This window comes from Mytilus californianus, unplaced genomic scaffold, assembly GCF_021869535.1.
Source record: "Mytilus californianus isolate M0D057914Y unplaced genomic scaffold, xbMytCali1.0.p SCAF_19, whole genome shotgun sequence".
Lineage (NCBI taxonomy): Eukaryota > Metazoa > Mollusca > Bivalvia > Mytilida > Mytilidae > Mytilus > Mytilus californianus.
This window is the reverse complement of record NW_026262667.1, coordinates 3,930,976-4,212,076: the sequence shown is the minus strand read 5'-3', so window position 1 is coordinate 4,212,076 and position 281,101 is coordinate 3,930,976. Positions and strand designations below refer to the sequence as shown.

General features: G+C 33.3%; 2 protein-coding genes, 2 long non-coding RNA genes and 3 other non-coding genes across 7 annotated transcripts; 3 read left to right on the top strand and 4 right to left on the bottom strand.

The window, feature by feature from the left end:
• Positions 1-13,914: 13,914 nt before the first annotated feature.
• LOC127727272 (5S ribosomal RNA) lies at positions 13,915-14,033 on the bottom strand. Its single transcript, XR_007993844.1, has one exon. It is a non-coding gene; the product is annotated as a 5S ribosomal RNA (ribosomal RNA).
• Positions 14,034-23,150: 9,117 nt separating this feature from the next.
• Positions 23,151-23,269, top strand: LOC127727271 (5S ribosomal RNA). Its single transcript, XR_007993843.1, has one exon. It is a non-coding gene; the product is annotated as a 5S ribosomal RNA (ribosomal RNA).
• An 18,203-nt stretch (positions 23,270-41,472) lies between these two features.
• LOC127727270 (5S ribosomal RNA) lies at positions 41,473-41,591 on the bottom strand. Its single transcript, XR_007993842.1, has one exon. It is a non-coding gene; the product is annotated as a 5S ribosomal RNA (ribosomal RNA).
• Positions 41,592-54,784: 13,193 nt separating this feature from the next.
• LOC127726993 (uncharacterized) lies at positions 54,785-207,894 on the bottom strand. Its single transcript, XM_052234364.1, has 26 exons — positions 207,456-207,894; positions 187,999-188,112; positions 164,670-164,729; positions 150,870-150,983; positions 150,251-150,364; positions 146,179-146,247; positions 142,759-142,842; positions 141,357-141,461; positions 140,443-140,502; positions 139,884-139,943; positions 137,396-137,464; positions 133,498-133,650; positions 132,821-133,057; positions 131,921-132,106; positions 131,166-131,372; positions 127,373-127,486; positions 122,177-122,242; positions 106,624-106,728; positions 105,019-105,132; positions 77,227-77,310; positions 75,833-75,931; positions 65,349-65,432; positions 62,013-62,072; positions 60,566-60,634; positions 55,917-56,024; positions 54,785-55,078 (listed from the first exon to the last, which is right to left on the bottom strand). Exons 1-26 carry the CDS (start codon positions 207,892-207,894, stop codon positions 54,954-54,956), a joined length of 3,099 nt encoding a protein of 1,032 aa, XP_052090324.1. The 3' UTR covers positions 54,785-54,953.
• Positions 207,895-250,989: 43,095 nt separating this feature from the next.
• LOC127726992 (uncharacterized) lies at positions 250,990-267,824 on the top strand. Its single transcript, XM_052234363.1, has 3 exons — positions 250,990-251,108; positions 259,882-260,021; positions 267,521-267,824. The coding sequence occupies exons 1-3, from the start codon at positions 251,016-251,018 to the stop codon at positions 267,822-267,824; spliced, it is 537 nt and encodes a 178-aa protein (XP_052090323.1). The 5' UTR covers positions 250,990-251,015.
• On the top strand, positions 253,505-255,103 carry LOC127727091 (uncharacterized). Its single transcript, XR_007993776.1, has 2 exons — positions 253,505-253,588; positions 254,768-255,103. It is a non-coding gene; the product is annotated as an uncharacterized LOC127727091 (long non-coding RNA).
• Positions 267,825-273,108: 5,284 nt separating the features above from the next.
• LOC127727088 (uncharacterized) lies at positions 273,109-274,996 on the bottom strand. Its single transcript, XR_007993773.1, has 2 exons — positions 274,881-274,996; positions 273,109-273,187 (listed from the first exon to the last, which is right to left on the bottom strand). It is a non-coding gene; the product is annotated as an uncharacterized LOC127727088 (long non-coding RNA).
• Between the last annotated feature and the right edge of the window lie 6,105 nt (positions 274,997-281,101).

The window sequence follows — 281,101 nt, the reverse complement described above, 5'->3', positions numbered from 1 at the left end:
ATAAAGACAAAGTTGTGTCATCAGCATGTTGATAAATCAAACCAATCTTGTTACTTTTTGGGATATTAATTCCCTTTATATTTACATTTTGTACAATTTTACAGTGCAGTGGTTCTGCAATAAGTACATATAATAAGGCACTAATTGGACAACCTTGCCTAATACCATTCTTTATGACAAAATACTTTGTTAAAAAGCCATTACATTTGACTGCACTATTTAAACCATTATGAAATATACTAATCCATTTCACAAATCTCTCACCAAAACCAAATTTCTTCAATACTTCTAACAGATAAGTATGACTAACTCTATCAAAAGCATTTGCTTGATCTAATTTTAAACAATATCCCTCAAGATCATCTCTTTCAACAAGTTCCATAATATCTCTAACATTTGATATATTATTTGAGATATCTCTTCCAATAATACAACAAGTTTGATCTTCAGAAATTATCTTCGGTAATACAGATTTTAATCTATTTGACATAATTCTTGCTAAAATTTTATAATCTACTTGTAATAAAGATATTGGCCTATAATTTTTCAAAAAATTCCTTTCACCTTTTTTCTTATAAACCAGACTTATAATTCCACATTTCATTGATCTACTTAAAATACCTTCCTCTTCAATAACATCAAACAATTTCAATAACACATATTTTAATTCAGAATAAAATTTACAATAAAACTCTACAGTAAGTCCGTCTGAACCTGGACTTTTATTTTTAGACAATTGATTAATAGCTTTACACAATTCATCTTCTGTCACATCATCATTACATATATTGTTATCATCATCATTTACTGTTTTTGTAACAAAATTTATCAATTACAATACCACTAGCTGCCTTTTCACAAAGGTTATTGATTTGCCTTTCTAATCTAAAATACTCTTTCTTGTTTTGTTTAGCTAAATCAGATGACAATATCTGAGAATATCTTTTAATTCTATACTTTAAGTTATACCACCAAACTAAAAAATCTCTATGAAATAATTCACTTTCTTTTTCTTGTGATATAATATCTTTAACTCTTTGTACATATTATTCGTTAAATAACAATGTATTATTCAAAATCCAGAGTCCAGGACCTCTTTCAATACATGTACAATTTAAATTCATAATAACAAAAGAGTGGTCACTCATACTAGTAACATTATAATACAAACTTTGTACAAAAGATGACATATTCCTACTAACAAGAAAATAATCTATTCTACTTTGTTGTAGTTTACCCTCTGAAATTCTTTTCCAGGAAAATATTCGACAATCTGGGTTTCTAGCCCTCCATATATCATATACATTATTATCATCCATCAATTTAGTCAGTTTTCTATAGGGTTCATCATTTATATGACAAGTTTTACTTCCTCTGTCTAACACAGACAAAGAGGTATTAAAATCACCTCCAATAATCAAATTATTTAAATCTTTAGTATAATCTATCACAAAATCATAGAAATTACATCTATCAGAAACTACATTAGGTGCATACAAAGAAATAAAGTTTACCAATGTATCATTCTCATAATAAGTCACATGAATAAATCAACCTTGATCATCTTTATAAATACATTTTATTTTATCTTTATAATAATTGCTAGCTAGAACAGCCACACCCTGTCTGCCATCCATACCATTACTATAATAAATATCACCTTCATACATATGTTTTACACCTTTAATAAAATCATCATCCCAAAATGTTTCTTGAAGTAATACAATACCAAATTTTCTGTCTTGTACAGTACTTAGAAATCTTTGTAAATTTACAACATTTCTCATACCATTACAATTCAAACTACATATAACAACCATTACAAAAAATATTAAACAATGACATATATATCTATCCATTTTTACTTTTTGTATTTTTTGACAAATTTCTAACAGTTTGACTATTCAGATTTGGAGCAATTTTTAGTTTATTTCTCCTTTCTTTTTTCTTTTCTTTTTTTCTGATTTTTTTTTAACATTTTGACACTAATACATTTTTTCATCCCGCTATCAATAATGTTACAATCTGTATTTAACTCTACATCAGAACAGACAAATGATTCCTTATTATTACTTGCACCTTCAACATTGACTTCTTCGTCATCATCACAGGTGCTATATTCATCATCCATATCTATCGAGTGCTCCTCTGTTGCCATCTCCACATTACACTCTTCTGTAACAACAATGTCAACAGGAGAGCACTCTTCCTTTTTTTTTTTTTTTAACAACCTCATCAGAATCACTGTCTGCTCTTTTGTTTTTATCTTGAGCCTGTTCAATTACATTAATATCATCATCACCATCATCACCATCATCAAATATTTGATCATCCCTGTCCAATTTCCGTTTCCTGCTGTCCTCCTGTATGCCACTACTATTGGCATGGACCTCTGCTACAACAATTTTAACATTCATATGGGAATCATCTACTTTTTTCGAATCTGTTTGTTCATCATCAATTATATTTTCACTACTTTCTACATCATCATCCTTAAATTGTATAACTACCTCACTGTCATCATCCTTATCTTTATCTTCATCCATATTTTGATCCATACAGGTACAGCTCTTCAATAATTCCGAACAATTATCACATTTACATTCACAGGGTTGCCTATCACAGTCTTGACAGGGGCACACACATGATTCCTCATGGCAGTACATACAACTACATATACACGGATATTGTTCACACTTTAAACAAACACAGGTGCAAACCTTATTGCCACAAATACTACATTTGCACATACAAAAGAATTTTCCACATTCCTTACAATTCTTTGACGCATCAGGTGTCCTATTGTCCCTTCCAAAAGTACCCCGAGTACAAACACACAATAATGGTAAATTGCTGCACGACTTGCATTTAGTTGCTTTGCAATACCTCTTTGGATGTCCTACCTCACCACAGCCATGGCATTCAAAATGAGGACAATTATTTTTCATGTGATCCGGCGACAAGCATTCCGAACATACTTTTGTTTGGTTATTATGTTTCAGTCTGAAATATTTCGTTTCAGATCCTATTTTGAACGGTATTGTCCAAGGTAGAGCTACTAATCCCGGAGGGAACTTGCATCGCATGAACCTGGTACCGTCCGCAACTTGCGTACCTGGAACCGTTCTTCTATATATAGGAGACACGACATTAACTCCTTTAATGGCTAGTTTAATTCGAATATCTTTATCTGGAACATATGACGGCAGTTTCATTACAGACACAACAGTAATATCAGAATGCATTAAGCTTACTGAATATTCCCGGCTTATAGATATACCACCCAACAACTTTAAAGCATTTTGTTTACTATCCATAGTTACATCGTACGAAGATGCATCATGCTGAACCACAGCTAAAACAGTATTAAGTCCTGTGATAGTCTCAACTTCTTCAATAATTATTCTCTCTTTAATAACATTTGTATTCAATCGTTCGATCCTGATAGTACAATCCCTTGAGTACGATTTATCTCCAACAACATAGTTTTGTTTCTGTCGATTTGGAGATCGAAAATGTTTGTTAGTCACCTTATCCATTTTTCCTAACGCAAAACAAAATAATTCAAAACAACGAAGTAAGACACGTTACTGTCCCCTTTACACTGGATCCCCTCCCCCTTATCCTGTTTGCCGATAAACAGGAATAAGTCAAAATACAGTCAAAAATGAACTTTTCACATTAATAAATACTATGTTCAACAATTCGAGTGGAAAACATTCATCCAAACTCACCAATTTCGGAAAATTTATAGAGTCCTATAAACACTACATGTTGACCTTCCGGTGCGTTCGAACCATCCATCGGACGAGAACCGGTGTTTTCAACGTGATATGGTCGTAGACACTAAAGTGCTAAAAAATTTAATATATAAAGTTAGGTGCCGCCGAAAGTCGTGTATTTAGCATTTCTTGACAGAATTTGTATAAAATAAGAAAATTATCAGGTATAAAAAAATATATAAACTACACGATCCAGAGTGGAAGATAGTAAAACTTAACAAGTTCACATGCACTTTAGAGAAGACAAAAAAATGCAAGAATAGAAATACAGATATGGAATATGGGGACGAGCTTGATTTTATTTGTAACCAAGTTATATACCATGCAACAATTTCAGACTCTTTTTGAGAAATTTTGGTAGCCCTTAAAAGGGCTGTTTAAGCTTTAAAAGCATCATATGCTTCCTCCATTTACTTCTTCTTTGGGGTCTTTGCCTTCTTTGGTTTAGCTGCAGCTTTGGTCTTTTTTGGTGATTTTGTGGCTTTCTTTGCAGATTTGGCAGCGGGTTTTGCAGCAGGTTTCTTGGTAGCTGGTTTCTTTGCTTTTGGTTTAGCTGCTTTCTTTTCACCAGCTGGTTTCTTTGCTGCAGGTTTCTTTGTGCAGTCTTTTTAGGTGTCTTTGCCTTCTTTGGTTTAGCGGCTTTAGACTTAACTGCTTTCTTTGCTGGCTTCTTAGCTGGTTTAGCCACTTCACCTATCCATACACAAGAATTGCGGACAGCTCAGCTGGATGGCTTTATCAGCTACCACACAGAGAACCGTAATCATTGAAAAATTTTTAACGTTATTGTCTATGGGGAATTATGACCACTAGCTAAATAAACGAATACTATGTCTATTTTATAAATCTCATATAAAATTAATAAATTATAGAGATCTCACCAATTTTTTAGCTTTGAAATGGTGTAATAAAATCCACTTTATCTTGATATTTACTGTTGTCCCTATCATGTTGAACGTCGGTTTCTCTTTTGTTTGAGATATGTTAAATTACGAGGTATACATATTTTATAAAAAATCATATTAAATTCATTTTTTATTGTAAATCAAATTAACAAATTATACAGTATTGGCAAATAATTTTCTTATCAAATGGTATAAGAATCGTCATTTTAAAATAATGTTTACTGTTGTCCCTAAGCATTTGAAAGTGAAACTTCATTATTTATGAATACGACGTATATTCATTCAACTAAGATTGACCGTATTCAAAGACAAATTGGTCTTGTTATTTAGTTGAATTCTCATTTTTATGATGTGAATTTGTTTTCTAATTACATCCATCATTTTAAATATCAAGTTAGGTTTTAAACAATATATTAATTTCTATTATACCAAAGAGTTCTTTAAACATAAAAATTTTAAAAGTAGAGTGGTTTTGTTGACATCTTGAAGAAAAATATGCAAAAAGTGTTTTTTTCTTTTTTTTTAAAGGCTCTGTCTAATTAATCTTATTTTGATTTGAGTAATTATATTATTATTATCAAATATTTGAATACACAATTGCATGATTGTATTGTTGAAAAAAAAAATGTCTACGAAATCTGAAAAACTAAATTGAAATAGAAAAGATGACAACGTGCAATTTTTAATGTTATTCAAAACATACAAAATTTTATACAAGTTTTGTATAATGAAAAGGTATAGGGAATATTATTCTTATCATTATAAGAAATGATCAAAGAAGTAAATGCAAGTATTTTGAATGTATACAGTAAGATATCATAGCATCAAAATCATTGTTAGGATATGCTATCTTTATGTTCTCCTTCATACATTAATCTTATTGTTTAGTACAAGGATTTGTATAGTACAATACAAATCCTTGTTTAGTATATTCATAAAATGTCGTTTAATAATACAAATGACGAAAAACATCGAAGTCCTTTTCAAGAAAAGCTCCATAATTATCGATCTCAGCTAACATATAAACACGAATGTGTCAATATTTACATAGTATATTGTATAAGCGTCCCATGGTGCCACGGCAAATCCTTTCCGGTGCTGTATCACTATTCAATACCATATGTTACTATTTTATCTTATCATTGAAGTATTATATTGAAAATATAGTAGTCCATGCACAAGAGCTTGTTGGGAGACCCCTTTTTGCGTGAACCCCTGATTAGTTAGAAATATAGTCTATGGAGGAATATTCGGAGTTAAATTATTGTTCATTCGGAACACCTATTCATCTTATCTGTATTAGCTTCCTGCAATTAAGAGCACCTCCATACGGTGTATCTAAGATATTTAAACTGACATGGCAATAAAGAATTTTCACAGATCGCTAATTCACTTATCTGATATATGATAATAAACAATCTATAGATCCTTTTCAAACGTGTATTTATTGTAAAACTACATTTTATGCATTGCAAGGGTTGCCTAACTTGAGCAAAGTTGACAGTTGTACCCTTTGATAAACAAGTGAAAGCTAAATGGTCAAGATTTAATTATAACGACCTATGGTATCAAACATCTGTGTCTAGATATTCACAGAGAGATATATTAAAATAGTGCTGTGGTTTCTACATAATGAGTTAAAGTGGGCTTTTGGGATTTGAATTGTAACAATAAAATCATTATGCACACTTGTCATTTTGACAAATCAGATAAAAAAAAATCTGTTTCAAATGAAAATAAAACAAGTAAAATAAAGACTGTTCGTTAATATACATTTTTACAACTTTTACTGTTTCCTTTTTACAGTACTCTCTATCAATTAAGCTATCTTGTAAGTTAATTAAATGTTTATTTAATTCATTGATGTCACTATTATTTCAGTGACCGCTGCAGAAAGTCTTGACTCGTTCAAGAGACTACTGCATGCACATTAAATTTCAAGTCCCGTGTTTTTATTTGCACCATGTATAAATGTTATGTACAGCACAAATTATTTCCTTTCTGTTAAAATTATTTTTGGACTTGTAAAGTATGCAAGCGCACACCAAACAGTGACAGGATAGTCAACCAAATGGCGGTGGTCACTTAGTGGTAGAAGTAGAAATTTCTTATATTATTCATGCACACATTGTAATGCTCTTAAATTTATGTGTGTTTTGGATGTGCACTAGTGATTGGTAAATATTGATACGTTTCTGTGTTTTTAATATATGTGACTTAACATCAAGAATTCCATTATTATGGAATCGTTCACTTTTGTACACTTTGGTATCTAAATAGAGGGTGGCAAAAGGGAGGGTCTGAACACGGAAACACCTGAAATAACAAATCACAAAAACGTTGCACGAAAAAAAAAACACTCTGGAAAAACGGAGCCAAGGAATAAAATCGTAAATATTAAGGAAAATAGTACCAAAAGTTATTACTCAGCCGTTCTTGGAGATCATGCAGTCATAATAAATGGACATAGCGACCCTGCATGTGGTCACCTTTTAGCGTCCGTTAGTTGCATCCGATTTATCATAGTAATACAATAGGCTATTGATAAATATCTTGGGACCAGTTAATTAGTTTATTATTCAAAACAATATTTGGGCTGACGTTGAATTAGTCCCGGTTTACTTTTTAATCAAATGCGGGACAAGCATGAGAAAATAAGAGTACCGACACGAAACACGGAAAATAATTAAGGGAAAACACGAAGCACGCACATCGAACAAAACACAAGAAAACGAGAAATAAAACGTCGAAACACGGAAACACGTGAAATAAAAAAGGCCGAAAACGTTGCACGAACGTGAATAACCCTTTACCACCCTCTTAATAGGCCATACTAGATGTCGACACCTCATATCAGAACTTAAGTAGATGGTCAATTTCGTTTGCAAGGTTAAAGAAATCTTCAACTTGCTCTAGTTTGCCTGTGAAGACCATAAAACCGTCATCCCTATTGACAGTGTAATTTGATGTTTTCTCTCCATTGGAACTTATCTAAGATTTTAATGAATAGGGCAGACAGATGCAGATCTGTGCATGTTGGTGACAATGGGTGCTCCCATAATGTGTTTGTATAACAGTCCATTAAACTCAAATTCATTGGTTCTAAGAATGAATTTAACAAATGCAGTTAAATCTATTTTGTTGAGAATCTTTAAAGTATATTCTCCTGTGTGTCAATAAATTCTAATGCATTGATAACAGTTTCTTCTAAATTATCAATGATCATATGTGTGTACATTGACGTACATCATAGGCAATAAGATTGCATACTTTTTTACCTCGTGTGACTCTATTTTATTAATGAAATTTTTTGTATCTTGAATGTAAAAGTTGCATGCCTCTTCAATAATTGGATGTTGGATTTGTACTTATTGATAATTTAGTCTTAGATGCATGATTTTTTTAATTAGTTGTTAGTGGCTTTGAACTAGCTGTCAGTAACTGCGAGTACTCTCAGATCTGTACTTAGTGTCTATTTGTTGTTGGGATATACAAGTACCCGGCCACGTCCACTCTGTGTAGTATTTCTGTTTGTATCCATCTGATGAGTTAACTTGCCTTTTTCAACTGATTTTTATAGTTCGTTCTTATGTTGTACTGTTACACCACTGACTCTGTCCCAGGTTAGGGGGAAGGTTGGGATCCCGCTTACATGTTTAACCCCGCCACATTCTGTATGTATGTGCCTGTCCCAAGTCAGGAGCCTGTAATTCAGTAGTTGTCGTTTGTTGATGTGTTACGTATTTGTTTTTCGTTCATTTTTTGTACATAAATTAGACCGTTAGTTTTCTCGTTTGAATTGTTTTACATTTGTCATTTCGGGGCCTTTTATAGCTGACTATGCGGTATGGGCTTTGCTCATTGTTAAATGCCGTACGGTGACCTATCGTTGTTAATTTCTGTGTCATTTGGTCTCTTGTGGAGAGTTGTCTCATTGGCAATCATACCACATCTTCTTTTTTATATTTATAATCACTAGTAGATCAAGTAAGTATCTCTCTAGGGAGAGTTACACTTATTGATGATTGGTTGGCAACGAACATTAATGTGTCCTGCTAGCTGACCAGTTCGCAATGCCTCATTACTTATTTCTAGATTAATTTTATGAATTTTTGGAAGAAGGTACATGTGTCCTCCATGTTTTGAATTATTATTATTCTTTAAGAAATTATACGTCTGGGAATCTTTTTTTCTCTCTCCTTGCTTTATATTTAACACTTCTCTCAACATGCCAAAATTGTAATGATTTACAACGAAAAGAAAATATTATCCTCCACACACATGGCCAAGATAACACTGATATATAATTTCTTATTCAGTTGAATTAATAATTAGAATAAAAAAGTTCTAAGGTTCACGTATTGTCTTTTTTTTTTTAAAAAGCAACTTGTTTTATTTTTTGCAGTTAATTTATAATTTGAAAATAGTCTTTTCACATCAACTTTTTTACCTTGTCTAAAGTGTTCAAACTCTTATCAATGCGATTTAACAATAATAATGTATATGTTTAAGAGTATTCTACACATAAGAATATAGGGTAACACATATAAACTAATTTTATAAAGTGAAAAAAAATTGAGATACGGCTGAAATATGAACGAATATTTTCAAATAAGATTAATTACAACAAAAAAAATAATTATAAAATTAACTAGACAAAGTGATGCCCCGCACTTCACTCTGAAGTAACTGGATCATAACAAAGACAACGTAGAACTTTATCTGAGATTTAATTGTGTCTGGGAGACACAAATGATGCCCCCGCATTCTAGCATTCAAACTGTAGAAGGAGTTAAATTTAATAACTAAATACCCATAATGGGACGGACGGACGGACAGGGGTAAAACAATATGCCCCCAACTTTAAGGAGAAAGTCTGTGGTTTTATTTACTGATATCTATGCCTAATTAAGGGTAGTTAATTATGTAAATTTTATGTTCCTAGAGGACAGGAAAATATTACAATTTAATCCACAGGTGTTAACGATTTTACGTGTTACCTAGATCAAATAAAATTCAGCATGGAGTATACATCTGGCTTATACTATGTCAATATCGAATACATGTGACCTACCCATATCAAATAAAATCTAAAATTGACAGTAATGTTAATCTTGTCATATTTATGATATTGCCTTTCTGTAGCTTTTATTTATATGTTTTATGAGATTTCAACCCTCCCTCAGCTCTATACCTTTAGCCTATGTAGAATAAACAAAACACAGCAATACGCACATTAAAACTCAGTTTAAAAGAAGTCCGAGTCCGATGTCAGAATAGATAACAAAAGACACTATTAGCCAAATGACAATGATACATGATAAATTAACTAAAGGACTACTAGCAATAACCATGGAAGTATTATATTGACAGGAACTCCAACAAGCGGACTTCAAACGTTTATAGTGCGATGCCGCAAAATCGTTAAGTATGTGTTAATTAACTCGACATGTCATATGGATCCATGGGTCCTATCAAATTTTTGGAACCTCGTGATTGATCGTAATTACGGAACATACCGAAATAACAGGATGTGTACTGAATTGTCTAGGAAACGACATTAACCGACCATGTCAGTTAAAAATATGTCAGTTTTTCCGGTTTTGCTGCGTAAAAACAAATACAAAGAAACGAAATCCCCGCGACTGTTTTCACAAAAAAAAAAAAACCAAAAAAAAAAAAACAAACAAACAAAAAACTGAAGAGTAAAAATACTCACAAGCTATAAACATTTCAATTTAACTTACAATCAATTTAAATAGTAAGAATTTTTATTCATGAGAGGGCCGTTGGCTAAACACGTATAACATGCTAAGCTTGAAATTCATAAAATTCTTATAGAATTAAACAGAAAAGTTTTTATCAGCAATTATTATCGCGTTAAACTACTAACTTTGACAAATATTTTAATTTTTAGTGTTTAACAAATTATTAATCCAAAGATGGTTCCCCGTAGCGGCGGGGGCCAGGGGATGTTAAAGGGCTTTGATCGGAAAAAATATCAAATATTTTGATTAATTGTTTACGTAAAGTCCTATGGCAAATATTTCATACAATTCAACAAGAAACAAAAACATAAATTGCTTAACATACGGTGTAAGGTGTTTCAAAACTGTTAAGCATTTACACACATAAATAAATTCAAATTTTAAGAATAAAAAAAAAATAGAAACTGCATAGGGACCATCATGGTGATCGTTCTTTAAATGCCGATCCAGAATTAATAAATGCCATTCGTAAAAAAAATCTGTCAGACGTCAGAGTAATCTCGGACTAGGTTGAATGTTTAGGTTTGTTTACAACTTTGGACTTATTATAAAAGGTGTAACAATTCATCTGTCTCGTAACCTGATATTGCTATGTAGAGGTCATCACGTACGTGTAATTATAAAGCTCTTTTAGTCTTTAAAACATATTTGTTAAATACGTTAATAACATTTTTCAAATTGAGACGATAGAGAAAACAATACATTTTCTTGTAACATTCGATAAAAATTAACAACCTTAAAACTTAAATTTAAGCTATCCGGCACCATCCGGCACACTACACGTGCAACACATTGTTTTCCGCAAACACCCGACTTTAAGTACATGAAATTTTTAATATCGGATATTTCCCAATTTCCAAGTTTCAATGAATAAAACATATTAAATAAAACTAAAAATAAGCTTCCCCTCTTTCCGAATGCAGTTAATTTTCTTATGTCATTCTGTTAAATATGGACCGATTTTTTCGATCTTTTCAGCTTTTGTCTTTATTTATTGAACGGAAACAGGTGTCGTTATTACTTTGGCGATTCACAAATAACCACGGGAGTTTCCGTGTTTATTTACATTGGTAGGTAGATAAGACACTCGATACCGAATAACGTGAAAAGACCAGCTTCAGTTAACAGAACAGGCGAAGGCGGCATCGCAGATACCCCACAAAGGAGTTATCACGTACTTGGCAAACTGAGTCGGAACCTTTTATTTTCTTCAAGAAATCAGTGGGATGGGAATGTGCTAATTTTTCGTTGGAGTTCCTGTCAATATAATACTTCCATGCAATAACTGACATGCCAGCTCCACACTCCACATGATTGAAAGATTATGTCTTCGTCATATTCATAAATTGTCTATCCTTTTCCAGAATCACGTTGAATAGTTAAATGCTATTTTTTTTTATATAAAACATAATCTAGATAATACTCAAGCCTGCTTGATGTTGAAAGGATTTGTATATTGGATTTTCATCTAACTCAATTAAAAAGAAATATACAGGGATAGATCAGTGTGCCTGCGGCTTTAAAAGGTTTCTTTAATTGAACTTGTTAAAATCAGAAACACCGGTGATAAATTATTTGGACTATCTTAAAGCTTCCGAAAAGGTCGTGTGTAGTATAAACAGGGTTACAAATTTCATACAATAAGAAAATTTACTAGATTAAGAAAAACAAATTAAAAAAAGTATTGATCAACAGATAAACATATATTATAAATATAGGAAATATAATAACATGTAAACGTATCTCTTTTGAACCATCGTTAACAGAAAATATTCTTTCTACATCATAGGGCATGCAAAACTTTTCTTTTTTTAATTATTTCTTTTCTATCGGCAATTTCTTCATCATTCATCTGTGTATAGTGTATGCGGGGTTTCTTTCTTAAATCCAACTGCGTTCGGAATTATCGTATAACTGCTAATATCATAAATTACCCTATAAGCATAACGTCAAAGTGACATCTATTGGCGGGGTGTTCGTTTAGGGGAGTTATCTATTCTTATCTACTGGTCACCAGACGATGAGAACAAGATGGGAACCAGAATAGAAAAGTAACACGAGTTATCTCGCCTTGAAATGTCCGTAATTCTTGTACATGTTAAAACTTCCAGAAGCGCCGGTACCCTTCGACTGTTTCAAGCTATTGCTCTTCACTCCTGATTTCAAAGCTAACTTTAAGTGAGTGTTGACTGTTTTTGCATCGCTACCAACATTGAAGTTTGCTATGATGTACTTAAGGGTGGCTTGACGGCTAGAGACCCCGCGCTCTTTCAATGCAGAGATAGCTTTCCCTACCATCTCGCTGTATTTTGGATGAGAAGCTACTTTCTTTGGTTTAGCTGCAGCTTTCTTCTTTGGTGACTTAGCTGGAGTCTTGACTACTACTGGTGCATCAGACATTTTGCGACTTTGGTTGTTGAAAGATGTGTGCGAGTTGAACGACAAATAACAATGATGTGCAAAATTGCGGTTTGCGGATAGTTAATCTCATAACGCGGACCTCGACGAGAGCACCCTTAAACTTTCATGACAATCTATTTCAAACAAATCGACAAGAATTTCTGTGTGCTTGTTCGACAAGTTTTAACCATTTGTTTCAAATAAATTGTACTTTTTGATATATAAATCATATACGAAAATGTTCAGCAGGAATTTTTCTTTTAGAATATGTGATTAAATTTAAACAAAATATCACAAGTGAAGAAATATTTACGATTAATGTGCAACTTGTCAATTTCACTCGTGCGATTCTTCATCAGAAAACGTGTTGTATTATTTCACAAAAACTAGATTGTGCTATAAAAATGGTATGTATTTGAAGTAAAATCATTTCTAAATATGTTTTTGTTTTCAGATATACGTAGAAATAAAGAGACTTCACAGAAATTTAAATTTTGCCTTGGGTATGAAAGCACACCAAGATGACAAAATTCGAAACCGGGACTTCCTTGACTGAGTTGGAAAAAGTTTCAAATAGTTGACTTTTTTGCTTGAGTTTTACAAGCTTTAATTAGTATTTATTGTTTTTTATTTGTTTTTGCTGTAATGAATATTTGATAATCACAATCCTTTCAGAAATGTTGTGAATCATATAAGCCCTGGTCAAAAAGGAAGAGACGACATCAAAGGACAAAAATGGTGGATAACAGTATTTTTAAGATTTTCGTTTTAAGTTTTTGAGCCACATGCATGTGAAAAGAGTGAAATTCTCAAGTTTATATATGGCCCGACGTGTGCATTACTGGACTTGCATTTATTTTTAAAAATAGTTTAAAAGATTTCACCAGGTTGGTAATGAAAAAAATAAAATTATGAATGATATATTTTCTGTTTCCTTCAAAAGTTAGATATATTATATTAAATGTTACATCCCCAGACATCTATATAAAGAAATAAAAAAGATAGAACGTATGTTTGGGAGAAGTGAAAAATTAAAAGTAAAAAAATAAAAGAAGAAAATGTCTACAACACCCGGTATTCCCAGGCGGTCACCCATCCAAGTACTAACCGAGCTCGACGTTGCTTAACTTCGGTGATCGGACGAGAACCGGTGTTTTCAACGTGATATGGTCGTAGACACTAAAGTGCTAGAAAATTTAATATATAAAGTTAGGAACCGCCGAAAGTCATGTATTTAGCATTTCTTGACAGAATTTGTATAAAATAAGAAAATTATCAGATATAAAAATATATATAAACTACACGATCCAGAGTGGAAGATAGTAAAACTTAACAAGTTCACATGCACTTTAGAGAAGACAAAAACATGCAAGAATAGAAATACAGATATGGAATATGGGGACGAGCTTGATTTTATTTGTAACCAAGTTATATACCTTGCAACAATATCAGACTCTTTTTGAGAAATTTTGGTAGCCCTTAAAAGGGCTGTTTAAGCTTTAAAAGCATCATATGCTTCCTCCATTTACTTCTTCTTTGGGGTCTTTGCCTTCTTTGGTTTAGCTGCAGCCTTGGTCTTTTTTGGTGATTTTGTGGCTTTCTTTGCAGATTTGGCAGCGGGTTTTGCAGCAGGTTTCTTGGTAGCTGGTTTCTTTGCTTTTGGTTTAGCTGCTTTCTTTTCACCAGCTGGTTTCTTTGCTGCAGGTTTCTTTGTGGCAGTCTTTTTAGGTGTCTTTGCCTTCTTTGGTTTAGCGGCTTTAGGCTTAACTGCTTTCTTTACTGGCTTCTTAGCTGGTTTAGCCACTTCACCTATCTTAAAACTTCCAGAAGCGCCGGTACCCTTCGACTGCTTCAATCTATTGCTCTTCACTCCTGATTTCAAAGCTAACTTCAAGTGAGTGTTGACTGTTTTTGCATCGCTACCAACATTGAAGTTTGCTATGATGTACTTAAGGATGGCTTGACGGCTAGAGCCCCCGCGCTCTTTCAATGCAGAGATAGCTTTCCCTACCATCTCGCTGTATTTTGGATGAGTAGCTACTTTCTTTGGTTTAGTTGCAGCTTTCTTCTTTGGTGACTTAGATGGAGTCTTGACTACTACTGGTACATCAGACATTTTGCGACTTTGGTTGTTGAAAGATGTGTGCGAGTTGAACGACAAATAACAATGATGTGCAACAAATGGAAGTTTTTAACAACCTTGACTGGCTATACAGCCCTTGCACGGTCGGCCCTGGCTTGCGCCTTTTTAGGCATTAAATAATTTAATTTTTACCATATGGTAATTGATATAATTTAGAATGACAAAAAAAAAATTATTAAAAATTATAATATAGTGTAAAAATTTGAATAACTAAATGAATAGATAAATTGATGAATAAGTTAATAAATAAAGAAAAGAAAAGAATATAAAAATAAATAAAATAAAATAATATGAAAATGAAATTTTTATATAAAACATAAAATAAAAAAAAAAAAAAAAAAATAAATAAAAAATATATGCGTAAAAATAAATAATAAATAATAAATACGGAACCACCAGAAGTAGGAACAAGAGGAAAGCTAGGCCAAGCAAACAGCAGTGAACGGCAGCAACGTTGTCCTGGTACACCAGCAGCCAAGTAAAGAGCGGAAAATTTTGATATGCCAAATTGTGTATGTGAATTTATTTGCCAAATATTTTTTATAAACCGAAAGATGCCTAAATTTGTGTATGCGAGTTTTTCAAAAATAATTAGTAAGATGTTTTGTATGTACTATAAAAAAAAAAGAGAATTAAGTACAATAAAAATAAAACAAAATAAATAAAAACCAAAGGGTGTATGTTTAATTTTGACTGCTTTGTGCTAGTGCTACTTATATTGAGACTTTATAGTGCTAGTACACTGGAACGCTGCCCGCAGGAAGACAGCGCCCCACGCTAATTAAAACTGGGTTAGCGCAAACCAGATCTTGCGAAGTACCATTTTATTTTTTAAGTCTTAGATTTGACTTGCGGCTTAATGATATGGAAAATTTATATAAGGAACAAAAGTAGACACAAAAATAATTTGGATGCCGCGAATTTGGAAAAAAAAGCCAAAGGTTATCGTGAGTTACTGTTTAGTTAGCATAATTTCAATAGTTTAATTTACTTAGCACTACATATATTTTGACTAATTTTAAATATGTTTAATTATTTCAAACATTTTTTTAGATTATAAATTTATTTCGATTTTAATTCGTCTCGAAGAGCTTGCTGTACTGCCGGTTACGGCCTGACTCCATTTCTGAGTCACTGACCCGGATAACTCTTGCAGTGTAATTGATCTTCTTAACGATGTTTTGTTGAGCCGTCTTGAAGAGCCTGCTGTACTGCCGGTTACGGCCTGACTCCATTTCTGAGTCACTGACCCGGATAACTCTTGCAGTGTAATTGATCTTCTTAACGATGTTTTGTTGAGCCGTCTTGAAGAGCCTGCTGTACTGCCGGTTACGGCCTGACTCCATTTTTGAGTCACTGACCCGGATAACTCTTGCAGTGCAGTTGGTCTTGTTACCGATGTGTTGTTAAGCCGTCTTGAAGAGCCTGCTGTACTGCCGGTTACGGCCTGACTCCATTTCTGAGTCACTGACCCGGATAACTCTTGCAGTGCAGTTGGTCTTCTTACCGATGTGTTGTTAAGCCGTCTTGAAGAGCCTGCTGTACTGCCGGTTACGGCCTGACTCCATTTCTGAGTCACTGACCCGGATAACTCTTGCAGTGCAGTTGGTCTTCTTACCGATGTGTTGTTAAGCCGTCTTGAAGAGCCTGCTGTACTGCCGGTTACGGCCTGACTCCATTTCTGAGTCACTGACCCGGATAACTCTTGCAGTGTATTTTATTTATTTTATTTATATTACTTTTATTTTTTTTAATACTTATATGAATGTATGGTAATCAATTTCTGTTAAATATTGAACCAAGCACGACCAGACATATTGTTGTTTATCTTTAGGAGGATCTAGCAATATTTTGGTATTAACATTTTGTATTTGAACCTTATCCAAGTTTGATTGTAAATTTTGTCTGGCTTGTGAGTGATTAATACAAATAACTAGTACTTGTTCTATATCCTCTCTAATGCCGCATGTATTGCATATTGGAGATACATTGCGGATGTGCTGGCCTAGCTGACCAGGTAATAAAGTAGTACCCAACCTAAGTCTAGTTATTGTTTTTGCATGATATCGATTACCTTGATAAAAAGTGGGTTTTTTATTTACTGTATTATTTATAGAACGACTCCATAGGGAGCATGTGTTATCCCATCTAGCTTGTCACGTTTTCTTATATAATGCTGTTGTTATTGCAATGAATTCGTTTGCACTAAGACTCAGGTTAAGGTCAATTTTATTATTACTTAGCGCTAATTTAGCTAGTTTGTCAACCTGTTCATTACCTAGGATACCAACATGCGCTGGTATCCATTCTATGGTTACTTATATTTTTTTTGGTTTTAGACGGCAAGCTAGTATTTGAATTGGTTCTAGGATATCGGGTCTACTTGATACATTATTTTGTATAGATTGGATTGCACTAAATGAATCAGTGAGAATAACAACTTTTTGCCCTGGCTGTTGATTGGAAAATAGCCACTTTAATGATTGATAAATGGCCGTCATTCCTGTGGTGTACACGGAAAGATTGTCCGACCTTCGTTTATAGCTTGCAATCAACTTTGATGGTATAAGAAAGGCGTATCCAGTTTTACCCGAAGCTGGTCTTTTGAGCCATCGGTGTAAATTTTTAAATGATTTTTATAAGCATTGTCAATGTACTCTAACGCTTTAGCCCTAATGATATGCGGATTTTCTTTTTTACTGATGCTGTCTTTTATGTTTTACGTTCATTATCACTGAACTAGTATATATATTTGTTTAGGGGCCAGCTGAAGGACGCCTCCGGGTGCGGGAATTTCTTGCTGCATTGAAGACCTGTTGGTGACCTTCTGCTGTTGTCTGTTCTATGGTCGGGTTGTTGTCTCTTTGACACATTCCCCATTTCCATTCTCAATTTTACTTGATATTTTTGCTTGACCTATAATCCATGGTGGTGGATCTTGAATATTTTTAGTTACCAACTTTATTTTGTCTAGGTCGTTATCTTTAAGTAGATTTTGGACTCTGAATCCATAGGGTATGTTATGGTCATTCCATTTATGATTATAAAATTGATATTCAATACAGTCATCTACTAATTGATTGGCTGGATTTGATGGATTTTGTTTAGTACGAGCATAATATTTAAGAGAAAGGTGGTCTCTTCTTAATTGTAATGGCATTTCGCCAGACTCGGCTAGTATTGTTTCTAGCGGGGTCGATTTGTGGGCCCCTAACACTATGCGAAGACCTTTAGCTTGTATTATATCTAATTTAGATTTTACAGTTATTGATGCTGAATTAAACGCTTGACATCCATAGTCAAGTACCGATCTAAGTAGTGATTTATATAGCATGAGAAGAGAATCAGTACCCATGCCATAATTGTTTGCTTGAACATACCTGAGTACGTTTAATATTGCTTTAGATCTTTCTTGTAAATAGTTTACGTGTTTATTCCAAGTTAACTGTCTATCAAATATGAGACCAAGAAATTTGACATGTTTCTGGAATTTGATTGGTTGATTATCTAGCATTAGGTTAACTGAATAAACTTTACGATCTCCAAATATAACTCCTATTGTTTTGGTTTTAGAAATTTTAAAACCCCATTTTTTAGACCATGCACTTATGTTATTAAGGGTTTCTTGCATTTTTTTGTAAGATATTTAATATTTCCACCTCGGTACCACATAGCACTGTCGTCGGCCAATTGTGACATTACTGCGGGTTTTTTGGCTAGACCTACTAAATCATTAATCATGATATTAAATAATGTGGGGCTGATGACGCTACCTTGCGGGATACCATTGTTAAGATCATATTCGTCTGAGGCTTCTTGATTTACTTTTACTTGAATTTTTCTACCTTGCAGAAAGTCTTTTATGAAGTTAAATAACCTACCATTAATGCCGTAATCTTTGCACTTTATAGCAAACCAAAACGCCATACTAAGTCAAATGCCTTTTCAATATCAAGAAATATGGCTAGTAGAAATTGTTTACGTACTTTAGCTTTTTTAATGTCTGTTTCGAGTCGCAGTAAATGGTCTAATGTGGAGCGACCTTCACGAAACCCACTTTGTGTTTCATTTATTATATTTTTCTCCGTTAGAAGATATTTAAGTCTAACATTAACCATGCTTTCCATTAGTTTACAAAAATTTGATGTAAGAGAAATAGGCCTATAGGATTTAGGGTCCGATTTATTTGTATTAGGTTTTAGTATAGGGATTACATTTGCATGTTTCCAGCTGTGTGGTAGTTGACCAGTTACCCACACTTTATTTATTAATTGCAACATAATATCGATCATACTTTCAGGCATATGTTTGAACATTTCATATGTTATACGGTCATCACCGGGCGCAGTTGTCTTTTTGGTCTTAAGCACCTTATAAAGTTCGTTTTTGTTGAATGGTATATTAAACTTTGACCTATTATGTTGCTCATCATCGTCCCTATTAATTGGATTTTCTATTTTGGTTTTTATTTTATGAGTTCTGAATGTGGGATCTAACTTATTGTCACTGGATGCTTCGGCAAAAGTTCCGGCGAGCATGTTTGCTTTATCTACATTTGATACCGCTTGTTTGGTTTCATTAATAAGTGTAGGGAGGGTCGATGATTTTGCCCCTTTAAGACCTTTAACTGTGTTCCAAACTGTTTTTACGTTAGTTTTATAATTTAGTTTGTCACAGAAATTTTGCCAGTAGTCAGTTTTTGCCTTATCAGTGATACGTTTGAACTCCTTAACTGCGGTTTTATATAATTCATGATTTTCTTCTGATTTTGATTTATCATATACTCTATGTTTATGACGCTTATTTTTTTTGGCATTTGTACAATCATCGTTCCACCAGGGACAGTTTTTTTCTTGTACCACTAGTTTTGGGATTGTTACGTCTGCGATTTTAGTCACAACTTCACATAGATTTTGATTAAAAATTTCAATATCGTCATGTTTTATATTACATGTATCTACATTTACTTCGTTACAAAGAGTAGTGAACCTGTGCCAGTCGGCTTTATCGTAAATCCATCTTTGTGGAGTGCAGACTTGATTTTTTACCGGTTTTGCATTTAATACGATGAGTACTGGGAAGTGATCAGAGCCTAGTTTATCATCTAAAACTGACCTTTGACTGTCATTGGCTATCGAGGCGGAGACTAATGTTAGGTCTATTTGTGTTCGGTTGCCTGTTACAGTTTGAAATGTACCTGTACCGTCGTTTAAAATTATCATGTTATTTTGGTCTATGACCTTTTCAATAATGTTACCATTGCTATCTGTTGTGCTAGACCCCCACATCGAGGATCTACTATTAAAATCTCCAAGTAGCACTATATTATCTGATAAATTATGCAGAACTTCTTGATAGTCATTAGATTTAATATCTTGATTGGGGGGTCTATACACATTAACTATATTTATCTTATTATTTTGACAGTTTACAGATACGCCTACTACTTCTATGTTATCAGTATTAAAATTAAGTTGTGAGAAATTAACTTGAATTGAAACATAAATGGCTACTCCTCCTCCTATTTGAGGTCTCTTTTTATTTTTACCTTTAGGTTGAATCGGTATCTTTCTATTTCGAATGATTGGTGGATGGTAGCCTTGTAGTTTTACGTACCTATTATCTTTAAAGTGAGTTTCTTGTACACAAATAATTTCTGGGTTATTATGTGTGTCTAAATAATGTTTGAGGGAATTTGCGTTTAAAGTGATCGCGCATTCCACTGTAATATGTGTAACCCCATTACGGTTAATTAATTGTTTAAATTACTTGATGTTTATTATTTCTTTAAATGACGTCGACCATTATTTCTTTGCAAAATTGCTCTCTGATAAATGTTGCAAAGAGGCGCATGATGGGAACCAAGCTATCACCTTGATAGTCCGCAATAGTTCGTATCCCTGTAATTAGGGTTTCCCAGTTTTTGAGATCATTTACGTCTTTACTTGGTGGTTCAATTATAGTTTTGCGTATATCTGACATGTTTTTTCTATCTTTATTAGGAATACTGGGTGTTTGATCTTCTATTTGTGTATTCTCTGTTTCAATATCAAAATTTTGATCTATGTTTATTTCTGGATTATCTACCGGTGACATATTGGCTTCATTGTCGCTAATTATATCGGTGTCATTATTAATTACTTTTGATTTAACACTGTCAGCATATGATTTACCAGGTGTGACATTTGATGTACTACTTATTTTAGGTATGGTTTCATTTTCTGACACTGGGGAACTAATTATTTTAGGTATGGTTTCACCTTTTTGTTGTGCCTTTTGTTTAGCTTGTTCAAATGACATTTTATAACTGTACATATTTTCCAATACCTGTTTTTGGAATATATATTTGGGGCATGATTTATCTATTGCCTGATGTTTACCGCCACAGTTGTTACATTTTAGGGTTTTATCATTACAGTTTTTGGTGGCATGTTAACCAGCACATTTAATACATGTATTGATTGATTTTCTGCATTGTTTGGCATAGTGACCTAAACTTGCGCATTGAGTACAAAATTTAGGGTTAGGCTTATATGGTAGTAAATCATACTCTTGTCCCTGAGTGGTTAAGGGAATAGATTTAATGTGTGCATGTTTATCAGATAGAGTAACTAAAAGATACCCAGCTTTACCTAATTGTTTTACAATTTTGATATCTACCCCTGTTTGTCTTAGCATATTTTCCTGCTTTTTAATATTTAGGATTTCAGTATCAACAGGTTTAGGTATAACTTTATAGACTTTATTTTTAGTAACCTTATTTTCGTTTTTTTTCTTTTGTAGCAGCTGCTTCAATGGTTATTTTGTTTTTGTGGTCCGTATCAAATTTAGACACTTTTATTTGAAACTTACCAAGTTTATTTAAGCCAAGTATTTTGCGCCTTATTGTTTCAGATGGAGCGTAAACCAGCACACTGTTCTTAAGTTGTTTGATCTCTATTGCCTGATCATTGACACTTCCTATCATAGTAATAATTAGATAATGAAGTGAATTAAGGGTCAGTAAGAGGAACTGTTTTGCCCTTGAGGTAATAATCAGTGTTTCACTCGGGGGAAACATTTTTTTGCCTTTTTCATTGTGTGACTCAGGGCTTTTAGTTTTAGTTTTATTTGGGCTTAAGTCTTGTCTTTTTGCATATTGTATTTGTGGCGAATTGCCTTCACTATGTTTGTAAACTTTGGAATCAGGTGATTCCCCTTGTTGTGGACTTCTTGAGTCAATTTTCCTTTTATTGTTGGTCATATTGGTCATATTTCTTTTTATCTGAACATTTAATTTAATTTATTTAAGTTTTGGGTTTTTGTTTTTAAAAGCAAACATAGTAAAAACTTTGTTTAACTTATTATAATAAACTTATTTAGCAAAATCAAAAGTTTAAAACCTAAAGATTAAAAATAAGATGTATATAAACTTACAAAAAATTACAAAAAGAAATGTAAATAATCTTAAGTGAAAATAGAAATTGTTTTATATGCTAACTAAACAATTGAACAAAAACAACAGACCGTAATCTTCTCCTGTAATTGCTTTGAAATCGACGCGTGCGATGTTGACTCGACGATGACAAGCGAAGGAATGTATGTGAAAAGAGTGAAATTCTCAAGCTTATATATGGCCCGACGTGTGCATTACTGGATTTGCATTTGCATTTATTTTTATTTTATTTTATTAGATATATTATATTAAATGTTACATCCCCAGACATCCATATAAAGAAATAAAAAAGATAGAACGTATGTTTGGGAGAAGTGAAAAATTATAAGTAAAAAAAATAAAAGAAGGCAAAGACCCCAAAGAAGAAGTAAATGGAGGAAGCATATGATGCTTTTAAAGCTGAAACTGCCCTTTTAAGGGCTACCAAAATTTTTCAAAAAGAGTCTGAAATTGTTGCATGGTATATAACTTGGTTACAAATAAAATCAAGCTCGTCCCCATATTCCATATCTGTCTTTCTATTCTTGCATTTTTTGTCTTCTCTAAAGTGCATGTGAACTTGTTAAGTTTTACTATCTTCCACTCTGGATCGTGTAGTTTATATATATTTTTATACCTGATAATTTTCTTATTTTGTACAAATTCTGTCAAGAAATGCTAAATACACGACTTTCGGCGGTTCCTAACTTTATATATCAAATTTTTTAGCACTTTAGTGTCTACGACCATATCACGTTGAAAACACCGGTTCTCGTCCGATCACCGAAGTTAAGCAACGTCGAGCTCGGTTAGTACTTGGATGGGTGACCGCCTGGGAATACCGGGTGTTGTAGACATTTTCTTCTTTGGTTTAGCTGCAGCCTTGGTCTTTTTTGGTGATTTTGTGGCTTTCTTTGCAGATTTGGCAGCGGGTTTTGCAGCAGGTTTCTTGGTAGCTGGTTTCTTTGCTTTTGGTTTAGCTGCTTTCTTTTCACCAGCTGGTTTCTTTGCTGCAGGTTTCTTTGTGGCAGTCTTTTTAGGTGTCTTTGCCTTCTTTGTTTTAGCGGCTTTAGGCTTAACTGCTTTCTTTGCTGGCTTCTTAGCTGGTTTAGCCACTTCACCTATCTTAAAACTTCCAGAAGCGCCGGTACCCTTCGACTGTTTCAAGCTATTGCTCTTCACTCCTGATTTCAAAGCTAACTTCAAGTGAGTGTTGACTGTTTTTGCATCGCTACCAACATTGAAGTTTGCTATGATGTACTTAAGGATGGCTTGACGGCTAGAGCCCCCGCGCTCTTTCAATGCAGAGATAGCTTTCCCTACCATCTCGCTGTATTTTGGATGAGTAGCTACTTTCTTTGGTTTAGCTGCAGCTTTCTTCGTTGGTGACTTAGCTGGAGTCTTGACTACTACTGGTGCATCAGACATTTTGCGACTTTGGTTGTTGAAAGATGTGTGGGAGTTGAACGACAAATAACAATGATGTGCAAAATTGCGGTATGCGGGTAGTTAATCTCATAACGCGGACCTCGACGAGAGCACCCTTAAACTTTCATGACAATCTATTTCAAACAAATCTATGGCGTACGGAAAGGGTCAAAAGTAAAAAGAGGTGCATAAGCTATAAAATCACAGCGTTTTGTTTACTTCTTATATGTGTTTCTTTTCGTCCATTGGCTGTATATACATAAGAAAGTAAGTCCACATTCTCTATGGCTTTATTGTTCAATACACCATTAACCATGTTAACGTTACCTCTCAGTATAAGTCTTTTCCCTATTTCGTGTAACGACAAAAAGTTTTAATTCATCGTTAGTCACGTAGATTGAGCTAGTATAATAATCGTAGTGCTAATAGGAATATTTCATTTTCAATATTCGTCATTTCTCTTGGATTAAAACACATTGTTGTGACGTCGTTCTGTTGTTATACCCGTTCTTTGTATCAGTGATTGGACTATCATTTACCTGTACGAAACCATTATGTTACCTTTAACTGTCCAATTTTTAAGAATAAGCTTCCTCTTTCTTAAAACAAATTGGACAGCTGCAGGTAGCATAATTGATTCGTACAGGTAAATGATTGTTCACGGACCGAAAAAAATCTTTCAATTCACACAATGTGTTCCTTCATTTTGAAAAAAAATTAACAACGAAAGAACAAATGACAATTATACCAAAAATAACATTTTTATTAAGGTCACTTTTCAATACAATAATTTCGTCATTCATCAAGACAGTTTCTTGAAAAAAAACCTGTTAAATAGATTTTAACACTGCCAGCGTCAATACTTATATTTCACACCCATTTGCTCATGTTGTTTGGTTGTCGCCTTTAGCGCCAATTTTGTTGACAATGCTCGTTGCAAGTTTCGTTTTTGGGGATTTTAGAAACAAAATTTTGCACAAGACTTTTAATATCCTCGTCTTTTTGTAGATATTAAAATCGACATCTGTGTTGGTCTTATTCTTCCTCACATCATTTTCAGTAACAATGACAATGAAAAAAAAAATAATAAAAGAATGCTTCTAACGCTTGATAGATCATGCCGCAATACGAAGACTACAAGTAAAATAATTGTATTATCATAATTAGGAAAAATCGTTCATCTGAAGTAGATGTTTTACTAAGTGTTGGCACATATTGTTCCTTGGACAAAATAGCTAATTAAGAATTTCATTAACAACCTCAACATCACCCCATATACAAAGTGCAAATCGAGAACTTGTTTTTTGTTATAACAAACCATCTGATATTATTTCTTGTATAGGTATATAATACAAAATTTCGCTTATCAACGACGATGAATATCAGAAAAAGATAACAGATAAACAGATAAAAGGAACAAGTAACAGCAGGTTATAGAAATCAATCGTGTGTACGATTCGCACTTTGTTCGTAGTGATCGTTTGTTGTTTTTTTTTTATTTAAACCGATGTAGTCTCTTGAAATTGAATAAACGTATGTGCTAGATTTAATCATATATTCGTTCAATAAGTTTTTAGACGTGGGGTGGGGGGGGGCTATGGATTTTTTTGGAAAAAAAAAAATTTGTTTTTGACCCTGAGAAAAAAAATATTTTGATTGAAGCGATTTATAACAGATACAGATACAGATCTAGGCGAAGCTATTTGCAATGTCACATGTTGATGTTGATGTTATTCCATGACTGAAGCTCTAAAGCTTTTCATTAAGATAATAAACGGGTTTATCACGACAAAAGGACAATTGTATTTCTATGGTCACTGGCCGAGTTAATTTTAGTCCGCGGACTATGACAGATAAGCCCGTGCCTTGTGCAGGATATCTTAGTAGTTTTAATTTTTCACAATAAAATTCTAAATAAATTGTTTTCGCGGACTATGACAGATAAGCCCGTGCCTTGTGCAGGATATCTTAGTAGTTTTAATTTTTTACAATAAATTCTAAATAAATTGTTATCGCGGACTACGATAGATAAGCCCGTGCCTTGTGCAGGATATCTTAGTAGTTTTAATTTTTTTACAATAATTTCTAAATAAATTGTTTTCGCGGACTATAACAGATAAGCCCGTGCCTTGTGCAGGATATGTTATTAGTTTTAAAAGGGCTTGGTTACTCTCCATTTTTAAATTAAAAAATATAATATTATTTTTTTAATAACTATAAAAACAAATTTTTTTATTGTAAACAGTTAAATATACCATATTTTTTCTAAAGGGGAGGCGCCCACCCAGTAGGACAACCGGAAGCGCCTGAGTAAGAATTTCGGTGCTCAGTGATACGGTTCACTAAACGACGTTGTCAACACGTAATGGCGGCCAGAGCTTGACGTTGATTTTGGCATTCCAGGCTGATAAGTTAAATCATGTCATAATTTGATCGTTTAATCGTGTTATATTCTGCATTGAATTTGGGGAGAAAGGGGGAGTTATCAAATAAAGGTATTTTCACTATATATAACGTCAAAATACGAATTACATTTGTTTCTTTCCAATGTATTTATGAATAGTTTCAAGCACTTAAGATCTCAAAGTAAAATTGATTGAATACAATAAATATACATTAAGCACAAAAATAAGGATAATATGTACACTTGCAATGCTTTGTTTTGAAAGAAAAAAAAGCGTTGTTTGGTAAGGAAAATCGGGGGCAAAAATATATTTCGGTACTAAAAATGAAAAAAAAACAAAAAAAAAAAAACGGACAGCAATACGCAAATAAACCGGAAATGGGGGTCGGGGGTATTCAGGTGGTCCGGTTTGAGTACACAGTAGCTGTCTCTTGCAAGACAACCGCCGAGTCAATGTCAATTTCTGTGAATGAGGAAGGAAAGAGGGGGCTTCGTCATACGAGACAATTATGAATCAATATATTTTTTTCATCTATAGTAGGTGAATACGTCTGATCGATTTCTTAATCTCCAGATATTTTGTGGCGATTAATTTAGATATTAAAACTATATAAATTTATTTCTGCAAGTAAAACATATAATCAGTTAATCATTCTCTTAAAATTCATTGAAATAATGTAAAAGGGTGAAATTCCGATGAACAACAAAAGAATTGAAATTTCTTGCACGCTTGTTATCTCTTCATGTGTGCTCATACATAATTCTAAATAGTGTTGTATTTAAAATAAAATTGAGTGCGGTGCACTCGATATGATTGAACCTTTTTCTGCAACGTGAATCTGTTTTCATGCTTCATGTTTTTTTCATTTTTTTTTTCATTTGCCTAATGAGAAATAAAACCCTAGAAGGAATGAGGAAGTAATAGGATAGGACTACATTTTAAAACATATATAAAACATGCCATAATTAGCTGCTATAACTAAATCCTCCTCGTTGTCCGCACTGCATTCGGATATATTTTAACACATATTTGAATGTAATTCGAAGTTTGAAACAACACAATTCTTATATTCGACACCGCTTTCATCTTGTCGGAATCGATTTTGCATTAAGAATATACTTTCATCGTCTCTATCCATTTAAGACATCAAACGCATGTGAAGGAATTCACGGAAAATATATAATGCAGTCCTAGCGCACGCAAAAAGAATGATACACATGTGCTAGGTCTTCATGTACATGTAGCTATACATGTAGTTTACCTTCAACTGTACTTTATTTTTTCTATTGTTAAGGTTGAGCTACTGTTTAAAGGGGCCACCATGTAAGATAATATTAATAATGTTTATCCAAAACAATTTACATACTTGATGAAAATAAATCGTAACAAAAATTTGTATTTATTAACTTTTTTCACCTTCTATGAAAAGTGAAATAATGTTTTAAGAAAGATATAAACCTCTAACAGTTCATTCTGTAAATATTGAACAGTCCAATAATTTACAGAATGGACTGTTATCGGCTTATATCCTTTACTTAAAAAATTCATGTTTAATTACTATATTATTTTACACTTTTACAATACACTAACCTGTTTTCAAACATCGAATTCCATTCCCGTAGAACGGCGCTATATATTTGCAATAGGCGGCTTTATCAAAGTAGACATACTTGGCGTTGACATGACAGGTATCTGCACCTTCTAAACATGCAGCAACACTCATAGAAAACCCAGATGTTGTTCCTAAAATATATCAAGTACACACTTTATTCTTTCAAGGAGAAAGGAAAGTAACTCTTAGCAGGGAAATGTGGATTTATGTCATGATTTTAACACCACATGTATTTGCTGTCTACCTACAGTGTAGGGTACAATGACTGTTTTAATCATTTATATTTTGTATCTGCATAGTACATGTCTTTGGCATGACATAAGGTAATGAATGAAAAAGTCACTTTATTATAGTCCCTCCAATTCGAAATCAAAATTGATGGAAGAAAATTCCTTCAAAAGATATTTGTTGTTCATGATATGGTATTCCAAACAAATAAAGGTAATACAAAAAAGAGTCTCGTAATAGTATTATTAGGAATTTGACAACAAAACTTTGTACACCTATTTCTTTGACCTACCACGTTGGTTTGAAGAAAATTATCATATTTCAGACAACGGATCACTAAAAACAAAATAAAACCCTTGTCCAAAGAGCTGTACAAGAGCTGGTAAAAATTGTCTTTTAAGGGCACTAAATCCTATGAGAAGACATCTGACAATTTCATGTATGCTGATCTATTTGCAGATCTTGTCTTCCTGATAATTTTTGTTCAAAATTTTAACTATCTATTATAATTTTTAAAAAATTAGCAAAAACGCCAAAAATTGGTAAAAATTATTTTTTAAGGACACTTACTCCTATAATAAGTTGACTAAAGATTTCAGCAATTCGACTTTTTAGAAGATTTTGCCTTGTGAATCTTTTTTGCTATTCAAAGTTTATCTCTATCCGTTATAGTTTCAATTAATAGGCATTAACACCATTATTAATATTGATATGCATTGTTATTTAAGGGCAACTACTCATATAAGAAGTCGACTGACTATTTCAGCCATGTTTACTGCCTATTATAGTTTTCAAGATGATATGCAAAATAGCATAAAAAATGGCAAACATCGTCATTAAAGGGTTCATACACAAATAAGAAGTCAACTGGAGATTTTGGCCATTTAATTTATTTGAAGATCTTGTCGTGCTGGTCATTTTAGTAATTCAAAGTTTCTGTCCATCTTTTACAGTTTTCGGGATAAAAGGGAAAAATGAAAAATAAAAAAAAATGGTAAAATTTGTAATGTAAGGGTAATAACTCCTATCAGAAGTCGTCAAACAGTTTTGATGTAGAAAGACAGTAGGTAGATAGCAACATTCTGATCATTTTTGGCTCTGTCAGATGTTCTATTTGTTAGCAGTTTTCGAGATAATAGACAAAAATTTGCACTTTACCCCTTTGTTCTATTTAAAGCCATATGGGCCATGTTGATGCGAAGTCGGAGTCAGTGAACACATTTCTTAAACTAGATACCCCAATGATTATTGTTGCCAAATTTAGCTGAATTAGTCCTTTGTGGTTTTACAAGAGAAAATTGTTTTAAAAGTAAACGGACGACGGCGGACGGACCCTAGTGATGAGAATAGCTCGCTTTGGGTCAAGTGTGCTAAAAAAATAAAGGATCAACAAAAGAGTCAAATTTTTGAGGATCGAAGATTTGATTGTTGATAAACTGCCAGAGGTCATCTGCAAAACAAATTGGATGGAAATCGAGGAACATTCTGAACTATTCATGATCATTAATGGGCCATCCGTGTGATTTCTGTTCACCCTAGATCTTAAAGACTTAAAGACATGCTTATCAGAACTGATTTGTCTTTAATACATAGCTCCTATTATATATGGTACTTTGTTGTACTGGTTGGTCATTACATGACGACCAGAATAGCATCTCTCAGAAAGGTCTGTGAGTTTGTCTAGACGTATTTATCTAAAATTTGACAAATTGCTCAAATTATAATATTATAATATTTGTTTTACATCGGAAATGCTTTGTTATGTACAATAATTGTTGAAATAAGAATATCTGTATTTGATGATGATGGTTATACATTTCATTTTTGAACTTTTTTATTACTGACGAATAGAGCTGCGGATTAAAGAATTATATGCACTTTGAAATAATGGTCTTTGAGTTTTACTACATGTATTCATAAGCATAATCTACTACTCACGACATTTGATCTTTCCGAGAACTCGATCACATTTTTTAGTCTCTCAGTTTTTCCTATTGATCTCCTGGCAACATTTGTCGACTTCGCTCCTGTCTTCTCCGATTTTCAAATGCATTTTAAAACAATTACAGTTTATGTAAATGACATTTTTAACATCAACATAAGGAGTTTTACCAAGGTAAACATCATTTGATCCCAGAACATGCCCCTTCACTTCCATTGAAGAACCAAATATATGAATCTGTTCATCTACAAGCACTTTTACTGAAAGATTCTTCCTTTCATCTAAAATCCGTTCTACCATCAACTTATGCCAGCGGTTGTCGTTCCACTTGTTGACCATTTCTGTGTCATCATAGGGTATTATAGAAGATCTGTTTTTACCATTTACCCGATAAGTAAATACCAACCATCTTCAATAGTTACCGTAAATTGATTCTGTTTGCTATTGTCGGACTCTAAATGGACTTACAGGCCGCTGTTCCTATGAGTCTTAAAATTAATGGTGAATATATCGTTTAAGCAAACATTTTGTATTTTATACATTTGGGTGTGGTTTGGTAAAATGAAACAATCTGTTTGCAGAGTCAAAATAAAAACACCGTACAACTTTAAAACAAACTTATTCATGTTTGTATCATTTCGTTTGAAACGATCCTACGAGAACAGACACACACTTGCATGTATTGTAGTGCGCATTAACATTTATATTGTTTGCGCATCTGAGATTATCTGTTTTATGAAATAACTCAAGTAGGATATAATGCTTTAGCATGTTTATAATATCCTGGTGAAGATGACATTTTCTTTTAGAATTGATAATAAAGGGAAACTCAGTATAATCATCGTGGATACAATACAAATATCACTTTATGATGTTTATTGTTGAATACTCAAAGTTAATTATTTTTTTTAATATTTCACAGAAAATCACCAAATCATACATTTAAATTTGTATATTTGAACCTTTACATTGATTTGAAACTCTTTGGTATAATATAAATATTAAATGGAGATTTAAGGTATTCGTCAGAGAGACAGTAATAAAAAGATGGAAATAACCGAACTTCATTTAGATGGCACTATTCAGTTTTGAACATTACACATGTTGGTATATAGTATATAGTCATTATCGTCTCCAGTCAAAGCCAGTTAAAGGTCTTTCGCCATTGAATTTTGATGTTGGGTTCTCTTATATATAAATGACTTGTTGAGATATGTGATTTAAAGCCTGTTATATGCTGTTTGCATTAGTAGAAACTAAAACAAAAGTTCTAATATTCCCTAAAAAAGTGGCAAAAAGTAAGGAAGATGTGTTGTTTTCGATAATTAGACGCCACAAAAAAAAATAAAAATAAAAAAAAATGCATTGAAAAATGCAACAAGCTTTAACAAGGCAAGTTCATGAACAAACGTTTGGACAGCCAAACATATAAAAAATGTGAGCGAAAAAACTAGGACGAAAAAATATGATACTGATTTCCGTGTGAATGACACGTTTATCTGGAATAACCTTTAGCAGCTACGGTCGTGAACCTTTGATAACCAAAATGTAGGCACCGTCACTTCAAACACACGTTGAACGAATGGATGATAAAGTTTGATGCTATACTTCATAAAAATATTCGGGAAATAAAAATCTAATCAGTTGTCACCCTCCCTCAGTCATACGGGAAATGAAATTACGTACTTACGGAACATAAATTCTTTCTAGACTACCCTGAAGATTGACGATCCTGAAAATGCTTGGAATTTTAGTGCAGGGATACAGGTATACCATCTATCTTGAAAGTGATGTCATACAGGCGTGCATAATTGACGATCTATTCCGATGAAATACACGATTCGAGAAATAGCCTATTGGCAGAGTGTGATACTTATTTCCATGTGTATGACACGTGTATCTGGAAAAACCTTTAGCAGGTACGCTCGTGATTTTTTTTAAGACGTCATTGGCAGACTATGATACTGATAACCGAGTGAACAACACTTGTATGTAGTATAACTTTCAGCAGGTACGCTCGTAAACCTTCTATGACGTCATTGGCTAACAACGATACTGATTTCTGTGTGTACGACACGTATTTCTGGAATAAACTTCAGAAAAGAGGGACGAAAGATACCAGAGGGAAAGTCAAACTCATAGATCGAAAACAAACTGACAACGCCATGGCCAAAAATAAAGACAAACAGACAAATAATAGTACAGATGACACAACATAGAAAACTAAAGACTAAGCAACACGAACCCCATCAAAAACTGGGGGTGATCTCAGGTGCTCCGGAAGGGTAAGCAGATCCTGCTCCACATGTGGCACCCGTCGTGTTGCGTATGTTATTACAAATCCGGTAAATAGTCTAATTCGGTAAGTCACATTCGTGAAAAGGGAAGGGTATTGTAGTTACGACATAAGGAACATATCCGATATCATCTGTGAAACGGTTATTCCATAACGGTCAACCAACTCGTGATGGCGTCCGTAAAATTTACGAAGGGATGATTTCAACTTCACCATTTGGAACTCTTGGTTTAATAGCTTCCTTGTGAGCGGCAATCCTCTATCAAGGAAATCATGATAGCTAGCTAACAACGATACTGTACAGAAATACGTGTCGTACACACAGAAATCAGTATCGTTGTTAGCCAATGACGTCATAGAAGGTTTACGAGCGTACCTGCTGAAAGTTATACTACATACAAGTGTTGTTCACTCGGTTATCAATATCATAGTCTGCCAATGACGTCTTAAAAAAAATCACGAGCGTACCTGCTAAAGGTTTTTCCAGATACACGTGTCATACACATGGAAATAAGTATCACACTCTGCCAATAGGCTATTTCTCGAATCGTGTATTTCATCGGAATAGATCGTCAATTATGCACGCCTGTATGACATCACTTTCAAGATAGATGGTATACCTGTATCCCTGCACTAAAATTCCAAGCATTTTCAGGATCGTCAATCTTCAGGGTAGTCTAGAAAGAATTTATGTTCCGTAAGTACGTAATTTCATTTCCCGTATGACTGAGGGAGGGTGACAACTGATTAGATTTTTATTTCCCGAATATTTTTATGAAGTATAGCATCAAACTTTATCATCCATTCGTTCAACGTGTGTTTGAAGTGACGGTGCCTACATTTTGGTTATCAAAGGTTCACGACCGTAGCTGCTAAAGGTTATTCCAGATAAACGTGTCATTCACACGGAAATCAGTATCATATTTTTTCGTCCTAGTTTTTTCGCTCACATTTTTTATATGTTTGGCTGTCCAAACGTTTGTTCATGAACTTGCCTTGTTAAAGCTTGTTGCATTTTTCAATGCATTTTTTTTTATTTTTATTTTTTTTTGTGGCGTCTAATTATCGAAAACAACACATCTTCCTTACTTTTTGCCACTTTTTTAGGGAATATTAGAACTTTTGTTTTAGTTTCTACTAATGCAAACAGCATATAACAGGCTTTAAATCACATATCTCAACAAGTCATTTATATATAAGAGAACCCAACATCAAAATTCAATGGCGAAAGACCTTTAACTGGCTTTGACTGGAGACGATAATGACTATATACTATATACCAACATGTGTAATGTTCAAAACTGAATAGTGCCATCTAAATGAAGTTCGGTTATTTCCATCTTTTTATTACTGTCTCTCTGACGAATACCTTAAATCTCCATTTAATATTTATATTATACCAAAGAGTTTCAAATCAATGTAAAGGTTCAAATATACAAATTTAAATGTATGATTTGGTGATTTTCTGTGAAATATTAAAAAAAATAATTAACTTTGAGTATTCAACAATAAACATCATAAAGTGATATTTGTATTGTATCCACGATGATTATACTGAGTTTCCCTTTATTATCAATTCTAAAAGAAAATGTCATCTTCACCAGGATATTATAAACATGCTAAAGCATTATATCCTACTTGAGTTATTTCATAAAACAGATAATCTCAGATGCGCAAACAATATAAATGTTAATGCGCACTACAATACATGCAAGTGTGTGTCTGTTCTCGTAGGATCGTTTCAAACGAAATGATACAAACATGAATAAGTTTGTTTTAAAGTTGTACGGTGTTTTTATTTTGACTCTGCAAACAGATTGTTTCATTTTACCAAACCACACCCAAATGTATAAAATACAAAATGTTTGCTTAAACGATATATTCACCATTAATTTTAAGACTCATAGGAACAGCGGCCTGTAAGTCCATTTAGAGTCCGACAATAGCAAACAGAATCAATTTACGGTAACTATTGAAGATGGTTGGTATTTACTTATCGGGTAAATGGTAAAAACAGATCTTCTATAATACCCTATGATGACACAGAAATGGTCAACAAGTGGAACGACAACCGCTGGCATAAGTTGATGGTAGAACGGATTTTAGATGAAAGGAAGAATCTTTCAGTAAAAGTGCTTGTAGATGAACAGATTCATATATTTGGTTCTTCAATGGAAGTGAAGGGGCATGTTCTGGGATCAAATGATGTTTACCTTGGTAAAACTCCTTATGTTGATGTTAAAAATGTCATTTACATAAACTGTAATTGTTTTAAAATGCATTTGAAAATCGGAGAAGACAGGAGCGAAGTCGACAAATGTTGCCAGGAGATCAATAGGAAAAACTGAGAGACTAAAAAATGTGATCGAGTTCTCGGAAAGATCAAATGTCGTGAGTAGTAGATTATGCTTATGAATACATGTAGTAAAACTCAAAGACCATTATTTCAAAGTGCATATAATTCTTTAATCCGCAGCTCTATTCGTCAGTAATAAAAAAGTTCAAAAATGAAATGTATAACCATCATCATCAAATACAGATATTCTTATTTCAACAATTATTGTACATAACAAAGCATTTCCGATGTAAAACAAATATTATAATATTATAATTTGAGCAATTTGTCAAATTTTAGATAAATACGTCTAGACAAACTCACAGACCTTTCTGAGAGATGCTATTCTGGTCGTCATGTAATGACCAACCAGTACAACAAAGTACCATATATAATAGGAGCTATGTATTAAAGACAAATCAGTTCTGATAAGCATGTCTTTAAGTCTTTAAGATCTAGGGTGAACAGAAATCACACGGATGGCCCATTAATGATCATGAATAGTTCAGAATGTTCCTCGATTTCCATCCAATTTGTTTTGCAGATGACCTCTGGCAGTTTATCAACAATCAAATCTTCGATCCTCAAAAATTTGACTCTTTTGTTGATCCTTTATTTTTTTAGCACACTTGACCCAAAGCGAGCTATTCTCATCACTAGGGTCCGTCCGCCGTCGTCCGTTTACTTTTAAAACAATTTTCTCTTGTAAAACCACAAAGGACTAATTCAGCTAAATTTGGCAACAATAATCATTGGGGTATCTAGTTTAAGAAATGTGTTCACTGACTCCGACTTCGCATCAACATGGCCCATATGGCTTTAAATAGAACAAAGGGGTAAAGTGCAAATTTTTGTCTATTATCTCGAAAACTGCTAACAAATAGAACATCTGACAGAGCCAAAAATGATCAGAATGTTGCTATCTACCTACTGTCTTTCTACATCAAAACTGTTTGACGACTTCTGATAGGAGTTATTACCCTTACATTACAAATTTTACCATTTTTTTTTATTTTTCATTTTTCCCTTTTATCCCGAAAACTGTAAAAGATGGACAGAAACTTTGAATTACTAAAATGACCAGCACGACAAGATCTTCAAATAAATTAAATGGCCAAAATCTCCAGTTGACTTCTTATTTGTGTATGAACCCTTTAATGACGATGTTTGCCATTTTTTATGCTATTTTGCATATCATCTTGAAAACTATAATAGGCAGTAAACATGGCTGAAATAGTCAGTCGACTTCTTATATGAGTAGTTGCCCTTAAATAACAATGCATATCAATATTAATAATGGTGTTAATGCCTATTAATTGAAACTATAACGGATAGAGATAAACTTTGAATAGCAAAAAAGATTCACAAGGCAAAATCTTCTAAAAAGTCGAATTGCTGAAATCTTTAGTCAACTTATTATAGGAGTAAGTGTCCTTAAAAAATAATTTTTACCAATTTTTGGCGTTTTTGCTAATTTTTTAAAAATTATAATAGATAGTTAAAATTTTGAACAAAAATTATCAGGAAGACAAGATCTGCAAATAGATCAGCATACATGAAATTGTCAGATGTCTTCTCATAGGATTTAGTGCCCTTAAAAGACAATTTTTACCAGCTCTTGTACAGCTCTTTGGACAAGGGTTTTATTTTGTTTTTAGTGATCCGTTGTCTGAAATATGATAATTTTCTTCAAACCAACGTGGTAGGTCAAAGAAATAGGTGTACAAAGTTTTGTTGTCAAATTCCTAATAATACTATTACGAGACTCTTTTTTGTATTACCTTTATTTGTTTGGAATACCATATCATGAACAACAAATATCTTTTGAAGGAATTTTCTTCCATCAATTTTGATTTCGAATTGGAGGGACTATAATAAAGTGACTTTTTCATTCATTACCTTATGTCATGCCAAAGACATGTACTATGCAGATACAAAATATAAATGATTAAAACAGTCATTGTACCCTACACTGTAGGTAGACAGCAAATACATGTGGTGTTAAAATCATGACATAAATCCACATTTCCCTGCTAAGAGTTACTTTCCTTTCTCCTTGAAAGAATAAAGTGTGTACTTGATATATTTTAGGAACAACATCTGGGTTTTCTATGAGTGTTGCTGCATGTTTAGAAGGTGCAGATACCTGTCATGTCAACGCCAAGTATGTCTACTTTGATAAAGCCGCCTATTGCAAATGTATAGCGCCGTTCTACGGGAATGGAATTCGATGTTTGAAAACAGGTTAGTGTATTGTAAAAGTGTAAAATAATATAGTAATTAAACATGAATTTTTTAAGTAAAGGATATAAGCCGATAACAGTCCATTCTGTAAATTATTGGACTGTTCAATATTTACAGAATGAACTGTTAGAGGTTTATATCTTTCTTAAAACATTATTTCACTTTTCATAGAAGGTGAAAAAAGTTAATAAATACAAATTTTTGTTACGATTTATTTTCATCAAGTATGTAAATTGTTTTGGATAAACATTATTAATATTATCTTACATGGTGGCCCCTTTAAACAGTAGCTCAACCTTAACAATAGAAAAAAATAAAGTACAGTTGAAGGTAAACTACATGTATAGCTACATGTACATGAAGACCTAGCACATGTGTATCATTCTTTTTGCGTGCGCTAGGACTGCATTATATATTTTCCGTGAATTCCTTCACATGCGTTTGATGTCTTAAATGGATAGAGACGATGAAAGTATATTCTTAATGCAAAATCGATTCCGACAAGATGAAAGCGGTGTCGAATATAAGAATTGTGTTGTTTCAAACTTCGAATTACATTCAAATATGTGTTAAAATATATCCGAATGCAGTGCGGACAACGAGGAGGATTTAGTTATAGCAGCTAATTATGGCATGTTTTATATATGTTTTAAAATGTAGTCCTATCCTATTACTTCCTCATTCCTTCTAGGGTTTTATTTCTCATTAGGCAAATGAAAAAAAAAATGAAAAAAACATGAAGCATGAAAACAGATTCACGTTGCAGAAAAAGGTTCAATCATATCGAGTGCACCGCACTCAATTTTATTTTAAATACAACACTATTTAGAATTATGTATGAGCACACATGAAGAGATAACAAGCGTGCAAGAAATTTCAATTCTTTTGTTGTTCATCGGAATTTCACCCTTTTACATTATTTCAATGAATTTTAAGACAATGATTAACTGATTATATGTTTTACTTGCAGAAATAAATTTATATAGTTTTAATATCTAAATTAATCGCCACAAAATATCTGGAGATTAAGAAATCGATCAGACGTATTCACCTACTATAGATGAAAAAAATATATTGATTCATAATTGTCTCGTATGACGAAGCCCCCTCTTTCCTTCCTCATTCACAGAAATTGACATTGACTCGGCGGTTGTCTTGCAAGAGACAGCTACTGTGTACTCAAACCGGACCACCTGAATACCCCCGACCCCCATTTCCGGTTTATTTGCGTATTGCTGTCCGTTTTTTTTTTTGTTTTTTTTTCATTTTTAGTACCGAAATATATTTTTGCCCCCGATTTTCCTTACCAAACAACGCTTTTTTTTCTTTCAAAACAAAGCATTGCAAGTGTACATATTATCCTTATTTTTGTGCTTAATGTATATTTATTGTATTCAATCAATTTTACTTTGAGATCTTAAGTGCTTGAAACTATTCATAAATACATTGGAAAGAAACAAATGTAATTCGTATTTTGACGTTATATATAGTGAAAATACCTTTATTTGATAACTCCCCCTTTCTCCCCAAATTCAATGCAGAATATAACACGATTAAACGATCAAATTATGACATGATTTAACTTATCAGCCTGGAATGCCAAAATCAACGTCAAGCTCTGGCCGCCATTACGTGTTGACAACGTCGTTTAGTGAACCGTATCACTGAGCACCGAAATTCTTACTCAGGCGCTTCCGGTTGTCCTACTGGGTGGGCGCCTCCCCTTTAGAAAAAATATGGTATATTTAACTGTTTACAATAAAAAAATTTGTTTTTATAGTTATTAAAAAAATAATATTATATTTTTTAATTTAAAAATGGAGAGTAACCAAGCCCTTTTAAAACTAATAACATATCCTGCACAAGGCACGGGCTTATCTGTTATAGTCCGCGAAAACAATTTATTTAGAAATTATTGTAAAAAAATTAAAACTACTAAGATATCCTGCACAAGGCACGGGCTTATCTATCGTAGTCCGCGATAACAATTTATTTAGAATTTATTGTAAAAAATTAAAACTACTAAGATATCCTGCACAAGGCACGGGCTTATCTGTCATAGTCCGCGAAAACAATTTATTTAGAATTTTATTGTGAAAAATTAAAACTACTAAGATATCCTGCACAAGGCACGGGCTTATCTGTCATAGTCCGCGGACTAAAATTAACTCGGCCAGTGACCATAGAAATACAATTGTCCTTTTGTCGTGATAAACCCGTTTATTATCTTAATGAAAAGCTTTAGAGCTTCAGTCATGGAATAACATCAACATCAACATGTGACATTGCAAATAGCTTCGCCTAGATCTGTATCTGTATCTGTTATAAATCGCTTCAATCAAAATATTTTTTTTCTCAGGGTCAAAAACAAATTTTTTTTTTCCAAAAAAATCCATAGCCCCCCCCCCCCCCCACCCCACGTCTAAAAACTTATTGAACAAATATATGATTAAATCTAGCACATACGTTTATTCAATTTCAAGAGACTACATCGGTTTAAATAAAAAAAAAACAACAAACGATCACTACGAACAAAGTGCGAATCGTACACACGATTGATTTCTATAACCTGCTGTTACTTGTTCCTTTTATCTGTTTATCTGTTATCTTTTTCTGATATTCATCGTCGTTGATAAGCGAAATTTTGTATTATATACCTATACAAGAAATAATATCAAATGGTTTGTTATAACAAAAAACAAGTTCTCGATTTGCACTTTGTATATGGGGTGATGTTGAGGTTGTTAATGAAATTCTTAATTAGCTATTTTGTCCAAGGAACAATATGTGCCAACACTTAGTAAAACATCTACTTCAGATGAACGATTTTTCCTAATTATGATAATACAATTATTTTACTTGTAGTCTTCGTATTGCGGCATGATCTATCAAGCGTTAGAAGCATTCTTTTATTATTTTTTTTTTCATTGTCATTGTTACTGAAAATGATGTGAGGAAGAATAAGACCAACACAGATGTCGATTTTAATATCTACAAAAAGACGAGGATATTAAAAGTCTTGTGCAAAATTTTGTTTCTAAAATCCCCAAAAACGAAACTTGCAACGAGCATTGTCAACAAAATTGGCGCTAAAGGCGACAACCAAACAACATGAGCAAATGGGTGTGAAATATAAGTATTGACGCTGGCAGTGTTAAAATCTATTTAACAGGTTTTTTTTCAAGAAACTGTCTTGATGAATGACGAAATTATTGTATTGAAAAGTGACCTTAATAAAAATGTTATTTTTGGTATAATTGTCATTTGTTCTTTCGTTGTTAATTTTTTTTCAAAATGAAGGAACACATTGTGTGAATTGAAAGATTTTTTTCGGTCCGTGAACAATCATTTACCTGTACGAATCAATTATGCTACCTGCAGCTGTCCAATTTGTTTTAAGAAAGAGGAAGCTTATTCTTAAAAATTGGACAGTTAAAGGTAACATAATGGTTTCGTACAGGTAAATGATAGTCCAATCACTGATACAAAGAACGGGTATAACAACAGAACGACGTCACAACAATGTGTTTTAATCCAAGAGAAATGACGAATATTGAAAATGAAATATTCCTATTAGCACTACGATTATTATACTAGCTCAATCTACGTGACTAACGATGAATTAAAACTTTTTGTCGTTACACGAAATAGGGAAAAGACTTATACTGAGAGGTAACGTTAACATGGTTAATGGTGTATTGAACAACAAAGCCATAGAGAATGTGGACTTACTTTCTTATGTATATACAGCCAATGGACGAAAAGAAACACATATAAGAAGTAAACAAAACGCTGTGATTTTATAGCTTATGCACCTCTTTTTACTTTTGACCCTTTCCGTACGCCATAGATTTGTTTGAAATAGATTGTCATGAAAGTTTAAGGGTGCTCTCGTCGAGGTCCGCGTTATGAGATTAACTACCCGCATACCGCAATTTTGCACATCATTGTTATTTGTCGTTCAACTCCCACACATCTTTCAACAACCAAAGTCGCAAAATGTCTGATGCACCAGTAGTAGTCAAGACTCCAGCTAAGTCACCAACGAAGAAAGCTGCAGCTAAACCAAAGAAAGTAGCTACTCATCCAAAATACAGCGAGATGGTAGGGAAAGCTATCTCTGCATTGAAAGAGCGCGGGGGCTCTAGCCGTCAAGCCATCCTTAAGTACATCATAGAAAACTTCAATGTTGGTAGCGATGCAAAAACAGTCAACACTCACTTGAAGTTAGCTTTGAAATCAGGAGTGAAGAGCAATAGCTTGAAACAGTCGAAGGGTACCGGCGCTTCTGGAAGTTTTAAGATAGGTGAAGTGGCTAAACCAGCTAAGAAGCCAGCAAAGAAAGCAGTTAAGCCTAAAGCCGCTAAAACAAAGAAGGCAAAGACACCTAAAAAGACTGCCACAAAGAAACCTGCAGCAAAGAAACCAGCTGGTGAAAAGAAAGCAGCTAAACCAAAAGCAAAGAAACCAGCTACCAAGAAACCTGCTGCAAAACCCGCTGCCAAATCTGCAAAGAAAGCCACAAAATCACCAAAAAAGACCAAGGCTGCAGCTAAACCAAAGAAGAAAATGTCTACAACACCCGGTATTCCCAGGCGGTCACCCATCCAAGTACTAACCGAGCTCGACGTTGCTTAACTTCGGTGATCGGACGAGAACCGGTGTTTTCAACGTGATATGGTCGTAGACACTAAAGTGCTAAAAAATTTGATATATAAAGTTAGGAACCGCCGAAAGTCGTGTATTTAGCATTTCTTGACAGAATTTGTACAAAATAAGAAAATTATCAGGTATAAAAATATATATAAACTACACGATCCAGAGTGGAAGATAGTAAAACTTAACAAGTTCACATGCACTTTAGAGAAGACAAAAAATGCAAGAATAGAAAGACAGATATGGAATATGGGGACGAGCTTGATTTTATTTGTAACCAAGTTATATACCATGCAACAATTTCAGACTCTTTTTGAAAAATTTTGGTAGCCCTTAAAAGGGCAGTTTCAGCTTTAAAAGCATCATATGCTTCCTCCATTTACTTCTTCTTTGGGGTCTTTGCCTTCTTTTATTTTTTTTACTTATAATTTTTCACTTCTCCCAAACATACGTTCTATCTTTTTTATTTCTTTATATGGATGTCTGGGGATGTAACATTTAATATAATATATCTAATAAAATAAAATAAAAATAAATGCAAATGCAAATCCAGTAATGCACACGTCGGGCCATATATAAGCTTGAGAATTTCACTCTTTTCACATACATTCCTTCGCTTGTCATCGTCGAGTCAACATCGCACGCGTCGATTTCAAAGCAATTACAGGAGAAGATTACGGTCTGTTGTTTTTGTTCAATTGTTTAGTTAGCATATAAAACAATTTCTATTTTCACTTAAGATTATTTACATTTCTTTTTGTAATTTTTTGTAAGTTTATATACATCTTATTTTTAATCTTTAGGTTTTAAACTTTTGATTTTGCTAAATAAGTTTATTATAATAAGTTAAACAAAGTTTTTACTATGTTTGCTTTTAAAAACAAAAACCCAAAACTTAAATAAATTAAATTAAATGTTCAGATAAAAAGAAATATGACCAATATGACCAACAATAAAAGGAAAATTGACTCAAGAAGTCCACAACAAGGGGAATCACCTGATTCCAAAGTTTACAAACATAGTGAAGGCAATTCGCCACAAATACAATATGCAAAAAGACAAGACTTAAGCCCAAATAAAACTAAAACTAAAAGCCCTGAGTCACACAATGAAAAAGGCAAAAAAATGTTTCCCCCGAGTGAAACACTGATTATTACCTCAAGGGCAAAACAGTTCCTCTTACTGACCCTTAATTCACTTCATTATCTAATTATTACTATGATAGGAAGTGTCAATGATCAGGCAATAGAGATCAAACAACTTAAGAACAGTGTGCTGGTTTACGCTCCATCTGAAACAATAAGGCGCAAAATACTTGGCTTAAATAAACTTGGTAAGTTTCAAATAAAAGTGTCTAAATTTGATACGGACCACAAAAACAAAATAACCATTGAAGCAGCTGCTACAAAAGAAAAAAACGAAAATAAGGTTACTAAAAATAAAGTCTATAAAGTTATACCTAAACCTGTTGATACTGAAATCCTAAATATTAAAAAGCAGGAAAATATGCTAAGACAAACAGGGGTAGATATCAAAATTGTAAAACAATTAGGTAAAGCTGGGTATCTTTTAGTTACTCTATCTGATAAACATGCACACATTAAATCTATTCCCTTAACCACTCAGGGACAAGAGTATGATTTACTACCATATAAGCCTAACCCTAAATTTTGTACTCAATGCGCAAGTTTAGGTCACTATGCCAAACAATGCAGAAAATCAATCAATACATGTATTAAATGTGCTGGTTAACATGCCACCAAAAACTGTAATGATAAAACCCTAAAATGTAACAACTGTGGCGGTAAACATCAGGCAATAGATAAATCATGCCCCAAATATATATTCCAAAAACAGGTATTGGAAAATATGTACAGTTATAAAATGTCATTTGAACAAGCTAAACAAAAGGCACAACAAAAAGGTGAAACCATACCTAAAATAATTAGTTCCCCAGTGTCAGAAAATGAAACCATACCTAAAATAAGTAGTACATCAAATGTCACACCTGGTAAATCATATGCTGACAGTGTTAAATCAAAAGTAATTAATAATGACACCGATATAATTAGCGACAATGAAGCCAATATGTCACCGGTAGATAATCCAGAAATAAACATAGATCAAAATTTTGATATTGAAACAGAGAATACACAAATAGAAGATCAAACACCCAGTATTCCTAATAAAGATAGAAAAAACATGTCAGATATACGCAAAACTATAATTGAACCACCAAGTAAAGACGTAAATGATCTCAAAAACTGGGAAACCCTAATTACAGGGATACGAACTATTGCGGACTATCAAGGTGATAGCTTGGTTCCCATCATGCGCCTCTTTGCAACATTTATCAGAGAGCAATTTTGCAAAGAAATAATGGTCGACGTCATTTAAAGAAATAATAAACATCAAGTAATTTAAACAATTAATTAACCGTAATGGGGTTACACATATTACAGTGGAATGCGCGATCACTTTAAACGCAAATTCCCTCAAACATTATTTAGACACACATAATAACCCAGAAATTATTTGTGTACAAGAAACTCACTTTAAAGATAATAGGTACGTAAAACTACAAGGCTACCATCCACCAATCATTCGAAATAGAAAGATACCGATTCAACCTAAAGGTAAAAATAAAAAGAGACCTCAAATAGGAGGAGGAGTAGCCATTTATGTTTCAATTCAAGTTAATTTCTCACAACTTAATTTTAATACTGATAACATAGAAGTAGTAGGCGTATCTGTAAACTGTCAAAATAATAAGATAAATATAGTTAATGTGTATAGACCCCCCAATCAAGATATTAAATCTAATGACTATCAAGAAGTTCTGCATAATTTATCAGATAATATAGTGCTACTTGGAGATTTTAATAGTAGATCCTCGATGTGGGGGTCTAGCACAACAGATAGCAATGGTAACATTATTGAAAAGGTCATAGACCAAAATAACATGATAATTTTAAACGACGGTACAGGTACATTTCAAACTGTAACAGGCAACCGAACACAAATAGACCTAACATTAGTCTCCGCCTCGATAGCCAATGACAGTCAAAGGTCAGTTTTAGATGATAAACTAGGCTCTGATCACTTCCCAGTACTCATCGTATTAAATGCAAAACCGGTAAAAAATCAAGTCTGCACTCCACAAAGATGGATTTACGATAAAGCCGACTGGCACAGGTTCACTACTCTTTGTAACGAAGTAAATGTAGATACATGTAATATAAAACATGACGATATTGAAATTTTTAATCAAAATCTATGTGAAGTTGTGACTAAAATCGCAGACGTAACAATCCCAAAACTAGTGGTACAAGAAAAAAACTGTCCCTGGTGGAACGATGATTGTACAAATGCCAAAAAAAATAAGCGTCATAAACATAGAGTATATGATAAATCAAAATCAGAAGAAAATCATGAATTATATAAAACCGCAGTTAAGGAGTTCAAACGTATCACTGATAAGGCAAAAACTGACTACTGGCAAAATTTCTGTGACAAACTAAATTATAAAACTAACGTAAAAACAGTTTGGAACACAGTTAAAGGTCTTAAAGGGGCAAAATCATCGACCCTCCCTACACTTATTAATGAAACCAAACAAGCGGTATCAAATGTAGATAAAGCAAACATGCTCGCCGGAACTTTTGCCGAAGCATCCAGTGACAATAAGTTAGATCCCACATTCAGAACTCATAAAATAAAAACCAAAATAGAAAATCCAATTAATAGGGACGATGATGAGCAACATAATAGGTCAAAGTTTAATATACCATTCAACAAAAACGAACTTTATAAGGTGCTTAAGACCAAAAAGACAACTGCGCCCGGTGATGACCGTATAACATATGAAATGTTCAAACATATGCCTGAAAGTATGATCGATATTATGTTGCAATTAATAAATAAAGTGTGGGTAACTGGTCAACTACCACACAGCTGGAAACATGCAAATGTAATCCCTATACTAAAACCTAATAAAAATAAATCGGACCCTAAATCCTATAGGCCTATTTCTCTTACATCAAATTTTTGTAAACTAATGGAAAGCATGGTTAATGTTAGACTTAAATATCTTCTAACGGAGAAAAATATAATAAATGAAACACAAAGTGGGTTTCGTGAAGGTCGCTCCACATTAGACCATTTACTGCGACTCGAAACAGACATTAAAAAAGCTAAAGTACGTAAACAATTTCTACTAGCCATATTTCTTGATATTGAAAAGGCATTTGACTTAGTATGGCGTTTTGGTTTGCTATAAAGTGCAAAGATTACGGCATTAATGGTAGGTTATTTAACTTCATAAAAGACTTTCTGCAAGGTAGAAAAATTCAAGTAAAAGTAAATCAAGAAGCCTCAGACGAATATGATCTTAACAATGGTATCCCGCAAGGTAGCGTCATCAGCCCCACATTATTTAATATCATGATTAATGATTTAGTAGGTCTAGCCAAAAAACCCGCAGTAATGTCACAATTGGCCGACGACAGTGCTATGTGGTACCGAGGTGGAAATATTAAATATCTTACAAAAAAATGCAAGAAACCCTTAATAACATAAGTGCATGGTCTAAAAAATGGGGTTTTAAAATTTCTAAAACCAAAACAATAGGAGTTATATTTGGAGATCGTAAAGTTTATTCAGTTAACCTAATGCTAGATAATCAACCAATCAAATTCCAGAAACATGTCAAATTTCTTGGTCTCATATTTGATAGACAGTTAACTTGGAATAAACACGTAAACTATTTACAAGAAAGATCTAAAGCAATATTAAACGTACTCAGGTATGTTCAAGCAAACAATTATGGCATGGGTACTGATTCTCTTCTCATGCTATATAAATCACTACTTAGATCGGTACTTGACTATGGATGTCAAGCGTTTAATTCAGCATCAATAACTGTAAAATCTAAATTAGATATAATACAAGCTAAAGGTCTTCGCATAGTGTTAGGGGCCCACAAATCGACCCCGCTAGAAACAATACTAGCCGAGTCTGGCGAAATGCCATTACAATTAAGAAGAGACCACCTTTCTCTTAAATATTATGCTCGTACTAAACAAAATCCATCAAATCCAGCCAATCAATTAGTAGATGACTGTATTGAATTGACACAACATAGAAAACTAAAGACTAAGCAACACGAAACCCACCAAAAACTGGGGGTGATCTCAGGTGCTCCGGAAGGGTAAGCAGATCCTGCTTCACATGTGGCACCCGTCATGTTGCTTATGTTATTACAAATCCGGTAAATAGTCTAATTCGGTAGGTCACAATCGTGAAAAGGGAAGTGTATTGTAGTCACGACATAAGGAACATATCCGATATCATCGGTGAAACGGTTATTCCAAAACGGTCAACCAACTCGTGATGGCGTCCGTAAAATTTACGAAGGGATGATTTCAACTTCACCATTTGGAACTCTTGGTTTAATAACTTCCTTGTGAGCAGCAATCCTCTATCAAGGAAATCATGATAGGAAATACAAGCCCGGGAATATCGTATCAATTGGGAGATATATACTCCGTATGCAGGCGCTGCTGGAATGTTGCTACATAGAAATGGAAAGTTCACAATTGGGAAGCTGAAATCATCTCTTTTGTCGTAAAGTTTTGTTTCGTAGAAGTTACGCTCGTGAACCTTTTATGACGTCATTGGCAGACTATGATACTGATTGCATAACCCGCAGCAGGTACGCTCGTAAACCTTGTATAACGCAATTGGTAGACTATGATAGTGATGTCTATGTGTACGACACGTGTATCTTGAATAACCTTTAACAGGTACGCTTGTGAACTTTTTATGACCTAATTGGCAGACAATGATACGGATTTTTGTGTGAACGACAAGTGTATCTGGAATAACTTTCAACAGATACGCGTGTGACTTTTTTGATGTCATTTGCAGACTATGATACTGATTGCTGTGTGTACGATACGTGTTTTTTGAATAATGTTTAGTAGGTACGCTCGTGAACTGTTTATGACGTGATTGGCAGACAATATTACCGATTTTCTTATCTTGCATCTAAACTTATCGATTTCGTAACACACATATTAAGATGCATCACTATTTGGAACATTTTGATCTGTGTAAAACATGCGAAATCTCTTTTGAGGCTGACTTATCTATATCTGTGGTATCCTTTTTTTCAAGTTCAATGGGAAACATGCGTTCCATATATTCACCAAATCTTCAATTATTTAGTGTAATGACAAAATCTATTTAACGGAACGAGAAGTTGTTTAATGTTTAAGTCGCTCAGACTGCGCAAAGACGTTAAAAAGGAAGAAGGAGTCCATTCAAATCGGAAAGCAAATCATAATTAAAGAATTGACAACCATAATGTTGAAGTTATCTGTTCCGTACATTACAAATCGATATGGAAACAGAAATAGTTTCAATAATTAATGACAATCGCCCAAGTGTTAACGATGACATTTGTTTGATTTATAGACAGAGTTTGTATAATAAATGTTTTTGAGATAAAATCTTAGTAAGCTATAAAAGTTCGAGGTTTTTAATTCATCTTTAACTGACCAGTAAGCGATGCACATAATATTCTCTTTTAAAATGTAAGCAAGAAAAAAGGAGGAAAACTATAACTTAGAACAGGCAAATATATATAGGGCAGGTTAAATTGGTTTTATTATCACTCAATTGTTCAATATTTTGTGTTTTGTTCTTTCTCATCTGTGATCCTACATGTTGTATTTACGTCTTTGATCGACATCATTGCATTCTATTTCTTTTATTACATTGAACCCGAAAGGTTATCCGTCATAACGTTGAAATGTTGGATTTTAACCTCAAATCCTCCAAACGGTCATCACCTGCAACAAATTTTACAAATGACAAATGAGCGATAATATTATTTGTTACTACTAGTATGTATAGTATAACATCTTGCTCCCGTGCTAAACATTAACGAATGGCATTTAACCAGAAAAAGACGCCAAAGTGTAAATTCAAAGCAATGATTAGTTGTGTTTTACAGGTGTCATTTTGCCAACTCTCCTCCCCGCTACAAGAAAAAAAACAGTGGTCGTATTTTTTCATCCTGAATCTGTTTAAGATTGTTATACAGATCTCCGATGTGTATAATACAGTGAAATACAGTATTACATTACGAATTTTATATCGGACTGTCGGACAACCGGACTGTTGGGATTTCGGAATGTCGAATTAGCCGTACGCTGCCGAAATTTCTAGTAAACCTTTCTATTACCAAGACCTTTGCAAGACCTTTCTAATATATAAATGTGTAAAATTGTATGATTTATGCACAGAACAATCTACTGAGGAAAAGTCAAATCAAGTTTGAACCGAAATTACTGTATACGTCGAATAAAGAAAATAAATTGAATGTATACTTAAAGCACAAAGGGCTACATGTATGGACCTTTATGTTGAGGTATACAGACAAGAAGTAATAGTAAGTTTCGCTGGGACTTGTCTATGGATACAGCTGTTTGTAAAACATTTAACGTTTTCTGCTAGAACTGGCATCTAAGAATAGAATAATTCAAAAGCTTAATGAAATATGAAAGCGACGTCCCAATTAACAAAATATCAAACGAACTGTTAACACCATCAGTACAAGCAACAGCTGATCTGCAATATCGATTGAAAATTAAATTCGTGTAGTAATTCTACTTAAGTAAAGAAAACTTCCTTATATACACAAGTATATAATAATGCGTCTCTGTCAATCATGCATGCGTTCCCCCTTTTATTTAATTTTAAACCGTTCTTTCCCCTCTGTTAACAATAATTTTGTCGGAGTCTGTCCATTTTGCAGCATAAAATAGTTGTCATGAATTAAAAGTTCGTCTCTTCATATTTGGTCTCTTCATATTGGGTTGATTTGCATACAATCACAGGATATGCTACGTTAAAACTACATTTAGCCTCGGAGTAGGTTCCATTGTTATTGCCTACAGAAATGTGTAATGCTTCTAGACAAAAAGAGGCAGATGCACTGTCGTAATCGGATTCTTTTTTATAGATTGATTTAAGTTTTTCATAGTCGTTATACGACATGTCATCGTTCGTCTGTCAGGCTAAAGATTTGTACAATTTCTTAGCCAGGTGTACCTTTACTGTCATAACCACGTTGTATTCAGGAGGAATATTGTGCAGTCGGCGCTCCATTCAGAAAAATGTTCGGAACATACAAAAACCTGTTTATGCAAAGTTTTTCTGTTTATAGCTTTGATCCGGTCAAGTTTTTGTTGGTTCGTTAGACAACATAAAATGAAACTTAGTTGGAATAAAACAAGGGCAGTCATTTTGAGCACTATCAAAGTGATTTTTTCCACATCTGACGTTTTCTACTATTATTTGAACAACTATATTTTGCACAAGAATTGCTTCCCTTTTTTTATAACTACTGACACTACCCATAATAAAATGAATCAGAAAATGAAAGAAATGCAAATTTAAACAAAAAGTCGATAATGTTTTGATTAATGCACGTCTTTTATTTTTCACGATCGTAATGGCGGGTCGGTCACGTGAGCGGTTAATGGATGCGCCCATTTTTTCTATGCTAGTTATAGATAAAAAAACTCGTCTATTGATAGGGAACACTTATTTGAATGCTAGCAAGGAAAGATGCTGTCTTTCTTCGATAGGTCAATCTATGTAAAGCTACAGTCTCGCGGGACATATTGGCTAAACAGAGTCAAATTCAAACTGTTTGAATGTTTATTCAAAGTGTGGGACACTCTCTATATATAAACATTGAAGAAAGTTTGAAATCACTAGACCATGATTTTTTTACTGTTCTGGAATATCAGTGTTACAGATGACAACGGATATGTTTCAATTCGTAGCCACCATTTCATTCTCGGTTGTGACATCCCCAAACCCTCCTTACCAACATTTGTTTTTTACTTTTTATAAAACAAAATGACGTATGCCACTAGTGAAGTAGGAACTGCTTATCCTTCCGGGGTACCTGAGGTTCATCAGGATTTTGATTGGGTTTGTGTAACTCTATCGTAAGTTTCTTAAGTTAGTTATCTTTTCATCGTTTTTCTTGTGGCCATGGTGTTGTCTTTATCATTGTTTCTTGTCATCGTCTTTCCCTTAAATGTAGGAGAATTTAAATATCCAAAATGGGTTTTCTCAATACAGATAGTCTCCGACAATTGACTTATTTTCAACAAAATCTGCAAAAGTTATTCAATTTAGTACACAGAGTGATGTGCACATCCTGAATGTTAATATAGTCATACCAGAATGTTTGGAGGCTATTGTTTCAAAATTTGTAGGACTTGATTGCAAAAAAAACACGTATTCTTTTTCGTCGATTCCATTCCCTGTCCAACATTTACCAAGCTTAAAGCAAGATTGATTTGCACTCCTTGTACAAAATATGAGTTAGTTTTATGTAGTATTATTATGATATTTTGTTTGCATTGCTGAAAATCAAAAATCACAAAGTGTAATAATGAATATTTTTTGAACATATTTGTTACAGGATTACCAAAACATACAATTTATTGAACGTTTATTTGCTTATCTCGAACGAGTTGCTTTTCTACTTTGTGTTTTTGAAACGTTTATTAAGTTATTTCAGATGAGTTGCTTTTCTTCTCTGTCTTTTTTGAACATCTACCAATTCTTCCAAGTTGTTTTCTAAATATTTCTCTAATCCGTTGACTTATGACCAAAAACGTAAAAAAATTGATCGAACATCCAATTTGTGAACTATGTTGGCGAAGATATACCACCAAATTTCCGAATTGGCAAAATCCCCGCTGTATGCATACTTGATGAAGAAAAGAAGGTTTAACAGTTCTGATGCAATAAAAACAATGCATATGATAACAACTGTAGTAGCTGATTTGAGGTATTTCGCTTTCGGTGACGACGAATCGCTCCAACACTTAATATACCTGGAGTTGACAATCAAGTTAACTCGATCTGTGACAGACCAGACCCAAGTATTCCTTTTTAGGACTGGTTCAACTCTGTATCCTTTTGTCCGGTCCTAAGGTAAGATTTGATCATGACCAAACATATAGACAGGTCTGCTTTTGACCGGTCCTATATAAAGGTCTGCCTATGACAGAAAGCCCGTTTATCATTTACCATTGTAAATAACTTTGTTTTTAAATACTTTTAAAAAGGCATATTTTGTTGAGAACTGGTTTTGAAGTTAGATCCATCCCGAGATAACTTCAGTAGACGACCTTCACAGATATTTGTGATTTTTTTATGTTTTGTTTTGTATAACATCTTAAAAAAAATAATTATAATTTCACTCTTTACAAGAACGTTTTCAGTGCGAATTTATAATCCACCTTTTCGGTCACATGTCAAGCATCGAATAGTTAATCTATGTTTAACTGCTAATTATTGATTAATTCAGGGATTTCGTTACAAAAACTACGCAAATCATTTACTAACGTCTGTCATAGATACTAAAACTTTGGTAGGAAGTTAGGATGTAATTGTTTGAACCTTATTATATATTGGGTCCTACATCCTGCCGATACTGACAATTATGCATTGCACAAGGTCCTGACTTATCTCGCTTTGTGTATGATGTCATTACACTAAACGCGTTAGGTGTGAACTGATTAATAGTTAAGACTCGGAAGATATGATTTATTCATTAGTTGTGATTGGCTTTGGACTAGCCTTCTGTCAGTAATTGCGAGTACTCTTAGATCGGTACTTTTTTTCTTTTTTTCTTTTTGTTAATTATTTTTGTGCTTCGTGTCAATCTGTTGAGTGAAACCCTTCCCCATTTTGTATACAGTTTGTTCATATGTTGTGCTGTTGCACCACTGTCCACAGTAAGGTGGCGGGTTGAGTAGTGCTCGCAAACATTTTTACTCTTCCACTTTCTGTATGTTCCTGTCACAAGTAAGGTGTCTGTTATAATGTGAATATCGTTGATTGCTGTCTGTCATATTTGTTTGTTTTTTTTTATTATAAATCAGGTTGTTGTTTTTCTTGTTTGAATTGTTTTACATTAAGTTATGTCGGGGCCTGTAGTTGCTTTCATCCACGTCGTCTGGTGTCTGGTGGATAGTTAGAGTATGTAGTTTCACAATAACCCTAAAGCCCAGTTTTCAATTAACAAAGCATCAGTATGCACATTGAATAACTAATACATTTTTTACTTTAAAACACCCTTACAGTTCTAACAAGACTGAATCGTAAATGACATTTTTCCTAATTAGCATACTGCATAAACTGCCTTAGAGCATATTAATACTGTTGGGTCTCAGTGCTGTTTCATGTTAAATAATCATAATGGTATAAAAATCGATTTCTTCAAATGGCTATAGTAAGTATATAATGTATATGTCGATGAATAGAGCGTAGGACATCAATTTTTTTTTCGTGAAATTCCGGATTCATAGTTATAACCGCTTAACCTTAAATGTCCATTTGCAGTGTGTAAATAAATTAATAATTCTGAAAACTAAAACAAACTCAATGATCAAGACGACACTGTTTTAAAGCTGATTCCTATTGATGCATTTTTGAGAGTTCCGAATTGGTGGTACCTGTGCTTTTTTGAAGATCCAGGAAATGCTACTAGCGTCACTTGTTCCTCAAGCGCATATTTGGTGTGAACATACTTATTTTTAGGCTCGGATGATAATAATCATCTGTACACTCTCATCTTTTCACTATTTGGTGAAAGTAATAATAAGATTGAAAGGAATGATACCGTATATATGTGAAAGCAAAGAGCTCAATTTTTTGGCAATTTTTGATCATACCGACGTGCGATATACGAAAAAGATCGATGAAAGATTCGTAAGGCATATAATATGGCGAAAAATATATTACAGTTAATAGACAAATTAAACAACTCTGAAATTTCAAAATGAGTCAATTCATTTGTTAGGACTTTTAATAGACCGTAATACCTTGATGACGCATTTAGGCAAATTTTATGTGAGATTTAGGCATGGGATATGCAGCTTTTATAACAAACACATACACACATATGTATGATGCAAATTCTCTAAAATTGTAATGAATGAAGTTTTCATTAACCTGTGTTATATTTTGTAAGATAATCATGGCTGATTAAAAAAGTAACGTTGTTTATGATAACGTTACGCAATATTTAAAACAATCGCCGTTTAAAACAGGAGATGTAATAGCGCAAAGAACATAACTGATCTGGGGATAGTAACATAAATATAAGGATATAAACGTTTTCCCTATTCACTTTCACGAGTTTAAACTTCGTTTTAATTTAGCAGTTAATTGTTTTTCTTTCTCTATAATCGGTCTTTGTTGTGTCGTTGTTCCATATGAACATTGTTATATTGGGAGTACCGTGGGAATACAGTACAATCTGAGTGATGTGTTCAGGCACGGATTAGATTTGTGCACCTAACGGATTTTGTCGTGTTGATTGGTTATAGATTTGATGTCTATACAATTTTATTTTCTCATTTAAATGTGGTCCTGTTTGTCCTATTTCATTTCGTGGCAACCACTGGAATTTACAAAAAATAAAATGTTAGAAGCACAAGTTAAGCTGTTTTTTATTTACAAAATATATATCTGTTTTTAAATGTGAATTCGTGTCCTTCTGAACTGAAAATGCGTATACTGTGTTATGTTGGTTAGGTAAAGGGGAATGAGTTTGAACGTAAATTGTACAAATTTAACATTAAAATTAACGCTCGTGTGTATATAGGAAACGAATGCTTTTTTTTTTTTTTTTATTGTGATATAAAATAGTTTGCCAAAGCGCATTTTTGTATACGCTAGTCAGAGCTTCATACAATAAATATGCGTATGCTCAAATCTAAAACAAAACAAAAGCAAGACTTTGTAGATTCTGTGGATATGCGACCTGAAAACCTTTAGTATGTAAAATGATAAAAATACCAGTTTTATGATAGAATAAAATAGGATAAAGAAACCAAGGGTACAAACTCATGTAGTAAAAATGACAACCACATGTTGTCATATCTGGGCACTTGATAGCTGACTATGCGGTATGGTTATTGCTCATTTTAAGGCCGTATGGTGACCTATAGTTGTGTCATTGGCAATCATACATCCTCTCATTATTTTATACATCAACCAGTAAATAGAAAACAACATGTATAATTTCACCAGGATATCTGAAAAGTCATTTGTCCCAAAAAACCCAAAATAACTGCTACTATGGACATTATTTACAAGAAAAAAAAATCAACAAATCCCAAGTATTCATTTTGTTGATTTTCATAATCAATTCATTATAGCTTAATTCTTTAAAAATCAAAGATATAAAATCAATTTTGTGATCATTTTATCAAGAGCTAAAATAAATTAAATAAAGTTAAAGCAAAAGTTTTCTTCCTGGTACTATATATCTGTTCTATTAATCAACCATCCTCAACTAGATAAAGACCAAACAGACATAATACAGCAGCCAATAATCCACATCAAAACTGATCTCCTCTGGAGAGCACCATTTTCAGGTTCCTTCTTTGTTGCATGTGTTTTCGCAGTGATGTTCTCTGTCAAATGAAAGTACGATACTAAAAAAATAAGTTTGAACTAACATGAGCAACTCGACGGGTGCTACATGTGGAGCAGGATCTGCTTATACTTCTGGAGCACTTGAGATCACCGGGAGTTTTGGTGGGGTTCGTGTTGCTCAGTCTTTAGTTTTCTATGTTGTGTTTTGTGTACTATTGTTTTTCTGTAGGTCTTTTTCTTTTTTAGCAATGGCGTTGCCAGTTTATTTTCGACTTATGAGTTTGAATGTCCCTTTGGTATCTGTCACCTCTCTCTAGCAACTACATCATTGTTAAACATTACATTTTTACAGAGGTAAACATCAGATGTGTTATATTTTACATGATCGTAATTGATTAGGGAGAGACAAATCAAAGTAAGAAACAGAAACTACTGAGGGAATAGAATGAACTTCAAAAGTACCGAGACCGGTCCTCAGCTTGTCATACAACACTCTCTCAAAACAAGAGCGCAGTTTGTCTTACAATAACCAGTTAACAAAATAAAATTTAAGAATCATATGCGGTTTAGTTTATTTGCAAAAACATTCTTGATTGGTGATATCTGTGAATTGAATATGTTTCACACGGAAGCAATATAATACGAACTTCGTATACTGCGTATAAAAAAATCAAAAGATCTATTAGAATACATGCAATCAATGTCTTTTTCCTCTTTCAACAGTTTAGACCCATCTATCTACCCTTTATACCAACATTCCCCATTTTAAGTATAAGTGAATTAACTATATATATTTCGACTTGATGTTTGAATGTAATTCAAATGTTTACTACATCATATATTTCCAGAACAAATTTCATATCATATTATTATTACCTGCAGTTGGCGATCTCGTGTTCATTGTCACCATGGTCACAGTGTCTTCCGTAAAGGTTGAAAAGGAAAATGACGCATTTGTGCCTTCACGTTTTCCTTCTTCATCCACTGCAATAAGTAAATAAAAATGAATTATGCAAAATTGAAAGTAACCGTAGTTAATGCTAAAATAGGAGAAACAATTATGGCAGTCAGCAACAAACGGCAACCACTGGAATAGACACATCTGACAGGCATATGGATGGTGTTGCGTGGTTAAACGTGTTTTGGCCTGTCAATACTGCCTTTAACCTGAAATAGTTGTGACACTGCAAAATAGAAGAACAAATCCTAAAAATCTTTTGGAAAGGGTTTGACTCATCAAACCGGTACTAAGTACGATACAACCAACAAATAAAAAAAACCCTACCGGTCGAAGAATGCTTGCAGTTACTGAAAGCTAGACAAAGTTCAAGCCCGAATTTTATCAAATACGTTAACAATATTTTCCCAGACTGTTAACCATGTTTATCCGGTGATTGTACGAGTGATTAATATTTTGTGTGGGTGTGGAGATCACACTATTTACTAAATTGTTTCTGACTGCGTAGTGTTTGTACGTGTGTTTTTACACTATATCCCTGATTGTGTCTGTATGTTGTTTGAGCGTGGTTTAACAACATGATAAGCACGATGCTGCCCATATGGTGTGTATACTTTAGCCACTGTTTACGGCGTTTGACTTTGTTGAGACCGCATGGTCTCCTCGATTGATTCTGTGTAATTTGTGTGACTGTGCATACTAAACTATTTATTTGATGATGTATTTCTGTGTGTGATTCAAGCTGCCTGGGTAACCATTCTCTTTTACTTTATTGCATATACCACTTGTTTTGTATTTCGAACTTGTGTTTGTACATCTGGATACTAGTATTACGCATTTTTTAAATGGTAGCCGTCTTGTGTTCCCACTTGTTGTTACAATGACTCTTTGTATTTCATCCATTTTGTCACCAATGAAATCGGAGCTTCAGAGCGGAGTGAATCAAATGTGGATACCAAAAAAATAACATCTCTCTTCCCTTTATACCAGTATCCCCCATGCTAAACTTCAAGACAGATTGAAATAATTAGTCCAACTTTGTTTCATAAAAAGAATGTCCAACGTTGATACAAATATCTTGTTTAAGGAAGATATAAATCATCTGTAAAAAAATTTACTCTGATTCTAAAAAGGAATTCTTCGAAACTGAAATCATCCAGATGCCTGATTTCTTTTATTGACAACATATTTGTTATGTTTGGAAGACGTTTTTTTTCAAAAGACAATCGGCATCCATTTGGAAACGAAATTGTGCCCCTCTTCTTGTCGACTTGTTCCTTTATTCATATGAGGCAGACTTCATACAGGAGCTTCTTAGAAAGAATAAAAAATAGCAAGCATTATCCTTAAACTTCACATTTCGCTATAAAGATGATGACTTCTCACTCAATAATTCGAAATTTAGTGACTATGTTGTATCCCATTGAACTTGAAATAAAAGAAAGCACAGATAAAGTTTAGTCTGCCTCATACCTTGACTTATATCCAGAAATTTACGGAACGGTTGAGAGATTAACAAAACAGATGATTTCAATTTTCCCATTGTGAACTTTTCATTTCTGTGTTGCAACATTCCAGCAATGCCTGCATATGAAGTATGCTTCCGCAAATTTGCAGATTTAACATTGTTGTGCTGATATTTATATATATATATATATATATATATATATATATACAGTCACCCTGCTTTAACGGTCACCTCGTTTCAGCGGTCACCTGCATCTATAGGTCACTTTCAGACTGTCTTAAACTTTTACTCTATATAATGTAACTCTTTTCATGGGTCTCCTGTCTAACGTGGTCTGCAGTTATTTAATTTTCGCACGAAATCGTCATTTCAACTTTTAACAACGTCATTTTTATGTTTTTAACAACCATATTATAATCATGACGAAAAAACATATGTTAAGTATTGAGGTCAGAATGAGAATGAGAGCCAGTTTAAGATGGTGCAATAAGAGGTGAATTTGTGAATTTCTCGTGTTCCACTTCTTTCAATTTCCATTTAAACCCGCGGCCGTATCATCGACTTATTTCTCCACCAATATTAACTATTTTGAATGTTTTCTTCAAATTTAGAGCGCCGGAATCGCCATTTTAAACTCGTCTTGTCACACGAACGATAACTCTTCAGATTGAAAACACTTAAACAATTTGCCCCAGTCCAGGCCATGTGCGATGTCGGAATTGTTTCGGAACCACTTTTAAAAGGTCACCTCTCTTGAGCGATCACTTTTGATACTTTCTATGAGTGACTGCTTAATACAGGATTGACAATATATCGATTTGTTTTATTGACAACATTTTGGTAACGTTTGGAGGACATATTTTGGAACAAACTATCGGCTTTCCTGTTAAAACCAACTGTGCTCCTCTTTTTGACGACTTGTGCGATGATATATATAAAGCAGACTTCATGTAGGAGCTTCTCATCAAGAATAAAAAAAAACTAGCATTATCCTTTAACTTCACGTTCCGCTATATAGATGATGTCCTTTTATTGAATAATTCAAAGTTTAGTGACTTTGTTGAACGTATATATCCCATCGAACTAGAAATTAAGGATATCACAGATACAGTTAAATCTGCCTCATATCTTGCCTACACCAAGATATCGTTAAAAGAAATTTGATATCCTACATGTATCATGCTTTTCATTAACATATGGTCAAATCGCTGAAAGACCCCCTAAATTATTGAAAACTATCATTCTGCATTGACAATAATATCTTGGTGTAAATTAGATACACCAAATCGGACTAACGCAATCATAGGTGTATATAATACCTACATGTAGAAGAAACAGACAATGACGGTCAGGTGAGAACAAAACTGTACGACAAAAGGGATGATTTCAGCTTCACAATTGGGAATTTCCATTTCTATGTAGTTATATTCCAGCAGCGCCTACATATGGACTATATATCCATGATACGACATTCCAGAGACTTATAACTAAAATTTCTACTTACTTTTAGCAACACGATGGGTGCCATATGTGGAAAAGGATCTGCTTGCCCTTCCTGAACAACTGAGATCACCCCAGGTTAACTTTTTGGGCGGTATTCGTGTTGCTCAGTTTTTTTTTAGTTTTTATGTAGTGTTGACTGTTGTTTGTCTTTTCGTCGTTTTTCGTTTTTTCCATGGGGTTGTCAGTTTCTCTTCGACTTCTGAGTTTTGAATGTCCCTTTTGTAGCTTCCGCCTCTTTTTGTAGGTGAAGATATGTTTGCGCCGATATTAATCGAGTGGTATCTGTTTAATTTGTGTTTTTGAGCATTGTTGCAATAGTCTTTGCTGCATAGTGTCTACTTCCTGTCCTTATGTCGATATTTGTACGCATGGTTACACTGATATCAACTAGACAATGCGTGCCTCTCTGTCTGTTTGTACGCATACTGCACAACAACTGAACAATGAAAATGTGGCCCTTTTTTTAGTACAACTAGATCGGTATCTCTGGTGGACACCTCCCAGAGGATACCATCCACTTAATAGCTTCGGTTCTGGCAATATACAAATAAGACATTTTTGTCTATACATTTCCAGTACACAAATTTACAATTATACTCTCACCTTATCATGCAAAGTCAACTTCAGCCGGATTTAACTGTTCTTTTTAGGACCTTTTAGATATTGTCTCTCAAACGTTACTTTTTTGTATCAGCGTACCTGACGATTTTTCTAGAAATACGTGTCGTGCACACGGGCATAAGTATCATAAGTGGTTTTACTGTCCCACTCTGTACCGCGGCTGGAGGACTAAAAGTACCCGCAGGAAGTATACGCATCCTAACCAGTGCTTTGAAATTTGCATGAATTGAATATCCAGTATAAAATTATATAATTGTACTAAAACTAAGATTGCATCTATTTTTAGGCGAAGATAGCATTATTGATTTTTTTGTGTTATGCTCTGATACGTTTACATTTGTTTGCGTGTTAAAGTTCCCCTTTGTTGTCCTTGTATATTTTTAACTTTACTGTTTATCCATTTTTTATTTTATACTTATGACGTGGATCGGTACTTATACATCCCGCCATTGTGCTATGGTCAATTTTGAGTTCTTGTCTTTCAGTTTTGCTTATGTACTTTGTCTATATGCCATTTTGTGTTTCTTTGTTGGAACAGTTATTTGTTTTTATAGTGATTAAAATAATATTACAATGTTGACTGCTGTACCCCAATTTTTTACATTTTAACCTATTATATCTGTTTGTCTTGCTCACACATTGTTGTCAATATAATGAAATTATATGCGACTGTCATACAAGTGAGAGGCTAAGCTAGCTATAAAACCTGGTTTTATTCACAATTTTCTACATAAGAAAATGCCTGTACCAAGTCAGGAATATGACAGTTGTTTTCCATACGTTAGATGTGTTTGAGCTTTTGATTTTGCCAATTTATAAAGAACTTTCCGTTTTGAATTTCCCTTGGAGTTTGGTATCTTTGTTATTTTACCTTTTTGCCTTTAAATGGATTTTACTTTTAGTATTTCAAAATGCAGTAAAATATTTGCTTTTGCAGAGGAAAAAATACTTTTTAAATATTTCAACTAATCTCACCAAACATGCCAATATCCTCAAAATATTTTTCTTTGACAGTAATATTTAACTTTTTTGATCCTGAGGATTCTATAATGATAATAATTATATTTTTTTACAAACGATTTACTTTGATTAAGATTTCATATTCCTATAACAAATATTATCCCATTACGCCCACAAAATTGCGGACAAAGTTCGCAGCAGCACACCTAAATTCGAATGTAGTAAGGATTACCATAAAGATTAAGTATATGTTATGTTGAATTTACGCTTTTTGTAACGATATCAACAGCAGGAACCATTACACGATAATCAACTTGATGCATACAATTTTTTCGTATATAGAGAGAAAAAGCGTCTCTATAATGCCACATCTCTTTTTTTATATGTATACAATATCAGATGTAGATGTTGTTAAAATATTAACAATGAGTCACAATATAAAGCCATATTGGCAAGTGAGCACAGCGTTCGAACCAAAAAGAATATAATATCGTCGGACAAAGCTTTATAACGCCAACGATATCTCCGTGTCAGACTTGATATCGTCGGTCAAAGCTTTATTACGTCAAGGATATCTCCGTGTGACACTTGATATTGTCAGCCACAGCTTTATTACGTCAATGATATCTCCGTGTCACACTTGATGTCGTCGATCAAAGCTTCACGTCAATGATATCTCCGTGTCAGACTTGATATCGTCAGCCAAATCTTTATAACGTCAATCATGATTCCGTGTCATACTTGATATCGTCGACCAAAGCTTTATAAAGTCAATGATATCTCCGTGTAACACTCGATATCGTCGGCCAAAGCTTTATAACGTCAATGATATCTCCATGTCACACTTGATATCGTCGGCCAAAACTTTATAACGTCAATGAAATCTCCGTGTAAAACTCGATATCGCTGGACAAAGCTTGATAACGTCAATGAAATCTCCTCATCAGACTTCGTTTGTTTTACGTCTTTTACGGCGTCATAAAACCGATATACGTCACTTTTTGAAATGCAGTGCAGAATGATATAGAAAATGGAAATATAATAACGAAAAATATAAGTAAGAGTCACAAAAATAAGGCATTTTACGAGTGAGAGCAGCCAAGGGGCATGCTCAATTTCTTTATATTATAAAAAACTTACCAAATGTTAATCTAATAATCAATTTGTGTTTTCTAGAAGCTAGTCGTGATAACGTCGGGACAAATGATATTGTTCCATGAATACATTATGGCATCGTTAGAGATTCCGGATACAATGTGTTGGTCCGAAAAAATCTCTGAAGACGTTTAAAGGTTATAAAACGGGATTTTCTGAAGAAATGACTTAGACTTAGTGAAACAAATGAAAGCAAACGAGATTTTACATACCAATATAAAAAATAAACGAGATTTAACATACCATTATCAAAAATTAAACGAGATTTAACATACTAATATAAAAAAATAAACGAGATTAAACATACCAAAATCACCTGAGAATTGTTCATCTTTGGTGCTGTTTAACTCTTTTGAACCGGAGTACACTACAAATATAATATTATAGAATATTAGATTTTAAAGTAAAGGGTTATATACCGTGTTTTTACCGATCGTCAAGGAATTACAATAATGTGAACATCAGAGAGGGTATGTGCCTGTCCCAAGTCAAGAGTCTCGCATGTTGTTAAGTGGTTGTCGTTTGTTGCTGTATATCATATTTGTTTTTGTTCGTTGTTTTGTACATAAATCAGGCCATTAGTTTTCTCGTTTGAATTGTATTACATTTGTCATTTCGGGTTTTATTTTTACAGCTGACTATACGGTATGGGTTTTGCTCATTGTTGAGGACTGTGTAGTGACCTTTAGTTGTTAACGTCTTTGTCATTTTGTCTCTAGAGGAGAGTGGTCTTATTGGCGTTCATACCACATCTTCTTATTTTTACACCAATTTCACCCAAGTTTTCTTTTCCCTCAAGGACATTTAAATCTTTTGATTAAGGGTACCCTAAACAGATAATAATACATGATATCAAATATGCAATAAAGTGCTATATACAGAGATTACATATGTCCCTATCCATTTCATTCCATTTACTGCAATCTTTATTGCTAAACATGTTAGACGTTAACGCATTTAAACATACTCATCTTTTGAGTTTTGCCAAGATCCAATACCGAATTTTTTAAATTAAATTCAAATAGCAAAAATGTCAACAACTACACGTGTATATTCCGTTTAAAAACACATTATATTTCTAATAAAAAATCCTTTTTGAACGGTCAATGCAAAGTTGTTGGATAGCAAGGAAGGTTAAGGAAGTGCTATTAAGATTAGTATGCATTGATGACCATTATAACTGTATCAACACATTAGGTTTGGGTTGTTTTTAGTGCCGACCTGATTTCCGTAAATATTAATACTTGAATACGACCTGATGACTAACTATAATACAAAAAGGCAGTAAAATATCGAGATGTTCGATTTGAATTTGAAACAAAGGTTTAAAAAAAAATAACGTGACTGGTGCCGAAAGCACAAACGAAATAAGGCCGCATGTTAACCTTTAAATTTGACTCTATTTGGGCGTAAACATATGATTTGAACTGCTGTGGTCAATGGTTGTAATGACTTATTGCTAAAGCAGAAAAAATACAGTATTACATGAACATAACACAAATTACGAATTTAATTTCGTGCACAGTGATTCTAGAAAGCCCAAGAACGGAATATATTTACCGTTGAAGGTTAATTCAACAAATTAACACGAAAAAATACTCCAAAAACTGGTCAGGTAAATATGTTAATCGGTAAAAAATACAATTTCTCAAAAATACAATGAAACAGCATGCCTGATCACTGAAGACTGTTGAATACACAATCAAAACATCAACGTATCTAATCATAGTAACCTCTCAAACACATATTATGTATACTTAGCTACAAACGCGACTCTGAATGAAAGTCAAAATATCATACACGATGCTGTTCTGACATTCAATATTATCACAGACAGTATTGTAATACGAAATTAGAAGATATGGAATTAAATTTCAGGCACATGTGCGCATTTCGAAAAGAGAGGCGAAAGATAGCAAAGGGACATTCAAACTCTTAAGTCGAAAATAAACTGACAACGCCATGGCTAAAAAAGAAAAAGACCAATAGACAAACAATAGTACACAAAACACAACATAGATAAACTAAAGAATGAGTAACACGAACCCCACCAAAATCTGGGGGTGAAAATTAATTTCTGATCAGGTTGGGCTCGAAACCGAATATAGTAAATCTGAAAGTAGGCGAAGTTGAAGAGCAATAAACCAAAAACAACACCAGTAAGGATACAAAAAACAGCTAAAGAAAAGGATGTACTTAGGCTTAAATATATTTTTCAACTGAAAATTTCAAAAAGAAAATATTACAATGCTAGTACAAAAGCACCGAATTAGTGATACTTGGTGACTCTATGGTAGAAATATTAAGTGACAAGATAACGAATTTAGAATGTGTATCCATTAAATACTTCCCGAACAAAATTCATATCACGCTAGCATTACCTGGCGGCATCGTGTTTATTGTCACAGTGTCTTCTACATTGGGAGAAAACAGTGAAAAAGACTCAAACTTTGTGCCTTTATTTCCTCTTTGTACGACATGAAGGATATGGCGTGGTTAACATGTTTTCGATCGCTCAATCGTGTCCTTAACCTTTAAGGAAGAGGCGAAGGATACCAAGGGGATATGCAACTTATAACTCAAAAACATTCTGACAATACCATGGCAAAAAACGAAACACGATCAAAAAGACAAACAACAATATACAAAAACCAACATAGAAAACTAAACGGAGTTGATCACAGGTGCTCCGGAAGAGTAATCAGATCCTGCTTCACATGTGACACCCGTCGTGATGCTCATGTAATTACAAACCCGGTGATCAGTCTAATTCGGTAGGTGGCATTCGCGGATAAGAGGACGGTATTTTGGTTACGACAATTGGAACATATGCGTCGTCATCTGTGAAACAGATGTTCCATTACGGTCAACCAATCGTGATGGCGTCCGTACAATTTCGAAGGGATGATTTCAATTTCATACTCGGAACTCTTAGTTTAAAAGCTTCCTTGTGAGCAGCAAACCTCTATCAAGCAAATCATGATAAGAAATGCAAACCCCAGAATATCGTATCAACTATAACAGTTGTATAGAAGAATAAATTGTAAATATCAGTTGGAAATTGTTTGACTCACCAAACCATTACTAACCATAATACAATGAGAAACAAACTACCGATCAAAGAGAACACGTAGTTGATGAAAACTAGACAAAGTTCAAACCCCAATTTTAACTAATACATTTACTATGTTTTTTTTCAGACTGATTACCATGTCTGTCTGTTGATTATGTATGGGTGTGGCGGCCATATTATTTACTAATTTTGTTCTGACTGTGTGGTGTTTGTGTTTTTTACTACTTTTGGATCGGTACCGCTGGCGGACATTTCCCCGAGAATACTTTCCGCCAAATAGCCAGTCCTAAGGTTGTTGCAATATTTCTTATAATACTTTTTTTTGTCCTCATATTTCTAGTACACATATTTTATCATTACCACATTCTCATGAATGGTAACCTCAGCCAGATTTGACTGTTCTCGTTTGGCACTTTCAGTTTTTGTCTCTCAAACGTTACTCTTTTTTCCAAACTTGTTGTAATTAGCGTACCTAAAGGAATTGATGATCTGATGTTGTGATGTTTGAATGTAATTCTTATCTTGAATACATCATATGTTTTTTCTATTTAGAATAATTTGTTATCGTACCTGTATTTTGAGATGTCTTGTTCAATTCCACAGTCATTTCAAAAGAAGACGGATTGTTTTCTGTGATTTGATTCTGAACTTCTTCTGAGGAAAAAGAAAATTTATAATAAAAATGTAAAGCTATAAGCATGAAAAAAGTAAAGTTTAACATTTTTTATTTCATGAAGTATGCCAGAATAATTTGAAAGAGGTTCTCATAACTCTTAGATTAATTTAAATTAAATTAAATTATAAATATAAACAAAATACATGTACATGAGGAAGAACAACATATACAGGATATTTTGACATATAATATAAATATAAAAATACTGATTTTTTTGGCATAAAATATAATGACACACACATACATAAAAAAGAAGTATCTAAAAACGAACAAATTGTATAAAGTATAAATGAAACCTTCATAAAATGTGTTAATCACCCTGTGGATAGATGAAACGTAAGTTTTATTCAAAATATACATACTCAAAATATGCTAAAAAGAAAGGGGATAAAAATGCAAAAGTACAACAAAAGTTTAAATCGGAATACGTTTAGGTCGTGATATCAAAATCTTTGAACCGAAGAAAATAGCACGTCGTTCATTGCTGAAGACACATTGGTGTATATGTGTGGTTACATTGCCTTTAATGGACCGTCTTCTTTGAATTGACCGCCTTCAACACGTTGATGTTTATGTCACTTGTACTACGCATGGCTTATTGCAAACGTATATATACATTAAAATTTAATAATTTTTGAATTATTAGCAAACTTAATTCTATAAATATTAATAAGAAGATGTGGTATGAGTGCAAATAAGACATCTCTCCATCCAAGTCACAATGTGTTAAAAGTAAACAATTATAGGTAAAAGTACGGCCTTCGAACATTTTTACATAGTGCACATTTTTTTTTAAATTAGGATAAAACTATTACACATGATAAATTTATTGACTGTAGGTGTAGGTCGAGACAACTGTTTTTGAACGACTGTAGAGAATCGCTCATCACAATGCCCAGATAAAGGCTGTTCCAGATTTTTACCGTACGTACGTTGAAAAATGATTATTGACGTATTTGTTTTCTGCATTTTGTATGAGAGTGCACGTGTGTGCATGTTCCGGGACTATCTGAGCGGTTGCATTGGTCTGTCTTTTTTTGTGATTGCAATGAGTTGATATGATATTTTATAAAACATGACAAGGCATGCGTCTGTTCTTCTGTGTGCAAGGTCTCTTTATTTTAGGTGATTTATCATGTCAATAATACTTGATGTGTTTCTGTGTCGGTTAGTGACAAATCTAGCAGTCTTTCTGTGTACTCTTTCTATTTTGTTTATATCATCAGTAAAGTAAGGGTCCCATACTGAACAGGCATATTATAGTGATGGTCTGACTAAAAATGTAAATGCCAGTTCCTTTACGGAGTTTGGACTTGATTTTAAGATTCCTTCTGAGAAAAGCTAGTGTACTGTTAGCCTTATTACAGATGTTGTTTATGAGATTGTACCATTTTATGTCTGACTGATTTGTCACGCCTAGGTATTTTTCCTTGTCAACATGTAATATGACCGTAGTACAACATTTGTCATTTTGTGTTACATCTTATCATAACTTTCCTTGAAATACAATTTGAACGCGTTTTCTGTTAAACGAGGTAAGCAGACATATTTTATGGTGGTTTAAGGTGTCATATTTGGTGTTGAATAAGGAATTTATGTTAAGGTCATGCGGATGGTACTTGTATCGGTAAAATTTTTATAAAACTGAGAATGGAAATGGGGTATGTGTCAAAGAGACAACAACCCGACCAAAGAGCATGAAACAGCCGAATACCACCAATGGGTCTTCAACACAGCGAGAAAATCCCGCACCTGGAGGCGGGCTTGGGGTTGCCCCTAAACATAAATGTGTACTAGTTCAGTGAAAATGGATGTCATACTAAACTCCAAAACATATAAATTAAAATTAAAAATCATTATAAGCTTTTTAGATATAGCTGTACATGATGCAACACTACTGATATTTTTTTAATCTTGATTGGTTGCTAAGCATTAATAACACGATGATATGCTTGGTTACCAGTTCATTAAAAGTACCCTAAAATGGTTATTAAAAAAAAATAAATAAGAAAAGTCCGTTGATGATCTGTACCGTAATAGAATCATATCGATGTTTCCTTTGAAAGGAAAGAAAACATTTAGAGTAAAACATTCCTTAAATCTGGTGTTGTCTTTTATGTTTTTTTCAAAACTTATCAAGGAAAAAGTATGATTTCTTTGAAGTTAATATAATAATGCAGCTATATGAATGGCAAAGTCAGCTATAAAAATTAACAGTTACTTTTTAGAATGTGAGTTGGTAACATATGGTGTTTGTGCTTTCTTTTTCCTTTAAAAGAGATATTGAACAGTAATAAGCATGGTCGCTTTAAAATATGAGCTTAATTTATTTCAGATTGGTATAACATTTCGTAGAATATTTTCGGCAATGTGTATGACTCAAAATCCCTAATAGACCTGGAGATGAGGATCTCAACTTTATAAATGTGGAAAAGATTAGACCGCCATACACTTATTGTTGATACTTTAATTTAAAAAAATTGATATACTTGAGCTAGAAAAGCTGTGGTATCGAGCTTATGTGATATGAAAATAAATATGTAGATTTGAACTTAAAAAACAAACCGTAGAAATAGTTTTGTTTTTATAAAGTGAACAGATTTATGGAGGAAATGTTCTGAAAGTTACATTATTCATTACTTTTCACTGTTACGGGATTTTACAGGAATGAATTGCAATTGCCCACCTGAAAAAAAAAACATACATGAATAAATGTCTCAGTTTCGGTAAGAGCTACCATACATTTGCAGAGAAACTGATATCATTATCGCCTAACTGAATTTAATTGTCAATATTGACCCTAACATGAAAAGGCAGAATATCTATCAATACTGATAAGTCTGCACGTACCGTTACGGAATGTGCAACCATTATTTGTGGTATATTAAATTCGTTGCAAGCTTACAAACGGGTAAATTATGCTATAGACTTCACCACCAAAATGTGTGTACCTGATGTTTAGATGTAATCCGAATAATCAAAACAAGACCTATTTCATAATAACAGTAACCATTATTTTATCATACCTTTTCCTGACAATGTCATGTTCAAATTTATAGTTTCATTCATTTGTGGAGAAACCAATGAAAAAGAATGTTTTTCTTTGCTTTCATTTCTTCTCATAACCTTCCGTGTCGTCCCTACCAAAAAAATATTTTTGACAAAACACAAACACACACACGAGGTAAGAGGAATGTCGTCTTATATAAAAGGCGAACTGTATATACGATGATTTAACCATCCCGAGTTTATTCAGAATAAACATATTTAAAAAAATGTTTAAGAATGAACATAGATGTTAACTCATCGATGCACTGAAATAGTTATACCGCCATTTTCTGGGCATTGTCTGTTTGATTAAATTTTGTTGTAGCGCCAGTTTACAAGTTGGTGACTTACTGGTACCAACACTCTTTGCTTGGTGGTGACTTACTGGTGTTTAACTGCATGATGTGTATCTCTATGGTGTGTCTATGTGTGGTTCCAACACTCTTTACTTGGTGGTGACTTACTGGTGTTTGACGGCATGATGTGTATCTCTATTCTAACACTCTTTACCTGGTGGTGACTTACTGGTGTTTAACTGCATGATGTATATCTCTATTGTGTGTCTATGCGTGGTTCCAATACCCTTTTCTTGGTGGTAACTTACTGGTGTTTAACTGCACGATGTGTATATCTATAGTGTGTCTATGCGTGGTACCAACACTCTTTAGTTGGTGGTGACTTACTGGTGTTTGACGGCATGATGTGTATCTCCATGGTGTGTCTATGCGTGGTACCAACACTCTTTACTTGTTGGTGACTTACTGGTGTTTGACTGCATGATGTGTATCTCTATGGTGTGTAAATGTGTGGTACCAACACTCTTTACTTGGTGGTGACTTACTGGTGTTTGACTGCATAATGTGTATCTCTATGGTGTGTCTATGCGTGGTACCAACACTCTTTACTTGGTGGTGACTTACTGGTATTTGATTGCATAAAGTGTATCTCTATTGTGTGTCTATGCGTGGTACCAACACTCTTTACTTGATGGTGACTTACTGGTGATTGACGGCATGATGTGTATCTCAATGGTGTGTCTATGCGTGGTTCCAACACTCTTTACTTGGTGGTGACTTACTGGTGTTTGACGGCATGATGTGTATCTCTATTCTAACACTCTTTACCTGGTGGTGACTTACTGGTGTTTAACTGCATGCTGTGTATCTTTATGGTGTGTCTATGCGTGGTACCAACACTCTTTACTTGGTGGTGACTTACTGGTGTTTGACAGCATTATGTGTATCTCTGTGGTGTGTCTATGCGTGGTACCAACACTCTTTTCTTGGTGGTGACTTACTGGTGTTTAACTGCATGATGTGTATCTCTATTGTGTGTCTATGCGTGGTACCAACACTCTTTTCTTGGTGGTGACTTACTGGTGTTTAACTGCGTGATGTGTATCTCTATTGTGTGTCTATGCGTGGTTCCAATACCCTTTTCTTGGTGGTAACTTACTGGTGTTTAACTGCACGATGTGTATCTCTATAGTTTGTCTATGCGTGGTACCAACACTCTTTACTTGGTGGTGACTTACTGGTGTTTCACGGCATGATGTGTATCTCCATGGTGTGTCTATGCGTGGTACCAACACTCTTTACTTGGTGGTGACTTACTGGTGTTTGACTGCATGATGTGTATCTCTATGGTGTGTAAATGTGTGGTACCAACACTCTTTACGTGGTGGTGACTTACTTGTGTTTGACCGCATGATGTGTATCTCTATGGTGTGTCTATAAATAGTACCAACACTATTTACTTGTTGGTGACTGACTGGTGTTTGACTGCATGATGTGTATCTCTATGGTGTGTCTATGCGTGGTACCAACACTCTTTACTTGGTGGTGACTTACTTGTATTTGATTGCATGATGTGTATCTCTATTGTGTGTCTATGCGTGGTACATTTTGTACCAACACTCTTTACTTTATGGTGACTTACTGGTTTTTGACGGCATGATGTGTATCTTTATGGTGTGTCTATGAATAGTACCAACACTCTTTACTCGGTGGTGACTTACTTGTGTTTGTCGGCGTGATGTGTATCTCTATGGTGTGTCTTTGCGTGGTACCAACACTCTTTACTTGATGGTGACTTACTGGTGATTGACGGCATGATGTGTATCTCTATGGTGTGTCTATGCGTGGTACCAACACTCTTGGTGGTGACTTACTGGTGTTTGACGGCATGATGTGTATCTCTATGGTGTGTCTATGCGTGATACCAACACTCTTTACTTGGTGGTGACTTACAAATGTTTAACGGCATGATGTGTATCTCAATGGTGTGTCTATTCGTGACTCCAACACTCTTTACTTGGTGGTGACTTACTGGTGTTTTACGGCATGTTGTGTATCTCTATGGTGGGTTTATGCATGGTACCAACACTCTTTGTACTTGCTGGTGATTTGCTGGTGTTTGACGACATATTGTGTGTATCTCTATGGTGTGTCTATGCGTGGTACCAACACCCTTTTTACTTGGTGGTGACTTACTGGTGTTTGACGGCATGATGTGTATCTCTATTGTGTGTGTATGAATAGTACCAACACTCTTTACTTGGTGGTGACTTACTGGTGTTTGACTGCATGATGTGTATCTCTATTGTGTGTCCATGCGTGGTACCAACACTCTTTACTTGATGGTGACTTACTGGTGATTGACAGCATGTTGTGTATCTCTAAGGTGTGTGTATGAACAGAAACAATACTCTTTACTGAATGATGCATGGTGTGTATCTCTATGGTGTGTCTATGCGTGATACCAACACTCTTTACTTGGTGGTGACTTTTAAATGTTAAACGGCATGATGTGTATCTCCATGGTGTGTCTATGCGTGACTCCAACACTCTTTACTTGGTGGTGACTTACTGGTGATTGACGGCATGATGTGTATCTCTATGATGTGTCTATGCGTGGTACCAACACTCTTTACTTGGTGGTGACTTACTGGTGTTTGACGGCGTGATGTGTATCTCTATGGTGTGTCTATGCGTGGTACCAACACTCTTTACTTGATGGTGACTTACTTGTTATTGACGGCATGATGTGTATCTCTATGGTGTGTCTATGCGTGGTACCAACACTCTTTACTTGGTGGTGACTTACTGGTTTTTGACGGCATGATGTGTATCTCTATGGTGTGTCTATGAATAGTACCAACACTCTTTACTCGGTGGTGACTTACTTGTGTTTGACGGCGTGATGTGTATCTCTATGGTGTGTATATGCGTGGTACCAACACTCTTTACTTGGTGGTGACTTACTGGTGTTTGACGGCGTGATGTGTATCTCTATGGTGTGTCTATGCGTGGTACCAACACTCTTTACTTGATGGTGACTTACTAGTGATTGACGGCATGATGTGTATCTCAATGGTGTGTCTATGCGTGGTTCCAACACTTTTTACTTGGTGGTGATTTACTGGTGTTTGACGGCATGATGTGTATCTCTATTCTAACACTCTTTGCCTGGTGGTGACTTACTGGTGTTTAACTGCATGCTGTGTATCTCAATGGTGTGTCTATGCGTGGTACCAACACTCTTTACTTGTTGGTGACTTACTGGTGTTTGACGGCATTATGTGTATCTCTCTGGTGTGTCTATGCGTGGTACCAACACTCTTTTCTTGGTGGTGACTTACTGGTGTTTAACTGCATGATGTGTATCTCTATTGTGTGTCTATGCGTGGTACCAACACTCTTTTCTTGGTTGTGACTTACTGGTGTTTAACTGCATGATGTATATCTCTATTGTGTGTCTATGCGTGGTTCCAATACCCTTTTCTTGGTGGTAACTTACTGGTGTTTAACTGCACGATGTGTATATCTATAGTGTGTCTATGCGTGGTACCAACACTCTTTAGTTGGTGGTGACTTACTGGTGTTTGACGGCATGATGTGTATCTCCATGGTGTGTCTATGCGTGGTACCAACACTCTTTACTTGTTGGTGACTTACTGGTGTTTGACTGCATGATGTGTATCTCTATGGTGTGTAAATGTGTGGTACCAACACTCTTTACTTGGTGGTGACTTACTGGTGTTTGACTGCATAATGTGTATCTCTATGGTGTGTCTATGCGTGGTACCAACACTCTTTACTTGGTGGTGACTTACTGGTATTTGATTGCATAAAGTGTATCTCTATTGTGTGTCTATGCGTGGTACCAACACTCTTTACTTGATGGTGACTTACTGGTGATTGACGGCATGATGTGTATCTCAATGGTGTGTCTATGCGTGGTTCCAACACTCTTTACTTGGAGGTGACTTACTGATGTTTGACGGCATGATGTGTATCTCTATTCTAACACTCTTTACCTGGTGGTGACTTACTGGTGTTTAACTGCATGCTGTGTATCTTTATGGTGTGTCTATGCGTGGTACCAACACTCTTTACTTGGTGGTGACTTACTGGTGTTTGACAGCATTATGTGTATCTCTGTGGTGTGTCTATGCGTGGTACCAACACTCTTTTCTTGGTGGTGACTTACTGGTGTTTAACTGCATGATGTGTATCTCTATTGTGTGTCTATGCGTGGTACCAACACTCTTTTCTTGGTGGTGACTTACTGGTGTTTAACTGCGTGATGTGTATCTCTATTGTGTGTCTATGCGTGGTTCCAATACCCTTTTCTTGGTGGTAACTTACTGGTGTTTAACTGCACGATGTGTATCTCTATAGTTTGTCTATGCGTGGTACCAACACTCTTTACTTGGTGGTGACTTACTGGTGTTTCACGGCATGATGTGTATCTCCATGGTGTGTCTATGCGTGGTACCAACACTCTTTACTTGGTGGTGACTTACTGGTGTTTGACTGCATGATGTGTATCTCTATGGTGTGTAAATGTGTAATACCAACACTCTTTACGTGGTGGTGACTTACTGGTGTTTGACCGCATGATGTGTATCTCTATGGTGTGTCTATAAATAGTACCAACACTATTTACTTGTTGGTGACTTACTGGTGTTTGACTGCATGATGTGTATCTCTATGGTGTGTCTATGCGTGGTACCAACACTCTTTACTTGGTGGTGACTTACTTGTATATGATTGCATGATGTGTATCTCTATTGTGTGTCTATGCGTGGTACATTTTGTACCAACACTCTTTACTTTATGGTGACTTACTGGTTTTTGACGGCATGATGTGTATCTTTATGGTGTGTCTATGAATAGTACCAACACTCTTTACTCGGTGGTGACTTACTTGTGTTTGTCGGCGTGATGTGTATCTCTATGGTGTGTCTTTGCGTGGTACCAACACTCTTTACTTGATGGTGACTTACTGGTGATTGACGGCATGATGTGTATCTCTATGGTGTGTCTATGCGTGGTACCAACACTCTTGGTGGTGACTTACTGGTGTTTGACGGCATGATGTGTATCTCTATGGTGTGTCTATGCGTGATACCAACACTCTTTACTTGGTGGTGACTTACAAATGTTTAACGGCATGATGTGTATCTCAATGGTGTGTCTATTCGTGACTCCAACACTCTTTACTTGGTGGTGACTTACTGGTGTTTTACGGCATGTTGTGTATCTCTATGGTGGGTTTATGCATGGTACCAACACTCTTTGTACTTGCTGGTGATTTGCTGGTGTTTGACGACATATTGTGTGTATCTCTATGGTGTGTCTATGCGTGGTACCAACACCCTTTTTACTTGGTGGTGACTTACTGGTGTTTGACGGCATGATGTGTATCTCTACGGTGTGTCTATGCGTAGTACCAACACTCTTTACTTGGTGGTGATTTACTGGTGTTTGACGGCATGATGTGTATCTCTATGGTGTGTCTATGAATAGTACCAACACCCTTTACTTGGTGGTGACTTACTGGTGTTTGACGGCATGATGTGTATCTCTATTGTGTGTCTATGAATAGTACCAACACTCTTTACTTGGTGGTGACTTACTGGTGTTTGACTGCATGATGTGTATCTCTATTGTGTGTCCATGCGTGGTACCAACACTCTTTACTTGATGGTGACTTACTGGTGTTTGACAGCATGTTGTGTATCTCTAAGGTGTGTGTATGAACAGAAACAATACTCTTTACTGAATGATGCATGGTGTGTATTTTTATGATGTGTGTATGCGTAGTAACAGCACTCTTTACTGATGTCTACATTATGTTTATCCCTATGGCGTTATTATGCATGGTAAAAAGTTAAATCACAAAAATACTGAACTGCGAAGAAAATTAAAAAAAGGAAAGTCCCCAATCAAATGGCAAAATCAAAAACTCAAACACATCAAACGAATGGATAACAACTGTCATATTCCTGACTTGGTACAGGCATTTTCTTATGTAGAAAATGGTTGATTTAACCTGGTTTTATAGCTAGCTAAACCTCTCACTTGTATGACAGTCGCATCAAATTCCATTATATTAACACCTCTCTTACTACAGCGGGGCGTAACAATATGATTTGAACTGCTGTAGTTTATGATTGTAATACCATTGCTAAAGCAGAAAAAATACAATATTACATAAACATAACACAAATTACGAATTTAATTTCGTGCACAGTGATTCTAAAAAGCCCAATAACGGAATATATTTAACATTTAATTTTAATTCAACAGATTAACACGAAACAATACTCCAAAAACTAGTCAGGTAAATATGTTAATCGGTAAAAAATACCATTTCTCAAAAGTACGATGAAACAGCATGCCTGATCACTGATGACCGTTGAATACACAATCAAAACATCAACGTATCTAATAAAAGTAACTTCTCAAAACACATATTATGTATACTTAGCTACAAACGCGACTCTGAATGAAAGTCAAAATATCATTCACGGTGCTGTTCTGACATTCAATAATATCACAGACAGAATTGTAATACGAAATTAGAAGATGTCGAATTTAATTTCAGGCACATGTGCGCATTTCGAAATGAGAGGCGAAAGATACCAAAGGGACATTCAATTTCTTAAGTCGAATAAAACTGACAACGCCATGGCTAAAAAAGAAAAAACCCAGCATACAAACAATGGTACACAAAACACAAAATAGAAAAACTAAAGACTGAGCAACACGAAATCTGGAAGTAGACAAAGTTGAAGAGCAATAAACCCAAAAAAACACCAGAAAGGACACAACAAACAGCTAAAGAAAAGGATGTACTTAGAATTTAACATATTTTTCAACTGAAAATTTCAAAAAGAAAATATTACCATGCTAGTACAAAAGCACCGAGTTAGTGATACTCGATGACTCTATGGTAGAAATATTAAGTGACAGATTAACGAATTAAGAATGTGTATACATTAAATACTTCCCAAACAAAATTCATATAATGCTATCATTACCTGGCGACATCGTGTTTATTGTCACAGTGTCTTCTACATTGGGAGAAAACAATGAAAAAGTCTCATTCTTTGTGCTTTCATTTCCTGTTTGTACGTCCACTGAAACAAAAAAGATATGAATATTGCAAAATTAACCGAAGTTAATGCTAAAATGATAAAGAAATTATGATTATGGCAGTTAGCAACAATGGACAACCACTGGATAACAGACTTTTAACTTGCGACAATCACATGAAGGATATGGCGTGGTTAACATGTTTTCGATCGCTCAATCGTGTCCTTAACCTAAAAAGGAGAGGCGAAAGATACCAAGGGGATATGCAACTTATAACCCAAAAACATTCTGACAATACCATGGCAAAATACGAAACACGACCAAAAAGACAAACAACAGTATACAAAAACCAACATAGAAAACTAAACGGAATGATCACAGGTGCTCCGGAAGAGTAATCAGATCCTGCTCCACATGTGACACCTGTCGTGTTGCTCATGTAAGTACAAACCCGTTGATAAGTCTAATTTGGCAGGTCGCATTTGCGGATAAGAGGACGGTATTGTGGTTAAGACAATTGGAACATATGCGTCGTCATCTGTGAAACAGATATTCCATTACGGTCAACCAATTCGTGATGGCGTCCGTAAAATTTTGAAGAGATGACTTCAACTTAACCACTCGGAACTCTTGGTTTCATAGCTTCATTGTGAGCAGCATACCTCTATCAAGCAATCATGATAAGAAATGCAAACCCTGGAAAATCGTATCAACTATAACAGTTGTATAAAAGAATAAATTGTAAACATAAGTTGGAAATTATTTGACTCACCAAACCATTACTAACCATAATACCATTAGAAACAAACTACCGATCAAAGAGAACACGTAGTTGATGAAAGCTAGAATTAGTCCAAACCCTAATTTTAACTAATACATTTACTATGTTTGTTTTTTTTTCGAGACTGATTACCATGTCTGTCTGGTGATTATGTATGGGTGTGCCGGCCATAGTATTTACTAATTTGTTTCTGACTGTGTGGTGTTTTTTACTACTTTTGGATCGGTACCGCTGTCGGACAGTTCCCCGAGGATATCATCCGCCAAATAGCCAGTCCTTCGGTTGTTGCAATATTTCTTATAATACTTTTTTGTCCTCATATTTCCAGTACACAAATTTTATCACTACCACATTCTCATGCAAACTTAACCTCAGCCAAATTTGGCTGTTCTCTTTAGGCCTTTTCAGTTTTTGTCTCTCATACGTTACTCTTTTTATCAAACTTTTTGTAATTAGCTTACCTAAAGGAATTGATGATCTGATGTTTTGATGTTTGAATGTAATTCTTAAATACATCATATGTTTTTTTTTTCTATTGAGAATAATTTGTTATCGTACCTGTATTTTGTGATGTCTTGTTCATTGCCACAGTCATTTCAAAAGAAGAAGAATTGTTTTCTGTGATTTGAGTTGGAACTTCTTCTGAGGAAAAAGAAAAAATGTAAAGCTATAAGCATGAAAAAAGTAAAGTTTAACATTTTTTGTATTTCATGAAGTATGCCAGAATAATTTGAAAGAGGTTTTCATAACTCTTAGATTAATTTAAATTGAATTAAATTATAAACATAATACATGTACATGAGGTAGAGCAACATATACAGGATATTTTATCATACAATATAAATATAAAAATACTGATTTGTTTGGCATAAAATATAATGACACACACATACATAAAAAAGAAGTATCTAAAAACGAACAAATTGTATAAAAGTATAAATGAAACCTTCATAAAATGTGTTAATCGCCCTGTGGATAGATAAAACGTAAGTCATATTCAGAATATACATACTCAAAATATGCTAAAAAGAACAGTACAACAAAATTTCAAAGCATAATACGTTCAGGTCGTAATATCAAAATCTTTAAATTAAAGAAAATAACCCGTCGTTCATTGGAGATTGCACATTGGTGTATACATGTACGTGTTGCTATACTGCCTTTAATGGACCTTCTACTTTGTATTGACCGCCTTCAACACGTTGAAGATTATGCTACTTGTACTACGCATGGCTTAGTGCAAACATAATATATTTACACAGAGCACATTTTTATTCCGTTTTTTGCATTACAATAAAACGATTTACACATGATAAATTTAATGACGGTATGTGTATGTTGAGACAGCTGATTTTAACGACTCTACAGAGTTGCTCATCACAATTCCAGTTTTAAATCGTACGTTGGAGCATGATAGTTGACGTATTTGTTTTCTGCAGCATGAAATTTGGTATGAGAATGTGTGCATGTTCTGGGACTGTATGAGCGGTTGTATTAGTCTGTCTTTTTTGTGATTGCAATGAGTTGATATGAAATGTCATAAAAACATGACAAGGCGTGCGTCTGTTTGTCTGTGTGCTAGGTGGTTCTGTGTCGGTTATTGACAAATCTAACAACTATTCTTTGTACTTTTTCTAGTTTGTATATATCCTCAGTAAAATAAGGGTCAAAGATTGTACAGGCATATTATAGTGATGGTCTGACTAAAGATTTATATGCCTGTTGCTTTACGGAGGTGGAATTGATGTTAAGATTCCTTCTAAGAAAACTTAGTGTGCTGTTAGCTTTATTACAGATGTTTATGTGACTGTGTCATTTTAGGTCTGACTGAATTGTCACGCCTATGTATTTTTCCTTTTCAACATGTTCAAGAATGTGTAATGAGTGTATACGAATGGATTTATATTTCGGCAGATGGAAAGAACATTTAACTTGTCAGGATGAAAGCCATTATCCATGTGTGTTCCCAAATACCTAGTGTATCGTTTTGAAGGGTTTCGCAATCACTGTTAGATTTTATTACCAGATAAGTAATTGTGTTGTTTATAAATAGGCATATGCTGGAATTTAAGCCAACGTTTATGTCATTGATGTAAAACAAAAACAGTTTGTTTTGCAATTTCAATATTTTAGTGACATCATCTATAAATTGCAAAAACTGAGTTTCACTTGATCTATTTTTCGAAAACCGTGTCACAGGGACTACAGGATGTTATGGATTGTTTGAGTTGTTTTTTGTACCTGATGTTTAATTTGCTTATATTTGTTTCTCGGGTTGTCATTTCCAGACTTGGTTTTATCTTGTTTTACAGTCTGTATCTCGTTTTCATCAATCTTCTTGTTTCAGCTGTACAGGAATTAGTGATGTAAATTTAGTAGTTACAATCTACAGGATATTGTCAATTTTGTATTTGTTAATGGCATACCACACAACATGAAACGTTTTAAGTATGTGGTCTTTGAATGTGTGAAGTGTATACTGGTTGTATCTAGGTGTTTGACTCATGTGTCTGTGTTTGATTTGTATGCGCAGTTGAATAAACAAATCCACATATGATCAACTTTGCAAGATAGCATTGGATTCTTAGATCTTTCACTCCTAGATCATACAGTGAAAAGATTTCTAAACTGACCATTTGAGGCAGAAATTGCGAACTTTTATAGATACATTGGCATAAAGTTAGATATCGACTGGAGACAGAGGCAGGAATGGATAATTTATATAATCTTGCATGTTGGAATTATTGACTACTAAACTTTACATTTATAGTATTCTAAAATGTTGTCAATTTGTTATCAGAATAGTTTCATATTTGTTTTAGGCATTTTATGCCAGAAAACATGCACATACGGTAAGCTGACAATAATTGAAGTCTTGTTTACAAATTCTTTAAAAATTAAAACAGGGGTGGGGGTATTAAATGTGCTGTAAAAGAAAAGTTAGAGCATATGCAATGATTTCTTTTAGACTTTGATTCCGATAAATAAGTATTGTTGTGAGAAAAAGTGTTTTAAAGATTTTTCTATTTGAATAAATGTAAGTATAGATTGCACTTTATAAATACAGCTGTTTCACAAACCACGCCCCTTTTGGGGAGATATATAATATTCATAGAAATTTTGTTTTGTTTACGTAATGGTTCCCAGATATGATTTCTATGCCTCATAGTGAAAATGTCAAAGTTTTAGCCGTAAAAGGAGTTCCTATGGGAAATTGCATTGTCTATATTCACAGAAGTGCAACCTATAGGACTAGAATTGATACTCGATACGTATATATCCTGCCAATGTGTTATTGTTCTCTGGTCATTTTTTGTATTCTTGTCTTTAAATATTTCTTATAGGCTTTGTCTATATGCCATTTTGTCTTTGTTGAGATAGTTGTTTGTTTTATAGTGATTAAGATAATAACACAATGTTGACTGCTGTACTCCTATTTTGACATTTCTATATATCATATATGAAAATAAGAAGATTATGCATGGAAACATTTAAGAAAGAAAAATTTCTCGCTTATATCTTCTCCAATTCAGAAAAGTTTAAGAAATATGTGATGGCGAATATCCGATATATTGGTTTTAAGGTCGTATTAATTTGAAAAGGAATTTAAAAAAAAGAGGTGCATGATACAAAAGGGAGACTCAAAACTAATGAGTCGAACAGACATCGAAAATATTATAGCAAACAAAAATGTTCTAATATATAAATGGTACAAAGAATAATGTTTCGGATGAGGTGTTGAATGTAATTTCATGTGGATGTGATGAATACTAATCGACTTAAGTCTAAAAGGTACAATGTCATTAATAAACATCTGGTCAAGGTTGTTTTTTTGCCAAAAAGCGGAGTTGAAATGAAATATACCAAGCTACTGTAGCGTCTATAAAGAATACCTTCCCACCAATTTTAAACTTACAACCATAGGTTGTCACAGTTTTTAAATCTCGAGACAGTAGTTGTGTTCATATCTACAGAGAGGTAATACAATGTAATGATTGGTGGTCAAGTTGTTTAACTTATGCACAAATATTCAATGATCAGATGGATTGAAATATTGATTTGCAATGTCAAATATGGAAATTGCACTAGGTCGCGTATATCTATTTATATATAGTTTCGTTATGTTGCAGAATAAGATTTATTGAAAATTCAGGCGGCGAATAAGAAAGAATAAAGTGTAGATTTTTTCTTGCATATCAACATAATAAAGTAATTTGAGTTTATTTTCTGTAACTGCGAAATTCTTCGATACGTTATTTCCTAGAACGATTTTACTGTAGCCATAAAGCCATAACTTGTGAGATTGTTTATTGTTTATTCATTTGTCATCCTTTTTTGTTTCGAAATCGGACTTTTCCCGAGACTATTTTTAACTGTGTATGAGAATCCACTAAACCACTAAAAATCAAAATAAAATTCTTTATTAAAGTGACCTAATTTTCATTGGAAAACAAGAATGTTCGATTGCAAGGACAGGGTTATAATAAAGTAATTTTTGTAACCCTTCATTTCTTATAGTTTGACTACAATTATTTAAAGTATTAAGATATTTATTTAGTTGAAATCTCGTGTGATAATCCGTCTTATACATGTAAATATAAAAAAAATGTCTCCCAATAAAAAATTAATAATACAACAAATACAATAACTGACACTAAAAATTCCGAATTCCACTTAAAGCCTTAACATACAAATGAACACATTCTTGAGCGTTTGTTGTGCTGTTATACCATTTTCCAGATAAGGCAAAGGGTTGTTCTCTTTCAACCCCACTACATTCTGTGTGCGCCTGTCAAAAGTCATGAGCATGTAGTTCAGTGGTTGTCTTTGTTGCTGTCTATCATTTTATTGTTTTTCAAATATTGTAGTGTGCATAACATAACATAATAGCGTTAAGTTATCTCGATTTAATTGTTTTACATCTATTGCTTACTATACGAAATGGATTTTGCTCATTTTTGAAGACCGTAAGATGACCTTTAGTTGTTTAAATTTACGTCAATATTTGATAGCTCTCTCAATGGCAGTCACACCCTATCTTTTATTGGTATAGATATATTCTGTATTTGATACTATATGACGCAAAATATAGGATGATTTTTTAGTTTTGTTTCTGTAAAACTGGTCAAGGATTATAGTTTATAAGATAATAAGCCAGATGCGCATGTCGTTTACAGAAGAATCGTCTGTGTCTTATGAATTATTTGAAAGTATAAATAGATTAATGTTATTGCACAAATTCATTTCGAAATAAAACTGAAGTAAACTTTGCCTAAATATATTTTTGGAGAGTTGTTCGTGGTTGAAGTCGTGACCACAGTAGTTGAAGACTGATGGTTTCCATTTTTCACCGATGGACGTGCATTATAATCTGGTGTTGGTACTGAAATTATATTAAACAAAACGTGTGCTATAAATATAGGTGATGTATTCGGGAATGTTAGATAACCTGATATACGTGGCTCTGTAGTTATACATCCCGTCATTGTGTTATTGTGCTATTGTAAATTTTTGTATTCTTGTCTTTCATTTTTGCTACTGTACTTTTTCTATATGCCTTTTTGTGCTTCTCTGTTACATATTTGTTTGTTTTTATAGTGATTAAGATTATAACACAATGTTGACTTCTGTACCCCTTTTTTTGACATTTTTACCTATTATGTCTGTTTGTTTTGTTCACATATCGTTGTCAATATAATGGAATTTTATGTGACTGTTATACAAGTGAGAGGTTAAGCTAGCTATAAAACCAGGTTTCATCCACCATTTTCTACATAAGAAAATGCCTGTACCAAGTCAGGAATATGACAGTTGTTTCCCATTCGTTTGATGTGTTTGAGCTTTTGATTTTGCCATATGATTAGGGACTTTCCGTTTTGAATTTTCCTCGGAGTTCACTATTTTTTTACTTTCTGATATAAATAACGTACAGTTTAACATGTTTAATGTCATATTATAATACGCTATCCAATTTTTATAGGAACAATATGCTTTTCGCGCTGTATTTTGATTAATACAAAAGATTTTCATATAACACATTACAGATTTAACATATATAAATACATAACTACTCTAAATTTCAATGTTAAATCTGCAATTTTGCAGAAGCAAATTTTCGTTCTTCCCTCACCTTCCTCCCTCCCTTATATATATAAAATGACTGAATAATAGCCAACGATAAATCTTACGGGGCGATGGATCATATAATTATGATACAGTACACTACAAAATATAATATATAACAAGTCTAAAAGGGTATAACATCACCAAAAAATAAAAATAAAATGAACAAATGTTAAATATTTCGGATTACAGATATCCTTCATCGCTATCCAAGCACCCAAAATTATCCAAGATCTTTCCCAAACCTCCTGTCTTAGCTTTTCGGAAACCAGCAAGTCTGAAAGACTTATTTGTGAGAGCTGACGTCTCCTCTAATAAAAGCTGTTCAACTGCAGGATGGTGCAACTCGTGTGGTAACAGACGATGTCTGACTTGCCAACAAATACTGAATACTGAAACATTTACTTGCCACTCCACTGGGTCTGTGTACACTATATTTTGCAATGTAGCTTGCAAAACCCATAATGTTGTATACCTTCTTCAGTGTCGATGTAGCATGCAATATGTTGGCGAGACAGAACAGCCATTCAACAAACGCATGAATGGTCATCGAAGTGACTAAACCTGCAGGCCAGACCTCCCCGTAAGTCGTCATTTGAGATCGCCTGGGCACGCCCAAGCTGATCTCAAAAACCTTACCACAACAATCATAGACCACAACGAGGGTTGGTCAAAGGGCAGACAGACTTGCTCGGGCAAGGTTTTGGATAAGAAAGCTATGGACAGTTTCCCCAGAGGGCATAAATGAAAAAAAAATAAAATGAGTCACTCATTATCCTACCATCACTTGTTTCCAGTAATTCAGGCTTCCGTACTGGACTCTTACAGTTTTAAGGAATTTTTTAATTATACCAGTTTAAATTACAGGATTTTATTCATTTGGGAGGGATGTACAAGTAAGCAGTCACGTTCAATTATTTAACCTTAGTCAACATTTATTTTTATTTTTTTAATCATTATCAAACTGATATTTATTTGGGATGTTTAAATACGCAGCCTCTGTTGTAATTACTCTACCGTTGTCAAATTTGAAATAATATACCAGCTTACATCGGTCTGTGCTGTTTCTTGGGAATGTATTTCCACGCAATCGTTGTTGTAACATCTGAACTGTCGTCACCTTTGAAATTTCAGAATTGTACCAGTTCATATCATACATTACTATTTTTATCGGATTAGAAGCATATCTTTACAGTCTCTGTTGTAAATAGCTATATAACCTTCATCATTTTTTGAATTTTAGAATTGTACTAGCGTCTTTGTGTTCGGTTTCAACTGTTTTATTGTATAAATTTCAAGATTGTTATAGTTCAATCAGAATAGATTGACATAATTCATTTTACATCATAATCATACTGATGAAGGATATCTGTTATTCGAAATATTTAAGATTTGTTCATTTTATTATTTTTTTTTGGTGATGTTGTACCCTTTTAGACTGGTATTCCGCAAGTTTATTGTTTTCTGTTTTCTGTTTAGTATTAAATTTATAATTGAGATCCATTTATTACATCGGTGATCCGTTTATTTGGCAATCGCCAATAGCAGTCAGCAGGGTTTAAGAACATTTGTTGTTCTACCTGTTAGTCAAATGCGTTTTGTTAAAATATACTTTTTCACTTTTTTGGTCTTTTGGAAAATGTTGTTTGTGCTGTATTTAGACCTCTCTAACAAGAACTTTGTTTTGCATGCACACGTATAAAAATTGCGGTTTTTATCCAACGCAATCATAGGTTTGAACGTTGGTTTCAATTTAGACTTGTTTATATTTTTTTGTTTGGGCTTGTATTATATTTGCCTTCGGGTTTATATGATCCGTTCATTCTATTTTGACTCCTCAAAATTCAAGAGTCTATCCCAAATTGAGGTCAATTGTATGGCTTTCAAAATAACGTTTCGATTCCTAACATCACTGAAGAGACATTGATTGTCTAAATCCGGATATGGTGTACAAAAACCTTTGCACCTTTTGTTTGCGGTATACCATCTTTTCCGCAAGTTTATTGTTTTCTGTTTAGTATTAAATTTTTAATTAAGATCCATTTATTACATCGGTGATCCGTTTATTTGGCAATCGCCAATGGCAGTCAGCAGGGTTTAAGAACATTGGTTGTTCGACCTGTTAGTCAAATGCGTTTTGTTAAAATATACTTTTTCACTTTTTTGGTCTTTTGGAAAATGTTGTTTGTGCTGTATTTAGACCCCTCTAACAAGAAATTTGTTTTGCATGCACACGTATAAAAATTGCGGTTTTTATCCAACGCAATCATAGGATTGAACGTTGTTTTCAATTTAGACTTGTATATATATATATATATATATATATATATATATATATATATATATATATATATATAAGTCTAGAGATTTGGACAACGATACTAATATAAGATGGTATTATATGAAGATGTTGTTAATAAATCGTGTTGACAAATATTTCGGCTTAACAAATAGCCTTCTTTGGTGTCAATTATTTTAACAATACTGATAATATGTATAAAAATAGCTCAATTTGTTAAGCCGAAATATTTGTCAACACGATTTATTAACAACATCTTCATATAATACCATCTTATATTAGTATCGTTGTGCAAATCTCTAGACTTATATAATTTTTTTCCTTATCTGCACAGTATCGTCTATTCTAGACGATCCGGTACATAGTAAATTTGCTGGTTGGTCCTTTTTATAGACTTCTATATATATATATATATATATAAGTATGTGGTGAGCGGCATATAATGAAGACTGAAACGATTGGTCACCTAAAGTGTTTTAAATACCTCCAAGTACACCTTCATTTGAGCTTGTAGTTGAAATTGAAAAAAAGTGAGAACGATTACTTTAATTAAGTCAAATAGCTCCTAAATCATAGGTGTACTTATAACGAACAAAATGATGACTTGTGCTATGTTCGTAATGAAATCAGGAGGTTATCGCAGTTTAAATCAATAATGCGGGTATAGGGTAAAAAGAATACAAATACACCAACGATTATTCACTAAATGGCCTGGGGAAAAAAAGACTGATTTTGTTAATAATAACGCATTAATATACACACTGTTAGATGACATTTCCTGGATGGTGTCTTAATATTTTCCTTTTTTCCCTTTTGAAATTTTAAACAGATATATAAATCCAGGATCGAAAGTAAAAATCAGCGTTTTCATATAAAAGACTTTGAAATGAATTACAACTAACTCTATGCAAAATTTTGTAAAACTTTGCGCTACTTTTTCTCTTCTACTTTTTCCTGTCTTAGCTATGCGTCGCTCGGAAAACTCAATTTCGACTGTAAAATCTATGTTCTACGAGGCCAAGCTTAATATACAACACAGTTATCTCCATTTTAATGCCACATATTAAAATAAATTCCATTTATTAAATATTTTGGCTTAAAAATGCCATAAATAAAAAAGTCCGCGAAACTGTTGCATCGTCTTTATCGTCTTAAAAATGTGACGTCATATGTATACTGCAGATGTCAAACATAAACACTAGACGTTTTTATACTTTTCGTACGCTTCTGAATTGTTTCAATGTTGACAAGATTTTGAGGCTCAAAATGTGACTTTGTTGTTTATTTGTTGAGAAATTATATACCAAAAGAAAATCGGAATTCAATATGGTGGCTTTCTTAGTTACAGATTGAAAGAAAGTAGAATCTAACCCTTCTAGTTATTTGTCAACGTCCAATCAAAATTATCGTTACAAGCAAATTGCATTAGAATGAACCATTGGCATTTTTATCTATTGTATATTTTTCATCCTGTTTGTTAGCAGTAATGTTTCAGATTTCAATACACGTTATACGAAAACATTTACCAACATGGATTATGATATCAAAAATTGTATATTACATATAACATAATGGCATTTTCGTTTTTGATACTGACTTTATTAGCAAGAATATCAAGCGAGCACGCCAGTGCGAGCTGTTTAGGGCAATATCTAAAAAAAAAAAATAAAATGCCCATATTCTTTTTATCGGCAATTTGTCTTAACTGCATGTTATTTTTGGTTGAGAATATGAAGTAAAATGGAAAAAAGAGTAAATAAATCTTCTTTTACGCGTATAAAAAGGTTTGAAAAGTTATTCGGTTGTATGAATGGAGTCCAGTCCATGATCTTAAAAATATAAGCCATTAAGATCACAGTGAAAATGTGCAAATTGCCAATAAAGAAATATACTGGTTTATTGTAAAATATGACTTCACCCAATCACAGAATTTTCCAAAAGGTTGCTTTCAGTATCTGCAAACATCGCTTGGTGAAGTTAAAATTGTCTCTTCGAAAATTTTACGGACGCCATCAAGAGTTGATTGATCGTTATAGAATATATGTTTCACAGATAACGACAAACATGTTTCAGTTGTCTTAAACAAAATACCGCCTTCTTTTCCCTGAATATTACTTACTGAATTAGCTCATAACCGGGTTTGTACTCAAATGAGCAACATGACTGGTGCAACATGTGGACAGGATCTGCCTACCCTTCCTAGGCACCTTAGATCACCCCGATCTTTAGTGGGGTTCATGTCGCTCAGTCTTTAGTTTTCTTTGTTGTGTTTTGTAAACTGTTGTTTGTCTTATGCCCTTTTAGTGTTTTACCATTGTGTTATCAGTTTGTTTTCGACTTATGAGTCTAAATGTCTTTTGGTATTTTAAGCCTTTCTCTTGATATTGTTATATTTATTATCGTTTTAGCTCTACCTGTGTTTTTTTGCTCTTATTTAAGCACACTTTCTTACATATATATCTTATTCTTCTTTGTTGATTTTCAAAAGTGTTAGCGTGTTGGGATTTTAAAATTATCTATCCCCTCAACAATTGCTGTCTTGTTTTTTTCTTATTGATTTTATTTTTTCATTTGTTGTTTGTTTGATTCTTTCATAGTTTACTTTCGTTCCGATATTCATAGCTATTTTAAGTACCTACATAATATTATATTGTTATTGTCCCTGCCACTATCTACACCAGAACCTCCCATCTTTCCTGGCATCCCTGCTTCTAAAATCAGTAGAGATGTATAGATTGAAATACATTTAAAATCAAAGAAACATCAAGTGCAATAATACAACGTAAAACATGTCCTTTTAATAAAATAAAAAACTAGAAAAATAAAATAGTACGCCAGACCCAAGTTTCGAATACATATGATTTCATCAATGTCATTTAAATCAAAATAATGAGAAGACCATTTTAATAACGAAGTAAAAAGTATTGAATCCAAATAAATCCTCTAAATCGCGATTGATATGACAAATGTCATCTACAATGAATGCCTAGTTGTTGAATTTCGAAATATTTAATAACTTACTGAACGATAAATTCATGGAACGAAAAGATAAAAATAACGTTGCCAGGTCGTAAATTAATGACGTAAACGATGTTTACGTGAAATTATACTACAATAAACTTGTCGGTATCCTTTTCGAGTGTGTGGGTGTAGTAGGAATCGTGTCTTATTAGTACCACACCAGCAACATATATAAGCGTTTGTCGTTGTATGTTTTTTTTCTCTCTGTGTTTGTTTTGAATGTTCGTTTATCACATTACTTACTTAATGGTATGTTTTTGTAGGTGTTGTGCTCACATTATCTGCTAGATAGTGTTATTGATTATTCCTGTTGTAAATGTGACCTTTGTTCGTATTGCGACCATATAGTATACATGTACTTGATCGTCTGTGTGGCGATTTAAGGTGGATTGGAAAGGGGGGGGGGTCTTAAATTAAATCCATAGATTTCTTCTTTAAATAATTTGTCAAAATGTAGTTTTTATGAAGCTTTTTTTCCAAAATATAATAAAAAGTATGGGTCACCGGACTTTTTTTCACTCTACAGATTGTGCAAAATTGTCAGATTTTGTATAGATTATGCATGGAAAATCCAATTTTGTGTGATAAAAAGAAAACTATACTATAGAATTTTAAGATAAAATGTGAGGAGATAGCTCTTATAACATGCTTTCAGATAAGAAAAAGAAAAAATGGGGTAACCGGACATGTTTTCTTCCTACACATTAAAATAGATAAATTCACTTTCTATTATAAAAAATTACTTTATCTGAATTATCTCCCCTACTGTCTAAGTTATCTCCCTTTATGTGGCATAGTTGAAAAAAATGAATTAAACAAAAATATTGTGTTTGTTTAGAAAATACAGCCGTAAATATGATAAAACACATAATTTTCTATGTTAACATGAAAAGTCTTACACATGAATTACATACTACTCTCAAAATTGGCAAATTTCATTAAAGCTCTAGACCAATTGTTACCTGCTACTTTAAAATCCAAGATGGAGGAAGACACTCCAGCCACCTTAACTTAATTGTTTTGCTCAAATTATTTATCGGACATTGTTCAGATTTTTTTTTCGTGTTGTCAAATATTGTTCACAGCGTTGAAGACAACCCAACATTCCGTGTTGACATGAAGTTGGTAATTTTTATCCCCATGAACAGATTACCGTAGCTTTATTTTACACAACCTTTCGGAATTGCTTATTAACTTCATATTTGATTTTACCTTTACGGTATTCTGATTTGAGCGTCACTCACGGTCTTTTGTAAAGATGAGACGTGTGTTCGGCGTTCAACATTATAAGCTTGGTATTTAAGATGATTTGAATTGACGACTTACGTCCAGCAGCCAATAGTATGTTCATATTCAGGACGATAATATATAAAATGTTACATAGATATTCGAATAAACTTTGCAAGTTGACTATTTTATAAGCAGTCAATCTTATGAGTCACCGATATTTGTTTAGGGTCGATGTTTTACATACGTTTATATGATAGTCAACAACCAATAATATGAGTGGATAGGCATGACCAATGGGTCATTTCCTTAGGCACAATGACAAGGATAGCAATTACAAGCAAATACAATTCTTGATTTATGATGAGAATGACAATATTTATACTTAAAATCAATAATTTGACCTTTGTGGTAGAAGGTTAAGGTCATAGGGTCTCTATAATTGTACACAATACAGTGTCATAAGCCTATATACTGAAGTGCTAGATATCAATGTCTATGTCAAAGTATAAAAAAGGTATATTACGGTTAGGGAAATTTAAGGTCAAAAGTCAAGGTCTCACCAGGGTCATAATCATACTCTACATACAGTCTCGTGGTAAATGTATTACAACTTTATGCCAACAACTGAATTCAAATAAGTTATGCTTAACTTTATCCCGAAATTTATGAATGTTGGCACTACTTTTTTTCATCCATGGGAATAATGAATCGTTGACTTTTTTCATCAAGTGTATATTTATCAATCAGATCATTATGCACGTGTTAGTTATAATGCTTTAGATTTCAATAAACTTAATACTTCCAGTAAACGAAAATCTAACAACAATATTAAGATATAAAAAAATAATACAATATTCATATGTTTTACAAATATATGGTTTTATTGTAAAACGAGACTTCAACCGAGTTACAGGTTGGAAAAGTATGTGAAGGGAATATCCGACATGATAACTGAAAGGTTGACGCAATAAAAATAGGAATTTGAATAGTGGTATATAGCAAAAGAAGGATCAAAACTATTAAGTAAATAAGAGACCGACAACATCGTGGAAAACAAATAGACCCATTGGTAGCCGTCGGCTGTTTTCTGCTGTTTGGTCGGGTTGTTGTCTTTTTGACACATTCCCCATTTCCATTCTCAATTTTATTAAGCATATAAACGAATAAAGTTTCGGAATATCTAGTCAATATTAATACATTTGGACCAGATCAATACAAAACGACTTCAGTATAAGGGGTACAAGGTTATTAGTAGAACTATCATGAGGAGCTCGGGATATATAAAGACAATGGTCAAGGCAGCGCCCATAGTTGGAATATTTACCAATTCACCGAGCTACTGCAGCGGTTAGAAAGAATACCTTTCACATCAATCTAAAAGAAGTTAAACATAGGTTGTCCCAGTTTTTTACAACAAAAGAGATATGATTTCAGCTTCCAAATTGTGAACTTTCAAATTCCTTGTTGCAACATTCCAGCAGCGCCTGCATACAGATAAAATTGAGAATGGAAATGGGGAATATGTCAAAGAGAAAACAACCAGACAAAAGAGCAGACAACAGCCGAAGTCCACCAATGGGTCTTCAACGCAGCGAGAAAATCCCGCAACCGGAAGTGGTCCTCAGCTGGCCCCTAAATAACATTGTGTACTAGTTCAGTGAAAATGGACGTCACAATAAACTCCAAAACATATAAATGAACTAAAATTAAAAAACATACAAGACTAACAAAGGCCAGAGGCTCCTGACTTGGAACAGGCGCAAAATTGCGGCGGGGTTAAACATGTTTTGTGAGATTTCAACCCTCCCCCTATACTTCTAGCCAATGTAGAATAAAGAAACACATAGCAATACGCACAGTATAACTCAGTTTAAAAGAAGTCCGAGTCCGATGTCAGAATAGGTAACAAAAGAAACTAAGCAAAATGACAATGATACATAAATTAACAAAGGACTACTAGCAGTTACTGACAAGTCAGCTCCAGACCTCAATTAAACTGATTGAAAGATTATGTCTTCATCATATAAAAATCAAGCACAATCCCTCCCGTTAGGGCTTAAGTATCATACCATCATAAAATATATGAGAAGAACATAACCCGTATCATGCCAACAACTGGTTTTAGAATAAATGTGTTTATTTCCGATGCAAAAACCCTATGAGTGAATCAATATTAATACCGAAATATGCAATCCGTAATGACCTGACAACAGTATCGTAACTATATCCCTTTTGAATAAGTCTGTTTACAAGTTTGGTCAGCTTTTGAGGTGAATGCCGACATTTTTGTGTGCTGTAAAGAATATTACCATCAAATATTGGATGCGAAATACATATAAGATGACTGCATGTTGATTTATATTTACGAATGATATTCTTGTACCGATGATAAAATTTAGTAAATGTTTTGACTAGTTTGTGATATCGAAAACCCTGGTGTAATACTTTTTCAGTAATACAGAGATTTCTTTCGTTGAAATCAAATACGGTATATATCTCCCAGTTAATACGATATTCCAGGGTTTGTATTTATTTCACGATTTCCTTGATTTAGGGTTTTGGCTTACAAAAAGTTATTACGCCTAGAGCTCCAAGTGTCGAAAGTGACATCATCCCTTCGCACATTTTACGGACGCCATTACGAGTTCGTTGATCCTTATAGAATATATGTTTCATAGATGACTACAAGTATGTTACAATTTACCCGAATGTGACCTATCAAATTAGATTTATCACCGGGTTTGTGCTTACATGAGCATCATGACGGGTGTCATATGTGGAGCAGAATCTGCCTACCCTCCCACAGCACCTGATATCACCCCCAGTTTGTGGCGGGGCTAGTGTTGCTCAGTCTTTTGTTTTCTATGTTGTGTTTTGTGCTTTGTGTACTGTTGTTTGTCTGTTTGTCTTTTTTTCTTTTTAAGCAATGGCGTTATCAGTATTTTTTTTTACTTATGAGTTTAAATGTCCCTTTGGTATCTTTCACCTCTCTTTTTAAATTCCGAGTTCAGTAGTCTACGGAGAGGCAATGCAATGTAATGATTGATAGTCAAGTAGTTTACTTTTATGCGAAATCACAAAGAACATATAAAATAAACAGATTGATTAAAAAATTGATAGGCAAAGTCAAATATGGAAGTTACAGAAGGTCACGTTTATTTGTAGTTTCATCATGTTCCGGTATCAGATTTTTAGAAACGTAAAGTAGCGATTACGAAAGAATAAAGTGTAATTATTTTCTTGCATATCAGTATAATGAAGTAATTGGATCTTGCTTTTAGTAGCTGCGACATCTTTGATACTGTATGACCAAAATTTGTTTTACTGTAACTTTTGTAGCCATAATGTAATAACTTGTGAAAATGTTTATTCTTTTTTCTTTCTCTTTTGTTTCGGCATTGTCCACACCTTTTCCTGAGGCTATTTTTGACTATGTTTAGAAATAAATATAAAGAGGAACGATATTTTATCCTTCAACCCACAAATTACAAAACAAAATTCTTTATTATAGTGACTTATTTTCCATTGGCAAACAAGAATGTAAAATTACCAGGTCTTCGGTATTATAAAGTAATAATTAAACCCTTCATTTATGACAATTTGCCTACAATAAATGTATATATGAAAAGATTTACTATTCGCTGTGATAACTCGACAAGAATGATATTATTATTAACCTTAAATATGAAATTCCAAACAATGATCTCAGCCCAACCAAAAACAAAAATACAAAAATACAAAACAACGTCTGGAATTAAAAATTCCGTAGTCCACAAATAACATTTAAATCCAAGAAATAATATTCGTGAACGTATGTTATGATGTTCTACTGATGTCAATATAAGGGAAGAGGTTGCGATCTTGCGAATCAATACATATATGTGTGGCAATCAAGGGCCTGTAGTTCAGTGGTTGTCGTTCTTTTTTGCTTTTCGTTTATTGTTTTGTAAATAAACCAAACCACATCTTATTGGTGTATGTATCTTAGTATTAAATGACACCACTCATTAGATGCTTTTTACGTTTTGTAAAACTGATGAAGGATACTAGTTCATCAGGTAGTAAGCAAGATGATCGTGTCGTTTATTTGAGACTAATCATGCTATTACAAATCAGTTGGGAAGTATAAATCGAATAATAGTATTGCATATATACATTTTGAAATAAAACTGAAATAAACTTTGCCTGAAGATATTTCTGGAGAGTAAGTCGGGTTTAAAGTCGTTGTGGTCAAAGTAGTTGAAGACTACTCCATTATACTTCAACGGGAGTGCATGATAATTTGATTTTAGTACTGAAATCATATTTAAAGAAGATAGATAAATGTAAAAAAGTAGGATATGAATACAGACGAAGTATTCTAGTGTGTTAGATAACCTGGTATAAATAACGTAATGATAAAAATCATATAATAATACAATATCCTGATTTAACAAGACTAATTACCAACTCTTGGGTCGGACCTTTCTTTTTTTTTTATATACATATATAACGTTATTTGATTAAACTAGTATGATCATTCTAATCTAATGCTTTTCTCATTCTATTGTGAGTACTACATTCGATTCTCATATAATACAATATATAGAAGTATATGTTTACAGTATTTCTAACTGGTGGTTATTAGAAAGAGTTCACATCTGGAAAATTTTAAAATGACCCGACACTGCAACATGAAATAAATATCAACTCTTGCTGTCATGTTTTTTTAAAATTAACTTGGCATGTGGTGTTGATGGAAAATCTTTGGATCTGTTTAGCTTTCTTTGTTTCTGTATTTTCAATTATTCATAACTCTACTAGACGCTTGGAACTATAAGGCTTTACCTATGTATAAAATTGAGATTGGAAATGGGGAATGTGTCAAAGAGACAACAACCCGACCAAAGTGCAGAAAACAGCCAACGGCCACCAGTGAGTCTTCAACATAGCGAGAAAATCCCGCATACGGAGGCGGGCTTCAGCTGGCCCCTTAACATAATGTGTACTAGTTCAATGAAAATGGACGTCACACTAAACTCCAAAACATATAAATGAACTAAAATTAAAAAAAGACATACAAAACTAACAATGGCCAGAGGTTCCTCACGTGGGACAGGCGCAAAAATGCGGCGGGGTCTTTCCGTTGTTTTCCTCTTATAGTTGATGTGTTTCCCTCAGTTTTACTTCAACGGTAGTGCATAATAATTTGGTTTTGGTACTAAAATCATATTTTAAAAAGATAGATAAATGTAAAAAAAAAAGTAGGATATAAATACAAGCGAAGTATTATAGTGTGTTAGATAACCCGGATTTGTTTTCTCTCAATCAATTTTTGACTTTTGAACAGCGGTATACTACTGTTGCCTTTATTTGTAATCATTTGACTTTTTTACAGTCTGTTAAGTACATCTACACCCGTCTTGGTACTGTTAAGTACACATGCTTGTTACTTTTGAGTTTTCTCGTTCGTGTATCATCCACTGATGTTTAATTATCTCTTTATCAAAGTACGTTGGTGTGGTATCCCTTACCATATATAGTTCGGGTAAAATGCTTTTTTATTTCTTAAAGGGACATTAACTGTCAAATTCATATTCTTCGGTTTGACAAATTTGATTTATAACAAAGACGTATATCTAAATTATAAGAAGTCTAAAATAATACAATTTACGATGCATAGACTCGAAAATATGTATCAGCATTTCATGTGTTTTTAGTCTAGTTGCCATCGGGGTGAACTCCGAAGACTGCCGGCGGTCATATAACACGGTATAAACATAATTATAGATATAATATAGCAAAGACGTGCAATTGGATTTTTCTCGGTCTGTTTGATTTCATATTTTAGGTTAAACAAATATTTTAATCAAAGTTTCTACCTGTATAAGAATGAGTTTTGTGGATCGAATCAGTCAACCAAAAGGGTTCACCTTTGTTTCATTTTCAATGTTGACAAACAAAAGAACTATGTCAATTGGATAACTGTACTTGAATTTTTACTAGATAACATTTTTGTTCGCTATTGAGATTCCGTAAATCGTCAAGTTATCGGAATTCCAATAGAGACTAACTGTGCAACACTTATTGCGGAACTGTTTCGTTATTGTTATGAGTTACAATTTATGCAAAAATCAGGAAAGACCCATCGAAACAACATCTGATACAAAAATTTAATAACGCTTTAAGTATTTGGCTCTCAATAATGACGATTTCAGTATGTACACTAAAGATATTTATCCTGCTGAACTGACTTTATATAAAGCTAATACAATTAATGAACACGGCCCTTTTCTGGATCTTAATATCTATATATTTAACGGGAAGCTTTATACCAAAATTTACGATAAAAGAGATGATTGTTCATTTCCTACTGGTAATTATCCATTTTTAGATGATGACGTTCACTTGTCACAATCTTATGGTGATTATATATCTCAACTTGTTCAATTTCGCTCGTGTATGTAGCAACATATTTGATTTTACCTAAAGAAATCTCTGTATTACTGAAAAATTATTACATCAGGGTTTTCGATATCACAAACTAGTCAAAACATTTACTAAATTTTATCATCGGTACAAGGACGTCAAAATAAATGAACATGCATTTATTTTATACGTTCAGGTATTTTACATCCAATCTTTTATGGTAATATTCTATACAAAGCACAAAAATGTCGTCATTCACCTCAAAAGCTAACCAAACCTTTAAAAAGACTTATTCAGAAGGGATATAGTTACGATACTGTTGTCAGGTCATAAAAAAGAAGGCATATTTTGGAAATAATATTGATTCACTCATAGGGTCTTTGCATCGGAAATAAATACGTTTATTGTATTTATTTATTTATATTTGTTTTGTTTACACATCGTTTTCAATATAATGGAATTTTATGCGTCCGTCATACAAGTGAGAGGTTTAGCTTGCTATTAAACCTGGTTTAATCCACCATTTTCAACATAAGAAAATGCCTGTTCCAAGTAAGGAATATGACAGTTGCTATCCATTCGTTTGATGTGTTTGAGCTTTTGATTTTGCTATTTGCTTAGGGACTTTCCGTTTAGAATTTTCCGCGGAGTTCGGTATTTTTGTTATTTTACTTTTTATTCTAAAACCAGTTGTTGGCATGATACGGGTAATGTTCTTCTCATATGTTTTATGATGGTATGATACTAAACGCTTAACGGGAGGGATAGTGCTTGATTTCCATATGATAAAGACATAATCGTTATATCAGTTTAATCGAGGTCTGGAGCTGGCATGTCAGTAACTGCTAGTAGTTCTTTGTTAATTTATGTATCGTTATCCTTTTGGTTAGTTTCCTCTGTTACCTTTTCTGACATCGGACTCGGACTTCTTTTAAGCTGAGTGTTACTGTGCGTAGTGCCGTGTGTTTGTTTGTTTTACATTGGTTAGAGGAACAGGGGGAGGATTGAAATCTAACAAATAGATATAAGAAGATGTGGTATGAGTGCCAATAAGACAACTCTCCATCCAAGTCACAATTTGTAAAAGAAAAACCATTATAGGTCAAAATATGGTCTTCAACACGGAGCCTTTGCCTACACCAAACAGTAAAATATAAAGGGCCCCAAAAATGACTAGTGTAAAAACATGTTTAACCCCGCCGCATTTTTTCGCCTGTCCCAAGTCTGGATCCACGGGCCATTGTTAGTCTCGTATCTTTTTAAAAAAAATATAGTTCATTTATATGTTTCGGAGTTTAGTGTGACGTCCATTTTCACTGAACTAGTATACATTTTTGTTTAGGGGCCAGCTAAAGCCCGCCTCCGGGTGCGGGATGTTCTCGCTGTGTTGAAGACCCATTGGTGGCCTTGAGCTATTTTCTGCTCTTTGGTCGGGTTGTTGTCTCTTTGACACATTTCCCATTCCCATTCTCAATTCTATTCTGTTCCTTTTAAAAGCTGAACACGCCTATTTTATACTTAACCCATCTTTAGCTAAGGTGTTAAATAAAAGGTCACATTAGTGCGGATTTAATGAGGTCGAATTTTTCACTTTCAAGTGAATAATTCATCAGCGATGTTTTATAGCTTATAATGACAAAATTGAACCAAACTTGCTGCTAACAGCGAATAATTATTTCACTGTTTTACTTTCATTAATGATTGAACAAAATAAAATCATAATTTTTTTATTTTTTTTTTGATATTTTCTACCTTATGCCCCTTTAAATGTATTTTGCTTACAGAGCTATATCTATTTTTAATTCTATTTAGTAGTTACAAAATGTTCATTATGTATTGCCCCTGCTACCATGCCCATCATTTACTCCACTACCTTCTAATTTATAGATGTTATCTGGCTCGCCTAGTTTAAGAATCATGACTGAAGTAACTGAATTTCCCGCCGTGACTTTCGATCGGAACAGCGTGAGAAAGTCTGAAAAAATCTTTACGTTTTCTCTTGCGGTAAATTCAGTTGATTAAAACTTGATCAGACAAAATGACCATTTCAGATTGAAATCTTGCTTCTAGTGCCGTGGAAAGACCTGTTGATTTTGTTCCGATTATTATTTTCGTTTTCGCCCGCCAATTTTTTTTTCTTACGGTGTATTGTGGTTACGCAGGATATCGCTAAGATTTTTTGCATATGATATCGAACAGTTATTGCGCTTTTGAAACTCACCATGTTCAACGAAATATTTTTATTGTAAAAAATTATAGCTTCCCGAACACTGCTTTTCTTGTTCGTGCATTTCTTCCGTAAACAAAAAAGAAAATGACAAAATTATTTTTTCTTAATTGTTCGTTATAGCTTCAGATATTTTTGGCTAATTTGGATCAAAGCGATCCAGTGACAACTTATAGGAGTTATCTACCTTCATCAATTCAATTTGTCGTTATTTGTTTGTAACTTATAAACAAACCATAAGCCATATAAACCTAGATACTTTTTATCTGAGGTCCTTGTGTTTTAACTTAGTAAATGAGGTCAAGGTCAAATGTCAAGGTCATATTCTAAATGTTTACATTCACTGCATATCGCCTCTACTCAGAAAGATTTATAGATATCGACACAAACATTTTAATCAAAATATAAGTTGCGATATGTCATAACTGGAAAATTTAATCAAAATGGTTCACGTCATTGTCTTGTGGTTTCAATGCCCCAAAAAAGTAGTATTAAAACAGACTAGCTAATTATAACTTCAAACTTTGCAGCTACATGTATCATTATGTACATATATCTAATCTCAATTAATCAACTAAGGTCCAACATTTTGCTCCTCGACCGTCCGCCTCCCTCGATACTTTTGTGGAATCACAATTCTATGAAATTAAAATCATAGCCTTCATTCCAGTAGATTTTACTGTAAAAATAAGATCAGATTTATGTACAAACTTCTGAAAAAGGAACCAATCTCTGCAAAACTTAACTTCAATTTATATATTTTCTGAAAAAAATCGATAAACGTTTTGTCAAATTACTATAACAACAGAATATTTTTCTTCATGCAAATTACTGAAGACTCGTGGTAAGTGACTAATCATCAGTTTACCTGTAAATGAACAAGAAGATGTAGTCCTGTTTACACTATAAATACATCTGCGGTCAGCTTCACGTCCTGACCTGGACTGAGAAATTGAAATCAATTATTCTAAACATAAATGAAAATACAAATCTGTGCTCCTGTAACACTGTTGAAATAAGTACATTTTCTGGAAATACTCGTAATGGATAGCACGAACAGTGTTGATCATTGATCAAATATCAATTTACCTGTAGATAAAAGAACAAATATCAGTCAGCACAATGTCCAGACATAGTTCTGGTCTTGACGACATCCTTATCTGCAAAGAAATTTTAAAAACTTCTTTTTGTGTATATCAGCTCCGTGACGTTACAATGACACCAACATCAGCGCATGCTACCTAAAATAAAACAAAGAGTAAAGATCCGTTTAGGTCATTTCCCATTTCCTTTAAATTCAAGATTGAATAAAATGCAAAGGAAATTTATAAAGGAAGATGCAAGGATAATTTTTTGGTGGGATGTTTAAATCTTTTCATGTTCCTAGACATATCATAATTTCAATATAAATTAACATGTTGTATGGACCCGAAAAAAGAGAGAGATCTACGCCCTGCCTTTACTTGTATGCTTGCTCCTAAAACCCTGTCCCATGCGTTTAAACATGGCGATCTAGGCTCTCAATTCCCTTTTCGCTTGTTCGAAGAGTCCAAGTTCCATGTGTTTAAACAGGTGATCTAGTGTCTCAATTCCGTTTTTGCATGTTCCTAGAGGCCCGGGTCCATGTGTTCAAATAAGGAACTTAGGCTCTCAATAAAATTTTAGCATGTTCTTGGAGTCCCGGTCTAATGTGTTTAATCAGTCAATCAACCAATCAACAAATCAAATCAATCATGCATTTGTTTAATAGAGGTCTACTTTTTTTCGCAAAATATTAAAACGGTTTTGATAAAATATATCTTACATTGAATACGCTTTCGCAGTTGGCCTTGACAAAGAGGCTGTGAAATGTCTATCATCTCTTCAAGATAAGTATGTTGTTGTTCCTGCGGACAAAGCTTCAAATAATATTGTCTTTATATGTAAATCGTATTACTACGAGTGTCTTGTAAACGAATTAGGAATAAATGATCACTCAGGTAATCCCACATACAAAAACATATCATTTGACAAGGATGAGATTTTGGCGAATCATAAGTCTTTCATGGCTTCAATGAATATTGCATTGAACAACAAATCGGAGGAATTACCTTGTTTGTATTGGATACCTAAACTTCACAAAATTCCGTACAAACAACGGTACATTGCCGGCTCATCTGCATGTTCCACTAAAGAATTGTCCATTAGATTGACTAAAATTCTGTCCGCAGTGAAAGAGGGTCTTCAGAAATACTGTGAAACTGTTTACTCGCGTAGTGGTATTAACTATATGTGGATTCTTAAAAACTCTAAAAAAAACTTCTGGATAATTCTAAATCTCGGTCTTTTTCTGAAATTAGTTCTATCAAAACTTTTGATTTTTCCACCTTGTATACCACCATTCCCCATGTGAAACTGAAAAAACCGTCTAAAAGAAATAATCCACAATGCTTTTCATCATAAAAATGGTAGCATACGCTATAAATTTATTACTTTGGGATACCATAAGGCATATTTTGTTAATAGTGAACAAAAGGGTAAACCTGCTACACAGAGGAACAAGTGATCAGTATGCTGGAGTTTCTTATTGACAACATATTTGTTGAATTTGGAGGTAGACTTTTCAACAAATTTTCGGCATTCCTATGGGAACGAACTTTGCGCCTCTCTTTGCCTACCTCTTCTTATTTTCATATGAATCGGAGTTCCTTCAGACACTTGTCAAAAACAAGAAGATCAAAGAAGCCAGGTTATTTGATTTCACTTTCAGATATATTGATGATGTAATTTCCATTAACAATCCGAACTTTTCTGATTTGGTTCCATTAATATATCCACCAGAACTAGAAATTAAAGAAACAACAGACACGGCTTCCCCCGCCTCATTTTTAGACTTATACCTCGAATTTGACGTACACAGTCATCTCAGTACCAGAATCTATGACAAACGAGACGATTTGAATTTTGAAATTATCAATTTCCCCCACCTTAGTAGCAATATACCAACTTCACCTGCATATGGGATATACATTTCCCAACTTATTCGATATTCAAGAGCTTGCAGCTCCTACTCAGACTTTGTAAAACGTCACTAGTGTCTGAGCAGAAAGTTGATGAACCAGGGGTATGTCAAAGAACGTCTCGTCCTTTTTCTAAAAAAGTTCATCGGAAGGTACCAAGAACTTGTTGATAAATATTCCGTATCAACTTCACAAATAATACACGATGGTCTTGAAGTATAGATTTTGCGTACTGACGTTGTTTATCATCTTAATAACGTGTTATAGTATCCTTTTATTTGTCTTTATTAATATTACTTTTACTGTTAAGTCTGTTTTTTGAGGTATCCATTTGACGTGACTCTGTGCTTATGTATCCCGTCATACTTTGAACGACAAAATTATTTTATTTATTAATATGACTTTCACTGTTTAGTCTGTTTTTTTGTGATATACATTTGATGTGACTCTGTACTTATGTATTCCGTCCTACTTTGAACCACACAATTATTTTATTTATTAATATTACTTTTACTGTTAAGTCTGTTTTTTGTGATATCCATTTTACGTGACTCTGTATTTATGTATCCCGACATACTTTGAACGACAAAATTTTTTTATGTCTACCTGTGCGAATTTCAAACGCGCGATTTTACGCCAGTACTTAAAACCTTCCATCCTTTATGGGTGGATTTTACATAGATAAATAAAATCGTATAATATAAGCAAATGAGGATGATAAATTTGATGTATGCCTTTTTGTGCTTCTTCGTTACATTTGTTTGTTTTTATAGTGATTAAGATGATAACACAATGTTGACTGCTGTACCCCTATTTTGACCTTTTTACCTATTGTGTCTGTTTGTTTTGTTCACGCATCGTTGTCAATATAATGGAATTTGATGCGACTGTCATACAAGTGAGAGGTTTAGCTAGCTATAAAACCAGATTCAATCCACCATTTTCTACATAAGAAAATGCCTGTACCAAGTCAGGAATTTGACAGTTGTTATCCATTTGTTTGATGTGTTTGAACTTTTGATTTACCATTTGATTGGGGACTTTACTTTTTGAATTTTCCTCGGAGTTCAGTATTTTTATGATTTTACTTTTGTCAGTTTATTTTCGACTTATGAGTTTGAGTGTCCCTTTGGTGTCTTTTGTCTTTCTTTCTCTCTCTTGAACCGGTGTTACTGTCCACTGTTTCCTATGTACGAATTTTTGATCTGTTAACTCCTTCGCATCCGTAAAAGAAATCGACAAATTTATTATTCCAAGTTGGTCCTTATATCCTAAGGATGTTCTCTGAGATTCTGACCAAAGATAGTCAAAATACGGAGACTCCATATCAGAGTTTTTTCCCCTTTCTGTATTTGACATAGTGATATATAAATGTTACTCGAGAACTTTTAGTTATAGAGAACAAAGGGAAATTTGAGGTCAGGGTCAAAGGGCAAGATCAAGGTTATGATCTTAATTCTAACTTTTGATTTTTTTCGCTTTTGTTCACAAACCGTAATAAGTAATGATATCTTTTTCACCAAAATTGTTCTTTACGACAGGTCGTAACTTTTAAATTTTGGTCGAAAAAGTACTGTCCCTTTTAATAGTTTTTACCGTGGAAAGTTAAGAGTTAATTGTATGAAGATTTAACTCATGAACTGTACAAAGTTTGAGATCATTCATTTAAGGCCTTGATAGTGAGGTCGAGGTCAAATGAGAATTTGACGTTCTGGATTTTGACTTTTGCAATAACTTCATACAGGTACATTATAAAGCCAGAAATGGAATTTTGCATTCGGTTTGAAAATTATAACCTTTCAAAAAGTCAACCGGAAGTGACTTTGAGTAAACCATAAGTAGCATTTATTGCATTTCTTTCATATAAAAGTACCATATTTTCTTCGGCATTTTCTGTGTGCATAAACCTTTCATTTGAGACCGGACGTCAACTTCTGTAAACCGTAAGTAGCAAATGATCTCTCTTATTACCGGCAAAAGTACATCGAAGCCTTATATTTTTGGAATCAGTGTGAATATAACTGTCTTCTGAGACCTAAAGTGACCTGTTCTTAACCGGATGTAGCAAATCATCTCCCTTATTTCAGGAAAAAGTACAAAGGAACCATATATTTTTGGAATAAAAAAAACCAATGATTTGACGTCAGTAATAGGTACCAGTCTTGTTAAACTTACATTGTGTCATAGATCAAATTTATTCGTTCAGTGTATGTTCACCTGTTTTTGTTAATATGTCTTTTGGCTGAGTTAAGCCATTTCGATTGATATTTTGTAGTGTGTCTTTCTATGTTGTGATGTTGCAATATTGTTTCAGGTAAGGGTGAAGGTTGGTACAAATTAAAACGTTTAAACCCGATGCATTTGTTTGCACCTGTCCTAAGTCAGGAACCTAATGTTTAGTGGTTGTCGTTTGTTGATGTGGTTCATAAGTGTTTCTCGTTTCTCGTTTTTTTTATATAGATTAGGCCGTTGGTTTTCCTGTATGAATGGTTTTACACTAGTCATTTTTGGGGCCCTTTATAGCTTGTTGTTCGGTGTGAGCCAAGGCTCCGTGTTGAAGACCGTACTTTGACCTATAATGGTTTACTTTTACAAATTGTGACTTGGGTGGAGAGTTGTCTCATTGGCACTCATACCACATCTTCTTATATCTATTGTATTAAAATTCCAGTTTCCGGTGCATGTCAAAACATGGAGTGAAATAAAGTAGTCCATTTTTTTCTGAATTTTTTTCGGGATTCAATTTTTTCTGTTTGATTAAAAGTTTATGCTGAATAAAAACATATGTTTAGATTTAAAAAAGAATATTGCATCTTTTTGGGGATATCAATTCAGGGAAGTGGAAGGATATCATGTTTACTGGAAGTGGTGCGGCCTAGTAAAAACAGCAAACAGAAAGTAGAAAAAATTAGTTTTGACTTCAGGGTTACATAACTTTTTATTCTTTGTGGCATGACCCACTTTTTTTTCGATCAAATCACAATTTCACATTAGTACATACATGCCATGCACATGAAAATAAATTTTTATGTAGCATTTTATTTTTAAAAAATTGCAAAGATCAGCTGTTTAGCATGTAAGCCTTTGGAGCAGTCAATTACAAGACTGCAACCAATATCTTAGAGTAAACAGGAAGTGACTTCTTATCAATGATAGAGAAATTCAATGGTGGAAAGACCTTAAAAAAATGAAAAATTGTACAGTAAAATCATAGTTTGCAACAACAAACGATTCCTGTCAAATGAATTACATATTTTAATAAACTGTAGTGCGCATTTAAATCTGGTAAAATAGATCTTCCATGGGTCATTATTTCATGCTTTTAAGCACATTTCTTTGAAACTTGTAATCGTCTGGGTTTTTTCTTTAAAAGAAAAACCTAATGTTCTAAAGGGAAATAACTGCATATATGTATATAAAATATTATAGTCCCTCCCCCATCATCAAATTACGTGGCTGTCCCTATAGAGAATAAGAAAATATTGTGATTTGTAAAAGGTATATATAAATGTAAAAAAGTCACAAACTGGTACGAAGATAGCGGAAAATTGTAATGTACATGTAACACAAAAAATGGACATCCATAGATTCCAAATACGATGTGAATCAAGATGTTATATTTTTTTGTTTTTCAATAATCCTGCACATGAATGTGATAACATTCAGAACGGAATATACCTACCCTTCTTAATCAGCTAGATGTATTTCCAGGTTAAATGGGAGAACGTATCAGCTGTCTTCTGTGTTCGCTTTTCGTATGGGTACTTTTATTAGTCCGTACACCAGTCTACCCAGTTCAATAATTGTCATTCAGTGGATAGGGTATTTTATTTCATGAGCGTTACATGCTGATACAGCTTAATTTCTATGCATGGAAACTATTTTTTCTACTTTATCTTATGTTTCAATAAAAGGAAACGCAAACTCCACCTCCATGTCTTTAAATTGATCGATCAATTTTGAGTATCTAATATTCATAAACATCTCTCACACACACACACACACACACACACACACACACACACACACACACATTTTCTTACCGTATTCACAATTAAATCCGCGATATCCGGTTTCACATGTACATGTATATCCATTCACATTATCTGTACAGCTACCTCCGTGTTCACATAGACCAGATGCACATTCATTTATAGCTGTAAAAATATGAAAACAAAGATCTAAAGCTCGACATAGTTTCTTCCAACAAAGGTCAAGTATCAAATAATAAGAAGAAAAAATTAAGTTTGGAATATACACATGGGTCAAGGAAAACAAGATTACTTAAAGAAACAAAACGACGTTAAGACAAACACCAGTCCAAAAGAAAAACCGATTGTTGATTAAAAAATATTTCCTCAGAACGTTATAAATTAGTTGTCAATCAAGAAATTAAGCTTCCTGATATCAGTTTCAGACAATTTTGATTAAATCAGACTGATTTTATGCCTCCCTTAAACTGTCATACAAGTGAGAGGTTTAGCGCTATAAAACCAGGTTCAATCCACCATTTTCCACATAAGAAAATGTCTGTACCAAGTCAAGAATATGATAGTTGGTATCCATTCGTTTGATGAGTTTGAGCTTTTGATTTTGCCATTTGATAAGGGACTTTCCGTTTTGAATTTTTCTCGGAGTTCGGTATTTTTGTTATTTTACTTTTTTTAAACAAGATCTTTGAATCAACTGTTCTCCTCTTCCTGTCGACTTTCTCCTATATGTATATACATGTAGAACTTAGATGACTATGTTCAGCACAGTTATCTAGTCGAACTTGAAATAAAGAATACCACAGAAACAGTTAAGTCTGACTCATATCTTGACTCACGTCCAGAAATCTACAGTAAGGATCAGTTAAGATAAAAGTACTTTTTATTATATTTTCCATGTACTGTGCAAACATGTCAGAACTATTGTTAAAATGCACGAGGAAACAAATTATACATGTATATTTTGTATGGTCTACCAATATAGTATTATGATATACAAGTAACTGGACACACGACTGATTTAACCGTTATTGTATCTAGTTGTATGGCATTATCATATATCAAATTGACTATTTTGCAATTGCTAAATCTAATTACTCTGTTTCAAAATTACATTTCTGTTGCAATATCAGAGTAACCAAAAACAATGTACAAATAAAAGTATATAAAAGTAGTTTATAAGGTAAATAATATCAGAATTCCAGTTGTAAAAATAATATGCTTATAAGAATTTCAGCATCATTAATAATTCTACATTACTTTTAAACTCAAATGCACTCTCAGACAATAGAAAAAATTACGAATGATTTAACAGGGTATGTACATGTCGTGAATTTCGTTGCTATAGGTAAACTTTTTTCTTCAAAGTTTGTGTGATGACTTTGGAAAACGACGAAATCAAATATCCCCGAAACTGTAATTTTTCATCAGTCCATAAAAATTGGTACACACGAAAATAAATGAAACCACAGTAATTGCGTTTAAATAGTCCATATTTAGTTGTGAAAGCTTCACAGGAATCATAAACAAGATTCGAATTATAAAAAAAATATTTGTCTATACAAATGGGAGTCTAGACTGAAATCCGATACGTTAGGAGCAAATCATAGCAATCTTTAAGGTTAAAACTGATCTTTCTTTTATCTAAATTGACAGTACGTTTGCCTAAGACCATTTCAGGATAGTCACTCGTGGTTGAAGACGGATCATTTCCATATATCTTCAATGTATTCCAATATATCTTGTCATACACGGGTGCTGGTACTGAAAACAAATAATGATGTTACAGAGTCGTATACAAAATATTATGCCAATAAAAATGTTTTATAATTTGTCATGAATTTTGGCTACCCTTAAGTGATCAGCAGCATTAAGAGAATCATGAGTTGAACATATAACCTCTTTTCTGTAATTTTAGACACAGCAATTCGATAAACCAGATCTAATTAATTTTCAGGAAAAACTTCAAATGGTCTCTATTTTCTCATCAGCATTATCCGTAAACCATTCCGTTTATAATAATGAATGGCGACTTTCCAGCTTCGATTTCAGGTAAGGCTCTCTGATAAGTACAACTAATTCAAGATCTAGTTTTCTTATTCTTTAAGGAGTTTGTTCTACTTATATACATTTGTATGTGTTTATAAACTGAGAACAATCTTGGTCTTTATGATCATATTGTAAACATGCAAAGAAAGTATCTTTCATACTTGAATGTCAAAAATATAGTCAAATTCGAGAACAGTATACAAAAAAGTATCATGGGAGAAATCCATCTGCAAACAAACTTATCAAGTTGTTATCTGTCCAAAATATTAAAGAATTAAATAACTTAGGTATATTTTTAAAATGAGCAGAAACACTTAGAATGTAATTGCATTATATAGTATATTTGTTCTCACATATTGTGTTTATTAAAGTATATCATTCTCCGCTCGTATTTCGCATTTTGTATAATGTATTATGTATTGTATTTAATTTCATGTACACCTTTGTATTAACATATTGTGTAACTCAAGAATATTTTGTGAAAATTCTTATTATTGGTGCAGATAAAATTCTTATTAGTATGTGTATGTATCCTATATAAGCTGTATTGCTTTTGGAATAAAGTGTTATTAGTATTCAGACCGTGTCCAAATATACAATGCGGGAATTTCTCGCTGCATTGAAGACCTGTTGGTGACCTTCTGCTGTTGTCTGTTCTATGGTCGGGTTGATGTCTCTTTGACACATTCCCCATTTCCATTCTCAATTTTAATGATAACTCAAATTGTCTAATAGTTGTCGCATCGGCAATCATTCCATATGTCCTTATTTTTATTGTCTATAAATTTGGTTTTGGCCAATTTTCTCCAAATGCCAAACAAAAATATGTGTCAAAATTTTGGAAAAAACTTGATAACTTTACTAATATCAAATTGTTTTACTGCTGAATAAAACTCATGCGGAATTAAATCCCTTTTCTCTACTGCTTTCAATTCCGATATTCTAATTTCTATTTGCAAGTATTATCGAAATTCTGAGTCTTTTTTTTTTGCTTTTTTCTTTTTGTAGCAGAAAAAAATCTGTGTTTTACTTATCCATCTTATTCCCTTTAGAGTTTCATTTTGTAATTGTAATCGAAATTGAAAATTTTAATATTGGTATACTTTTAAGGTATAACCAAAATGCCGAACTTAAAAGTAAATTCAAAAATGACAAACCCATGAAAACAAATTGATTGAGAAACCACAGACACAACAGATTAATGTGACAATAATTGGGATTCAGCAGCCAAAACTGTGTAAACATACATCAAAGACATTTTATTTCATTTATTTTTTATGTTGTTGTATTTGGAATTGTATTTCAAGGACTTTTAATTTAATATTAAATACTTAGACATGTTAGATATATGGTTGTCCAAATTTAACAGGCAGTTCATTATTTCAAATTTTGTAATTTATAAAATATTTCCATAAGCTTCCACTAAAGATGATATTCCCACTTTGAAAATGTCCTAAAGTTGTAAAAGTTAATATAGACATTTCACAAATGCATTAATCCTAACCCTGAAATATTATATTTATTTCACAAATTTAATAATCCTTTTGTGAATGAGACTTTTTAAATAACAGTTTAGCTCCCTGGTATATGGAAATCAATGTCACAAGAACGCAATATTTTGTTATTACTTTGTTTACAACAATATATTTTCCTATATAACAAACCTGTTCGTGCATTTTTCATTGTTATTGATCGTTATTCAAAGCAAAATAATGATCAAAGATACCTGGTAGGATCTCTTTTGTTTACTTATTGTACCTCGAACTTATTAACCCGGTGTAGGTCTTTAAGTTGAGGTTCAATTTACTAAAAGTTAATCGGGCATAACTAATTAGACACGCCCTCTTAGAATCAGGAGGTCCAAAATAAGATCGGGAAACAGCCAACGAAATACCATAATTTACAATTTCAGAGAATCAAAGTGCTTTTGGTTGATTTAATATCTCCGGTCAATAATCAAACAGTATATGAGTGGAAAAACAAACATGTCAGAAACCGGGAAATGCTGGCTGCAATAGGAATTTATTTACAAAATGAGTCCATATCTCACATACTTATAGTGGCCGTTATTGATTGTAAATTCATGTCGTTTTGTTTTTGGCATTCGTCTAAAGTGGGAAAAAAGTGGGAGGGGAATAATAGCTTAACTTACGATTGATATCATGGTTAAACTTTATTCTTTTACGGCATACGTTTTACCTCTAGTCAACGCTCTATCTAATGAAAGTGTACCTCTAAAGTTGTTATCATTTGCTTCAGGTTGGTCCACTTTACATCTCGTCGTGAATATGCATGACATATCTGCCACTGGACATAAAGGGAGCAATTAATTAACCAGCACCATTTAGTGATGAATAATCATTAGCCTTCAGTTGATAATTATCTCAGGCAGTTTTCCTTTTTTTATATTTTGATTTTTATTCATATTTGATTTCATAAGCGTAAATTTTAGCCTTTCTTTCCTGATTTTTCTGTTTGCATTTAATCTTTTTTTTAACATTAAATAACGTAGTCCACATTAGGGGTTACATTGTATCCTATCCAACCAAACTAGGAGGAGGGGAGTAGAACAGAAAAAATCTTCATTGAGTGGCAATAACTCATATATTGAGGCGTACAACGACGGCAGTCTCGTCTAGGTGACAAAACTTGCTGTTTCAAGTTTTTTTTATATCTGGTAATAAAAGTTGTTATAAAAGCAAAAATGGATAAAAAAAAAAATGTTGGCAACAGTTTATATAAGGATTATACTTATTTTGACCGTTTCATTTATTTTTTAGATATAGTCTTACTGATCGGTTTTGTTATTTATTTTTTTTTCATCTACGATTGCCTTAGCAAAAGTCGCAAACAATGTGTTAAAATCAGCCATGCGAATTATTTGAAAACTTAGCTGACCTTTGTTGTTGTTTACAGATTCAATTATTGAACTTGTGCGTAGATCGTATTCCCCCCTCAAAGATTTATTCAAATTGTTTTTTAACATATAGATAGCGTGAAACTCTCACTACGCCACGTATCGAAAATACGACATTTCTTTTTCGACCGGACGAAGCTGCGTATTTATACATCCGAACAGCCAAACTGACGCACCCCTTTAGCAAGTGTTTACTGTCGGACGTGAGAGGTCAAGAGATGTCACTGTTTCTATACCCAAGTCAATCCTTTGGTTTTCAATAAAATGAGATAAAAGTATGATTAATGCGGCAGCAACCCAACGACACAGACAAATCAAAATATTAAGAGTCAACATACAGTCTTTTGATACAGAAAAATGCGTATACAGAATAATAATCTCAAAACCGTCCCATGACTTAAAAATACGGGGTTAATTTAACAATATTTACCGTTAAAGATATCCCAACAGGCACAAGTGTTTGTTTGAAAAATATCACCTGCAATTTTTTATTCCGATCAGTGCACGTGGAAATTAAAGAATGTGTAATATAAACCATTAGAAGAAAAATACTTCACTGTATAGTATAACGGTAAAATAAATGATGATAATGAATGACGTCCAGCGGCATATTAAATGAATATGCAGGACGATTACATGTAAATATAATATAAGTATTAAACCTGCTTTGTACTAGACCGACACGCTGAGTCGGTTTTTTTACGCGTAAGTTCACAAGATATCAGTTCGGAAGAAAAATAGTCACCCTACCCGGAAACATTTCTGACTACGAGCCGACAAGTCTGTGCTCTTACTCTTAAATGCCGCTAATTTAGCGTTGAAACAGCAAATACTAATTTTAACGTCTTTGCTTGACCCGGTCTGGATTCGAACCAACGACCTCCCGCTCTCGAGGCGAACACATCCACGAAACAAACCATGACAGCGGTTGTACATAATAACATACCAAAAACTAATGTACAATAAATACAGTTTCACAAAAATTTCACAGTTACTAAAGCGAGCTAAAAGTATCTAAAATAACCTATTTAGATGTGTTAAATTATATTAGAAACTACATGTAAATATGGATGGCCAACTTCAGAATAGATCTCTGCAAATTAGATACTCTTGCACCAATTATTTCAGGGGTGTGGATGTGGCCGGATGTGGCCACTTGTTGCAAGGCTAAATTTCTGTCCTTATTCAATATACCCTCAGTTTCCAGTGGTAATCCAATTTTCACGTCCTGCCTCACTGTCGACCTCCTATTGCAAGACCTACCTATTGTATTTAAAATTTATGTGTTCTCGTCATGAACATGCATGAAATAGTTGCCACTGGACGTTAAGCAAACAACAATCAATCAACTCCATAAATTATTTCATGTACATAGTACACGAAGACAAGATCTTGTAAAATGCTATAAAGTAAAATTTCTATTTAAATCACTAAATAACAGTGCAAACTTATTTTATGGTTTTGCAATTTACTGCATAACTGAACACTTATAAAAAAAATTATTTTAATATAGTTCTTATCTACGGTTTTATTGCGATTTATGATATATGATTTTGTCAGGCAACTATAAAACTAAGAAAGGTAAAACGTTTTTTTTTCAAGGTGTTTGTTTATGCTACATTTAGACGTGAAAAGGGAATGACGGAAGACTAAAATAATGAATGTTTTCATATAATACATTGTATTTCAATTTTAAGAATGGTGATCAACCTTGCAAAAATATCTCATCTATACACGTTTTGATCGAGCCACTAAAACCTCCATATAAAAAGAAGATGTGGTATGATTGCCACTGAGACAACCTCCATTATAGACCAAATGACACAGAAATAACAACTATAGGTCACCGTACGACCTGATAAAATGAACAAAGCCCATACCACATAGTCAGCTATAAAAGGTCTGTAAAACAATTCAAACGAGAAAACTATAGCTAACGGCCTAATTTGTGTACAAAATAATGAACGAAAAACAAATATGTAACACAGCAACAAATGACAACCACTGAATTGGGACAGGCACATACAGAATGTGGCGGGGTTAAACTAGTTAGATGGAGCCAAACCCTCCCCCTAACCTGGGACAGTGGTTTAACAGTACAACATATGAACAAACTATATAAATCAGTTGAAAAAGGCTTAACTCATCAAATGGACACAAATAGAAATACATCTAGCCAAAACCACGATGGGTAAGGTTGTCCTGCGAGAGAACGTTCTGTGCTGGTAATTCAGTCATGATCGGTGCTGGTGATCGTTCAAAAATGTAAACAAAGACGAAAATAATGATTTTTGACGATTTATAGAATAACAGATGAAAATAAATAGGTAAGATGTTTCAAATGTGTTTCTTATTGGTTCAAAAGCAAGCAACCTAAACATTAGCCGTCTACACTACTGTATGACAAACAAAAAAGTGCTAGTTTCAGAACATCTTGAACAGAAAAAAACAAACAAAAGTGCTTTACCCAGAACTGATTGGCATAATAATTTTGTAAAATACTGTAGCACTCTCTTAAAATTGCACATTTTTATAGATTATTTATGTCCTGATTCTGTGCTGGTGGGTCCTGACATTGTGCTGGTGGGTTCTGATACCGTGCTGGTGATTTGTCACAAGATGTTAAAATTATTATGATTCAAACATTGCTTAATCGACTGTCTGTTGTACAGACTTGTGCTATAACTTATTTATGACACGTATTTTAACCTTGGACATGTCTTTTGATTGAAGTATTAGCGTTTTAAAATAATCGCAACTAAATATTACTTTTAAGGACAAAATTTTTAGTTCAATATCAGATGAAAGCATTTTTAATTCTAGTATTTTCTTAAAGCTATTAGATACCTTTAACATGTTTATTTCAATTAACATTGGAAGCTGCCTACTAATTGTTTAAAAGGTATCCAAATACATTTAAAGCAACACTTTAAACGACATTGATTTTTTGCTCTTCTTTAATTCAATTTTTTCAATAAATTTGATCAACTCGTGAGACAGATTTCATTATTTTGCAGGCATGGAAAATAAAGGCTTTGGATGCTACTATAATAATAATAATAATAATAATAATAATAATAATCTTTATTTCAAGAGGGTATGCTCAATTAGTACAAACACTATTCTCCCTTGAGGCCCTCACACTCCACTCACAATGCATCACACAATTTCTTCATAACAAAGATAAACATTAGAAAACATAATCAAAATTGATACATAATAATTTAAATAATTCCTGGATTTTCAAGTAAAAACTTAAAGCAGTTTGTTTTAAAAGTATTTATGTTTGACATGTGTCTTAGTGCTTCTGGTAGTTTATTCCATAAAGTTGGGCCAGAATATGAAAAAGATCTTCTAAATGTGTTTGTTCTTGCCTTTGGTATATTAAGTAATTGGGTAGTATTTGATCTAAGTTGCATTCCATTTTTATTTGTAACATAGGAGATTTTGTTAGACAAATATTCTGGGACAGATCCATATAAACATTTATGAACATATAAGGCCTTGTGGTAAATTACACGATCAGTAAATCGAAGCCATGATAACTTTTTAAACATTGTATTAGATGGGGTATCATAAGGAAGTTCAAGAATAATTCTAGCTGCTCGTTTTTGAAGTTTATCTAATCTATTTGTATTTTGGTCACTGGTGTTTCCCCAAATTGTACAACAGTAATCCAAAATAGGGAGAATATAACCATTAAAGTATAACTTTCGTGTTTCCAGGGGGAGGGATTTCTTTATCCTAGACAAAAGATTTAGCCTGGTACTGATTTTTGTGCACAAAGTGTCAATTTGGGCTGTCCACTCAAGATTTTCATCAATAAAAACCCCTAGGAGCTTTTCGCCATTAACATCTCTAATGTGGGAGTTACCAACAGTCAAATTAAGAACATGGTCTGTTTTTGCTAGTTTCTGTCTAGAACCAATAACCATAGATGTAGTTTTTGTTGGATTTATATACATCTTATTTCCCTTGCACCATTCTTCAATTCTGTCTAAATCATTTGTAATGCTGTCCTGTATGGTATTTAGACTACGACCTGTGCAGTGAATGGTAGTATCATCTGCATAAAGGTCTGCTTCAGATGAGGTTATATGAAGGGGCAAATCATTAATGAACAATAAAAATAAAAGGGGGCCTAATATGGAGCCCTGAGGTACTCCAGATTTTATTTCTAGTGCCCTTGACTTGATTGTCCCATTTTCAACTTGTTGGAATCTATGAGATAGATATGATTTAAACCAGTTACATGATAAATTTGAAATTTTGTAGCACTGCAGTTTTTGAAGAAGGATAATGTGATCTACCAGATCAAATGCTTTTTTAAAATCTAGGAAGATAATACCTATAATTTCTCCATCATCAATGGCTTTCAACCACTGATCAATAAGTTTTAGTAAAGCAGTGTGACAAGAGTGGTGGCTTCTAAATCCAGACTGACTTGCATGAAGGAGCTTATATTTTAATAGGTATCGGTATAGGTGTTTGCAGACATGCTTTTCAAAAATCTTTGAAAGAGTAGGCAAAATAGATATTGGTCTATAGTTGTCAACAGTATCTTTAGGACCCTTTTTATGACTTGGCATGACACGGGCATTTTTAAGCTCAGAAGGAAATATACCAGCAGTGATACTCCTATTTATAATATAAGCTATTGACGGTGAAATAACTTCTGATGATAGTTTAAGTATGCGAGGACTGATCTGATCAATGCCTGTAGCTTTTGCAACATTTAAATTGCTAAGGCAGTCCTTAACTTCAGCTACTACTGTGATGTCGAGACCCAGTATGCTTTTGAAGCCATTGGCCATTCAATTGGATGCCATGGAGATGAATGTCTCTCAATTAAAGAAAAGGTCAAAGGAGTTAATGGGAAATGTGGATCAGTAGCTAAGCATTACTTTATCGTACCAAATGCCGTAAAAGCAGAGGGAAAACATATATGGATATCGGCTGAAACATCTAACATAAAGATTTTCAAACGTATCAATTCTGTGAATGACAAAAATGAGAACGAGGATAGGTACAATTTCAATAACGATACTGGAAAAGACAGAATGGGAGCACATGCTTTCAACTTATTTGATATTTTGGCCAAAATACCAAATGTTTAAAACCAAAGTGAAAACTTTGAGCTTTTTCTCCAGCTAGTTTTATCCGAAAAAATTCTATCGGATGATATAGCCTTCCTTCTTTTCCTTGATGTTGCTAAATGGTTTTCTGAACAAAACGCTGCATATATGCGATATAACGACGTAAGCAAACACTTCTGGAGACTTGGGTTTAGACTTTTCCATAGCAAATTTTTGAATTTTATGAAAGGATTAGACAATCAGACACTAGTGAGAGATAACATTGACGTGATAGGTCATCTGAAACCAGAAATTGCTTAGCTGAATTTTGCTGTCTCGAGTAAACAAAATGTAATTCCTTTGTCAAATGGTGTTCCAAACAAAATCCATCCAGGTGTTATCACCAGTATGATTGAGTTCATATAAAAAATCGAACATGCCGGAGATAAGACATGGAAAGTTAGTGTAGACCTTAAGAAAATCAATGGAAGTAGAGGCCTGGAGTCTTCCTCAGTCGATTCATGGGGACACGAAGACAAACCTACAAAGACAAAAAAACAGGCCGATGTGGGACATGATATTGCAGTTGTTAAAGAATTGTTGAAAAAAACACAAGTATTGTATGAATTAGGCACTGACACTCTTGTTTTCGTCAGAGAAAATAAACATTTCAGTAAAGATCTGAAGACTAAACTTCTGGAAACAATGCAGTTATTATGCGTCTGTGCTTACTTGGCAAGGGCTTACTAAATTAAAGAACAAAGCAGAAAAAGAGGGGTTTCGGACTGGAAGCAGTCAAAGTACGCATATGCAATAAGTGCAACAAAAACCAACATTTCACTTATTAAAGAATGTATAGATGGAATGGTGAATGTCATCGATAAACTTTGTCAATTTTGTTCCGTTTTAAACGATTCGGAAAGAAATTTTTAGATGTGACACTATGATTACGATGAGCAAACAAGACAATCTCAAATGCTTGAGGACGATCTCAGAAAATGAGTTTATAGAAATAATCAGTAGGACAAAAATCATCAAACAACGATCCGATGATTGGTTTAAAATTCACAGCGAGGCTAAGGTTACGGCAAGTGAACTGCAAAACATGCACAAGGATTAGGAACATTAGGGTCAGCAACAAGGTCATTACGACACAGTTATCTTAGGAAAACAACTGAGTGAAAAAATAGTAACGAAACAGATGGAACATGACAAAAACAACGAAATAAAACGCAATAGCTACTATTTGCGGTAAGATCCTTCCAACTTTATACCCAACCACTATTTTCAAAGAAGTTGGATGTTACGTCAAATGCAAGGACGTCAAACCTTTTGTTGTTGCAAGCCCAGATCGGGAAGGGGACTTAGGACAAACAAAACGTTTCTTATTCGAAATCAAATATCAATATGAATCTGAATGGAAAGCACCTGTGCATTACAAAATACCTGAATGTTATGTTTCTCAAATACTTTGTCAAATGGGTACTTCAAATGACACTTTAGGATATCATGTTAAAGAATCTTTGTTCGTATCTTGGTCGATGGAATCTATTACAGCATTTTATGTTAAATTTGATGGTCTTTTATGATTGAGAGAGAAGTAGAAGATTTATAAGGACATTCTAATAAAACACGACCTATGAATAAGAGAACAGAGTCTAAGGTAATTAAAGAGAAAATAACTTCATTCTTGTCGAAAAATGTTTCGTTTTTAAGGGAGTTCAAGTCATTAAAGCCCATACAATGCAATGCAAAAAATCATGAAATAAGTTCTTGAATGTACTATTCTCATAAAATGAACTTTCAAATCAGGTCAAACATTGATCTGCGTGAGGTACAACTATATGCTAAAGAAACTGAGCGTCTCATAAAGGAGCATTTTAAGTTAGACACAGAGAGACCAAGTGATATTATAGTTTTTATGCTCAGCGACCTTGAGAGAACATTTGATCCACAAAAACCATATGTATATCCTGTTACATATGGATACAGCTCAAAACACTGAATGTTGACACGGTTAGGAATATGCTCGACTATCTGAGAAGAGAATTGTTGTCTTACAATATAAAGTATATCAAGTTGAGGCTTTCGATGGAAAATTCATTAAACTAGCGATCGACGGTAAAGACGGTTCATCGTTAACTCTGCTTCAAAAAAGGAAAAAAAAAACATGGAAAGAAGTTTGCAAACTCGCAGCAAATGATTTGGTAAGACCATTTTTAGAAGTAGGCAAACTGCCATGTGTCGTAAGAACATTTGATGACGCGTGTAAGCATTTGGAAGTGTCAGTTATGAATATGACCTCATATAATGCAAAGATTACTCATGGATCAATTTATGTAAGCGGAATTTTCCAGAATTTTCCAGAATTGCTATGAAGAAATCTGTACTGATAAGCCGATAAACGTATTCAAGGAAGCATTGGAAACAAAACTGCAAGGGCTGGAATTACAGTCTGCAGGCATTTCCGACATAACTACAGATCGTAAACAACATGATATGGGACTCGAACATGATGATAATATTCCTACAGCGGTTCTGTATCTACTATGCGACAAAGACTACTCTGGAATCTTGCAATTTCTGACAAAAAATACTAGCATCCAGAGACAGGCAACGTGGAAGCTAATGGACCTTAGTACATTCAAAATGTGCTTCCGTTGTTTAGGCCGGTAAAATAAAATAAATAAATGAAGAGATTTCAAGATGATTAAATAGAAACAATACAAGGGAAAAACTTGTAAGCCTTTTTTCAGTGAAGTGGTGTTGCTAGGAAAATGTTTTCAGGGTAAAATTATTATCTGACGTAATCAAAATTTGTTCACAATCATCTGCATCAAATTATTTACTTTCAATTTATTTAAGATTTCAAATCAATATCTTCAAGCACGACGGAAAAAAGTGTGGAAAACTGATATGCCGGACTAACGGACGAACAGACGAACGGACGGACAGACAGACAGACAGACAGACAGACAGACAGACAGACAGACAGACAGACAAACTGACGGACGAACGGCAAACCTTAAGTCCCCTTCGGCTTTGGCGGTAGAGAACTAATAAACATGCATTAAGACGGGGGATATACTATCTATTTTTATCGATTATATATAATGTTATCATTAGTGATAGATATATCATCCTAAGCTTCAAATTATAATGACAACACGGTAAAGCCCCTTTCAACTGAGTTTTGCAGTTGTTCTTATGTTGTGCTATTACACCACTGTCCCACGTTAGCGAGAGGGTTGAGCGTTCCCAAACTTATTTAAAACCACTATCTGTCCCAAGTGATCGATGGTTGCTGTCTATCATATATGATCTTTGTTTATTGTTGTGTACATAATTCAGGCCGTTAGTATTTTTTTCGTTTGAATTGTATGTTTGGGCCTTTTATAGCTTACTACACGGTATGGGTTTGGCTCATTGTTGAAGGTCGTACGATGATCTGTAGTTGTTACATCTACGACATTTGATCTCTGGTTTATAGGTGTCTCATTGGCAATCATACCACATCTTCCTTTTTATGCAAGGTATATGATATATTGCACTGTATTTTGATTGTGCAAAATGATTGTAATCTTCCCCATTGTATGCACATTTTCTTATTTCAGTAATAAAAATGAACAAAACAGACTTAACTTTACTCATCTCAAACTTCTACCCCCCAAATATATGCTTGGTGTCTGTTCTATCTATTACACACATTTTCTGGCTCAATCATCTTGAATATTTGCCACTTTTTCTTCCAATATAAAGAGCACAGAACCAGGATATAGGTGCACAGAACCAGGACATTTTTTCTAATTACCAGCACATTATCAGGACAATTTCGTTTTGCCAATTTGCACGACTTTTGCATAAAAAAATCGTTGTATTATACCTCGCGAGGTACGTTTAACGCGTTAGTGAAAAATTAAAAAATAGAATGGTTGTTTTATTGTCGTTCTGATGCAATGTTAACAAACCCTCCTGCACAGAATCAGGACCCACCAGCACCAGTCAGGACCAAATTACCAGCACAGAAAGTTCTCTCGCAGGACAACCTTACCCACCGTGAAGACAAAAAGTGAACGTGGACGAAGTACAGATCTGAGAGTACTCGCAGTTACTGACAGTTAGTTTAAAGCCAATAACAACTAATAAAAAAACCATTTGATGCTAAAGGTGTTACATTTAGGCTATTTAATTCGATTTTATTCATTGGAGTTTACATGCATAGGTTTTCTTAAAAAAAAAACATACAAAACACGATTTATTAATTAATTGGACTGATCAGACAACACTTATTATTTTTGCATTTGCATGTAACGTTGTGTAGGAAAATTATAGAAACAAAACCAAAATGAACATTTACCTGAATATTGCGAAGAACAAAATGCATCTAGGTCTGTTCGATTAGAAGTTGTGAAACAAGCTGTTTAAATAGCTAATTGTTGGAAGAGTTTACTTACTGTTTTTGGTCTGGTCTTTACGAATCTATTTCACGATTACTGACAGATTAAAAACATCAAATATATATAACAAGAAGTTTTGGTGGAGAACATTCATTGTCCGTTGTAAATGAGGTCTGTATAGGGTTTTGATTTCCTCATTTATAAAATAGAAAATCGTTATATTGAAAAGTTGGAATTCAAAAATATAAATTTACCCTTGAATTTTATAAAACTATCCTATAGTCTTATTTTAATGCTAAAAACATTATAATTAATAAATATTTAAATGATGTAATCCCATTTAATCAATCCGTTTTCATGCAATTGGGTAACTGTTATTTGTCTATATCAGTCTGAGTACTGTTTAACTATCGTTTAAGTTGAATATATTTAGACTCGTCCCATACAGGGGAATTAGGAATCTGCAAGTGTTTTTGTGTGTACTTTTCTTATGTTTTTGACGGTTTGTAAGTCATTAAAAGTTCAATGATTAAGTTAATATTTACATTAAATGACCTCTTCACAAAAAGTGTTCAAATCCCTTCTTGTTCGAAGGTCTTTTAATATCAATATTAACTTATCATTGAGCTTTTACTATTACGAAAATACTTCATAGTAAAATTACTATACTAAAATTAAAGTTACTAGATTAAATAATGGTTTTAAAACAAATTCTGCCTTTTAAACTGTCTTAAAAAAAAGTAGTCAAATCACAGAGCAGATAATTTGAAAAAAATAAAGCTAATCGCCCCAGTACCCATTGGAGAGTTACATAAGAAATGGTTTGTCGTTCTCCAATGAAACTGTGGACACGTATGGGTAATTTTCAGACTTATTTCTTTTTTTAAACTAAACTGTGAATTTGGGAGACGTCGTAGGGCTGTTCCGAACGTTGGAAAGTGATTCCCGCAAGATATGAGCCGACAATTTAGGAAACACGATTTCAAGAACAATTTTAGAATTTTCTCTAAAATAAGCACGGTAACACATAATATTCATGTATCTATTTCAAAATGCACAATGACAGCTAACTCATATGAAACTATTACAAAAAATGACAATACAAGAACAATGTCAAACATTTCAATAAAGGTCGGCTTTATTTTACATATTCTGGCATGCAATACGAAAATGAAACAGTACTGATTACATGTAACTTTTCCTAATGTATATTTATCAGGTCGTTTGAATAAATTCAAATCGGCTATGTCATTGCCTAACTCACTAGTTGAATAATTAATTTATTATGAAATTTCATTGAAATATTACAACAATCAGATTTTGAGCTTCATTGTTCTCAAAAACAAGCACGGAACCTATGTTTTTCTTAAATGATTTTTCAAGGATGTCATCTCGATCTACAACAATTTTTCAAGTCACAAAAATAGAAAAATTGACTTTATCAGCGAGCATTTTGGTAAATTCAATCCTTTTTACTTTGTCGGTGTGACTTTTTAAACGTGTTGTTATTTTACGTTTTCAGGTGTGCGTTTTGGCTCATCTGGTCCAAATGGCCAGTGTGAGCTTTAGCCATCAATTTGCCTCTGTCGTCCGTTAATTTTTTACAAATCTTATCTTTTAAAACCACCAAGTCAGTTGACACCAACTTGGCTACCATTTTCCGTAAAGTATCCAGTTTAACATTTGTGTCCGATGAACTTTGATGAAAATGAAAAACTGAAAATTGCAAAATGATCATTAAGATAAGATCTACAAAAAGGTAAAATGACAGAAATCGTCCGATAACTATTAATAGATGAGCCAAATAATGGTGGCTTTTGCATGGTTAACTTTAACTTTTCGAACCCTTGGTTCAATAGTTGTATTATAAGCAGTAAAAAAAGGCAACTGTTCAAAAGTCATTAATCGATTAAGAGAAAACTAACCCGGATTATAAACTAAATTGGAGGGAAACACGACAACTATAAAAGGAAAAATACTTTCTGAAGAAGGTTCAGTATGAAGTATCTTGACCTCTAGATATCTTTGAATTCTTAGTATCGGTTAATTAATGTCGTTTGCATCAATTCAAATTTCACTCCATAATTGCGCTGTGATTATTCATGAACTTGAGGCATCTGTACCTTTTTGAATATTACTTTTCCTTAGTTACTGCTGTTGGCCTGTTTTATGTTTCTAAATCAGTGCCAGGACTGATAGATTCATGTTTACATTAGAATTTCGGCATTTCTGTGTAAATAGATATAAGGAGATGTGGTATGAGTGGCAATGAGACAACACTCCATGTTTTCATTAATACACATTGTATTTCCTGAATGTTAGCGACCTATTTTTACAAGATTTGTTATTGTGTCCATCGTATTCAGAAAAAGGGAGGATCTTAATGGTTATAGTCTGTTCTTTGATATTATAAGTTGATCGGGGTGATCGCATTCACACATATAACATTCACAGAAACAATTTTAAACATACTTATTGTGCCTTAAAAGAATTACTTTCAAATTATTCAGTTTTTATTTCCAGAATCTACTTATTCTTTTATTTAAGTGAGACAACTTTTGGCAAAAACATTTTGCATTCTGATTGGAATCTGAAAACTTTTTTTGAAGCAAAAAAAGATAAAAATCTAGTCTTGTTTGTACATTCTCCACTGATTTTCTACTTTTTATCTTTTTATGATAGTTAAACGTTCTTTCTACTCATTACTATCTGTATTATATGTTGTGCCTATTCTGTTTATAAGCTTTAATTCTATAAAAAGATTGGCTACTTACAGTTAAGGACTCTATCATCATAACCGTCGCCTTCAGATTTTGCCAACAGGTAAGAAAATTCTAATTCTAAAATAACAAGAAAGCAACTTATGAACAACATAACAGCATCATAATCTTAAAGTCTCATAATGGACCATTTAGCAAGTATAAAACTTTTTCCGCTTTTTTCCATTTTAAGTTGTTGTTAATGTATATTGTTGAAAAATATAGCTACATTTAAAAACATTTTAAAGCTCAACATCACAAAGTCTGTCAAACTTGGTATTGTCTAAAAAAACCCGCATGAGATCATTGATAACTCCGTGTTACACATAATACTCGCTAGTTTTGTGACGTCAAAAAGTTCTGCGAACGAGCAAAAACAATTTTGTCGAACGGCTAAATATAAAACTATTATTCTTAAATCCCAAAATTTGAGGGTTCTAACTTAGGGCAGACACATGAAAATTTGACGGGTTTTTATATTTGGACCCTTCCCCTTTTGATATCGAAGACAGCTTATAGATGAATTATAAGGGTTGGCATCTCTTGATATACATGCACCAATCGCCAAACAATATACATAAAAATGTCCTTATCATCAGATAAGTTTACCATGTTATTGCAATAGAAAAGATAGGATATGGGCTATCCATTCATGACACTAAATCAGTATGTGCACAGGATAAAACACGAATAGCAAAGGGACAGCGTTTTTATTGCTATACTTCATCTCAAAGTCACAGTGACGATTTCAAGATGGAGCCAAAAAACTCTCACCTCATTGTAAATATAAGACGGCCCCCTAGTACTGGTTTGAGCAGAAATCTTTGCAAACTGAAGATCAAGCCACTATTGTGTATTGAGAATCAAAACCATGGAGCAATATCAATAAAATAAATCTGGCAAAGAAATCAAACAAGACACAAATCAAAGAAATACATTTATGTCACGACAAGTACATTAAAGATCAAAACATAAATTTTGTACACCATGTAGTCCCTTTATGATAAATAAGATGCGACATTAGCTGCGAACACAAATGTCTGGATAGGGTATAGAAAAAACTATTTTCACAAGAAAAAAAAAGAGGAATCATATTTACTCTATAAATCTTGTTATAAATAAAATATCAATCGCTATGAGTCTCTTTTAATGACATTAACCTTTGAACCATGAATCTCAGGTATCCTATTATAAACATTAAAGCTGACAATTGTTTTTTTTTCTGGGTGCGTTCAAGATACAATTACCAATAAAAGTAAAAGAATTGACCACCGTTATATCCATTTTCCTTTTTCAATTAACACTAAACCTAATACTATGAAATATATATTAAACTAACCACGAACAATATCTTGGACGATTTCAGCATTAAAAATATGCACTTTGGATGTTCTGACGTAGAGTTTGATATCAACTGCATGTCATTTAGAGCAGTACACATGTATATGATTTCAACTAATCGATTGTCTAAATCAGCTCTTTTTAAGACAAACAGCATGTTCCCATTCATCACACGCGTGTTGTGCCATGTTGTGTCATTTTTTTTTCTTTTCAAATATTATATGTATTTGTGACAATTGTCAAATGTCATTTATTGTTTACTGTAATGGTTATTATGTATTTGAGAAAACCTCGTAAATTAGAAACTTGTGTCTTATCAATAGTAATTTTCTTGTGATGACAATAACATATGTTTAAAGTATATACTAATTTGTGAGGGGTAATCTATACGAAAAAACAGGTGTTTTGCGGAAATTTGAACATGTCTTCATCAGCAATGTAAACTGGATGCATATATTCTGTCGGAATAATTTCTCTGAACAAATCGTTTCTCGACTGACGCCTACCTATAGCTACAGTGAAGCAATATAATTTGTTGCCTGTAATTCAAACTGTTTTTGAGGAAAGTTATCTATACATTTTAAATTTAGTAACCAACATGTGAGTTGGATGTAAACAGGCGGTACCTGTCCTTGTTATATGTAATTTTAGGAAGAACAATTTCTTCATTGCAACCAATCCCGTATTCTTGGATATCATTATTGAAATGTTACAACTGTTTTAAATATTTTTGATATTATTCACCATGTGAGCACGATTCTCTCTTTATAAAGGAAAGAGGCAAGGCATAATTCATAATCCAGCTTTTCATCGCATAATTTTATTTTGGAATGTTTTTATAAGGTCTTTACACTTTTTTGTAGAAAGACCTATTGATTTTTTTCTGATTTTTCTGATTTGTTTTTCTTCTTCCGCCACTTTTATTTCTTGCGTGGAAAATTTTGTTTCGCAAGATGTCGCTTAGATGTTTGGCATATGAGAAAAAGAGGGCCGAAAGATACCAGAGGGACATTCAAACTCATATGTCGAAAATGATGTCGCACAGTTTATGCGCCTTTGAAAATGAACCTGCTTAACCGAATACTTTTCTTTGTAAGAGTTACATGTATCTCCCCAAACACCCATCTTCTCCATAACCGTTAAGGAAAACGAAAAATTTATTTTACCAAATTTCTCGTTATATCCTTAGGATATTTTGTGCAATTTTGTCCAAAGCAATACGAAGACGCCATATGAGAGTTATTTCCCCGTCTATAACTAAGTGATATAGTGATGTATTGCATCAATGGTAAGTGATAGAGACTTTAAGTATTTTGATTTGAGGTCGTTGGTTCAGAAAAATGAATATGAGGTCCAGGTCAAAAGTCAAGGTTCTCAATTTTGACTCTTCTTTGTCTTATGATCTCCTTTGACACTTTTAAAGATGTATAATAAAGTAACTATCAACGTGCTGGTTAAATTTCACATGTTATTCTATACCACACAGATAAGATTTAACAAGTCACAAATAGCTCCATGAAACAAAAATATAGGATCGTACGAGAACTGAATTATACGACCGCGGGTCCGTGCGTGGTGTTTTAAGGACCTGGGAGAATACTACACTATTGAAGATATAAAAGAATAAGTGCAAAATATTTGATTTATTGTGATGAAGATATGATACATTTAGTTTGAAACAATCCAATGACATCTTACGGGAGTAATTGCCCCTGAAATGTTTTAATAAAATGTGAATTGATTATTACTTCAACTTGATACATGACGAAGCTGTTGTGTCTTTTGCAAAATGTTGGATGATATGTGACTTTGAAAAATATTAACCGGAAGTGACCCGATGTAAACCGGAAGCAGCCATTTTGTTGCTCTTATTTCATTGAAAAGTTTCTAGACACTATTTATTTTTAAAAATGCAAATATATACCTATTATTAAAGACCTAAAGTGGCTAATTATATCCCTCATTACAGACAAAATTATATAGAAATCATATATTGTTGGAATCAGTGAAATAACATTAATCATATGAGGCCGGAATTGATATTTTCTAAACCGGATGTTGTCAATTATCTCCCTTATATCTAACAAAAATATATAGAAACCATTTATTTTAGGAATCAGCTATCATTTGAGACTGGAAGCTGCATTTTATGAACCGGATGTAGCAAATTATCTCCCTTATTTCAGACAAAAGTTTATATAGAAACCATAGAATTACCAGCAAAAAAAAGTTCTTCCGTTTTATGTTTTTCCTTAAATTTAACTTATTAGATCAAAATAAGGTGATTAAATGATTGATTGTTGGTATTTAACGCCACTTTCAGCACACTTTTCGAAATCGTGGCGCCAATTTTTCATTGGTGGTAGAAGCTAGAGTGCTTGGAGAAAATCAACGACCTTCAGCAGAAAAAAAAGGTAATTCTTTTAAAAAGCCACACATTACAGATTTCAAGGAGTGGTTCGATTCCCAGTGAAGGCTCAGAAAATTACAAAAGCTAAAGGTAAGTTAAATTAATTCCATTAGTGAACATAAATCAGTAAATCAGCCAATTCAAAATTAATGAAATTTGGCACACAAAGGAAACAATTCAATATCATTTGATGTGTCGATTTCGGAAGCGTTGATTCTAGAAGAAGAATCCACGGTAAAAGTAAATGATTACGTCACGGCAATGGTTTAAGAGATTTACAAACTCTAAATACGATAAAATAGTAAGAAAATCGGCCAAAGAGTTTAAGGGAAAATAACTGGATACAATGTAGGCAAATAAAACACACGAAAAAAATAAACAACTGGCTCAAAATTATCTGGGTATGACTAAACAATGTGCAACATGTGGAATTGGCTGTCATTTCGAAGCACCTGAAATAACTCCCGTTTTGTGATGTTTAAGTTGCTAAGTCTTGTGTCTTTGGCGGTTTTCAGGTTTTAGCCGAGGTGTTGTCCGTTTTTCTACGACTTATGAGTTTGAATATCCTGTTGGTATCGTCCACTTCTCTTTTAAAAAAGTCATGATATAATATCCGTGATGTCATTTATATTTTATATCGTCGGGTTATTGTCGTAATGACAATTAACTTAAATCTTCTATTTGAGTATCTCTTTTTATGCAAACCACAGTTCATTCGTCTCTAAATATATTAATTTCATTGCAAATACCTCCCAGAAAGAACTTAACCACTGTCACAGAAATAAAACAATCATATTAAGTTTATAACACTAAGGTCGTCATCATTAATTAATAATTTGCAACTAACCCTATCCTTCCAGCTTTGAATTTGGAACAGGATATACAAACTTTCTGGAAAAGATAATTTGCTCTCTGGTTCCAATGATCTTCCAGGTTCGATCGGTGAACGTACTACTGAAGCTGTTGTCTGTTTTCGCCTATGGTATTAATAATTTGTTGTTTGGCCCGTACAAGTGTCATTGTTATTAATTTGTATACTCCGTACAACATTGTGCAATGTAAAATAGAATTCTTATTTTTTTATTCTCCCTCCATTGTAAAATAATTCTCATATCTCTAGCAGGCTATATTCTGTGTGACATTTTATTGCTCTTTCTTATTTTCTTAATACAGCTGGATGTCTATACATATAACATAATTGTACGACTTTCATATCTTTTAGTTAAATTGTCAATAGATTATGTAAAATATATAACATCTATTATATAAGTACGTCTAAACAAGTGACAACCCTACGACAGATCCGTCTGGTGATACACGACTGAAAACAAATATTGTATTCATCTGTTATATATATATATATATATATATATATATATATATATATATATATATATATATATACATCAAATTATTCAGCAACATGAATTATCACACAAACACACACACACAGTTCTTACCCATTTCACAATTAACTCCGTAAAACGGAATTTTACATGTACATCTATATCCACTCATTTCATCTGTACAACTACCTCCGTTGACACATGAATCGGATGCACATGTATTCATATCTGTAAAAGTATGAAAACGAAAAATCTAAAGGGTAGACATAGTATACATAAATACATAGGTTAGGGAAACAGGGATTGCTCAAGAAACAAAACGACGTTTAGACAAAGTCCACAAGGCTCTAAAATGAATACTGAAGGTTGACTAACATGTACCCAATCTAAACCAATGGTGGTTTTCAACGGTTTGCAGTTCCTGATTTTCACACAAACTTTGATTTTTAAGAACGTTTTGATGAATAAAGGCAACAGTAGTATACCGCTGTTTAATAGTCATAATTCAATTAAGCAACAACAAATCCGGGTAACAAACTAAAACCGAGGGGGACACATCAACTATAAGAGGAATACAACAGAACAACAGAAACACTGAACTTCAACAAACGCAAACGCCAACATACATAGAAACGGACTTGGTACATGACATTTTAAGAACAAATGGTAGAATGAACCTGGTTTAATGGCTATATATATAGCATTAATAACAGAAGATAATGGACACAGGCCTGATTTAACCATTATTTTATCTAGTTACAAGGCATAACCGTATATCAAAAAGATTTTGCAATTGCTAAATCTTATTACGCTGTTATAACTTTACACTTATAAATAAGTTTCTAAGGAAAACAATATCAGAATTCCAGGGGTAAAAATAATATGTTGATAAGATTTTCAACAACATTGACTATTCTACATTCCATTAAATCTCAAATGAACTCTTAGACAGTAGAAAATTTACAAATGTTTTAACAGGGTCTGTACATTGTAATTGAAAGTTGTCAATTTATTCATCTCTATGTTGACTTGTGAAGGTATACTGGATGGACTGGATGTTTAAATCAATAAACAGTAGGTTCTAAAGTAAACACTATCATATTTTCAGTGGTATTTAATGAAAATATTTAACAAAATCTATAATGCAATTGACATATTTCTATTTTTGTAAAAAGTAAAATAACAAAAATACCGAATATTCAAAATAGAAAGTCCCTAATCAAATGGCAAAATCAAAAGCTCAAACACATCAAACGAACAGATAACAACTGTCATATTCCTTGGTACAACCATTTTCTTATGTAAATAATTGAGCCTAACCATTTGTGCCGATTTCAAGAGCAGAGGACCATCATATCATAATGGTGTTAAACCTATTGAGGTTTTGAATGTTAGCAGAGAACTGAATTTTAAGAGATTTTTTTTCAGAAAATAAGATTTTTCACCTCGAGAAGTCAAATCACAAAGGGCTCTTAGGGATTTGAAAAATTGAGAAAAATGTAATCTCACTTCACGATCCGACAATTAACCAGATATGTGAAAATATCTAAGCTTCCGAACGAGCAATTATGCGTATCGTTTACGATTGCGGCAGAGGAATTGCAGAAAATACAACAAAATCCACCTACATAAAATGATTTGTGCATATTGACCAAGCTTGGGCTTCGGCTTATATCTTTTTGCCTCGAGCTATGTCTGCAATGGCATTTCGGAACTAGGGAGTCTCCAGGGAAAGTTAGTTTGAAAGATTTGTACTTTGTTTGCAAATTCCAGTGGCAAATAATCGTGTCTTCTCCTTTGACGTTAGTTTTCATAATCAATGATAAGTGTCGTTTTGTTTATAACTGTGACGTAATACATATAAGTGACAGTTTACTTGTGAATCTAGTTAAAATTTAATGCAACTAAGGGAATCAAACGAGATCTACTGGTTCCAAGAGATTATGTATAAAAATAAGAAGATTTGGTATGATTGCCAATGAGACAAGTCTCCACAAGAGACCAAATGACACAGAAATTAACAACTATAGGCCATCGTACAGCCTTCATCCATGAGTGAAACCCATACCGCATAGTCAGCTATAAAAGACAACGAAATGACAAATGTAAAACATTTCAAACGAAAAAATCAACGGCCTGATATATGTACAGAATAAAGATGAACGAAAAACAAATATGATAAACAGCGCAACACAATAATACAGTATACAAAACAATAAGCGAAAAATAAATATGATAAACAGCAACAAACAACATTGTTCTTTTTTGTCAAAGCTAAAACTAAATAATAAAGTGTCTATGATTTGATTTCTTTCATGTTGTTATTTAACCCTGTCAAGGTTTGATTTTTCACACTGAAATGTTTAGATTTAAATGCAAAGTACGATTACTGTGACCGAATATGTTATGTAGATACGCAAGAGTTTTGAATTTTGTATATTTCCAATAACTTTGAATAAACATCTTAATTTTACTTCGTTTATTATAATGAAAACAACCGGTAACCAAATGTCAGTATATCAGTAGCTGCTGTGTTTCTGACCATAACATATTGTCATTATCATACAAAGTTTGGTTAAGATAGATTTTGTTATGATTTGAAAGATTTGGTTCAGAAAAATCATAAGATAAGCCGAATTTTACTTGTCCCAACTTGGCTTAAAGAGAAATCGTCAATGATGTTTGTTATGAGCATTAATTGTAAAATTGTTTGTCTTGTTTTTCAATCCCCCACCGCCCTCCCACTCAGCCCCCCCTGATATGATTTCAGCTCCCAATTGTGAACTTTCCATTTCTATGTAGCAACATTCAAGCAGCGCCTGCATACGGCGTATATATCTCCTAATTGATACGATATTCCCGGGCTTGTATTTCCTATCATGGTTTCCTTGATAGAGAATTGCTGCTCACAAGGAAGCTATTAAACCAAGAGTTCAAAAGGTGAAGTTGAAATCATCCCTTCGTAAATTTTACGGACGCCATCACGAGTTAGTTGACCGTTACGGAATATCCGTTTCACAGATGATATCGGATGTATTTGTAATGTCGTAACTACAATCCTGTTCCCTTTCCACTAATGTGACCTACCGAATAAGACTATTTACCGGGATTGTAATAACATGAGCAACATGACGGGTGCCACATGTGGTGCAGGATCTGCTTACCCTTCCGGAGCACCTGGTGGGGTAAGTGTTGCTTAGTTTATATTGTTCTATGTTTGTGTTTTGTGTACTATTGTTTTTCTGTTTGTCTTTTTCATTTTTAGCCATGGCGTTTTCAGTTTATTTTTTATCTATGAGTTTGAATGTCCATCTGGTATCTTTCGCCCCTCTTTTAGTATTGACTGATGAGTTTGAATGTCCCCTTGGTATCTTTCGCCCCCTCTTATTCTAGTGATATTTAAGTGTGTCACAAGCGCTTTCATATATACTTTTATATAGAATGATGAAACCCAAAACTTTGAAAGTCAAGGATGTATGAATCTATGATCTATATTTACCTCAAAATAATAACCAAATCATCCTCAGGTCAACCTTGTCTTATAGATATATATGTTACCTTAGTTTCCTAATAACTTATAAATTTTTAAACGGAAAATTTAAGAAAGGTATGGTATACATCATATCAGTGCCAAAGGGATGATTACTAACACAATGAATAAATTGTATTTACATGTGTCTACATAATATCGTCCAAAATGCACTTTTTACCTATTTTATTAAAAAAAAGATACAATTTTCTTTTCTCGATTTCAAACAGTTAAAAGTTTCTTAATAAATAGAAATAAAAAAATAGTTTATTTGTGATGCATAATACTAACAAAATTGAAAGCCTCTTACATATAATCGAATGTTCGTGGTAGAATTGTGAAAGATAAATATAGAAAATAATTGAAATTATATCTCACAGATTTGATTGGTCGAGGAAAATCGGAGAACATCATTCTTTCTATCATTCATAACAAGATTTCTGGTAGCATAATGTCTCATAGTGTTCAGGTTGTGTCTAAATGGACTGTGTTGGCATTCATTAAACGTTATAGTCTGGTCCACAGTGAAATTGGACCTTAACCAATTCCTTTCAAATTTTCTTGTAGAAAACGATTTAATAACGCCTATGAAATTAGAGAATACAAAATTATACGAAGTATGACAATATATACGTGGGGTAATCACTTGTCATCACTGTCCTCCGCTTATAGAAAGGAAATAATATTATAATACAAAATTACGATTATTTCATTCTTGTAATTAAACAAATTCATTACATTCTATCATATTGCCCAAACTTTTATCTGAATTTTTCTCAGTTCTTATATATGTTTGATGTATCGTTGGCTTTGTTTTGTCTTGTTGATAAATTGTCCTCTAGATTTTGATTTTTTGCATTCCCATTTTGAACACAGATTAGTCTATGTGATCTAAGTTAAATGCATTTATACTGAAATATTTAACTTAAATATGTGTACATTATTTCAATGCTCGGAAGTCATTGTAGAGTGAACTCACTAATAAATAGAACGTTTGCTTGATTTCGACATTTCTCATCTGTGGTCTCGATTGTTATGAAATAATTGTAAATTTCTTGTGTTTACAATTAATAAATGTGTTTTGCCAGGATAAAAAGTCGACCACAATCATATTATCAGGTAAATTATAATACCTCTGGAAACACGTTTGTACTGTTCCATGAAATCATTAAATAATATACTATCCACTGGATCTGGAACTGTCCCTTTTATAAATGTATGAACGTTAAACTCTGACGAAATAGTAGAGAACTGTTGTGTAATTAACACAGTCTCGCCACTCTGATACTTGAGTAAAGCCGTTCTGTTCAGTTCTCCACCTAAAACAATAAGTTGGTTCTCAATTCATTGTAATGTTTATTTTGTCTTACCTTTATTTTTTGATTAATATACTTCAGTTTATAAAATGTGAAAGTGCATTTATTTCTATACACAATAGGGACAATTCCATTTGTTGATAAAATGCTCACTTTATAATATTTTTGTAGCAGCAGCATAGATATTTGGAAGAAAAGTTGCGGTTTAAATTTGTAATTTGTATTTTTAAATTAACAAAGAACATACAATTTTTTAAAAGGATTGACAAAGGAAGTATAAAAATGATCTACAAAAGCATGCATCCTAAAAATTGGCGTTTGTCTTTTCCTAATTTAGTCTAGTGTCATGTCTCTATTGGAAAGATATCTATGAACATATCTTACTAATAAATGCAATTTCTAAAAAATCATATCGTCGATGAAAACGGTTGGAAGATACAAACACAGCTTCTATTGTCATAAAACCAAATGATAGCAGGCACCACATTCACATGAAAAAGACAGTAGTAATTAGAACATTGCACAAAAAGGCAACGATTGAGTAAAGTGACAAAAACGTTAACCAATATAAATGCATATGCACATTAAAGTATCTTCTTCTGTTCCAGTGTTGGAAGGTGCAGTGTTACTTTTGCAATACAGACAGACAATTACAGTCTGATATTTCAAATTTTAATGTATTCCTATAAAGTAAACTACATCTCACAGTGTACTTACCTGTCATCATGAAGCCATTTTTAGCCTTCTTCCCCTGTGGAACAGCAAACATCCATCCAATGATGTCACCGATCGGCTGCAATATTTTCATCATTGTTTTCACAGTGTTTTGTGTACTCCTCATATGTGTTTCTATTCGTCCATTGGTTGTATATACATAGGAAAGTAAGTCCACATTCTCTATGAATTTGTTGTTCAATACACCATTAACTTTACCTCTCAGTATTAGTCTTTTCCCTATTTATGTAAAGACAAAAGGTATTAATTCATCGTTAGTCAGTAGATTGACGTAGCATAATAATCATAGCGCTAATAGGGATATTTCTTTTTCAATTCTCGTCACCTCTCTTGGATTAAAAAATGCGCAAAACGAATATCATGATTTTCAAAATAAGTGGACAAATACTTGAAAAAGGTTAATTCTATTCAAGTTACCGTAAAATATTATGAAAATTATGAATCACATATAAATTGTGCAGTGCTTACCTTAAGGGAGTTAAAAAACCTTAACCATGTTTACAATGGTCATGGCTGAAACAACAGTCATTTAGGAATTTTGTAAACATTTTAGATGTGTAAAAATTAGATCTGACAATATTTTAGTAATTTTAAACACAGAGATAAAAAATGTCATGTTTCATTTGCAATACTATTTTACACTTTTACAATACACTTACCTGTTTTCAAACATCGAATTCCATTCCCGTAGAACGGTGCTATGCATTCGCAATAGGCGGCTTTGTCAAAGTAGACATACTTGGCGTTGACATGACATGTATCTGCTGCTTCTGAACATGCAGCAACACTCATAGAAACCCCAGATGTTGTGTCTGAAATATATCAAGTACACATTTTATTCTTTAGAATAGTTTAGAAAGGAATATAACACTTAGCAGGGACAATATTGATTACAGCATTTATATCATAATTGTAACTACAAATGCACTTGCTGTATTATGGCACAATGACTATATTAGACATTTATATTTTATTATCTATACAGTATATGTAACTGTCATGACATAGGGGAATAAATAAAAAAGTCACTTTATTATAGTCCCTTCAAATCAAAAATCAAAAAGTATTATAAATTCAAAGAAGAATATCTTTCAAAAGATATTTGTCTGTCAGAATTATGGTTTCAAGAACGAATAAAGGTTATGCAAAAACGAATATCGTAATATTTATATCAGGAATTTAATGGTTTTGCTTTTTGCTAACCCCAAAACCAACAAACCTTTTTAGACCTATTTCTCTGACATACCTAGTTGATCTGAAGGAAATAATTTTATTTCAGCCAAGAGATCACTTAACATTAAAAAAAACTTTGTCCGAAGAGCTTGTAGGCGAAATTATATATGAAACTAGTACATTTTTTGTACAACTCGAAGTTTTGGCTTTCCTGTAAGTTGCTCAAAACGAAAAATGTAAATAATGCCGGTCAACCAGTCATCTCTACAAATTCCTAACCGAGATAAAAATATGTCTGAATTTAAAGATTTCATTTAAGGTCACACGTATAAAGAATTATACTTAAATAAATACCACCTATTTTTTGAATGATTTTATTTGGAATCCTTCAATTCACCTCCACTCCTAGACTATCCTGATTTATATACTAAAGGATATGAAGGGTATATGTCAAAGACACACCAACCACACACAAAAGGTAACATACAGTCGTAAACAATTGGTTTATATACAATATATTAAGCTCTTAATCGTCCTAAATTAAGAAAATGTGAATAAATTTAACAGAAAAGATCTTCCATCAACATGAAATTTTTCAAGAGAACAAAAACATTATCACATAAAACAACCACTGACGAGCTTCCTGATTTACGACAGGCACATGCATAAATGGCGGGGTCAGACTAAATACAATTTTTTCTCTGGGTGTATGCTCTCTATATACCAACTGCCCCAAGCTTTAATAAAGATTGCAATAAAGCTTAATGAAAGTCTCTTCGTTTAAAAAATAATAAAAATCAATAGGTTTGTGTTTAATAGTAAGCACGATTTCCATGTTAACGGCACATCAATAAAGATGTATGTTTTGTCATATGCCTATATCTGTATAGGTATTTGGCAAAGGCAAAGACCCAAAACTTCTCTTGACTGTATTTATTTTGGTTCGTTGTCATTGACGATGTTGACATCAAAATGAATAAATTATTACAGAAACACAAAGATATTATTGATCAAGCCAGCAACTCAACGCCATTCCATCAATAAAATCAAAACAAGAGCGCAGCTTGTCTAACAAAGACCACTTTACAAAATAAGATTTAAGAATCATATGCGATTTGAGACACAATCAGTTTGCAAGAACATTCGTAATTGGTGATATCTTTGACTTGAATAAGTTTCACACTGAAGCAATATACCGTACAGATGTTTTTTTTCGCGGGTATACAATTTCGCGATTTAGGGGCAACATACGAAAAAAATTTGGCGGCTTTTATTTTGGTGGATTCTTAAATCCCAATTAAATATTTTTGCGGTTACTGAAATAGTTGCAGATAAAAAATTGTAAAAATTGAAAAACAAGTGTCTATTGTTATGGTTAATTGATTGTTTTCCCTCAATGACGTCTTATTTATTGATTATATTCTTATACGGTTAATCAATAGAATACCGGTAACTTAGATATTTGTCACAGATATACACACTTCTTAAAAATTTTACGGTTGATTAGTTACGAAATTGACCGGACCTTTGACGTATTTACTAATTAGGTTATTAAATTATCAAGAGTGACTTGCAACTCTTATGTAATTTGACACCTGATGGTTATTTTATAAAATACATGTATGTACATTGCCCTTTTGCATTTATGTTGTTTAAACTATCCTATACCGTTATTGACCTGCCGATCGGAATAAAATAAATCGTTTACAAAACGCTTTAGCTATTAGAAAGTACCCAACGTATGCATAAATTTTCGCGGAATTTATTTTCGCGATTTTTATTTATCCGCCAAAATAAGCGAAAATAAACACCCCGCGAAAATAACCCGCTATACGGTAACACAAGCTATTTATACTGTGTATACAAAATCAAAAGATCTAGTAGAATACATGCAATCTAGTATTCTGTCGTTTAGTAAATAGTGTGGCCTCCACACCAATACAAAATATTATACACTCGTACAATTACCGGACAAAACATGGTTAACAGTCTAGTAAAAAGTAAAATGGCAAAAATACCGAACTTAAGGGGAAATTCAAACCGGAAAGTCCTATATAAAATGGCAAAATCAAAAGCTCAAACATATCTAACGAATGGAGAACAACTGTCATATCCCTGACTTGGTGCAAGCATTTCCTTATTTAAAAAAATTGTGGATTAAACCTGGTTTTATAGTTTGCTAAACCTTTCACTTGTATGACAGTCGCATTGAATTCCATTATATTGACTCATCAGACCGGTACAATACAAACAACAACCAGACAAAGACAAATAATTATATCGAAGAATGATTGCAGTTACTAAAAGCTAGACAAAGTTCAAGTCCGAATTTTATCAAATATATTAACAATGTTTTCCTAGGCTGTTAACCATGTTTGTCCGGTGATTGTACGAGTGTATAATATTAAGTGTTGGTGTGGATGCCACACTATTTACTTAATTGTTTCTGACTGTGTAGTGTGTTTACGTGTGTTTCACAATCCCTAGTGCTGTGTATGTTGTTTGATAAATAAAGGCAACAGAAGTATATAGCTGTTCAACAGTGTTTGTACATCTGGATATTACACCATTCTTAAATGGTACCCGTCTTGTATTCCCATTTGTTGTTACAATGACATTTTGCATTTCATCCATTTTGTCACCAATCAAATCGGAGGTTCAGAAAACTGTAAAACGACCTACTTAAGAGGCGGCGTTAATCAAATGTGGATACCAAAATAAAAATTGCATCTCTCTTCGCTTTATAAGTATCTCCCATGCTGAACGTCAAAACAGATAGAAATAATTAATCCAACTTAGTTTCATAAAACAAAATGTCCAACTCAGATACAAATATCTTGTTTTAGGAAGATATAAATATACTTTGTAAAAAAAAAACCACTCTGATTCTAAAAAAAGTTATCCGAAACTGAAATCATCAAGATGCTTGAATTTTTTATTGAGAACTCATTTGTTATGTTTGGAAGACGTTTTTTTTCTTTCAACAGACAATCGGCATGCCTTTGGAAACAAAGTTGTGCCCTCTTCTTGTCGAATTGTTTTTTTTTTTATTTATATGAGGCAGACTTCATACAGGCGCTTCTTAGGAAGAATACAAAATAAGACCAAAAGTACCCGCGGGAAGTATACGTCCAAAAACCAGTCCTTTGAAAATTGCATGCATTGAATATCTAGTATTGAAAGTATATAATTGTATTTATACTAAGATTGCATCTATTTCAGGCGAAGATAGCATCAATCATGGATTTTTTTTATGTTATGCTCTGTTACGTTTACATTTGTTTGCCTTTACATGGATTTTACTTTTTAGAATTTCAAAATGAAGTAAAATAATTGCTTTTCCAGAAAAAAAAATGACTTTTTAAATATTTCAACTTATCTCACCAAACATGTTCATATCCTCAAAATAATCTTCTTTGACAGTAATATTCAACCTTTTTAATCCTGAGGATTCTAAAATGATAATGATTATATTTTTTACAAACGATTTAATTTAAAAAGATAACATATCCCTATAACAAACATTATCCCATTGCCCACAAAATCATGGGCAAAGTGCGCAGCAGCGCAATTAAATTCGAATACAGCAAGGATGACCATAAAGATTTAGTATATGTAATGTTGAAATTACAGCAGAAACGATTGTAGATGCTTTTAAAATATTAACCACAAGTCATCTACAAGCTACAAAACAATAATCTATACTGTATACATGTACACTTTTATTAGAGGGTTTGAGGGTTTTTATCATACAAAGCAACACAATTGTGTTTCAAATGTTTGAAGCCCGTTGTGTCAGGTCAAACCTTGAAGCTGGACAAAGCTTTATAATGCCAGCGATATCTCCGTGTCAGACTTCATATCGTCGGCCAAAGTTTTAAAACGTCCATGATAACTCCGTGTCAAACTTGATATCGTCGGTCAAAGCTTTATAACGTCAATGCTGTCTCCGTGTCAGACTTGATATCGTCGGCTAAAGCTTTATTACGCCAATGATATGCCAGTGCCAGTATGTCCTCCATTTGTTCAATTAATTGATATGTAACAAAATTTCAGTAGTTTTGGTACTTCAAGCTGACTAGTATAACAAAATTTTTTGACCACATCAACCTAAACTGACCATATTTGCACTTTATTATGTAAATCTATATAGCTGCATGCATAGTAAATCAGCAATATTTTTATGTCAGGATAGAATATACATACAAATGACAGCAATATTGGAACACAATGACTACAAACTTTTGTCTCCTTAAATTAAGAGTGCCAGCATGTCCTCCTTTTGTTCAATATATTCATGATATTGATACGTAACAAAATTTCAGTAGTTTTGATACCTCAGACTGACTTGTATAGCAAAATTATTAGACCGTATCAATCAAAACTGACCATATTTGCACTTTATTATGTAAATCTATATAGCCGGATAATAATTCAGTAATATTTTTATGTCAGGAATGAATGTTTTATACAAATGACAGCAATATAGGAACATAATGTGACTACAAAATTTTGTCTGCATAAAGGAGTAGGCCCAGTAAGACCCCTTTTTGGCCCCAAAATAAAGCAGTTTTACAAAATTGTTAAAATGTAAATTTTTAGCTATTTATTGAAAAGAAGAATACTTCTGTTACATAAATATGGGCTGTTTTTGACAATACAATGCACATGCATTGGATACTAGCATCATTAAGTCATGCTAAATTACTGAAATCTTCGAAACTTTAGCATTTTGGTTAATTTTTAGACGGTTTCCGTCTAAAATGGAAGTGGCCGCATTTGTGTTCATTCTTAATATTTAAATGTAAGTTGTATTTGATGATAATACATAACATATATAAAGGTTGAGAATGAACACGGATGCGGCCACTTTCATTTTTGACAAAAACCATCTGAAAAGTGACATATTATTGCATATTTGATAGATATTTCATATTTAAGCTTGACTTTGAGCGTCTTTAATGAGTAAATCAGTTCAAATCTTTTACATAAACTAATTGAATCGACTGAATTAGACACTTAAGTGTTTAAAAAGTGTCCAAAATCTTACATCAGATGAACCTGAATTTTGAGGCCAAAATCGGCCCTTACCGGACCTACTCCTTTAGAGTGCGAGTATGTCCTCCATTTGTTCAATTAATTGATATGTAACAAAATTTCAGTAGTTTTGGTACTTCAGGCTGACTATTATAACAACATTTTAGTAGTTTTGGTACTTCAGGCTGACTAGTATAACAAAATGTTTTGACCGCATCAACCTAAACTGACCATATTTGCACTTTATTATGTAAATCTATATAGCTGCATGCATAGTAAATCAGCAATATTTTTATGTCAGGATAGAATATATATACAAATGACAGCAATATTGGAACACAATGACTATATAGCCGCATAATAATTCAGTAATATTTTATGTCAGGAATGAATGTTTTATACAAATGACAGCAATATTGGAACATAATGTGACTACAAAATTTTGTCTGCATAAATTTAGAGTGCCAGCATCTCCTCGTTTTGTTCAATTTATTGATACGTAACAAAATTTCAGTAGTTTTGATACCTCAGGCTGACTTGTATAGCAAAACTATTAGACCGTATCAACCAAAACTGACCATATTTGCACTTTATTATGTAAATCTTTATAGCCGCATAATAATTCAGTAATATTGTTCCATGATTGCATTATGGCATCGCGAATGATTCATATGGTCAAATAAAATTGTTCCATGAATACATTATGGCATCGTCAAATATTGAACGAAATTTACCAAACCAATATAAAGAATTAAACGAGATTTAACATACCAATATCAAAATTTAAACGAGATTAAACATACAAATATAGAAAATTAAACGAGATTGAATATACCAATATCACCTGAGAATTTTTCATTTTCGGTGCTGTATAACTCTTTTGATCCGGAGTACACTACAAATATTATATTTTAGGATATTAAATTTTAAAGTAAATGGTTATACACCGCGTTTGTACTGATTGTCATGGAATTACAATTATGTGAACATCAAAAAGGGTTTATACATTATGACATCGTCATTGATTTCTAGGGTTAAACAATATTGTTCCATGATTACATTAAGACATCGTTAATAATTTCGGATAGACTTTGTTAGTCTGAACAATTCTCTGAAGACGTCTAAAGGCCATAAAACGGGATTGACTGAAGGAATGACTAAGACGTAGTGTTACAAATGAAAGTTAACGAGATTTAACATACCAATATCAAAAATTGAACGAGATTTAATATAGCAATATCTAAAATTAAACGAGATTTAACACACCAATATAAAAAATTAAACGTGATTTAACATACCAATATAGAAAATTTAACGATATTTAACATACCAATTTCAAAAATTAAACGAGATTTAACATACCAATATAAAAAATTCAACGAGAAATAACATACCAATATCACCTGAGAATTCTTCATCTCCGGTGCTGTATAACTCTTTTGATCCGGAGTACACTACAAATATAATAATATAGGATATTGATTCTACAGTAAATGGTTATATACCACGTGTGTACTAATTGTCAAGGGATAACAATAATGTGAACTTCAAAAAGGGTTTGGCGCGCATTCTGTATGTGCCTGTCCCAAATCAAGAGCTCTGTAAATGTTATTAAGTGTTTGTCGTTTGTTGCTGTATATTATATTTTTTTTGGTCATTGTTTTGTACATAAATCAGGCCGTTAGTTTTCTCGCTTGAATGGTATTATATTTGTCTTTCCATGGCCTTTTATAGCTGAATATGTGGTATGGGTTTGCTCATTGTTGAAGGCTGTGCGGTGACCTATAGTTGTTAACGCCTTTGTCATTTTGTTTCTAGTGTGGTGAGTTGTCTTATTGGTAATCATACCACATCTTTTCTGATATTCAATGATATCACAGATTTACGAAATAAGTTGTCGAATTTAATTACAGGCACATGTGCTCATTTCGAAAATTGGTTTCTGATCAGGTTGAGCTCTAAATCAAATAAAGTATCTCTGAAAGAAGGCAAAGTTGACGACGAATCAACCCAAACACAACACCATAAAGGACACATGTACAAGACAAGAACCAACTAAGGAAAACCTTTACATCGAGAGGATGTACTTCGGATTTAACGTACATTTGTTACAACTGAAAATGTCAAAAAGACAGTAATACCATGCTAGTACAAAAACTCCGAGATTGTGATACTTGTTGACTTTTAATTTATCCAAATTGTCATCAACTCTATATATGGTAGTATTATTAAGTTACAAGATAACGAATTTAGAATATGTATTACATTAAATACTTCCCGAAAAAAATGCTCACCACATTACCATTACCTGCAGTTGGCGACATCGTGTTCATTGTCAGAGTGTCTTTTACATTGGGAGAAAACAGTGAAAAAGATTTGCTCTTTGTGCCTTCATTTCCTCTTTGTACGTCCACTGAAAAATATATGAATAATGCAAATTTAACCGCAGTTATGATAAAAGAATCATGAAATACAATTATGATTATGACAGTCAGACAAGCGACAACATCTGAATCACAGACTTTTGACTTGCGAAAGGCACATGAAGGATATGGCATGGTTAACATGTTTTCGATCGCTCAATCGTGTCCTAAAGCTATAAAAGAGAAGCAAAAGATACCAAAAGGATAAAAGTCAAAAACAAACTGACAATACCATGGTAAAATCAAAACACGATCACAATACAAACAACAATTAACAGTATACAAAACACAACAAAGAAAACTACACCGGGAGCTCACAGGTGCTCCAGAATGGTAAGCAGATCCTGCTCCACATGTGACACCTGTCATGTAAGTACAAACTCGGTTAATAAGCCTAATTCGGTAGGTAACACTCCGGAAAAATTGACGAGATTATGGTTACGACAATTGGAACATATCCGTCGTCATCAGTGAAACATATATTCCAAAACGGTCAACCAATCGTGAAGGCGTTCGTAAAATTTTCGAAGGGATAATTTCAACTTCACCACTTGGAACTTTTGGTTTAACAGTTTCCTTGTGAGCAGCAAACGTCTATCAAGAAATCATTGTAGGAAATGTAAGCCCCGGAATATCGTATCAACTATAACAGTTGTATGGAAGAAGAAATTGTAAAAATCAGTTGGAAATTGTGTGACTAATCGACACGTTATTAAGCACAAGACAATTAGAAACAAACTACTGATCTAAGACGACACAAAGTTAATGAAAGCTAGACAAGTTCAAAACCTAATTCTAACCAATACATAAACAATGTATTTCCAGACTGATTACCATGCTGGTCTGGTGATTATACGAGTGAATAAGATTTGGTGTGGGTGTGACGGCCACACTATTTACTAATTTGTTTCTGACTTTGTGGTGTTTTGTGCTTAATACTACTTTGTGATCGGTACCGCTGGTGGACAGTTCCCCGGGGATACCATCCAAAAAATAGCTAGTGCTGCGGTTGCTGCAATATTTCTCATATACTTTTTTTGTCTTCATATTTCCAGGACACAAATTTTATCACTTTCACCTTTTGATGCAAAGTTTGATGCCTCAGTTGAATTTCGGTGTCCTCTTTTGTCCCTTTTAGTTTTTGTCCTTCAAATATTAGTATATTTTTTAACTTTTTATAATTAGCGTACTTGAAGTTATTGATGTTCTAATGTTTTAACGTTTGAATGTTATTCTTATCTTAAATACATCTTAGGTTGTTTTCTTTGGAATAATTTGTGATCGTACCTGTATCTTGCGATGTCTTGTTCACTGGCTCAATCATATCAAAAGAAGAAAGCTTATTTTCTGTGTTTTGTTTTTGAAATTCTTCTAAGAAAAAAAAAGATATGATAAAAATGTAAAGCTATAAGCATGAAAAAAGTCAAGTCTAACTTTTTTTTATATATTTCATGAAGTATTCAAAATTATGTGATAGAGGTTCTCATAACTCAGATTAAATCATTTATATAAACATAATACATGTAATATATACAGGAGGAAAAGCATGATACACAGGATATTTTTGCATTAATCATAAATATAAACATAGTACATGTTATATACAGGAGGAAGAGCAACATATAGATGATATTTTGGCATACAGGATCTACAGGACTTAAATGCAAGAAATACAGGTTTTTTTTTGCATAAAAAATAATGACACACACATACATAAAAAATACCATGTGGTATAAAATTATAAACAAAACATTTATACAATGTGTTAATCGCCAATTGAATTGATTAAACTCTAGTTTTTATTTCAACATATACTTACTAAAAAGAAGAAACGGATTAAAAGTGCAACAGTTCAACAAAAGTTCGAAGCAAACTACGGTCAAGTTGTCATATCAAAATTTTTGAATCGAGGAAAATAACACGTCGTTCATTGATGATGACACATTGGTGTATACGTGCAGTTAAACTGCCTTTAATAGACATAATTAGTGATGTTAGTTTAGTAGTCACCATTTACTGAATCGTTTCCATCTAGTATTGTAAATAAAGGCAACAGTAGTATACAGCTGTTCAACTGTCATACATTGATAAAGAGAAAACAAATCGGGGTTACAAACTAAAACCGAGGGAAACACATCAACTATAAGAGGAAAACAGCGGAACAACAGAAACACTGAACTGGAACAAAAACAAACGCCAACATACATAGAAACGGACTATTTGATAACAACTGTCATATTCCTGACTTGGTATAGGACATATTAAGAAAAATGGTGGGTTGAACCTGGTTTTATGGCTAGCAAAACCTCCCGCTTATATGATAATGTTAACAAATATCGCTAAAATGACAACACTACGTGACAGGAATACAATACAAACAAACGCAAGAACACTTAGCACAGAGAAATGCATAAATAAATAATATAATAGTTTATTACAACATGTAAACCGCAGAATAACAACGGATATTTACCATGAATTAATGACAGCACAGAACTGCTCAAACTGCGACAAAAGAATGAATCAACGCCACAAAAAATGACGTATTTTTGTGACGTATATATAATCTTGAAATTCATACAATTATATGGAACGAGATCCAAACATTCACAATAATATTATTTTCACAATACTAGTCCAAATAATTATCATGATTATGACAGTCTTAACAGGTTATTTTAAATTAATGCTGTGACGACGTTATAATTATTTGGACTAACACAATACTTTATTCATGGAATCTGGAAATTAATTAGACAAATAAGACATATGTGAAATGTACCGAAAATACAGATATCAAACCACAATCGATAAGTTATAACACAATATCAAACAGTACTTACAAAAGAAATGTCACAATTAAATACTTGAATGTTGGATGCATAAATACCGAGACACGTCTTATAGCAATGGGAATTAGCACTCGGCAAAACAGTCATATTCGGGAATAGGTCACGTTCAGTACTTAACAGACAGACGACGTAGATGGTAAACCACAATCTAAGACGTGGTAAACATGTCGTAAGCCAAACACAGACACATCGTATATATCAACCAATTCGTAATGGTGTCCATAAAATTCACGAATGTCATTTTTAATCTTTCCTCCTCATAAATCTGTTGGAGCAGTGTCTGCGTAAGGAGCACACTCCTGTATATGAAGTCAGCTTAGTGTGAACATGCACGAGCATAACGTATCAATTGAGATATGTAAACATCATACGACGCAGCAGAGGGTATGTTACTGTAGTTCAGTATTTTTGTGATTTTACTTTTTACTGCTGAGAAATGGAAAATTGATAATTGGGAAGTTGAAATCATCCCGTTTGTCATACATTTTAATGTGAAGTCGTCCATCTGTGTCAATATTGAGGAAAATATCAAGGTATGAAGTAGTCCTTCTAGTATCAGTAGTATCTTTAATTTCAAGTTCACTGGGATATATGAGATGCAAGTACTGACTGAAATATGGGTTATTCAGTGATAAAGCATCATCAATATATCTGAAAGTAAAATTAAAGAATTTCACAAGGTGCTTTTTCTTTTTGTCTTTTAGAAGGCTCTGCATGAATTCTTCTTCATACTAGTACAAAAACAAATCTGCCAGAAGGGGTGCACAATTAATACCCATTAGAATACCGTCTGTCTGTTAACATATCAATCCTCCAAACTCAACAAATATATTGTTGATTAAAAAGTCCAGCATTTTGACAATATTATCTTCAGTGTATTGTCTGATAGAATCAATGTGGTTCTTCCAAAAATACGACTTATTATAACCCAACACAAGAAATGTATATCTACGATTCCCATTTTTATAGAAAACGCTCTGATTAGTGAGATGGTTAAGTCGATCTTTTAATTGATAGTTAGGAATAGTAGTGTAAAGCGTAGAAAAATCAAAGGTCTTAATGTTGCTGCAAATTTGCAGAGATTGTAATCTAAGATTTAGCACAGATCTTTAGAATTTTTGAGAATCCACATCTGATTGACACCACTGGTTGAATATATCTCATCACACTATTTTTGAAGGCCATTTTTGACTTTAGAAAGAATAGTAGTCAGCACTTTAGAAAGATGTTTAATCGAACATCTTGATGATCCAGTTATGTGTCGTTCTTTATGAGAAGTTTTGTGTAGTTTTGGTATCCAGTTTCTTTGTTTTCTTTGATTAATTGATCGTTGTTTGCTTAACATTGTTTTCTTTGATGTTAATAGCAAAAGAAGGAAGGACAGATTTGTGATTTTGTAAAATTTCATCATTTGTAAATGATGTTAAATGGTAAATGTCATACCACACAATATGATTTTTTTATTGCGTGGTCTTTGAATGTACCAAGTGTATGAAGGTTGTATCCAAATTTTATATCTATGTCGTGTGTATGAGTTGGGTTTGTATACGCAGTGGTCACTCACTTAACTGAATGATCCTGGAATGTATGATTTAAGTGTGGAATTCTTATTATACATAAGCTGGTGTCTTTTTATGATTTTGCTGTTCTTTTACAGCTTTTTTTAAAGAATGTGTGCTCCAGCGTTTGTTCTACATTAAGAGTATACTATCTTTATACGAATTGGAGCAATATGTAAAGCGAACCAGGTAAATTATACCTACGAGTCAATATATCTTAGTGATATAATTGCTACAGTTTTTTTTTAATGGTGACACGTCAAATTCACGAGAAAAACGAGATTTAGGAAACTTACGTTTATATATGTTATTCGATATATCTGCTTCGTCATCAGTGCTATAAAATGGGTTTGATCCTGAGAAACCTATATAAAGATAATATAACAGGATATCAATATGCATATTTTAGTGTTAAAATAAACAACAAACATGTAATCACATCTCGTCAATGCAGATCTTCGTGTTCAGTATAAACGCTATACTTTATAAGATTTGTCTTTAAAGAATCTTCTATTCAGTACACACACTGATATCAGGATTGTTGGTAGGTCATCAAATCGCAAATCTATAGTTGAAAATAATAGTTAAGTATTTCTATTGTATTGAATTTCTTTTCAGATTATTTCAAGCGATCGAAAAGAATCACCAATATTAGATAATAAGATTTCTTGATCTTATATCAGCAAGTTAAAAACTTGGGGATTGCAGATAATGTGAGCATTTGCCAATATCGTCATGTTTACTGTAGTTTTGTGTGTACTTGTGGTTTTGTTAAAATATTACCCAATCTATGATAAGGTGACGTGGTATGAGTCAAAACTGTATTTTAACCTAAGAAAAAAGAGGCATCACAATATGTAGTCGTAATTTTGGGTCTAACTTTGTTTAATAAGTGTAGAGCTTTTTGACTGGTGGAAACTACATTTTACTTATTTGATGCATCTGAAGCTTTTTGAAATTACTTAAAGTACTTCAGACCGCTCAACCCCCGAAACTTAAATGCCAAATGTGAATAAATGCTTGTTTTAGAGGTGGAAAAGGTATACATTGAAAAAAAAAACGTGAGAAGCTTTATGACTAAAGGGTCATTAAGAAAATAAGAAAATCAACAGATGCTCAACTTTGCCAGATCGAATCAGAACCTAAGTGTCTTAATTATTTTCAAATTTATCAACGGGGAGTTTTTTTAAAAGTTTGTTATCAATCATTTTAGTGTCGAACCAATGACTACTTATATATTCGGGAAATATCAGTCTAACAGCAGTGGTTTCTACCAAGTGCTAAAAAATCGAAAATGCAACTTTAAAAATATGGTGTGTCTGAAGCGATATATCTTCACCAGGTCGTTTATTGTTTTGTTCATAAATCAGGCAGGTATTTTGTTTTAAATAGTTTTACATTTTGTCATGTCGGGACCTTTTATAGCTTACTACTAATGAGGTTTGCTTATTATTGAATGTCGTACAGTAACCGTTAGTTGTTTAATTCCACGTTATTTGATCGCTTGTGGGTAGTTGTCTCATTGACATTAAAATAACGTCTCCTGAACAGAATGTAATAGCATAGGAAAAGACAATTGTCTTCATGAAATATAAGTAAAAAGTTACAAGTACAGTTCACGTGGCGATTAGACACATCTATATAGGTATAAGAAGATGTGGTATGAGTTCCAATGAGACAACTCTCAATCCAAGTCACAATTTGTAAAAGTAAACCATTATAGGTCAAAGTACGGCATTCAACACGAAGCCTTGGCTCACATTGAACAGCAATCTAAAAAGGGCCCTAAAACTGTTTAGTGTAAAACCATCCAAACAGGAAACCCAACGGTCTAATCTATATAAAAAAAAACGAGAAACGAGAAACACTTATGAACCACATCAACAAACGACAACCACTGAACAACAGGTTCTTGACTTAGGACAGGTGCAAACAAATGCAGCAGGTTTAAACGTTTTAAGAGGCGCCAACCTTCACCCTGACCCGAAATAATAGTGTTACATCACAACATAGAAAAACACACTTTGAAATATCAATTAAAATGGCTTAACTCAATCAAAAGACATATTAACAAAATCAAGAAAACATTCACTGAACGACTTAATTTGATCTATGACATAATGTAAATACAAAATTAATAAAAAGGGGGAGGGTGTATGTAAAACAATATCAGAGAGACAACTATAACCTTTGGACAAAATGCCATTTATTAAAATCACGTTCACAGATAAATAAAAATAATTTTGTTGTTAGGAGTACATGGAGTACGGAAATATTTTTTACAAAATGAATAAATTTGTTGTTCATAGAACGAGAAAAGAAATGAAAATTTATCGTCAAACTAAATCAAAGGTGGTATATATTAGAAATAGTGAGACGAGATATAACACAAAATAAGTAATCATTAGGTAACAAAAATGCATACATGTATGCTTCAAAAATAGAGTGTTGTTATAATGACTGTTCAAACGTTTACATTACAAAAACATATTATGTCGTCGATAGTGATTCCTGGTTACAATTTGTTTGTCGTTTTCCCTTATATGTTAATAAAGGCAAGAAAAACTTCGGGAATTACATGACATTAACGAGATTCAAGAAACATACCAATGTTATCTGATAATGATCCCAAATATCCTACACAGAAAACAATAAAAGTACTTAGAGATATACATTTTTGTTTCAAACTATACATAATATTTATGCAAATAATTTAATTTTATTCTATTTCAGTATTTGTTTGCCTAAATGACGGATGATGCATGTATGTATGGAAGGGTAGCATACATTTATGAATACGAAATATAAGTGTATTTCGTGGTTCGTTTCAGGGTATAGGGCCGTTAGCCAATTTTCTAAACAGTTAAAAGTCCTTCGTTAATTACTGAATCCGTTTTATAGTTTTCTGAAATGAATGCACACTTGGTACATTTTAATTTGCAAAACCAACCAAGACCCCACTGAGTCTCTTGTACATGTTTAAAATGTGGAACATCACAATGTGGACCTTTACATATTGAACAAACTACTTGACAATGAATCATAACAATGTAAAGATCGCTATCTGTTGTTCTATTTTCTGAATTTACATCCCGTAAACATTCATCTAGAAAATCATCAGACAATTTACACGGGTAAAGTATTAGCAGAATTTGTCTCTTTGTGGGAGTATATAATACATCTTATCATATATTTCTTTGAAATGATAAACAGTCTTTTTTATGTGTAATGATAATCTAAATTATGACACCATCAGGCCATGACGTGACAAAAATATTGATATCACAATGTACACTTCACAAAAATATTCTAGTCTTGATCTTTCATGCACATACACACAAAAAGTATCTAGGATATTTATAATGTGACGGATTGAAAAAAGATTAAAGAAATCTATTGATGTTCTGTTCAGTAATATAATTATACAATTGTTTTCCCTTGCGACGAAAATAAAACAAAAATAAAAACAAAGACAGAAAAATTAGTAGTGAAACGTTCCTTAAACTTGTTCATGGTGTATCAACAAACAATTAGGATTTCTTTAAAGTTAGTGTGTAAATGCATGTCTATGAATAGCACAGATATATGAAAAGCAGTGTCAGCTAGAAAAGTTATAGGCAAAAAAGTATAACAAAAAATACCGAAGAAATGTGAGTTGGTAACATATCTGTTATTTTCCCTAAAAAGAGATACATGTTTTAAACAATAATAAGAATGGTCATTTTATAAAATGAGCTTATTTCATTTACGATTGGGATAAAAGGTAGAAAAACATGTTCGCAAGATGTATCGATCAAACACTGTGATATTAGTGGAATTTGATATGAGCTTATTTGATATTGCTCAATATCTCTAATGAATCTGGAGGTGAGAAATTCAAAAAAGGATATTTCATTCAATTGTTCTAATTTGTGTGACAATTTCGTGAGAATTGTATTATTCACCACCTTTTGAAGCTATATACTTTACGGGAAAATCACTTTCCATTACCTACCCGTGAAACAAACCAAACATATGTTAGTGTCTCAGCTTTTTTATGAGCCACCATAAATATGCAAATTTACTATATGCAGTTCGAAACAAAAGAAACTGGTACCATTACCGCGTAACATAAAACAATTGTGCATATTGACCCCCGCATGAGAAGGCATACTATCTATCAATAATTATAATTCTGCACGTACCGTTATGAAATGTACAACCATTATTTGTTGTGGTATCTTAAATTAGTTGCAAGCTTATATTTACAAACGGGTTATATTAGTCTTTGGACTTTGCCATCATATTGTGTGTCCCTGATGTTAAAATGTAATCCGAATGTATAATACAAGGAATATTTCATAAATAAAAATAATTATTATGTTATACCTTTTCTTGCAAATGTCGTGTTCACGTTTATGCTTTTATTCATTTGTTGAGAAAACAATGAAGAAGAATGTTTCTCCTTGCTGTCATTTCTTCTCACGACCTTCAGTGTCATCTCTATAAAATACAAACATAAAGAAAATATTTGCAGACATTTCATAAATGAATAATTTGCATATCATATAAACACAAACACATAAGTATGTTTGATTAAATTTTGTTGTATCCCCAGTTTACTAAATGGTGACTTACTGGTGTTTGACGGCATAGTGTTTATGTCCATGGTGTTTCTATGCGCGGTTACAACACTCTTTACTGGTTTGTGACCTCCTGGTTTTTGACTGCAAATGTGTTTCACTTCTGAGAGTGTTTGCTTGATATTAACACCTTTTTTACTGGATGTTGACCTACTGGCGTTTGACCGCATGGCGTGTTCCTCGTTGGTGTGTGTGTGTGTGTGCGTTTTGTTAAACAAATCAAGGATACTATTTCATTAATAAGTAAGCCAGATTGGCAAGTCAATTACATAAGACTCATCAGTGTCTTACAAATCAGTTGAAAGTATAAATCGATTAATAGTATTGTGCATATCATTTTGATTTAAAACTGAAATAAACGTTGCCTGAAGATATTTCTGGAGAGTAAGTCGTGGTTGAATTCAATGTGATCACAGTAGTTGAAAGTTTATGGTTTTCATTTTCCTTCAGTGGCCGTTCATTATAACTTGGTTTTTGTACTGAAATCATATTAAAAAAAGATAGATTAGTGTAAAAACTAGGATATAAATACAGGTGATGTATTCGGCAGTGTAAGATAACCTGATTTGAATAACGTACTGATAAAGGTCATAAAAAAATATATTATCCAAGTTTAATTAATCAGTTTATTTATCTGAACATGTGTGATCGAGCTATTCTGATGCTTTTTTTCATTGTATCGTGATAACTACAAAAGGTTCTCATATAATACAATATATATATAATAGAAAACAAAGGATATGGGGTATCCATCAATGACACAAAATCAGTACATGCACAGCATATTTATACAGCATTTATTACTGATCGATATTAAAAAGAGTAAGCATATGGGAATTCAAAAAGAACCTAACACCGCAACATGAGATGAATTTCAACAATTACTGTATTTGTTTATTTGTTTATATTTTTTTTTTCATGTGGTGTTGATGGAAGATCTTTTAGAGTTTTCGGTAGTTCTGTTATTCATAAATCGTCTAGACGCTGGGAAATATAAGGCTTGACTTATTTCCTAATCATTTAACTTTTTTAAAGTCTGTTAAGTACATACGGATGTCAAGTTAGTTCAATATTCAATATTCAACATTCAACATTCAAAATTTGTTAAACATTTTTTTTTTTCAATCTTTTTTTTTCCACATACGTTCTCATATTCAAAATTCGATTTTTACATTCAACATTTCAAAATTTCTTTTTTTTTTCAACACATTCGATTTCAAAATACAATATTCGTTTTTCAACATTCGTTTTTCAATATTCATTTTTAACATTCAACATTCGTTTTGAACATTCGATTTCTACATTCAACATACAAAATTTTTTTGGTCAATTTTTTTTTTTTTCCACATCCGATTTCAACATTCATCATTTGTTTTCAACTTTCAACTTTTTTTTTTCAACATTCGTTTTCAACATTCAAGATTCGTTTTCAACATTCGCATTTCAACATTCAACATTCGTTTTTCAACATTCAACATTCAATTCGTTTTCAAAATTCAACATTCGATTTCAACATTCAACATTCAAATTTTTTGGTGAAAATTTATTATTTTCAATTTTTTTTTTTTTTTATTTATTATTTTTTCAAAATTCGATTTCAACATTCAACATTCGTTTGTTCATTATTCAACATTTGTTCTCAACATTCAACATTCCAATATTTTTTTTGTTTTCATTTTTTTTTCAGCATTCGATTTCAACATTCAACATTTGTTTTTCACCATTCAACATTCGTTTTAAACATTCAACATTCGATTTCAACGTTCAACATTCAATATTTTTTTTGTCAAAATTTTTTTTTTCTTCAATTTTTTTTTCTCCCAACATTCGATTTCAACATTCAAAATACGTTTTCAACATTCAACATTCGATTTCAACATTCACTATTCAAAATTGTTTTGTCAATTATTTTTTTTGTTTCAACATCTGATTTCAACATTCAACATTCGTTTTCAACATTCAACATTTGTTTTTAACATTCAACATTTATTTCTCAACATTCGTTTTCAACATTCAACATTCGTTTTCAACCTTCGTATTTCAACTTTCAACATTCGATTTCAACATTCAACATTCGATTTCAACATTCAACATTCGTATTTCAACATCCAACATTCAATTTAAACATTCAACATTCGTGTGTTCATTATTCAACATTCGTCCTCAAAATTCAACATACACATTTATTTGTGTTTTCAATTTGTTTTTCAACATTCGATTTCAACATTCAACATTCGTTTTTTTTCATTATTCAGCATTCGTTCTCAACATTCAACATTAATTTTTTTTTTCTCAACATTTGATTTCAACATTCAATATTCGTTTTTAACATTCGTTTTCAACATTCGTATTTCAACATTCGTATTTCAACATTCAACATTCGATTTCAGCATTCAACATTCGTTTTTCAACATTCTCAACATTCGTTCTCAACATTCAACATTCAATTTTTTTTTTTGCAATTGTTTTTTCAACATTTGATTTCAACATTCAACATTCGTTTTCAACATTCGTATTTCAACATTCAACATTCGATTTCAGCATTCAACATTCGCTTTTCAACATTCAACATTCAATTTCAACATTCAACATTCGTTTGTTCATTATTCAACATTTGTTCTCAACATTCAACATTCCAATATTTTTTTTGTTTTTATTTTTTTTTCAGCATTCGATTTCAACATTCAACATTTGTTTTTCACCATTCAACATTCGTTTTAAACATTCAACATTCGATTTCAACGTTCAACATTCAATATTTTTTTTGTCAAAATTTTTTTTTTCTTCAATTTTTTTTTCTCCCAACATTCGATTTCAACATTCAAAATACGTTTTCAACATTCAACATTCGATTTCAACATTCACCATTCAAAATTGTTTTGTCAATTATTTTTTTTGTTTCAACATCTGATTTCAACATTCAACATTCGTTTTCAACATTCAACATTTGTTTTTAACATTCAACATTTGTTTCTCAACATTCGTTTTCAACATTCAACATTCGTTTTCAACCTTCGTATTTCAACTTTCAACATTCGATTTCAACATTCAACATTCGTTTTCAACATTCAACATTCGTTTTCAACATTCAACATTCGATTTCAATGTTCAACATTCAAATAATTCATTTTTCACTTTTTTTTTAAATTTAGTTTTCCCCAACATTCGAAATCAACATTCAACATACGTTTTCAACATTCAACATTCGATTTCGACATTCAACATTCTAAATTTTTTTTTGTCAATTTTTTTTTTCAACATCCGATTTAAACATTCAACATTTGTTTTTCAACATTCGTTTTCAACATTTGTATTTCAACATTCAACATTCAACATTCGTTTTTCAACATTCATCATTCGTTTTCAACATTCAACATTCGATTTCAACATTCAACATTCAAAGGTTTTTTTTTGTCAATTTTTTTTTCAATTTTTTTTTTGTAACATTCGATTTCAAGATTCAATTCGTTTTTAAAATTCAACATTCGATTTCAACATTCAACATTCAATTTTTTTTTTTTTTTAAATTTTTTTTTCAACATTTGATTTCAACATTTAACATTCGTTTTATAACATTCAATATTCTGTTTTCAACGTTTGTTTTCAACATTCAACATTTGTATTTCAACATTCATCATTTGATTTCAACATTCAACATTCTTTTTTCAACATTCGTTTTCAACATTCAACATTCGATTTTAACATTTAACATTCAAAATTGTATTTTTTCTCAATTTTTCTTTATTTTTTTTTAATATTTGGTTAGTTGTGTTAAATTTGAGATTCTACCGCACTTCCAATTTTGTAGTATAAATTCAGCATCTCATCTCTAAAATTCAACATAAATGGTAAACGACGAGTTACTTAGTAAATATACAATATCAGATTTTTTTTTTACAAAAATTAAATCATTTCAAAAATTCAAATTAACTGATAATAATAATATGGCTTTTTTAAAGAATGTCAAAAACGCTTTTAAAGAAGGTGTTAATAAAAGTAATATGGAATCCAAAATTGAAATAAATAAAATAATGACAACTGATAATAATAATGTGGCTTTCTTACAAGATGATTTAACAAATGACAAAGCTTTTGATGAAAAGGTACAGTGGCAAAATCAAGAAACTTTAAAATGGAAAGAACTCAACAACGGAGTGATTTATACAACTTTACAGGTAATAGATGTAGATGGTAAGTTTAGAAAAAGTAAAATACTTTCTTTGAAAAATAGAGAAGGGGAAACAACTAGGGTATGGGCCTGTAGTAGACTTAACAAAGAAAAGGAATCTTTTGAAGGAGCCTTTGTTGAAAAATACAGGTTTTAAAATTAATAAAAAAGACAAACAATGAGTAATTCCATACGATCCTTTAAGAAAGTAAAAAAAAAAATAAAAAAGTGTTTTGCTGGATTAGAAATTATTAAATAGTGGTTTTTGTGAAAACGTTCCATCACCTAACGGAGCATAATCACGAAGCGTAGCGGAGTGATGCCTGTAGAGGTGATGGAACATTTTACCCTATAACGCATGCACCATAAGTCTGCGGCACTTCCAATTTTATAGTAGAAATTCTGCATCTTACCTCCAAAATTAAATATATATGGTCAACGAACACAGCGTTTGAATGAGTAACTAAGTAATTATACAAACAATGCTAGAAATACCTTAAAGGATGTGATGATAAAAGTAATATGGAATCAATTCAAATTAATAAAGACACTTTAAAGGGAGGTGTTGTTATAAGTAATATGGAATCGATTAAGATTAATAAAAACACCTTAAAGGGATGTGTTGATAGAAGTAATATGGAATCAATTCAAAATAATAGAAACATCATAAAAGGAGGTGTTGATAAAAGTAATATGGAATCCAAGATTAAAATAAGTAAAAGAATGACAATTTATAATACTAATATGGATTTATACACCTTAAACAAAAGTGGTAATAGTAATAAAATGAATATGAATTCAAATAAAATTAACGATGAAGAAATGCCTGGCCCATCTTGGCCGACATTTAAATTTATACCATCTGAAAGCTGCGGTGCTCAATTTGTTAAAACATTTTGCGACGCAAAAATGAGGAGGAATAATGGGTTTTGTAAGAGTAAACATGGAACAGACGAACTGTGCTGGAGACACAGAAAACAACCATCCAATCAGGATGAAGAAAATGTTGATATTTGGAAGAAAAATACAGGTAAAAAAGACCTCGAAGGAACTCCGTCAAATAGCTAAGGATGAGGGTTTGAGGAGCTACAGCAAACTCTCAAAGAAGAATTTGATAAAGCTCTTTGAAGAGAAAACCAACTGAAAATTTCCCCGCGAAGAGGTTTTTTCCATGAAGGAGGCGAAAACACTCACAAAGAGACACAACATTACCAAGTACTCTCGGCTAAGGAAAGACAATCTACTCTAATTGGTAAGAAATGACATTGAAAATGCACCGGTTGAAGACGAAATTAAAGTAACTGATAAATGGTATATTTGGTACGATGACCAATGAGCCTTTGAAAAAACGTGATTTAGATAAGTTTTTTAAAGCAAGTGAAAGCTCCATTTCAAGTAAAATAACAGAAGCACTTACCAAAAAGAAGGGTTTGAAGGTGCAATTAGTGCTTCAAGTGGAGTTGGTGAAAACAAACCCCACTACTGGAGAGAGTACCTACGTCATTCTCTCCTTCGTTATAACTATCACATCACTCAATCAACGGACCTTGAATTGGAAATTTCATTTATGACTGAAAAGGTTAAGGAAAATATGGCAAAGTATATGCGTGAAGATAGTGGATGGACATTTGTAATCCACTGAAGGGATTCGTAGATAGCAACTCTATCAAAACTTTCCAAAAGAAGGCCATTATCAACGTACAGAATAAGTGTATGAAGATAATTCGTCAAAGACTGTAACTTTTTATTGTAAATGATGTTTCAACCTAAAAATACACAATATGACAATATTCAAATAACACACAAGTCACAAGTTATATATATGTTGACATCGCGATTGATAACAGTTAATTAGACACAATTAGCAGTTCAAACATTCGATAAACAATAATGTTGATATCACTTACGCTTTGACGGCCTATTTCATATCAATCATTTGCTATTAACTTGTTTGTTTTCCAGGATGAACAAAACAAGTTCAAAAACCATTCTAGGCTTAATCGAGAAAGGGGAAAGAAACGAGTCTGTATACTGTACTTTTCTACTCATAATAATACCTCCATTATATGGAGTACCACTTCTTTAACGTATACTGTACTTTATCACATCATCAGTTCAGGATAAATACGTCATAAAATCAATACTAATATCGGAAATGTTATCAGATTAAATAATCGCCATACAATCCAAAATTAATTATCAATCAAAGTTATAATGTTTATCGATCCGATACAATAAGGATCAGGAATGCTTGTGCTTTGCTATTCTATCAGCACTCCATCATGATAAGGTAGACCAGAAAAGTACCAACCGGGTAAGTCAATACACACAGTTGGTTGATGAGCTCAAGTTCGACGGTATTGAATTTCCAGGGTGACTGTCACTCAAGGCGATCGATAAATTTGAAAGACAATAAGAACACCGGTGTGAGACATGTAGACCTCTTCGTTTTAAAAACGCCAACAGCAAAGAACATTACTGTTCGATTAAGAGCTTACCACGCCTTTTTACTTCTCAAGTGACAAATTACAAAGAATCAGTAGTTGTTGGAATCACTTTTCTAGACAAGACATTTTAAACGAACACATGAAATATTGCAATCAGAAGGATAAAGTTAGAATTAAGATGCTGAAAAAGGAACCTTTACAAGTTTTCAAAATCACAAACGTATAATGAATATTCTATTTACCTTTTTAGGCAGATTTTGAATGTTTTACGGAAAAGATTGACACCTGCCAGCCCGATTCGTCACAGGCCTACAAGGCGTATCAACGACACCGACCATCAGGTCTTTGTTATCGTGTAAAGTACGCTTACGGAGACTACACAGAATAAGAGGTTTACTGTGGGGAAGATGTAGCGAATAGTTTGTTCAACAAATGGAGCAGGAGGTGAGGGAGATTTTTGAAATTTACAGAGACAAGAAACAAATGGTGATGACGGAGGAATATAAAAAGAGTTTTGCAGCACTGTCACATTTGCGGTAGAGTATTGGGTGGAGACAAGGTTCGAGATCACGATCACCTCACGGGTAAGTATCGTGGCGCAGCACACAATGAGTGTAACTTGGAGTATCGACTTCCAAAATTTGTTCCTATTGTTTTCCACAATCTAAATGGGTATGACGCTCATTTGTTCGTGAAGAAATTAGGATTTGGTGAAGGACAGATCAACTGTATTTAAAATGATTAGGAAGGGAGTGTATCCTTGTGATTACAGGGATGACCCAGCACAGATTAGGGAAACAGAACTACCACTCAAGGACGAGTTCTTTAGCAAACTTTACGGTGAGCACATCATCGATGAGGATTATGCACACGCTCAACGTGTGTTTAAAGCATTTGGATGTCAAACGATGCAAGACTACCACAATCTCTACCTAAAAAGCGATGTGGCTATACTAGAGGACACCTTTGAGAACTTCAGGGATATTTGCATAGAGAAATATGGTCTTGACCCAATGCATTACTACACATCACCAGGATTAGCATACAAAGCAGCACTTAAAATTACAGAAGTTAAATTGGAAAAATTATATGATCCAGCTATTCTACTCATGTTTGAGAAAGCAGCAAGAGGAGGTGTTGCTCAGATAAATCATCGACATGGTAAGGCGAACAACAAATACATGAGTGATTATGACAACACACAACCCATCAAATACTTAACCTACCTAGATGCCAACAATTTGTATGGATGGGCTATGGCACCACCTTTACCTACAGAAGAGTTCGAGTGTGTGAAACCAGAGGAAATTGACAACATCTTAAACTATCCAGACGATCACAAGGATGGATGCATAGTAGAATGCGATCTCGAGTATCCTCAGAACTTCATGATGACTATAATGACTATCCATTGGCACCTGATAATGTAGAGATTAATCAGGTGTGTATACTAGTGCAACATTTGAAGACGCGAATCAAGTATACACTTAATGGTGAAATCTTAATCAAATGCTCTTGAGATACCTCATGTTAGAGGTGAGTTTATGTGAGATACCCTACCACCCAAACTGCACATAAATGAGTGTGGTATTTTAAACCATGACACCTCAATAGGTCCAGGAACACATTGAACGTTTAAGAACTAATTCACAGAGGTGTACTTTGACTCTTATGGCCTCACACCACCCATTGAGATGGTTGACTACCTAGAACCTAAAATTTACTATAACTCCGATGAACTGCAGGAGGGAGCAACAGTGGTATGTGGACACTTTTGTTTGTATGTATTAAAATTGCTGTCGGAAGGTCAACCTTTTGATGAAGTCGTGTTTTCATTGTAGCTATAAATAAAACAATGACAAACAAGTTAGAATTTTATGGAAAAAAAAAGAAAGAGTAATTTCCTCGAAGATCTAAACATGAACGACAATCGTATTACCAACCTAAAACATCCAAGTCAGGATATGGATGCTGCAACAGAACGATGGGTCATGCAAAAATTGAAAGACAATACGAGACAATTAGAATTACAATTACTATTCGAAGTGTAACCCGAGTGTAACCAGATGAACACGAATATAAAACGAATAGAGAAAGGATATGATGCAACAATCAAAGGAAAAAGTTGATAAGTCTGAAACCACCCTGCAACAGGAACTCGGGGAAAATTAGATAAGATTAAAACCGCCACGCAAAAAAAATTCGATGCACTGGTGGAACGCTCGTTGGCGATGGAAGAGGAAAACAAGGAAACATTAGACATGCTAAGGATGTTTGTTCATTTGAAACATGCCTAGGGTTAACCTTTGTGGTTTTGGGAAATGACCTAAGAACGAAAAGCTTACACATGTCTGATTGTTTGATCCAAGAATTGAATGACTTACGGTACCCTCTCCATTTGACAAAGACCTCTGTCACACCACTCTTGGTTCATTATCGCAAGACCTTTTCGATGTAGTACAATTATGAATAGTCTTTTGAAGTTCGGGCTCATAGAAGGAACCTTGTTTTTTCTCGTCATTGAAATCCATGAGACGGTAGGTTTGGGGATGAGTGTTTAACACTTGGGACACAATAAATACATCTTCGGTCCACCTAAGGGTGTATCCTTTTTCAAAAAGACCTTTCTTTTTGGTGATTCGAACTTTATCACCTATTTTAAACCTAGCCTGTTGCATGGGAGAATTGCCACCATACAAGTTCCAGTACACTTTGTATTCATGTTCCTTCTGACTTGCGACCACATAAGTAATTTTAATGGATCTGTGCTTGGAAGTGTTGTACTGGTAAACAAGGTCACCCAACACATCAATGTTTGTGCGCGTGGAGTTGACTGAAAAGTATTTAAACATTTTCTCCTTCATGGTGCGTTTCCAGCGTTCAACTACACTCGACTTTTCTTTATTCTCGGTGGAATATAGTTCAATATCATGCTTATGAAGTAACTCCTTGACCTCCTTGTTGTAAAATTCAGTTCATTTGTCTGTTTAGCTTTTTGGGAATGCGTGATGATTTGAATACCGCTTAGAAGGCATCTTTAACAATGACACCTTTCTTGTTTTTGAGCGGTCCTAGCTAACCGTATTTGGAGAACACATGAATGATACTCAAAATCCCTAAATCCTTTGTTATCGCGAGAAAAAGGAGCTCATATCGACTTAATCTGCAGTCCAAATGTCATCCACACCTCCAACGAACCCACGTATATTTTAAGAACTTACGTCGAACTGGTTTGTGTAATTCTGCTACTAATTCATTTGTTTTTTTAATCCCCAAACCAAATCGCACTTTGGTACCGATGATAGGTCTAACAATACCGCGGTCCATCTTCTCTCTCATGGTTGAATTGTTGATGGTGTCTAATTGACTAAGCTTTTTTTATCACTTACAGAGTTGCTAGTGTTTTTATCTTTGTGTTGAGTATAACAGAGATCATAACGATACGCAACTTCATCACTTTATTAATGGGTTTAGACCAATATTTGGGTGTTCCATTATCATTGAGTCGCTTATGCAACTTAGTACCAGGTCCTGTGAAGTTGTGTCCCTGAAGATGGAGATGCATTTGCACCGGTAGATTGTTTATCAGTTTGTTCATGAAGCCACCATCGGTAGTACTCACAAACTGAGATTTCTTTGAATCGCACACGCTGCAGATTACACCCTTTCTTTGCCGTCCATTGCTAGTCGTCATTTCAAAGCGCCTTTTCGTCTCCGTATTCGTCTTATATTTTAAACAATAGATTGTCATTTTATTCACATAAATGGAGGTTGAAGATATCTCATACAATGAAACTACTGTAAACAGAAGTAAACACTTCCTCCTCCCGCAGCGGTCGATTAGAGAACAGATTATTGGGGTGGTTAGATTATAATTGTTTGTATGTCTTTGGGATATCTCCTCACCAACCCATCTATCAACTCTTGCACAAAGCATTCGAAAAAGGGTACTCAAAAGAGGATATGTGTAATATATTATCCGTCAAAGGAAAATGTCCCCTAACCCTGATCGATGTTGTTGATGGTTTACCCTCAACAAAACAACGCAGCGGTATTGATGCATTCTTAACACATTTACCGCAATCATTGTTCAGATTTAACCTTTGAAGAGTTTTAGACTTAGTGCAATCACTGTTTGTCTGAACCTTACGGATTTGTCACCATCGATCTCACCAGCACCAAAGAAAATAGAAAGTACAGATCTATGCAAATAGGACTTTAATTCTATGTCGTTTAATATAAAGAATGAATACAGAAATAGGATTTTGAGGAATATTTAACTGTGTTCGATGATAGTAGCAGTGAAAATGACGTCAGATGACAGCAATGAAAATCCTCCAGAAATAGGGTGTGTTACACATAAGTTCAAACGTGTGAATATCACCACAGGATCCCTTCACGAGTTTATTCCAGGTTACATGTGTGTTGAATGTGGTGTTGAAAAGTATGAGGATCCTTTTGATAGTCAGGATTTTGATAACTGGAATGCAGAAAGTTGAATGTTGAAAACGAATGTTGAATGTTGAAAACGAATGTTGAATGTTGAAAACCGAATGTTGAATGTTAAAATCGAATGTTGAATGTTGAAATACGAATGTTGAATGTTGAAATCGAATGTTGAATGTTGAAAGCGAACGTTGAAAATCGAATGTTGAATGTTAAAAACGAATGTTGAATGCTGAAATCGAATGTTGAAAAAAAGAAAAAAAAGTTTGACAAAAAATTTGTTGAATGCTGAATGTTGAAATCGAAGGTTGAATGTTGAAATATGAATGTTGAAAACGAATGTTGAATGTTAAAAACGAATGTTGAATGTAGAAAAACGAATGTTGAATGTTGAAAAGCGAATGTTGAATGTTGAAAGCGAACGTTGAAAATCGAATGTTCAATGTTGAAAACGAATGTTGAATGCTGAAACCGAATGTTGAAAAAAAGAAAAAAAAGGAAAAAATAAAATTTAAAAAATAAAATTTTGAAAGTAGAATGTTTAAATCGAATGTTGAATGTTGAAAACGAATGTTGAGTGTTGAAAAACGAATGTTGAATGTTGAAAAGCGAATGTTGAATGTTGAAAGCGAACGTTGAAAATCGAATGTTCAATGTTGAAAACGAATGTTGAATGCTGAAACCGAATGTTGAAAAAAAGAAAAAAAAGGAAAAAATAAAATTTAAAAAATAAAATTTTGAAAGTAGAATGTTTAAATCGAATGTTGAATGTTGAAAACGAATGTTGAGTGTTGAAAAACGAATGTTGAGTGTTAAAAACGAATGCTGAATGTTGAAAACTTATGTTGAAAAATAAAATTTGAAAAAAAAACATTTTGACAAAAACAATTTTCATTGAATGTTGAAATCGAATGTTCAAAACGAATGTTAATTGTTGAAAACGATTGTTGAATGTTGAAAAAAACGAATGCTGAATGTTAAAAACTTACGTTGAAAAAAAAAATTGAAAAAAAAACATTTTGACAAAAAAGAAATTTCATTCAATGTTGAAATCAAATGTTCAAAACGAATGTTGAATGTTGAAAATGAATGTTTAAAACGAATGTTGAAAAACGAATGTTGAAAAACGAATGTTGAATGTTGAAAATGAATGTTGAATGTTGAAATCAAATGTTGAAAAAACGAATGTTGAATGTTAAAATCGAATGTTGAAAAAACGAATGTTGAAAAAACGAATGTTGAATGTTGAAAACGATTGTTGAATGTAAAAAAAAACGAATGTTGAATGTTAAAAACTTACGTTGAAAAAAAAAAACATTTTGACACAAACAATTTTCATTTAATGTTGAAATCGAATGTTCAAAACGAATGTTCAATGTTGAAAACGAATGTTGAAAAATGAATGTTGAATGTTGAAAACGATTGTTGAATGTTACAAAAAACGAATGTTGAATGTTGAAAACTTACGTTAAAAAAAAAATTGAAAACATTTTTTTTTTAATGTTGAATGTTGAAATCGAAGGTTGGATTTTGTAAACGAATGTTGAATGTTGAAATCCAATGTTGAATGATGAAATACGAATGTTGAAAACGAATGTTAATGTTCAAAACGAATGTTGAAAAACGAATGTTGAATGTTGAAAGTTGAAGTCGAATGATGAATGTTGAAATCGAATGTTGAAAAACGAATGTTGAATGTTGAAAACGATTGTTGTAGGTTAAAAAAAACGAATGTTGAATGTTGAAAAAAAAAATTTGACAAAAAAATTTTTGAATGTTGAATGTTGAAATTAAAGGTTGAATTTTGTAAACGAATGTTGAATGTTGAAAAACGAATGTTGAATGTTGAAATCCAATGTGGAATGTTGAAATACGAATGTTGAAAACGAATTTTAATGTTCAAAACGAATGTTGAAAAACAAATGTTGAATGTTGAAAGTTGAAATCGAAAAATGAATGTTGAATGTTGAAAACGAACGTTGAAAAACGAATGCTGAATGCTGAAATCGAATGTTGAAAAAAAAAAATGAAAAAAAAAAAAAAAAAAAAAGATTTCGACAAAAACAATTTTGAATGTTGAATGTTGAATGTTAAAAACGAATGTTGAATATTGAAAAACGAATGTTGGATGTTGAAATCGAATGTTAAATGTTGAAATACAAATGTTGAAAACAAATGTTGAATGTTGAAAACAAATGTTGAAAAACGAATGTTGAATGTTGAAATTTGATGTTGAAAAACGATTGTTGAGTGTTGAAAACGAATGTTGAATGTTGAAAACGAATGTTGAATGTTGATAAAAAAATGTTTAATGTTGAAATCGAATGTTGAATGTTGAAAAACGAATGTTGAAAACAAATATTGAATGTTGAAAACGAATGTTGAATGTTGAAATCGAGTGTTGAATGTTGACATGGTTGTAAAACGATTGTTGAAAACGAATGGTAAATATTGAAAACGAATGTTGAATGTTGAAATCGAATGTTGAATGTTGAAAAACGCATGTTGAAAAAGAATGTTGAATGTTGAAAATGTTGAAATCGAATGTTGAAAAAACTAATTGAAAACAAATGTTGAATGTTGAAAACGAATGTTGAAAAACGAATGTTGAAAAACGAATGTTGAATGTTGAAGTCGAGTGTTGAATGTTGACATGGTTGAAAAACGAATGTTGAAAACGAATGCTAAATATTGAAATCGAATGTTGAATGTTGAACTACGAATGTTGAAAACGAATGCTAAATATTGAAATCGAATGTTGAATGTTGAAATACGAATGTTGAAAACGAATGTTGAATGTTGAAAATGTTGAAATCGAATTTAAAAAAAAAAACAATTGAAAGATAAAAAATTTTAACAAAAAAAAATGTTGAATGTTGAATATTGAACCAACTTGACATCCGTTAAGTACATCTACACCTGTTTTGTTGCTTTTGTTTATACTTGTTCGTGTATCAATTACTGAATTTTAATTCTCCTTTTATCATACATGTAGTTGGTGTGGTATCCCTTACCATATATTGTTCGTGTAATAGGCTTTTTATTTCTTAAGCGTATTTCGCTCACATAGCTACATATATTTTCAAATTTGATTAAGTACTTACTAGATGCTCCACCACCATTTATACCATAACCTTCTTTTTTTCCGAAATATCCTACATAACCTATGGTTTAATAATCAGTGGATCATTGTTAAATTGTAATACACATAACATCAAGGGATTGTCAAGTGCAACAATAAGATATGTCCTTTTAATAAAATAAACAACCAGATGTAAAATAGTAATCAAAGACACATGATTGACAATGTTAATCGATGTATTAAAAATTGGTTGTATCTTTTATCAAAATTGCCACCCAACGTGAATTGCTTATCCCGTCACTTCTAAAAAGATTTTCACCAAATTCTTTTTCTTATGTGTACTTTAATTTGTTTGTAAATTGGTTTCTTGAATGAATAAAATGTCACTTTTTTTGTTGATTTGACCAGCTTGCAATTGTACTTTTTTTTCAAGTTGTTGCAGGCCATTAGCATAGACCGTGTTTATATGTAGATTGTTTTTATTTTTTGGATTATTTGAAAACTATTGATTGAAAATTTTATATGGTAAGAACCATTTTCTAATCATAATTTTGAAAATGCTTTGAATATATAATAGACAGCTTTTCTTATGTATATATATACTATTTTTATATCTTGCTATTTTAATAGAATTTTCATTCCTTTTTCTTTAGGAAAAATGTTTTACCATCTTTCTAGCGTTTTTATTACACTAAGAGGGGCATTAGCTACAAGATATGAAAGTGATATAGTGAAATAATAATTCGCTTTTAGCAGGCAACTGCAATTTGGTTTTAATTTTGTCAAAATAAGTGAATAATTAGACCTCAATGAACTTGTATTCTTATCACCTTCAATTTAATCCCTTAACTGGAGATGGGTTACGCATGTATTCAGCTTTTGAAAGGAAAAGAATGTCAACATTGAAAGTGAAACACAGATGAACTATTTGGTTGACTGGTTCAATTTACAAAAAATCATTCTGATACAGATACGATGATAAACATACTTTTTAACCTCAAATATGAAATCAAACAGAACTAGAAAAATTCAATTGCACGTGGTCGCTATCTTATATAATGATATTTATGTTTATATCGGGTTATATGACCGTCGGCAGGCAGTCTTCGGATGCCATCTCGATGGTTAATTAGATGATATCAAAACAAAAGTACACACGAAATTTTGATACATTTTATCGAGTACATGCATTGTTAATTGTTTATGATAGACTTTTGTAATTTGGATATACGTTTTAGTATGGTATAAATGAAATATGAGAATTTGAGTCAGATGGGTTACCATCAATTTGACAGCTAATGCCCTTTTAAGTGTATGTTTACATGACGGTTTTAAACGGTCAGGAATATGGAAGTTACATAGTCCGTGTTTATGTATGTTGGCGTTTGTTTTTGTAGCAGTTAAGTGTTTCTGTTGTTCTGTTTTGTTTTCTCTTATAATTGATGTGTTTCCCTCAGTTTTGGTTTGTAACCCGGATTTGGTTCAGTTAAAACGATTTATGACTATTAAACAACGGTATACTACTATTGCCTTTATTAAACAGCTTTTTTCAAATATCAGTATTGGCAAAGTTCGCTTCACTGGTGTTCATGGGTTAAAATCTTAACGATTTTCTAGCTTTACTTTCTTTGTAACCAAAGGCGATTTTTCGTTCATGTTTGTCTTTTTTTCTGATTGTTAGTTTTGGCGGTTTTTGTTCACAGAAATAACAATGATTTACAAGCGTTATTATGTTTTAAGAATATGAAATAGATTTCTTTTTTTTTTATTATTTCTAGAACTTAGCAATCGGTGTTTAGTTCTAAGAATATAACACATTTTGTATTCAAAGTTTGTTTGTCCTGTATGCATAGTAACTTATGTTCTAAATTTTGACCTGCTGCTATTAATAGCTTTTTTATTTAATATGATTTTAAACTTGATTTTGATGATTGATGGAATGTTTTGCACTCGTTAAGAATTATTTCATCAGATTTAATAGACAATAATTTAAGATGCTTATCAGTATATCTTTTTATAAGATCCAAGGATTTCGAAAGTAAAATAAGAATCCGAATGAGGTCGAATGCCCCATATATATATGTCCACGTGACAGGTGTATTTATTCATTTCACCTGTACAGCTACCTCTGTTTATATAAGGACCAGATGCACATGCACATATCTGTTAAATTGGGAAAACTAAAGGTCTTCAAAGTATAGGTCAAATATCAAATAAGGATAAGAAAATAGCATGGCGTGTCATTGAAAAGCATAGATCAAGCAAAACAGATTACTTCATGACGTAAAGACAAACAATAGTTCACAAGGCACTACACAAATAAATCACATTGAAAACAGTCGATTATCTAAAGAACATTTTTACAAAATTTGAAACAAGTATTTTTGAAACGACTGTGAAAAAATGCATACGATCAAACTGTGGTATATTGGTCAAATAATTTGGAAGGGAAGTAATTTTGTTTTGAAACAAGCGGAATCGTTAATATGGGAAAAAAAACATTTACTTGCGCATCGGAAAATTTATTATATTTTATGTTATGGTTCAATGCGAAAGTTGCTGCTAATGTTACATTGGACAAATTGGAATGACACTGCGTTAGAAAATGACATTCCATCGACAACAAATAGAGGAGCCAAGTACCCATCGAATTTCTTTCGAGTATTTGGATGTTTGCACCAACCGAAGTGATGAAATGTTCCCTTTTTATCAATTTCCGGATAAAACATTAGCACAAGAACGCGAAAAATATGTCGCAGGTCCCAAATAGCGATTAGACATATTTTGAGATCAAAGATGGCGGAAGACAATTAAACACTACATTGAGTGCGTTCTACTTTTGATATAAAAAAAGTTACAAGAAATAATTAATAGTGAGAAATGACAAGAAAGAGATGTATGCATCGTATTTAGCATGTTGTTGTAATACTAAATGCCTGCTTGATTGCTTGCAGGTTAGTTTTAGTTGCAGTTATAAAGTTTTGCATTTTTATGACCAATATTTTGGTACTAAAATATTAGGTTTTCGCTGTTATTTGTACCGACCAAACGGTACGGAGCAGGTAATCATAAAAGACAGGCGGAATACAACAAAGGGATCGTCAAACTCATGAGTCAATGACAAACTACCAACGCCTTGCCAAAAACGAAAATGGTCAAAACATCAGTCTACAAAACACAACATAGAAAACTAAATAACGAGCAATAAGAACACCACCAAAACCAGGGGTTTTCGGTTTAAACCAGTTAAAAAAATAAAAATTCACTGGGATGGCAGCTTGCTTTGAGCATCTGTCAATCCGATAAAGTATTAGGTCAATTATCTGTAGATTTAAAAACTTCAAAGACCATGAAGTAATTAATTGGATAAGTGAAATAGTGCCGAAAAGAAATTTAAAAAAAAAGGCAGGGTCAAAGTATCAGGGCATTACCATGCTAAAGTTTTGATATATTTTTCGTGATGTCATTTATTTTTTTGTATCGTAGGGTGACTTTAAAAAAGGAAGATCAACCAAAATCTAATATATCTGACAAGTACCCTTTATCTCCTAACAATCTAATCACAATTAATTCGTTTATCTAAAAGATATTATTTTTTACTGAGCAGACTTCTTAGAGAAAATTTAATCACTGTTACATAATTTAAACAGTCAGGGAAATGTAAACCTAAACGCATTTAAATACTACAACGTATCACGATTCCCATTATTAAATTACACGACCAATATCAGTATAATAAGATACAAATCCTTAATTTGAACAATCGACAGGTATTGGATCAGCTGATATCATACCCACGTTAAAAAATCAGAGAACGTAGTGTTCGAAAAGGTAGCTATGCGTCTTCGCTGTTGGAGTCGTTTGATGTTGATTGTACCGTACACTATTCTAGTTGATATTAATTTGTCTCGTTTGTGCATTTTCAACTTGAGTTCTATTGGTTTCTGGATGGGTTCATCTGACTATTTTTTTGTCTTTTGTCGTTTTTTTATTTCGTCAAATAAATGGTTCTACCTTGGTATTTTGCGCGTCTTGTTTTTTTCTTCTATGAAAATAGTTAATACTTCCATTTTAATTTGTGCTGTTGGCCGGTAATTTATTTATTGTGCACACTCTGTGCATTTTTCAATGCTTCGAAACTATGTTTTACACTTACCAAAAAATGGTTGAGGATCATTCAATATACCACCACCTTTATACTTCAATCCCGACGCACCTAGATTAAACGTATTCATTATAAATCGAACGTTTAAAATACATAAATGCAAACAACAACTAATTACTGCAACTCAAGATTGTCGTACATCTCATTTAGGATAAATTAAGTAAATCAACATTAAAATCATTTCGATTTCCTTGTGCCTTCAAATTTATATTTGTTGTCAAAACCTTCAAATGATTAAAATATTATATTATATTATACACAAACCCAACTTAAAAAGTGTTTATCTAAAGTAAGCAGATCATGCTCCACCTGCGGTTACCGTCAATTGTTAATTGGAAGTACATATTTGATGATATCGCTCATTCTGTGTTGTTACAATCAATCGACGAACAGAGGAAGGGATTGTGCTACGACAACTGAAACATATTCCTGGTCGTCCATAGCAAATCATGATGGAGTCCAAAACTCTTGAAGGGATATCTTCAACTTTACCACTTGGAAACCTTGGTTCTATAGCTTATGTGTTAGTAGTAACCCTCTTTCGATAAAATCATTATACGAAACGCAAGCTGTGAAAAATCGTTTCGACTGGTAAATATATACTTCATATACAGGGGCTGCTGGAATGTTTCTACATAGAAATGAGAAATTCACAATAAGGAAATCTGAAATAATCACATTCGTCGTAAAGTTAAGTTCTAAACCGATCATCATGTTCAATGTATAGATGCAGATTAACCTGTACTTATGATATTACTTTTCATGTTGGGTGCGATAGATGCGACAACATGATGATCAAACTTTGAAAAATTTATATAGCGGAACCTGAAGTTAAAGGATGATGAAAGCTTTATTTTCATTGTTTTTTTTAAATTAGAGTGGTGTTTTACAAGTATAATGTACCTCTTATTTAAATAAGATTTTTGTTTCTACATTTGCCATGAAACTTGGTTTTCAATGCTCTGAAACTTTGTATTTGATTTGGCTTTCAAACTGTTTTGATTCAAGCGCCACTGATGAGTGTTGTGTAGACGACAGACACGTTTGGCGTTTCAATTTGCGTCTGTCATTTTTATCTCTATCATTAGAAAACCAAATAAAACAAAGTATATTTTTAAAGTAAATTATATATTTCTATTTTTTTTTAATATCAAGGAGTTAAGGTCTTCCGATTATTTTGATATGAAGGGACAATGAAGAATGTATATGTTAAATGTGTCGACCCCTCCAAACCCAAAACTGCACTTGTTTCTTTTTTTGTATTTTTTTTGATTTAAACATATTTTATTTGAAAAAGTAGCAAAAGGGATTGGACACAAGTTATAACAACATTAGTGACGTCCTCTCCCTATATAAATATAAACACAAAGTACATTAGATAATGACGAAAAACATAGTAGGAATGCATGTATAAATACAAACTGCATACAAAAAAAAAAAAAAAAAAAAAAAAAACAAAAAATATAGTATAATATGGAATAATATATAAAACTGACTGGAGTGAAGAGTTGGAAAGTAGGAATTCAGAATGTTAATTGATTGTTCTAAATCTTTGTGTTATTCTGATATATGCTTGTACAGACTCAAAAATTTCTTTGTTTTGCTGAAAAGAAAGGTCACCGTCACCAGCCAATAGAAGCTCAATGGATATAGCATACCTTTCTAATTTTGAAAACAATATTTCTCTTGCTTCGTTGTGAAAAGGGCACTCAAAAAAGTAGTGAATACTATCCTCAACAGGGTGGCCACAGCTGCATGCTGGACTGGGTTTAATATTAACACGATGTAAATCTGAATTTAAAAAACTGCACACATTTCTCAAACGTGTATGAATGATATTAAGATTTCTATCACCACAACTGAAATAGGAGGGTGGCTGTATCAATTTAGACTTCATCTTTCGTTTAAAAATATTTATATTTTTGGACGTACGTATGTCGGGGTTTAGGTTATTCCATTCAATAGTAGTAGATGGAAAAAAGGATTTTCTGGTTATATCTAGTCTAAAACTTGGTACTACATAATTATTACTGTTTCGCAAATCGTAATTCGATATTTGACCAACAAGTGGGGGCATTAAATCGCAGAGAAAAACAGGGGCAGTCCCATTATGTAAAGAATAAAACATATTGAGCTTTCTGGACTTTCTTCTGTCCGCCAGCAATTGCCACCCCGTTTCAAAATATATAGCTTCCCGACTAGCAAACACGGGCAACCCAGTTACTAATCTTCCTGCTTCCAACTGAACATGTTCTAAATTGTCGGCATCTTGTTGAGTACAGCCATCCCATAATTCACATGCATATTCCATAATGGGTCTTATAAAAGTTAAATATATACGAGCAAGATTATTTCTATTCAATACATATTTCGATTTTTTAAGAACATTTAATCTTGTACTTGCACAATTTAAAATATTTTCTATATGTGTATGGAATTTACCATTGGAATCAAAAGCAATCCCTAAGTGTTTATGACAGGAGACAAATTCTACTGCTTGATTTTAAAATTCTATTTTAATATCATCTGGGGAAGTATTACAGGAGAATAGCATAGCCTTTGTCTTATTAGGATTAAAATTAATAAGCCAATCTTTAGACCATGCTGAAATTTGTTCTAAATCGCTATTTAAGACATCCTCTATTGTGTAAGGGTTATTACTTGAATAAGAAAGGGATGTGTCATCAGCAAACAATCGAGTTAGACTTATCAAATTATCAGCTATGTCATTTACATAAATGAGTCATAGTAGGGGACCTAATACAGAGCCTTGCGGAACTCCTGCATTAGTATTCTCAAAAGGCGAATATGAATTTGAAACAAAAACGCTTTGTTTTCTATTTGAAATATAACTTTCAAACCATTTATATAGATTTCCATCAATACCATACGCTTTTGGCTTTATTAAGAGGCCAGTATGCCAAACCCTATCAAAAGCTTTCGAGATATCACATAATATAAGAGATGTTATACAGCGATCATCAAGTGACATACATATCCTATAGTAAATTTCTATTAGCTGGTGAACGGTAGAATGACCTGGAATAAAACCTGACTGAAATTTGTATAATAACTTGCTTGCTATTAAGTGATTAAATACATTTTTAAATACAATTCTTTCAAATACTTTGCAAATTGCCCACTGCTGATAATAATGAGATTGGTCTATAATTGGAAAACAGTGATTTGTCTCCGGTTTTGAAAAGCGGCATGACAATAGCTGTTTTTCATTGATTAGGAAAGTCTGCATTTTCAATTGAAAAATTAAATAACAATGATAAGGGTACACTGACAGTATAACTTGTCTTTTTTAACATTTGATGACTAATTGAGTCATTACCTGATGCTTTTCCCAATTTTAAGGTCTGTAAAATATCAAGAACTTGATTTGGGGTTATATGAAATATATCAATTTTTGAATTTGATCTAGTCAGAAATTCTGGAGGTCTATTATTATTTTCATCTATAGTAGATATGGAACAAAAATACTTATTCAAAAGGCATGCTTTATCGTAATTTACAGTTACTAATTCGTCCTCTTCATTTTTAAGTTGAGTGATATGAGTAGAATTACCCGATGTCTTTACCAATTTTTTCATTACTGACCAATACGATTTAGAATTTCCACATGCGAACTTGTCCAACAAACTATTCTTTTTTTGTATCTTTTAGGAATGCATTCATGCAAATAATTCAATGTATTATTCTGTATTGAAACCAGTGCAGTTTCGCGGTCTAAATTATAAAACAGGCAAAACATGGATATTTTTCCAAATGCGATTGTATTGAGAATTGCAGACTTTTTTGTTCACATTTGTGTTCAGGTTTTACTTTCTACTATATAAATCTCTTGATATCTTTTGAAAAATTTGGAAATTTGAAAAAAAACTTTTATAACTTAAGGCAAAACTGGACCCTTCTAACTCGCTTTCTAAATTATTGAAACATATATTGTATTCTTTTATATATTTTTTCATTGAAGAAATTAATCCTAGATATGTATGTAAATCAGTTTTAATGTTATATACAACTTTAAACTTATCAAAAGTAATGATATTAATCAAATAAGTAATCAATCAACCAAATTCCTGTTTTCGTCCGAACCTTATATAAAAGTGATTGATAACCAATCTTTATTTCATTATATGTTCATATATTGCTATTTCGAAGTAAAATAACAATGAAAAACCAGAGAACAATTGAAGGTCTTTTAACCATAAAATTTCAAAAGAATTGATAAAAAATCACTAATGGTTTACTCATAGCTACTACTGTCGTCAAATTATATGTTTCTTAATACTGATTCTAAAAATATATGTTTACTATGTACTTTTGCCTGAAATAAGGGTGATAATTTGCTACTTCTGGTCCCATAAGACAGCTTTATTCCCACTAATTCCAAAAATATATCAGGTAACGATATACTTTACCCGAAATAAGAGATAGCATTTGCTACTTCCGGTTTACAGAAAGTCTCGTCAGGTTTATGCATGCCGATAAAAAAAATGATTTCTAGGTATTTTTCAATGAAAGAAGTGCAAATATTGCTATTTCCAGTTGACTCAAGGTCATTTCCGGTTGACATTTATCAAGGTAAGAAGTCTCCAATCTTAATGCAAAATATCCTATAGCTTTATCATGTTTCAGTATGAAATTAAAGCGAAGGTCAAAATCTAGAACGTCAAATTCTCATTTACTTTTTCCGCCAATTTTTTTTTTCTTGCGGTGTGTAGTGGTTTCGAAAGATGTCGCTCGGGAGTCGGATTTATTAAAGTTTTTCCAAACTTGTTTTCGAATCCCATATTTGAATTTTATGTAAAATTGTTCTACTTTATTGTTATGATTTTTCATTAATAAATACTGTTAAAACTTCTTGATAAATTTAAATCCCGGTCTTTCACTAAAATTAATTCTATCAAAACTTTTGATTTTTCAACCCTGTTTACCACAGTTTCCCATGTGAAATTGAAAAATCGTCTAAAAAAAAGTCCACAATGCTTTGCAATGTAAAAATGGCAGCATACGCAATAAATGTATTACTTTTGGGATAGCATACGACATATTTTGTTAATAGTGAACAAAAAGGTAAAACATGCTATACAGAGGAACAAGTGATCAGTATGCTAGAGTTTCTCATTGACAACGTATTTGTTGAATTTGGATGTAGAATTTTTCAGCGAGTTTTCGGAATTCCTATGGGAACGAACAGTGCGCCTCTCCTTGCCGACCTCTTCTTATTTTCATATGAGTCGGAGTTCCATCAGACACTTGTCAATAATAAGAAAAAACAAAGAAGCCCGATCATTTAATATCACGTTCAAATATATTGTGATGTTCTTTTCATTTACAATCCAAACTTTTCTGATTGGGTTCCATTAATCTATCCTCCAGAACTAGAAATTAAAGAAACAACAGACACGGCTTCCTCTGTCTCATTTGTAAACTTACACCTCGAATGTGACATAAGCGGTCATCGCAAAACCAGAATGTATGACAAGCGGGCGATTTAATTTTGAAATTATGTATTTTTCCCACCTTAGCAGCAATATACCAACTTCACCTGCATATGGGATATACATTTTCCAACTCATTCGGTATTCAAGAGCTTGCAGCTGCTACTCAGACTTTGTAAAACGTCACCAGTGTTTGAGAAGAAAGTTGATGAGCCAAGGTCTTGTCAAAGAACGTCTCGTCCTGTTTCAAAAAAAAGTTCATTGGAAAATACCGAGACTTTGTTGATAAATACTCTGATTCTGGGTATTGATGTTCCTTGTCATCTTAATAACGTGTTAAAGTTACTTTTTTTTGTCCTTTTATATTTTTAACCTTCACTGTTTATCTATTTTCGATTATATACTTATATATGAAGTGGATTGGTACTTATACATCTCGCCGTTTTGTTATTGTGCTATGGTAAATTTTGAGTTTTTGTCTTTCATTTGTGCTTAATATGTACTTTGTCTATCTGCCATTTTGTGTTTCTTTGTTGAAACAGTTATTTGGTTTTATAGTGATTAAGATTATATTACAATATTGACTGCTGTACCCCAATTTTTGACGTTTTACCTATTATATAGATATAAGAAGATGTGGTATGAGTGCCAATGAGACAACCCTCCATGTCTGTTTGATATGCTCACAAATTGTTGTCAATATAATGGAATTCTATGCGACTGTCATACAAGTGGGAGGTTAGCTAGCTTTAAAACCAGACAATTTTCCGTTTTGAATATCCCTTGAAGTTCGGTATTTTTGTTATTTTACTTTTTAAACTAAGATGTCGGTTAATTTTTTGCATATGATATCAAACATTTATAGCACTTATGGAAATCTCCCCGTTCACCGAACACTTTTTATTGTAAAAGTTATTTCCCCAAACACTGTTTTTATGCTGAGCCTGACTCAGCTAGTTTAACCAGGTGACTGTATCGCAATCTCGGCGAATATATAAAGAACACAACTTGTTTTAGAGATTGTAATTATGATATTCCATTAGAAAGGATTATACAGTAGTCAGTATTGTTTGTTAAACTGAAAGAAATAAAAATACAATATTTTACAATGTGTACGAATGAAATATGAACGTTAAATGCAATATTAATAGTCGAGTCAAAACGAAAGTAGAATTTACAGTTCATTTCTCGGATATAAATAACTTACAGTTCGTATGCATTTACTAAATCACTATCCAAATTAAGTTAATCATATCTAATTATCACAGTTTATGAATGAATCAAACGTACTTGACAGTGGTATGTCTCGATTTCCTCAGAAGGTTAAATGTCGTCCACATTACATGTGTTGGGATACTGGAGCGGACGGTGTCACAGAAATTAAAGGCAGTCACGTAATACAATAAAAACGGTGATGTAGGAAATCGTACTTCTGCTTTCCTGACATGTTCGTCGGAACTTTTAAGTGAGTTTACTATTACTCCTATGGGCCATTGGGTACGGCAAAGGCATTTGTCTTTTAGAAGAATGACGTCTCCTTCGATGAGATCACGGCGATCTTCGGTCCATTTTCGTCGTGGTTGAAGTAGCGGCAGATACTCTTCCTCCAACGGGACCAGAAAACACTGGCCAGAGCCTGTGCACGTCTTCCTTCGGCTAGACATAGATCACGTTTGTCGAATTCCCCAAGCTGATCTGAAGTGTAAATGTAATCAGTCTTTTGTGTCAATAACATAATTGGAGTTAAGATTAACGGATTCTCTGGATCTGTCGATACCGGTACCAGAGGTCTAGAGTTCACTATTGCTGAAACTTCTGCCATTAACGTATTGAGCACGTCATGCGTTAGGCTCCTTCCGGCAGCATTTAAAAGCATAGAATCAAGTATTCTCCTAACGATACCAATCATTCTTTCCCAGGCTCCACCCATGTGGGACGAATGCGGCGGATTGAAGATCCAAGTTGTACCGGAATTGTACTGAAAGTTCTTAAGGCGTCCGTCCTCAACGATGACTGAGTCGGTTTTCAAGTCGTCGATTGCCCAAATAAAGTTAGTTCCACGGTCGGATCGGAAGATCTTGACTTGGCCTCTTATGGCTGTGAATCTTCTGACAGCGTTTATAGAGACGGAAGAGCTCATTTCCTCAATGAGTTCGATGTGAACAGCTCTCGTCACTAAGCAGGTGAATAGAATTGCCCAACGTTTGGAGTTGACGTATCCACCACGGGTTTTACGTGAAACAATTGTCAATGGTCCAAAGGTGTCGATTCCAACGTTAGTGAACGGAGGTGATGGTTCAAGACGGTCCTCTGGTAAATCAGACATGATTTGACACTCGGTTTTTCCTCTTAGTTTGCGGCATGTCACACATTTGTGTATAATAGAAGAGATCAAGCGTTTAGCTCCGACGATCTAGAATCCTGCGGATCGAATCGCTCCATCTGTGAAGTGGCGACCTTGATGTTTGATCATGTCATGGTAGTGTCGGACTAATAATGTCGCTATATGATGGCGTCCAGGGACGATCAATGGTGTCTTTTCACGGAGGTTTAAGTCAGATTTAACAATACGGCCTCCTACTCGTAATAGACCTCGGTCGTCCAAAAAAGGATTGATATTAGCTATCGGGCTCCGCTTAAGAATTTGTTCCTGACGTTTAATGCAATCTATTTCATCTCCGTAAACTTCATGTTGTGCAGATATTAAGATGAAATTTTCGGCATTCGAAAAACTTTCCAGAGAAGCTACTGATGCTGCCTGTTTTGACCCGTGGAAACGGGAGAAACGTTCCAAAAAGGCTATCGCTCGCACAAGTGATGTCCAGTTGGAGAATCGGTTGAATCTATCAGTTCCGATACCTTTATGCTCAGGTGTGGCTAATGTTTTTGCAACATGAACAGTTGCACGGATTTCTCCATCTTCCTCAGAATCTATTAGCTGATATATGTCCTCGGAATTTTTCTGTTCCGAGGAAAGAAGTTCACTCGGTCCCAATAACCATTCACTGCTATGAATTGCGTGGGCTGGTACGAACCTTGTTCCCGAATCTGCGGGATTCCGGTTAGTTGGTACATAATTCCATTGATTTGGAGAGCTAAATTTCCGTATTTTCTCCACTCTATTGGCGACGTAGATAAAGAACCTTCTTGTCTCGTTACTGTTGTTACCTAAGACGACTTTACTGTCTGTGTAGAATTTCACGGTGTCTATGTGTAAATCTAAATCATCCACGATGGTTTGTGTGATCTCAACTGCTAATACGGCAGCAGAAAGTTCAGAACGTGAAATAGTATGACCACTTGTTGGTGCAACTTTAGCCTTCCAAAGAATGAACCCAATGTTTGGTTCACCACTACTGTCGGTCGTGCGCAGATATGCAACAGCTGCTATTGCTGTTTCTGACGCATCAGAGAAGACATGTAACTTCTTTGTGGTGGTTTTGCTGAGATACGGCACGTAGGTACGTGAATGCGCAATGTTTCAATGGCAATAAGAATATCTCTCCAAGATTTCCATTCAGTTGCTGCCTCATCAGAGAAAGGTTGGTCCCAATCGACAGTTTCTGATACTATTTTATTTAATAGGAGTTTCCCTTGTATAATCACCGGAGCCAAAAACCCAAGAGGATCGTAGATACTGTTAATTGTTGATAAAACTCCTCTCCGAGTGATCGGTTTGTTTTTTTATGACAATTGAAAAGAAGTTGTCAGTGTTTACGTCCCAGCTGAGTCCAAGACTACGTTATAGGGGTTTGCTGTCGGATTATAAGTCTAGATCCTTAAGATTTGAAGCCAAAGCACTGGCATGAAATGCAGACATATCACCGCAAATTTGAGGCGAATTTGTGAAGGCGTAAGTTTCCATATTTTGCTAATGCTTGCTGTGTGTCCTTCATGAGCTTAACAGCTTCCTCTTTTGTAGGTCATGACGTAAGACCGTCGTCAACATTGAAGTCTCTTGTAACAAAGCTCGTCACGTGAACTCTTGTTCTGATGCATGAACTCTCATGCGGTATTCGACGAGATTCTCTTGTAGGTCATTGTCTTTATGCCATAAAAATCTCAGATAATTTCGGTGGTCTTTTCTGACTACAAAACAGTGAAACATGTGTTGAACGTCTGCAGTTACTGCGACCATTTCTTTCCTGAAACGCAGCAGTACTCCCAAGTCCCATTGGTCAAGTCGGGACCTGTAAGCAGGACGCTGTTAAGTGAGACTCCGTTACATTTTTCGGAAGAATCAAACACACCCCTAATCTAATCGGGTTTCTTCGGGTGATAGACACCAAACAATGGTAAATACCAGCACTCTTCTTGGTCGTCTAACGGTGGAGCGAGCTTTGCATGATTATTGTCTAGAATCTTACTCATGAATGTGAGAAAGTGTTCCCGTTTTACTGGGTTTCTACTGAGACTGGCGTCTAACATATTAGCACGATGAAGAGCTTGTGATCTGTTGCTTGGCAATGACTTTCTTAGCACTCGAAACGCACACGGTGCTACCCAACTTCCTTCCGAGTCCCTCACAAATTCGTTGTCTATCTGCTTCATGAACATTTTGTCTTCGTATGAAATTCCAGGCTTATCATCGTCCGTCGTTTTTTCGAAGAGTGCAGATTGTAAATCTTTCTACACAGGGTCTGTGTAATTTTCCCGGATGTCAAACGTGCTTGTGCATGGTTGAAACGTTGACGGTTGTCCTGAAGGCAAAATGGTGGTAATTTTGACGTTTAATTCATAAGGGACGTGCTGCTTGTTAATGCAAGTCTCTCCTATCACTACCCAACCCAGTTTCAATTGCTGTGCATATGGAGTTCTGGATGGTCCTATGCGCTGGTCAAGGACGTGGTGTGCCTCTGTAACGTCTCTGCAAATTAAGAGAAGAATTTGGCAATGTTCCTCTATTGGTGGAATGCTTCATCTGAGCTCTTTTAAATGAGGGTGATGCATTGTGACTTCAGGAGTAGGAATTTCCCTATTATTAGGAATATGATCACAATCTCCAAGTACAGGCAGGTCGAATTTGTCATTACCATTTATTGATTCTATGATGAAACCTCTTCCTCTTTTCCCGGAAGTGACTACTCTGCCAGAGCATGTTGATAAGGTATAGTTCTCCGGTTTATCTTTTACGTCGAAAAGAGTGAAGAATTCGGGTGATGCTAGTGACCGGTTACTTTTGTCATCAATGATGGCGTACATACGGATAACTTTGTCCTGGTTATCCTTGTGAAATCACAGGGATCTCTCCTGCAACACCCTGTTTTTGGTTTTCAGCAAGGATCTCCTCTGAAACGCCTAGTTTTTGGTATGCAACAGGGATCTTTTCTGAAACGCCCTGTTTTCCTATGCCAGTTATTGTTCCCAGATCTGGGAATACATTAACTTCCGGTGACTTAGCATGTGTAGGCAAGACCGTAGGTGTCTGTGATGGCAGGTTCAATGCCAAGGAGGGCACGAAGTCTGGCGCTTCATGACTTAGCTCAATCTTAACAGGAGTTTGTTTTTTCTGTTGAGGGGCTGTCACTTCCTGTATGGCAGTTGGTTTAGGATGTTTATTAACAAAGTCTTGCACACAATGGAGCGGGTCTTCAGTCTCGTTATGAAGGTCGCATAACACTTGACTGTCGTCGTATTCTAAGATACGTGCCTCTGCTTCTGCGGCTGCAGCTTCTCTTTGTGCTTCTAGAATGTTCATAGAAGCCTTAATTTCGGCTTTTTGCCAGATTGCACGTGCAGCCTCTTGTTCCATCATAGTATTCCTGCGTACGGCCTCACGTTTCATTTCAGCTTTCATGTGTGCGGTCTCCGCTTTTCTACTTGCGGCTTCTTGATCTGCTTTAATGACTTCTTGTTCTTCTCTGATAGCTTCTTGTTCCACTTCGGCCTTTATTTCATTTTGCTTGAAAAGAGTCTGTTCTTCTAACATTGCCTCCTGCTTTAGTAACAAGGCCTGTTTTTCAGCAAAGGCTATCTGAGATCTGGCAGCCTCTGCTTTGGCACGCTTCATCCGTGCAAAACTTGCCATGATAGAGACGTTGGCGCTTCCACTGTGCGAGGTTTTATTGCCCTTAGATGTCTTGGTTTTTGTAGATTTAGCCTTTGTCAGGGTGAGGCGATGCTCGTGTAAGGTTCCAATTGCCAGGTCAACTTTAGACATTCGGATATCTGTTGAAAGTTTACACGTATCAATGTCTTTAAGGCTGTCTAGCGTTCTTGTATTTTAAAGAAATTTCAAGTACTCGTCTGTGAGCCTGCGATAATTAGTACAGGCTTGTACAATTTTATCTTGTGCTGTTAGCAATTGCTGGAGGTCGTTAGTAGGGGTGGTCGTTTCCAATAATTGGGATTCTAGGTCTAACCATAGGGCCTCTAAGTCATGATAGAGCTTGTCTCGTTTCTCTGTAAAAGCTCCCTGTCCCTTTTCGGTAAGTTCACGTACTCGCATAGTCTCGGCATTTTCATCCAATGGTGTTGTAGTATACGGATTCTCTATTTGTTCTTTAAAGACGTCTCCCTCTGGGGGTTGAACCTCGTCTTGCTGTTCCACGTGACTCGGATCCATGATGTAAATCAACTAACTGTAGGCAAAGTTGGTTCAACGTTGTTGGTTTGCTGCTTAGGACACACAAGCTGTGTTGCTTAGTGTCGAGGTAACAGCTACCTACGAACGATGCTCCGTTGTACTTCCTGATCAGGAGATGTGTAGACAAGTTGTTGTCAATTGACTGTGCTGAGCCTGACTGTATCGCAATCTCGGCGAATATATAAAGAACACAACTTGTTTTGGAAATTGTAATTATGATATTCCACCAGAAAGGATTATACAGTAGTCAGTATTGTTTGGTTTTTGAGTCAAAAACGAAAGTAGAATTTACAGTTCATTTCTCGTTTTTTTTGTAAGTCACAAACTGTAAGCCATATAAATCTAGATACTTTGTATCTGAGGTCCTTGGGTCATAAGGTCAAGGTCATAGGTCATGGTCATGTTCTAAATTTTGACATTCACTGCATATCGCTTCTACTCAGAAAGAGTTATAGATATCGACAAAAACAAAATATTCAATATTCAATGTCTTTGAGGAATCATTATGAAATGAAAATCATCGCCTTCAGTCCCATAGATTTAATTGTAAAAATGCAATCAAATTTATGTACAGACTGCTGGAATATATCCATGTCTGGAAAACTCTGCTTCAATTTATGTATGTTCTGAAAGAAATCGATTAACGTTCTGTTCAATTACTATAATAACATCATATTGTTATGCATGCAATGAATAAAGACTCGTTGTCAGTGACTATACATCAGTTAATCTGTAAAAGAATAAGAAAATAAAGTCCTGTTCGCACTATAAATACATATGCGGTTAGCTTGACATCCTGACCTGCACTGAGAAATTGTTAACATTGGTTTTAAATATGCATTGAAATACAAATCTGTGCTCCTGTAACAAAGTTGAAAGTCATTAAACCGTAATAAATAATGACTATTTTATCAAATTGTTCGTTGCGACATGTCGTTACTTGAAAATTTTCGTCGAAAGAGTACCGTTCCTTTTAATAAGAGTTTTCTCCACTAGAAAGTTTAAAATAAGTTGTATGGCGATGAAAATCATGAACCATAGTTAGTTTGAGATCCTCTCTTTATGGCCTTGAAATTGAGGTCAAGGTCAAATGAGAATTTGACGTTCTAGATTTTTACCTTTGCAATAACTTTATACTGATAAATGATAAAGCCAGGAAAGGATTTTTTGCATTAGGTTTGGAGGCTTATAACCTTCAAAACAGATTTATTTTATTTATAGACACGTACAAGAATATTAAATTGGGATTGAGTTTGTAATAGTGTTATTTTATGTATTTTCTAACCATGACAAGAATATAAAAACGGAATTATGTTCGTCATGGTGTTATTATTAGTATTTTCTAGCCATGTCGGTTTTTCTTCTTAATCAAACCTGTATAAAAAAATCCTGTGCATAAAGTTGCTTTAAACTTAAAATCATATACTAGTAGTTGAAGTAGCTGATTTTGTATCTTAACTTTTATATACATAAAGAAAATGAAATTGAAATAGCTGTAATATAAGGCAAGATTATATAAGACCAAACAGTAAACACACATGAAAGAAACAACTTAAAACAAAAACCCCGTAGACGAACCACGAGTAACTCGACTATACTGACAAATAAGACATATGTGAAATGTACCGAAAATACCGAATTCAAACCACAAACGAAATAAACAGACAACAACTCAGCACAAAATGACCCATCGGACCCATACGTATAAGAAAGTTAAAACAAAATGCCCGAATGCAGGATATATAAATACCGAACCACATAGTCTACAACAACGAACAACATAAGACATAACAAAATATTCAACCGGACTCAAGAAACAGCATAACTAAATACATGAATGTTGGAAATATAAATACTGAGAAACGTCGTATAAGAATGCGAATTTACACTCGGCAAAACAGTCATATTCGGGAATAGGTCACGTTCGATACTAAGCAGACCAGACGACGTAGATGATAAACCACAATCTAAGACTTGGTAAAAATGTCGTTAGTAAGTTTAAACACAGACACATCGTAAAGATCAACCAATTTGTGATGGGGTCCATACCATTTACGGAGTATTATTTTTAATCTGTCCTCCTAATAACTTTATTGGAGCAGTTTCTGCGTAGGTAACACACTCCTGTATATGAAGTCCGTATAGTGTGAACACGCACGAGCATAACGTATCAATTGAGATATATAAACACCATACGACGGGACAGTGGGTATGTTACCGGGAAATTGATAATTGGGAAGTTGAAATCATCCCGTTTGTCATGGATTTTAGTCTGAAGTCGTCATTCTTTGTCAATATTGAGAAAAAGATCAAGGTATGAAGCAGTCTTTCTAGCATCAGTAGTATCCTTAATTTCAAGTTCAATGGGATATATGAGATGCAAGAACTGACTGAAATATAAGTTATTCAGTGATAGGACATCATAAATACATCTGAAAGAAGATTTCGCAAGGTGCTATTTTTTCTCTTTTAGAAGGCTCTGAATGACTTCTGCTTCATACGAATACAACACAAAATCGGCTAGTAGAGGTGCACAATTAGTACCCTTTGGAATACCGACTGTCTGTTGAAATATTATTCCTCCAAATATAACAAATATATAGTCGATCAAAAAGTCCAGCATTTTGATAATATCATCTTCAGTGTATTTTCTAATAGATTCAGTGTAGTTCTTCACAAAATAAGAATTATTATAACCCAAAACAAGAAATTTATAACTACGATTCCCAATTTTATAGAAAAGGCCCTGTTTAATGAGATAGTGAAGTCGATCTTTCAGTTGAGCATGGGGAATAATAGTGAAAAATCAAAGGTCTTAATGTTGCTGCAAAATTGCAGAGATTGTGATCTAAGATTTAGCAGTAGATCTTAAGAATTTTTAAGAATCCACATCTGATTGACATCACTGGTTGAATATATCTCATCACAATATTTCGAAAGGCCATCTCTTACTGTAGAAAGATATAGTAGTCAGCACTTTTGAAAGATGTTTTAGTGATCCAGCTTTGTACCGTTCTTTATAAGGAGTTTTGTGAAGTTTTTATATCCAGTATAATGACGGTAGATATTCTTCGTTTTCTTTGATGTTAATACCAAAAGAAAAAAGAACTGATTTGTGATTGTCTAAAATTTCATCCTTTTAAAATGATGTTAATGAATATGTAGGATTACCGTTTTGCTGTTTATTCTAATCTTTATTTGAGACATTACAAATAATCGTTTTTGCCTATGAAAATATGAAAAAAATATTATTGGAGGCTTTATCTGCTGGAACAACTACATATTTGTCATGAAAAGAGGATAAACCTTTCATTAGACCGGACCTCATCTTCTGTAAACCGAAGTAGCAAATAATTTCTCTTATTTCCGGCAAAGGTATATCAAAACCATATATTTTTGGAATCAGTGTAAATAAAGCTATCTTATGATAAAATTGAGAATGGAAATGGGGAATGTGTCAAAGAGACAACAACCCGACCACAGAATAGACAACAGCAGAAGGCCACCAACAGGTCTTCAATGCAGCGAGAAATTCCCGCACCCGGAGGCGTCCTTCAGCTGGCCCCTAAACAAATATATATACTAGTTCAGTGATAATGAACGCCATACTAAACTCCAAATTGTACACAAGAAACTAAAATTAAAAATAATACAAGACTAACAAAGGCTGGAGGCTCCTGACTTGGGACAGGCGCAAAAATGCGGCGGGGTTAAACATGTTTATGAGATCTCAACCCTCCCCCTATACCTCTAGCCAATGTAGAAAAGTAAACGCATAACAATACGCACATTAAAATTCAGTTCAAGAGAAGTCCGAGTCTGATGTCAGAAGATGTAACCAAAGAAAATAAACAAAATGACAATAATACATAAATAACAACAGACTACTAGCAGTTAACTGACATGCCAGCTCCAGACTTCAATTAAACTGATTGAAAGATTATGTCTTCATCATATGAATATCAGGCACAATCCTTCCCGTTAGGGGTTTAGTATCATACCATCATAACATATATGAGAAGAACATAACCCGTGTCATGCCAACAACTGGTTTTTAAATAAATGTGTTTAGTGCCGATGCAAAGACCCTATAAGTGAATCAATATTAACGCCAAAATGCAATCTTTAATGACCTGACAACAGTATCGTAACTATATCCCTTCTTAATATGAGACTTGAAGTGACGTGTTTTACACGGAAGTAACAAATTATCTCCCTTATTTCAGTCAAAAGTACACAGAAAGCATATGTTTTCGGAATCAGTATGAAATAAACTATGATTGGACCCCAGTAGCAACTTTGAATAAACCGGAAGTGACTTCTTATCAACGATTGAGAAATTTACTGGTGGATAGAGAACAATTGGTACATTATTATAATTATTTTTTTTTATTCTTCCGCCAAATTCTTTTGTGCTGCTTGTTTTGTTTCATTTGATATTTAGTACATGGTATCGTATAGTGTGTACGCCTATGAAACTGACACAGTTTAACAAAACACTTTTCTTTGTAAGAGTTATCTCCCCATAAACTTTTTTTTCATGTGATTACTACTCCTTCGCAAACGTTAAAGATATCGACAAAACTATTTTCTCAGGATGTCGTGAATTATTTTGAAGGAAGCGAATTTGTGAATTTGAAATAAGTGATGTGTGTTTGTAACTGGTAAACCATAATTGATCGATGCCTAAGGTCTTTTGATTTGAAGTCCTTGGTCCACCAAAAAGAAAATGACCCATGTTCACATGTCAAGGTCATGTTCTAAAGTTTGAATTTTGCTTATTATAGCTTCTTCTCAGAAACTGTTTAATATATATCACCAAAATATTTTTACTAAGTTGTTAATTTTTCTTTTCGTATATTTTGATTGATAGGAAACGTTAATATTTGATGTTAGATTTTCACACTCTAATATTTAACATTAGTGTTGTATAAAAAAAACTTGAAATTTAAGATCTATTTTTTTTACCTTTGCTCTGATTTTTGGTTTCGCAAGATGCCGCTTAGATATTTGGTATAAGATATCGAAAGTTTATACGATCGTAAAACTGACACTGTTTAACCTAACTCTTTTCATTGAAGAGAAGTATGTTTCAGGACTTAAATCTCTTCATACAAAAATGTTTTCGAAATAGAAATATGGTAAGTTGATCACAAATATGGAAGTAATTTTTTCATTTCTGATTAGAAAAGTATAAAACTGTTTATTAACTAAAAACAACTTCTAGACCATTGTTTTTATTGATTTTCGCAATATCAATGTCCCGTTATTGTAGCGATATATTAACAAAACTTCACGTTATTTGTGTCGACAGTTAGTCTGTGCGTTAAAGACATTTTCTGTTTAAAGCGTTTAATATAATAGATAAAGGAAAAGATTGTTTCTGCCTAACGATTTAACTAATATTAAAGATGGAAAATTGTAAAGAAAATGCCGATTTGCAATAATAAACGATTACTTTCAAATAAGTTAAATATTCTAATAAACTGTAGTGCGCATTGTTTCATTCAATGCAATTGTCATACAAGTGAGAGTTTTAGCTATCTATAAAACCAGTTTAATCCAACATTTTCTACATAAGGAAATGTCTGTGCCAAGTCAGGATTATGACAGTTGTTTTTCAGTCGTCAGATGTGTTTCAGCATTTGATCTTGCAATTTTATAAAGCACTTTCCGTTTTGAATTTCCCTTGGAGTTCTGTTTTGTTATTTTACTTTTTAATCAGGTTGAATAATAACCTTACACGGGTCATTATTTCATTCCTTGAAGTACATTTCATTGAAACTTGTAATCGTCTGTGTTGTATATTCGAAGGAAAGACCTAACGTTCTAAGAGGAAATAACTTCATATAGGTATATGGAATATTATTGCACCTCCCAACCATTAAATTATGTGGCCGCCCCAATAGAAAATGTGAAAAAATTGGAGATTTGTAAAAGCTATATATATAAATGTAAAAAATCAGAAGCTGGCATCAAGAAAGCACAAAATCGTACTGTACATGTAACACTAAAACACGGACCTCCATAGATTTCAAATACGATGGAAATCAAGATTTCTTGTTTTTTCTATAATCCTACACATGAATGTGATAACATTTGGCTTATTTTAAAAGTGCAATGAAAAGTTTTGCATTATTAACTATATCTCAAATAATGTCCCTTTATTGCAGCAATAAGTTAGAAGAACTTCATATCAGGTGTGTTTAAGATTAAACTGTGCATTAAAGACGTTTCTGGTACTAGTATTTCAAACTTATGAATGGACGCAAAGTGTTGTTTCTGCCTTAAACGTTTAAATCAAATATGAAAGAACGTAAATTGTAAAATAATCCTTTAATTTGCAACAAGACATTATTACTATCAAATGAATTAAATATTATAACAAATTTCTAATTGGGGCAAATAATGATCTTACACAGGTAATTAGTTGTGCTTTGAAGCATATTCCATTAAAACTTGGTATCGTTCGGATTGTTTCCTCAAAAGAAAGACCTATCGTTCTAAAAGGAAATAACTCCATATAGGTACTTAAAAAATATATTAATTCCCTTGCACAAACTTCCTGTAGAGCATTTTTGCTTATCGTATTCATATTTTTCGTTTAGTCCGAACACCAGTTTATTCAGTGTATTAATTGTCAACTACATTTCTCTTGTTCTCCCTCCATCGAAGTCTTAGTCTTTTATCTCCTACAAGCTACTTTCTTTGTGACAGGGAAATTGGTGCGATTGTCGTACAAGTGAGCGGTTTAGCGCTATAAAACCAGGTTCAATCCACCATTTTCTACATTTGAAAATGCCTGTACCAAGTCAGGAATATGACAGTTGTTGTCCATTCGTTTGATGTGTTTTGTCATTTGATTTTGCCATGTGATTAGGGACTTTCCGATTGAATTTTCCTCGGGAGTTCAGTATTTTTGTGATTTTACTTTTTATTGCATGAGCGTTATATGCTAACACAGCTGAATATTTATACATAGAAGCTAATTTTACTACTTTCTTTTATGTTTCAATAAAAAGAAAAACAAACACCACCTCCATATCTTTGAGTTGAATAATCATTAGAGTATCTAATATTATTAATCATTTTATAAACATGTCATTCAAAAACATCACAAACAAACACACACACACACTTTTCTTACCGTATTGACAATTACTTCCAATATATCCGGTTGTACATGTACATGTATATCCAATCATTTCATCTGTACAGCTACCTCCGTTGACACATGGACCAGATGCACATGCATTTATGTCTGTACAAATATGAAAATGAATGATATAAAGGTCGACAAAGTATCTTCCAACATAGGTCAAATATCATATAATAAGAGGAAAATATCAAGGCATATATAAATATAAGAAAATATAAATACAAGAGTCAAGGTAAACAGGATTGCTTATAGAAACAAAACGACAATAAGATACACAACAGTCAACAAAGCACTACATAAAAAACTGAAGGCTGACTAACATGAACCCAATCTTAACCAATGGTTTAATTCAGGTGTTGTTTAATTCAGGTGTTCCCAAACTGTTTGCAGTAATTGCTCCTCTGGATCATTTTTGATTTGTTAGATATTCTTTTAAACTCAATACTTTGTCATATAGGAAGTTTTGTAAGAGATAGTCAGGATATGCTCAATCTTTTAAACTTTCCAAATTGATCTATCGTTGTTTCATAAAAAAGAATGACCAACGTAGATACAAAAATCTTGTTTAAGGTAGGGATAATAGATTTAGGAAGATAAAACCATTCTGACTAAATCGAAATATTGTCTGAAACTGACATCATCAGGATGCTTGATTTCTTGATCAACAACATATTATTACGTTTTGAGGAAATTCTTAACCAACAATCGGCTTTTCTTTGGGAATCAACTGTGCTCCTCTTCCTATAGACCTTCTCCTTTATGTGTATGATTAAAACTTAGATAATTATGTTGAACACAACTATCTAACCGAACTTGAAATAAAGAATACTACAGATACAGTTAAGTCTGACGCATATCTTGTCTTGCATCTAGAAATTGACAGTAAGAGTCAGGTAAGATCAAACAATTGTTTCCAAATTATTAACTTTCCATTTCTATGAAGCAACATTCCAGTAGCGCCTGCATATGGAGTATACATCTACCTGTTGAATTTTGAATTCTTGTCTTTTATTTTTGCTTATGTACTTTGTCCATATGCCATTTTGTGTTTCTTTGTTGAAACAGTTATTTATCTGTGTGTATGTAAGATGACAAATTCGAAAGAAATAGAGCCGCTGGGAATTAAAAAAGACCAGTTTTTCATTAAAAAATATAACGTTTAAATCTTGACTTGTTACCTACCTAGTTAGTTAACTAAAAATCTAAAGATTTGTTTGTTATCTCATTATGGCTTTATTTGATTCTTTCTAAAGCTGCTATGATTCTCATATCATGGGGCTATTGAACCATCTTGGTAATAGGGGGAAATTGTGCCAAAATTTCAGTTTAGAAATAGCTGATGTGACCTTGACTTTTACCTTTTCACTCAAATTCAATAGTATTGTTTTGCAAATCCAATGGAGCATTATCGAACATATTTGATAAATTAAAAATGAACATATGGTTCGATAGACAACATCCGAAAACAAATTTTGCCAATCTTACAGTAGATCAATAACACCTTGACCTATTGCCTGTAAAATTATTTGACCTATTACCTCTCAAATTAAGAGCGTCTTCCTCTCCCTAAAAGCATTACTGGACATAGTTCAGTATAAGTTGAACATATGGTTGAAAAGAAAACTCCCGGAAACCAAATGCCAGTCTATCAATAGCTCCTGTGTTTTTCCTGACCATAACATATTGACCTCAAGTAAAAAGGGTTTTCCTCTTTCCATGGGCATTTTCAATCCAAGTTTGGAAAAGATAGTTATTCCTAATGCCTTAAAAGATTTTGTTCAGAAAAATCATAAAAAATAAGCAGAATTATTCTTGTTGTAGCTTGGCTTTAAAACAAAATTCGTTAATGCCTATTGTTGTTGACCTTATTCCTTTGGTTGTTTTTTTTTGTGAATGAATTTTAGTGTGTGCGAGGCGCTCTCAGATATGTCTTTGTAAGGACTGTTCAATTCTAAAACCTTTAAAGCCAATGATGTATGAATATATGACCTAAATTTACATCAAAATAATAACCAAATCCACATAAGGTCGACCTTGTCTCAGGGAGATGTTATCTTTAGGTCCCAATAACTGAATGTTTAACCAGAAAATCTCAGAAGAATATGGGATAAATCATCACAGTTCCAAAGTGATGATTACTGACGAAATGAATAAATTTTATTTACATTTTTCTACATATATTTGTGTTGCATAATAGTATTAAAATTGGAAGATTTTTACATTTTGTCGAATGATCAATGGTGTAAATCCGTATACAAAAAAGTTGAAATTATATCTCACCGATTTGATTGGTCGAGGAAAATCGTAGAACATCATTCTTTCTGTCATTCATAACAAGATTTCTGGTAGAAACATATCTCATAGTGTTGTGTGTAAATAGATTGAGTTGGCATTCATTAAACGTTATAGTCTGGTCCATTGTGAAATTGAACGTAAATCCATTACTTTCAAATTTTCTTGTAGAACACGATTTTATAACGCCTATGAAATTAGAGAATGCAACATTACAAAAACTATATAGATATAGATCTTCATCAATATTATCGTGGGGTATTTACTTGTTATCACTGTTTTTACGCTAAGAGAAAGGAAACATTTTAATAAAAAAAAGCGATTATTCCATTCTTGCAATAAATTCATTGCATTCTATCATATTGTCTAAAAACCCAGATTAGTCGATGTGATCTACGTTTAATGCATTTATATTGAAATACTTAACTTAAATATTTGTACATTCTTTTAATGATTGGATGTCATTGTAAAGTCAACTCACTATCATATAGAAGGTTTGGTTTCCTTGAAGTGACATTTCTTATCTGTGGTCTCAATTATTATGAAATAATTGTAAATTTCTTGTGTATACAATTAATATATGAGTATTGCCAGGATGAAAGTTGATCACAATTATATTATGTATTTAATTAAATTGAAATACCTCTGGAAACGCGTCTGTACTGTTCCGTGAAGTCATTAAATAATATACTATCCACTGGATTTGGAACTGTCCCTTTTATAAATGTATGAACTTTAAGCTCTGACGAAACGGTAGAGAACTGTTGTGTAATTAACACAGTCTCGCCACTCTGATACTTGATTAAAGCTGTTCTGTTCAGCTCTCCACCTAAAACAATAACTTGGTTCTCAATTCATCATAATGTTTTTGTTTTTCTTGCTTGTATTTAGTGTATAATATACATCTATTACTAAATGCCAAAGATCTGTTAGATCTGACAGAGTAAACTAACAAAAATACCGAATTCCAAGGAAAATTCAAAACGGAAAGTCCCTTAATAAATGGCAAAATCAAAAGCTCCAACACATCCAACGAATGGAAAACAACTGTCATATTCCTGACTTGGTACAGGCATTTCCTTCTGTAGAAAATGGTGGATTAAACCTTGTGTTATACCTAGCTTAACCTCTCACTTGTATGACAGTCGCATAGTATTCTATTATATTGACAATAATGTGTGAGCAAAACAAACAGACATAATAGGTAAAATTGTCAAAAATTAGGATACAGCAGTCAACTTTGTGTCATTATCTTAATGACTATAAAAACAAACAAAATAAAACAAGAAGGCATGTAGACACTCTATAGACTAAGCAAATAAGCATAAATGAAAGACAAGAATATAAAACAAATGTTCATAACACATTACCACAATGGCAAGATGTATAAATACCGAGCCACGCCAAAAGGATATTACCAAAAATGCATTAATCAGTCAAGGGTTAAAAATATACAAAGACAAATAAAACACAATATCACGTAACTAAGATGAAAAAGAACGTCAGTACTTAGAATCTATACTTCAAGACCATTATGTATTATTTGTGAAGTTAATACTGAATATTTATCAACAAGGTTCTTAGTATCTCCCGATGAACTTTTTTTTTAGGAAGAGGACGAGCAATCTTAGTCTCTTTTCTTTTGCATTATTATGAAAACATTTGACCTCTCTATCTTTTTTTACCCTAAACACTAGTATTCATCATTTCTCAGGTACTGACAACCCTTCCGGGCCACATAAGATCCGCCGGTTTATGGTGGGGTTCGTGTTGCTCAGTCTTGTGTTTTCTATGTAGTGTTGTGTAGACTGTTGTTGGTCTTTGCGTCGTTTGTCATATGTTTTATATGTTTTTGTCGGTCTCTCTTTTCCCTATGGTATCTTCAGCCTCTTTTTTTCACACTGGTATGTTGTTTAATTTTCTTGGGGAGAGGGGGTCTGTATAATTTTTTTAAACTGAAATAAATAACATTACAATATTCATATGTTAGACATAGGAAATAAAAAAAAAATCCGCATTATCTAAAAAAGCTTCAATACTCAAAATTAGCTCAGATATCAAAACAAAACTCAAACAAGTTTCAATTGTTATACTGACTAAAACAAAAGTTTGCAATCCTAAAATTAAGGGAGATAATTCAATAGAAAATAAAGGATATGTTTGAATTACTTCCCTTTAAGTGTTGAAATTAAGGTTAGTGGGTATGTTCCGGACAATATGAGTATTTCGACCATACGCGTATGGTCATGACAATATAGGTATATACTCATATCGTCCGGGTATTCAATACGATGGACGTTGCAAATAGTTGTCATAAATTAACAGTTTCTAAAATGAAATTTTGACTTATTTAATTATCAAATCAAATGGTAATCATTGTTACATGATTAATGAAATAGGTGAATTTTGTTCACAATTTTAGATAAAGTAAAAGCGTTTTTACATGTTCCTTACGAAACACCACATGTCGACATCGGCGTGGGTATGTAACTAAAAGAAATATCTAGTGAACCGTCAAACAATAAGTCAACTGTTTAACGCTCATTACACTCCCTCTCTCTCTCCCTCTCTCTCTTTCTCTATTTTTGTGTTTTAATTTGTTTTTACTTAGCTAAAATGTCTTAAATGTTTCAAATATTTTTTAGTTATTTAATCTGTTAATGTTGGAACTAATACATAATATATTAGTCCCAGGTTCATGCTCCTATATCCTTACGATTTTACATGGACATGTTGTCAGCACTTGAGATCGTTTGAATAGGAGCAAGAACACATCAATTAAGTAAAATAAAGTTGAAATTAGAATAAATTGAATCAAATAAAATAATCTTAACACTGGAGAAAGAAGAAACAAGTTCGTTCTCCAAATGACGGTGGTTTCACTTGCGGACAAAAACAAGTCGACAGGACAAAGGTGCTTAAATAGAGTCTCAACCTTTATATGTGTAGGACTCTCATCCATGGCGGGTTCCAGATCTATGGCAGATTTCAAATATATGGTAAATTTGACGACATGCCATCCCAAATCTTAATTTTTAGATTCCAAATCTTAAATATAGCTGAAATTGATGTAGATTATAAGTAATAAAAAATCTATGACAGATTTTTTTTCTTCCAAATCTCAAGAACAATTAATTGCTATATTATAGTACAGGTAGTTGCTGTGATAAAGCTGACTAAAGGCAACACCAGAAACACAGACGAGGACAAGAAAACCAAGAAGGAGCTTTACTTTTCTTCTTACAACACAACAGACAAATCTTCTTATAGATTCATAAATGCTGTGAGGTTTTCTATGGAGTGATTTTTTTTCAACAGGTCAATAAGTTTCTCCTTTGGAAGACATTCTCTATGTGGAGTGGCTTAGTCGTTACTTTTTTGTACAAATGATTAGAATTTGAATTGAAACAAAAAGTTTACTAGATATTTTCATACCATTCTATCATGTAACTTTTCATTCAAAAACTTGATATTTTTTTTAGTAACCCAATTAAGGATTTTTTTCTTTTAATTTGCAAATAGACAGTACCTTTGCATAGTCCCTCCGAAACAAGATATTACGTTATTAAATTGTGATATTATAGTTTACCCTTTTTCCCGGAAATTGCGCAATTTCAAAATATGCCATAGATTAGGAGAAAACAAAAAAACTACCATAGATTTATGATTTGTATGGCGTTTGTGACGTTATATTTGCCATAGATTTGAAATCTGCCATAGATATGGAACCCACCATAGATTTGAGTCCTACATATATGTTATATATAATCATCAAATACAACATTTATTTAAATGTAAAGACTGAACACAAGTGCGGCCACTTCCATTTTAGACAAATAATGTCTAAAAATAAGCACAAATGCTAACATTGTGAAGATTTCAGTAATTTTGTATGAATTAATGATGCTAGTACCTGATGCATGTGCATTGTAATGTTAAAAACAGACCATATTTGTTTAATACAATTATTCTTCTTTCCAATAAATAGCTAAAAGTAAAAAACAAATTTTTGAAATGCTATATTTTGGGGCCAAAAAGGGGCCCTTTTTTTTTGTTGTTGATAGATTTCGTAAAATTTGTTGTACGGTCAATCAACTACGGGTATGATATTGGTGAAATGTAAATATCTCAAAAAGGGGAATAATCACTTGTATACAAAATAGATAAACCAAGATAATACATCAAAAAATGGCGACCTATAAGTCTTTTAAACACAATATACAAACTTGGGTCTAGCTGTATTGCAGAGCGATTGAAGTCTGTCTTGTCACTTCTTATTAATAAATGATAAAACAGGGTTTATTCCTGGAAGTTATACTCGTGAAAATACTAGATTAATCTATGATATTTTGTTGTATACAAAAGGAAATGGCATACCTGGTATTCTCCTCCATATTGATTTCAAAAGGTGTGTGACTCAGTTTCTAAGAGTAAACCTAAAAGCGTATTGGTCTGATTCAATTTTGGACCATATATTAAACATTGGATCAATACCTTTTATGCTAATATTTGCAGTAACACAAAATTGCCATCGCTCAGAATTTTTTTAGATTCAGAGAGGCTGTAAGCAAGGGGATCCCTTGTCACCATATATATTTTTTTCTTTATGCAGAGAAACATGGTATACTTGTACGAAATAATGACCAAATTAAAGGAATCACTATAGTCGATTCAGAGTATCTCATTTCACAGTACGCAGATGATACTTATCGTATACTTGATGGATCACCAGAGTCTTTCGATGCATTTCTCCGTACTCTAAACAAATATGCAGGTTTATCAGGCCTTAATATAGATTTACAAAAGACCAAGGTTGTTTGGATTGGGGAAAAAAAGTTCAGCCAAGAAACTATGTTTGTAAAGCGAGGATTGGAGTGAGGTTCCAGCAGATTTACATTTCTTGTGATAAATTCCTCCATGGATCTAAATGAAATTGAAAATTTAAACTATGATCCCAAGATGAAAGAAATCGATTTACTATAAAAACTTGGACAACCAAAAACCCTCAAAAACAACAGTAATGAAAACACTCTTAATATCAAAATTAAACCATTTATTACTATCAATAACTAGTCCAACTAATACAAAGCTTAAAAATGTTACTGACAAAATATTTTCCTTTGTCTGGAATAACAAATTAGATGACTCTTTATCCAAACCACACTATGCAGGTCTAAAAATGATTAACATTGAAATCTACATAAAAGGTTTAAAACGAATCTGGATAAGAAGAATTAATAGAAAAATTCAAAACATGTGAAACTATTCCTCTGTTCAGAAATTTTGGGAAAAAATACAATTGCTTGATCCCTATAAAAAGCTGAAAAATCAATTTTGGAAAGAAGTATTTGCTGCTTGGAATGATCTTCAAAATAAACAAGATGAATCTCAAAACGACACATGCAATATATGGAATAATGATGAAATAAAGATTTGTAATCAATCTTTTTTAAATAAAGATTGGACTAAGAAAATGGTGGGGGGCTGATTAATGATTTATTAGTTGAATGTTGAATTTCGTGACTTTTGATAACTTTAAAAATGTATACAATATCAAAATCAATTTCCTTACATATCAAGTCTTCATTTCTGCAATACAAAAGTATGCAGAAGAACATAACATATGTCCAAATGATTTGGTGAGAGGAAACAGTCCAGTTTTGCCTTCAGTTATAAAAATCTTATATAAATCCCCGAGAGGTTCAAATGATATGTATAATACTTGAAATAGTGAAACGTCAAACCTAAAACAAATATGTGAAAAAAAAATGGTTCTTACTTAATACAAACTACAATTGGTAAATATCCATGTATACCCTTTCATGTTACCAAGAATTCAAAACTGCAGTGGTTTTAATACATAATAATACATCGACCTTCATGCACGAATGAACTTCTTTTCAAATAAAAGTGAAAGATACAAAAAAGTGCAGTTTTGGCTTTGAGGGCCGAAACAACAGAACATATATTCTGGAATTGTCCGTGCATATCAAGATTATGGAAAGACCTTAATCCTGGATATTTGAAAAATTAGAAATAGAACTAACTGTAAATAGAGATTTGGTTTTATTTGGTATTCTTACGAAAACCGATAAAAGTGACATAAGAAACTTTATAATTGTGTTAACATAATTCTATACTTATAGAAGCAACTTATCTTTGGAATAAACCAATATTATTGCGCTTAACAATTTTTTAAAAGAAAAATTATTAAGAGAAAAATGTGTATTTTATAAAAATAAAAGACTTAGTAGAACTGAGGGTTGCTGGAACCCCTGGACTCATTTATTGTTATAACAACAAAGATAAACAATAGACACCATATGTTGTATGAATTAAAAATATGTACAATATATCCAAGTAACCTTTGTCTTGCAATTATATTCTGCAATGTATCAAACTATTTTTCAATGCTTCGAAACTATGTTTTACACTTACCAAAAAATGGTTGAGGATCATTCAATATACCACCACCTTTATACTTCAATCCCGACGCACCTAGATTAAACGTATTCATTATAAATCGAACGTTTAAAATACATAAATGCAAACAACAACTAATTACTGCAACTCAAGATTGTCGTACATCTCATTTAGGATAAATTAAGTAAATCAACATTAAAATCATTTCGATTTCCTTGTGCCTTCAAATTTACATTTGTTGTCAAAACCTTCAAATGATTAAAATATTATATTATATTATACACAAACCCAACTTAAAAAGTGTTTATCTAAAGTAAGCAGATCATGCTCCACCTGCGGTTACCGCCAATTGTTAATTGGAAGTACATATTTGATGATATCGCATATTCTGTGTTGTTACAATCAATCGACGAACAGAGGAAGGGATTGTGCTACGACAACTGAAACATATTCCTGGTCGTCCATAGCAAATCATGATGGAGTCCAAAACTCTTGAAGGGATATCTTCAACTTTACCACTTGGAAACCTTGGTTCTATAGCTTATGTGTTAGGAGTAACCCTCTTTCGATAAAATCATTATACGAAACGCAAGCTGTGAAAAATCGTTTCGACTGGTAAATATATACTTCATATACAGGGGCTGCTGGAATGTTTCTACATAGAAATGAGAAATTCACAATAAGGAAATCTGAAATAATCACATTCGTCGTAAAGTTAAGTTCTAAACCGATCATCATGTTCAATGTATAGATGCAGATTAACCTGTACTTATGATATTCCTTTTCATGTTGGGTGCGATAGATGCGACAACATGATGATCAAACTTTGAAAAATTTATATAGCGGAACCTGAAGTTAAAGGATCATGAAAGCTTTATTTTCATTGTTTTTTTTAAATTAGAGTGGTGTTTTACAAGTATAATGTACCTCTTATTTAAATAAGATTTTTGTTTCTACATTTGCCATGAAACTTGGTTTTCAATGCTCTGAAACTTTGTATTTGATTTGGCTTTCAAACTGTTTTAATTCAAGCGCCACTGATGAGTCTTGTGTAGACGACAGACACGTTGGCGTATCAATTTGCGTCTGTCATTTTTATCTCTATCATTAGAAAACCAGATAAAACAAAGTATATTTTTAAAGTAAATTATATATTTCTTTTTTTTTAATATCAAGGAGTTAAGGTCTTCCGATTATTTTGATATGAAGGGACAATGAAGAATGTATATGTTAAATGTGTCGACCCCTCCAAACCCAAAACTGCACTTGTTTCTTTTTTTGTATTTTTTTTTAATTTAAACATATTTTATTTGAAAAAGTAGCAAAAGGGATTGGACACAAGTTATAACAACATTAGTGACGTCCTCTCCCTATATAAATATAAACACAAAGTACATTAGATAATGACGAAAAACATAGTAGGAATGCATGTATAAATACAAACTGCATACAAAAACAAAAAACAAAAAAAATACAAAAAATATAGTATAATATGGAATAATATATAAAACTGGACTTGAGTGAGGAGTTGGAAAGGAGAATTCAGAATGTTAATTGATTGTTCTAAATCTTTGGGTTATTCTGATATATGCTTGTACAGACTCAAAAATTTCTTTGTTTTGCTGAAAAGAAAGGTCACCGTCACCAGCCAATAGAAGCTCAATGGATATAGCATACCTTTCTAATTTTGAAAACAATATTTCTCTTGCTTCGTTGTGAAAAGGGCACTCAAAAAAGTAGTGAATACTATCCTCAACAGGGTGGCCACAGCTGCATGCTGGACTGGGTTTAATATTAACACGATGTAAATCTGAATTTAAAGAACTGCACACATTTCTCAAACGTGTATGAATGATATTAAGATTTCTATCACCACAACTGAAATAGGAGGGTGGCTGTATCAATTTAGACTTCATCTTTCGTTTAAAAATATTTATATTTTTGGACGTACGTATGTCGGGGTTTAGGTTATTCCATTCAATAGTAGTAGATGGAAAAAAGGATTTTCTGGTTATATCTAGTCTAAAACTTGGTACTACATAATTATTACTGTTTCGCAAATCGTAATTAGATATTTGACCAACAAGTGGGGGCATTAAATCGCAGAGAAAAACAGGGGCAGTCCCATTATGTAAAGAATAAAACATATTGAGCTTTCTGGACTTTCTTCTGTCCGCCAGCAATTGCCACCCCGTTTCAAAATATATAGCTTCCCGACTAGCAAACACGGGCAACCCAGTTACTAATCTTCCTGCTTCCAACTGAACATGTTCTAAATTGTCGGCATCTTGTTGAGTACAGCCATCCCATAATTCACATGCATATTCCATAATGGGTCTTATAAAAGTTAAATATATACGAGCAAGATTATTTCTATTCAATACATATTTCGATTTTTTAAGAACATTTAATCTTGTACTTGCACAATTTAAAATATTTTCTATATGTGTATGGAATTTACCATTGGAATCAAAAGCAATCCCTAAGTGTTTATGACAGGAGACAAATTCTACTGCTTGATTTTGAAATTCTATTTTAATATCATCTGGGGAAGTATTACAGGAGAATAGCATAGCCTTTGTCTTATTAGGATTAAAATTAATAAGCCAATCTTTAGACCATGCTGAAATTTGTTCTAAATCGCTATTTAAGACATCCTCTATTGTGTAAGGGTTATTACTTGAATAAGAAAGGGATGTGTCATCAGCAAGCAATCGAGTTAGACTTATCAAATTATCAGCTATGTCATTTACATAAATGAGTCATAGTAGGGGACCTAATACAGAGCCTTGCGGAACTCCTGCATTAGTATTCTCAAAAGGCGAATATGAATTTGAAACAAAAACGCTTTGTTTTCTATTTGAAATATAACTTTCAAACCATTTATATAGATTTCCATCAATACCATACGCTTTTGGCTTTATTAAGAGGCCAGTATGCCAAACCCTATCAAAAGCTTTCGAGATATCACATAATATAAGAGATGTTATACAGCGATCATCAAGTGACATACATATCCTATAGTAAATTTCTATTAGCTGGTGAACGGTAGAATGACCTGGAATAAAACCTGACTGAAATTTGTATAATAACTTGCTTGCTATTAAGTGATTAAATACATTTTTAAATACAATTCTTTCAAATACTTTGCAAATTGCCCACTGCTGATAATAATGAGATTGGTCTATAACTGGAAAACAGTGATTTGTCTCCGGTTTTGAAAAGCGGCATGACAATAGCTGTTTTTCATTGATTAGGAAAGTCTGCATTTTCAATTGAAAAATTAAATAACAATGATAAGGGTACACTGACAGTATAACTTGTCTTTTTTAACATTTGATGACTAATTGAGTCATTACCTGATGCTTTTCCCAATTTTAAGGTCTGTAAAATATCAAGAACTTGATTTGGGGTTATATGAAATATATCAATTTTTGAATTTGATCTAGTCAGAAATTCTGGAGGTCTATTATTATTTTCATCTATAGTAGATATGGAACAAAAATACTTATTCAAAAGGCATGCTTTATCGTAATTTACAGTTACTAATTCGTCCTCTTCATTTTTAAGTTGAGTGATATGAGTAGAATTACCCGATGTCTTTTCCAATTTTTTCATTACTGACCAATACGATTTAGAATTTCCACATGCGAACTTGTCCAACAAACTATTCTTTTTTTGTATCTTTTAGGAATGCATTCATGCAAATAATTCAATGTATTATTCTGTATTGAAACCAGTGCAGTTTCGCGGTCTAAATTATAAAACAGGCAAAACATGGATATTTTTCCAAATGCGATTGTATTGAGAATTGCAGACTTTTTTGTTCACATTTGTGTTCAGGTTTTACTTTCTACTATATAAATCTCTTGATATCTTTTGAAAAATTTGGAAATTTGAAAAAAAAACTTTTATAACTTAAGGCAAAACTGGACCCTTCTAACTCGCTTTCTAAATTATTGAAACATATATTGTATTCTTTTATATATTTTTTCATTGAAGAAATTAATCCTAGATATGTATGTAAATCAGTTTTAATGTTATATACAACTTTAAACTTATCAAAAGTAATGATATTAATCAAATAAGTAATCAATCAACCAAATTCCTGTTTTCGTCCGAACCTTATATAAAAGTGATTGATAACCAATCTTTATTTCATTATATGTTCATATATTGCTATTTCGAAGTAAAATAACAATGAAAAACCAGAAAACAATTGAAGGTCTTTTAACCATAAAATTTCAAAAGAATTGATAAAAAATCACTAATGGTTTACTCATAGCTACTACTGTCGTCAAATTATATGTTTCTTAATACTGATTCTAAAAATAGATGTTTACTATGTACTTTTGCCTGAAATAAGGGTGATAATTTGCTACTTCTGGTCCCATAAGACAGCTTTATTCCCACTAATTCCAAAAATATATCAGGTAACGATATACTTTACCCGAAATAAGAGATAGCATTTGCTACTTCCGGTTTACAGAAAGTCTCGTCAGGTTTATGCATGCCGATAAAAAAAAATGATTTCTAGGTATTTTTCAATGAAAGAAGTGCAAATATTGCTATTTCCAGTTGACTCAAGGTCATTTCCGGTTGACATTTATCAAGGTTAGAAGTCTCCAATCTTAATGCAAAATATCCTATAGCTTTATCATGTTTCAGTATGAAATTAAAGCGAAGGTTAAAATCTAGAACGTCAAATTCTCATTTACTTTTTCCGCCAATTTTTTTTTTCTTGCGGTGTGTAGTGGTTTCGAAAGATGTCGCTCGGGAGTCGGATTTATAAAAGTTTTTCCAAACTTGTTTTCGAATCCCATATTTGAATTTTATGTAAAATTGTTCTACTTTATTGTTATGATTTTTCATTAATAAATACTGTTAAAACTTCTTGATAAATTTAAATCCCGGTCTTTCACTAAAATTAATTCTATCAAAACTTTTGATTTTTCAACCCTGTTTACCACAGTTTCCCATGTGAAATTGAAAAATCGTCTAAAAAAAAAGTCCACAATGCTTTGCAATGTAAAAATGGCAGCATACGCAATAAATGTATTACTTTTGGGATAGCATACGACATATTTTGTTAATAGTGAACAAAAAGGTAAAACATGCTATACAGAGGAACAAGTGATCAGTATGCTAGAGTTTCTCATTGACAACGTATTTGTTGAATTTGGATGTAGAATTTTTCAGCGAGTTTTCGGAATTCCTATGGGAACGAACAGTGCGCCTCTCCTTGCCGACCTCTTCTTATTTTCATATGAGTCGGAGTTCCATCAGACACTTGTCAATAATAAGAAAAAACAAAGAAGCCCGATCATTTAATTTCACGTTCAAATATATTGTGATGTTCTTTTCATTTACAATCCAAACTTTTCTGATTGGGTTCCATTAATCTATTCTCCAGAACTAGAAATTAAAGAAACAACAGACACGGCTTCCTCTGTCTCATTTGTAAACTTACACCTCGAATGTGACATAAGCGGTCATCGCAAAACCAGAATGTATGACAAGCGGGCGATTTAATTTTGAAATTATGTATTTTTCCCACCTTAGCAGCAATATACCAACTTCACCTGCATATGGGATATACATTTTCCAACTCATTCGGTATTCAAGAGCTTGCAGCTGCTACTCAGACTTTGTAAAACGTCACCAGTGTTTGAGAAGAAAGTTGATGAGCCAAGGTCTTGTCAAAGAACGTCTCGTCCTGTTTCAAAAAAAAGTTCATTGGAAAATACCGAGACTTTGTTGATAAATACTCTGATTCTGGGTATTGATGTTCCTTGTCATCTTAATTACGTGTTAAAGTTACTTTTTTTTGTCCTTTTATATTTTTAACCTTCACTGTTTATCTATTTTCGATTATATACTTATATATGAAGTGGATTGGTACTTATACATCTCGCCGTTTTGTTATTGTGCTATGGTAAATTTTGAGTTTTTGTCTTTCATTTGTGCTTAATATGTACTTTGTCTATCTGCCATTTTGTGTTTCTTTGTTGAAACAGTTATTTGGTTTTATAGTGATTAAGATTATAATACAATATTGACTGCTGTACCCCAATTTTTGACGTTTTACCTATTATATAGATATAAGAAGATGTGGTATGAGTGCCAATGAGACAACCCTCCATGTCTGTTTGATATGCTCATAAATTGTTGTCAATATAATGGAATTCTATGCGACTGTCATACAAGTGGGAGGTTAGCTAGCTTTAAAACCAGACAATTTTCCGTTTTGAATATCATTTGAAGTTCGGTATTTTTGTTATTTTACTTTTTAAACTAAGATGTCGGTTAATTTTTTGCATATGATATCAAACATTTATAGCACTTATGGAAATCTCCCCGTTCACCGAACACTTTTTATTGTAAAAGTTATTTCCCCAAACACTGTTTTTATGCTGAGCCTGACTCAGCTAGTTTAACCAGGTGACAGTATCGCAATCTCGGCGAATATATAAAGAACACAACTTGTTTTGGAGATTGTAATTATGATATTCCATTAGAAAGGATTATACAGTAGTCAGTATTGTTTGGTAAACTGAAAGAAATAAAAATACAATATTTTACAATGTGTACGAATGAAATATGAACGTTAAATGCAATATTAATAGTCGAGTCAAAACGAAAGTAGAATTTACAGTTCATTTCTCGGATATAAATAACTTACAGTTCGTATGCATTTACTAAATCACTATCCAAATTAAGTTAATCATATCTAATTATCACAGTTTATGAATGAATCAAACGTACTTGACAGTGGTATGTCTCGATTTCCTCAGAAGGTTAAATGTCGTCCACATTACATGTGTTGGGATACTGGAGCGGACGGTGTCACAGAAATTAAAGGCAGTCACGTAATACAATAAAAACGGTGATGTAGGAAATCGTACTGCTTTCCTGACATGTTCGTCGGAACTTTTAAGTGAGTTTACTATTACTCCTATGGGCCATTGGGTACGGCAAAGGCATTTGTCTTTTAGAAGAATGACGTCTCCTTCGATGAGATCACGGCGATCTTCGGTCCATTTTCGTCGTGGTTGAAGTAGCGGCAGATACTCTTCCTCCAACGGGACCAGAAAACACTGGCCAGAGCCTGTGCACGTCTCCCTTCGGCTAGACATAGATCACGTTTGTCGAATTCCCCAAGCTGATCTGAAGTGTAAATGTAATCAGTCTTTTGTGTCAATAACATAATTGGAGTTAAGATTAACGGATTCTCTGGATCTGTCGATACCGGTACCAGAGGTCTAGAGTTCACTATTGCTGAAACTTCTGCCATTAACGTATTGAGCACGTCATGCGTTAGGCTCCTTCCGGCAGCATTTAAAAGCATAGAATCAAGTATTCTGCTAACGATACCAATCATTCTTTCCCAGGCTCCACCCATGTGGGACGAATGCGGCGGATTGAAGATCCAAGTTGTACCGGAATTGTACAGAAAGTTCTTAAGGCGTCCGTCCTCAACGTTGACTGAGTCGGTTTTCAAGTCGTCGATTGCCCAAATAAAGTTAGTTCCACGGTCGGATCGGAAGATCTTGACTTGGCCTCTTATGGCTGTGAATCTTCTGACAGCGTTTATAGATACGGAAGAGCTCATTTCCTCAATGAGTTCGATGTGAATAGCTCTCGTCACTAAGCAGGTGAATAGAATTGCCCAACGTTTGGAGTTGACGTATCCACCACGGGTTTTACGTGAAACAATTGTCAATGGTCCAAAGGTGTCGATTCCAACGTTAGTGAACGGAGGTGATGGTTCAAGACGGTCCTCTGGTAAATCAGACATGATTTGACACTCGGTTTTTCCTCTTAGTTTGCGGCATGTCACACATTTGTGTATAATAGAAGAGATCAAGCGTTTAGCTCCGACGATCTAGAATCCTGCGGATCGAATCGCTCCATCTGTGAAGTGGCGACCTTGATGTTTGATCATGTCATGGTAGTGTCGGACTAATAATGTCGCTATATGATGGCGTCCAGGGACGATCAATGGTGTCTTTTCACGGAGGTTTAAGTCAGATTTAACAATACGGCCTCCTACTCGTAATAGACCTCGGTCGTCCAAAAAAGGATTGATATTAGCTATCGGGCTCCGCTTAAGAATTTGTTCCTGACGTTTAATGCAATCTATTTCATCTCCGTAAACTTCATGTTGTGCAGATATTAAGATGAAATTTTCGGCATTCGAAAAACTTTCCAGAGAAGCTCCTGATGCTGCCTGTTTTGACCCGTGGAAACGGGAGAAACGTTCCAAAAAGGCTTTCGCTCGCACAAGTGATGTCCAGTTGGAGAATCGGTTGAATCTATCAGTTCCGATACCTTTATGCTCAGGTGTGGCTAATGTTTTTGCAACATGAACAGTTGCACGGATTTCTCCATCTTCCTCAGAATCTATTAGCTGATATATGTCCTCGGAATTTTTCTGTTCCGAGGAAAGAAGTTCACTCGGTCCCAATAACCATTCACTGCTATGAATTGCGTGGGCTGGTACGAACCTTGTTCCCGAATCTGCGGGATTCCGGTTAGTTGGTACATAATTCCATTGATTTGGAGAGCTAAATTTCCGTATTTTCTCCACTCTATTGGCGACGTAGATAAAGAACCTTCTTGTCTCGTTACTGATGTAACCTAAGACGACTTTACTGTCTGTGTAGAATTTCACGGTGTCTATGTGTAAATCTAAATCATCCACGATGGTTTGTGTGATCTCAACTGCTAATACGGCAGCAGAAAGTTCAGAACGTGAAATAGTATGACCACTTGTTGGTGCAACTTTAGCCTTCCAAAGAATGAACCCAATGTTTGGTTCACCACTACTGTCGGTCATGCGCAGATATGCAACAGCTGCTATTGCTGTTTCTGACGCATCAGAGAAGAAATGTAACTTCTTTGTGGTGGTTTTGCTGAGATACGGCACGTAGGTACGTGAATGCGCAATGTTTCAATGGCAATAAGAATATCTCTCCAAGATTTCCATTCAGTTGCTGCCTCATCAGAGAAAGGTTGGTCCCAATCGACAGTTTCTGATACTATTTTATTTAATAGGAGTTTCCCTTGTATAATCACCGGAGCCAAAACCCAAGAGGATCGTAGATACTGTTAATTGTTGATAAAACTCCTCTCCGAGTGATCGGTTTGTTTTTTTATGACAATTGAAAAGAAGTTGTCAGTGTTTACGTCCCAGCTGAGTCCAAGACTACGTTATAGGGGTTTGCTGTCGGATTATAAGTCTAGATCCTTAAGATTTGAAGCCAAATCACTGGCATGAAATGCAGACATATCACCGCAAATTTGAGGCGAATTTGTGAAGGCGTAAGTTTCCATATTTTGCTAATGCTTGCTGTGTGTCCTTCATGAGCTTAACAGCTTCCTCTTTTGTAGGTCATAACGTAAGACCGTCGTCAACATTGAAGTCTCTTGTAACAAAGCTCGTCACGTGAACTCTTGTTCTGATGCATGAACTCTCATGCGGTATTCGACGAGATTCTCTTGTAGGTCGTTGTCTTTATGCCATAAAAATCTCAGATAATTTCGGTGGTCTTTTCTGACTACAAAACAGTGAAACATGTGTTGAACGTCTGCAGTTACTGCGACCATTTCTTTCCTGAAACGCAGCAGTACTCCCAAGTCCCATTGGTCAAGTCGGGACCTGTAAGCAGGACGCTGTTAAGTGAGACTCCGTTACATTTTTCGGAAGAATCAAACACACCCCTAATCTAATCGGGTTTCTTCGGGTGATAGACACCAAACAATGGTAAATACCAGCACTCTTCTTGGTCGTCTAACGGTGGAGCGAGCTTTGCATGATTATTGTCTAGAATCTTACTCATGAATGTGAGAAAGTGTTCCCGTTTTACTGGGTTTCTACTGAGACTGGCGTCTAACATATTAGCACGATGAAGAGCTTGTGATCTGTTGCTTGGCAATGACTTTCTTAGCACTCGAAACGCACACGGTGCTACCCAACTTCCTTCCGAGTCCCTCACAAATTCGTTGTCTATCTGCTTCATGAACATTTTGTCTTCGTATGAAATTCCAGGCCTATCATCGTCCGTCGTTTTTTCGAAGAGTGCAGATTGTAAATCTTTCTACACAGGGTCTGTGTAATTTTCCCGGATGTCAAACGTGCTTGTGCATGGTTGAAACGTTGACGGTTGTCCTGAAGGCAAAATGGTGGTAATTTTGACGTTTAATTCATAAGGGACGTGCTGCTTGTTAATGCAAGTCTCTCCTATCACTACCCAACCCAGTTTCAATTGCTGTGCATATGGAGTTCTGGATGGTCCTATGCGCTGGTCAAGGACGTGGTGTGCCTCTGTAACGTCTCTGCAAATTAAGAGAAGAATTTGGCAATGTTCCTCTATTGGTGGAATGCTTCATCTGAGCTTTTTTAAATGAGGGTGATGCATTGTGACTTCAGGAGTAGGAATTTCCCTATTATTAGGAATATGATCACAATCTCCAAGTACAGGCAGGTCGAATTTGTCATTACCATTTATTGATTCTATGATGAAACCTCTTCCTCTTTTCCCGGAAGTGACTACTCTGCCAGAGCATGTTGATAAGGTATAGTTCTCCGGTTTATCTTTTACGTCGAAAAGAGTGAAGAATTCGGGTGATGCTAGTGACCGGTTACTTTTGTCATCAATGATGGCGTACATACGGATAACTTTGTCCTGGTTATCCTTGTGAAATCACAGGGATCTCTCCTGCAACACCCTGTTTTTGGTTTTCAGCAAGGATCTCCTCTGAAACGCCTAGTTTTTGGTATGCAACAGGGATCTTTTCTGAAACGCCCTGTTTTTCTATGCCAGTTATTGTTCCCAGATCTGGGAATACATTAACTTCCGGTGACTTAGCATGTGTAGGCAAGACCGTAGGTGTCTGTGATGGCAGGTTCAATGCCACGGAGGGCACGAAGTCTGGCGCTTCATGACTTAGCTCAATCTTAACAGGAGTTTGTTTTTTCTGTTGAGGGGCTGTCACTTCCTGTATGGCAGTTGGTTTAGGATGTTTATTAACAAAGTCTTGCACACAATGGAGCGGGTCTTCAGTCTCGTTATGAAGGTCGCATAACACTTGACTGTCGTCGTATTCTAAGATACGTGCCTCTGCTCCTGCGGCTGCAGCTTCTCTTTGTGCTTCTAGAATGTTCATAGAAGCCTTAATTTCCGCTTTTTGCCAGATTGCACGTGCAGCCTCTTGTTCCATCATAGTATTCCTGCGTACGGCCTCACGTTTCATTTCAGCTTTCATGTGTGCGGTCTCCGCTTTTCTACTTGCGGCTTCTTGATCTGCTTTAATGACTTCTTGTTCTTCTCTGATAGCTTCTTGTTCCACTTCGGCCTTTATTTCATTTTGCTTGAAAAGAGTCTGTTCTTCTAACATTGCCTCCTGCTTTAGTAACAAGGCCTGTTTTTCAGCAAAGGCTATCTGAGATCTGGCAGCCTCTGCTTTGGCACGCTTCATCCGTGCAAAACTTGCCGTTGGCGCTCCCACTGTGCGAGGTTTTATTGCCCTTAGATGTCTTGGTTTTTGTAGATTTAGCCTTTGTCAGGGTGAGGCGATGCTCGTGTAAGGTTCCAATTGCCAGGTCAACTTTAGACATTCGGATATCTGTTGAAAGTTTACACGTATCAATGTCTTTAAGGCTGTCTAGCGTTCTTGTATTTTAAAGAAATTTCAAGTACTCGTCTGTGAGCCTGCGATAATTAGTACAGGCTTGTACAATTTTATCTTGTGCTGTTAGCAATGGTCGTTTCCAATAACTGGGATTCTAGGTCTAACCATAGGGCCTCTAAGTCATGATAAAGCTTGTCACGTTTCTCTGTAAAAGCTCCCTGTCCCTTTTCGGTAAGTTCACGTACTCGCATAGTCTCGGCATTTTCATCCAATGGTGTTGTAGTATACGGATTCTCTATTTGTTCTTTAAAGACGTCTCCCTCTGGGGGTTGAACCTCGTCTTGCTGTTCCACGTGACTCGGATCCATGATGTAAATCAACTAACTGTAGGCAAAGTTGGTTCAACATTGTTGGTTTGCTGCTTAGGACACACAAGCTGTGTTGCTTAGTGTCGAGGTAACAGCTACCTACGAACGATGCTCCGTTGTACTTCCTGATCAGGAGATGTGTAGACAAGTTGTTGTCAATTGACTGTGCTGAGCCTGACTGTATCGCAATCTCGGCGAATATATAAAGAACACAACTTGTTTTGGAAATTGTAATTATGATATTCCACCAGAAAGGATTATACAGTAGTCAGTATTGTTTGGTTTTTGAGTCAAAAACGAAAGTAGAATTTACAGTTCATTTCTCGTTTTTTTTGTAAGTCACAAACTGTAAGCCATATAAATCTAGATACTTTGTATCTGAGGTCCTTGGGTCATAAGGTCAAGGTCATAGGTCATGGTCATGTTCTAAATTTTGACATTCACTGCATATCGCTTCTACTCAGAAAGAGTTATAGATATCGACAAAAACAAAATATTCAAAATGAAAGTTGCGACATGACATAACTGAAAACATTTGTTAAAATGATACGCGTCATTGTCCTAGGGGTTTCAATGCCCCTGAATCAACAAATTAATTAGTTATAACTTCAAACTTTGCAGTTACATGTATCATGATGTACATGCATCTTATCTCAATTAATCAACTAGGGTCTACCACATCGCATCTCGACCCTCCCCCTTTTATGATGTCTTTGAGGAATCATTATGAAATGAAAATCATCGCCTTCAGTCCCATAGATTTAATTGTAAAAATGCAATCAAATTTATGTACAGACTGCTGGAATATACCCATGTCTGGAAAACTCTGCTTCAATTTATGTATGTTCTGAAAGAAATCGATTAACGTTCTGTTCAATTACTATAATAACATCATATTGTTATGCATGCAATGAATAAAGACTCGTTGTCAGTGACTATACATCAGTTAATCTGTAAAAGAATAAGAAAATAAAGTCCCGTTCGCACTATAAATACATATGCGGTTAGCTTGACATCCTGACCTGCACTGAGAAATTGTTAACATTGGTTTTAAATATGCATTGAAATACAAATCTGTGCTCCTGTAACAAAGTTGAAAGTCATTAAACCGTAATGAATAATGACTATTTTATCAAATTGTTCGTTGCGACATGTCGTTACTTGAAAATTTTCGTCGAAAGAGTACCGTTCCTTTTAATAAGAGTTTTCTCCACTAGAAAGTTTAAAATAAGTTGTATGGCGATGAAAATCATGAACCATAGTTAGTTTGAGATCCTCTCTTTATGGCCTTGAAATTGAGGTCAAGGTCAAATGAGAATTTGACGTTCTAGATTTTTACCTTTGCAATAACTTTATACTGATAAATGATAAAGCCAGGAAAGGATTTTTTGCATTAGGTTTGGAGGCTTATAACCTTCAAAACAGATTTATTTTATTTATAGACACGTACAAGAATATTAAATTGGGATTGAGTTTGTAATAGTGTTATTTTATGTATTTTCTAACCATGACAAGAATATAAAAACGGAATTATGTTCGTCATGGTGTTATTATTAGTATTTTCTAGCCATGTCGGTTTTTCTTCTTAATCAAACCTGTATAAAAAAATCCTGTGCATAAAGTTGCTTTAAACTTAAAATCATATACTAGTAGTTGAAGTAGCTGATTTTGTATCTTAAGTTTTATATACATAAAGAAAATGAAATTGAAATAGCTGTAATATAAGGCAAGATTATATAAGACCAAACAGTAAACACACATGAAAGAAACAACTTAAAACAAAAACCCCGTAGACAAACCACGAGTAACTCGACTATACTTACAAATAAGACATATGTGAAATGTACCGAAAATACCGAATTCAAACCACAAACGAAATAAACAGACAACAACTCAGCACAAAATGACCCATCGGACCCATACGTATAAGAAAGTTACAACAAAATGCCCGAATGCAGGATATATAAATACCGAACCACATAGTCTACAACAACGAACAACATAAGACATAACAAAATATTCAACCGGACTCAAGAAACATCATAACTAAATACATGAATGTTGGAAATATAAATACCGAGACACGTCGTATAAGAATGCGAATTTACACTCGGCAAAACAGTCATATTCGGGAATAGGTCACGTTCGATACTAAGCAGACCAGACGACGTAGATGATAAACCACAATCTAAGACTTGGTAAAAATGTCGTTAGTAAGTTTAAACACAGACACATCGTAAAGATCAACCAATTTGTGATGGGGTCCATACCATTTACGGAGTATTATTTTTAATCTGTCCTCCTAATAACTTTATTGGAGCAGTTTCTGCGTAGGTAACACACTCCTGTATATGAAGTCCGTATAGTGTGAACACGCACGAGCATAACGTATCAATTGAGATATATAAACACCATACGACGGGACAGTGGGTATGTTACCGGGAAATTGATAATTGGGAAGTTGAAATCATCCCGTTTGTCATGGATTTTAGTCTGAAGTCGTCATTCTTTGTCAATATTGAGAAAAAGATCAAGGTATGAAGCAGTCTTTCTAGCATCAGTAGTATCCTTAATTTCAAGTTCAATGGGATATATGAGATGCAAGAACTGACTGAAATATAAGTTATTCAGTGATAGGACATCATAAATACATCTGAAAGAAGATTTCGCAAGGTGCTTTTTTTTCTCTTTTAGAAGGCTCTGAATGACTTCTGCTTCATACGAATACAACACAAAATCGGCTAGTAGAGGTGCACAATTAGTACCCTTTGGAATACCGACTGTCTGTTGAAATATTATTCCTCCAAATATAACAAATATATAGTCGATCAAAAAGTCCAGCATTTTGATAATATCATCTTCAGTGTATTTTCTAATAGATTCAGTGTAGTTCTTCACAAAATAAGAATTATTATAACCCAAAACAAGAAATTTATAACTACTATTCCTAATTTTATAGAAAAAGGCCCTGTTTAATGAGATAGTGAAGTCGATCTTTCAGTTGAGCATGGGGAATAATAGTGAAAAATCAAAGGTCTTAATGTTGCTGCAAAATTGCAGAGATTGTGATCTAAGATTTAGCAGTAGATCTTAAGAATTTTTAAGAATCCACATCTGATTGACATCACTGGTTGAATATATCTCATCACAATATTTCGAAAGGCCATCTCTTACTGTAGAAAGATATAGTAGTCAGCACTTTTGAAAGATGTTTTAGTGATCCAGCTTTGTACCGTTCTTTATAAGGAGTTTTGTGAAGTTTTTATATCCAGTATAATGACGGTAGATATTCTTCGTTTTCTTTGATGTTAATACCAAAAGAAAAAAGAACTGATTTGTGATTGTCTAAAATTTCATCCTTTTCAAATGATGTTAATGAATATGTAGGATTACCGTTTTGCTGTTTATTCTAATCTTTATTTGAGACATTACAAATAATCGTTTTTGCATATGAAAATATGAAAAAAATATTATTGGAGGCTTTATCTGCTGGAACAACTACATATTTGTCATGAAAAGAGGATAAACCTTTCATTAGACCGGACCTCATCTTCTGTAAACCGAAGTAGCAAATAATTTCTCTTATTTCCGGCAAAGGTATATCAAAACCATATATTTTTGGAATCAGTGTAAATAAAGCTATCTTATGATAAAATTGAGAATGGAAATGGGGAATGTGTCAAAGAGACAACAACCCGACCACAGAACAGACAACAGCAGAAGGCCACCAATGCAGCGAGAAATTCCCGCACCCGGAGGCGTCCTTCAGCTGGCCCCTAAACAAATATATATACTAGTTCAGTGATAATGAACGCCATACTAAACTCCAAATTGTACACAAGAAACTAAAATTAAAAATAATACAAGACTAACAAAGGCTAGAGGCTCCTGACTTGGGACAGGCGCAAAAATGCGGCGGGGTTAAACATGTTTATGAGATCTCAACCCTCCCCCTATACCTCTAGCCAATGTAGAAAAGTAAACGCATAACAATACGCACATTAAAATTCAGTTCAAGAGAAGTCCGAGTCTGATGTCAGAAGATGTAACCAAAGAAAATAAACAAAATGACAATAATACATAAATAACAACAGACTACTAGCAGTTAACTGACATGCCAGCTCCAGACTTCAATTAAACTGATTGAAAGATTATGTCTTCATCATATGAATATCAGGCACAATCCTTCCCGTTAGGGGTTTAGTATCATACCATCATAACATATATGAGAAGAACATAACCCGTGTCATGCCAACAACTGGTTTTTAAATAAATGTGTTTAGTGCCGATGCAAAGACCCTATAAGTGAATCAATATTAACGCCAAAATATGCAATCTTTAATGACCTGACAACAGTATCGTAACTATATCCCTTCTTAATATGAGACTTGAAGTGACGTGTTTTACACGGAAGTAACAAATTATCTCCCTTATTTCAGTCAAAAGTACACAGAAAGCATATGTTTTCGGAATCAGTATGAAATAAACTATGATTGGACCCCAGTAGCAACTTTGAATAAACCGGAAGTGACTTCTTATCAACGATTGAGAAATTTACTGGTGGATAGACAGAGAACAATTGGTACATTATTATAATTATTTTTTTTTATTCTTCCGCCAAATTCTTTTGTGCTGCTTGTTTTGTTTCATTTGATATTTAGTACATGGTATCGTATAGTGTGTACGCCTATGAAACTGACACAGTTTAACAAAACACTTTTCTTTGTAAGAGTTATCTCCCCAAAACCTTTTTTTTATGTGATTACTACTCCTTCGCAAACGTTAAAGATATCGACAAAACTATTTTCTCAGGATGTCGTGAATTATTTTGAAGGAAGCGAATTTGTGAATTTGAAATAAGTGATGTGTGTTTGTAACTGGTAAACCATAATTGATCGATGCCTAAGGTCTTTTGATTTGAAGTCCTTGGTCCACCAAAAAGAAAATGACCCATGTTCACATGTCAAGGTCATGTTCTAAAGTTTGAATTTTGCTTATTATAGCTTCTTCTCAGAAACTGTTTAATATATATCACCAAAATATTTTTACTAAGTTGTTAATTTTTCTTTTCGTATATTTTGATTGATAGGAAACGTTAATATTTGATGTTAGATTTTCACACTCTAATATTTAACATTAGTGTTGTATAAAAAAAACTTGAAATTTAAGATCTATTTTTTTTACCTTTGCTCTGATTTTTGGTTTCGCAAGATGCCGCTTAGATATTTGGTATAAGATATCGAAAGTTTATACGATCGTAAAACTGACACTGTTTAACCTAACACTTTTCATTGAAGAGAAGTATGTTTCAGGACTTAAATCTCTTCATACAAAAATGTTTTCGAAATAGAAATATGGTAAGTTGATCACAAATATGGAAGTAATTTTTTCATTTCTGATTAGAAAAGTATAAAACTGTTTATTAACTAAAAACAACTTCTAGACCATTGTTTTTATTGATTTTCGCAATATCAATGTCCCGTTATTGTAGCGATATATTAACAAAACTTCACGTTATTTGTGTCGACAGTTAGTCTGTGCGTGAAAGACATTTTCTGTTTAAAGCGTTTAATATAATAGATAAAGGAAAAGATTGTTTCTGCCTAAAGATTTAACTAATATTAAAGATGGAAAATTGTAAAGAAAATGCCGATTTGTAATAATAAACGATTACTTTCAAATAAGTTAAATATTCTAATAAACTGTAGTGCGCATTGTTTCATTCAATGCAATTGTCATACAAGTGAGAGTTTTAGCTATCTATAAAACCAGTTTAATCCAACATTTTCTACATAAGGAAATGTCTGTGCCAAGTCAGGATTATGACAGTTGTTTTTCAGTCGTCAGATGTGTTTGAGCATTTGATCTTGCAATTTTATAAAGCACTTTCCGTTTTGAATTTCCCTTGGAGTTCTGTTTTGTTATTTTACGTTTTAATCAGGTTGAATAATAACCTTACACGGGTCATTATTTCATTCCTTGAAGTACATTTCATTGAAACTTGTAATCGTCTGTGTTGTATATTCGAAGGAAAGACCTACCGTTCTATGAGGAAATAACTTCATATAGGTATATGGAATATTATTGCACCTCCCAACCATTAAATTATGTGGCCGCCCCAATAGAAAATGTGAAAAAATTGGAGATTTGTAAAAGCTATATATATAAATGTAAAAAATCAGAAGCTGGCATCAAGAAAGCACAAAATCGTACTGTACATGTAACACTAAAACACGGACCTCCATAGATTTCAAATACGATGGAAATCAAGATTTCTTGTTTTTTCTATAATCCTACACATGAATGTGATAACATTTAGCTTATTTTAAAAGTGCAATGAAAAGTTTTGCATTATTAACTATATCTCAAATAATGTCCCTTTATTGCAGCAATAAGTTAGAAGAACTTCATATCAGGTGTGTTTAAGATTAAACTGTGCATTAAAGACGTTTCTGGTACTAGTATTTCAAACTTATGAATGGACGCAAAGTGTTGTTTCTGCCTTAAACGTTTAAATCAAATATGAAAGAACGTAAATTGTAAAATAATCCTTTAATTTGCAACAAGACATTATTACTATCAAATGAATTAAATATTATAACAAATTTCTAATTGGGGCAAATAATGATCTTACACAGGTAATTAGTTGTGCTTTGAAGCATATTCCATTAAAACTTGGTATCGTTCGGATTGTTTCCTCAAAAGAAAGACCTATCGTTCTAAAAGGAAATAACTCCATATAGGTACTTAAAAAATATATTAATTCCCTTGCACAAACTTCCTGTAGAGCATTTTTGCTTATCGTATTCATATTTTTCGTTTAGTCCGAACACCAGTTTATTCAGTGTATTAATTGTCAACTACATTTCTCTTGTTCTCCCTCCATCGAAGTCTTAGTCTTTTATCTCCTACAAGCTACTTTCTTTGTGACAGGGAAATTGGTGCGATTGTCGTACAAGTGAGAGGTTTAGCGCTATAAAACCAGGTTCAATCCACCATTTTCTACATTTGAAAATGCCTGTACCAAGTCAGGAATATGACAGTTGTTGTCCATTCGTTTGATGTGTTTTGTCATTTGATTTTGCCATGTGATTAGGGACTTTCCGATTGAATTTTCCTCGGGAGTTCAGTATTTTTGTGATTTTACTTTTTATTGCATGAGCGTTATATGCTAACACAGCTGAATTTTTATACATAGAAGCTAATTTTACTACTTTCTTTTATGTTTCAATAAAAAGAAAAACAAACACCACCTCCATATCTTTGAGTTGAATAATCATTAGAGTATCTAATATTATTAATCATTTTATAAGCATGTCATTCAAAAACATCACAAACAAACACACACACACACTTTTCTTACCGTATTGACAATTACTTCCAATATATCCGGTTGTACATGTACATGTATATCCAATCATTTCATCTGTACAGCTACCTCCGTTGACACATGGACCAGATGCACATGCATTTATGTCTGTACAAATATGAAAATGAATGATATAAAGGTCGACAAAGTATCTTCCAACATAGGTCAAATATCATATAATAAGAGGAAAATATCAAGGCATATATAAATATAAGAAAATATAAATACAAGAGTCAAGGTAAACAGGATTGCTTATAGAAACAAAACGACAATAAGATACACAACAGTCAACAAAGCACTACATAAAAAACTGAAGGCTGACTAACATGAACCCAATCTTAACCAATGGTTTAATTCAGGTGTTGTTTAATTCAGGTGTTCCCAAACTGTTTGCAGTAATTGCTCCTCTGGATCATTTTTGATTTGTTAGATATTCTTTTAAACTCAATACTTTGTCATATAGGAAGTTTTGTAAGAGATAGTCAGGATATGCTCAATCTTTTAAACTTTCCAAATTGATCTATCGTTGTTTCATAAAAAAGAATGACCAACGTAGATACAAAAATCTTGTTTAAGGTAGGGATAATAGATTTAGGAAGATAAAACCATTCTGACTAAATCGAAATATTGTCTGAAACTGACATCATCAGGATGCTTGATTTCTTGATCAACAACATATTATTACGTTTTGAGGAAATTCTTAACCAACAATCGGCTTTTCTTTGGGAATCAACTGTGCTCCTCTTCCTATAGACCTTCTCCTTTATGTGTATGATTAAAACTTAGATAATTATGTTGAACACAACTATCTAACCGAACTTGAAATAAAGAATACTACAGATACAGTTAAGTCTGACGCATATCTTGTCTTGCATCTAGAAATTGACAGTAAGAGTCAGGTAAGATCAAACAATTGTTTCCAAATTATTAACTTTCCATTTCTATGAAGCAACATTCCAGTAGCGCCTGCATATGGAGTATACATCTACCTGTTGAATTTTGAATTCTTGTCTTTTATTTTTGCTTATGTACTTTGTCCATATGCCATTTTGTGTTTCTTTGTTGAAACAGTTATTTATCTGTGTGTATGTAAGATGACAAATTCGAAAGAAATAGAGCCGCTGGGAATTAAAAAAGACCAGTTTTTCATTAAAAAATATAACGTTTAAATCTTGACTTGTTACCTACCTAGTTAGTTAACTAAAAATCTAAAGATTTGTTTGTTATCTCATTATTGCTTTATTTGATTCTTTCTAAAGCTGCTATGATTCTCATATCATGGGGCTATTGAACCATCTTGGTAATAGGGGGAAATTGTGCCAAAATTTCAGTTTAGAAATAGCTGATGTGACCTTGACTTTTACCTTTTCACTCAAATTCAATAGTATTGTTTTGCAAATCCAATGGAGCATTATCGAACATATTTGATAAATTAAAAATGAACATATGGTTCGATAGACAACATCCGAAAACAAATTTTGCCAATCTTACAGTAGATCAATAACACCTTGACCTATTGCCTGTAAAATTATTTGACCTATTACCTCTCAAATTAAGAGCGTCTTCCTCTATCTAAAAGCATTACTGGACATAGTTCAGTATAAGTTGAACATATGGTTGAAAAGAAAACTCCCGGAAACCAAATGCCAGTCTATCAATAGCTCCTGTGTTTTTCCTGACCATAACATATTGACCTCAAGTAAAAAGGGTTTTCCTCTTTCCATGGGCATTTTCAATCCAAGTTTGGAAAAGATAGTTATTCCTAATGACTTAAAAGATTTTGTTCAGAAAAATCATAAAAAATAAGCAGAATTATTCTTGTAGCTTGGCTTTAAAACAAAATTCGTTAATGCCTATTGTTGTTGACCTTATTCCTTTGGTTGGTTTTTTTTGTGAATGAATTTAAGCGTGTGCGAGGCGCTTTCAGATATGTCTTTGTAAGGACTGTTCAAATCTAAAACCTCTAAAGCCAATGATGTATGAATATATGACCTAAATATACATCAAAATAATAACCAAATCCACATAAGGTCGACCTTGTCTCAGGGAGATGTTATCTTTATGTCCCAATAACTGAATGTTTAACCAGAAAATCTCAGAAGAATATGGGATAAATCATCACAGTTCCAAAGTGATGATTACTGACGAAATGAATAAATTCTATTTACATTTTTCTACATATATTTGTGTTGCATAATAGTATTAAAATTGTAAGATTTTTACATTTTGTCGAATGAACAATGGTGTAAATCCGTATACAAAAAAGTTGAAATTATATCTCACCGATTTGATTGGTCGAGGAAAATCGTAGAACATCATTCTTTCTGTCATTCATAACAAGATTTCTGGTAGAAACATATCTCATAGTGTTGTGTGTAAATAGATTGAGTTGGCATTCATTAAACGTTATAGTCTGGTCCATTGTGAAATTGAACGTAAATCCATTACTTTCAAATTTTCTTGTAGAACACGATTTTATAACGCCTATGAAATTAGAGAATGCAACATTACAAAAACTATATAGATATAGATCTTCATCAATATTATCGTGGGGTATTTACTTGTTATCACTGTTTTTACGCTAAGAGAAAGGAAACATTTTAATAAAAAAAAGCGATTATTCCATTCTTGCAATAAATTCATTGCATTCTATCATATTGTCTAAAAACCCAGATTAGTCGATGTGATCTACGTTTAATGCATTTATATTGAAATACTTAACTTAAATATTTGTACATTCTTTTATTGTAAAGTCAACTCACTATCATATAGAAGGTTTGGTTTCCTTGATTGTGACATTTCTTATCTGTGGTCTCAATTATTATGAAATAATTGTAAATTTCTTGTGTATACAATTAATATATGAGTATTGCCAGGATGAAAGTTGATCACAATTATATTATGTATTTAATTAAATTGAAATACCTCTGGAAACGCGTCTGTACTGTTCCGTGAAGTCATTAAATAATATACTATCCACTGGATTTGGAACTGTCCCTTTTATAAATGTATGAACTTTAAGCTCTGACGAAACGGTAGAGAACTGTTGTGTAATTAACACAGTCTCGCCACTCTGATACTTGATTAAAGCTGTTCTGTTCAGCTCTCCACCTAAAACAATAACTTGGTTCTCAATTCATCATAATGTTTTTGTTTTTCTTGCTTGTATTTAGTGTATAATATATATCTATTACTAAATGCCAAAGATCTGTTAGATCTGACAGAGTAAACTAACAAAAATACCGAATTCCAAGGAAAATTCAAAGCGGAAAGTCCCTTAATAAATGGCAAACTCAAAAGCACCAACACATCCAACGAATGGAAAACAACTGTCATATTCCTGACTTGGTACAGGCATTTCCTTCTGTAGAAAATGGTGGATTGAACCTTGTGTTATACCTAGCTTAACCTCTCACTTGTATGACAGTCGCATAGTATTCTATTATATTGACAATAATGTGTGAGCAAAACAAACAGACATAATAGGTAAAAATGTCAAAAATTAGGATACAGCAGTCAACTTTGTGTCATTATCTTAATGACTATAAAAACAAAGAAAATAAAACAAGAAGGCATGTAGACACTCTTTAGACTAAGCAAATAAGCATAAATGAAAGACAAGAATATAAAACAAATGTTCATAACACATTACCACAATGGCAAGATGTATAAATACCGAGCCACGCCAAAAGGATATTACCAAAAATGCATTAATCAGTCAAGGGTTAGAAATATACAAAGACAAATAAAACACAATATCACGTAACTAAGATGAAAAAGAACGTCAGTACTTAGAATCTATACTTCAAGACCATTATGTATTATTTGTGAAGTTAATACTGAATATTTATCAACAAGGTTCTTAGTATCTCCCGATGAACTTTTTTTTTAAGGAAGAGGACGAGCAATCTTAGTCTCTTTTCTTTTGCATTATTATGAAAACATTTGACCTCTCTATCTTTTTTTACCCTAAACACTAGTATTCATCATTTCTTAGGCACTGACAACCCTTTCAGGCCACATAAGATCCGCCGGTTTATGGTGGGGTTCGTGTTGCTCAGTCTTGTGTTTTCTATGTAGTGTTGTGTAGACTGTTGTTGGTCTTTGCGTCGTTTGTCATATGTTTTATATGTTTTTGTCGGTCTCTCTTTTCCCTATGGTATCTTCAGCCTCTTTTTTTTTGTCACACTGGTATGTTGTTTAATTTTCTTGGGGGGAGGGGGTCTGTATAATTTTTTTAAACTGAAATAAATAACATTAGAATATTCATATGTTAGACATAGGAAATAAAAAAAAAATCCGCATTATCTAAAAAAGCTTCAATACTCAAAATTAGCTCAGATATCAAAACAAAACTCAAACAAGTTTCAATTGTTATACTGACTAAAACAAAAGTTTGCAATCCTAAAATTAAGGGAGATAATTCAATAGAAAATAAAGGATATGTTTGAATTACTTCCCTTTAAGTGTTAAAATTAAGGTTAGTGGGTATGTTCCGGACAATATGAGTATTTCGACCATACGCGTATGGTCATGACAATATAGGTATATACTCATATCGTCCGGGTATTCAATACGATGGACGTTGCAAATAGTTGTCATAAATTAACAGTTTCTAAAATGAAATTTTGACTTATTTAATTATCAAATCAAATGGTAATAATTGTTACATGATTAATGAAATAGGTGAATTTTGTTCACAATTTTAGATAAAGTAAAAGCGTTTTTACATGTTCCTTACGAAACACCAAATGTCGACATCGGCGTGGGTATGTAACTAAAAGAAATATCTAGTGAACCGTCAAACAATAAGTCAACTGTTTAACGCTCATTACACTCCCTCTCTCTCTCTCTTTCTCTATTTTTGTGTTTTAATTTGTTTTTACTTAACTAAAATGTCTTAAATGTTTCAAATATTTTTTAGTTATTTAATCTGTTAATGTTGGAACTAATACATAATATATTAGTCCCAGGTTCATGCTCCTATATCCTTACGATTTTACATGGACATGTTGTCAGCACTTGAGATCGTTTGAAAGGAGCAAGAACACATCAATTAAGTAAAATAAAGTAGAAATTAGAATAAATTGAATCAAATAAAATAATCTTAACACTGGAGAAAGAAGAAACAAGTTCGTTCTCCAAATGACGGTGGTTTCACTTGCGGACAAAAACAAGTCGACAGGACAAAGGTGCTTAAATTGACTCTAGCGAAGGCATGCTAATAGATACTCAAATATTCAGACAACAGGAATTCACTTGTAAACTTGTGTCAATTTTGGTTTGGAGAACGAGTTGTCTGTTCCAGCGAAGTAGAATAACTATATGGTCTGAATACTCATATGGTCCGGTCCGTTAATAATCAAACGAGTGAATACTCATTTGGTCCGACCATGTGCGTATGATCGGACCAAATTGGTATACGCATATGGTCATGACCATACGCGTTTGGTCCAAATACTCATATGGTCCGGAACAGGTATACATTTGTTCGGTTTTCCCCCCTTACCCTTTTCGTTGGAAACAGGTAATCCAAAATTTGTTTTTAATTGTACAAAAATAAAACATTTCATTATATTACCATCATGACTTTTGTTACTCTTACTTTTTTTAATTTTATTACAATTCTTGTTTGCATAGTGTTTAACCAAGGTTTCTTTATGCATGAAGGTAGATTAATACATCATCTTCTTTATACAGGTACAATATTACAGCTTTGTGTTTCCATATACAATTGTATGAGTCAAAGTGTAATCAGAGTTATGCAATTAATACATGTAATGTTTAGTCTATATATAAGGTATTTAAATGACTAAGGATACACTAATTAATTTTTCATACAACTGTTAAGGTTTAAATTCTAAGGGGAAACGGAAACAAAACTCTGTTACATTTACTGTCTGCAAGACACACAATTTACTGAAAAAGATGAATCCTTTATTAGAAACCATTATGGGGGAGAATGCATTTCTACTAATTTTGCCTCTAATCAAAATTTTCTTTGCAAATAATCTTGAATATAAAATAAATAGAACAAAGAAAGATGAACACGGAAATTTCCTAGGTGTTGACATTATTGAAGGAGAAAATATATTGATAAAATAATGACTCACCTACTTTCTATAATAAAATTAATGAAAATAAAGAAACTTTTAACTAGCAACAAATTATTCTGACTGGAGATTTTAGCTTAGTCTTAGATCAGGCATTAGATGCTTGCAACTATCTAAATATTAATAATCTTTGAACTTATTGAAACTTATGATCTAATCGTTCCCTTTCGAGAATTGTACACAGATAAGGAACGATATACATGGAGAAAAATTACTCCTCTGAAGCAAGCTAGCTTGATTTTTTTTTCTTGAATCTTGGAGTATCCATCAAAATATGAAAGAAGTTAAATATCAAACAGCTATTGATCTGATCATTCACCAATAGTTTACACTTTAAAATAAGTGATTTCAATATTGGGGAGGGTCTGTCGATATTAAAAAAAAATTACTTTATGATATAGAATATACTGAAACTGTCAAAGAAAGTATAAAACAAATTAAGGATCAATATGCTACTCTAGTACACAAAAAAGTAAAATAACAAAAATATCAAACTCCAAGGGAGATTCAAAACGGAAAGTCCTTGATAAAAAAAAAAAAAAAATCAAAAGCTCAAACACATCTAACGAATGGAAAACAACATAGAGACACACTACGTCAAGTGGATTGCTTAGTTCTCAATTTGAAATACATGTAAATGATCAACTGTTTTAGAAACATTAATGCCCGAAATTAAGGGTAAAACAATTGCCTTTGCATCATATAAAAAGAAGGAAAAAAATTTGGAAAATGTTTCGGTAAATGAAATTCAAAATAAGAAGAAAATATACAAACCACAGAAACTCTTGAAATCTTAATAAAAAAGAAATTTGAATTTTAAAGGAGATGGTTCGGTAAAGGCTTATTTTGGCCTAAAATATAAAGTATACCTGATGAAAGATTTTTGCTTTTTTTTTAACACTTAAGTGTCTTCTGCAATCGTTTCAATTATGTAATGTAAAAGTATTGAACTGATTTGGTCATTAAAGACGCCTGAGTTCAAGCTTAGATATAAAAAAATCTATCATATATGCCACAAAACGTCACTTTTCAGATAATTTTTGTCTAAAATGGAAGTGGCCGCATTTGTATTCAGTCTCAACCTTTATATGTGTAGGACTCTCATCCATGGCGGGTTCCAGATCTATGGCAGATTTCAAATATATGGTAAATTTGACGACATGCCATCCCAAATCTTAATTTTTAGATTCCAAATCTTAAATATAGCTGAAATTGATGTAGATTATAAGTAATAAAAAGTCTATGACAGATTTTTTTTTCCAAATCTCAAGAACAATTAATTGCTATATTATAGTACAGGTAGTTGCTGTGATAAAGCTGACTAAAGGCAACACCAGAAACACAGACGAGGACAAGAAAACCAAGAAGGAGCTTTACTTTTCTCTTACAACACAACAGACAAATCTTCTTATAGATTCATAAATGCTGTGAGGTTTTCTATGGAGTGATTTTTTTTCAACAGGTCAATAAGTTTCTCCTTTGGAAGACATTCTCTATGTGGAGTGGCTTAGTCGTTACTTTTTTGTACAAATGAGTAGAATTTGAATTGAAACAAAAAGTTTACTAGATATTTTCATACCATTCTATCATGTAACTTTTCATTCAAAAACTTGATATTTTTTTTAGTAACCCAATTAAGGATTTTTTTCTTTTAATTTGCAAATAGACAGTACCTTTGCATAGTCCCTCCGAAACAAGATATTACGTTATTAAATTGTGATATTATAGTTTACCCTTTTTCCCGGAAATTGCGCAATTTCAAAATATGCCATAGATTAGGAGAAAACAAAAAAACTACCATAGATTTATGATTTGTATGGCGTTTGTGACGTTATATTTGCCATAGATTTGAAATCTGTCATAGATATGGAACCCACCATAGATTTGAGTCCTACATATATGTTATATATAATCATCAAATACAACATTTATTTAAATGTAAAGACTGAACACAAGTGCGGCCACTTCCATTTTAGACAAATAATGTCTAAAAATAAGCACAAATGCTAACATTGTGAAGATTTCAGTAATTTTGTATGAATTAATGATGCTAGTACCTGATGCATGTGCATTGTAATGTTAAAAACAGACCATATTTGTTTAATACAATTATTCTTCTTTCCAATAAATAGCTAAAAGTAAAAAAACAATTTTTGAAATGCTATATTTTGGGGCCAAAAAGGGGCTTGTTGTTGATAGATTTCGTAAAATTTGTTGTACGCTCAATCAACTACGGGTATGATATTGGTGAAATGTATATATCTCAAGAAGGGGAATAATCACTTGTATACAAAATAGATAAACCAAGATAATACATCAAAAAATGGCGACCTATAGTCTTTTAAACACAATATACAAACTTGGGTCTAGCTGTATTGCAGAGCGATTGAAGTCTGTCTTGTCACTTCTTATTAATAATGATAAAACAGGGTTTATTCCTGGAAGTTATACTCGTGAAAATACTAGATTAATCTTTGATATTTTATTGTATACAAAAGGAAATGGCATACCTGGTATTCTCCTCCATATTGATTTCAAAAGGTGTGTGACACAGTTTCTAAGAGTAAACCTAAAAGCGTATTGATCTGATTCAATTTTGGACCATATATTAAACATTGGATCAATACCTTTTATGCTAATATTTGCAATAACACAAAATTGCCATCGCTCAGATTTTTTTTTAGATTCAGAGAGGCTGTAAGCAAGGGGATCCCTTGTCACCATATATATTTTTTTCTTTATGCAGAGAAACATGGTATACTTGTACGAAATAATGACCAAATTAAAGGAATCACTATAGTCGATTCAGAGTATCTCATTTCACAGTACGCAGATGATACTTATCGTATACTTGATGGATCACCAGAGTCTTTCGATGCATCTCTCCGTACTCTAAACAAATATGCAGGTTTATCAGGCCTTAATATAGATTTACAAAAGACCAAGGTTGTTTGGATTGGGGAAAAAAAGTTCAGCCAAGAAACTATGTTTGTAAAGCGAGGATTGGAGTGAGGTTCCAGCAGATTTAAATTTCTTGTGATGAATTCCTCCATGGATCTAAATGAAATTTTAAATTTAAACTATGATCCCAAGATGAAAGAAATCGATTTACTATAAAAACTTGGACAACCAAAAACCCTCAAAAACAACAGTAATGAAAACACTCTTAATATCAAAATTAAACCATTTATTACTATCAATAACTAGTCCAAATAATACAAAGCTTAAAAATGTTACTGACAAAATATTTTCCTTTGTCTGGAATAACAAACGAGATGACTCTTTATCCAAACCACACTATGCAGGTCTAAAAATGATTAACATTGAAATCTACATAAAAGGTTTAAAACGAATCTGGATAAGAATTAATAGAAACATTCAAAACATGTGAAACTATTCCTCTGTTCAGAAAATTTTGGGAAAAAATACAATTGCTTGATCCCTATAAAAAGCTGAAAAATCAATTTTGGAAAGAAGTATTTGCTGCTTGGAATGATCTTCAAAATAAAGAAGATAAATCTCAAAACGACACATGCAATATATGGAATAATGATGAAATAAAGATTTGTAATCAATCTTTTTTAAATAAAGATTTGTAATCAATCTTTTTTAAATAAAGATTGGACTAACAAAATGGGGGGGGGGGGGGGGGGTGATTAATGATTTATTAGTTGAATGTTGAATTTCGTGACTTTTGATAACTTTAAAAATGTATACAATATCAAAATCAATTTCCTTACATATCAAGTCTTCATTTCTGCAATACAAAAGTATGCAGAAGAACATAACATATGTCCAAATGATTTGGTGAGAGGAAACAGTCCAGTTTTGCCTTCAGTTATAAAAATCTTATATAAATCCCCGAGAGGTTCAAATGATATGTATAATATTTGAAATAGTGAAACGTCAAACCTAAAACAAATATGTGAAAAAAAAATGGTTCTTACTTTTAAAATACAAACTACAATTGGTAAATATCCATGTATACCCTTTCATGTTACCAAGAATTCAAAACTGCAGTGGTTTTAATACATAATAATACATCGACCTTCATGCACGAATGAACTTCTTTTCAAATAAAAGTGAAAGATACAAAAAAGTGCAGTTTTTAGGCTTTGAGGGCCGAAACAACAGAACATATATTCTGGAATTGTCCGTGCATATCAAGATTATGGAAAGACCTTAATTCTGGATATTTGAAAAATTAGAAATAGAACTAACTGTAAATAGAGATTTGGTTTTATTTGGTATTCTTACGAAAACCGATAAAAGTGACATAAGAAACTTTATAACTGTGTTAACATAATTCTATACTTATAGAATCAACTTATCATTGGAATAAACCAATATTATTGCGCTTAACAATTTTTTAAAAGAAAAATAATTAAGAGAAAAATGTGTATTTTATAAAAATAAAAGACTTAGTAGAACTGAGGGTTGCTGGAACCCCTGGTCTCGTTTATTGTTATAACAACAAAGATAAACAATAGACACCATATGTTGTATGAATTCAAAATATGTACAATATATCCAAGTAACCTTTGTCTTGCAATTATATTCTGCAATGTATCAAACTATTGTAGTAGTATTTACTTATTATTACTTTCTGAAATTAATCAACCGACGGTTGTCTATCAAACCGTTGTATATATTTTGTCATGTATTATATCATACATAAAATGTGTAACTTACTTTTATGTTCCTGTGCAAATGAAACAAATATGAAGATATTCGTTATAAAAAATAATCTGGCTCTGATCTTCTCTTAAATTTTTCTATGATGTCTCAGTTTAAAAAATATCTATAAAATTTCTTTAAAAACAGATCTTGAATGAAAATAGATGGGAGATACAGAAAGAGACAACCATCAATGTAAATCAACTGATAGACAGCACCGTATGCAGAGAAAACAAAACTGTAGTCATTTGAACATTTCACAGAAAAACAATGATTGAGCAAAGAAACTATAACTTGAACTGAGAATGAACTTATATGCATACTAAAGTCAATAGTTACTAGTCCAATGTCGGTGTTGTTGTATTGCCGTTGCAATACAAACAAACAAACGCATTATGATATGACGAATTGCAATGAATTCCGATACAATAAACCGCATACCTGTCACAATGAAACCATTTTTTGCATCTTTATCCTGTGGAAAAGCAAACATCCATCCAATGATGTCACCGATAGGTTGCATGGTTATCATCAATTCATCGACAATTTTGTGTGTTCTTCTTCGTAAATGTGTTTCTATAAATCCAGTTGTTGCAGATACAAAAGCAAGTAATTCCAAATCGTCCAGGGCTTGTTTGTTTAACTCTCCATGTACTTTACCTCTCAGTATTAGCCTCTTCCCTATTCATGTAAAGACAAAAAGTTTTATTCCATCGTTAGTCACGTAGCTTGACGTATAATAATCAGAGTGATTATAAGGATATTTCTTTTTTAATTCTCGTTATTCCTCTTGGATAAAAAAAATGCACCAAAAATACCATGATTTTCAAAATAAGTGGACAAATATTTGACCAAGTTTAATTCTATTCAATATATTGTAAACATATTATACAAAATTATGAATAACATATTAAATGGCAATACTTACACTAAGAGAGTTAAGAACTTTACACTGTTCATTGTGGAAACAAGTCATTTGGGAATTTTGAAAACACTTTAGTTGTACACAAATTAGATCTGACAATAGTTTATTAATATTTGAATACGGAGATAAAAAATGTCATCTTTGATTTGCTATACTGTTATACACTTTTTCAATACACAAACCTGTTTTCAAACATCGAATTCCATTCCCGTAGAACGGGGTTATACATTCGCAACAGGCGGCTTTGTCAAAGTAGACATACTTGGCGTTCACATGACAAGTATCAGCTTCTTCTACACATGCAGCAACACTCATAGAAACCCTAGATGTTGTGTCTGAAATATATCAAGTACACACTTTATTTATATAAAAGTTTAGAAAGGAATGTAACTCTTAGCATGGAAATATGGATTTATGTCATAATCATTTGATGTCTAATTCAGTGAAAGTTTCAAAGACTATATTAGACATTTATATTTAAGTATCTGTACAGTATATGAAATTGTCGTGACATAGGGGAATGAACCAAAAAGTCACTGTATTATAGTCTCTATAATTCGATAGTCAAAAAGTACTATAAATTCATAAGAGAACTTACTTTAGAAGATATTTGTCTGTTAGATTTATGATCTCCCGGACGAATAAAGGTTATACAAAATTGAATGTCGTAAATAGTATTATTATTGACCACGCCATCAACTCATCGCCATTACCTCAATAAAATATATAATAAAATCCTTGTTTCTGAATTAAAGAATTTTAACACGTTAACAGATCTTGTGCTGCAAATTCATAGACAAACTAAATATTTTCATTGGGCTATCATTCTAAACAGAAATAAAGGCAACAGTAGTATACCGCTGTTCAATAATCATAATTCGATTAAGCATAAACAAAACCGGGTAACAAACTGAGACCGAGGGAAAAACATCAACTATAAGAGGAAAACAACGGAACAACAGAAACACTGAACTACAACAAAAGCAAACGCCAACATACATATAAACGGACTATCTCATAACAACTGCCATATTCCTGACTTGGTACAAGACATTTTAAGAAAAAATGGTGGGTTGAACCTGGTTTTATGGCTAACCAAACCTCCCGCTTATATGGCAATGTTAAAATTACCGATAAAATGACAACACTACGTGACAGGAATGCAGTACAAACAAACGAAAGAACACTCAGCTCGGAAAAATACATACCTGTAGAAAACATATTTCAAACGGGAAAGCACATCCTCATTTTTCGGAGATGTTGTTTACCGAATCCGGAAATTTAGAAACGATCCTGGTAAACTTATCGATACTTTAAATATACTTATTCTAAAAGGTTACCAATTCAACACTGTAATAATATATTTGAATATTGTCTTCTTTGGTATTAATATTGATTTTGTTATCAGAAAATTAAAATCAAACTAAATATTATTGTTATATACATATACACATTCATGGCTCTACAATCTGTCAATACCTGTATCTTGGCATTGCACAAGGTCATGTTTTTCTGACTGTTTATGACGTCTTTACACTGAGTCCATTAGATGTTGGATGTGTACTGATTGATGATTTAGTCTTAGATGCATGCTTTTTTTATTTGTTGTTATTGGCTTTGAATTAGCTGTCAGTAACTGCGAGTAATCTCAGATTTGTACTAAGTGTCTTTTTGTTGAAGGGATGTATAAGTACCCGTCCACGTCCACTCTAGGTTTTTGTTAGATGTATTTCTATTTGTATCCAACTGATTTTTATAGTTTGTTCTTATGTTGTACTGTTACACCATTGTCCCACGCCTTCAAATAGTTTAATCCCGCCACATTCTGTATGTGTCTATCCCAAGTCAGGAGCCTGTAGTTCAGTGATTGCCGTTTGTTGCTGTGTTACATATTTGTTTTTCGTTCATTATTTTGTATATAAATTAGGTCGTTAGTTTTCTCGTTGAATTGTTTTACATTTTTCATTTCGGGGTCTGTTATAGCTGACTATGCGGTATGGGCTTTGCTCATTGTTGAAGGCCGTACGGTGACCTGTAGTTGTTAATGTCTGTGTCCTTTGGTCTCTTGCGAAGAGTTGTCTCATTAGCAATCATACCACTTCTTCTTTTTATAAATAAATAATACAATAATACATTACATACTGCAGAATAACAACGGACACCGCCCATGAATTTACGACAGAACACCAGGACACCACTAACGAAATATAAACTGCGCGCCACATGTATGGATCGACGTCGCAAAAAGTGATTATCTTTTGTGACGTTTATATTGTCATAGATAAATTTCTAAACATAAGATTTGTTTTAGGAACAGTTTATAGTCAGGTTCTCGCCAAGGCTTTAGTGAAAACGACATAACAACATCGGTCGAGATAACTTTAACAATAACCTAGAGGCTCTTAAGGTGGTACCTAACACTACAGGGAGATAACTCTGTAAAAATCAGCTAAACGTTTTAATTACGTTGTATTGTTAAGGAAATATTAAGCTTCTCAATGATCAAAATTAGTGTTTGTCAAACTGCTATATAACCAAAGAAATTTTTCTGATAAAGTGGTTGGTTCAAATTTTTTGAAATTTTTATATTTTTGTCAAAGGGTCAAAGTAAACATTTTGTCAAAATTTTATGAAAATTAAACGAGCCAAATTAATGTTAGTCAAGGTGTTGGGTACCACCTTAAGGACCTAGGACTATACATCTTCAACAATAGACACTCTCAAACATGGTAGATCTCTTTTATTGCTGATCATTTTCTCTGTGTACAGCTTCTCTCTATATAGTTTATCTTCAATAAATTTTGCCAAATAGGGTAAAAAGTGTCATTCAAGAGCCATTGCTCCTGTAGGAAAACAACTGACAATTTCGTATATCATAGACTATATAAAAATAAAGATGTGAGGTATGATTGTCAATGAGACAACGATCCACCAATGTTCAAATAAAGTGGATGTAAGCAATTATAGGCAACCGTCTTTTAAGGACACCAACTCCTATAAAGCGTTGACCAACGATTTTAGCAATTCGACTTTTTTGTAGATCTTGTCTTGTGGGTCATTTTTGCTATTTTAAATTTCTCTCTATCCGTTATAGTTTCAAAATAATAAGCATTCACACCAAACATTAATATATAAATTGTCATTTCAGGGCAACTACTCCTATATGGAGTCGACTGAATATTTCAGCCATGTTGACTTATTTTTATATCTTGTACGGTTAATATTTTTGGTGTTTCTAGTTGTTTATTATAGCTAAGGAGGAACACTCTGTACTCATCATGTTTATTATAGCTAAGGAGGAACACTCTGTACTATTCATGATCTTTCACGGGCCATCAATGAGGTTTCTGTGCACCTTAGTTCCTAAAGACATGAAATTGAGAGCTGATTAGTCTTTTAAACCTAGCTCCTATTGTATATGGTATTTTTGGTATTTTGTATTTTATGACGACCCCAATAGCGTCTCTAAAAAGGTCTGTGACTATTTTCTATAAGTTTTGCTTATTGCTGTTTCAAGGAATTGAATAATAATTCTTATCAATATAAATGATTAGGACCTAATTAAATTTGACAAATCCCTCAAATCATAATTTTTGTACTTTCGAAATGCAATTTTATGTATAGATGCATTAACAAAAATACAGAACTCCAATGAAAATTCAAAAAGGATGAAGTCTATAAAAACTGACAAAATCAAACGTTAAACTTGATCAACCAACGGATCGAAAGGAAAACAACTGTCATATTCCTGATTTTGTACAAAAATAAAAATGTATCATATTTTTTTAAAGAAAGGATATATGTGTTTGATGAAGATGGTGATATATTTCATGTTTGTACGTTTTTGATTTCTGACGAATAGCGTTGCGAATTAAAAAAATATATATACGCTTTGAAATATTGGCTTTTTAGTTCTAGTACATGTATTGAAAGGCATAACTCACTACTCACGATTTCTGCATTTGATCTTTCCGATAACTCTACCACATTTTTTAGTCTGTCTGTTTTCCCTATTATTCTCCTGGCAACATTTTTCGACTTCGCTTCTTTTTTCACCGATTTTCAAATGCGTTTTTAAACAATTACAGTTAATGTAGATGGCATTTTTAACATCAACATAGGGGCTTTTACCAAGGTAAACATCATTTGATCCTCGAACATTCCCCTTCACTTCCATTACAGAATAAATTCTATGAATATGTTCATCTATAAGCACTTTTACTGAAAGATACTTTCCTTCATCTAAAATCTGTTCTACTGTCAACTTATGCCAGCGGTTGTCATTCCACTTGTTGACCACTTCTGTGTCATCATAGGGTATTATAGAAGATTTTTTTTTATTATTCACACCATAAGTGAATATCAAATCACCATCTTCAATAGTTATAGTTACCATAAATTGATGCTGTTTGCTATTGTAGGAATCTAAATGCACTAACAGGCCGCTGCTCCTAAAATCAAGTCGAATCATAAATTCAAAGCTAAATATATCTTCAATGCAAACATCTTGTATACTATGAAATTCGGTCTCGATTGGTAAAATGAAACCATCTGTTTGTAAAGTCAAAATAAAAATACTGTACAACTTTAAAACAAGCCCATTCATTTTTGTGGCATTTCGTTGGAAACGATCCTACGCGAAGAGACACGCACATGCATTTATTGTAATATGCATTAACATTTATATTGTTTGTAAAGTGCGCATTTCAGGTTATCTGTTTATGAGATCAATCAAGCAGGATATGATGGTACAACATGAATAATAATTCCCTGGTGAAGATGACATTTTCTTTTAGACTTGATAATAAAGAGCAACTAAGTATCAATATTTCTGAAACAATACAAATATCACTTTATGATGTTTATAGTTGAATATTCAAAGTTAGATATGTTTTGTTTTAATATTTCACAAAAATTCACCAAATTGTACATTTTTATTTTTGAACTTTTACACTGATTTGACACTTCTTTGTATAATATAATTGATATAAATATTAAATGGAGATTTGAGATATTTGTCAATCAAAAGTTAGCAATAACCGACCTCCATATAGATGGCATTATACAGTACTGAACAATCAATCAAAAGCTAGCAATAACCGAACACAATTTAGATGGCATCATACAGTATTGAACAATAGATATGTCGCTATATAGTATGAAAAGCTTTAGATGGCATCATACAGTATTGAACAATAGACATGTTACTATATAGTATGCCAAGCTTTAGATGGCATCATACAGTATTGAACAATAGATATGTCGATATACAGTATGTCAAGCTTTAGATGGCATTATACAGTATTGAACAATAGACATGTCGCTATATAGCATGTCAAGCTTTAGATGGCATAATACAGTATTGAACAATAGACATGTCGCTATATAGTATGTCAAGTTTTATATGACATCATACAGGATTGAACAATAGACATGTCGATATATAGTATGTCAAGCTTTATATGACATCATACAGTTTTGAACAATAGACATGTGGCTATATAGTATGCCAAGCTTTATATGACATCATACAGTATTGAACAATAGACATGTCGATATATAGTATGTCAAGTTTGATATGACATCAAACAGTATTGAACAATAGACATGTCGCTATATAGCATGTCAAGCTTTAGATGGCATAATACAGTATTGAACAATAGACATGTCGCTATATAGTATGTCAAGTTTTATATGACATCATACAGTATTGAACAATAGACATGTCACTATATAGTATGCCAAGCTTTAGATGGCATCATACAGTATTGAACAATAGACATGTCGCTATATAGTATGCCAAGCTTAAGATGGCATCATACAGTATTGAACAATAGATATGTCGATATACAGTATGTCAAGCTTTAGATGGCATTATACAGTATTGAACAATAGACATGTCGATATATAGTATGTCAAGCTTTAGATGGCATTATACAGTATTGAACAATAGACATGTCGCTATATAGCATGTCAAGCTTTAGATGGCATAATACAGTATTGAACAATAGACATGTCGCTATATAGTATGTCAAGTTTTATATGACATCATACAGGATTGAACAATAGACATGTCGATATATAGTATGTCAAGCTTTATATGACATCATACAGTTTTGAACAATAGACATGTGGCTATATAGTATGCCAAGCTTTATATAACATCATACAGTATTGAACAATAGACATGTCGATATATAGTATGTCAAGCTTGATATGACATCAAACAGTATTGAACAATAGACATGTCGCTATATAGCATGTCAAGCTTTAGATGGCATAATACAGTATTGAACAATAGACATGTCGCTATATAGTATGTCAAGTTTTATATGACATCATACAGTATTGAACAATAGACATGTCACTATATAGTATGCCAAGCTTTAGATGGCATCATACAGTATTGAACAATAGACATGTCGCTATATAGTATGTCAAGCTTAAGATGGCACCATACAGTATTGAACAATAGACATGTCGATATATAGTATGTCAAGCTTTAGATGACATCATACAGTATTGAACAATAGACATGTCACTATATAGTATGTCAAGCTTAAGATGGCATCATACAGTATTGAACAATAGATATGTCGATATATAGTATGTCAAGCTTTAGATGGCATCATACAGTATTGAAGAAAAGATATGTCGCTATATAGTATGTCAAGCTTTAGATGGCATCATACAGTATTGAACAATAGACATGTCGCTATATAGTATGTCAAGCTTTAGATGGCATCATACAGTATTGAACAATAGACATGTCGCCATATAGCAGGTCAAGCTAAAAATCTTTCCCAGTCAAAGCAGGTTGTAAATAAATTAAAAACCCGGACCTTTTTATAGCTGACTATACGGTATGGGTTTTGCTAATTGTTAAAAGCCGTGCTTTAACCTGTCATTATTCACAGCTTTGTCCTTTGGTCTGTCTTGATAAATCTATCATAAGCAATAATGCCACATGTCCTTATTTTTTTATACGTCAATCCACTTGTTTAATGAGAGGAAATAAACAGTTAATGAAACATATATCACCAGATTTGTTAGCTCTTGGTTCATACGGACAGAACAAATATATTTTCATTTCATAAATTAGTGGGCGCTTTGTGCGTATGTATAATAGTAAATAATATCAAAGTAAAAGTCTCCGTCAAAATACATCTAAGATGTTGGCACTTAACCCATTGTCTGACCAATGATATCGATAATGTCGATAAATTTCAAAAAGACATGATTTTCATGTATTTTAAAAGTTAGTTCATCAAGTCATGGAGGCATTCAAGATTTCAAAGTGTGTGGCACCCAATGGTTTGTCGTTGTCTCCAAACTTTTGAAATTCATCGACTCCAAGATATTACAAAAATTAACAATTTTTTAAATGACATACACGCAATGAATGAATCGTGGAAACTAATTCATATATAAGGTGGTGCACATAGAAAATGATCTGGTTAAAAGCAGGGCATGATATATGCAATCGACAATATATTTCCTGCTGAACAACCGCTAATTATATAAGGAGAATTACACGAGGAATGTATTGAAAAAAAAATTGTTTATGCAGTAAATGAATAATAAAAATCAGGAAATGTGCAAAAACCAATGAGGTTCATAACCAATTGAAGAACAAGTAACAGGTAAATGAGTGAAAGCAACTGACCACGTTTTGTCTCTTTTTATTTTAGAGGGCTATCTTCTCATGTTTGTTTTTAAAGTTTGCCATTTAGTGTATTGTTTTATCAAATACTCATGTTCACTTCTTGCATAATCTTGACAAAACATGCAAATTTTCTACAACATGTAGCCTGAAACAAGAACGATAACCTATACTTTTTATCATAAATTTGAAAAAACAAAACTACATTTGACTAAAATGGAAATAATAACAAATACCTTACTCACAGCTGTTGTATCAGGTATTACTTATCCCAACTCTAAAAGCCTTTCGTAGAAATGTCGCTTATAAACTTAAACAAAAACCAATAATGCTGCATCTTTCTGTAATCATGCAAAGAAATATACATGTATAGAAATGTTGAATTAAAGTATATTTCTCATTTATATGTTACGTTGTGTATAAGAACTGGATAAACATGTCTCATTCGGTAATTCTCCTCAATTGAAAGAGTTGATGAAACAAAACAACCAGAGTCAATTTTCAAGTAAGTTAAGAAAGCGCATTCCTAAAACTAATTGTTATACCAATACACCAAGGGTGGATTTATCAAGTTTTAACAGGGCTTTGATAGCCTTCTTTACAATTATTTCGTCTTGATTATGTTGTGGGTTGTGCGTATCATCGTATCAATGCTATTTTACTTCACATAGTGATTACTTTACTGGGGCGGGGGCTTAGTAGTAGATTTTTTTCTTGCAGCAAAATGGGGTACTTTTTTTATATTTAAAATTTTCTGATAACTTAAGAAAAATCAGACCCTATCATCCCTTCGAAAAATTTTACGGCTGCCATTCCGAGTTGGATGACCGTTATGGAATGTCAGTTTTTTTTCCAATTTAACATTTCCCAACCAATTGTGAAACAGATGTTCACCTCACCAATGAAATAACTCTTATCGGCAAATAATTGGTCGAAATTTCAATTATGACGTCAAAGTTTCTAGATTTTTTTCTGAATTTCCTATTGTGACATCATGAAAAAAGGCGACCATGACTGACGACGTCACATATAAAGAACAGAACTTTCTTTAAATCTTTGAAAAGGAAGGTAAATTTGTGTAGATATCGTCTTAAAATCATCAGAGAAACAAATTCCACACTATATCTCGTGTATTACGATATTTCTCCACTCTCAACAGTTAAATTTAAAATTTTTAAAAAGCTCGGCAAGCCTCGCGTTTTAAATTTCAAATTTAACTGTCTCGAGTGGAGAAATATTGTAATACACTAGATGCAGTGTAGGAGTCTGTATTTCACAGATGACGACGGATATGTACCAATTGTCGCAAAAATTAGCCCGTCCTCTTTCCTTGAAATCAGACTCATCATTAGGTTTGTACTTACATGAGCAACATGACGGATGCCACATGTGGAACAGGATCTGCTTACTACCAAGAGACTCTGAGATCACCCGCAGGTTTTAGTGGTGTTTGTGTTGCTCAGTTTTCTATCTTGTGTTTTGTATTCTGTTTGTCCTTTGGTCGTTTTTCATTTTTTGCCATGGCATTCTCATTTTGTTTTCGTCTAATGAGTTTGAATATCCCTTTGGTATCTTTCGGCCCTCTTTTATTGTATCTGAAAGTAAATTTAACTGTCACGTCAGGGACTATATCCCATCAGGTACTTTGGTATTCAAAGAAGATAAAGTGTCCGACTGGGTTCATGTACCAAGTCAGGAATATGGCAGTTGTTATCAAATAGTCCGTTTCTATGTATGTTGGCGTTTGTTTTTGTTGCAGTTCAGTATTTTTGTTGTTCCGTTGTTTTCCTCTTATAGTTGATGTGTTTCCCTCGGTTTTAGTTTGTAACCCGGATTTGTTTTCTCTTAATCGATTTATGACTTTTGAACAGAGTATACTATTGTTGCCTTTATTCACGCTTTTCCGAGTGATTTGATCGGGATGTTTTTCTATGTATTTTCCCTTGAGAATTAAGATAAATTATACAAAAACAGACTTCCTTTCGGTAAGACGTGAAGCCGAAGCTTGAAGTAAATATATGATGATGTAAATTTGTTTTCATGTTAAAAAGTTATTATTAACCATATATCTGTTTTTGAAATAAACTTAATTTCCAGTATAAAATACGAAGTCCATTTTATACACATACGAAGCCTGCATGAAACCTTTTTCCAAATTATCTACATCTATTCTATCATCAATCAAGACAGGACTTCAGAGTTAATGTGTAACCCTGTGTTTTACCACGAAAACTAAACCCAAGAATTTCCAAAGCTTGAGTACAGGCTTTGCAGAAGAAATTCTTATCAACAACTCTATTCTGTTCGTTCCGTATAAGATAAAAGGGTACGGAAGTGAAAACAAATTTGTATCCAAATTTTAGAACCTATCCATTTCGTAACCAAAAGACATATTGCGGACCTAGTCGAAAGAATCTACTTTGGGAATGAAAAAAAAACTATTTCTAATTCGAGCGACACTAAATTAAAACAAACCACATCAAAACATCTGACATATTTGTTGTGTTGATGGTTGTCTGTTTAAATTGATTCATAAAATAGCATTAAATGAGACGTTATGATATTATTTTTTTATCTTTTTTAACATGTACTTCATGTGTTTCATTGTCACAACATTACTGTCTAGGCGATGTTTAATGATAGGAATTATTTTGATACCATTTTTATCATTTGTCAGAAACATTCAACAATATACTTTAAATTTAAAATCAGCAAGTGTTCTAAAACCAATAAATGACGAATATCAAATTGATGACTACAATATATAAAACTGAATTGTTGAATAAATAGACTTTGTATTTTATAGGGAAAGAATCAAACGTTTTTAGAAAGTCATTACCCCTTTGTGATAAGGACGTTTATCCTTGACAAAGATATTTTGTGTCAAAATATTCGGCTCATGTTTTTTCTGTTTGAGCTATCATTGTTTCATGTATTTTGTAAGTATCGGTGTTTTATCTTTTGTGTTATGGGGACCATTCTGGGTTTAATTTCTGAACTTTATATTTATAACCACTTTGCAATATCAATTTTGTTGACATCTAGATAAAGATTTTATCTCAGAAACATTTATTATAAAACTTCTGTCGATAAATCAAATGAATGTCATCGTAAACACTTTGGCGATTGTTATTAATTATTGAAATTGTTTCTGTTTCCATATCGATTTGTAATGTATATACGGAACAGATAACTCCAACATTATGGTTGTTAATTCTTTAGTTATGATTTGCTTTCCGATTTCAATGGATTCCTTCATCCGCTTTAACTTCTTTGCGCAGTCTGATCGACTTAATTTCCCGTTCTTCTAAATAAGTTTTGGCATTACACCTAATGATTGTAGGTTTGGTGAATATGTTTAACGCATGTTTCCCATTGAAACTGAAATAAGGGATACCACAGATTTAGATAAGTCAGTCTCATATATATATGTTAAGAGTTTACGTTAACGTTCAGAAGATTTGTTCCGCCATATTCAAATTCCAGAAAAGATTGCATTCTCTCAGTTTCACGCACTTTATCTCTTTCAGAACAGGCACAGTTGTTAGGGATTTCGTAGGGTTTCAAATACAATCAGCCAATTTTTTTTATATCTTCAGACCAGTAAGGGTGACAGTTGTGATCGGTTTTTTTTATTTATTTTTTTTTGTTAAGTGAAATTTTGATGGAGCCTTGTCCTGTGTTTTCGTAAGTTTCATTCTTTGTAGGCTTTTCTGGCTTTCTAGATAAGTGAAAGGGGAAAGTGGTGATGATGGTTGTGGTGGATAATAAAAGGTTGACGAGCGTACCTTCTGAATGTTATTCCAGGAACGCGGATCATATAGACCGGAAATCAGTATCATAATTTGCCAAGGACGTCATAAAAGGATCACGAGCGTACCTGATAAAGGTTATTCCAGAAACACGTGTTGTACACACGGAAATTAGTATCATAGTCTGCCAATGACGTCATAAAAGGTTCACGATCGCACCTGCTAACGGTTATTCCTGAAACACGCGTCATACACACGGAAATCGGTATCATAGTCTGCCAATGGCGTCATAAAATGTTCACAATCGCACCTGTTAAAGGTTATTCCTGAAACACGCGTCATACACACGGAAATCAGTATCATAGTCTGCCAATGATGTCATAAAAGGTTCACGAGCGTACCTGCTAAAGCTTATTCCAGATACACGTGTCGTTCACACGGAAATCAGTATTTTTGTCTGCCAATGACGTCATAAAAAGTTAAGAGCGTACCTGCTAAAGAACATTTTAGAAACACGTGTCGTACACATAGAAATCAGTATCGCAGTCTACCAATGACGTCATATAAGGTTTACGAGCATACATGCTAAAGGTTATTCCAGATACACGTGTCGTTCACACCGATATCAGTATCATAATTTGCCAAGGACGTAATAAAAGGTTCACGATCGCACCTGCTAAATGTTATTTCAGATACACGTGTCGTACACACAGATATCAGTATCATAGTCTGCCAATCACGTCATATAAGATTCTCGAGCGTACCTACTAAACGTTATTCCAGATACACGTGTCGTACACATAGAAATCAGTACTGTAGTCTAGCAATGACATCATATAATGTCTACGAGCGTACCTTCTGAGAGGTATACCATATACACGTGTCGTACACACAGATATCAGTATCATAGTCTGCCAATAACGTCATAAAGGATTAAATAGCGTACCTACTAAACATTATTCCAGATAGACGTGTCGTACACATAGAAATCAGTATCGCAGTCTACTAATGACGTCATATAAGGTTTACGAGCATACATGCTAAAGGTTATTCCAGATACACGTGTCGTTCACACCGATATCAGTATCATAATTTGCCAAGGACGTCATAAAAGGTTCACGATCGCACCTGCTAAATGTTATTCCAGATTCACATGTCGTACACACAGATATTAATATCATAGTCTGCCAATGACGTCATAAAAGATTAACGAGCGTACCTACTAAACGTTATTCCAGATACACGTGTCGTACACATAGAAATCAGTACTGTAGTCTGCCAATCACGTCATAAACAGTTCATGAGCGTACCTACTAAAGGTTATTCAAGAAACACGAATCGTGCACACAGCAATCTGTATCATAGTCTGCAAATAACGTCATAAAAGGTCACGAGCGTACCTGTTGAAGGTTATTCCAGATACACGTGTCGTTCACACGAAAATCCGTATCATTGTCTGCCAATTACGTCATAAAAAGTTTACAAGCATACCTGCTAAAGGTTATTCCAGATACACGTGTCGTACACATAGAAATCAGTATCATAGTCTATCAATTACGTCATAAGGTTTACGAGCGTACCTGCTGGGGTTATTCCAGATAGACGTGTCTTACACACAGCAATCAGTATCATAGTCTGCCAATGACGTTATAAAAGGTTCACGAGCGTACTTCTGCAGTTTATTCCAGAATACGTGTCGTACACACAGAAATCAGTATCGTTGTCAGTAAATGACGTCATAGAAGGTTTACGAGCGTACCTGCTGAAGGTTATACGGCATACACGTGTCGTTCACAGGTTATTAGTATCATAGTCTGCCAATGACGTCTTAAAACATTCACGAGCATACCTGCTAAAGGTTATTCCAGATACACGTGTCATACACATGGAAATAAGTATCATAGTCTGCCAATATGCTATTTCTCGAATCATGTCTTTCATCGGAATATATCGTCAATCATGCACGGCTGTATGACGTCACTTACAAGATAGAAGGCTCACCTGTATCCCTGCACTAAAATTCCAAGCATTTTAAGGATCGTCAATCTGCAGGGTAGTCTAGAAAGAATTTATGTTCCGTAAGTACGTAATTTCAATTCCTGTATGACTGAGGGAGGGTGACCAACTTATTAGATTTTCATTTCCCGAATATTTGTATGCAGTATAGCATCAAACTTTTTCATCCGTTCGTTCAACGTGTGTTTGAAGTGACGGTGCCTACATTTTGGTTATAATGACGCCATAAAAGGTTAACGAGCGTACCTGCTAAAGGTTATTCCAGATACACGTGTCGTTCACACGGAAATCAGTATCATAGTCTGCCAATGATGTCAAAAAAGGTTCACGAGCGTACCTGCTAAAGAACATTCTAGATACACGTGTCGTTCACACGAAAATCTGTATCATTGTTTGCCAATGACGTCATAAAAGGTCCACGAGCGTACCTGCTAAAGATCATTCCAGAAACACGTGTCGTTCACACGGAAATCAGTATCATAGTCTGGAAATGACGTCATAAATGGTTAACGATTTGGTCATGAGCTGACCTGTTAAAGGTTATTATCCAAAAATACCTGTTGGAATTTTTAATCCATTTTTTTTTTATTTTTATGTTTTTTTGTGCCGTTTAATTATCGAAAACAATTAACACATCTTCCTTACTTTTTGCCACTATTGAGGGAATATTAGAACTTTTGTTTAAGTTTCTAATAACGCAAACAGCTAGCGTATAACAGACTTTAAATCACGTGTCTCAACAAGTCATTTATATATAAGAGAACCTAACATCATAATTCAATGGCGAAAGACCAGTAAGCGATGCACATAATATTCTCTTTTTAAATGTAAGCAAGAAAAAAAAGGAGGAAAACTCTAACTTAGAACAGGCAAATATATATCATGTAAATAGGGCAGGTTAAATTGGTTTTATTAACTCAATTATTCAATATTTTGTGTTTTGTTCTTTCTCATTTTGATCGACATCATTGCATTCTATTCCTTTTATTACATTGAACCGGAAAGGTTATCCGTTATAACGTTGAAACGTAAGATTTTAACCTCAAATCATCCAAACGGTCATCACCTGCAACAAATTTTACAAATGACAAATGAGCGATAATATTATTTGTTACTACTATATCTATAGTATAACATCTTGATCCCGTGCTAAACATGAATGAATGGCATTTAACCAGAAAAAGACGCCAAAGTTCAAATTCAAAGCGATGATTAGTTGTGTTTTACAGGTGTCCCCGCTACAGGAAAAAAAACCAATGGTCTCGTATTTTTTTCATCCTGAATCTGTATAAGATTGTTATACAGATTCCCGATGTGTATAATGCAGTGAAATACAGTATTACATTAGGGATTTTATATCAGACAGTTGGACTACTGTACTGTCGGGATTCGGGGTGTCTAATTAGCCGTACGCTTCCGAAAATTTCTAGTAAACTATTTTATTACCTTTCGAAAACCTTTCTAATATATATATATGTGTAAAATTTTATAATTTATGCACAGAGCAATCTACCGAGGAAAGGTCAAATCAAGTTTCATCCGAAATAACTGTATACGTCGAATAAAGAAAGAAAGGTGAATATATACTTAAAGCACAAAGGACTACATATATGGACCTTTAAGTTGAGGCATACAGACAAGAAGAAATAGAAAATTTCGCTGGGATTGGTCTATGGATACAGCTGTTTGTAAAACATTTAACGTTTTCCGCAAGAACTGTCATCAAAGAATAAAATAATTTAAAAGCTTAATAAACTATGAAAGCGACGTCCCAATTAACCAAATATCAAACCAAGTGTTAACAGCGGTATACTACTGTTGCCTTTATTTAACATCATCAGTACGACCAACAGATCTGCAATATCGATTGAAAATTAAATTCGTGTAGTAATTCCACTTAAGTAAAGAAAACTTCCTTATATACACACTTATACAATAAGGCGTCACAGTCAATCATACATGCGTTCCCCCTTTTATTTAATTTTGAACAGTCATTTCTCCTCTGTTAACAATAATTTTGTCAGAGCTGTGTTTTGTCTGAATGTCTAAAAATAGTCGTTATGAATTAAAAGTTCGTCTCTTCATATTGGGTTTCTTCATATTGGGTTGATTTGCTTACAATCACAGGATAAGCTACGTTAAAACTGCATTTAGCCTCGGGGTAGGTTTCATTGTTATTGTCTAAAGAAATGTGTTTTGCTTCTAGTAAAACGAGGCAGATGCACTGTCGTGATCGGATTCTTTTTTATAGATTGATTGAGTTTTTTCATTATCGTTTTACGACGTGTCATCATTCGTCTGCCAGGTCAAAGATTTGTACAAATCCTTGGCCAGGTGTAACTTTACTGTCATAACCAAGTTTTATTTAGGAAACGAATTTTGTGCAGTCGGCGCTCCATTCAGAAAAAATGTTCGTAACATACAAAAACCTGTTTATGCAAAGTTTTTCTGTTTATAGTTTTGATCCGGTCAAGTTTTTGTTGGCTCGTTAGACGACATAAAATGAAACTCATATGGAATCAAACATGGGCAGTCACTGTCCAGCTCGTTGTGTGCACTATCATAGATAATCACACATCTGACGTTTTCTACGATTATTTGTACAACTATTTTTTGCACAAGAATTGCTTCCCTTTTTTATAGCTACTGACACTATCCATAATAAAATAAACCATAAATAAAAAAAAAAATACAAATTTAAACAAAAAATCGATAATGTTTTGATTAATGCACGTATTTTATTTTTCACGATCGTAATGGCGGGTCGGTCACGTGAGAGGTTAATGGATGCGCCCATTTTTTCTATACTAGTTATAGATAAACCCATATATTGATAAGATCATGAACATTATACTGTTTGTCCTCAATCTTCTTTCATTTTATATATGATGAGGAAAGAAAGTTTCGTTTGGATATTTTATCCTAAATTATGGTTTCAATACTCATGGTTGTATTTCGAAGTGGAAATAATATTGGCATTGAATATTCACTAGGGAACACTTATTTGAATGCTAGTAAGGAAAGATGATATTTCTTTCTTCAGCATGTCAAACTATGTAAAGCTACAGTCTCGCAGGACATATTGGCTAAACAGAGACAAATTCAAACTGTTTGAATGTTTTTTCAAAGTGTGGTACAATCTCTATATATAAACACTGAAGAAAGTTTGAAATCACTAGGCCATGATTTTTTTACTGTTCTGGAATATCAGTGTTACAGATGACAACGGATATGTTTCAATTCGTAGCCACCATTTCATTCTCGGTTGTGACATCCCCAAACCCTCCTTACCAACATTTGTTTTTTACTTTTTATAAAACAAAATGACGTATGCCACTAGTGAAGTAGGAACTGCTTATCCTTCCGGGGTACCTGAGGTTCATCAGGATTTTGATTGGGTTTGTGTAACTCTATCGTAAGTTTCTTAAGTTAGTTATCTTTTCATCGTTTTTCTTGTAGCCATGGTGTTGTCTTTATCATTGTTTCTTGTCATCGTCTTTCCCTTAAATGTAGGAGAATCTAAATATCCAAAATGGGTTTTCTCAATTCAGATTGTCTCCGACAGTTGACTTATTTTCAACAAAATTTGCAACAAATATTCAATTTAGTAGAGTGATGTGCACATCTTTAATGTAAATATAATCATACCAGAATGTTTGAAGGCTATTGTTTCAAAATTTGTAGGACTTGATTGCAAACAACCACGTATTCTTTTTCGTCAATTCCATTTCCTGTCCAACATTTACCAAACTTAAAGCAGGATTGGCACTCCTTGTACAAAATATGAGTTAATTCTATGTAGAATTATTATGATATTTTGTTTGCCTTGCTGAAAATCAAAAATCACAAAGTGTAACAATGAATATTTATTGAATATATTTGTTACAGGATTACCAAAACATACAATGTATTGAACGTTTATTTGCTTATCTCGAACGAGTTGCTTTTCTACTTTGTGTTTTTGAATCGTTTATTGAGTTATTTCAGATGAGTTGCTTTTCTTTTTGGAACATTTACCAATCCTTCCAAGTTGTTTTCTAAACATTTCTCTTATCTGTTGACTTATGAACAAATACGCAAAAAAATTGATCGAACATCCAATTTGTGAACTAACTGGTCTAATGTTGGCGAAGATATACCACCAAATTTCCGAATTGGCAAAATCCCCGCTGTATGCATACTTGATGAAGAAAAGAAGGTTTAACAGTTCTGATGCAATAAAAACAATGCATATGATAACAACTGTAGTAGCTGATTTGAGGTATTTCGCTTTAGTTGACGATGAATCGCTCCAAGGAAGATTTTTTCTAAGACATGTTAATTTACAGCATATGTATGTGGTACAAGCGGTAACAACACACATAAATACTATGAATATTGTATGAAATCCCTTTCTGAAATGAATATGGACATTGTCCACCGTGTAGGAAAATGAATAGCAACACGTGTCACTTAATCGGCGCGAGTTCTTAGTCATGGCAACTATTTCCGGAATCTGGAGGAGATGCGATATAAAAAATATGACCAACGTTGTCCCCGTAGAACACTTCAAGGTCATTATATGTTTTCCTTTCATCGGAAACATAATAACGATCACTTTTTGAGCACACAGCGCAACAGTAAGCGCCGCTGACATCATGTGAAAGGAGCTTGCAAGGGCATTCAAGATGAAGATCATGTCGCACATCGTATATGGAAGGTTCCAATGCAAAACGTATCATCTGGGTATGAATGTATTCCAATTGCATCTGGAATTACTGTCAAGAGATTGGAGAGAGAATCTGATACTGCTAGTGCTGACAACAATATAGTAACGGGTGATCGGTTCTTCTTTTGAAGAAAAAGAAAGCAAACAAACGTATTAACCAATGTTATTTCAGTTGACAACATAAGCTGAATATAATGCCAAACAGGTTCCGCCATGAAGATCCATTTCTTCTTGCATTCTAAATTGATATCAAACGAACAACTACCAGGTTTCCATGCGTCATTAACGTCGAATGAACTGAAGTACGTGTTTGGTATCTGAAGACATTCTAGGTTAGGCAGGCGTAACACGTTTGTATCAATGATATCCAAAGCACTAAATTCGAGGTTTTCCCTATCATTGCGAGGTTTAGTTTGCACGAAATTTTTCTCCTCGTTAAATCGAAGATATCGCTTACAATCAAGTTTGTCATATTGTAAAACTTTGGTGAAATCTGATAAAGAAAAATTGTTCCCTTTCCGTTCAATGACTGATAACAGTGACTCTGTGCAGTACTTGTCTACATAATACACGTTTAATTCTGAGAAATAAGGAATGGGTTTTGTATCTACGAACCGAACCGAGAGTCCATGAGTATTGTTGGACATGTGGCAGAATTCGCTTTCATTTCGACAACTGTCCTTTTGTAAGATGCTTTCAATATCAAACGATGATATTTCTATAAATCTTCCAACCTTCTGTTTTTCCTGAAGATGAGCCATGCATCCTGCTGCGAGTCGTAGAAAGAAAAACGAAAAATGTTCTGAATCAATGAACCGGAACAAATTGAAATCTTTGAATTGTGTTATTCGGTAATATTTGCCATCTAAATTGAGTCCTGTTTTCACTCTGTGGCAATCTAATACATTAGAACCATACGTTAGAAAAGTCCTTGTAACTACCAAGAAAACAAAATAACGAACACCAACCATCCTTGTGAGCGGACACAAATTATCTGCAATTAGAAATATCCAAAACATGGTGCTGTTTCCTATCTGCACCACGTATAATGTGTTCCATTTGACATTTTTCATTGGTCCCACTGTGAATATAAATATTGGGAAGTAGTCGTTAGTGTTATGGTTTTAAAATGCTGACATTGTTTTTACATGGGCTGATTGTAGAATATCAGATTAGAAATATAGATAAAAAAATTGTCCTTTATTGTTTTATATTTCTACGATTTACCGTGTATATGTTAGTTAATAAATAAACTCGTCATAAAATTAAGGATTACGATGTTGTACGCCAGATGTACGTTTCGTCTACAGAAGACTCATTAGTGACGCTCGAATATAAAAAAAAAGTTTAAAAAACAATATATTAGTGAAATGGCAGATTTCAATATTTATAATTGAGATTTCGTTTTTGTTTAATCCCTAAATTATTTGTTTTCGGTTAAAATGTTTTTTTTTTATCATCTGTTTCTTTTCTTTTCTTTTCTTTCCTAACCTTTGTATCAGCTTCCAGGTATTAAGAACTATTATTGAGTTACCCAGGGGACGAAGACTATCTTGTGTTAAATTTATTTAACAATCCTACTAAAAATTTTCTCTGCACTTCGCCACTGTCTCATTTCGTGCACAGACCATTTAAATAGTATTAAATAAACAAAAGCAAAATGCAAATCATACAAACAGCATTTATCACATTTCCTATGACTACTTTAACAACAAAAGTACTGTACCTACTGTCAATTACGTCACTGATCTGTCAAGACAAAGTATTCCGCACCACAACAGCAGTTTTCCAGACAAGTTTTGGTCGACTATAAGTCAAGAACCAATTAAGTCAGACCTATTTACCCTCTCAGGGAGAGGACAAGCAATACAACCTAATAAATTAGTACTGACTTACCTATGTAGCCTTCTCCGAGTCAACTCATATGTTCCTGAGCCAAACCCATTTCCTACAAAGTACCCATGCGGTTCTTGTGCCAAAGAAGTCACATAGCGACAAAAAGCAGTCTGCTGTGACACATGCGATGAGTGGTATCACATTAAATGTGAGGGTATTGAACAGCACATGTATGAAATCCTAAGTAATAGCAACATCCCTTGGGAATGCCTAAAATGTGGCATGGCAAACTTTTCTACCACATTTTCTAACAGCACCTTTGAAACATCTATTAGCTTCGCAGACCAGAGCACGAATGAAAATGACTTAGAACACATTGGAACACCCACTCATACATCATCACCAATACACAAACAAAAATTGAAACCATTAAAGCAGAAAAAGAAACAGAGTACAGTTCCACCACTTCGAGTACTCAATATCAATTTTCAATCAATAAAAACATAAAGTAAAAACTTGATAATAGACTCATGGAAACCTAATGTGATCATTGGTTCTGAGACCTGGCTCATTTCACCATCCAAATACACCATCTACGCTAAACACATTATTGTCAGGAAATATGGCTATGGAGGTGTGTTACTCGAAATCACTAACACACTCACTACATTACAGGTGCCTGAACTAGACACAGATTGCAAATTAATCAGGGCAAAATCAACTCCAACAGGAAATAAAACCACTTATCTTGGAGTTTAGTATAGGCCACATCAGACAAAGGGGAATCATTTGAACATCTTAGTACCTCACTAAATAGGATATGCAATTCATCCAGCGCAAATATCATGCTCAGTGGTGATTTCAATTTAGACAATAGTGACTGGTCAAATTCATCGGTAATACCTATCAAACCAGATCCTTTTCTTCATCAACACCTATTAGACATACTACAAGATCACAATCTCACACAGGTAGTAGAACAAGAAATGACCACACACTCGATCTACTGTGCATGTCAAACCCATCCCTAGTAAACAGAGTCGAAACATTACCACCACTAGGAGACAATACTATAATTTTCAGTGAAATTAACCTTTCTCTTTCGAAAGCCAAACAGTCACCACACACAAGAATGCAGACTGGGAAAAATAGTAAAAATTTGAAACATACACACATATTGAAGAACACCAGTTAGAACTAGAAATACACAATATGTGGTACTATTTCAAAACAAAAACAGAAAGTATCCAAAATGCATATACCAAGTTGAACTAAGCTGATAGGTAACACAACTAACCTGCCATGGATAGATTCAAACTTGAAAATTTTAATAAATAAGAAAAAATAAATTATACAAAAAGAACAAAGATGATGGTAAACACATTAAAAAATTCAAACAAATTAAATAATTATTACAGAAAGAAATGAGAAATGCCTACTGGAAATATATTGAAAACATGATATTCGACATTGGAATACAAGAACCTGAAAATCAGAGATTCGACAAACAACCTAAAAACCTCTTTTCATACATAAAAGGCCAAAACAATGAAAACACTGGTATTGCACCTCTTAGGAGTGAAGGTTTACTCTATACAGATCCCTAAACAAAAAGCAAATACTTAAACGAACAATTTAAATCAGCATTTACATCTGAGACTAATACATGTACATGCAGAAATCCCTGAAAAGGGTCCATCAATACATCCAATAGTGGGCAACATAGACAACAACAGAGAAGGCATCTACAAATTAATTCAAAATATAAATCCTAAAAAAGCAACAGGACCAGATAACATAACTGGAATAGTGCTAAAAGAAAACATTTACACATGCACAGATATACTTACTCTAATTTTTACAAAATCAATACAAACAGGAAAAGAACCTCGTGATTGGAAGCACTCAAACGTAGCACCTGTTTTCAAGGCCAAAACTAGAATAGTGCTGCACTGTCTTGGATCCTTACACAACAGAGAACATTAACTCCATGGAAAAAGTCCGAAGACGTGCAGCAAGATACGTATGTTCTAAACACAGTAAAAATATACTGAAAACTATTGTTACAAACATGCTGAACACGTTTCACTGGTCATCATTACAAGAAAGAAAACTTAAAAGCTGATTAAACAGTATCACCAACAACAAAATTACCATACCATATACTGACATACTAATTAAAAGCAAAGCAAACACCGCGACTTACCACGAACAAACATACCGACAAACAGTATCACCAACAACAAAATTACCATACCATATACTGACATACTAATTAAAAGCAAAGCAAACACCGCGTCTAACCACGAACAAACATACCGACAGACAGTATCACCAACAACAAAATTACCATACCATATACTGACATACTAATTAAAAGCAAAGCAAACACCGCGTCTAACCACGAACAAACATACCGACAAACAGTAACTCCAACAAAAAAATTACCATACCATATACTGACATACTAATTAAAAGCAAAGCAAACACCGCGTCTAACCACGAACAAACATACCGACAAACAGTATCACCAACAACAAAATTACCATACCATATACTGACATTCTAATTAAAAGCAAAGCAAACACCGCGTCTAACCACGAACAAACATATCGACAAATTCGATGCAGCAAAGACAGTTACAAATTTTCTTTTTTCTGTCAATCTATACAAGACCAGTGGCGGATCCTGGGGGGGTTCCGGGGGTTGGACTCCCCCCCTATTTTCCGGACGATCAATGCATTTGAATGGGGACATATAGTTGGAACCGCCCCTTTATCCTGGGTTGAGACCCCCCCCCCACACCATCTTTTAAAAATGGCTGGATCCGCCCCTACAAGACTGCAATAAATTACATGAAACTATAGCCTGCAGCACCACTACTGAGTGCTTCAAGGAGAAACTCACCAGACAAATTCTCCTTGACACTTACAAATACCTACATGCATAATCTATCTTAATATACAAAAAATTATGAAATCAAAATTGAAAAAATATTGCTTACACATATAAAAATTGAAAAATTATTATGAAATTAGAAAAATAAATTTGTAATTATTAACAATACTGTTAAACAAGGCATGGAACAGAAAGTAATCATCAACCAGATGATGTTTTAATAAAAAAAAAAGTATAATCTATTTGCGGAAATATTGCAGTGTCTGGCCGTTATTTTTTTTCAATTTCGGATAGAAGGGAGATAATCCCCGGGAATTTCAATATTAGTGAAATGAAAACATTGGATTTGGATAAAACAAAGTGTTCCTTCTTATTCAGTTCTAATCAAATAGCAATCCATGTTTATGAAAATGAAACTAAAAAGGTAGAATAGATTAGAAATACACACTAATAACTTGAAAACAACTACGATCAGTGTAAGGTAAATGGTATAACAAAAACAAACCCTCAAGATCAGGCTGAAGCACTAAACAATCAGTTAAACTCAGCATTTACCACACCTAACCTTTAAAATTATCACAAATTTGTGAACAAATTAGTTGGTTTACAGACAACTGCTATGAAAAGTTAGGGTCGGAGGAGGTAAAAAAAATGAAAAATAAAATAGCAGTCTTTTTAGATTTTTTTTGTTTACACATACATTTGTAACTGTCCAGAAAAATTAGAGTCGGAGGATATTTAAAAAAAAAAATGGTGTACATTACTAAGGGAAATTTGATCAGAAGAAATAGTTTTAATGTAGCTCTTATCTTGATATCCTTTGCATTTGAATATGCACGTTTGACCCAGAAGCTTATTTGAGGACAATATACTTGACCAACACTTTCTTTGATTTCCGACCTTGAAAATCAAGTGTTCATGATCCTATCATGCTGATGAGGAAATTGCAATATACCAAAGTTTGGCGAAACATATATTTTGAAGACAGGAAATTTGTTGGTCCCACTGTGAACTAGAAAATAAATAGTGGTTTAACTACAATTTTAAAAGCAAAGAAAGCCATACTTTGACCTTTCATTGTTAACTTGAAATACATTGGGACTTGGAAGGAGAGTTGTCTCATAATTTAGCACTCATACCACATCTATTCGTAGAATACATGTAGAATCTTTTAAGGACTCATGTGTAAGGAAATTTAATCTTTTTTAAGCCCATCCAAATTCGTACTTGTTCTTAGAACCAAACTCATAACAATCCTGCATTTTATGGGTCACTATTGGTTGACGAATAATTCAAATTTTAAATAGTTAATACTTGAAGAAGTCAAAATTTATCATTAGAACAGGTATCAAATTTCCTCCCGTAATGCCAATCCACTCATATTAAGAAACAATAAAAATTTGTAATAAAAATAATTATTCAATTTATCACTAGAACTGGTACATAACATCTGCCCAATGATGATCAAGTTGTATTTTAAAGTTATTAACTGTCTTTACAGACACAACATTTTCAGGTAAACTGTTCCAATCGTTTATAATTTGTTGGGGGAAAATGTCTTCTTATTTATATTCATTTTCGTAAAAACAATCATACAATATAAATCTGAGAGTGTCCATAAGGATGTAAGGGCATGAAGAGGGAAAATCAAAGGTTGAGAACAATGTTTTATTCTTGGCAAAAAGTAAAATAACAAAAATACCGAAATCTGAGGTAAATTCAAAACGGAAAGTCCCTAATTAAACCGAAATTGAGACATTTTCAGCAGCCATATTATCCAAAGTGGCATCGCCATTTGTTTGCGTTGGTTTGCATTTAATGAAATTCTTTTCATTACGTTTGCCATCATAGTTTATGTTTAGCTGAAAGTAATTGAAGCCGTCAGACACTATGGTTCTCGTGTGTCTAATGGGGATATACAGTGTAGGGGAGTGAAACACACGTTTATGTAATTCATTTGCGTCATTTCGAAGCTTTTTGAAATGCGTCGTTCACGACAAACGCTTTTTTGACACACAACAAATAAACAAATATTTTTGGAACTCCTCAGACCTTTTTATTTACAGCTCTCGAAAAATAAGGTCGGCGAAATAAAAACAAAACGAAATCAAAATTTTAATTTTATTTCACTTTTAGACAAAATCGGGTAGCACTACTGTAACAACAGCCCATGAAAAGGCCGTGAAATGTCTGTGAAATATCACAGGGCCGTGAAAACCCCGTGAAAATACCCCGTGACTTTTGTAAAAAAAAATATTTCTAAAGGCCGTGAAAAATATTTGATGTTAGAAAAAGACCGTGAAATTTCAATATCCCGTGAAAAGGCCGTGATAATTTGTCCTTTCATGCTTAATAAAAAATATCACGGTCTTTTCACTGGTTGTTGAAACCAGTGAAAAGGCCGTGATATTTTTTCATGTCAATTTTTTCAATTCCTATCCTAATTCAGATTTAAAACATCCCATGTGATTATTGTAATATGGTCTAATTATTTCCACTCACATTTTTCTAAATATCCTATAAACTTTTCATTATAAATATATGTCTGTTTAAATATTATTATATGCAATACTACTGTAGATCACTGTACAGGACTGACTTTTCAATGGAACCATTCATTGTTATAATTAATGACTTTGTGCCAATAAATATTTTGTATTTAAAGAAAAGTATTTTTCTTCTCATCTGTACATTATTATAAACAATGTAAACATTAATTTTAATTGGAACCGAAACATGGAAAAACGAGAACTTCCCGGAATATCAGACCGTATCCGGATTCGTGTTTCTTTTAGAGTAATTGTAACATTTCCGCAATCTTGGCCTAGGTAGGAAATTTGAAAGACGCCGAAGGTCGAGTAATATTTACTTTATAGATGCAAGACGAGTGACAGCAAGTTTGAGGTAAGTTAAGTTATTAATATTTTATTCTTTTATGCATCATATCACCAAAATGTTGATGACGTTTGTGAGCATTTCCATTGAACTGATTTTCACTGAATTTGCAGAAACCGCGCAAACATGCATGTGATATATTCACTTATATTTGAGTCTGTTGCACATGATTCCTTTAATCATTTTGGTTAATGTTTTCTAAGACTTACCGGATCCTTTAAATACGATTACGGTTTTGTTTTGTTTATGTATTTGGGGAAAAAAGGTGGGGGGGGGGGGGGGGGGGGGGGTCCTTTTTCCCCACACTGCCACTGGCCACATAAAAAAAATGACATTTATGTACAGTACACTACGTAGACATAGATATGATAATTGGAAATGATTATAATAGCAATAAGTATCTCTGAAATGGAGTTCACTCTGATAATCAGAGGCGTAACCCCCTTTGATTGTGTCGGGATCTATTTAAGTGTTTTCTGACTTGGCCGTCGGGACACAGAGTTCAAAAGGGATTAATCAGAGGCGTAGCAGGGAAAGTATTTAATATTTGTACGGCAAAATGTCCTTTCTAGAAGGGTTTGTGCCATATCATAAGAATAATTGGTATGGCAATGAGGTGTTTAAAAAATAATTGGTATGGCGAATGTGCCTGCAGTAAAAGTTGCTACGCCCCTGGCCCCCTGTAAAATAAATAGCTGTGACTCATTACGGCCACTTAGTCTAGACAAGTTTGACTTTAGCCATACATATTATTACTTCAAAGAAACATTTAAATTTAATAGTCTGTCTTAAAAGTGTCTTTAGTCTTTAAAAAAATCTAAAAAAAATAATATAAGTTGACAATACAGAACTTCGTTAACTAATGATGCCATATATATTGGATAGGGGCAGATTTTCTGGAAAATGGTATGAAAATATGGGAAAACCTATGCATGTTTCCAAGTGGCTGTTCTGTTTCAGTGATGTTTTTTAGTATTTTTCATACCATTTTCACCTCCAGTATGAAAATCTGCCCCCTATTCAATATGGGGTCATTAACCGTGAAGTCGTGTATTGCATGGAGTATTGTAGCTGTTTTAAGTACATGTATGTACATTAATGCCAAAAATTAATTTGAATATATAAATAGTTTTTTTATATACATAATGTACATGTATAATATATGTAATGTTTCTTTATTTATTCTAGGAATGAAGAGCAAAAGGATATAGCAGTCTTTATATAAAATAGTTCAGGAATCCAGTTGGAAAGAAGAGTTTTTCAGTTAAAAGTATTTCCTGGAAATTAACAGGAACTTCTATAAATGTTTTTTTCTGGAATAGTTATTCAAAAGGGCAGTGAAGCGAAGGATTACATTAGACAAATATTGCTGAAGTGGTAAAATAAGACCCAAGAGATGTACAAAATTTCTACAATACATGTTACAGCTGACTTTAGCTACTTAATCACATTGACATTTGTGTGCTTTTTTGTTTTCTTTACATACATGTAATTACTACAGTTCTATTAAAATTAATATTTTTATTCTTTGTCACAATTATTACTAAAAAAAATACAGCAGTTTAATATGGTTTTTCATAGTCTCACTTGCATTGTACTTAAATAAGTTGTCTGTAGATGTTTACACTAGGTTTTCAGGCATTTCACTGCACTTGATTGAAACGGCATTTAATTTTTTTGTTAAATTATGGCCTGAAAAATACATTTAACCATTTACAGGAGTTTTCACAATCAGTGAATGGCTGTTTATCACAGTAGTACATGTACATTTCATGGTCTTTTCACAATGGGCACATAATTTATCACGACTTTTTCACGGTGTACATTTTTGTTTTTCACAGGGTTTCTACGGTCTCTTTACCCAAGTTTTCACAGCCTTTTCACGACAAAAAAAAGGCATATACTGTACTATATCTACATTTCACGGTCTTTTTACAATGGGCACATAATGCATTGTCACGACATTTTCACGGTGTATATTTTTTTTTCACAGGGTTTCTACGGTCTTTTCACCCAAGTTTTCAGGTGGCACCTCTTCACGGCCTTTTCACAAACTTTTCACGACAGTCATTCCACGGTATTGTCACGGATAAGTTTCACGGCCCACAGTTAATTAACCGTGACAAACACTGTAAAAATCACCAGCATTTTTACGGATATTTTCACGGCCAATCTACGGGGCATTGTTCCAGTAGTGTAGGCGGATCCGTAAACCAACTTATAAAAAATAAAAGGCCTAAAATCATAAAAAATCAACAACACACAAATTTGAAATGAAGCAAATGAATATCACCCCAGAAGGAACATCTAAATTACTAAAAAAAACTTAAACCCATCAAAAGCAATTGGTCCAGACAAAATATCACCTCATTTTCTAAAATAAGCACTTCATGAAATCTCACCTACAATATCTGACTTGTTTAATTCATCAGTAAATACAGGCACAGTACCAAACAACTGGAGAGAGGACATGGTTACACCAGTATTCAAAAAAGGAGCAAAATGTAAACCTGAAAATTATTGGCCCATCTCCCTAACCTGTATTCTTAGTAAATCATTAGAACACATAATTGTATCATCTATAATGAAACATCTAGATAATTATGATTTACTATACCCACTGCAGCATGGGTTCAGATCAAAAGTTAGCTGTGAAACACAACTAACATTCATACAACAAATACTTGATTATATGGCAAATGGTAAACAAACTGACGTAGTTGTTATGGACTTCTCAAAAGTGTTCGATAAAGTGGACCACCAAAGACTTATTTTAAAACTAAAACACATCGGAATAAACAATAAAACATCAGACTGGATAGAGGCATGGTTATCTCACAGATCTCAAAAAGTGGTAGTTGACAGTCACACATTAAATAGCTGTACTGTCAGGCGTTCCTCAAGGCTCTGTTCTCGGTCCGTGACTTTTCTTAATTAACATAAATGACATGCCAGGCAACCTCAAAAGTAATGTTTGCCTCTTTGCAGATGACATCATTGTGTATTTTAATAACAATACCATCACTTACTGACTGCCACACCCTTCAATCAGACTTACATAAATTGGAACAATGGGAGCAATAATGGCTAATGTCATTTAACCCAGACAAATGTGAAATCATCCACATACGTGTAACAAGAAAGCATAAACCAATCATCATGATCATCTTTAAATACACACTACATGATCATATTTTACCATCACTAACGACATGGAATTCACATATAAATAACATCACAAATAAGGCAAATGCATCACTGAGATTTATTAAAAGAAATGTAAAAACCAACAGCATAAAAACAAAAGAACTTGCTTACAAAACATATGTCAGACCAAAAATAGAATATTGTAGTGTTGTCTGGGACCCCTGGCAGAAATAACAAATACATAAAATTGAAATGATCTAGAGAAGAGCTGCCAGGTATACACTTAATCAATACAGCTACCAAAGCAGTGTTATAGCCCTGCTTGAACATCTATGCTGGCCGACACTACAAAAAAGAAGAAATCTCGCATCAGTCACCATGCTATACAAAATTCAACACATTAGTATCCATCTCAAATAAACATGATAATCAATACTTAATACCATCAAAAGAACATAAATTTATACAGCCATTCTTTCCCACAAATTACCATTTATATTCATTTTTTCCCAGAACAATAAGGTTGTGGAATTCCCTACAATACCAAGTAGCCTGTAGCCCAGACTTAGAAGCATTTATGTCTGGTGCAAAATCACATATATATTGCTAGATCAAAATCATGTTTTTATCTATATACATGTACAAAAAAAAATCAATTAGAAAAAAGTTTTTGGAAATTATTGTAAATATATTAGATTTTATTTTTTTCCCCTATGTGCCTTCTTGTAATCGTCAACATATTGAAGTTAAGAAGTATTATGTAGATGTAGATGTTTCACCACTGAAGTTTACTCTGACTACTATAATTTTTGGCAACATCAAAACTATTATGTCGTGTTAACAGCATTCATTACAGCTTACAATTCATATTTTTATGCGTTTTGGGCTCAGAAACTATACTTTTCAGTTGTGGAAGTTATTTTGAATGTTTTATAAGATGACTCTTAAAACATGTAAAAGCATTACAGATAATTCCACGGCAATCAATGTCATGTGTGTTATAATGATGTATAAAATAACAAAATTGAAATATATTGTTTTAAATCTTTATGTACAGGTATTCAACTTGTCCGCATCTCATAATTCATTCAAATTGACTTTCACAACTTGAGGGTTTAAGGATTATATGTAACATAAAATATTGTCCCCATGAAATATTATCCGTCTGACAAAATTTCATATAAGATAGTGTCCGCGGACACTATTTCATAATGAAATAGTACCTTCCCTTCATGAGACAAAATTTCATGACAATATGCCTATGAAATATTGATTCAATACACACAAATATAACCTCCCCTTGACCAGGACAAAATTTCATAGTATTCATCCGTGAAATATTGTCCATATACAGACAAAATTTCACAATGTAAATTTGTCCTTCTCTGGACATTTTTTCATAGATGAGGACAATATTTTGCTTTACATAAATACCCTTGTGTTGATTCAATGTTAAACATATGGAAATTTTATAGAAAATCCACAGCCTTTTCCCTTGTACTCATATATTTGACAATTCAGTGCTTGATCATGTTGATAGATAGAGGATTATTGCATGCAGTGCTAGCAATGATTTCCTTAAAACAAGTTTATAAATTAAGATATAGGTTAAAACAAATATGAATATGGACCAATTCAAGTACACCTTCCCGGGTGCACTTGACTTTGGTGACTCAGCAGTAGGTTTTTTTGAATGTAAAGGTTGTTTAGGACTTTTTGTAAACAATGAACGCTAGCACATCATGGACAAACAAGTGAGTCATCTATGTTTAAAATTTTATAACGAAAATCTCTTTATTAAAGTCTGTGGTTTTTCTACAAAAATCTTGGTTTTATTTGCCACAAAATCCCCATTTTTTATCAAATGCAATAAAACAATAAATAATACTGCTTTGCATGGAGTTTCCCTTTGGGATATTGTACAAAATGGGCCATCTCTATTATTCATTATCTTTGGTGTTTTGACACAAATGTCAGTTCTGCCAACTTTTAATAATGCAAATGCGTTAGATTTGGCCAAAATCATAAAGATCAAAGAAAAAAAACAATAGATCAAAGGAAAATATCGCCAAATAAGCATGAAAATGTGTGAGTCTCACGCTAAACGCTAAATGCGTGATACTTGGCAGCCCTGAAATGTTTGAAACTATTGCAGTTTGTCAAACATTATAACTGAAACTCCACATGCTTTGGTCAATAAGTTACACTCTGATTGACAGTAGGTGGTCTTAAAATCAGATGTATATACTAAGATTCAGCAATACACAACAGTGGTACAATGTATGTTAAGTTTTAACCAATAAGCATGTACTCTGCTGACTTACCGGGATGATTTGTAATTATCATGATTATATATACAACTAATTGCTTTCGCCTATCTTTTTTCTGGGACCAAAAGTCATGATAGTCAAGTCATCAATAGTCCCAGGTGTTATAAAAATAAAACGAAATGTTTTTTTCATTATTTAAAAAGAAACCTTCGTGACTTAAGTTTTCGTTGCTTATAAATGACTGTAAAGGGAAACAACCGAGTTTACAACGAGGATCTTAGTAATAGATAGGACATTTCATGAACCTACAAGGCTTATTTCTGATTATTGTTTCATTCATTAATTTCAAATTAAAAGGAAATATAGGGTCAGTTCATATTATTTTTTTAAAGGCTGAGGTACTGTATATGATTAAGGTCCAGCTCAAAATATATAAATTTATATTAATAAAGATAAATATGACAACATATTCCAATTTTCAATGTCCTGCTAGTCCCAAAGTAGCTGTCAGTGGTAAGATTTATCTTTTATATTCTTCAATTAGATTGATTGATTGATGGTTGCTTATTAATGTTCAGTGGAAAATATTTCATGCATATTCAGGACGATAACAAATTTACAATTGATACAATAGATAGGCTTGGCAAGTTATGCCTACTAGGATGAAGGGTGAGAAATTTTGCCTGACAACAGGCCACCTATGGATCACTAGGATATTTGTTGCAAGAGTTCTTTAATTTATAGAGAACGTCACATGGCTTTGTCCCTGCACAAGGCATCATGTTTAATGTCCCCATACTGACTGGATGTTTTAACTGGACATACATGTATTTTACTGAAGGCGGTAAATGATTTAAACCTAATGAACTGTTTTTTTACTTTCAGGCCATCATAAGGGCTTGTGGTTATATTAAAGATTACAGTGTAACAAATGATACATTAGCTGACTGGATATTGTATTGTTTGACCGCAGACGGTCAACTGTTCAGGGTCAACAGACAACAAATTTGTAGTCAGCAGCAAATGTAAGTCATTTCACATCAATGAATCCATTTAGATGTCAGATTTTTAACTCTGAAAACAGGGTGATATATACCCACAAGAAATTTGTTTGGTGTAGGTTTGCAATAAAACCAACATTGCATGATTCTTTTTTTATCTGAATTATATAAAAAAATTGTCAAGCTTACTTCAGAGATTAAATTTGTATGATTAATGACTAATGAGGATAAATATGTTAAAAACTTATATTAAATGTGATAATTGAACTAATAGAAAATCAGGATTCAGTACTAAATCAAACCCACATGCATCTGAAATACATTCTGTATGAGAATGATGGAGTTGTCTCTATTTATCCAAATCTAGCTGGATATCCTCAATATAAAAAAAATACATTAATGTTGACCTTTCTATTTTAAGTTTAAGATAAGTTTATTTTTCGCTCACATAGCCCACAGGGCCAAGTGAGTTTATCTCATCACTTGGCATCCGTCGTCGTCTGTTTACTTTTACAAAAATCTTCTTCTCTGAAACTTCTGGGCCAAATTTAACCAAACTTGGCAACAATCATCACTGGGGTATCCAGTTTAAAAAATGTGTTCGATGACCCTGCCTGCCAACCAAGATGGCCGACATAGCTATAAATAGAAATGCAAGTTTTGTCTATAATTTTTAAAACCATAATAAATAGAGAAATCCTGAAAAGTGCAAAAATGTTCAGAATGTTGAGCTCTACCAATTGTCTATATATGTTAAAACTGTTGGACGACTTCTTCTAGGAGTTATTGCCCTTAATTGACAAATTTTACCATTTTTTTTCATTTTTGCATACTATCTTGAAAATTATAATTAGATAAATCGACACTTTAAATCACAAAAATGATCAGCATGTCAAGATCGATTAACAAGTCAAAATTTGCTGATATAGTATTAAGTAGACTGTCACTCTTTATAGGAGTGATTGGCCTTAAATGATTTGTTTTACCCTCTTTTGTGTTTTGAGCAAAAACTAAAGAAGATAGAGAGATTAAACAGAATAAATGATTAGCAATACAAGATCAACAAAACAGGTATTTTTGTCATGAATTCTATTCTCATCAACAGTGTTGGAGAGTGTCCTTTGTTGAATATGCACTTGACCAATGTGAGCGACACATGCTTTTTAGAGCCTCTAGTTTATACAATCAACATAATTATTACTATAATGAAGTATTATTGTCATATTATTTTATTGTTTAGTTTGTTTATTATGTTATAAATCTGCCCTTCAGAGGGCACCTTGATTGGTAAATAAGATTATCTGTTTATTATGTTATAAATCTGCCCTTCAGAGGGCACCTTGATTGGTAAATAAGATTATCTGTATCTGTATCTATGCTGAGGTTTTAATAGAAAATTGAATGATGATACATTGATAGTTGTAAAATTTCATTCTATTTGTTTGCTTTGTTTTAATTTGGTGAAATACTCACAAAGAAAGAATAGCAATGCCTTTTTTTCTATTTAGTTGCTGTGGTAACTATTTTATTATTACAACCCTTACACTACAACCCCTACACATTCCTTATTCCTAAATGATCTTGATTTGCCTTTTTCTCTTATAGTTTTCTCAATGATTCTGAATGGCTTGTTAAATAAAATTGTACAGGTATTACTGTATTGTTGAGAATGTTCTCTAGGAAAACAGGTAAATGAATATAAATTATGCCAGTGACAACAACAGTTTGCATGGTGACAAATCACTCAGCTACAAAATTTATGGGAGCATATTATTTTACCCCTATATGTCCATCTGTCCAACATAGGGTCCGGCTAACTCCAGTTTTCCAGAAAACACTTTTACACTATGTACTACATACTAAACATACTAAAGGTGTGCAAATTGTCATGATTTTTATTTTTTTTAAATTTTCAACAAATGTCGGGTTGTTGAACTTTATCATAATTTATTGTAATATAAGTGATGCAGTGTACATGGTTTGTCCAGCTACATGTAACTCCATCAACAAGCTAGAACTTGTATATCATATAAGACGATAGTACATATACATGTCTAGCTACATGTAACTCTATCAACAGTTCTCAAGCTAGAACTTGTATATCATGTAGGACGATAGTATATATACATGTCTAGCTACATGTAACTCCATCAACAGTTCTCAAGCTAGAACTTGTATATCATGTAGGACGATAGTACATATACATGTCTAGCTACATGTAACTCCATCAACAGTTCTCAAGCTAGAACTTGTATATCATGTAGGACAATAGTACATATACATGTCCAGCTACATGTAACTCCATCAACAGTTCTCAAGCTAGAACTTGTATATGATGTAGGACGATAGTACATATACATGTCTGCCTACATGTAACTCCATCAACAGTTCTCAAGCTAGAACTTGTATATCATGTAGGACGATAGAACATATACATGTCCAGCTAACTCCATCAAAAGTTCTCAAGCTAGAACTTGTATATCATGTAGGACGATAGTACATATACATGTTCAGCTACATGTAACTCCATCAACAGTTCTCAAGCTAGAACTTGTATATGATGTAGGACGATAGTACATATACATGTCTGGCTACATGTAACTCCATCAACAGTTCTCAAGCTAGAACTTGTATATCATGTAGGACGATAGTACATATACATGTCCAGCTAACTTCATCAACAGTTCTCAAGCTAGAACTTGTATATCATGTAGGACGATAGTACATATACATGTCCAGCTACATGTAGCTCCATCAACAGTTCTCAAGCTAGAACTTGTATATCATGTAGGACGATAGTACATATACATGATATACTAAAGGTGTGCATATTTTAGGATTTTGATTGTTAAGATTTTCCAAAATGATAAGTTGTTGAAATTAATCATTTTTATGCCCTACCTACGATAGTAGAGTGGCATTATGTTTTCTGGTCTGTGAGTCCTTTCATCCGTCCGTTCGTCTGTCCGCTTCAGGTTAAAGTTTTTGGTCAAGGTAGTTTTTGGTGAAGTTGAAGTCAGAACAACTTGAAACTTAGTACACATGTTCCTTATGTTAGGATCTTTCTAACTTTAATGCCAAATGAGAGTTCTATTCCCAATTTTACGGTCCACTGAACATAGAAAATGATAGTGCAAGTGGGTCATACGTGTACTATGGGCACCTTCTTGTTTAGTAATATTTGGCATACAGAATGCATGGTTTGTCCAGCTATCTCATATAGGGTTTTCAAGCTAGAACTTTTATATTATGTAGGGTGTTAGCATATATATATACTAAAGCATGTAACGGTGCGATTGAAGTCAGGATTTCTATTTTCTTAAAATTTTTAAAAATTACATGTTGTGGAACTTTGTCATTTTTGGTGAAATTAGACATTCTGTGTTTTCAAGTTTATTTATTAGCTACATTGTATGATCATGATGGTCATGGTGGTTTTTACTTACATTCAAAAGCTCAAACACATCAAATGAATGGAAAACAACTGTCTTATTCCTGATTTGGTACAGGCATTTCCTTTTGTAGAAAATGGTGGATTAAACCTGGGTTTTTTGGGGTTTTTTTTATGCCCCACCTAGGGGCATTATGTTTTTTGGTCTGTACGTCCAATCATCTGTTCGCCTGTCCGTTTGTCCATTCGTTTGTCCATCCATTCGTCCGTCCCGCTTCAGGTTAAAGTTTTTAGTCAATCAACTTAAACTTAGTACACATGTTCCCTATGATATGATCTTTCTAATTTTAATGCCAAATTAGAGTTTTGACCCCAATTTCACGGTCCACTGAACATAGAAAATGATAGTGCGAGTGGTGCATCCATGTACTATGGACACATTCTTGTTAGTACATAACATACACAGTAAAAATATGGATCATTAATTGTATAAAATTAATAAAATACTTCAGAATTTATGAAACCTTTAATTATACCCCACGCAACGAGTTGCGGAGGGTATAATGTTTTTGACCCGTCAGTCCGTCCGTCCGTCTGTCCGTCTGTCTGTCCGTCAGTCCTGTTTCTTGTCATCGCAACTTCTCTCAAACCACACAACAGAATTTCACGAAACCTTTTTAGATAATAAGGACATACTATGTAATTGTGCATATCGACAGGAAATTACGATTAATTTTTTTTCCAGGAGTTACGCCCCTTTGAACTTATTTGCCCAATACTCTACTGCAACAGTTTGTCATCGCAAATCCTCTGAAACCACACAACTGAATTTCATGAAACCTTTTCAGATAATAAGGAGATACTACGTAGATGTGCATATCGACAGGAAATTACGATTCAATTTTTTTTCCCAGGAGTTATGCCCCTTTGAACTTATTTGCCCAATATACTACTGCAACCTTTTGTCATCGCAACTCCTCTCAAACCACACAACAGAATTTCACGAAACCTTTTTAGATAATAAGGACATACTATGTAGTTGTGCATATCGACAGGAAATTACAATTCAATTCTTTTTCTAGGAGTTACGCCCCTTTGAACTTATTTACTTTAATGTACTACTGCAACAGTTTGTCTTCGCAACTCCTCAAACCACACAACAGAATTTCATGAAACCTTTTCAGATAATAAGGACATACTACGTAGATGTGCATATTGACAGGAAATTATGATTGAATTTTTTTTCCTTTTTTTTTTCTTACACTTATTTTATTTCTCCAATGACAATGTGGGGACGTGGGGTATGTGAGCGCGCTCACTAAGGTTCTTTCATTCAAACAGACTAAAAAAAACTTCCTGTGAATTTTAAGACTTGAATAAGTTTGTTTGTGACCGCTGCCAATAGAAGCTGCAGTAAGCTTCTATTAGCATAGCTGAGTCTTTTATATCAAGAAAAAGGGTAACAAACTACTCCTCTGAAACCAGTTGATGAATTTTTAACAAACTTGAGTTGAAAGATCTGAAGGGTATAATGGCACAGAATTGTTAAATATTTGTAAATCATATAAATGGAGAAAATCTGACAGAGTCAAAATGTTAAAATCTACATCAATTTTTGTTTGTACATTATTGTACTTACTTTCTCTTTCTATCAAGATTATCAGATGTTTCCTTAGTTTCAGGAGTAATTACTTTTTAATGATGACTTATCATACCCCCTTTTTAGGAGTGTATATTACATGCAACTTGTCCATCTGTCTATTCAATCATACTATTCTCAGGATCTACTGAACAGAATTTATCTTTTTATCAGCAGCTTGATAGTGATGAGTTTAAATATGTGCAACTTTCAGATACGTCAGACACCAAAATGTACTTCCTGTTCACAAATACTTTTAATTTTTTCAATATGTTGAATGAACTTAAAATTTTCTGTCACTTATTTCTCTAGTATTACAAGATAGAGGAATGTCTTCATATTAACAATGATTAAGTCAGTAGCTTGGTAGTGATGACATGTAGTATTTGATCTCTTTTCCAATCTGTCTGACACCTTATACCAGTTTTTAGTGGGGTATGACTTGTAGTATTTGATCTCTTTTCCGATCTGTCTGACGTCTTATACCAGTTTTTAGTGGGGTATGACTTGTAGTATTTGATCTCTTTTCCAATCTGTCTGACACCTTATACCAGTTTTTAGTGGGGTATGACATGTAGTATTTGATCTCTTTTCCAATCTGTCTGACACCTTATACCAGTTTTTAGTGGGGTATGACTTGTAGTATTTGATCTCTTTTCCAATCTGTCTGACACCTTATACCAGTTTTTAGTGGGATATGAATTGTAGTATTTGATCCCTTTTCCAATCTGTCTGACACCTTATACCAGTTTTTAGTGGGTTATGACTTGTAGTATTTGATCTCTTTTCCAATCTGTCTGACACCTTATACCATATAGTGGGTTATTTTCGCGGGGTGTTCATTTTCGCTTATTTTGGCGGATAAACGAAAATCGCGAAAATAAATTCCGCGAAAATTTATGCATACGTTTGGTAGTTTCGAAGTTAACATGGTTAAAGGATTTTGTATACGATCTATTTTTCCGTTGGCAGGTCAATAACGGTATATATTAGTTTTAACAAGATAAATGCTAAAGGGCATTGTACATAAATGTATTTTATAAAATGACTGTCAGGTGTGTATACCCTTATTAATAAGTGTCAATTAGAATAAGAGTGTAAGGTACTCTTATCAGGTAATTACCCCACATTAATTAGTGTCAAACTATATAAGAGTTGTAAACACTCATGATAATTTTGTTACCTAATTAGTAAGTATATCAAAGGTCCGGTCAAATCTAATCAATCGTAAAATTTACAAGACGTTTGAATACTTGTAACGAATAATAATTTTAGTTAGCGGTATTCTAATGATTAACGGTATATATCAGAAACTAATCAATAAATAAGAGGTAATTTCTGTAAAAAAATAATTAATTAATCATAACAATAGACACTTGTTTTTCAAGTTTTACAACTTTTTAACTGCAACAATTTCACTATCCACCAAAATATTTAATTGGGATTTAAGAATCCACCAAAATAAAAACCGTCAAAATTTTTCGTAAACTTTGTTGCCCCCAAATCGCGAAATTTTACACCCGCGAAAATAACCCGCTATACGGTACCAGTTTTTAGTGGGTTATGACTTGTAGTATTTGATCTCTTTTCCAATCTGTCTGACACCTTATACCAGTTTTTGGTGGGGTTAATTTTGATCAGTCTTTAGTTTTCTACGAAGTGTTTAGTGGATGTGCTTGTCTTTTCTTTAGTTTTCTATGAAGTGTTTAGTGGATGTGCTTGTCTTTTCTTGAGTTTTCTATGAAGTGTTTAGTTAATGTGCTTGTCTTTTTGTCCTTTTTTGATTTTTGTTTTGACTTGTGTCAGTTTTCCTTCGATTTATGAGTTTTGAATGTTCGGTACATATATCTCCCGTCTCTTTTTTCTTCTGCCCCCGATGTGGTGGAGGGGGCCTTAAGTGTTACCCTTGTCAGTCTGTAAGTCCCAAAATTAGTTTCCGTTCTGTTACTTTAGTTTGCCTCAACCAAATGTTATGAAACTTATTTACAATGCTTATTTACCACAAAACACAGATCAAGTTCGAATTTGGGTTGCATCACTTTTACTGTTCATGAGTTATGGTCCTTTATAACATTATATCTTTTGCAAGTGGGGGCATCATCTGTGTCCCATGGACACGTACTCCATTTATTCTGCTTTCATGTTTCCTGCTTTGAAACATTGAATACCAAGTAGGGGTGTAAACTGTAAACAGCAAAAATGATTTACATCTACCAAATGATATCTAAAAACTTGTTTATGAAATAGACCTTGCGATCTGTACCACTGTACTGAATCTGATACTCAGCAGGTTAAGTGTTTATGGCAATAGTATGAAAACATAGTAATTGTTACTGCCTTTTTTTTAGCCTGATAAAATTGAATGAAATAATGATACATTTTCTTATGTTGGTTAATTCTACTTTGAAAGTTGCAGAAATATCATGTATTCATGCATGAATAATTACCCTCATGCATTTATTATGTTTATAACTACATTGTACATATTTTCAGAAGTCTTTCAGAAGAAGAAGGGGACATTTTCCAAGATTTGCTTACAACAAATGACATTGAACTTTCTGTAGCAACAGAACAAGTATATGTTTTGACATCAGCTGATTTAGTACTCAACTTTGGCCAAGATAATATCACATCCATTTGTGTCTATGGTAACAATTTGTTGACAGTTTGTCATCATCAAGGCTATAATGAACTGAATCTACTTTCTATTAATTTACATTCTGGTCAATATATATTTCTTGACATGTCGGCCATACTGTGTGCAGGCAGGCATTTTTTTAAATTGATATTCTTATGACGATTGTGGCCATGTTTGGTTAAATTTGACCCAGTAGTTTCAGAGAAATTTTTTGTAAAAGTCAGAAGTTGACAGAAAACAGATGTCAAGTGATGAGAAAAGCTAACGCTGCCCTTGCAAATGAGGCAACTTTCAACTAGAGTCAAAATGAAGTGGTAGTAAACAATTATAGGCCACTGTACAGCCTTCGACAATGAGAATAAGAATGCACAGCTTGTTATGACCGAAAAAGGTAGAACCCTCAACAGTTGGGACAAGTATGGTCACAACATTAATGCTTGATACAGCTCTGAATTTGGATTTCGATTAAATATTAGTCACAACATAGGTTTCTGACACAGAAGGAATGTGGTTGAATCAGAAGAACTCATTTTTTTTTTAAATTTAACATTTACCTATTATGGTCCAATATCCAAAATCTTAATACATGATTTGGTTTAGAATATCAAAGAACCCCAAAAATTCAATATGGACCAATTTGAATGGGACCCTAAATTCTAAATCTAAATACACGGTTAGATTTAATTTCATCATTCAACATATCAAATAAATCCATATATTTAATATTATATTTTGTTGAAATCAAACAAAGTTTATTTTGGACCTTTAATTTCATCATTCAACATATATCAAATAAACCCATATATTTAGTTTTTGTTGAAATCAAACAAAGTTTATTTTGGACCTTAATGCAGACTTATGTAAAAAACAGGCCAAAATTCAAAAGTTTAAATACAGTTAAATTCAGCATATCATAGGACCTGAATAATACAATTTTGTGGAAATAAAATCAAAATTGAATTTTGGACCTTTATGTGGACTAATATGAAAATGCGACCAAAAATTAAAAATCTAAATACACAATTAGAATAGGCATATCAAAGAACCCCTTGAAATATTTTTTTTAATAAATCATACAAAGTTTAAGGTTGGACTCTTTGGACCTCAATTTTGACCAATTTAAAAACTAGGCCAAAGAATCCAAAATCTTAATACATGATCATTTTCAGCAAGAACCAGAATAATCCATGACTTCGCTGCCTTCAAATAAAACCCCATTGAAATTGATCAAGAAAATAACTTAAGCCATTTATACACAAGTATTAGAAAATTACGGTTTTTGACCCCTTTATTCATATTTAGGTTTATAACCCGAAAAATCAATCCAAACATTCCTTTACAGGTATAGGACCTTGTGAATCTGTGAATTTTCTAGAAAAACCATACACTTTTACAAAAGTTATTTTCTGGAAACCAAATGTCTTCGGACGACAGGAAGACAACGCCATAACAATATACCAAATCAAAAATTTTGCGGTCCTATAAAATTGCATACGGCATAGTTGGCTATAAAAGGCTCTGACAGGAAATATGTGAAACAATTCAAACAAGAAAAGAATATCTTATTTAGTTTATAAGATATCTGTCTGATTTAATATATTCAGATATTGTATAAAGTATACATAAGATATCTTACTTAGATTATAAGATATCAAATTAAATTTATAAGATATCTTATCAAGTTTATGAAATATATCTTTATAACTGAAAAAGATATCTGTTAACCTAAAGTGAAAAAAATATCAAATTAATAATGTACTAAATGATATATATTTATAAAAGATCTTATTTAATTCATAAGATATTTTTGAAATTTTCAATTGAATAAGGCACTGTATAACATGCAATATGTATAATATGTATAATAAACTAAATAAGGTATATACAGTTGGGTGCAGACCAAGCATTACATGTAGACGGGCCGAAAAAGTTAACGTGGAGTTTACTCGCGTGCACTTCATGTTAACGCCGCGTTAACTGTGCGTTAACTCCGAAATTTCAGTAGACATAAAAAGTAAACGGGCGTTTACTTTCGCGTTTACCTCCGCGTTAACGCAAAAACGGCCCGTCTTCTAATTTTGTAAAGAGTAAACGGGCGTTTACTTTCGCGTTTACTTCCGCGTTAACGTGAAAAAATGCGCGTCTTCTATTTTCGTCAAAAGTAAACGCACGTTTACTGTTTGTAGTAAACGCGCGTTAACGCAGATTGTCATCGTATCCTGGATACACTGACCTAAAAAATCAAATGATAAGGTACATCAAAATTAAATGACCAACTGGTCATTTTCGATTGACATATTGACGTCGATTACAGTTAATTGATAATGTTATCACACTTCTTAAAATAATTTAATCAAAATTATTCATAGTAAATTTCTTTTTCTTCACCAAAATATAGTTCAAGTATGTCCTTTTATTAAATTAATTTAATCATCACCAAATTCAAACAGTTTTCACATCTCAGACAGGCTGACTCAGGATGACTCGTAAAAGAAAATTATTTGATCTCATTAACCAAAACTGACCATATTTACCCTTTGTCAAGTTATCTATACAGCAGCGTAGTAATTCAGCTATCTTTTATGTCATTATGGACCGTATAATACAATTGACATCAATATTGGAACCAGCATGTCCGTGCTATTTTTATTCAAAATATTCAATCGTAAACAAATTTCAGTAGATTTAATACCTCAGACTGACTCTTAGAACAAAACGATATGCCCTCATCAACCAAAACTGACCATATTCGCACCATATTATGTAAATCTTTATGGCCGCATGGTAAATGAGTTATATTTTCATGTAAGGATTGATTGTATAATACAAATGATAGCAATATTGGCACATAATGACTAAACAAATTTGTTCGCATCAATTAAGAGTGCCAGTATGTCCTCTTTTTATTCAAAATATTGAATCGTAAACAAATTTCAGTAGTTTTCATAAATCAGACTGGCTCGAATAACAAAATTATTTTTCCGCATCAACCAAAACTGACCATATTTGCACTTTATTATGTAAATCTTTATAGCTGCATAGTAAATGAGTTATATTTTCATGTAAGGATGGATTGTATCATACAAATGATATCAATCAATATTGGCACATAATGACTAAAAATTTTTGTTCGCATCAATTAAGAGAGCTAGCATGTCCTCTTTTTATTTAAAATATTGAATCGTAAACAAATTTCAGTAGTTTTCATAAATCAGACTGGCTCGAATAACAAAATTATTTGTCCGCATCAACCAAAACTGACCATATTTGCACTTTATTATGTAAATCTTTATAGCCGCATAGTAAATGAGTTATATTTTCATGTAAAGATGAATTGAATACACAAATAATAGCAATATTGGAATATAATGACGAAAACATTTTGTTCACATCAATTTAGAGTACCAGTATGTCCTCCTTTTATTCAAAATATTGAATCTTAAACAAATTTCAATAGTTTTCATACCTCAAACTGACTTGTATAACAAAATAATTTGTCTGCATCAACCAAAACTGACCATATTTGCACTTTATTATGTAAATCTTTATAGCCGCATAGTAAATGAGTTATATTTTCATGTAAGGATGGATTGAATACACAAATGATAGCCAAATTGGAACATAATGAGTAAAAAATTTTCTTCGCATCAATTTAGAGTGCCAGTTTGTCTTCCTTTTTTTCAAAATATTGAATCGTAATCAAATTTCAGTAGTTTTCATACATCAGACTGACTCATATAACAAAATTATCTGTCCGCATCAACCAAAACTGACCATATTTCCACTTTATTATGAAAATCTTCATAGCCGCATAGTAAATGAGTTATATTTTCATGTAAGGATGGATTGAATACACAAATGATAGCAATATTGGATTATAATGACTAAAAAATTTTGTTCTCATCAATTTAGAGTGCCAGTATGTCCTTCTTTTATACAAAATATTCAATTGTAAACAAATTTCAGAAGTATTAGGGAGGTCAGCCAAAATATGAAGTATAGAGAAAGTGCATAAAATTACATTATTATGGAAGAGCACAAAAAAAGAAATTCATTGGTGCCAAAATTTTGGGAATCGGTCAAGCGGTTCAAAAGTTATGACCATTTAGATTTCAAAATTTTGGCCGTTTTCCTTGCGAAGGCAAAAATATCATATTTTGGGCTATTTTTCAGGCCAAATATATCAAATGGGTTAGGAACTGCAAGCAATCTATATGCATTATTGCAATAAGACTCTTTTATGCTTTGATTTAAGCCACTATAGTCCTTAGTAACATCAATATTAAGAAAACTACAATATCTCAAACTTTGTAAAAAAAAACTTTGGACTTAGTTTTTTTTTGCTATGTGTCAAGGGCATCTTTGAATAAACTGCTATGTTAAGACATTGATATCTTGAAATGGAAAGCAGGCAGAGGTCTGGTTGTTTGCAGTTATGTAAAGACCTAAACAGTCAACAGAAATATATTAACAGTTGTATTGCCAACATATCTGAATTTTTTTTTAGCCGACTCAAAATCATGCCGGCAGGCCCCCCTTTTTTTAGGTAGTTTTTTTTGGGAAAAAAATACATTTTTGGTCAGACAATGCTGGAAAAAAATCCCTAATTTTTTCTACTACTTGTTTTGTATTGGTATTAAGTTGTTTCACAAATAAAATAAGCTCTTTAAGCTAATAAAAAAAAAAATTGAATTAGAAAATCAGCATTTTGACGTAAATTTTTGAGCTATTTTTCGCCAAAAAGACACTAAAATTTACACAAAAACTTAATTTCATGATTTGACAGTAATTTTTCACAGAAGTTAGTGACTGTTACTGTGACTTTACATGTAAAAGCACCTTTTTGTCATATATTAATAGAATTTAATGCAATACAAATTTAAAAAATGGTCAAAAATAAGAAATGTTTTGACAATTTTGAAAATCGCGGATTTTTTCAAATATTTGCGCAGTTATGCAAAAAATTTAACGGAAAATTGGAGATTTTTACACATGTTTGGTATTATATTAAAGCTTACAATCTTAGCTTTCAGATGAACCTAATTTCATTGTATTTGGCTGATTGATATTTATCCTAGATGGAATTTGGTTAGCCCTATACTTGCATGAAAAAAAACTATAATTTTGAAAAATCCCAAATTTTGACCGAGAAAATAAAAATAATCCATTTAAACTCTAAGAGTTAAGTCATTGCTTAGTCAGACATTGCTATAATGATATTTTCTCTTGGAAAATGTATTATTTACACTAAAATATTCTCATTATTGGTAAATATTTTGCGAAAAACCTGTTATTTCTATAAAAAATGGATATGTCGAGAACCTATTATATATAAAGACCAAGATCAATGCAGTCTTTAAGTCTAATAATCCATTGGGATTTGCAATAGTGACTATCTGAACTGTTTTGGTATTCATTATAATAATGATACATAAACTATTCATCATTTGACTAAGTTTATTGAATGTTCTAAAGTATATATTTTCAGGACCGAGCTGTTTCTTCACCAGAATTTACCATATCTACAATAGACAATATGTACATTATACAAATTAAATATTTTGTATTTGTTCAATTAACTTGAGAGTACCTGCAGTTTCTTACAATTCATATAAAATCTGGTTTACATGCAATCTGAAAAAAAAAAGACTTTTTATTTTTGAGATTGGCTGCTGACAAAGTGGTTTTTCTGGATTTACCGTCATCAGAGATGCTCCATGTAAAAAAAACAAATAAAACTCAACTAGATATCATTGAGATGGGAGGCATCTCTGTGGGCCCCGCTGTGAATAATGTGTGGTAAAAAATTTGTATCTTTATCATTGGACATGGGGTTGTCAACTGAAACCAAAGTTTTTGACCTTGACCTTTGACCTAAGAAGTTGTACATAAATTATGACACACCCTCTGGTGTTGTTTTTTATACACATATCAAGTATAAACTTTGAAATCATAATGGTTCTCAAGTTATAGAGCGGACACGATCTTTACCATAGGACATGAGGTTGTCAACTAAAACCAAAGTTTTGACCTTGACCTTTGACCTAGAGAGATGTTCATACATTATGACACACCCTCTGGTGTTGGTTAATATACATGTCAAGTATAAACTTTGAAATCATAAAAGTTCTCTAGATATAGAGCAGACACAATTTGTTAAGGACGGACGGACGGACAGACGGACTGACTGATCACTATAGGGCGTCCACCATTCGGCGGGGCCCTAATAAAGGTCAAATCAATTTGCTGCAACCATTCTACAAATAAATCATTACAATATGATAATTAGTACCCTGGATAAATTTCTACAAAAGAAGAAAAATAGGTTAAGAAACTAAAAGAAAACTAAAAGAATTAGTGCTGAAAGACAAGAAAACAATCATTAATCTTGCTGAAAAATAGTTTGTCTACAATAAAATCCACACATCTCCATTCTGGTATTCCTCTATATATAGTAGGCTTCTTGAAAACATGGCTGTTGCTGTCATTGACATCATCCCCCTTCTCAAAGTCATATGCAATATATGACAACCCTGTATCTGCATCATGCCCTGTGTACTAAAACTCCTTCCCATCAGCCTCTCGACAAAATCTGTGGTCTACTCGTCTAACTACAATAAAAGCTGGATCCAGGGGCGCAATCTCAACTCGTTCCTCTCCATGTCGGTGTTCCCTAGAGTGTGCCCTGTCCTAGTGGAAAACCTTAAGTTAATCAAAATAAATCTAGACTGTTAAAAGTAAGTTCTAAATCTTAAACAGAATGAAGAAATTTATTTAGGTCAACTCATATACATGTGTGTCCCAGTAATAACTTTTTTTGTGGAGACATCGTTGCTCATTTTTACACTGTATTTAATTCTTTTTTATCCGTATCATATTATATTTCTGAATCTGTTCTCTATGCTTCGTCAAAAAATTTCTTATTTTTTGCAGTTCGTAAAAAAATGAAAACAACATGTTATAAATTTTGTGCGTCCAAAGTGCTTTTCTGGATTTACCTTCATCAGGAACATATTAAGATGCTTTTTAACTGTGATTCCCTATAGACAACCCTTTATTTTACTTCTATTAAATGGTTTAACTGGTGGTATAATAGCACTATCTTTAAGCATTGTATAAATTATTTTGTTTTTAAAATTTAAAACATTGTGCAGAAGAAATTTATTTAGCTGAGCTGTAGAATTATATAATATTAAATTCAAATCATACACATACATGTTCAGGATGTGCTTCATCCAAACTTTCTAACCAATTCACTGTATGGGTTTTGAGTCCAATATTGGTATTTCCCTCCAAGGCGTTGGTAGTGACTCTCCACATGACTCTGATGAAGAAGATCCTTTCAGGCAGATGGATGGACAGACAGTATCATTCCTATAAACACAACAAAACTGTATTGTATAATAGACTAACAAATTCAATCAAATTTCAAATAATCTGAATTTTTATTATTTTAATACAAAAATTGTTCAGAGGAAAACAGATTTTTAACCCTGATCATATTTGTAGGTAGTCATAAGGTACATGTGTTATAAGTAAACACAGCATCTGCAATTCTGTTAATAACTTAACTGTCAGTTAATAGGCATCAATATTAAATTACATAATAAAGTAAAAGTGACAATTATTAAATTCAAAAGTCAAGGAAGAAAATCAAAAGTTTGAATATAAATATAAATGAAAGATGCAAATATCAACTAAATTTCTTTATAAACAGTGTGCATATTTAAGAAAACATCTACAATATTGTTTATTATGACCAATTAGTTAAAATAACATACTCATGCTACTGTTGAAAAATCATAAATATAAATTTTTAATGTACATGTATAAATGTGTGCAAATATTCTTCCAAACTGTCATATGTATACATTTTTTGACAGAAAGCATTTTTGAAAAAGAAAATTTTAGTTCATTATGCCTAATCCATAAGTTTAGAATAAATATATAGTTGGTAATATACTAATCTATGGTTTGAACAACATATTCCTGTCTCAAAATGAAAAAAACAAATGTAATGTGTTCAAATTATACCAACTATCATCAACTGCAATGTAAAGCACCGAAAAATCCGAGTATTATCAATGAATAAAACCAGAGAAATTCCGAATGGATCACATTCCAACGTTAGGAGAATTTACCTCATTACATATTCATAGCTTGATAAAAAGGCCATGGGGAGCGTTTAAAAAAAATTGCTGGTAGAAACTCCCTTTCAATTTATAAGTTTAATATATTTAAACAAAAAAATACATCCTGGAAATAATTTAAAGTTATTTTTGTTGACTTTTATGAAACAAGGAATTCCCCTCCCTGAAATATGGCAAATTTGCTAATATAAGATATAATAAAAGGTACTTACCTTACGTGATTGGCCTCCGTGGCCTATTTCCAACGTTGTCTGTCCTCTCAGTAAGCAGTCCGTCCAAAAAATAGTCGGTAAAAGTCATTTTGTTACAAGTTTCATGTTTCATGTTAGACACAATGGCGGATACGTCACTTCCGGAAGTCAAGAACAGATAACTCTTTTCGCAGATTTTTTGCGTGAAAACCACGCCCTGCTCATACAAATATCCAATCAATTCCGCAAGCCGCTATTGTTTTCCATGTGAAACCATGGATACGTGTGGAAGGAGAGAGTTCTGGAATTTATGAATCCGAGTGTCAGTGGTGTTTACAAAGACGAAAACGATTTTTTTTTTCACATCTATTTCAAAGATTTTTCATATCTATACTGAAAATCGACCGTTAAGTATGACTGACAACCGGATCATAAAACTTGAATATATTTCCAAAATTATAAGCCATCAATGAAGAAAATCTGACGAGTAATAGCTTGCGGAATGAATTTCAAAATCAGTAGTACCTTTGACACATAGTTTTTCCGGCGGCCATTTTTTTCAAAACAACTCCACTTCAAACATTTTTTTTATCGAACCAAATCACTGCAATACCCATAAAACTTATATATTTAGAAAGATAAATGTCTGAACTTTAATTACATATCAATTGTTTGCTCATACAATATATTTTTTTCCTTTTTCAAAGCAGTTGAACTTGGGTAAAATCCGATATTTTTGCCGTCGCAAGGAAATCATTACGTTACGATAATCGCACTGGTGACCTCCCTAGAAGTATTAATACCTCAAACTGACTCGTATAACAAAATAATTTGTCTGCATCAATCTTCATAGCCGCATAGTAAATGAGTTATATTTTCATGTAAGGATGGATTGAATACACAAATGATAGCAATATTGGCACATAATGACTAAAAAAAATGTTCGCATCAATTGAGAGTGCCAGCATGTCCTCTTTTTAATCAAAATATTGAGTTGTAAACAAATATCAGAAGTTTTCATACCTCAGACTGACTTGCATAACAAAATTAATTGTCCACATCAACCAAAACTGACCATATTTGTACTTTATTGTGTAAATCTTATAGTCACATAGTAAATCAGTAATATTTTTATGTCAGTAGTTCGTGATGGTTTGTATTTTAAACAAAACTATTTAACAGCATCATTCAACAGTTACACTCACATGAGTGATTTATGTACACTGTACTTAATAATGAAAAGTATGAGTAGTTCTCTTCTTGGAATAGTATACTGTTAAGAGATGGTGGGTAGGAAGGGTACTGGTCCCGAAATCCAGGGCTTAAAAACACGAAATCCCGAGGTCCCGAATTTAAATAAATTTAAATCCCGACATCCCGAAATTCGAAAAAAGAATTCCCGGATCTGGAAACGGTCAATCCCTAAATCTTGAGCTTAAAAATACCCGATCCCGGAGTCCCGATAAAGGTCCTATCCCCTCTTTGTTAATATATTATGTAAGTTGATTGATTTTGTTTGTAGCATAACGTCCAGTGGCAATATTTCATTCATGTCCAAATCGAGTATATTTTTCGGACGTCACAAATATCATTTATAATCGTTATGGATAAGTCTGTATAAATTGAAGAGATGGTACAAATGTACATACTTATACAACACTTTATTAATATCCCTTGCAATACACTGTACAATTTCCGTTTGAACATTTGACAAAACAGAAGCTGAAATCATGTAAATCCATGTGAATTACGATTAAAAATAATGTATTAAATGCATCGAGCTAGGAATTCGAAGAGACAGTTAAAAATGTGGAACGAAGCAACGTAAACAATGATGTTTATATCCCATCATATACAACTATTTTTCCGATGTGTTGGATAACCTTTCTATCGGCCTCGATATTTGTACATGTAACTTTTGAAAAGAATATATAGAAAATCTGCTTATCAGTAAAGTTATAGGAACTATTTTTTTTTAAATTTAATAAAATTAATATTTCGAATTAAAATAAATTAAGTGTTTTTGAATAGTTTGAAACACATATACGTAAAGTATTAAGATAACAGTCGTTTTAATAAAATAAATGTTCAAATGAACACGAAGTTTATTTCTTAATTTACACGATCAGTTAACGCGAAAAGTAAACGCGCGTTTACTTCCAAGTGCACGTAAAAATACATTATTGAAATCTGTAGTAAACGCGCGTTTACTTCCAAGTGCACGTAAAAATACATTAATGAAATCTGTAGTAAACGCCCGTTTACTTTTAAGTGCACGTAAAAATAAATTTGTGAAATCTGAAGTAAACGCCCGTTTACTACTGACTAAACGGACACAGAGTAAACGCCCGTTTACTCGGGTAGACATTAGAAATTTCCAATTTGACCGCGTTAACGTAATTATAGTAAACGCGAAAATTGATGTTAACTAACGAAATATGTGCACGCGGCGTTAACTTGCGTTTACTTTATGTAATGCTTGGTCTGCACCCAACTGTAATTAACTAAACAAGACATTTATAGATATCTTATAATATTATATATACGATATCTTATTAATTTCTAGATTAATTCATTTTTAAATTTCCAATTTTAGATATTTTTGCATTGTTTTAAGGAAAACAACTCAAATGCAGGGCCCAACAGGGTTTACTTTTATAAATTGTGACTTGGAACTTGGATGGAGAGTTGTCTCATTGGCACTCATACCACATCTTCTTATATCTACCAACAGTAAAACTCTAAAACGCAAGGGTGTAATATGCCATGCATATGTGTAACACTTTTTTGAGAGAAAAATTCTTGCACATGTCAATTTTCATTCGAAAAGGGTATGTATATATATGCTGTGAACTTCTTTAAAATAAAATCTGAATGAATATTCTAAACAGTTCAACTAAATCAAGTCTAAAAGATCAATCACTCTAGCCAGAATATGAGAAACAATCAAATGTTGACCCAAAAATTCTTCAAGCAAAAATTTAAAAGGTACTGTCAAGGATTTGTATAGTATCCTTGGTACTGTGAATCAGAATTGTAAAAACTTTTAAAATATATTCTTACCTATGCATTAATTGCCTTTTTCATTCCATGAAACGGTAGCATCAGAGTCTGAGAGAGAACACTCAGTATCTGAAATATACGGATAAATTTAAAAGGCTATACTTAGTTATATCTTTTTGTTAAATCTGAGAAATAATCAAAAAGTATCATTGTTATTGGGATCTAAAATAGTTAAGAGTTTGAGTCAATCTGGTTAAAATTAGAATATTGGGTTTTTATTGCATTCATAAGGAGTTTTCTAATATTACTGTTGATTTGGCAATGAAGGAAAGAGTGTTCCTCATCATCTAATATTTTACAAACTTAAGACTCTGTGTTCTCTTTGATTTTTTTTTATATCAACCTTTTTATAATTTCAATTTCCAAGTTAGAGTCACTTACACAGAATTTTGTTAAAAGTTGGGGACTATTTAAATAGTTTAGATTGTGCAAGTAGTCTATTGTTCAAGTAGTCTTGCAGTTAAATATCATTTTTTAATTTACTATAAAGGTAGAGTTTTGAACTGCTATCGATATTTGAAAGTTTGTCAAGAATGATTTTATCATATATAAAAGTTTTCAATTGTGATCTGTACAAATTAAAACACTACCATGCGAATTAATTATATTGATATGTAATGAATTATAACCTGTATCTTGGCATTGCACAAGGTCATGTTTTTCTCTGACTGTGTATGACATCTTTACACTAAATCCATTGGATGTTGGATGTGTACTGATTGATAGTTTGGTCTTAGATGCATGATTTTTTGTATTAGTTGTTAGTGGATTTGAAATAGCTGTCAGTAACTGAGAGTACTCTCAGATCTGTATTTAGTGTCTTTTTGTTGTTGGGATGTACTAGTACCCGGCCACATCCACTTGTATTTGTAGTATTTGTATTTTTATCCATCTGATGAGTTAAGCCTTTTTCAACTTATTTTTATAGTTCGTTTGTTTATGTGTTACATATTTGTTTTTCGTTCATTTTTTTTACATAAATTAGGCTGTTAGTTTTCTCGTTTGAATTGTTTTACATTGTCATTTTGGGACCTTTTATAGCTGACAATGCGGTATGGGCTTTGCTCATTGTTGAAGGCTGTACGGTGACCTATAGTTGTTAATTTCTGTGTCATTTGGTCTCTTGTGGAGAGATGTCTCATTGGCAATCATACATGTACCACATCTTCTTTTTTTAGCTCACCTGGCCCGAAGGTCCGTCGTCGTTAGCTTTTTACAAAAATCTTCTCCTCTGAAACCACTGGGCCAAATTTAACCAAACTTGGCCACAATCATCATTAGGGTATCTAGTTTAAATAATGTGTCCGATGACCCCGCCAACCAACCACGATGGCCGCCATGGTTAAAAATAGAACATAGGGGTAAAATGTAGATTTTGGCTTATATCTCGGAAACCAAAGCATTTAGAGTAAATCTGACACGAGTAAAACTGATTATCAGGTCAAGATCTATCTTCTCTGAAATTTTCAGACAAATATGACAACCTGTTGTTGGGTTGCTGCCCCCGAGTTTTGCAGTTTTTTGTTATTATCTTAGATATCATTATAATATCTAATATCTAATACTATTAATTATGATTTCAACCTTATTTTACATGATTTCTAAAGCATCAGTAAATACAGGTGAGCGACACAGGCTCTTGAGAGCCTCTAGTTTATATATACATGTAACACAATTATATGAAATATCCAAAGTGTCTGAAAACTTTATTATATGTAAAAAAGAACAAAAAAAAAAATTAAGTTATACCTGAAATTATTAATTGCCCATACATCATGTACATGTATGTCTATCCAAATAAAATTGAGAATGGAAATGGGGAATGTGTCAAAGAGACAACAACCCGACCATAGAACAGACAACAGCTGAAGGTCACCAAGAGGTCTTCAATGCAGCGAGAAATTCCCGCACCCGGAGGCGTCCTTCAGCTGACCCCTAAACAAATATATATACTAGTTCAGTGATAATGAACGAATGTCTGTATCAGAACTTTTTGAGGGACAATTTTGATAAAGCAATTTGATAAAGCAAT

Excerpts from the sequence above, each read along its gene's own strand:
- LOC127726993 (XM_052234364.1), bottom strand. The coding sequence starts at position 207,894 with ATGAACATTCTAGAAGCACAAAGAGAAGCTGCAGCCGCAGGAGCAGAG. Across the intron at positions 150,984-164,669 it reads AAATGGTGGTGGAGCATCTA|TACAAAAACCAAGTTATAAT; the intron begins GTAAGTACTTAA and ends ATATGATTTCAG. Across the intron at positions 140,503-141,356 it reads CACGATGTCGCCAACTGCAG|TGTACTCCGGATCAAAAGAG; the intron begins GTAATGGTAATG and ends TTATATTTGTAG.
- LOC127726992 (XM_052234363.1), top strand. The coding sequence starts at position 251,016 with ATGAAAACATTGGATTTGGATAAAACAAAGTGTTCCTTCTTATTCAGT. Across the intron at positions 251,109-259,881 it reads ATGAAAATGAAACTAAAAAG|GCCATCATAAGGGCTTGTGG; the intron begins GTAGAATAGATT and ends TTTTACTTTCAG. Across the intron at positions 260,022-267,520 it reads ATTTGTAGTCAGCAGCAAAT|AAGTCTTTCAGAAGAAGAAG; the intron begins GTAAGTCATTTC and ends ACATATTTTCAG.